At 37.4% G+C, this 288,358-nt stretch overlaps 2 protein-coding genes across 3 annotated transcripts; one reads left to right on the top strand and one right to left on the bottom strand.

Annotated features, from left to right (window-relative positions):
• Positions 1 to 43,896: 43,896 nt before the first annotated feature.
• Positions 43,897 to 44,346, bottom strand: LOC122902645 (endogenous retrovirus group K member 21 Pro protein-like). Its single transcript, XM_044242505.1, has one exon. The coding sequence runs from the start codon at positions 44,344 to 44,346 to the stop codon at positions 43,897 to 43,899; it is 450 nt and encodes a 149-aa protein (XP_044098440.1).
• Positions 44,347 to 60,743: 16,397 nt separating this feature from the next.
• HMGCLL1 (3-hydroxymethyl-3-methylglutaryl-CoA lyase like 1) lies at positions 60,744 to 267,743 on the top strand. Of its 2 annotated transcripts, XM_044253100.1 has the most exons (9): positions 60,744 to 60,978; positions 110,331 to 110,411; positions 110,641 to 110,748; positions 144,168 to 144,263; positions 146,451 to 146,599; positions 160,593 to 160,656; positions 164,252 to 164,440; positions 261,672 to 261,797; positions 266,300 to 267,743. In XM_044253100.1, exons 1-9 carry the CDS (start codon positions 60,871 to 60,873, stop codon positions 266,399 to 266,401), a joined length of 1,023 nt encoding a protein of 340 aa, XP_044109035.1. In that variant the 5' UTR covers positions 60,744 to 60,870; the 3' UTR covers positions 266,402 to 267,743. The 2 variants fall into 2 exon arrangements, with proteins under 2 accessions (XP_044109035.1, XP_044109024.1); XM_044253089.1 differs by lacking the exon at positions 144,168 to 144,263 and having other exon boundaries at positions 60,793 to 60,978.
• The last annotated feature ends 20,615 nt before the right edge of the window (positions 267,744 to 288,358 follow it).

The raw sequence follows: 288,358 nt of genomic DNA, 5'->3' as shown, positions 1-288,358 counted from the left end.
AATTTCCCTAGAAAGTGCTCAGCAGTTACGTGTGCAGATGGAAACATGTTGAACCATTTGATTCAAGGTTGGTATTTGCATATTAGACCAATGCAAGGCCATAAAATACCTGAGTTAAGGTTATGAGGACAAGAGGAGTTGATGTGGGGGCACCTGGGTGGCTCAGTGGATTAAGCCGCTGCCTTCAGCTCAGGTCATGATCTCAGTGTCCTGGGATTGAGCCCCGCTTCGGGCTCTTTCCTTAGCAGGGAGCCTGCTTCTCTCTCTCTCTCTGCCTGACTCTCTGCCTACTTTTGATCTCTCTCTCTGTCAAATAAGTAAATAAAATCTTTAAAAAAAAAAAAAAAAAAAAGAAAAAGAGGAGTTGATGTGGTTAACCATAGAGTCTGAAGTTGGTATTGCAGGAAGTGAATCCTGAGATGAGTTGATAGAAATTTGAGGTGTTGAAAACATTTGAGATTGTAAAGAATTTTAAAACAAAATAATAGGAGGATGCCAGAGGATGGGAAGTTGTGATGATCAAAATAGATGTTTAATATTTCAGAGATGGAGCTGTCCTGGGTATTTCTGAGATATCAGTTTTGACCAAAAGATTAAATAGAATATGGTCAAGACTCCTGGCAATGTGGAAATCAGAGAACTAGGAAGCTATGCTGTTGTTGATGTTGTTGATCATCCTCATTGAGACTGAAATGATCTAATGGTGGTAGAACATTCAGCGAAGAGAAAGATACTGAACCCTGTGCTAAAGTCTTCAAGTTAGTAGAGGGCATCACAGTGGACACATGCTCATAGCCAACTTACTCTGTTGTGCAAAACATAATCTATATTTATAAATAACTTGAAGGTTTAACTTCAAGACTCTACTGAGTTTGAATCATACAATTTAATATTATGATAATAAATTATGTGATGTACATTATATAATTATTATGAAACAAACACAGTTAAACAAGTGACTATTGAAACATTTTTATTATAAACTAAGTCAATTCAAACTTCTCTCTCTTCTTTTCCTCTTCTCCTTCATTGGTTTGTGTATTGTGTGGTATCGGGGAAAGATAATTCCTGGTACTTGGTTACTAGAACTTTTTCATGTAGGATTTTGCCGAAATGTACAACCTGGGTGGGTGGCTTTATGCTGTTATGTTGTTGGCATTTGTCCTCTCTCTCTTACACGGAAATGACTGACCGTAGTCCTGCCATGCTCACTATTAAGATACTGGCCTGCTTCTCTTTATCATCAGGAATTTTCATGGTTGCTGTCTATCTCTGTTAATTCAATGTAATTCTTTTGAGATGTGAAAAAATATCAAATGTTCCTTTACAGTAAGTTTTCAGGGTACTCAGCTGATACATATTTCTTTGCTTAAATATGTTGTGTTTCATTTCTAATTATATCCTTTGGTGCCATGTTGAAAATGGAACCTCCCTAAGAGGTCAGGTCTTCCTAATGGACTTCCCAAATACCCACTGAGAAGGTGTGCTCTGCTCTGGGTTTCCTTCAGCTTCATTCTGATCCTACTGGGTTTCTCTGCCTGTATCTGGGATTTGATATGAGGTACCTACCTTATATAGAGACCCTCAACAATGTTTACTTAATTTTATTTTTCATCTTTCCTGACATTTTTTTCTTTCCCCAAGCTGAATTTTTATCTATTTTAGGTGTTCTGTGTTTTTGTCGTCCTGTTTTCATTACTTAAATTCCACCTTTAGAGAGAGCCCTTTGAGCTTTTCATCATTATTTGAAGATATGTTTTTTAGTAATAAGAAAAAAAAAGAGAATGGTCGAGTTTCATTCTTCTACATATAGCTGTCCAGTTTTCCCAGCACCATTTATTGAGGAGACTGTCTTTTTTCCACTGTATATTTTTTCCTGTTTTGTCAAAGATTATTTGACCATAGAGTTGAGGGTCCATATCTGGGCTCTCTACTCTGTTCCACTGGTCTATGTGTCTGTTTTTATGCCAGTACCATGCTGTCTTGGTGATCACAGCTTTGTAATAAAGCTTGAAATCAGGTAAGGTGATGTCGCCAGCATTATTTTTGTTTTTCAACATTTCCTTAGCGATTCGGGGTCTCTTCTGATTCCATACAAATTTTAGGATTATTTGCTCCAGCTCTTTGAAGAATGCCGGTGGAATTTTGATCGGAATGGCATTAAAAGTATAGATTGCTCTAGGCAGTATAGACATTTTAACAATGTTTATTCTTCCGATCCAAGAGCATGGAATGGTCTTCCATCTATTTGTGTCTTCTTCAATTTCTTTCATGAGTGTTCTGTAGTTCCACAAGTACAGATCCTTTACCTCTTTAGTTAGGTTTATTCCCAGATATATTATGGTTCTTGGTGCTATAGTAAATGGAATCGATTCTCTAATTTCCCTTTCTGTATTTTCATTGTTAGTGTATAAGAAAGCTACTGATTTCTGCACATTGACTTTGTATCCTGCCACGTTGCTGAATTGCTGTATGAGTTCTAGTAGTTTGGGGGTGGAGTCTTTTGGGTTTTCCATATAAAGAATCATGTCATCTGCGAAGAGAGAGAGTTGGACTTCTTCATTACCAATTTGGATACCTTTTATTTCTCTCTGTTGTCTGATTGCTGTTGCTAGGACTTCTAATACTATGTTGAACAAGAGTGGTGAAAGTGGGCATCCTTGTCTTGTTCCTGATCTCAATGGGAAGGCTGCAAGCTTTTTCCCATTGAGGATGATATTTGCTGTGGGTCTTTCATAGATAGTTTTGATGAGGTTCAGGAATGTTCCCTCTATCCCTATACTTTGAAGTTAGAATGGCCAAAATTAACAAAACAGGAAACAACATGTGTTGGAGAGGATGTGGAGAAAGGGGAACCCTCTTACACTGTTGGTGGGAATGCAAGTTGGTGTAGCCTCTTTGGAGAACAGTGTGGAGATTCCTCAAGAAATTAAAAATAGAGCTTCCCTATGACCCTGCAATTGCACTCCTGGGTATTTACCCCAAAGATACAGATGTCGTGAAAAGAAGGGCCATCTGTACCCCAATGTTTATAGCAGCAATGGCCACAGTCGCCAAACTATGGAAAGAACCAAGATGCCCTTCGACGGATGAATGGATAAGGAAGATGTGGTCCATATACACTATGGAGTATTATGCCTCCATCAGAAAGGATGAATACCCAACTTTTGTAGCAACATGGACGGGACTGGAAGAGATTATGCTGAGTGAAATAAGTCAAGCAGAGAGAGTCAATTATCATATGGTTTCACTTATTTGTGGAGCATAACAAATAGCATGGAGGACAAGGGGCGTTAGAGAGGAGTAGGGAATTTGGGTAAATTGGAAGGGGAGGTGAACCATGAGAGACTATGGACTCTGAAAAACAGTCTGAGGGGTTTGAAGTGGCGGGGGGGTGGGAGGTTGGGGTACCAGGTGGTGGGTATTATAGAGGGCATGGCTTGCATGGAGCACTGGGTGTGGTGAAAAAATAATGAATAATGTTTTTCTGAAAATAAATAAATTGGGGAAAAAAAAGAAAAAAAAAACTCTCCTCTCTAAAATCCAGCTCTTAAAAGTCCACACTCTTGCAAATTCCAAAAAGGTTGTTTCTTCTCTGGACTTAATAAAATCTATTTAAAATTCACTTGGGGAGAAAAAGCTTTATTAGCTAAAAATTTATTTTGCCCTAATAGAAATGAAGAAGCTAAGTAGTATGAGCTTTAGGAAGATAGATTCCTTTCCTTTCCTTTCCTTTCCTTTCCTTTCTTTCTTTATTTTTCCTTCTTCCTTCTTTCCTTCTTTTCTTCTTTCCTCCCTTCCTTCCTTCATCCCTCCCTTCCTTCATTTTTTCAGACAGGAATGGAAAAGTAATAGTATAGATTGAACTTCAGAGAACAAGTTGAATATGAATGTCATTCTTTCCCCTAGAATCATGAGTTTTTCTCCACAAGAGACTTGTTGAGAAGATGGAGATTTCAGAATAAGGCCATGGTTACTTAAAGTAAGTAAGTAAGAAAGAAATAAGGAATGTGCTAGTTGTTTTATTAGATGAACAACAATAACAAATTTGCACGCAAATAAATGGAAGAAGCTATTTAAGAAAATAAGTGTGAGATCTGTTTTGGAATGTCATGATCCAAGATCTACTCTTAATTTTTGTCCCCATAGCCATTTGTTCATGGATATTTCCTTGTTTTTAGGATAGTTACAGAATGTTTAGGAAGACAGACAAAGACATTCTCCACTTCCCCATATAGGCAGGGTTTACAGAAAAGACCAACTTGACTATGATTTCTGAAGGCCATGAGATTCCCCGGACCATCAACATCAACTCTGTGCGTTCAAGTTCTGTATGACAGAAACAATGACAGACAAACTGCAGACCATGGTCGTCCTTGACAAACCTAATTTCAGAAACACCTGCTGAACCATTCAAGATCCTTCACCGCAAAACCTTAATACCTGTTTTCTATCTGGTGAAGAACATTGTATTCTTTATTCTTATAATAGCTTATTTTCTTAAATTGCCTTTTCTTAAATTTTTTTCTGCATAATGAACTGAAGTGTCTAAATTTTGTGTAAATCTGGAATTTTTAATGTCAAGGCATTATGATTCAAAGTCAGCTTTTTATTCACCTTCAAAGGCCTACCAGGCCTCCTCTGCATTTTGACAATGATGTCCTAATACTGATATGACAACATGGAGGGCTTCTTCTCTAAAAGAGATTCCATATGAGATAGACAGAAAAAAATACACACAATGGACATTCTGTTAGAAGCATCAGAAATCTGACTGATCAAAAATTCATGCAGATTATCTTTAAAAAAATTCATGCAGATTGACCATCAGTTTTATATTACCTATTGTTAACCAATTCATTAAGACTACTGTATCTTTTTCTTGTTCTGATATAATTTTCTTTTCTTAAGAAAATGATAGTGGAATGCGGAAGTATTTTTTGTTAAAATTACAAAGGATTACTTTAGTCATTGCAACAGAAATGTAATTGCAAGTAAAACAAATCCTTTTTTTCTTTTGAGAAAAATCACATTTTTCCATTTGGTGGTTTTTAAGTTATAGAACTGTGCATATTTATTATACTAGGTTAAATTATTCAAAGATGTACAAAAATATATTTAGTCATATGTCCCCTTCCTCTCTAATCCCTATCCCAATTCTATTTTTTCTCGGGTAACCAAGATTAACCACAGGGGTTATCCTATTATTTCATCCTCCTTGATCGGGAAAGCATATATAGTATGAGAATGCAAATTGTGTATACACACACACACACACACACACACACACACACACACAAACATTGTATATGTATTATACACACATATATAAAACATTGTCATCATTTGTAATTATTTATAGATATTACGTTTAATATATCTGCTATTCTGCCACTTGCTTTTCAGTTGTATATTGGTCCTTCCTGTATATCAATAAATCTAACTTTATTGTTTTGACATTCTAATTTATTCATGCATATAAATACACAAAAATAATTATACATAAGTGATTATACCTCAAGTGCTAGCTTTAAAGACATATTGAGTCTTTCTGTTTATTGTTTGCTTCCCCTCTTTCCGTCCCATCTTCTCAGTAATGAAACGAACACCAGTATGTGTATAGATTTTTCATGTTTGTTAACCAAAAGTTCTCAAGCTTTCTTTCTCTTTAGCTTGTTTTCTGCTCAATAATATCTTATGAAAACCTCTCCAAATAAATTGGTATAGCTCTAATTTATTTATTTTTTTTCAATTTATTTATCTTCAGAAAAACAGTATTCATTATTTTTTCACCACACCCAGTGCTCCATGCAAGCCGTGCCCTCTATAATACCCACCACCTGGTACCCCAACCTCCCACCCCCCCGCCACTTCAAACCCCTCAGATTGTTTTTCAGAGTCCATAGTCTCTCATGGTTCACCTCCCCTTCCAATTTACCCAAAAGCACATACCCTCCCCAATGTCCATAACCCCACCCCCCTTCTCCCAACCCCCCTCCCCCCAGCAACCCACAGTTTGTTTCGTGAGATTAAGAGTCACTTATGGTTTGTCTCCCTCCCTATCCCATCTTGTTTCATGGATTCTTCTCCTACCCACTTAAGCCCCATGTTGCATCACCACTTCCTCATATCAGGGAGATCATATGATAGTTGTCTTTCTCCGCTTGACTTATTTCGCTAAGCATGATACGCTCTAGTTCCATCCATGTTGTCGCAAATGGCAAGATTTCGTTTCTTTTGATGGCTGCATAGTATTCCATTGTGTATATATACCACATCTTCTTTATCCATTCATCTGTTGATGAACATCTAGGTTCTTTCCATAGTTTGGCTATTGTGGACATTGCTGCTATAAACATTCGGGTGCACGTGCCCCTCAAGCTCTAATTTATTTTTAATGGCTTTGGGATACTTCACAATATAGATATTCTTTAATTCTTTTACCGTTCCTCCATTAATAAGAATTCATTTATTCTTGTCTTGCTTTATAAATAATGATATAAAGGATATAACATAAATATTACTTCTTTAACATTACTTAACTGCGCCTAAAAATAAACTTTTTTTTTTTTTTTTAAAGTCATTTGGGTACCTACCTTTGACTCAGATCGTGGTCCGATGGTCCTGGGTTCATGTCCTGCATTGGGCTCCCTGCTCACTGGGAAGCCTTCTTCTCCCTCTCCTTCCTGCTCATGCTCTCTCTTGCTATTTCTGTCTCTTTCTCTCAAATAAATAAGGAAAGCCTTTTAAAAATTATTTAATCATAACTTTTAATCATAACTTTGTTTTTGATCATAACTTTGGATTAGGATTCCCATTATATAACCAAAAGGTAAACAAAGTGTACTCATGGGAGTAAAATTTAAAATTATTTTATTCAATAATGTGTGTAATATATAAAATGTAAATTATGTGATATGATGTATTATTGTGAAATATATAATACATAATACAGATATAATATACAAAAATATATGATATGATAAAGACTTAAAGAGTAGTATGTGCTTACCATTTGTTGACACAAATCACCAAAGCACAGGAGAGCTCTTCTCTAGTCCTGACTATAGTTTACATCTTTCTTTCTTCCACCTCCTCACAGTACTAGTGAAAGTTATAATCTGAGTGCAAAGTTTTTCATTTTTCTTAATTGATTTATATCTATCTTTAAATAGCCCAAGATTTAGGGCTTTATATACAAGAATAGTGCTCTATACACTCTTCTCTGCCTTTCTTTTTTGTTATACATTACATTTATACAACTCATGTTCATAGGCATTCATTTTTAATTTTTGGCATAGTATTCCATTGAGTAATATACAGTATGATAAATTGACCTACTCTCCCGCTGATGCAAATTTATATTCTTTACTACTTATATGTACCAAAGAGGGAAGCTGCCTGACTACATGGTATGAGTATCTTCAGTTTCGCGAGATACTGTGCAATTGCTCCTCTTTCTTTCCTCCTGCCTCTTTCTTTTCCTTCTCTTTCTTCTCCATTGCGGGTGTTGCCATTGTTTTCCTTTAACCTGACTTAGACAACTAGAGATGGAAAACTGGAAGGAAAAATAGAGCAGGGAAAGATTTTGTGATAATCTTTAACTTCACTGAATTTGTGTTCATAAGTCCTTCAATGACTAAATCTTAAAACATTTAAACCATTCTTAAAAATGAGCATGAATTCTATGGGCTTATGTGTAGAAAGCCGTAAATCTGAGTTTGAGATCTGCTCTGCCATCTTTGCTATGTATTTTTGTATGAGTTGTTGATCCCCTTTTCCCTATCAGTAAATTAGAAAAATCTAATTGTGCCTATCTCCTCCAGCAGAACTTTAGCTCTAGAAAAAAAACAAAAACAAAGAACAAAAATCAGAAATGTGAGAGTTGGTTCACCACTATATTTTTGGTGTCTGGAATACTGTGCTCTCATCTAGTAGCTACTCAATAAATATTTACAGAATGAATTAAATAATTTAACAACATAGCAACTGGAAAAATCTAAGCAAGGTGCCTGACATAGGCAAATGCCTATTAAATGTTTGCTAGTTAGTCATTCTCCCACTGCTGGTGACGGTGGTGGTAGGAGCAGTAGTAGTAGTAGTAGTAGTAGTAGCAGCAGTAGCAGTAGCAGTAGCAGTAGCAGTAGTAGTAAAAATATTATCAGTAAAGTAGAGGTAATGGTAGGGCCCATGTTAATAATAGCGATGTTGCTATTAGTAATAATAGTAGCTAACACTTACTGAAATTGTACTATATTCACACACATGAATAATCTGATCACTGAACAACTTTTGCACTACATATAATTTCCTTTTCAGGAATAGAAAAACTGAAGCAAAGAATGTTTAAATAATTATTACTAATTAGAATTTACAGAGTGAGGGAGCCTGGTGGTGGGTATTATGGAGGGCACGTATTGCATGGAGCATTGGGTATGGTACATAAACAATGCATTTTGGGACACTGAAATGAAATAAAATAAAATAAAATGGAAAAAATTTAAAAAAATAAAAAGAGCAAACACTTTGAAAATCTTAAAAAAAAAAGAATTTACAGAATGATTACATATTAATTTAAAAAACTGGTCTATCTTTCAGGTGTTGCATATACTGTCATTCTCCACAGTCTTAGGGTGCTAGAAAACATAGATTTAACATCGCAGCTTACCTTAACAATACTTAGGACCATATGGTATAAATTTAGTGTTTATTTTGCTCCTGGCTTTGTTGCCCTGTTCCTGCTTTTCATTTATCCTAATTCCCTAAGCTATTTAACTTATCTCTTTTATTGTACATAATTTTGAAAGCTACCAAGCTACCTAAAACCAAACAAAGTCAGGGACACATAAAAATAAATTTTCCTCTTGTACTATTTCCTGTTATTTGTACAAGAACCTTTCAAGTTAGGCAGACTTATCATCTACATTTTACAAATGAAGAAATAGGGTTTTCAAGATGGTAATGTGAATTTCACAAGATAGTGAAGAGTGAAAATGAAAAATCCAGAACTCAATTCACATTGAATTTTTTTTTTCTTTCTTATTTTGTTTTTGAGTTTATTTTTCAGTATCAAACTGCTTTTTGTCATTTAAGGTAGTTTGGGAAACCAAGTATCGGTAAACTTTTTTAATATGGAAAAGTTCCTATTTGGTTATTACTTTTTGTTTCTAATTTCTAGTATCACTCTGCCCTACTCTGATGTTTTTGTCTATAGTTCTAGCAAAAAGGAAGTAAAATTATCAAGATCGCAATAATGACAAAATTATATCACTTTTAAGTATTGAGTTCTATGTTAAAGTTATATAGAACACGTTTTTTTTTTTTTTAAAGATTATTTATTTATTTATTTGTCATAGAGAGAGAAGCGAGAGCAAGCACAGGCAGACAGAGTGGCAGGCAGAGGCAGAGGGAGAAGCAGGCTCCCCGCCAAGCAAGGAGCCCGATGTGGGACTCGATCCCAGGACGCTGGTATCGTGACCTGAGCCGAAGGCAGCTGCTCAACCAACTGAGCCACCCAGGCATCCCTAGAACACGTTTAAGGTGAGTTTTATCATTTTGACTTTTGGCAGTAGTATGGATAAAACAAATTATGCTTTGCAGACTTAAGCCACTGTGTACTCTTCCCTGCATGCCTTTTCACTGACTGCCCTTTGCCTTGGATTCACAAAGCCACTGTCATAACAAATGATTTAGTCCCATTTCTCTACTAGATAATTAGGTCAGTTATGTTGTATATATGTGTGTGCGCATGCACACGTACACCCACATCAAATTGCACAAGAAAGCCAAGGGGACAAATGTGTCTTTTGATATTCGTTCTGAGCATTCATTATTCTAGGAAGAAGACAGGAAACTGTACGATCAAATACGGTCTCTACTCAGAGGGTTGTATACTAGTTCTTTGGCTGAAGCATTTAAGTGAGTATTAACAAGGAAGCTTAGAAGATAAGAACAATTTTAAAAAATATGCATATTTTAAAAAGAGAATTATCTTTTTACTTTTCAATTGACTTTCTTAAAGTCAATTTTCGATGTGTTTTTGTGAGAGAAGTCATTTTATTGCCACACTTCTATCAGCTATTAAGAGCAACTGAATCAGGGTTTTAAAGTTTGCATCCCTGCAGGAAACGCCTTATATCACTCTTCACCCCACGTGGGTCTGTCAGAAGTAAATAATGATATGAGGGACCCTTTTCAAGCCACTTGTTTTACAGAGCTTGTTCCCTTTTTATTAAATTTGTGAAATAACTCATTACTTTGGTCTTTAAACTCTTTTCTTCCCCTATTGCTGTCCAGATTTTAAAATGATACTATTCTGTGTGTAATCATAATGAGAAAAATACATGGGGGACCTGGTGTGACTGCAAGGTACCTCCTTTGTTTGAACTCTCTGGACGCATATTACTCCTCTGTTAGTTTAACACATCCCCACAGGCAACAACTCATTTCTTAAAGTTAAGAAATATGAATCCTTACACTAAGCCATAAGCTATTTAGCTTACCAGCAATTGAATTTAAAAGATTTAGGTTGTGAGTACAGCTGTAACACTGGAAACAAAGCATTTATAGTAAGAAGGACATATGGAAATATGAATGAGCTACTACTGGCACAGTCAGGACACTGGGACCCTTTGTTCTTAGTGAGAACATGTTACTGCACAGTTTACTTTTATTTGTATTATCCTTCAGAGTTCCACTAAGTTCTATCATGATTCCTATCTGGGTGTTTATGGATATCCTGAGCATAATATGCATAGAATTTTTTTTTGACACTCCAATGTTTAAAAATGATTAAAAGTGTTTATTTTTAATTTAAAATGTTTCGATCTCTCTTCTCTGGCAGTCCCCCTTGAGATGATATAGGTCTTATCAAAGTGTGAGTGGACTCTGTGTAACATCCTGAGTCACATCACTGATAATGTTGTGTTGTGAAAATGAAACAAGTGACCTGAAGGCGAGTGCTGTACTTGACCGTGAGATCTGCAGTCTCAGTGTTTCTGAGTGGAGTCGTCATTCTGTCCAGGGGTGCAGTGCACTGTTGGAGGATGTCTGATTGCCTCCTATCAGACCTGTGTTTGCGTTCACTTGTAGACAGGGCTAGCAAACAAGCTGGGTTCCCACAGTAGCATCTATGATCACTTCTCTTGACTATTAGCAATTCCCCAGACTTGATCTCTACTTCTCTGGTTTTTATTAAACATCACCATTCTTTGTGTTCAGCAATGGCCAGGGTCAATAAAGCGAGGACAAATAATTTTTTTTCAGAGTTTTTTCTGTCCTAGCCCTTGGACTCCCTTAAATCTCCCCCTGCCCCATTCCTCTAGTGGTATAGTAAGGAGGAAATCCTGCTGTAGCTGCTTGGCAAAAAAAGTCAAAATGATGTACCTTTTCCCTAAACTTAAGCAAAAGTGAAAACTGACTCTCTGCAGGGATGATATCTAAGTGACAACCAGCATGCATTTTGGGAAAGAAATACATAGTCTTAGTAATTTGAGACAGTCATCAATTCAACCACAGAAAATTGAATATAATACAATACATGAAATTTAGTTCTCTGTTTTCAGCTGTATATTCCACTAAAATGAAGAGGTTTTTTGTTTTTTGTTTTTTGGTTTTTTTTTTTCTTACCCAGGACTCTTGCCTGGGCTTCGTAACAGTCAGGTCTTCATCATCTCTAACTTGACAGTCTCTCGCTCTGTGATGTTTCAGACTAATGGATTGGCTCTACCTTGTCAACATTTCCCTTAGCTATATAATTATGTATGATTCAAAGGTAGGTCTCAGTTGTCTGTTTACTCTACTCTTAGACATGGACAGAGAGATAAACTTTACTAGAAAAAAATTCCATATATATTTCAACTTTTCTATTTTTGTTGTCATGGGCATATGATTTTTTTTTTTTTTCTGTAAAGTGCTCACAGGTCTTGAGAATGACATGGAGACACATCTATTAGAATCGGATTATTTTGTCTATTCAGACAATATAGTTTTAGCTGTTTTGTCTAGGTCATTTTATTTCCACTTTGTAGGCACATCCAATTCTCCCTTAGGGAAGGTTTTGAGTTTTTATATTCAGAGGTTTGTTTACTTGGAGACTCAGGATGTGTGTGCCTTCCCAGATAATAAACTGTCTCAGTTATTTTTAGAATATTTAGAAATCCTCATCTTCAATTTGCCTATGTAGAATGCATTTTTCCACCCTCACATTAAGTGGTGTTTGATTTTATTCACAAAAGGCCCAATTAGGTGGTGAGCAAGGGAAGTAAAACATGTTCCAGAGACTAAAATTCTCCTCTGAGGACTCTTCCCTTTCCAGGATATGAATAATGTACCACATATGGATGAGTAATTTACTCAGTGTGCCATGAGGGTTCTCATTATTTCAACCAAGTAAGGTTTTAGAATTTGGGAAAGGTATCAACAGATTGATCTACTTGGAAAAGAGATGTGACGTGTTTACATTCATCATCATGGGCATTCAACTGCTGGAATGTTGGGAAGAAGCATTTTGGTCATTTTAGAAATGTCATTTATTACTTCTGGCTACATGGATTAAGATGTTCCAAATCATTTCCCCAATTCCTCCTTGTCTTAAATTCCTGCTGGGTTCACAGTAGTAATCTTAAAGGCAGAGTGCTAAAGTCAAGTAGCAAAAGCTTACTCAAACATTCTGAGGTTTCAGATGCATAGTTTCTCTTTTATGTCCCTTTCCTTTTCATTATTTCTGTTACCCTTGCTAGAGGTGGCCGAGCAGATGTTTTAGCAAACACTGTACACACAAGCACATTTTCAGTAAAGGTCTAAATTAATCAACTTGATTAATATCTGTCTCCCTACTCTCGAGTGCTGGATGACACTTTGAATCAGGGGCATCATTTGGAATCATTTCTATTCTTGACACATTTACTTTGTTTTCTATCCTTCAGATCGGGCTTTGGTGTTATTTTTACCAACAAATTCATCTTTCAGCTAATAAAGAAAGATGGTAAAAGTATGACCAAAAATGTTCAAATATAATTCTTAAATAAGCGTGAAAGGGTTGACTGTAATAAGATATGAGAATATAGAATTGATTTGAGTGGAATATTTGCTAAAAGACAGGCTGAAGCAGATCTTAAAATGAGACGTGTCGATATGTGCAAATTTACTCAGAAGACATTGCCAACACCTGAGGAAACTAGCTTAAACACAAAACTTTTTTTTTTTTTTCACTTTTATCCCTCCTTCTTAATATCCAGTCACCAAAGTTTTGGCTCTAATATCATTTCAATTTCTTTTCGATTTGTACATTCCTCTTCACTTCTTACCGTCCACAGCTTATTTTTCTTTTTAAGTTTTATTTTGTTTCAGATTTTATTTATTTATTTGTCAGGAAGAAAGAGATACAGAGAGAGCACAAGCAGGGGTGGGCAACAGGCAGAGGTAAAAGCAGGCTCCTCACAGAGCAAGGAGCCCAATGCGGGACTTGATCCCAGGACACTGGGATCATGATCTGAGCTGAAGGCAGACACTTAACCAATTGAGCCACTCAGGCATCCTGTGTTGAATCTTTAATTAGTCATTTCTGAGCTTCCTGAAGATTATTGCTATTGTACATTTTTAATCTTTTTAGTCTAAAATATCATTTGCCCAAATCACTTTATCTTGCTGGAAAACCAATTATTCCCTGATGTCTACTGTGTCAAGGTTGAATTTCTCACATTACCTTTAATGTGTTGTTTCTGTCTTGTTTTTGCATGCTACACTTTCTCTACATCTGAGAAACAAATGTTTTCTGATCTTATTTTCCATTTTCTTCATATATCTACTTTCTATTTGCATAATTGGTTTCTCCATTGTTCCATGAATACAGCATTCTCATTTCCATCTTTATTTCTGAATTATGCTACTTGATTTACTTGAAATGCTCTCTTTGCCTATTCAAACACACCCTTCTTCTGAGGCTCCTGAACATACATCTTCCATGAGCAATAAATGACTAGACCGGTTTAACCGATACTGGTTTACCTCTTTTTTTGATTCCTGTAACTCAAGGGCACACTTGGCCATATATTAGACCATAAGCATTTTCATATTTACATTTGTGGTTTTGACCTTTACAAGATCAAAGAAATCCATGTAATTTCTCTATGTAATTTGGTGAGGCATAACTTTGAATCACACATGCCTTGAGGCTGGTGTAGGCTAGTGAGTCACATACTAGTGAGCAAACGGACCAACACTGTTGTCTCCTGCTTTACATTCACATTTACAGTCTTTTGTAAAGTACTACAATTTTTATTTTATGTGAAGAATAACATCCACCACAAATGCAAATCCTTGCCAATAAAGTGAGTCAGACAGGATGCTAGATGACTCTCAGAGATTTCAAAAACCTATGTGCTTTATGTTTCTTCATTGCTTTATGTATAACTTTGTGGTCTTTCCTGCTAGTCAATAACATTCACAGGAGAACTATGAATTCATTGAGATTCTCTATCCTAACAATTTTCCAGCAGAGCCCAAAGAAGACTATATTTATGCCTTTACTGAATCAAAGTATGTGATCACCCATCAGGCATCCTACTTGTTATTATAAATTTTTTATGCCCCTCTCAAGAGCTCACTGTCCATTAGAATATAATAGATACGATAACATAAATATGTACAAAACTCTGTTTCTCAACTGATGTGATAGATAGGTTCCTTAAAAGGATGAGTACTTCCCAAAATGTTGAATGATATGATTTTGTTTAAAAAGCTGAAAAAATAAGAAATTCAGGTCAAATCAAAATGCATAGGCTTGCTCATTTTTTAATATTTTTATATGCAAGAATAACAAATTTTAAACTATAAGAAAATTATATATATTAAATGGCACATAGCTTTCTATGAAATTTAAATAATTATTATTAATAATCAACACTGTTGTCAAAAATGTATTAAAATATGTTCATTCAATGAATAAAAATGCCATACCATGCACAGATTATTTTAGCTTATTTTGGTTAGCTGTATTATTCTCCCACTATCAGAATTCTTAAAAATAACTGACTAGAAGTTTATTTAGTCTGTTTTGAATTGCCAGTATATTCTATTGCTTTTACTAAGGTGAAATGTGAGGCAACTGGAAATGGTCCTCTAGGCTTTTTTAAAAAATTATTATTTTAAGTGCATCCTTTCATATTATTCTTGGCTCAAATTTGTTAGGCTTTCACTGCTTTTTTATCTGGGGGCCCTCTGGGAGGTATTGATCTATTTTACTCATGTTTTGGTTAAAAATTTTAAAAACAAACAAAACCTCAATGCTTTGGAAACACAAGAGATCATAAAGGCTAATCTCAGTGGACCTGTAGCAGATTATGATAAAATAGGTGAAGAGTATGATAAACTAGGTAAGGTTAGTAGCATACTTTTTCTTAAAGTGTTCTGCCCTTTTCCTTCGTGACTCTTCCAAGCTTCCAAATTGCACAGTCAGCATCAGACCTAACATAGGAGGGTGTGGCCTGTAAACATTATTATACCAAACTTAATTTATATATATTTTAAAATGTATTCATTTATTTATCATGCTATAATGAGAATACATGAAACAATCCCGAAGTGAATTGTGAAATGGTGCCTAGCAATGCTACAGTAATGGAAATCAATAAATTGGTACATCTTTAAATTTATAGAACAGTTTTTTGAGAGAGTGCGCACGAGTGGAGAGGGGCAGTGAGAGAATCTTTTTTTTTTTTTTAAAGATTTTATTTATTTATTTGACAGAGGGAGATCACAAGTAGATGGAGAGGCAGGCAGAGAGAGAGAGAGAGAGAGGGAAGCAGGCTCCCTGCTGAGCAGAGAGCCCAATGTGGGAGTCGATCCCAGGACCCTGAGATCATGACCTGAGCCAAAGGCAGTGGCTTAACCCACTGAGCCACCCAGGCCCACCCCCCCACCCCCACTTTTTTTTTTTTAAAGATTTATTTATTTATTTAGAGAGAGAGGGAGAGAGAACACGCTTGTGCGGGGGGAGGGGCAGAAGGACAGGGAGAGAGAGAATCTCAAACAGAATCTCCACTCAGTGTGGAACCGAATATGGGGCTCAATCCCATGACCTTGAGATCATGACCTCGGCCCTAGAGTTGGATGCTGAGCCAACTGAGCCATGCAGGCACCCCTAAAACGATTGGTCTAACAACAGTCTCAAGTTGTAGTTTGAATCAGGGACTTAATGGGAAATGCACTATGCGGAGGTGTTGGAGAGGAGTGCATATGCAAGCAGGGTTCCCGGATCCCTGGGAGAGCACAGCTTCCGAAAGGCTGTCCTAACATCTTGGCCTTTTTTTTTTTTTTTAAGATTTTATTGATTTCTTTATTTTATAGAGAGCAACAGAGAGTGCGAGAGAGAACAAGCAGGGAAAGGCGCAGAGGGAGAGGGAAAGAACCCCAAGTTGACTCACGCTGAGTCCAAGGCAGGGCTCATTCTCATGACCCTGAGATCATGACTCCAGCCAAAACCAAGAGTTGGGCGCTCAACTGATTGAGCCACCCAGGCACTCTCTAATACCTTGACTTTTGGCAGACAACCCTGATCTTAGTCCTGACAACTTTATTTTTTCCTGGGGAAAATGCTTATGGTTATAGTAGTATGAATAATTCATTATGAAGTGTCTATAAATTTCATGATTCATGGAGGAATCGAATGCATGTAACTGACCAAGTGTAAATACAGATAGCTTACAGAAACCCCCACCCTTTCCATTTTGTTTTGAATTTGAAGTATGTAAAAAGGTATGAGAACCAGTAGCATTATTAACTCCTCAAAGATAGAATTTACATGTTGTGTTAGAAACAAAAATCACTTTTTTGGAGATACCATTTTATAGGAAGTGTGCCTATAACGCCTTTGAGCACAGTCCTCTGATACTTAAACACTTTTCATTATGAATGCTCTGTGTGATCAGCCTCATGAGATGTAAGTACAAAAGCAAGCATGGAAGTTCCTTACCAGGCCCCTCCACATGTTCTAAATGCACCCAGGATTCTTCCAGTTTAATCTTCTTGCCACAGCCCTCTCCACATCCTCTGTCCTCCTACCACACTTCGTCATCTTGCTCTGGAGACTGCGGATGGTCTCCCTCATCCCAGAATCTGCTGTTTTCTACCATTCCCTGGAATCCATATTTCCCCCTCTTTTTGCTCTATTTTCTCTTTGGAGCAAATGTCTCTTCTGGTAGTTTCCTGAGAGAAGTTGCATGGGCAGTAAAAACTTTAAAACCTTACACGCCTGATAATGTCATTATCTTCTTCTCACACTTGACATAAATTCACTGGGTGTAGCATTCTAGTTAAGAATTATGTCCTGTCAGCATTTTTAAGGGGATTAGCTTTCGGTGCTTTTTAACTTTCAGTGATCTTCAGCTTTTTAATCTCCAGTAAATTAAAAAACTACTTTAGTTACTAAAATTATGAAAAAAGTAACTAAGAAGTTACTGATTTAGCAGTTCTATAACATTCTTACTCTAGATTCTTTGCATATGAACTCTTTTTTTCTTTTCCTCTCCTCTATATTTCTACACAGTCTTTATTTCTAGAGTTGTAAGATTTCAAATTATATGTCCTATATCCATCCCTTTAAAATTATTGTACAGTAATCTGAAATATTAAGGTGCTTAACTTGTAAAAACAAATCTGATATCATTTCTTTTATAATATATTCTCTTTTTTCTCTTCTCCCTTAAATGTGTATTGTTCATATTCAGACTTTAAGCTGATTCACATTTTGTTATCCTTTTCCTTCTATTTTTTAATCTCATTGTTTTTTTATTCTGGAAGATTTTCTCAGTTTTTCATCCAGTATTTCTATTCAGTTTTCTGTTTCTGCTCTCATATTTCAAATTTCCAGTAACGTCTGCATTAAGATTACATTTCCATAAGTGGAACATTTATGGATTTAAGATTATTAATTTATTTGTTAGAGGGAAAGAGAGTACAAGCAGGGGGAGCTGCAGGCAGAGGGAGAAGCAAGGGTTCCTTGCTGAGCAAGGAGACCGATTTGGGACTGGATCCAAGGACCCAGGATCGTGGCTCAAGCCAAATGCTCATGCTCAATCGACTGAGCCACCCAGGTGTCCCTAGAGGAAGAGGGAGAAAATCTGAATTAGGCCCTATGCCCAGCATAGAGCCTGGTGTGGTGCTCCCTCTCACAACCCTGAGAGCATGACCTGAGCCAAAATTAAGAGTCAGATATTTAACCAATTGAGCCATCCAGTGCCCCTAAAATCTTTTTAAGATTTCCCCCAAACCTCAGCTCCTCTCTACCTGTATGCAAACTTTCTAGAGATACCAGATGCCTTACTATTTTTTGCAATCCTGCTCCAAATCCTGGATTTGGATTTACTTTTCATGGTGTGGTGATCTGTATGCTTTTCAGATTTCAACACTTTTTGCTATCTTGTTCTTTCTTGTTTATGTGGGCTTAACTAAATTGTAATTTTTTTAGGAGGGAGTGGAGGAGGTAAACATGGTTCTCTTTTTCTTTCTTCTTTTACAACTATGTAAAAACTAAACATTTACGTATAATCTGGTGTTAGAAAACCACCATCTGTTTCTACCAAGAGCCAATCCTAAATGAAATGTGGTCTTGGTAAATGGCAAGAAAATATCGTTCATGATTATTATTTCTTTTTTTTCATGATTATTATTTCTATTAGTAAGTTTATTCATTAGAATGTAGCATAAATTTTTCCATCTAGCATTTAATAGAGATTGACCATATGTGGGGATATTTATTGCTGTTGCTTAGACTGAAGTATATAGGTTTTATTATAAGTATCCTGAAGGTTTGTAGTTATACTTTTAAGATTAAATGCTAAGTCTATACTTATATTTTTAAGATTAAATGCATTTATGCTTATTAATCTATAGAAATGGAAAGTAATAAAACCCACACTTATTTTAGGCCAAAATGGTTTAACAATAATAAAAAACCCATAATCTCCAAATCTCAAATTAATCAGAAGAAGGAACTTTAACAAAATAGAAAGATTATTAGATGGCATATAATTAAAGTTAGTTCATACCATAAAATATTTTGAAATTATGGTGTCTTAGTCAACTTTGACAGCTGTAACAAAATAACGTAGACTGGGTGTTGTAAGCAACAGACATTTATTTTTCATAGTTCTGGAGGCTGGTAAGTCCAGGATCAAGGTGCTAGCAGATTTGGTGTATGGTGAAGGTAGTTTTCCTGGTTTGCAGGCCAGCTGCCTTCTTGCCAGATCCTAGGCATATATCAGAAAGAAGGAAAGAGAGAGACAGAGGGGGTTGGAGGGGACGAAATATCTTATCTCTTCTTATAAGGGCACTGATAGCACCACAAAAATATTTTAAAAATAGCAAGGAGGAGTGTGGATATTTGAAAAACTATGACTTATTAAGGCCATATCAATATTTATCAATACTCGCTATTTGTCAGAATATATTGTTTTGTTCACTAAAACAGAAACATTAGTACTTTTTGCCATGCTTAAATACAACTTTAAGAAACAGATTTATAATACTCTAGGGTTACCACAGTGTAAATTTCAGGAATGATTTCAGGTGAGACTGGAAGGAAGACAGTTATTTTTCCTTAATTTACACAGAGGCATTGAATTTTTTAAAAAATAGGAAAAGAGGCATTATCTTACCACGATGATTTTTTTTCTTTTTCTTTTTCTTCTTTATTTCAGTGCAATTATTTGACTGGTCTTCCTGGCTGCCCTAAAATAAATTTTCTTGGGTCTGAGTTAGCTTGGAGTCCTCGTTTAAATTATTTTTCATTTTCATTACCTTTACCTGAAGAATGTTGGATTCTCTAGCAGAAATGCGTAAGTGTCAGTAAGATTCCCTTTCAGTCTGGAATGGGACAAGGGAGAAACTATAAACATCCACAAACTTCTCTGGAGCCCCTGACTTATTCATCAGTAAACTTAGAATTTACCTCTGACAAGGGCAGGGTGTTGACTTTCTTTAAAGATGAAATATGTAACTGTACATGTAATGGTGTCCCATGAAGGAAATATTACAAGATATACTGTAAGTGTTTTGAAGGAGGATCAGAAGTTAAGTGGTAGCAGCAGATTCTAGTTGACCCAGGAAATGGTGTAGAGTAGGACGAACTCTGGAGTAATTGAAAAAACTGGGAGAATGCCAAGATTTGTAGCTTCAGATGTTTACTAAAATAAATGTAAATTAATGTATACTAAGTAGGTAGAAAATGGTCTTGGTCTAGCAGGAAGGGGGAATAGTATTAGCTGCTTTTAAAACAGCAAGTATTTTTTTAAATATTAGTTTTCATGTGAGTGTAGAAGTCTGAATTAGGGGGCAGAAATTAATATTTCATCTCCTAAATATTAAATGACAGAGAAAGCTAGATTTCAGAGACTCTTACCTCTGCAGGTTGGGTACTAAAAAAAGCTGATTTTTGAGGTGGAGTTTAGAATGCAGGATATTTTTTAAGAAATGTTCTTGGGATCAACAACTGAGAAAGAAAGCAAGCATGAGTAGAAGGCTTAGTGACAGTTACAGCTGACCCCACAGGGAGCTCTGCTGCCAGATTGACCTTTGACATTATCCCCAAATGAGCTGAGAAGCTAGGCCTTTATACCCATCGTTCGAGATAGAAATATACATCATCCTTTTTTAGGACATTCTTTTAAAAATTCTTAGAAAAATTTGTGTAGCGATTAGTTTGTATTGTAGAGAAGATAAAATGAAGGACTGTGGGTTAGGAAGACCATGAAACACTGATTGGGTAATGGGAGAATATTGGACCGGAAGTCCAAGATACCTGGGTTTGCATCCTGTCTCTGCCACTAACTGATTGTGAAAGGTCATGGCTCTTAGTTTCTTTTTATAAATATGAGGTGATCCATTAGATATAGAAAATATAAAAATGATTTTTTTCTACATAACTTTAATAGGTTATTTGTCCCAATCTTGGAGATGTGTTACATGTATGAAAAAAATCACCAGGCTCTCTCATTTTTGTTCTAATTGTAGTATCTTTCAACCAAAGCTTTAATCAGAGAGATAAAGTTTATTCAGTACCTTGAATTCTAGTTTCTTATTTCCCTACTCCTTTCTGAACTTACCATGAAACCTCAGCTTTACAGAGCAATAAAATATTCAAAAAGCAGCAACAGAAGTACCTGGAAAAATGACCTTTGTACTAGATGACAGGCCCTTTAATAACCTGTACCTTTTCAATCTACCCAACAAGAAAATTATAAAATGAAGACCTGATATTATTTCATCTGTTTCAGAAAAAGTAAGCAGTAAAAAGGTATTTTGCTAGAGGAAAATTGCAAAGTACATATGATATTGATGAAAACATAATCCCAAGTTTTATATAATAGGAATGATTTGTGAAAAAAATAGTACACTTGGAATGGATTTTTAAATCAGGAGCTTGGGGAAGTGATTGAGAGGATTGCTGCAGTGGGAACCCAGGGCACTCATTACTGCAGAAGCTGGCACTGTACAGTATTGATAAGGAGATCACCTGCCTTAAAAGATTTACTGTTAGAGTTGGTGGGAAGATTTACAATTAGAGAGTGATTGTGACCTTTTTTTTTTTTTTAAGATTTTTATTTATTTACCTGACACAGAGAGAGAAGCAGCAAGAGAGGGAATATAAGCAGGGAGAGTGGGAAAGAGAGAAGCTGGCTTCGCGACCAGCAGGGAGCCAGATGTGGGGCTCGATCCCAGGACCCTGCGATCATGACATGAGCTGAAGGCAGATACTTAAATGACTGAACCATCCAGGCACCCCTTATTGTGACTTTTCTAAATCAAGATGGGATAATAAGTCTTTAAGATAGAATATGAAACTGAAGCAAAATTAATGCTCAAATAAAAAATAATTCTATCCATCTGAATATGAATTTTTGCCAATACCTACACAAATGTATGTGAGGTACCTACAAAACATACCTACAAAGAATGTTTATTGAATATTATACTGAATAAACAGACATGTATATCCTAGACACAAGTGTGTTTAATTATGGTGCAGATACAGTGTTCCGTGTTCTGTTCTCTCTTGAATGAGAAGTGGATCCTGAGATGAAGCTGAGGGTATGTGATATTTATTGGTAAGTGTCCTTGCAATCAGTATCTGTGGAAGAAAAGGAAGGCAAGCAGGACTGAGTGGGCAGGGTGCAATGGAAGCCTGACAATAACCTCTGGAGCTAATATGGCCTGTCAGAGATGACCCATCTTGGATGGGATGGCTAAGTCTTTCAACAGCATCTCCACTGGCCACTGGAGATGGGCCACCCTGGGGAGGTGGGGTCAGCTCTCTCTCGCAGAGGCAGTTTTTGCAAACTCTGTCAGCTGAAGGCTTTCTGCCAACAGAGTTTCTAGCAGCTGAGTCTATAACTCTTCACTGGGAGAACTGGTGTGGCAGATCTCCTTGTTTACCGCGTATATAGCGTTTTATGAGTTTAAATAGCAACACACCAATAGAAACAACAGTACCGGATCTTTGGCCAAATGACCTCCATGCGGTTTAGTTTCTTCATTTTTTAAAATGGTCACATCTATATACAGGATTGTTGAAAATTAATACATATAAAAGTGCTTAGAATACTCAGTGTATTGTAGTGCCCGCTGCATGAGTATTCATGATTGTAAAATAGTCATGTATATCCTTGCTTTCGGAGAGGGTAAAATCTTCATAGCTTGTATCATCCTAATAATTCTTCTGTACATTTAGGTTTTCTGCCAGTTGGAATGTTTTTAAGGAAGCTGTATCATATATTATTAATTTTAAAACCGAAAAAATGAAAAACCCTTAAAACTGCAAGCTTTCGATGTCAGTAGCCCTTGAAAATTTCATTGGTTTTTTATTTATGTTTTCAAGACATCCCTCAGGGATACGTATTGCTATTTCTCCACTAATATTTTAAAACTTCCTTTGTCTCAATCAAAAGCTTTAGGAAACCAAATGCACAATCTTTGAAAATGTGGTTTTAAAATTACAAAATATAAACCTAGAAAACTTGAGCAACACAAACGTGAATTGAAACTGATCTAGAACTACAAATTTGATCTTAAGGCCTAAAATGTAGCTAGTTACATGTGTTTGCCCCACACTTTGGCAGAGAAAGGAGGGGTATGTTTTGTTTCAACATAGCTAAAGAAGTTAAAGAATGTGTATGATTTTCTTTTCCTCAAAGTAATTTATATGTAATATTTGTTTTCTGATGAATTGACTTAAAGGTTCTCATTGCAGGGCTTTCGTTGTCCTCAGAAAGTTTGGCAAAGAGCCCTACAGATCGAACATTCCCTGGGGGTGAAGCGTGCTGCCCCTGGGTCAGCTTCCTGCTGCCCTTGACTTTTTCTTCTCCTTTAAAGAAAAAAGGGAAAAAAGGAAAATTTTGGATGAGACCATTTTATTAATGACCTTTCTCCTCACCAAACACTCCAGATGTCCAACAAACTACTTCTCTATGGGAATAGATAGCAAACCCGTGTAACTTCCGTATGCGTTTACGGAATCAAATCAACTTAAATTTTTTATCAAACATTTTCACTGAGAAAACCGACTTTGATACAGGAGATGATCAGGAAGCTTCTTATGCTTCAGCTCTTCAGTTTGCCCCTATTAGGAAAAAGTAGAACATTCTTGCTGGAGAAATCATAAACTACACAAGAAATCACTAATTTTTTTAAAATAAATTTCAGACAAACATAAACATGCCGTATAACTTGTGATTTTTTGAAGTCGAGCAAGCTCCTGTCCTAGTAACTTTCAGACTGGCTAGACATAAAAGACGGAGTTACTGATGGGCTGTAGAAAGGATACCACCAATTTTTCTGCAAGAAGACCCGTCATGGTGACAGATTTTACGAAGCTTGGCAGCATGGGCATTTTCTTTCCCCCAAATCATGAAATGAATGAGTCAAATACTGAGGCCACGAGAAGAGTCTAATCAAAAACTCTACATTTCTATGTTGAGTAAACACAAGATAAAACAGCAAACTATCATACTTCTACCAAATTGAGAAATGAGAACCCCCAGTATGAATAGATATACATAGATAGCAAGAGTGCTCACAAATATCTCTTTATATCGTATTTATTTTTATTTTTTCTAAAGATTTACTTATTAATTTTACAAAGAGAGAGAACAGGGGATGGGGCAGAGGGAGAGGGAGAAGCAAATTCCCCTCTGAGCAAGGAGCCTGACTCTAGACTCCATCCCAGGACCCTGAGATCATGACCTGAGCAGAAATCCAGAGTTGGCTGCTCAACCAACTGACCCACCCAGGTGTTCCTCTTTATACTGTATTTAAAAATAGAGTTTATTAACTAAAAATAAAACCTAAAATACATTGTAACGTAAATGACTTGTAAATAAAGGAGTTCAAAGGACAGTCCAAGTATACTGTCAACTAGGAATGGGGACATGATTTCAACACTTGATGCAGGAAAAGTGTAAACTTTTTTTAGTTATAGAATCCTTAATTGCAACATTTGTCCTCAGATCAGCATGATTGATAGCTAGTTTTATCAAGGTGTATCTAGAAAAATAGAACAATTTACCCAAAGAAGTGGTAGACTGGAGACTCAAGAATAATGAGTAATTAATTTTTATACTGTTTCTTCAGTCCATCTGGAATCAGCAGTTTTCAGAGTTTGGTTTCTGGATCAGCAGCATCACCATTACTTGGAAATTTGTTAAAAATGCAAATTTCAAGCGCACCCCCAAGTCAAAAACTAGGATAACACCTAGCAATCAGTGTTTCAGCAGGTTCTCCATGTGCTTCTGATTCAGGCTAAAGATTTGGAACCATTGTTTTATAGGAAATTATATGCCTTTCTAAAGAAATGCCATTCTACTTAATTATATACATATCTTAATTTTCATTTTAGATAAAATGTACTTAGATATTAGCTGACTCATATGGTGATGCCAACCATTCATCTTTTTCAGGATCATTTCCTAAACTATATATAAGTATTTGCCTGCTTGACCAGTTGTTGAATTTCTTTTTACTTGCTTTAATACAGAAAGAATGCAAAACATAAACACTGAAGTACTCATACTACTTATTGAAACAGAATTCTCATAATTGTATGTGAGTGAAATAAAACCTGAAACTGAGTGCACCATAAATTGCAGATTTTTAGTCTCTGTTGGATGCTTATGGGGACTAATCTTATTGATATTGCGTGTAATTGTAGAAGAAAATACAAACGAGCTAAGACAATGTGTGGAATGCTGGAAATGTATCATCAAAGATTGTGATTTAAAAGAAAAGGCAATTACAAGTTGTGTAACTTTATTAATTTATTTATTTTTTGCTTTTGGGGACTGGAAATGCTCATAAAATATATAGAAAACGTTTTATTTTCCTTATAATTTTAGTCGTTAATTATTTTTGTGTGCATGTGAATAATATTCAATCAGTTATTCTCAAACTAAATGATCTATGAAACTTTCTTGCTACCAGAGAATCAAATATAAAAGGCCAGCTTTATATTACTCTATGCTCCGCATACTTACTTTATGCTAATTTCATTATTTGACAAAGGATATTCTTTTCATGTAATTTTTATGTATTTATCTAGTAAGCCAAGAGACCTAGAGACAAATGAAACACTTCTAAAAAGATGATGTATTTTATTAATAATATATTATTATTTATATTTATCCTATCTTAAAATAGAGAAACTTTCATGGAAGCCAAAAGGAAAGGTCCATAAAGGAAAAACATGAGGATTGGATTTATCTAGATTGAAAAATGTATATGGGGAAATAATTGCTAAAAGAATAACAAACATATTAAACTTAAATCATATTACTTGGGGTTTAAGACTTATTTATTTATTTTAGAAAGTGAGAGAAAGAAAGGACAAAGGTAGAGGGAGACAGTCAGATTCCTAAGGGGGGATCCTGGACTGGGACCAACAAGGGGCTCAATCCCAGGCTCCTGAGATGATGACTTGAGCCGAAATCAAGAGTCAGTTGCTTAACTGACTGAGCCACCCAGGTGCCCCATATTACTTACAGTGAAAATATTTATACTGTTTAATCTTTATATAATATAAGAAATTAATAATAAAAACATCCTAGTTAAGAAATTTGGTCAAAATCAGTGATTTATAGTCATCAATTTTCTTAAATGCTAATTTATATCCAATTCACCTATTAAATCAAGAACATCTAAAAATTAGCAAACATGCTGACTTACTAAGAAAAAGAAAACAGTTTTTAGAGCTACACAGCTTGAATTTCTGTGTGGTAAACTTACTGCAAAAATGGCCACGATTCTCCATTTATTCCTATATTTACACCCTTTACAATATAATTCAGTAGGCTCAAGGAGTAAAGTCTATATTCTTACTCTGTGAGTTTGTATTAAACTTAGGTCTTGGTTTGCCTGGTACAATGCAATAGAATCAATAATATGTCAGTAACGAGACTGTGTTTCCATTTCTCTTTGAAACCTTTGCAGCTACTGAGAATAAGTCAAGGCTATGCTACAGAATGATCAGAGTCATGTGTCCCAGCCACCCCAATAGCTTCCATCAACAGTTAGCAAACCACTAATGAATGAGGCCATCCTCTAACAGCCACACCTTAGCCTTTCCATCAGCTGAATATCAATACTGAGGAAAGCCCACTTTAGATTAAACAAGTCTGGCCATGATCAATAGCACCATCCAACTGACCTACAAGCTCACAATTCACAACACAATTCACATTCACAAATGCACAGCACTAAGGTTTTGTTATTTATGGCCATTTGGATTAATAAAAATACAAGATGCTGGGTCACCTGGGTGGCCCAATTTGTTAAGCATCTGCCTTAGGCTCAGATCATTATCCAGCTCCACATCAGGCTCCCAGCTTAGCAGGGAGCCTGCTTCTCCTTTTCCCTCTCCCCTTCCCTGCTTCTGTATTCTGTCTTTCTCTCAAATAAATAAAATCTTTAAAAATAATGCAAGGTGCTCGGTTAAGTATTGAATCATTTCTAACCAGCTTTGAGTATTACATTGACATAAAAGAAAATTTGTGAGAGGCATATCTATACTAAAAATTATTTCTGATTTATCTGTAATAAATTATAAATATTTGAATTGCATACTTCTTTCTTCAACTCTATTTCCCTGATGATTTGGCTTTATTTAACAGTTTCTGGTTTGCTTAATTTACTTTTCAGATTCCATTGAAACACAGCTCCTACAATCATAATAGCCAACTTCTTTTGTTTTTTGGTCCATTGAACATTCATTAATGGGAAAACATACTGAGCATGAGCATTATATACTGGTATACCAAACACTTGCTAGCATAAAGTTAACTCAGAGTTGATTTTCATTTTGATTTGTTGAAGCACATACTATTTTGGGGGGAAAGTACAGTTGACACACAAAGTTACATTAGTTTCAAGTATACATAGTAATTCAGCGAGTTTATACATTGTGCTATGCTCAGCCCAAGTGTAGGTACTGTATGACACCTGATGCTCTTTCAATGAGGCAACTTGCTTTTGCCTTTATCAGGATTGTGTTACACATCCTGATAAGCAACTTTTTAAAATGTTGCCCATTAATAAGAAAAGAGTATTGCTATTATCTTCTGTTCCGTTCTTCTTCAGCACTACACATAATGATTTCATATTCTCATGCTGGAAGAATATTTACTAACATCCATATAGAAGAATCCAATTCTTGGGGCGCCTGGGTGGCTCAGTGGGTTAAGCCGCTGCCTTCGGCTCAGGTCATGATCTCAGGATCCTGGGATCGAGTCCCGCATCGGGCTCTCTGCTCAGCAGGGAGCCTGCTTCCTCCTCTCTCTCTCTGCCTGCCTCTCTGCCTACTTGTAATCTCTCTCTGTCAAATAAATAAATAAAATCTTTAAAAAAAAAAAGAAGAATCCAATTCTTTAAGGGGTGAAGTCTATTTCAAAAAATAGGACAAGTACCTTAACAATTATACACTTCAAATCAGAATTTATTTTCCTATTTATAAATGATGTCCCTCTTTTAAGAAGAGCCTTGATACCTAACAGGATACATTTTTTCACTGATTCTTTCTTTAACACATCTGAAAATTTCCTTGAAAACAAGGCAGTATTTCAATAACACTGTTAACTCTTCTTTCAATTTGCATAATCCTAATGTTAAAGAGAAAGTATACGCTTCACTCAATGTCAACATTCTTGTCAACAAGAATCTGGGGGGACTTGGGGCACCTGGGTGGCTCAGTCAAACATCTGCCTTCAGCTCAGATCATGATCCCAAGGTCCTGGGATTGAGCCCTGCATTAGGCTTCCTGCTCAGTGGGGAGTCTGCTTCTCTGTCTCCCTCTGCACCCCCCACTTGTGCTCTCTTGTGTGCTCTCTCCCTCTCTATCTCAAATAAATAAATAACATTAAGAAAATAATTTGGGGGTCCTTTTCTTTAGAATTAGAACAGATTTCAGAGCTTCAAATAAATTGAGGATTCTCTCAACTGTTTGTTAAAGAGCGCCACTAGGGTTTTGAATGTGAAGGAAGTCGATATTGAATGTCAAAATCATCATAAAAATTCTTTAATCTTTCAGTTTGAATAGAACAAATGAAACAAAAGAATAATTTTATAACATTTATTTCAATAGAATGGACATCCAATGATGCTTGAGGAACATTACTAGAATATGGACAAGACAGCCCCTACTTGCCATAGGACCATTCATGTTTTGCTTCAACTTCAAATAAACACTGTCTTCACATTATACATTTACCAAATTTCTGTTTGTTTGACCTCCATTAAAAGCAGTTTTTTTCCCCATTAACTACTAAATAAGAGAACCTGCAAAGTTTTCTATTGTTTCTCAAGTTTCATTTTATAAGCAAGACATTTTCTCACTCACAAACACACACAAAGAATATTGCATGGGCTAAGGGAAATTTTTTTCAGCATTATGATTGCATATCTTTGGTTTATGCAAGTTATAGTTTAAAAAGTGAGACATATTTTTATCTCTGTAGTAGTAATCGGAGTTAGTACTTTAAAAGATTATTGCAATAGATTTTGTTTTGGTGCTTGACAATCTGCTTGCAATTTTGGAATCAGAAAATTCTTTTGATAGGAGTATGTCTAGTTCTTTGAGCTGAAAAAAGATTAACAAATATATACAGTGGATGGCCATTTCAACTTGTTTTGTTTATCTGAATTCCTTTTCATATGAATGTTTGTTATTTATCTCTTTCTTTGGTACTAGTTTGTTGGGGTTAATGAAGAGCATGAAATCATCCCTAATACCAGACTTCCTAAAATGTAACACAAAGCTTACCAGGGGCTAGGGAAGGTTTTTCTAAAAAGGGTGCAGGCCTTTGGAATGCCTAGGCCTGCTTGACCACTCTGCTTTTGGAATGTGGTGTGATCTAAGAGATATATACTTTGTCCCTTGGGCTATGTTTAGCAAAACTAGTAGAACATGCAGATTAGCATATCATATCTTTCCCTTAAACAGATCCTCTCAGTTCCCGTAAGACCCCTTGTCACACATCAGGTGCTTGAGAAACAGTGATAAAGATTTGTGATTATCCTGAAGAGCCAATGAAGGCAGGAGCAAAGAAGAGCAAAGGTTCTCATCTCTGAGTATTGACCCTTGCCTTCTCTCTTTCACAGTAAAGTCTGGAGTAATCTTTTCATCCATAGGTACAGGGATTGCTGGCCATTTCTGGCACTAGTTGAAGATCCTAACTGGAAAATATTGCTTTGTATCTGATTTTCCATCGTTATCACTATTTTTTTTGTTGTTTTAGATTTTATTTACTTATTTGACAGAGAGACAGGGGACGCAGGCTGCCTGCTAAGCAGAGAGCCCAATGTGGGACTCGACTCCAGGACCTTGAGGTTCATGACCTGAGCCGAAGGCAGAGGCTTAACCCGCTGAGCCACCCAGGCACCCTCATTATTAGTATTGAATTAACAAATTCATATTGCTTGAAGAGCCTCAAGTGTTCTTTTTCTTTGTTTAATAAGTGTCCACTATTCAGAAAATGTATCACAAAATTTTCTCTTTCATTTTGGGGTACAAATATATACAGATAAAAAATAGATAAGCGAGCTCTGGGCCTTAGTGACATCTTCCTGGAAATCTCGGCACCATGACAGCCAAGTGGAGGCAAAAGCAAATTCACAGGCTGAAGTGAGAAATGATGAGGCAGAGATCCAAGGAAACCTCTAGCTTGTGCACCCATGGAAGCCACAGGAGCAGAATCACGGAAAGGTGGAGGCCAGGGATGCTGGTACAACTTGGACTGCATGCTTACTTTCTAGAACTTGATTCAGTGAATTGCAAGGACCACCTTTGAAAGACCCATTTGACTCACACCAAAACAATCCCTTTTGGTCCTTCGCCCTGGATGTGTGACTTTGGGATTCATTCTGTTTTCATTTGTGGCTGAGTGTATAATACATCATCACTTCTGCTGTCTTAGCTGGGGAAAAGAAGATAGATAATAGAAACCACTGCAGGAATCAAAAAGATTCCATATGATAATCTCACAGCCACACCCAATGGGTCTGTTTTTTACAAGTGCAAACTCATAACCAACTAATTAGAGTTGGAATTCCTGAGAGAGTTGCAAACTAACAATATGCGTCTTTGGTATCTGATGGAAAAAATGTTAATTTCCTGTTTGCCTGCAAGAGAGAGCTGTATTTTAAGATATGAATACAAAGCTAGAGTTGTGATCCTCTGTAAGGTTTAGGAAAGCCTGAGTTCAAGAACTAGTGGACTTCCAGAAGCATATATGGTTTCGATGGACTTTCAGGTGTGTTACTTTGGGTCTTAGAAGGAAGTCTGCTGTTGACTGGCTGACTTCCACATTCACCAGAATGAGGCACTGACTGATTGGCTGTTGTCTAGACCTGTCACTGATGAAGTTGCTGACTTTCAAATGCATGGGGCTATCATTCATTTGCTCACTTTCCAAAGTGAGACTGTTGGTGAATGGCTGATTTGAGAGCATGTGAACAGATTTGAAGTTGTTGCTACTTAATGATGGTTACTTTTCATGACTTAGAACTCTGGCCAAAACAGTCTTTTTCTTTCTTTCCTATGAGAAGAGAAAAAATAAGTACTTTTAATTCTCAGCCCTCACTCTTCATTTTCCCTTGGTTATAACTTCAGGAGAAACCAAAGGGATCATTCAGATCTTTATTAGTAAATGAAGGTATGGCTTCAACTAATCCTGGCATGTAATTTATTTAAGGACCAGTTACTGTGGCAGAAAAATAGATCTGAAATATTTTTATAGTTTTTTGACAAAAGCCAAAAGACATTAACTGTATCCTTTCAAAGTTACTCCAGGACGCAGAGCAAAATCATTCAACACAGGACATGTTCAGTTCATATGGGACATTTGGCAACCATGATGACAGTAGATAACAGACCCTTCTCCTGCACAAGTGGGGTTTTGTTTTTGTTCTGGGGTGGTGGTTGTTTGTTTTCAGCCCTTAATTTGAACACTTCCAGTGATGACCTTACATATCCTGAATACGTACAGTCTAGTTGACCACATTCTTCTTGTGGGATACCTAGCCTTCAGTACACTGAGCCTTTGTTTTCACCCACTGATCCAAATCCTAATCTTTGTAATCATGCAGAACCAGTCTAATCCTTCTTCCAGAATGGATTTCCTCAAACATTTTCTTTTAGTCATCATGACCCTTTCTGAGTTTAGTCTTATTAAGGTGAAATACCCAGATACTAAGCTCCATTTCTTTATCTTACAAGGTTAAGTCTGTAAAAAAAGAAAAAAATTTAGTTTAAAATGACTTATTTTTGTGAAGTTGTGTGGACCATAATGATTAATATTTCTATTTTCTGTACTTACAACCTGTCCCATTTATAATTGCAGCTAGCATCTCACCCGGAATTAATATTTTAAGCTCTTTATCTTGAAAATAATTTCTTCATTTTACCATTACCATTGATAGTTCCTTTATGCTATTTCTCAAAGATAATGGCATAAGTGCTGGCAGTTTTTATTATTATTATTATTATTATTTTTAATTTCCATAGACTCCAGACATGTAATTTTCTGGACCATGAGACCTGAGCTCTTACAACTTCTTCCCTTTACAACTTCTTAATATATCTTGTATTTCAATTCCCTCTTAACAACTTCTGTATCCTTTTCAATGGAAGCTTTGAAAATCTGGGATTAATTCTTATATAAGTACTGTACTGTTATGGAAGAAACTAGGTCTTCATAGATAAAAAGAGGCTGTAAATCATGTTTAAACATTTATTTTAATATGCCTTTAGTATTCTTGTGTTGAAAGGGAAAGTCTTATAAAGGCATTATATTTTGAACTTCATAAAAGTATGTATAATTACATTTTTTTAGAATTTCTTTATTAAAGTATTATTAACTTTATTGACATGGTGTTTGTAATGAAAGCCAAAAGTAAAAATATTTATGTTAGGCTCCAAAGAAGATCTTACCTTATTCATAACATCTGATTGCTGTAACCTGACCTTGAGATAAAACCCAAATGAAATGTGGAAAAACAAATGATACCAACATTTTTTGCTGATCAAGAATCATTGCATTTCACACATAACATTTTACTTTTTTTATACATGACATGTTATTTTAATATATTTTTCATTTAGCTGATAGTACATAATTTAAATATTTTCCATGTTGATAAGCCAACAACTGGCTTTAGTTACAAGCCAAGTGTATTTTAGTATTTGTCATTGATTTTCAATATCTACATAGTAAATAGAATTGTTACAGTGGTTTTAAATGTTAAATGCTTAACTTGGCAGATAGTAGTTTAAAATGATGATATAAACTTTATAGTGATATAAAGTTCATGAACTAATTGCTAATAACAGATTTGAAAGAAAAAAATTAAATATGTGTGTAATTTAAATACATAATGAAATGTACCTGAGATTTTACAATGCAAATCTATGAAATTTCTAAGCTTTCACTGTCTTTTTATTCATACTTTTGCTAGAGACATTTTGAGCTGTATCAAGTTTTCTGAACCCATGATTTTAAATAAAAATTGCACATAGGTTCTCAATATATATTCTAGTTACTATTGCCATGTAACAAGCCACCTTGAACTTAGATTTAGTTGTAAGCAACAACCATTTTATTACACTCACTAATTCGGGTCAGGAATTAGGAAATGGCACAGAGGACAAATATTCCCTGTTCTACAATGTCTGGAGCCTTAGCTGGGAAGACTGAGCAATGGCTATAGCCTTGAGAAGTTGGAGCTGGGTGGCTTCTTTTGTCACATTCTGGCAGCTGGGCTGGATCTGTTGACTGGATCACCTACACATGACCTCTCCATGTGATATGGATTCTTCAGAGATTGGAGGCTGGATTCTGAAAGGATGTGTCCCAAGAGAGGGCTCCAAAGAGTAAGTGATAGAAACAAGTGAGTGATAGAATAAGAGCTGCATGGCCTTTTCTGACCAAGTCTCAGAAGTCAGAAGTCACAACAGTTCACTGCCATTGGGTTCTATCAGCTAAAAAAAAAAAAAAAAAAAGTCAAGTAAGGTTGGCTCTGAGTCAAGAGGACATAGACACCACCTCTCAGGGTAGGGTTATCAAAGAACTTATGGACAGATCTTAAAACCACTGTTTTAAGTATGCTCATTTTTTAAAGATTTTGAAATATCTAATGTTTGCAACAAAAAAATTCCTAAATTGAACCCAGTGATCCCCACCTCCTAGGGTTTACATCTTTTTGTAATACTCTTTTTGTGAGTGTGGGCAGAATTTTGAACTTGCTTTTAACTGGTAAAATAAGCTGATGGAATGTCATTCTTGCAATTATATTATATCACATGAGGTACCATCTTAGCCGACTAGAGCTAGAGATTCTTTGTGTTCAGTGAAGGATGTAGCCATGTTGGAGAAGTTCCCACATGGGAAGGAACTGTGGGTGGTCTCTAAGACATGAGAGCAGCCAACAAAAAGCCAGGGCTTAACAATCCTATAGCCTCAGAGAAATGGAGTCTACCAACAACTTAGATGAACTTGGGAGTGGATTCTTTCCCTGCTGAACGTTCTGTTGAGAATATATCTACATTGATTGCATCCTTGTGAGACCCTGAGGAGAGTACGCTCTTAAGTTATGCCCAGATTCATATGGATCTGTGAGATAATAGATATGTATTGCTTTAAGTTGCTTAGTTTGTGGTAATTTGTTACACAGTGACAAAACACCAATACAATCTTATTATAGGTTTTAATCATATAGAGTAACCACATGAATTTATTGTCCAAACTGAGACTCTTTTAAATTTAAAAAATGCATTAAGGTAATTAAAATTATGTAAATTCTGAAATATTTATTTATTCACAGTATATTGATATACCTATAAAATGGCAATACTTTTAATTTTCTTTAAAGAATATATACCTATATAAAAAGAAAATGGATTTTATTCTAGTAATTATCTGAACATTTAAAAAAAGCACTTCATTTATCCATGAACTTAATCCACTTGTGAGTCATATCTTTGTCTAATAGCATGTCCCTGATATTTTCTAAAATGTGTTTGGGAATATGCTTTTTCAACATGGACTTAACATCAAAATTTTCCATAATATTTCTTTGTTCTTTCCTAAGTTATATGTTTTGTGTAATAAAACTGATATTTTATTGCTGTACTGGACTATTTCATCCAAATTTTGTTTTCTATAATTATAATTTGCTTAAATTTTCAGAAGTTGGAGTCTTGGGAATTCTATTAATTGAACATATATATTAAAGGTTTCCAACTCTTTCCAAATAAAAGGCCATCAGTTTAGAGGAATCCTTTGCAAAAAATGTTCAGTACATATTAGAAACTGAGACTGATTTGCAAAGTTGTTCACAAAGGCTCTAATATTCTAAAATAAGACCAAATATAATCAGTGAAGAAGGTATACTTTACCATTAAGCTATGGTATTCATCACAAAAGATTGTAGTTCAATGATATATTCCCTAATATGTGTAAATTTTGACATCTTGATCTTCAATTTTGATTAGTAGAATATTTCTCCAGTTTGGCTACATTCATGAATTATTGTGGCATCATAGCCAATCCCAAGTACATTTTTTTTTCCTTATAGGTTTTTTGTTTGTTTTTTAAAGATTTTATTTTTTTTTTAAATTTATTTGACAGAGAGAGAGAAATCACAAGTAGGCAGAGAGGCAGGCAGACAGAGAGGGGGAAATAGGCTCCTTGCTGAGCAGAGAGCGGGATGTGGGGCTTGATCCCAGGACCCTGAGATCATGACTTGAGCTGAAGGCAGAGGTTCAAACCACTGAGCTACCCAGGTGCCCACCACACTTTTTTTTTTTTTTTAAGTGGGAATGGTGCTTTTATTATATTGGTATGTCACACCAAAGTTTTCATTTTTATAATCACAATCATAACAAAAATTATCTTCCATGTTAGACTGTTCACAGAACTTGCAATAGCATTCATAGTCAAGTCAAATCTTTACCTTGGTGGAATACATTTCAGCACCTTTGCTTTGATTCCATGAATCAGATGGGAAAAAAAACTTTTGCAGTAATTAGCTAAGCTGTTCTTCCATTGAAATTTCTGAACACTAATAAACAGGTATGACTTATAAGTTCTCTTTCTCATGGATGAAAATTATTAACAACCCTATCTTTACTATTTACATGTACACACACACACACAAATATACAGAAACAAAGGACCCAGAGTCTTAGGAAGTAAATTGGAAGATTAACTTAGGGTAGTTACTTAACTAAATGAAAAGTCATGCTTTATAGATTAATATATGCCCCACCTCTACTTGTTTATGTGTTTAGAAGTTGTCTTTGGGTGCAGTCTTCTTAAAATCTTGATGCTTCTGTTGTAGATTTATCTTTCGATTTTAATGTGATCAGTACAACTCCCAGGGTAGATGATAAATAGTGAAATACATTTTGTTTTAATTATAAGTGCATCATCAACTTTCTTGAGAAATGGAAATTTGGAACTTATTACTCTAAACCCACGCTGCTGTTTTCTCATGAGATTACTATCAAAGATTTTATTACAAAATAAAAAGTACAAGTGTAAGTAAAAATCCAATGAACACTTGTAGATTTATGTTGTACAATTTTTTAAAACTCTGCACTATCCAGAGCATTCACTATAATCTATACTCTAGCAGGACTGCTCAGCCCCTGTTCCCTCAGCCTCTATTCATGTATGTTTAGCTTATGATTTTCAATATTTCCCTCTGGCCCAGAGGATTGGTATTCTGTCAGTCTCAGATATCTCACAAGACCAGGAAGGGGTCATGGAAAAATGAGCCAGCTGGGGAGACCAAGGGACCAGCAGGGGCTGATGGGGAGATTTCTTTTTTGACCAACACCACCCAAGATCACATAGAATTAGCTGTCCCTAGCTGCTTCTCACAAAGCACATTTTATTTGATCAGCTGGCACCCTGCATGCTGTCCTTGAAAAGGAGATAGTAGTTACATGTTGCATCTGGAAAAGATCAAATAAAGAAAGAGTCTTGATGCTGGTCCCCTTACATATTTAACCACGTGTTAAAGTGAGAACTCCATTCTCAGAACAAATGTCTCACACTCTGAAAGATGAGATTATGGTTTAAGATGAGAAGCTGGAAGTCAATATAACCCATCCTGGCTTATTCTAATACAATTATTAAATAAAACTCTTTGTTAAAAATGAGAAATTCAGGAAATTCTTAATACTATATAGGTCACCAGAACAAGTATAATCTGGGACTGACCCAAGCAAACTGGAAAAGCTGTCTCACTGACAGGTGATGTGAAAGACATCAAGGACTCAGATATTTGAACTAATGAGAGGGGGAAGAAAGGAAAGAAATTAACTGTCTATATAATAGTTTAGAATCATTGAATTCAGAAGCATTTTTATAACTATGAATTCATTTCTCATAAGATGAAATTCATACCCTCTGCTGTCAAGAATTTTTTATAGATGGTACAGTTTTTAAGAGACCAAGTACATTTTCCCTACTTGTGTCAGTGCAAGATAGGTGTTCTAATTTAATTACTCTACCAAAATGATGACTAATAAAATATGTGATGATAATTCTCCCACTTTAGGAGGGTAGTATACATAAGCGATTCCATTATAGCTTTGGTGCCAAACTGCATGGATTTAACTAAACCCACCAAACTAAATCATGTGACTTTGGTCAAGTTCTTTAATCTCTCTATGGTTCTAATTCTTTGCTTCCACAATGGGGATATTAAAGATACCTATATAATGGGGTTGTTATTAAGATTAAATGAGTTAATATATAAAGAACTTAATATAGTGTGTGGCATATAGAAATCAGTCAATAAATACAAGTTAAGGTGATTGGTAGCTGGTCCCAGGAATTCAGCTAGATAGTTATCAAACCATTCTAAATACCTACAAACTCAAGAGGAGATCGAAGAATAGCAGGAATTCTATGCACAGAAATGTGACCACGTTCTAGAAGCGGTCATTCAGAGAAGTGAATCTGAGGTGATATTTGGGAAGATAGACTGCGGGGGAGGGAGCCTCCCTCAGCTGGCTACCAGCAAGTGATTTAGGAGAGGAGCACAAAATCAGAACATTTAGAAGTCTGCTCTGCTGAGGGACTTCACTCCTGTGGCCAAGCAGGGGGTGGAATCCTCACTGGGAGAGTGTGGTTTCAGGTCCCTCAGGGTTACAGAAAGACCAGGGGTGCCTCAGTATGGCAGAGCTCACACGTATCAAAGTGGGGAAGCCAGCTGCAAAGACAGGGCTCTCAACTTGGGGTTGCCATAAACTGTGATCCCCGGCACAGTTGGGCCACTACTGTTTGAGCAGGGAACCCAACAAGTGACAGATATGGGGAGATTCCCCTTCCTCCCATGGAAAGAGTGACTTGGGAGCACACTGCCGGAATCTGCTGGATTTGGAAACTCTAAATGGGGTCGTGTGCCAGAGACAGGAATGTTCAGTCACAGGCCAGGTGAGCATGGAGTGTGGCCAGAGACCAAGGAGAGATGAGTAGTTGACTGCTTTTCTCTGAGGACTCACTGAGGAGTGGGGCCCCAAGCTCTCGATTCCTACACACCCAGAGATTGGGAGGCCTCCATTTTCATCTTTGTCCTCTAGATCTGTACCTAAAGTTTCAGGGAACAAAAGCTGCCAAGAGCAAACCAGAGCAGATTACCTAGCCTGGCCCCTGGCAAGTGGGGTGCAATTCCACCTGGGGCAAAGACGTTTGAGAATCCCTGCAATGGACCCCACCCCCAGAAGCCAACAAGAACACCCAGCCAGGACCATGTTTACTGATCAATGACAACAGTAAAACTTCAGCAGTAGGGGAATACAGCATATAGAATGCATGGTTTTTTCCCCATGATTCTTTAGAATTACAAAGTTAATTTTTAAAATTTTCATTATATTTTTTTCTTTTTCTGTTTTTTGAATTTTTCTTCTTTCCTTTTTTAACCAACATCTTATCAATTCCTTTTTAATTTTTTAAAAAATTTCTTCTAACAGACCAAAATATACCATAAATCTAGTATATGGCTTTGTATTAGTCTCATACCACCTGATCATATTCTTTTTTTTTCTTTCTTTCTTTTTTCAACCAACTTCTTATCTTATCAATTCCTTTTTTTAACGTCCTTTTTATTTTTCATCTTTACAGTCATACACCATCCCTTCATCATAGTTACCCTTATTTTTTTTTTTTACATATATGAGTTTTTCTTTCTTTAAAAGTGTGTCTCTGCTCTATTCACCAGCCTGATCATATTTTTTCCCCCTTTCTTTTCCCCCTGGTTTTGCATCTCTTCTGATTTCTTCAGTGTATATTTTTCTGGGGCCATTTTTACCCTTTTAGCATTTTGTTCTCTTATGTTATCTATTCTTCTCTGGACAAAATGGCAAAATGGGAAAACTCACCTCAAAAAAAATAATAATAACAAGAGGCGGTGCTGACTTCCAGGGACCTAATAATATGGACATTAGTAAAATGTCAGAACTAGAGTCAGAATGACGATTATAAAGATAAGGGCTAGGGTTAAAAAAACATAGAAGATACTAGAGAATTCCTTTCTGGAGAAATAAAAGAACTGAAATCTAACCAAGTCAAAATCAAAAAGTCTATTAATGAGGTGCAATAAAAAATGGAGGCTATAACTGCTAGGATAAATGAGGCAGAAGAGAGAATTAGTGATATGGAAGACAAAATGATGCTAAGTAAAGAAGATTAAGTGATATGGAAGACAAAATGATGCTAAGAAAAGAAGAAAAAGAGATAAACAACTACTAGATCACGAGGGGAGAATCTGAGAGATAAATGATACTATTGATGAAACTATTAGAATAATTGGGATAACAGAAGAAGAAGAGAGAGAGGAGCAGAAGGTATATTAGAGCGAATCATAGCAGAGAACTTCCCTAATTTGGGGAAGGAAACAAGCATCAAAATCCAGAGGGACAGTGGACCCCCTTCAAAATCAATAAATTAATGTCAACACCCCATCATTTAATAGTAAAGCTTACATGTCTCAGAGACAAAGAGAAAATCCTGAAAGTAGCTCCAGAAAAGAGGTGTGTAACCTACAATGGCAGAAACGTTGATTGGCAGCAGGCCCATCCATAGAGACCTGGAAGGTGAGAAAGGACTGGCATGATATACTCAAAAAACAAAATGGGAAACATATGCAGGCAAGAATACTGTATCCAGGAAGGCTGTCACTGAAAATAGAAGGAAAAATAAAAAGCTTCCAGGACAGACAAAAACTAAAAGAAATTATGAATACAAAATGAGCCCTACAGGAAATATGCTCAGGGATCCTCTAAGCAGAGAGAACCTAAAAGTAACATAGAGCAGAAAGGAATAGAGACAATATACAGCAGCAGTCAACCTATAGGCAATACAGTGGCACTAAATTCATATCTTTCAATAGTTTCCCTGAATGTTAATGAGCTAAATGGCCTAATCAAAGACAGAGAATATCAGATTGGATTAAAAAAAAAAAAAAACGCATTGATATGCTGTCTGCAAGAGACTCATTTTAGACCTAAAGACACCTCCAGATTTAAAGTGAGGTTGTAGAAAACAATTTACTATGCTAATGGTCATCAAAAGAAAGGTGGGGTGGCAATCCTTATATCACATATGTCGCTCTCGCCAGCAAGAACGACCAGGAGACCTCAGCGAAGCAAGCTTTATTTTTGGGTAGCTGTTGAGATCTCCTCCTCCACCGCCCGCGCATGTGTATATATACCAAAGTTGTACAACCAATCACTTGCAGCCACATAGATACAAGAGGCATTTTGGACTACTTCCTTAACCCTCAGTTCCGCCTACTGGCTTGCATCCAGCCGCCATCTTAATGGCGTGTTTACTTTCGGGCACCGACATCTCCCCCTTTCCTTTTATATTAGGCATGCAAGGCAGGAGATCGTGCCTGTCTTAGGTTGTCAGCTGCCATGAACATGCTTACCTGTCATTGGATAATTCCCCCTGGTTGGAGAACTCCTGGCTTAGGTTGCTATGTGCATGCAGCCAATCTTACCCGTCATTGACTACCGATCTAGTGCTGCCAGCCAGATTTGGGGAAATGTACCAGCTTCCAGAGCGATGCAAGCTTGTACTAGTGCCAACTGTTGTCTACGTTGTTGTTTACGTAATGATGCAAAACAACGGAACATAAGGATCAAGCTCAGGAGTAGTCCAATTAATAGTGCACCCATACCGGCCCACTCTTTAGCAAACGAGAGTGATTGGTTTACAACAGATACCCAATCCCGTAATGGAGCTATGTCAATCTTGTCTGCCTAACTCTTTCGACAGATTAGTGGCAATAGAAAGGTCATTATAGGCCATGGAGGTTATGCAAAGTCCAGAAAGTGATTGGATGCATCTGGTCGTCAATAGTTTCTGGAGAATGTCCACTTGTTCCTGGATTAGATCTACTCGCTGATTGACGATCATAATACCGGCTTGAAGGTGGCCATTAATTAGTTCTTGTGTGGCGAGGGCTTCTGCAACTCCGGTAGTTAGGTTATTAAGAGTGGAGGCAGTCTGTACAGACGTGGTGAGAGCTACAGCCGCTGCAGTTGCTGCAGCTGCGGAGGCCGCTACAGCCGCAATAATTGCTGCAGTGACCCCAAAGTCTCTTTTATGTCTTGAGAGCAATACAGGCAAATCGTTAGGATTTACAGAAACGGGCATGGGAATGAAAGTAAGTATACAGGAGGGAGGATGGCGGACTCATTCGTCAGTGGCATGGGGAACGGCCAGGCTTTCACTATTGCCCATTGGTGCATCTGTTGAAGGGATGCTGGTGTCGCCAGGGTCGCTATCAGGCTGAGCATCAGGACGGGGCAGGCCATGTTGATCGATTCTTCTAATCAGTCGCTCTGGGACCCAGATAGGCACTTGGGCATCCTGTGGAAAAAGGCAAACAGAACCTTGGTGCCATCTTAGGACCGGGTCGGGGCCTCTCCATTGGCCCGTGAGTATATCCTTCCACTTTGCCTGGGCTAGAGTGCGTTCGGTAACCGCCGCATGCCTGTCTGTTGCAGATGTACCATTATGATCCAAGGACAAAAAATTTAAAATGTAAAGGGTGAGAGATGTAAGATCACGGGGTGACTTGTAGTCATTCCCTATTCCCCCTTTTCTTATTTTTTGTAAGCATCGTTTGAAGGTGCCATTGGTGCGTTCAATTATTCCTTGACCTTGTGGATTATAGGGTATACCTGTAGTATGGACTATAGCAAATTGACTCAGGAATTGATGGATAGATTTTGATGAATATGCAGGTCCATTATCTGTCTTTATTTGTTTTGGGACACCCCAATCTGCGAAGCAGGCAGTGTGTGATGACTTGTTTTGAATTCTCCCCCATGAGGGGAGTAGCCATTATTTTTTATGATACCCGAATAAGTGTCCACTGATATATGTACGTACTTTTGTTGCCCGAATTCAGGTACATGTGTGACATCCATTTGCCACAGGTGATTAGCTTGAAGGCCTTTGGGATTTACCCCCAAGGAAGGCTGAGGGAGTAATGTGGCACAATTCCCACAGGTCCTTACTATATCTCTTGCCTGTTCTTTGCTGATATGGAATCTATATCTTAAGGTATTAGAATTCACATGCCATTTGCTATGGAACAGCTTTGCCTGTTCTAAGGTAGGGCAAATAAGATGGAAACGACTATTGTGGTCTGCTAGAGGATTGCCCTTGGATAATGGTGCCGGTAGGCTCATATGGGCTCTGATGTGATCTATAAAAAAGGGCGCAGTGCGCAGTTGCACAACCTCTTGTAGTTGCCTTAAGATCCATGGAATAGGTGAATCACTTAAGGAGAGGATAGCTGTTTCAATATTTTTTGTTGCATTTACCACGTATTGACTATCAGAAATAATATTTAGGGGAGTGTCTGAAAATCTTTGGAGCACTAGGAGTACTACTAGTAGCTCTACTTGGTGAGCCGACCTGGCAGGAACTATGATTGGGTTCACGATTCCATTTATGATATAAGCTCCTGTGCCCTCTTTACTTCCATCTGTAAAGACAGTAGAGGCTTCTTTTAGTGGTGTCGATCTACTAATTTTCGGTAGTATGAATTCAACACCCTTTGTGAATTCTATAAGTGGGTGTGAAGGATAATGATTATCAAATTCTATTGAGTAAGAGGTGGTCAGTATCGCCCAATCATCTAGGGTAGCACATAGTAGGCGAATCTGTTCCTTAGTATATGGCACGATGCAATTATCAGGTATGATTCCAAGAGTAGAAATACAAACAGTGATCAATTTGTTAGCTAGCATGGCTACTGCAACTGGATATGTTGTGATTATCCGAGGAAGAGTGTTTGGGAGGTACAGCCATTGTAAGGGCCCACCTTGCCATAGCACTCCAGTAGGTGAAGAAGGGGATGGAATCACTATGGCTTGGACTATCTGGCTAGGATCACATCTATCTGCTGAAGTCAAGGCAAGTCTGTCCTCCACGATTTTCAAAGCCTGTTTCGCCCTCAGAGTAAGGCTCCTAGGAGAGTCTAGACGGGCATCACCCTTCAGAATATCAAACAATGGTTGTAATTCTCCTGTAGTTATTTTCAGGTAGGGTCGGATCCAATTTATGTCCCCCAATAACTTTTGGAAATCATTGAGTGTTTGTAATTTGTCAGTTCTAATGGAGGCTTTTGAAGGTTATACCATGGTATTGTATAGTTTCATGCCTAAATAGTCTTTGATGTTGGAAGCCTGTATCTTTTCGGGGGCTATAATTAACCCCCATGAATTTAGCTCTTTTTGTAACATTACTAAGGCTTCTGAAACTGTAGTAGAGTCAGATCCACACAACAATATGTCATCCATGTAATGGTAACACATTAAATCAGGATAAGTCTCTCTAATAGGCTGTATGGCTTTAGAAACATATAATTGACACATAGTGGGGTTATTAGCCATGCCCTGAGGGAGGACAGTCCACTCATATCTTTGGTCAGGCTCTGCATGATTAATAGAAGGTAGGGTAAAGGCAAATTTAATTGTATCCTCAGGATGCAGAAGGATAGAGAAAAAGCAATCTTTTATGTCAACCACTATTGATGGCCAGTTTCTCAGTAAGGCGGTTATCATGGGTAATCCCAGCTGTATTGGTCCCGTGTTCTGCATTTGCTTATTAATTTCTCTAAGATCATGTTAAAGTCTCCATTTACCAGATTTCTTTTTAATAACAAAGATAGGTGTATTCCAAGGTGAGGTAGAAGGTTTCATATGGCCCGCCTCTAACTGTTCCTGTACCAGGGCTTTAGCAGCTGATAGTTTTTCGTTAGTAAGGGGCCACTGAGGCACCCAGCAGGGCGTATCTGTCTTCCACGTTATTTTCATTGCCTCAGTGGCCCTTACCGAAAACCCAGGCCTTGCCCCTTATATTCTGAGGTGAAAGGGATGGTGTCTATTTTACCTTGCTCCTGTTCCCCTAACCCTTTTTCTGGTGTGTATCCCATTTTCTGCATCATAGCTATTGGTTGGGGGCTGTATATAGTTTCAGTTATCAGGTGGACGCTCATCTGTTCCAAAACGTCTCGTCCCCAGAGGGAAATAGGAATATTGCAGACATAGGGCTGAAAAGTTCCCCTATGGCCTTCGTCATCCTCCCACTCAAGGGTAGCTGCGCTTTGATCAGGACTTTGAGCGATTCCTAAACCCCTGAGTGTTTGTTTTGCTTGCGTTAGGGGCCATCTCAGAGGCCACTCTTGTTCGCTGATGATGCTCTTATCGGCGCCCGTATCCAGTAACCCTAAAAATTTTCTTCCTTGCACCTTGAGGGTAATTATGGGCCTATCAGTCATATTCACGTCAGGCATGTTAGGTCAACTCCTGTAGACCCCAAACCTCCCGTGCCTCTTTCTTTTCCTTTACTGGGAAAGGCTTCATGATGGCTAGGGAGTATGAGAAGTTGAGCTATCCGATCTCCTGGGCTAATTGCAGTAACTCCCCTTGGGGAAGGCACCAGTATCTTGATCTCTCCCTCATAATCTGAATCTATTACCCCAGGGTGAACTATCAGATCTTTGAGATAAGTGGAGCTTTGGCCAAGTAATAAACCTACAGTACCATGAGGGGGGCCCCCTCTTAGATCAGAGGCTAATGCTTGAATGCCCATCTCCGGTGTTAGGACCATTCGGGCGGCTGCTCTGATATCGAGCCCTGCTGATCCAGAGGTTGCGCACCTTTCTCTGAGGGAGAATACCACGTCCTGGGCATTTGTGTTAGCGTCCCATAAATTTGTGTTGGGCCCCGGGGCGTGGGGCCCTGCTTCCTGTTTTGTTTTTTTTTTTTTGCTTCCCGTTTTTTGAGTCATTGGATTGAATCCAGTTATTCGGTGGCAGGGGATTTCCTTGAATATCTTTCTGGGACCTACATTCATTAGCTCAATGATTCCCTTTACAACGAGGGCACAACCCAGGTGCAGGTTTGACTGGTCTAGGAGATCCTTTACCCTCTGGACAATCCCTCTTAAGATGACCCCCCCTTCCACAAAGGAAACAAGCCTTGGAAGAACTCCTGGTTCCTCCATTGAAACTTCTTATCCCTTGGGCTACTGCTGCTACCATAACTTGGCCCTGAACAACTGTATCAGTGATGTCTCGACACACTTTGATATACATAGTCAGGTCCTTAGACTTCCAAGGGCGGATAGCCTCTCTACACCATTTATTTGCTTGTTCATAGGCTAATTGTTTAACAAAGGGCATTGCTTGGTCCACATCCCCAAATATGCACCTTGCTACTTGGAGCAGACGATCTACAAAGTCAGCATAGGGTTCATTAGGCCCCTGCAACACCTTGGAAAGTTGTCCCTGCAAATCGCCAGAACCCTGTATGGTCTTCCAAGCCCTAGTGGCTGCAGCTGCTATCTGTACATACACCCCTGGGGGGTACCCAATCTGATTGTTTTGTCCCACAAATTGACCTCCTCCCATGAGCATGTCAATATTCCAGTGGGGATTCCCTGACGCAGCGTTATTCCGGGCAGTTTCTGAACTACACTCTTGCCAAGCAGTTTTCCATATCAAGTATTGTCCACCAGACAGAGTTGCTTTGGCCATGTTAGTCCAATCGTCTGGGGTAAGGTTCATGCTACCGACTGCTTCCAAAAGTGCAAGTGTATAAGCAGCCTGTGGCCCATAAGTAGTGACTGCTTCCTTAAACTGTTTAATACGTTTGAAGTCTAGTGGTTGATGAAACCTCTGTTGATTTTGATCTTCTAACACTGGGTATGCAAGAGGGGAGGGTTTAGTAAAGTCCGTAATGTCCCTCCATCCTGCATTTCTACATTCTGGACAACCGCATACTTCTCGGGAGCATGAAGTGTTATATGGTGGCGGCCATTCCGCAGGTGGCACTATAGGCCTACATTCATGGGTAGGAATTCTTGACCTTCTGACAGAGGGCGCTAGGGAGTCATATTTTTTTCTGGCTTCTTTGTATGTCCTTCCCTTTAAAGGTTCGTTAGGGACTTCCTCTTTTAATTTTAAGTGCGTCATGGCTTCCCCAAGCTCATCTTCAGAGGAGCTCTCCTCTGAATTTTCTTCCCCTCTGCTAGATCCTGCCTTAGAGGCTTCTCTGACCTGCTCCATCACCTCAACACCTTCCTCAATAACATTTTTAACCGTTTTAGGGTTAGAGTCTAAACAGGAGCGTAGCGGAGTGCCGTTAGCCTTAAGCACTTCCGTCAGTAATCCTTCCATCTTAGTAAACTTTGATCCCATTATTTCTCGTCCTATGCCTAGGAACCCTTTTACTTCTCATCCTATACTTAGGAACTTTCTTACTTCTCGTCCTATACTTAGGAACTTTCTTATCTGAAATTTTGTGCGCACTTACCGGATCGTTGAGTTCACTGAGAACTCCTCGATTTTTGAGGGTTCCCGGGTTTCAGCACCACTTGTCGCTCTCGCCAGCAAGAATGACCAGGAGACCTCAGCGAAGCAAGCTTTATTTTTGGGTAGCTGTTGGGATCTCCTCCACCGCCCGCGCATGTGTATGTATACCGAAGTTGTACAACCAATCACTTGCAGCCACATAGATACAAGAGGCATTTTGGACTACTTCCTTAACCCTCAGTTCCGCCTACTGGCTCGCATCCAGCCGCCATCTTAATGGTGTGTTTACTTTCGGGCACCGACAACATAAATTAGATTTTAAACCAAACACTGTTAATAAGAGATGAGGAAAGACAATATATCACACTTAAGATCTCTATCCAAAAAGAAGATCTAACAATTTTAAATATCTATGCCCCTAATGTGGGAGCAGCCAATTATATATGCCAGTTAATAACAAACTCAAAGAAAAACATCAACAATAATACAATAATAGTAGGGGACGTTAACACCCACCTTCACTGAAATGGACAGATCATCTAAGCAAAAGATCAACAAGGAAATAAAGGCTTTAAATGACACACTGGATCAGATGACTTCATAGATATACTCAGAACATTTCATCCCAAAGCCATAGAATAAATGTTCTCCTCTAGTTTACATGGAACATTCTCTAGAATAGATCATATCCTGGGTCACAAATCAGGTCTCAACTGGTACCAAAAGATTGGGGTCATTCCCTGCACATTTTTATGACCACAATGCTTTAAAACAAGAACTCAGTCACAAGAGGAAAGTTGGGAAGAACTCAAATACATGGAGGCTAAAGAGCATCCTACTAAAGAATGAATGGGTCAACCAGGAAATTAAAGAAGAATTAAAAAAAATCATGGAAACAAATGAAAATGAAAACACAACTGTTCAAAATCCTTGGGATGCAGCAAAGGCAATCCTAAGTGGAAAGTACATAGCAATATGAGACTTTTTCAAGAAACAAGAGAGGTCTCAAATACACAACCTAACCCTACACCTAAAGGAGCTGGAGAAAGAACAGCAAATAAAGCCTAAACCCATCAGGAGAAGAGAAATAATAAAGAACAGAGCAGAAATCAATGAAATGGAAACCAAAATAACAGTAGAACAGATCAACAAAAGTTGTAACTGATTGTTTGAAAGAATTAATAAGATTGATAAACCCCCTGGGCCGGACTTATCAAATATAGAAGAAAAAGAACCCAAATTAATGAAATCATGAATGAAAGAGAACAGATCACAACCAACACCAAAGAAATACAAACAATCATAAGAACATATTACAAGCAAGCATATGCCAGCAAATCAGACAATCTGGAAGAAATAGATGCATTCCTAGAGACATAAAAACTGCAAAACTGAACCAGGAAAAAACAGAAAACCTGAACAGACCCATAACCAGTAAGCAATTGAAGCAGTAATCAAAAATCTCCCAACAAACAAGAGCCCAGTGGCAGATGGCTTCCCAGGGAAACTCTACCAAACATTTAAAAAAGAATTAATACCTGTTCTGAAACTGTTCCAAAAAATTGAAATGAAAGGAAAACTTCCAAACTCATTTTATGAGGCTAGCATTACATCGATCCCAAAACCAGACAAAGACCCCAACAAAAAGGAGAATCACTGACCAATATTCCTGATGAACATGGATGCAAAAATCTCACCAAAGTCCTAGCCAATAGGATCCAACTGTACATTACAACAATTATTCACCATGACCAAGTGTGATTTATTCCTGGACTGCAAGGGTGATTCAACATTCACAAATCAATCAGTGTGATACAATACATTAATAAAAGGAAGAACAAGAACCTTATGACAGTCTCAATAAATGCAGAAAAAGCATATGACAAAGTACAGCATCCTTTCTTGATCAAAACTCTTCACAGTGTCGGGATAGAGGGAAGGTACCTCAATATTATAAAAGCCATCTATGAAAATCCCACATCAAATATCATTCTCAATGGAGAAAAATTGAGAGCTTTTCCCCTAAGGTCAGGAACACCCCAGGGTTGTCCACTATCACCACTGCTATTCAACATAGTACTATAAGTCCTAGCCTCAGCAATAAAACAACAAAAAGAAATAAAAGGCATCCAAATTGGCAAAGAAGAAGTCAAACTCACTCTTTGCAGATGATATGATACTTTATGTGGATAAACCAAAAGATTTCAGGCCAAAACTGCTAGAACTCATACAGAAATTCAGTAAAGTGTCAGGATATAAAATCAATGCACAGAAATCAGTTGCATTTCTATACACCAACAAGAAAGAAGAAAGAGAAATTAAGGAGTTGATTCCATTTACAATTGCACCCAAAACCATAAGATACCTAGGAATAAATCTAACCAAATAAACAAAGAATCTGTACTCAGAAAACTATAGAACATTCATGAAAGAAATCGAGGAAGACAAAAAGAAATGGAAAAATTTTCCATGCTCATGAATTGGAAGAATAAATATTGTGAAAATGTCTATGCTACCTAGAGCAATCTACACATTTAATGCAATCCCTATCAAAATACCATCAACACTTTTCAAAGAAATGAAACAAATGATCCTAAAATTTATATGGAACCAGAAACAAATAATCCTAAAATTTATGTGGATAGCCAGAGGAATGTTGGAAAAGAAAACCAAAGCTGGTGGCATCACAATTCCAGTCTTCAAGCTCTATTACAGAGCTGTCATCATCTAGACATTATGGTACTAGCACAAAAACAGATACCTGGAACAGAATAGAGAGCCCAGAAATGAACCCTCAAATCCATGGTTAACTAATCTTCAACAAAGCATGAAAGAATGTCCAATGGAAAAAGGGCCATCTCTTCAACAAGTGGTGTTGGGTAAATTGGACAGCAACATGCAGAAGAATGAAACTGGATCATTCCTTTATGCCACACACAAAAATAGACTCAAAATGAATGAAAGACCTCAACGTGAGACATGAATCCATCAAAATCCTTGAGGAGAACACAGGCAGCAATCTCTTTGACCTCAGCTGCAGCAACTTTTCCCATTGACAAAGGCATGGGAAGCAAGGGCAAAAATGAACATTGGGACTTCATCAAGATGTAAAGGTTTTGCACAGCACAGGAAACAGTCAACAAAACCAAAGATGACTGAAAGAATGGGAGGAGATATTCACAAATGACATATCAGATAAAGGGCTAGTGTCCAAAAATATAAAGAACTTATCAAAATCAACACACAAAGAACAAATGATCCAGTCAAAAAATGGGCAGGTGATATGAACAGGCATGTCTTCAGAGAGGGCATCCAAATGGCCAACAGACAAATGGAAAAGTGCTCTGTTGGGGACCACCTCCAGCCGGGAAAGTCCCCGCCATTACAAGATGGTGCTTGGTTCACTGCCAGCAAAATACACTGCAAGTAAACAACGAACCCGCCTAAAGGAGGACATAGTCATTGGCTGTTTCAAATTCAATCAGCATAGTAACAGGACTCTCATTGGCTCTCCCCATTGCTTGGCCCCTTATTGGTCACCCTGCTCGCTGATTGGTCATGTAAACGTATATAAGTGTGTAGACTTGAGGAAATAAAGAGAGAGAAGATACATCTGAACCGGGGCTTCTTGTCGTCCTTGCGGGTCGGGGGCTCAACATCACTTGGCATAAGGGAAATACAAATCAAAACATCAATGAGCTACCTCAGGAAATGACAGGTGCCGGTGAGGATGTGGAGAAAGGGGAACCCTCCTACACTGTTGGGAATGCAAGCTGGTGCAGCCACTCCGGATAACAGCATGCTGGTTCCTCAAAAAGCTAAAAATAGAGCTACCCTATGAATCAGCAATTGCACTACTGGGTATTCACCCTAAAGATAACAAATGTAGTAATCTGAAGGGGCATATGCACCTGAATGTTTATAGCAGGAATGTCCACAATAGCCAAACTATAGAAAGAACTGTGATGTCCATCGGCAGATGAATAGATAAAGAATGGTATATATATACAATGGAATATTACACTGCTATCAAAAATTGAAATCTTGCCATTTTGCAATGACATGGATAGAACCAGAGGGTATTATGCTGACAGAAATAAGTCAATCAGAGAAAGACAATTATCACATGATCTCACTGATATGAGGAATTTGAGAACCAAGACTGAGGATCATAGGGGAAGGGAGGGAAAAATGAAACAAGATGAAACCAGAAAGGGAGACAAACTATAAGAGTCTCTTAATCTCAGGAAACAAACTGATGGGTGCTGGAGAGAAGGCGGGTGGGAGGGATGGGGTGGCTGGGTGATGGACATTGGGGAGAGTATGTGCTATGTTGAGCACTGTGAACTGTGTAAGACTGATGAATCACAGACCTGTACCCCTGAGACAAATAATACATTATATGTTAATAAAAAAATTAAAAACATAAATAAACACAAGTTAAGTTAATGTTGTTCTTACTACAGTTAACTTCCCTAGAAGCTTGGAAGGAGGGAATGCTTATCAGGTATTTAATATTATATAAACTAACCATGCTTAAAACTTCGATTATTAGACTCAACTCCTTACAACATTTTATAGTCAGCATGAAACAAAACAAGGTTTTACATCAAGAGATGTCCTATTTTTTTGAAGACATGGTACTTCTAGAAGCAAAACCATTATAAGTTATGCTGTATGATAGTCTTTATTTTGTGTGAAAATGTCACTTCTGCCACACATAGTTAAGATAGGTACCAAAAGACATCATATTTTTGTGGACTATTATTTATGAGAAGATAATATTTGAATGCTAAGAGACAAAGGATTCATAAAATAATTTTAAAGATTTTGTTTCACACTAATGCTAATAATAATATATAGAACCTCTTAATATTTGAGTGATTATAAAGTAAAACACTCATAACTGTGGTTCTGTCAGGATGTAATCTCAGGAATCTAGTTCCTTGGACTGAGCTTTAAATCTCTGCATGGGAAATCTGGTCTTTTTTTTTTTAAAAAATATTTTATTCATTTATTTGACAGAGAGAAAGAGATCACAAGTAGGCAGAGAAAGGGGGAAGCAGGCTCTCCGCTGAGCAGAGAGCCCGATGCGGGGCTCGATCCCAGGACACCGGGACCATGACCCGAGCCGAAGGCAGAGGCTTTAACCCACTGAGCCACCCAGGCAACCCAGAAATCTGGTCTTTGATGGAATTTCAACAACTCAATGAACAAGGCTAAGGGAATAAGAGAACCTACTTATCAGGAGAGGTTTTACATTTGTAGGAAATCTCTTTTCCATGGGTTAAATGTTTGAAATCAGGGGAAAAAAAATGTAACCCTAAAATTATCCATGTTTTTGATGAATTCCTTTCTTGCTTAGTGTGATTCCAGCAAAGGATCTATAGCCTGATGATAAAAAATGTAGGCTCTGACGTTTGACTGCTTGGATTTAATTCTAGCTGTTTTACTAACTAGCCATGTGTTATTATATGATTTAGTTAACTTCTGTGCTCAACTGTTTCACCTGGAAAATAAGAATCACAAAACCTTTCTCATCAATTAGGTAATGTGTAAAGTACTTAACATAGTTCTCATCGCATGGTTAAGTCATTGTCATCATCATTATTACACCAGCGATTCTCAACCAGTGGTGGTTTCGGCCTCCCAGGGGACATCTGGCGGTGCTTGGAGATGATTTTAGTTGTCATGACTTAGGGAAGGTTACTAGTATCTAGCAGGTTGGAGCAAGGATTCTACTAAAATTTCCACAATGCACAGGACAACCCCCACACACGGAATTAGCAGTTCTAAAATAGCAATAGTGGTGAGGTTGAGAAACAAAGATTTACATTATTCTGTTGTTGGAGATGAAGTTTAAAGGCCAAAAAACATTTTCAAAATGTTGCAAAGAATGCTGAAAATCCCAGCATTAACTCTGTATTTTCTAAGCTTCTGCTAAGCAAACTGTGAGTTACCAAGAATCAGAAATCTCTATGGATCTGTAATTATGGGGTGGAAAAAGCTTCTGAAGGAATAATAAAACATATAAGGCAACAAGTATGTTCCTATAGCATAGAGTAAGAAGGTGAAATAGAAGATATTGGGCCAACACTGAGGGGAACAGGTACAACAGGGACAGAGCAGGAAGAGGGGCATCTCAAAAACCTGAATTTAAGGCTCCTGTTCTCCTTCTTACCCTCACTTTGGGCTCTGGTGCGTTTATAACTTTTTAGTTAATTTTAAACTTTAAATGAGTGAGTGAAAAGTTGTCTAAACATCATGTATGAGTTTTTGAAAGCTGTAAAAATTAGTACTGCATTGTACAATAACTATAGATTATTGTCTTTAAAATTCATATTTTTCATATTGAGGCATTTTCATTTGTGAATTTAGTGGAGATTTGAGGTCAGAAAAATGCAGGGCATTGTGTAATGCTACTTATTAATGCACTTTTATGGCTTTCTGCCCTTACAGTTTTTAACTAAAATGTTCTTGGAGTAACGGCATTTTAGTTAGGAAGGGACTCCTTTATCCACTCAGTTGTTGTGAATTCTCCAGAGACTTGTACCTCCAAGAGAACACGGGACAAGTACTGGCACGGAAACTACTTTTTCCCATGATGGAAAAACTTCCTTAAGTGGTAGAGTAGAACTTCATTAGTTCAGGAAAAAAAAAAAACAAACATACAATATGTGGGGGAATATACTAAGTACTTCAGGGGACAGAGAAGGAAAAATAAAAAGTCACCAGAAACTGAAAAATCACTATTTCTTTGAATAGATGCTTTGATAAACTTAATAGCCTGGACATAAATTCATGGCTTAAATAACTTTTACAAAGAGAAATACTACCAATCACCACCACATGTGATTATCAAGATGAAGTACCCTTCTCTGCAAGTTTTCTTGAGGACCTAGAGCTTAGTCTTACACCCTGAAAATAGACAGAGAAGATACAGATGCTGAAGTTATGAAGAGAGTTCTTTAATCTTATGTTAACATCACGGAAAGTACTTTTAATGTCATCAAGCCTGGAAAGGCCCTCGAATTTCATACTTAAGATAAGATTGATTCCTCCATACATTGTGGTAATCTCATAGAAATCAGAATGAGAAGACTGAGCCCTACAGTAAACATTATAACCTCTCTGAGCAAAGGTTTCCTTTTCTAGAAAGGGTTATGAGCAACAAAATGACTATGTGTGTATGAAGAATGTCTGTTTATATTTATTCTTGAAAACCATGACATGAAAAAGGTAAGGCAAAGGGTTTGAGAGACACAAATTTGAACCCACTTCTCATACTTTCTTTTAAAAAAATTTTTTTTTTTTTAAATTTGAGAGAGAGAAAGTGCGCGGGCGCGCATGAGAGGAGAGAGGTCAGCAGGAGAAGCAGACTCCCTGCCGAGCAGGGAGTCTTATGTGGGACTCGATCCCAGGACTCCAGGATCCTGACCTGCGCAGAAGGCAGTCGCTTAACCAACTGAGTCACCCAGATGCCCTCTCTTGCTTCCTTTTGATTTTGGTGAAGTTGTTCAAGATCGCTGAGCCTCAGTTTCTGCAGCAATTAAATGGAGATGAGAATTCATGCATATTATTAAAGTATCCAGTGGAGTGCGTTGTAGGTCTTGTCACTTAATAAATACAGCCTTTCCTCCCCTGTTCATGAGAACAGGTATGACACACTTTAAAAATTCTAAATCTGTATATAAAAGCCTGACTTGCAAAATAAACACTTTAAAATTATTCTCTTTAACACCTCCAGTGGATGTATGTGTTTATGTTCATCTGTGGCAAAGCTGAAAAGGATCATTTTATCTATAATTTCCATCCTGAAGGAATCATGAACATAAAAATATCATTATATCAGGTTCCTTTATGAAGATTTCTATTTGAAGTTATTTCCATGTCTTGATAGTTCTTGGTAGTAATGTAGCCTGTTATCAATTATCTTCCTTATGCCATCCTGCTGCCTTCACCATGATGGGCTTGGTCTGTCCAATCCTCTCAATGTGCCCTTTTTCTTTGTGCCTACTCTTATGTTCCTAACTGAAAATGGAATGTGCTCTGCTCCAATTATCAACTTACATTATTATTTGGCACTTACCAACAGACTTTTTGTTGTAGATATTTGAGTGGAATATTTCACTAGAAAATTAGAAGTCTGTGTTAAAGACTGCTTGTTCATCATTACTCCCCACACAGGTATAGTGCCCTATACTTATGCAATTAAATACTTAATGCACACTTAATGAATATGCAAATTATACTATAATTTTTAAAATCTAGATTCTATAACTGTGGCATTTAATGTCTTACATTCATCTAATTAAAATACATCTGTTACTATATGATATTATATATGTATACATTTTGATATTATATATGTATACATTTTAATTTTTGCTTTCTTTGGATGTCACCACTAGAATGGGAGACCCTTAAAGCCAAGAGGATATGTCACATATGTTTGTCCAAATTTGTTTTCCCACTAACTACTAAGCATCAAAAAGATCTCTTTAGTGAATTAAACTAATGTTCTATAGAAGTTGATATATTCAGGCTTTATAGATTCCCTCCAACTGGGGCAATATCACATATTCTTAACAGTGAACTGATTTGATTTGGAAAGAGGAGAAAAGATAGAAGGCGAAGATGTATTATTGAACACATACTCTGTGCAAAGCAAAATACCAAGTGCTTTGTATGTGTAATTGATATTGACTTGTTTTCTCATTCAATTCTGTTTGATAACAGATTCAAAAAATGATACTGTTCATGGGTAAGAGTAAATATAGTTTACCTGTTAAGGTCACATTTACTATGAACCATCAAAATACATCAAGTGATTGATACAAACATTTCTCAAATAGAGTCTGAGTTTGTAGGTAATGGAGTGGAAAGATACTTTATTGGCAAAAAAATTGGCAAAAATAATGGCTGCACTGCAGCCATTAATGAACTAATAATAGTCAATGAACAGTCACTGCATGTACCTTTTATTTTACAACATAGCTGCAAAGGTAATGCTTTTGGATCCTTCTGAATTAGTGAAAGAAGAAATAGACTCCTGCATCTGGAGAAATGTGGTTTGCAGCTTTGTTCCGATTTCTGTATCTGGTGCCAGGTATTCATCACCTGGGTGGGGTGTTATTTTGGTAAAAAAGATCTCATTACTTACTCTCAAAAAATGCTCTATTTCAAAACAATGCTATTGTTCATGGAACTTTGATTTTAGGGACGAAATGCCAAGAATGTTTTTAAACACACTGTTATCCTTCCCATCAGTTTAGATCAGCCAGACATAACATATGTGAGAAGTTATCTAAATTTTTGAGCAATAAAACTGAGATGATGAAAGCTTTGCTTCCCCTTAGGTATCATCCAGTGTTGGTAACGAAGTTGTTTTCATTCTTTCTTTTTTATTGTTTAAGGCTGGAGCACATTAGCCTTGTGATACTTGCCAAAGTTCTATAGCATCATTGTTTGAGACTCACCATATGTGTCTTTGATCCCTGCCCAGTAGGTACCTTGGCTACATGCCAGTTTGGCACTTATTACTATTACTATTTTGATTTTTTCACTTGCTTCTGATTTTATTCATGCTGTCATCATACAAACCCTTAAACAACCATCTTTGGGACCAAAGGGACTCACAGAATAACCTGTTTTAACTAGACCTTTCTCCCCCAAGAACTTACCATTCAAGAGGATTGATAGTGGTCAATCTACCCCATTTTGGGTTGACTGGCCTCTGGAATACAAACCCATCCCCATTCTATTTTTGAGAGGATATATCCTTTGTTTAGAATACAGCCAATGTACATCTATGTAATTTATTGTTGTCATTTTATATGGAGAAGAGATAGGGAGAGGGATGGGAGTGTGTAAAGAGAGCATATGGCTTCTGTTTAGTTTTCTTTTTTGCAGATGCATCAAAATATAGGAACTCTACCATGAGTTTTGCTGGTTCTCCAAGTTAATGTTCTCAGTTCATTTCACCATCTCCTAGATTTTACTTTTGCATTCCTAGAGGTGAGAGGAATTCCACGAACTGAAAAATATGTGCAAACGAAGTAATCATAAAGAAAAAAAAAATTCCAGTTAGAATTCTGATAAGTATGGAAGACTTAGCTGATGTGAGAGATGCTGGTCCCTCCCCTCAGATACTGATACCCAGGATATACCTAAGGACTAAATATTGCGAAGAAGCCCACAAAAGGGTAGAGGTCTTTATGGCCAGAGGTTGGGACTTTTATCGCATAGGAATGGAATATCCAATGACCATCTGAGAAAGGGAGCTAACTGAGCCAAGATCATGAGCCGTTGGGTCTCCAAAGTCAGTTCCATTTATATGAGATGGAAAAGGTTCACCTGAGCATGTGAGTGGGACGTGAAATCCCTATAAGAAAACTGAAGCTGAATTCCATTGTGCATGGTTTTAAGTTTCAGGTTCATAATGTTCTTATAGTACCCTAAGCTAAGATTTTAACAAAAAATAAATCCCAGAACTGTCACACCAAACTCATTGTAAATCCCCACCAAGCCAGAGTGAAGCCATTCTGTAGGGATGTATAAGTAACCCAGACAAGATACCCATTGAGGCAGGGAGCCTTGGGATACCTGGGTGGCTCAGTTGGTTAAGCCTTTGCCTTCTGCTCAGGTCATGACCCCAGGGTCCTGGGATTGAACCCCACATTGGGTTCCTTACTCAGCAAGAAGCCTACCTCTCCTTCTCCCTCTGCCTTTGTCTGCTGCTCCCTGTTTGTGGGCTTTCTCTCTCTCTGTGTCAAATAAATAAATAAAATCTTTTAAAAAAAGCCTTCACCAAGGATCAACTTATATTAGTAAATTACTAACAACATGAGGAAGGGCTTATATACGAAACAAAACTTTGTTAAAAACAGAAATAGAAATTGACAGAAAACCATTGTGGAAGATTTCCACCAGTGGTTTGTTTTTGGAAGATTAATTAGTCAATTTTTTATATAAACATTCACATGATTGTATTCTAGCTATCTATCTCCCTTTCAAAAATAAGTAAAAGGCTATGCTTTAGAAGATTATTAAAAATGATTTTGATTACATGTGCATGTAGGAATATTGCATAGCCATTAGCATAATAGTTTGAAAGAATTTAATTCAATGTTAAATGAAAAGGACAGAATAAAAAGCGGAGACAGAAGAATGTTAATTTATTTTCTTTCTGAGAAAATATGTTAAAATATTTCTAGCATTAGAGCGATGGTTGAATTCATTGACATCTTCATGAATCTTTTGTTTCCCAAAATGTGTATAATATGGAACAAGATTCAAATGAAAGTACAGCACGGGAGAGCCCTGGAATTTTGAGAATTGCAAATACTTTGAGATTTCTGCAGTTAACAAGTTTGGAAATAGACAGGAGATAGGACTGGAAAGATAACTAAAAGCATTCTCAAGAAAACTTGAGTGTCATTTTAATGAACTTCTCAGCAAAATTATGAGAAATCTCTAAGAATTTTAAGCTTAGAAATAGTGGTCATATATATATTTTCAAAAATTGCTCCGGCTATACAATGTGATTTTAGGAATGCAAAATAAAACAGAGAGCCAAAACCACCGTAGTGATAATAGCTAAAATTTATTGGGCACCTACTCTGTGCCAGAGACCATGTGTTCATAATTTTATATATTATAGCTCATTTAATCTTTGCAATAGCTATGTCAGGTAGGAAACTTTATCATTGCCCTCCTATACATAAGGAAACAGAAACCAAAGAACTTGCTAAAGGTCACTCAGTTTATAAGTGGTGGAACCATGCTCCCATCTCTGGTGATCTAAAACCATAGTGAGGGCTCTTTCCCTCACTGTGCTATGGTGGTGTCTTTCAAAGAGCAATGTGGCAGAGAGGAGTCAACAGGAGAACACAGAGAGACAATGGATGGGTCCAAGATGTTAATTAACATCTCTTCTTGAGAGATTGGATTTTTGGTAGCAGTTTATGGAGTGAAGGGATTCAAGAACAATTCAGGAAAGACAGATACATGTCAATGTTTTGAATGGGAAGTTATTTATATTCACTAGAGGAGGAAATGGGAACTTAAACTGCTTTTAATTTGCAATGATTTTTTGAATCTTCTTACATATGAAAGACTGAACTGCAGTGAAACAGAAATAGCTTAGTTCTGATGCACAATGATCATGAAACACCACACACTTTGTGATTTTTAGGAAGTATTTCCTATACTGCTCTGAAGAGCTCAAGTTTCTTAACCTGCATATGGGAAGAAAGAGCTACATTGCCCACCACAAGGATTTTCTGTATCTACTCTTATTTCATCCAGAGCTTTCCTGATTTGCACTAGCAGGAGTACATATTGAAATTTCATTCTAATGATAAAAAGAAAGCTGTATACTAATGTAACTGTAAAAGTTTATACATTTTCAGCATTCATAATTAACTTTAATATCAAACTATACCTTCCAGCAAAAGCCCATCTATTTTCATGCTCTTTCATTTGTGAGAGTTAACATTCTTAAGATATTTGGTCCTTATTATTGCTAATGATTTTGGTAATTACAGGAATTATAGGTTACATTTTTGATATTACAGCATTTTCCATATTAAAGGCATTCACAGTCTGTGTCAACAAATATTTTCATATTTTAAAGGCTTTTCTGAAAACAAAACAAAACAAAACAAAACAAAAATAAAAACCCCCAAACCCGACTATATTACTTCGGTGAACTATTTGGGATATGGCATTTTCTGAAGACCTTCCTATTTAGAAAACTACTAAGCAGTAAAGTTTACTTCTAGGTGTTCTTCATAGCAAAGGAACATATAATTTTGGCTAATCTCAGAAGTAATATTCTCCAAAAGTTTAAAGTTCACTATTAACTGTCAGAACTATTTCAAGTTTTAAAGGATTGACTCCATTCTGAAAGTTACCTTGTTTACTGTTTCTCAAATTGGTCCTTTTAAATTCTTTCAGAAACAATGTTTCCTATTAATAGTATTACAACAGGGAGAGAAAAAAAAAAAAGGTAATAGTCATTGGTGCAACCAGAATGCATTCATTAAGCTCTGCTAAAGACAACTTAGAATAGATTTAGCTCTGTTAATATACTCCTATAAAATAGTAACTTTCAGGAAAATAATAATTGGATTTTTTTTTTTTTGTACTTTAAGAGTTTTAAAGTCATCCAGTAATTGGGCGACTTCATTTTAGCAGCTCAGGGCATGTTCTCCAAGTTAACCCTCTTGGTCAAAGCTGTGAGGTCTAAGATTCCCTTCTCCTCTTTGCCTTTTCCAGTGCTGTTCCACTAAGGAACTACATGGATCTACATAATACCTCTCTTATTCTTTGACTGCTTTATTTCTATTGTCTGTGGAAGGTGGAAGTCTCACCATTCTCCCAAGCAGTAATGATTGTTTCCTTATTCTGGGTATTAAATTCCCTGTAAGTGTGTTTATATTATGTTTTACAAGACAATCTTTGGTCCTTTCATCTGGTTGTGCAACATCAGCCAGCTTCGGATTTCTATTTGCTACAGCGACAGGTAGAGCTGACTGGTATGCCTGGCCATGCACGCTTGGCTGCACAAGACTGTTCTTGACGAATGTCTGTTCAGTTGCAAGCTGCTGAAATCACTGTTTCAGAGTGGGTCCAGGTGATTTAAGTGTGCCCATGAAGGAGAGGTGGTAGGGAAATGGTCCTTTCCAGGACCAACCCCCTGCACACCAAAGATTACTCCTACTTTAATATCCTAAGGATTTATGTAGCATTTTTAGTCCCAATGAATTTAGCCTTTAGGCCTTTAACAATTTGGAGTCATGCATCTCTTAAGCAACTGGATTCCAGTTCAGTACTTAACTTACAGTACGAGCTTAAGGACAATTTACTGACTTAACCAAGTTACCTGTGACATTTCCCCCAATGTAATACTTTCTATATTTTCTTCTTTATTAGGTTGTGTTTTAAGCTTGCAAACGAGCTCAAAATATTTAAAAATAGAGCTTATTGTCATCAAGCATAAACTCAAGTGAGTTCAACGTTGGGCAAATCTACATTAAGCATGAAAGTCTGCCGCTGGAAACAAGCAACTCACCGGCACAAAAACGCATGCGCCCTTTCTTTTATTTACACCCTTTCTCTTAAGAGCTGAATCAGGTGAGAAGTCGGAAAGTGGGGCGTGTGCAGAGAGCCCGGCACGCTCAGCGCAGTAAGGAAAATGCGCCACACCTGCACATCCTTGGGCTCAATTCCTTTTCTTCTCGGGTTACCAGTGCCGCGGGCCTTCGCCGCAGGTGCCTCCGGCGCTCTTAGCCCCGGGCGCGGCCGGGAGTGCTGCCCGCTCCCCACCCTCCCGGCGCCGACGCAGTGAGCGGAGGAGCGGGGCTCGTGCTGGCCGCCTGTGGCCCGGAGGGGCGTGTTCTGGGCTGGCGCAGCTCGCTCGGCATCCCTCTCCTCCCGGCTCCTGGCGCCCTCCTATCGCCGTCTGCAGTCCCAGGCCCTGCCATGGGGAATGTGCCATCTGCGGTGAAGCACTGCCTCAGCTACCAGCAGCTTCTCCGGGAGCATCTCTGGATCGGGGATTCAGTGGCTGGGGCGCTCGACCCTGCGCAGGTACCACCTCGCGGCCCAGGGTGTCCCCACCCTTTTGTACACAGCCGGCTCTCTCCCTGTTATGTCACCACCGCACCCCAGGGCCCTCCCTGCAGCAGTTCCGTCTTGTTTAGGCCTCACCTCTTAAAAGGTTCCCCATCCTCTCTGTGCTGTGAACATGCAGACCCGCCTCTATAGCTCAGACCCAGCAAAATCCCTACTTGTGGCCTTTTCCAGGACGCCTAACGGAAACTGCTTCTTTGTTTTTCCCTTAGAGGGGCTGCATTAGAGAATACGCCTATCTGTAAGCATTCCTCCAGGGACAGTGCCTTTAATTTTCAGTTTCTTCCCTGTACTGTGTAACAAAGGGGACAATGTGTGGCAGAAAGAGGAATGAAGCCAGCATGTAAGGCTAGGAAAACATCATAGGATGAAATTATCTAGCCTATCATTAATTATCCTTAATGTTTTTATGCTTCAACACACTTGAACAAGCTTGAAGAAACAGCACTTTCAAAGCCAAATTGATATCCCCGTGATTCCGGAATGCCCAGTTTAATAGGCAACTTAATTGTATCCACGTGTTTGCAGCTTACTGCACTCAAACAAATGGGAGGTAAATGGAAAAAGAAATGCGCTTTTCCTTTTAAAGAGCTCAAAATCTAAAATTCCACCAAGTAGTAACAGTGACCATTGTTATGTGAATGTTAAAGCATGGGAAAAGGAAGGGGCAGTATAAGGGTTTCACTCTTTTTTTATTTTTTGCTGGATGCAAAAATGTTTGTCCCTGGTTCGTCTTGTAAATAATAATGGATTAATTACAATATTTCAGTGGGTAAACATAATTTGACTATGTGGCTTTGAATCAACTCTTCTAATACTAGGTACCCATTTTTCCTATAGTTTTACATTCAGCGTATTCTCAGTTTAGTGTATCAGTATGTGAAATTGTGATCTTCGTTCTACAAATAGTAATTCAGCATTTGTGCATTCTTGTGCATTCTTTCAAAACCAATCAGAAGATACATTGCTCCTCATTACTTAAAAGATGGCCATGGTCATCTGGCCTGAAGCCTTTTGCTGAAAATGCACGAGAGGGGAAGTTATTCTGATCATATGATCCCATGTCTATTGAATTTTTCTACATTATAATTTGATTTTTTGCTTTTATAATAACTTTGCTTTTATAACTTTTTTTTAACATTCCTATTCAGTCTGTTATAGAATCAGGAATGCTCTTTTTATTCCCTAACTCTGAGACTTTACATGATGTTTGTTGCTGTGTTAATACTGTATTTCTCTCCCTCATGTTCTGATTTCGTGGGCCATGGGGGCAGTGATGGAAGCTTGGCTGCTACCTGAGGATGTCTGCTTTGCCCTTTTAAGATGTAGAAGCAGGGTAATCAAAAGTGACTATGAGTGTGAGAAATAACTCTACCTTCATGAAATAGTGACTTCTTCCCCTGACTTCTTTGCCTGGGAAACTCTTACTCATTTTTCAAACACAGTTTAAATGTCACTTCCTTTAATCAACTCTTCGCTCCACCCAGAGTTAATGCCCCATTTCTGTGCTTCTATGGCATTTTATGCATCATTCTTTTTCAGTCCTGCTCATTGAATTATAGTTTTTTATATGTTGTCTTATTTGACCTCCGCACCGTTGACATCTGACACTTAACTCATTGCAACTGATCTTCCTTGGCATCTGTTTAATAACACCTGTAAGTGCTTTAAGCCAGGCGAGTCTCGGGTTTCTTGCTCTGGCACAAGTCAGACTCTGTGACCTGTTGCTGTCCGGTAAATGACCAGGTTCCTCATGACTTTGTATCCATACTCACGGTTTCAGTTACTATTTATATATTTGTGTCCTCCAGATTTATATTCCTATCTCCCTCTTAGGCTGCAGTCCTGATGTGCAGCTGCTCACTGGACATCATCACTTGGATATTTCAAAAGCAGTTCAAACTCAACATTTCCAAAACTGGATTCACGTTCTCCATCCTTCAACCCCAGACCTTCCCCAGTACTTGCTATTGTGAGAAACCATCACAGTCTGTTCAGTTTTATACACCACCAGGCAAGAACTCTTCATTTTCATTTTTCCACATCCGAAGTATCCTTAAGTCTTGCAAATTTAGTTCTTCAATTTCTCTGAAATCCATCTCTTTTTCCCAACGTTTGCTGCTACTACCAACTTTATTTTATTTTATATTTATTTTTTTAAAGATTTTGTTTATTTATTTGCCAGAGAGAGAGAGAGAGAGCGTGAGCGAGAGCTCGGGAGCACAGGCAGGCCGAGTGGCAGCAGAGGCAGAGGGAGAAGCAGGCAAGGAGCCCGATGTGGGACTCGATCGTAGGATGCTGGGATCATGACCTGAGCCGAAGGCAGCTGGTTAACCAACTGAGCCACCCAGGTGTCCCTACTACCAATTTTAAAATGGCAGTTGCAGTCCTTCTGCAACCCCCTGTTCATGTAGATGGTTGGGAGATGTTGTCTTTTTCGAATGGAATCCTGCTGATCCCTCATTTTATAGCTTGGTGTGCCTTTCCATTACTTTTAGGAATGAATACCAAAACTTTCAATGTGTCTCTAAAGCATTCTCCGTTATTTTCATTGCATCTCTTTGCTCATCTTAAGGTATTGTCTTGTTCTTGCCAGGTGGCCCTCTTCGAATTCCTAACAATTCTTCCTCTGGAGTCCTGGTCTTTCTGTTTTCCCCTCTGCTGGAAAGATTCTTTTTAATGAATTAACTTATGTTCACCCTTCAGATCTTAACTCAGATGTTACCTTCTCATCAGTTCTTTCCCAGACTCTTAAAGCAAGCAGCTCTTGTTATCCTATATGGCTCAGTGGACAGTTCTTTATATATAATATGAATTACATATTTATTTTTGTGATTATTTGATGTGTAGTTCCCTACCAGAGCCTAGGCATCATAAAAGTAAGGGAAATATCCACCATTCACAGCAACTAACAGAATGTCCGGTTAGTTTTTCATGGCCAGTAAATGCTTACTGAATAAAAACATGATTGAATGTTGATCTCATGGCTTATGGGGACCATGAAATTCCTCGTAGCACTTGCCAAATCAATGATTGGTACCTTGTGGTACCCTGATAAATATTAGTTAATGCTAATGTGATGAGAATGAATACTTGATGTCAATACAGTTTGGTCTTCATGATAGAAGATGGATATTACTACTGTTTGTGTCTTACTTTTTCATCTCACGGGGGCTAGTCAGTCTTTGATGGGGAGAAGAGTTGAAGATAAATTCTGGGTGGTGCTGATGAGACAGCACTGTGCTTAACAAGTCAATATAAAATCTGGCAGAGAGCATCGTGAGCAGGACCTCTGGAATTTGAAACAATTTGGGAACTGTTGGGACAGATAGAATACTACATTTTGAAAGAATCCTGTGCTAGGCAATGGAAGATTGGAAACCTAGATCTTTTTCTGCTACCAGTTCATTCTGTGACTTTGTGCAGGAAATATCCTGGCTAGGTCTTAAAATTTCAGTTTATGCATGAGAGATAATAATATATCCCTGATAAATTATGAGGATGAAAAATACTGGAGTTGTGTATGTGTGAAAATAGACACGCATACATTTGAAGTCTAACAATTTATTATCCAATACAGAAGAGGTGAGTGAATAAAAGGTTTATTGTACCACCACTCCACTAATTAAATTTTTGAGTCTCTAAGTTTTTGCTAATGACACCGATTTTTCAGAAGATTCCTTTCATAGAGCAGGTAGTTAAAATAGATTGTCCTATCATTCAAGCTATCTTTTCAGGCCTGTTTTATTTTCTATGTTTGTCTCTTTTAAAATAGGGATGAAGAAGCTGGCTTAATTGGTATATTTCAAGATTTTGATTAAATGTAAGGTACCTGGTAAAGTAATTCCTTTTTGATTTGCAGGTGCTGCGTAAGCAGTAACTAATTTTTTTCATATATTAATACCCTATTGTGACAATAAAATTCTCCAGGGCCTAAATTCTAATACAATATTTTAAATGCAGTAGATGTATAAAAGCAAAATTGTAGATTATGTGATATTAAACATATGGTTATTGTACATTATATCCTGAATGATTTTAAGTTACATTTGCTCTCAGCAAAAATTATGGTTCAAAGAAAGTATTTGGTGTTAAAAGTTTTTGAGACTTTAACTTAAATATATTTCTGCATAAATTTAACTCGAGGATAATGTGACTATATGCTTTTTAATCTGTAGCTATGCAGTTGTTAGTACATTTGCTAAAAACCTTAGGATGACTGGGGAAGAATTTTCAGAAAAGAACCAACGTACCATTCCATTGTTTGTTGTTTTTTTAAATTTGTCTTAAATGTTCTTTTTTCCCTCTTTTCCTTCTATTATGCTTTCCCCCTTTTTTTCCCCTTTTATAGCTTCTTTTGAGTGATATGCTTTTATTCATTTTCCCCCTACTATAACTTGTTAATTATATGCTGTTTTTACTATACTCTTAGTTGCTATCTATAAGATGTCAATACATGACCTGGACTTCTTAAAATATTATGTAAATTGGTACTTTTGCAACTTATTAAACATGCATAATATAGTATTTTAGCTCCATTACTGATTCTGCTTTTTATATTGTTGTATATGTTAATTTTATATTTGTTATCTGTATGTATACAGTTGATAGACATTTTATATTAGAATATTCTTCTTTCCTTTGGTCTTCATTCCTTTCTTAATCTGCATCTTTCCATCTGAAATTATTTTCCTTCAGCTAGAGGTAGTTTTTTTTCCTATAGTCTTTAGTAAAAATATGATTTAAGTTTTGTTTGAAATTACATTTATTTTGATATTGATGTACATAAATGCAAGTTAATATTGGCCATAAATATATATGCCATATAGAGAATTAAAATGCATGACAACAGCACAAAATGTAGATAGGTACAATGGAAGCCAGAGACCATGAAATGAACTATTAGTCTTATTTTTGCTTCTTTGATGATAGTCTTCTCACTGTCTTTGGTTTCCAACAGTATAACTCTGATGTATCTAGATTTAATTTTATTTGCATTTGCCAATGGTTTGTAGCATTTTTTGGATGTACGGGTCCATGCTTTATTGGCTTTCATAGATTTTAGAGAATTTTCAACCATTTCTCCTTAAGTATTACTTCTGTTTCCTTTTTAATCCATCCACTTGGGTTTATAATTTGAAAAATCTTTAAACTTTCCCTGTGCTCCATCTATTTCTTACATTCATTTTTGTATCTTTCATCCTTTTGCTCCACGTTCATTCTGAATATTTTCTTCTCACTTGTATTCCATTTCACTAATTCTCTCGAGTTGTAATTTTGCTGCCAATCTAATTTATTGAGTTTAGGGGGCACCTGGGTGGCTCAGTGGGTTAAGCCGCTGCCTTCGGCTCAGGTCACGATCTCAGGGTCCTGGGATCGAGTCCCGCATCAGGCTCTCTGCTCAGCAGGGAGCCTGCTTCCCTCTCTCTCTCTCTCTCTCTGCCTGCCTCTCTGCCTACTTGTGATCTCTTTCTCTCTATCAAATAATTTATTGAGTTTAATTTTATATTTTTGTGTTAATGCATTTCTGTTATTTTTTTAAACCACTTTTTTGTTCTTTGCCACAATTTTCCATCTTGCCATGAATTCTTGAGTATTTATCAAGGTTATTTTAAGTTCCATGTCTGATAACTCCAATATTCAGAACTCTAGTGGGTCTGATTTATATATCTTTTCTCCTCAAATGCTTACTGACTTTGGGGTGTGTGTTAAATACCTGAAATGAAAATTATAGACCTAATTTGAGACACCTCAAATTATCCTTCCCCAGAAAGGGTTCTTTTTTCCCCCTTATTTTCCTACTTCCCCTTGTTTGTCCTCCCCACCCCAACCCCACCTCTGGCAACAATCTGTTCTCTGTATCTGAGTTTGCTTTTTTTAGATTCCACATATAAATGATACCTCACTGTATTTGTCTCTCTCTGCCTGACTTATTTCATTAAGCATAATGCCCTTAATGTCTACCCATCTTGTCACAAATGAAAGGAATTTTTTTAAAGCTAAAAAATATGTATGTGTTTCTATCTATACTACATCTTACTTTTCATTCGTCTGTTGATGGACACTAAAGTTGGCTATTATAAATGCTGGTGCAGTGAACACGGGGGTGCAGCTACCTTTTCAATATAGTGATTTCCTTTCTTCTGGATACTTAGAAGTGGAATTACTGGATCATATGGCAGTTCTAGTTTTAATTTTTGGAAGACCCTCAATACTGTGTTCCAAGGGGCTGCACCAATTTACATTCCTACCAATAGTACAGGAGGCGTCGCCCCCCACCCTCCAGTATCCTTGCAGCACTTACTTGAATTTTTTAAAGTAGCCATTTTAACAGTTCTGAGATGTGGAAGGATTATTTTTAGCTTTTAGCAAATAGTAAATATAAGGATAGATTATCTTAAGCCAGTCAGATGCTGAGCTGATTTGAGTCTGGACCTACTTTATTTGTGAGGCTTTGTCTTTCTCTCTTCACCCTTTTATTTTGTTTCTGTTCATTGGTTCTAACTAAAAAGCCTAGGATGTTTACCTGGGTGTCTCCCGGTTGGGACCTAACATCAAAGTATTTTCTCCTCTGCTTTTAAGGCTTCTAAAAGCTCTGATGATATTTTCAACTGCTGATACCCAATTGGCAAATGTTTCAAGAGGAAGTCATGGTCAATGTTGGTCTTACCACTTTGTCTTTTTTCTGCATGGTATATTGGCCACTTAAGTACTCACTGCCTTGGCAATTTTCTAAGGCTATCTAACAAATGTTTTCATTAATATTTTGTCCAGATTTTCTGGTTGTTCTTAGTTAGAAATTCACTCTGTACAAGCTAGTTGAAATGCTAACAATATAAGAAGGAAAATATAAAAAAAACAGACAATTATGCAATGTGATTAAAGTTGTAAAAATACATTAATTTACCATATTATAAAAATTTTGCAGTAGTTGTATTCCAGGTAATATACAAACTGTTTAGAGTAACTATTTACCTTCCCAGCCTTATAAGATATAATTAACATGTAACATTGTGTAAGCTTAAGGTGTACATCTTTGACACACTTACATACTGCAGGATGATTACCTTCTTAGCATTAGCTAACACCTGAGACCCATCACAGAATTACGATTTCTTTTTTATGTTAAGAATATATAATATCTATGTCCCTAGCAACTTTCAAGTATATAATGCAGTATTATTAACAATAACTATGCTATACATTAGATTTCCAGCACTTGCAGCCCAAAGTTTGTATAGGGTAATAATTTAAAGCTCAAGATTGGATGCTTTATGAGAAAGTAATACTTCGGGGCACCTGGGTGGCTCAGTGGGTTAAAGCCTCTGCCTTCAGCTCAGGTCATGATCCCAGGGTCCTGGGATCAAGCCCCACATCGGGCTCTCTGCTCGGCGGGGAGCCTGCTTTCTCCTCTCTCTCTCTGCCTGCCTCTCTGCCTACTGGTGATCTCTGTCTGTCAAGTAAATGAGTAAAATCTTTAAAAAAAAAAAAAAAAGAAATAAAGTAATACTTCATGGAAAAACAGGCTATTCCAATGGTTTTCACTATAAATAAAAATTATAAAAAGAAAGAAGATATTTTAAAAATAAGAAACATTATGCTCAACTTCAATATCGGGCCTTTGAGAAGCAGTGTGCTCTTTACTTCTTCACTGTGACATAGTTCAGTAAAATTTACTGAATGAATCAATGAATGATTAAATGTGTAGTCCCTTCATGATATTTTGTGTCTTTTGATAAAAGTTTATTTCAGATCTTTTCTTTTTTTTTATGGACATAGAGTTGGTGGTAAACAAATTTTATTATTTTCATAATCTTTTGCATTGCCTTATTTCATTACTGGTTGATTCTTTCTCTTTGTTGATTCCTAATCCTTGTAGATTTGCTGATCCTCTCTTCTATATGTGTATGTTTGTATCTTTGTGCATATGTATGACATGCTAACAACTGTTTTTATTTTTTGAACAGAAAATCCTGTATTTGTTTTCTAAATTAACATTGTAATGTTTTTATCTGAATGTATAGCTCCTGTAATTTTAGTTGTCTTTAAAAAAAAAAGTACCTTAGGACAGTTCACATCTATTTTTCTGTCATTTTGTTTTAAATTGTGTCTCTAATAAGCTAAGCTGCTTATCTGATTGTCTCTATCCTTAATTAGGTGAATTTACCTTGAATTATGTGTGATTACATGTGACTCTTGATATGTTTATCCTATTTTTTGCTGTATCTATCAGCCTCACTCACCACTTTATATTTCTTATCTTTGAGGCTTTATACATTTTTTGGTGTCCTTATTTTAGATTTAAGTTAATACGCTTGTTTAGAACAAAAGATGTATTTCACAGAGTGAACTCATTCATCTTGAGGAAAAAGTCTGTTTCATTATTACTACACCATGAGTCCTCAGCTAGCATGTTACCAGGTATATTGCTATTCTCAAGACTCTTTGTTAACCTAAGGTATCTCACAGGTGGAAGTAGGTAGAAGTAGGGGTCTAATGACTTGTAGTACTGATGAAGATTATGATTTTATTCACGGGCACAATGAAGTTAGAAAGTTGAAAATATTCATGGTCAGAATCTTAGTAAGTGAGCAGTCACAAGCAATAATAAGTCCTATGTATGACTATGTGAATTAATAGCTCAACTAAAGTAAAATCCAGTAAATTTCAGTGGAAACCTAATATTGGATAGAAGTTTCACCAGGACATTGAGTAAACTACCAAATAATGTCAAAACTGGGAGGTAAGAAAACTGGCAAACTAAGTTCTAGTGGCTTCGGGATATAAAGGATACAAATCCTCAAAAAGGGTTAAAGGACCATATGGCCAAATCACTTGGATCTCAAAGGAAGAGAAGTTTTTGTACAAATAAAGGGCTACAGTTTTCAGGAAGTAATAGCTGCAGATGCCATCCATACTTCTGGTCACTAAGCAAGTTCTAGAAAGATAAGCAGTCTCTATATGAGAGGGTTACCGGGCAGATGCTTTCTGTAGGGGTGATCAGGTCTTCATTTAAGGTCAGAAGATGATGGGAATAGTCCAGTAGAGGTTGTGAATGTGGTGCAGCTTGTACTACAGAGCTGAGTTTCCAGATGGAAAAGGAAAGAACTTGAGTTTTCACATAATGAGAAAGACAGAGAACTACATGGGGTTCTATAGAGAAAATAGATGGTTGTTGGAAGTAATAGAGGGGGAAATGACTAAAGACTATACAGGATTGCAAAATAAAGTGGGTTACCCTGTGTTTGATTCCCAATGGTCTTGGGTTGGATGTGGTTCTCTTTGGATTCTCCACATCAGCCAAGTCCTGGCTTTATTGCCTTTCGAGAGAGTCCTCCTCTTTTGAGCATGGAGACTCCAAATCTTGGAGTCCCCTTTAATTTGAAGTGACTCATACGTACTTTTGAAAAAAGAAAAAGAAAAAAAAAGAAAGCTTTTTGTCAAGTTTGTTCACATGGTGATTCCCAACTCATGAGTGCTGAGACCAAGAGCAGAAAGCCTGATGTTTGTGGCGTGGTCTCTGTACCGCTGGGAAGAATGCTCCCGTGCATACTTCATCACATGCATACTGCATCTAAGATGCGGCCTTCTTACTCCTTGTTCATATTTTACTTTTTAATCAATTAAGATGCATTGTTTTGTATGAGTTTTCTATTTAGAGTACTTCTATAGTTCTAGAGCTACCACTGTGGAGGTTATCAATAGGTGCTAGGTCCTGCCTAAATGCTTTATGTACAATACCTCATTTCATAATCCCAACAACCCATTTTATAAACTGAATAATCGGGGTGCAGAAAAATAAAATAATTTGTGCATGGTCCAACGCTAATGAATAACAGAGCTCAGAAGGAAATCCGGCAGCTCTAGTTTCAGAGTTCCCAATGTTCACTACTAGATCGATGTTTTCTCGGCTTTTCCGGGTGATAAGAATCACCTGAGGTGTTTACTAAATGTACCAGAAATTCTGATTCAGTAGCTCTGAGATCGAGCCAAACTATCACTTTGTTCCTTTTTTGTTTTGTCTTAATTTTGAAAATCCTGTGCTGGGTGAAACAGCCACCCCTCTCTCCCTGTATCTGCTTTCAGAGGGTCTGCTGTCCTATCATGTTTTCCCTAATCTATCTTTCCAGAGCTCCTGGCCACTCTCCAGGAAAGACTCCAATGAGTTTCAACTTCCCTTCTGTCCTCTTTGAGGTTGAGACTAGAGTTCTGCCTGGAATAGAATTGCATTGGATACAAAAGGAAAAACAACTTGGTTTCCAATAAATTTCCTGTTCCTTTCAATCTCCAATACTTTCTGTCCTTGGATTTCTGTTGGCTCCTGTATTTCTTGCTTTCTCTTATTCCAGCTGGCTTTCACTTCCTTCCCTCCCCCCCACTCGGTGTTCTTGTTTTTTTCATTAGCTGCAAACTCCTCCAAGTCTTCTGGCTTTCTTTATGCTTATTCACTCTGTGCTGTAACTTTCCCTGACCCTTTCTTCTCTCCTTGTCTCTCCCTTTCCAAGTTTAGCTTTTATTTTTGTTTCTTTTTTATTTTTCCTCCTCACCTAAGGGGCTAGACCGTGCAGAACCATGACTTTATGGGTCACTCTCATGGAACAGATCATGGTAAAAGAGCTAAAGCAGAATCATGCATTTGGGGGATATAGTTTTAACAGAAATTCTGATTTGAACGTGATTGTCCAACCTGCTTGCAGCCTACTAATAAAAGCAACATACAGAATCCCTGTTTCCTCCTGCCAGTCCCTCTATTATTAATCTAAGTGGGAGATGCAAATTGGCTGTGGCACAGGTGAGCAGAATTTAACCTCTGGAAATACTTTGGTCAAGACTACAGGTAGAAGATTACTACATAGAAAGGCCTTAAGCAGGACTTGCAGTCTTCATTTGTATGCTTCTCTGTCTCTGGCGTCCAGATTATCTTTGTGTCAGTGGATGCTTGATTTTGTTATCCTTGATGGATAGCTACATGGTGAGGCTTTAATGAGACCATTAGGACATTTCTGAATGTTGGTATATATTCAGCCCTACAGACCCTAATCATAATTACTCAGCAGGCAGGAGTTGTCTTTAAATTACCAGAAATTTGCCATCTTCCCCTTTGGATGATCTTCCTTTTCTGAGTGATCAGAATTCATTCCGAAGTGAACACGGAGGTGCTGTTACATTTCTTCTACATCTGACCAATTTGGGGTCAATTTTTATGTTCTTTTCTTCAGAAAGTAATACTGGTGGGCAGATCTTGTTTCCAAAACATGCATTCTGAAATCAGACTTTATATAAAGAGAATTTTATGTGAAGATAATTTAGAACATCGTTCAAGATTTTAGATGTTTATGCTTTTAGCATAACATGTTTTATGCCTCATTTATATGAAAGTCTAGTAATAGTGTAATGGAAAGCCAAGTAGTGGGAAGGCTCGCTGAAAAATATAAAATGTAACCAAACTGCTTTCTACATCAGTGATTAAGGAATCAGAGCTGTGCATTACAAACATGATTTTGATAAGAGGAGCTGATGTTTCCTTCCATGGATTAGAGAGAGGAAGGGCTGAGCTTTGGCTCTCTGATGTTGGCAAGGTGCTAAGGACCCTACTGGACAAGAAGGGGAGATAGAACCACTAGAAATTATGTCCCAACAGCACTACTCAGGCCACATTTTCATTTTCCATTTTCCATTGCTGTCTCCCAAAAGCTCATTTCTTCATCCTGCTTTTAGTCTGAATCCTGCTTTTCCCCGCATTCCTTGATTGCGATTCAGTTACAGATGTAAGCCTGTAAATATGTTCTAATGCAGGGGGGTCAGTGAGGATGATAACAGGCTTTGTGTTGGAGGTATATGGGAGGTCAAATGGGATTTGGACAGATAGGAGGCATTCCTGGTCAGAGTATGATGATTGAAGATTTTTGAGCAGGATTAATACAATAAAATTCATTTAGTTAGGAATATTTCTGTGTTTGCGTATATACATATCAACCTACATCTGTATCCTCTATCTGGTCTATTGTCTCTTACAGGGAAAAAGAATTTAAAGGCCTCAATCCTAACAATTGCCTTACTAATTGTCTTCATGTTTGATTTGAAAATGGTTGCTTAGTTTTGCAAGTGGTGAATCTTATGCGTGTTTAGCTTATGTCCCTCACCTCCCCTAACCCCAATTCCTGTATAGGGCTTAGTGGGCCCATCTTCCACTGGGAAGTAGAGTTCCCCACCAAGTATGTTTGAATAGATGGAAATATCTCCATATTAAATATACAGAACACTCATGAAAGAAATTGAAGAAGACACAAATAGATGGAAGACCATTCCATGCTCTTGGATCGGAAGAATAAACATTGTTAAAATGTCTATACTGCCTAGAGCAATCTATACTTTTAATGCCATTCCGATCAAAATTCCACCGGCATTCTTCAAAGAGCTGGAGCAAATAATCCTAAAATTTGTATGGAATCAGAAGAGACCCCGAATCGCTAAGGAAATGTTGAAAAACAAAAATAAAGCTGGCGGCATCACCTTACCTGATTTCAAGCTTTATTACAAAGCTGTGATCACCAAGACAGCATGGTACTGGCATAAAAACAGACACATAGACCAGTGGAACAGAGTAGAGAGCCCAGATATGGACCCTCAACTCTATGGTCAAATAATCTTTGACAAAACAGGAAAAAATATACAGTGGAAAAAAGACAGTCTCTTCAATAAATGGTGCTGGGAAAACTGGACAGCTATATGTAGAAGAATGAAACTCGACCATTCTCTTACACCGTACACAAAGATCAACTCAAAATGGATAAAAGACCTCAACGTGAGACAGGAATCTATCAGAATCTTAGAGGAGAACATAGGCAGAAATCTCTTTGATATCAGCCACAGCAACTTCTTTCAAGATACGTCTCCAAAGGCAAAGGAAACAAAAGCAAAAATAAACTTCTGGGACTTCATCAAAATCAAAAGCTTCTGCACAGCAAAGGAAACAGTCAAAAAAACAAAGAGGCAACCCACGGAATGGGAGAAGATATTTGCAAATGACAGTACAGACAAAAGGTTGATACCCAGGATCTATAATGAACTCCTCAAACTCAACCCACACGAAACAGACAAACACATCAAAAAATGGGCAGAATCAGACACATGAAAAAATGCTCATCATCATTAGCCCTCAGGGAGATTCAAATTAAAACCACATTGAGATATCACCTTACACCAGTTAGAATGGCCAAAATTAACAAAACGGGAAACAACATGTGTTGGAGAGGATGTGGAGAAAGGGGAACCCTCTTACACTGTTGGTGGGAATGCAAGTTGGTGCAGCCTCTTTGGAGAACAGTGTGGAGATCCCTCAAGAAATTAAAAATAGAGCTTCCCTATGACCCTGCAATTGCACTCCTGGGTATTTACCCCAAAGATACAGATGTCGTGAAAAGAAGGGCCATCTGTACCCCAATGTTTATAGCAGCAATGGCCACAGTCGCCAAACTATGGAAAGAACCAAGATGCCCTTCAGCGGATAAATGGATAAGGAAGATGTGGTCCATATACACTATGGAGTATTATGCCTCCATCAGAAAGGACAAATATCCAACTTTTGTAGCAATATGGACGGGACTGGAAGAGATTATGCTGAGTGAAATCAGTCAAGCAGAGAGAGTCAATTATCATATGGTTTCACTCATTTGTGGAGCATAACCAATAGCATGGAGGACAAGGGGCGTTAGAGAAGAGTAGGGAATTTGGGTAAATTGGAAGGGGAGGTGAACCATGAGAGACTATGGACTCTGAAAAACAGTCTGAGGGGTTTGAAGTGGCGGGGGTGTGGGAGGTTGGGGTACCAGGTGGTGGGTATTATAGAGGGCACAGCTTGCATGGAGCACTGGGTGTGGTGAAAAAATAATGAATACTGTTTTTCTGAAAATAAATAAATTGAAAAAAAATAAATATACAGTATTTTTAGTGCTAGACTGGGAGCTTCTTAAGAGAAGAAACTGTATTTTATTTATCTCTCTGTTATCCAGGAGCCCTAATGATTCAGATCTTTTTTTATTTTTTTTAGATTTTATTTATTTATTTGACAGAGATCACAAGTAGGCAGAGAGGCAGGCAGAGAACGGCAGGCAGAGAACCCGATGCGGGGCACGATCCCAGGACCCTGAGATGATGACCTGAGCCGAAGGCAGAGGCTTTAACCCACTGAGCCACCCAGGCACCCCAAGACACAGATCTTTTAAAAATGTTTCCAGAACGAAATTGTTTCTGCGTGTTAAACATAACATTAACACCCACAGGACAAACTTCAGGTGCTTTCAGCCAAATTAGCAGACTTTATGATCGACACAAGTAATATCAAAAATAGTACATTTGTAAGCTAGAGTTAGTAGTTTTAGCTGTCCTGTATTATTTTTCACATTGGACGATAACGTAGATTTTAAATCCACATGCTAATTTTGTTTTGTTTTTTCTTTCCTGGCTAAGAAGGTAGAATCTAGCTATTCATTCACTTTCCATATCTCTGTTTTTACGGAGTTAATTCACACGGTGTATAATATGCATCTTCTCAGGACTCTGTTTTATGGGAGAGGGGGGTAGGAACATTGAGGGGTATAATGATACCCTCAGGGTGAAGCAGCTTCTCTATTGCAGTGTCTAAGCCACAGTCTCTGGTTTTGGATTCAGTGTTTGGGCTGAATATCCCACTGATAGTAAGCGCATCAAATGTCACCTTACGCTCGTTAACTTTCCAAGTCACGCTTCCTTGGATTTGTGAAGTAGGGAAATGCAGATGTCAGGAAACTTTGACTACATAAAAATGCCTTTAATACAAGTTTCACTCTATGAAATCAGCATTTCATAAAGCCTTCTTGGTGAACTTCATTAACAATCAACGGGGTCTAGGAAGCTTGGCAAACAAGGAGGCAGGAAACCCCAACGAGAACATGTCTGTCAGACGTCTTTCCTTCTGGGGCTTCCTTCCAAATGTTTTTGGAGCTTGAAGGAAGTGGAGTGGCTTTCTGCCACCGCTTTCATACATCTGTAACCCACTGAGTGTTCGGAGTCTGGCATTCACTTTTTAAATTCTTTCCTCAATCTGTATTTATTTCACTGTGAAATCGAAGCTAATCACATAGGTTAATGTTGAAGTCCAAATACGAATCTTATTTTACTTAGACACAACTTCTACTTTCTGAGAATTGTGATTTAAGGACTGAGAATTCTCAGATTTTTTAAAATGCTACGGCACTGTTACAAATCTTGCATTTTATAGAATGCTGTGGACCTGGTCAAACCTAAAAAGCTGAGGGCAATTTGGAGTTCTGTTTGCCTAGGTTTTAGGGCTGTGTTTAAAAGACATTTGCAAGACCTGTGGAGAAACAGATGTAGTTATTCAGAGTTTCACTCATGAATGTCTGCTATCGCTTAGTCCCCATTCCCTTATGACATGATTTTAATATTGAATATAATTCTGCTAAATGTATGCTCTAGAAAATATTGAAAGAAAAACTTGAGCTCAAGGAGATGGAACATAAGCCTCTGTAAGTATTCCTCTCTAGAGAGCTAGATCTCGTAAATATCTATTTGCTCTTAAAAGAATGCATACAGATATTGACCTTTTGGTGAGAAAGGAAGAGTGATAACTTGTTAAATAGAATGTCAATCATTTGTCTCAACCAAAAATTATTATTCAGGGGCAGTGGTATCATTTTAGTATACCTGCTCTAGATTTCCAACTGATTTACCAAATGGGACAAATGAAAGAATACAGGAGATATAAAATGCTACATAAACTGTTGATAGAGTATTATTAACAAGAGTTTGGGAAATCACACAGCATCAGTATATTCTTTTTAATATTTTATTTATTTCGTGGACAGAGAGCTGGAGAGAGAGCAAGAGCGAGTGCACAAGCAGGGTGGGTGGGAGAGGGGGAAGCAGTCCCTCATGTGGGGCTGGATCCCAGGGCCCTGAGGTCATGACCTCAGCCTAATGCAGATGTTTAAGAGACGGAGCCACCAAGCGCCCCTCACACAGCATCAGTACTATCAGTACTAGCAACCACTCTTTATCAGATAGGAAACTTATTCCAGTGACTTTGCAAAGGGCTGAACTCTTAGATTTGCGTAAAGCGGATCCTGTTACCTCACTTTTAATAAGAGGAAAGGGAGGCTCAGAAAGTTAATAAAAAACTCCTCAGGCCACATAACTAGTAGAGGCACTGGCCTTGAACCTATAACCATTTCCAAAGCCAATACTTCTTATGCTACATCCTCTTAGTCTGTAGAGCAGTAAGGTCTTCATTTGTAAGAAAATTGCTTTGTACTCATTTATTGTAACTTCATTTAACATAATTAGGAAGGTTCTAGATTAATCTATCATATTAAGGAGGGAGATTGCAGTTGGTTACAAATGATGCGAAATGATACAGCTCACCGTCCTTCATTAGTTCATTTTGAGACTTAATATTTATTTACTTTTTTAAAGATTTTGTTTGTTTCTTTGTTTATTTGTCAGAGCACACAAGCAGGCAGAGTGGTAGGCAGAGGCAGAGAGAGAAGCAGGCTTCCTGCCGAGCAAGGAGCCCAATGTGGGACTCGATCCCACGATCCTGGGATCATGACCTGAGCTGAAGGCAGAGCCTTAACTCACTGAGCCACCCGGTGTCCCAAGACTGAACACTTAAAATCCAAGGTAGATGAATCTGAAAGAATCCTTCTTATTTCAGAGAGAAGTTATTTAGACTTTTTAAAATGATGCCGTCATTCCTGAATCTTTCATTACCATCCCCTTTCACTCTGTACCTGACAGCAGCACTTCTTTTACCCCTGTACTCAGGGAAATGGTTGTATAGGATATTTCCAAGAAATATGGCCTTTCATAGTTTTTCAGTAGGTAGCTTAAACTTGGGGAAAGTACAGTTGGCTTAAGGTCCTACCAAAAACTCAGAGTTTAGGTAAAATTCATTGTATGCATACCAAATACTATGTGTGTAGACTTCACCTATCATTTGAAAGTTCCTGGCTAAGTTCTGTTGGAAAAATCTATTTCCTTTAACCACTGCATCTTTATTCTGTTTTCTAAGAGGTCATCTAAAACCATAGTGTGTAGAGTAGAACCACGCCAAGGTACAATAAATGGAACAAAAGAAAAAATCTCAGTCACATAAAATGTGCTGAAGTGCTATTGTGAGGTTCATAAAAATCTTTATTAATAAGACCTGGATTGTTTAAAAGCATAGAAAACAAGAATTTTCTGCTTGATACTGAAGGTCAGAAAGTAAAGATGATGAAACAAATTGTATATAATTGATTATTGGATAAAAAAGATAATGGGTGAGAAAGAAAAAAGAAATCACATGATCATAAGACAGTTGTTCTAGCCTTATAATGTGTTCCTAAGAGACAAACCTCAAGAGGTTTCCATTTGAGAAATGAGGAGCTCAAGAACCGGTCACATTATGACCGAACATTTGAGTCGAATTTACACCATCAGGGTGCACTTATTATGGCTTTGCTGTCCTTCCATTTCTGCTCAGCATTTCTAAAAATGCCAAAGTAGGGAACAGTGAGGTGGCCTGTTGCTGTCATTCCTTCTTTCTCTTCGCCACTGGGGCTGGCTTTGTTCTTTGGGAGCATTAGGTTCTAAGGCTGCAGGACTCACCTCTGAGGAAGCCACAAACCTCGTGAGTTTTGATGCCGCTCTTCTTTTACTAATGGAGGCAAAAGCAAAAGGAGACAATCAGCTTCTTTATAAACTGTTGGAAAAGGAAAATAAAAATGATTATTGTCATTAATTTTGTATGAACTCCTGTTTAACTGGTTCTGATGAAACCACAGGCAAAACTTGGTATCAAATTAGCTAATCACTCAAACTACATGTAATAACTTTCTTTTGTTTTGTGATTCTCATTGTCATTGGAGACCTTATTTATTACCCAATAGGGATAAGAGAAGATGAATGCCAAGGGCTCTTTTAGGAAATTTGAAATGTTTAAAATATACTGAGGCAGGGTGCCTGGGTGGTTCAGGGGTTTAAGCCTCTGCCTTCTGTTCAGGTCATGATCCCAGGGTCCTGGGATCGAGCCCCACATTGGGCTCCCTGCTCAGTGGGGAGCCTGCTTCCCCTTCTCTCTCTGACTACTTGTGATCTCTTTCTCTGTCAAATAAATAAATAAAATCTTTAAAAAAAAAAAAAAGACCAAGGCACGCTAGACAGTAGATACATCCTTAATTCCTAGGCAGGAAAACTATGTGTGAAAAATTAAATTTGTGCCTAATCATTTGTAAAATATACGATTCTCCTAGGTGATAAAGACCACAGGAGTTCCAAACCAGAAAAAACGGAGCATAGTCTTACATAATTCTGTTACTTGTATTACTGTTGTGGCAGAGTAAATGGTATTTGGCCTGTAGGGCATATGCTTTATTTTTCACATTTTGGCTTTCACATCCCTATCCGAACATATTAATACTTTCAGAGAACCCTAGCTGATAATTTATTAGTTTCATTAAACATTTGAATACTTTCTGAGTGCCGATACATTTCAGTTGCTCTAATTTTCCTGAAGACAAATATTTATAGCTCAAGAGTTTGTTCCTGTGAGTAGGTTTAGCATCATCTGCAACCGCATATACCTACTTGCTGAACATCACCCAACCCATGTCCAGACATGTCTGTGAGAATGTGCATCTCCATGTAGGTAGGTTTAGGTCTATGGATATATGGACGTTCATATTTCTTATTGGTGGGTAAATGATCATATATCACATGTTTTTTGGAGTTGGAGCACTCAGGGGAAAATGATGAGCTGAGCCAAGAGAGATTAAGAACTGGAACAATTGAAGGCATTGTGTCTGGGGCTGATAGAAGAAAAACTGGGAGAGACCACTGAAAAGTGGGCATTTAGGAGAAGGCAGGAGAAGGCATCTATTGGTATGGAAGCTTCCGCAGTGCCTCTCATTTATCCCACCCACAGCCTTGTAGTTGACTGCTTGGCTTTTTCTGCTGACATCTTTGAGTGTCCTTGAGAATTGAATATATTATCTCGAACTTTCTGATAACCACTATTTGTTATTACCACTGGTATTCTGTCACTTTGGACAGTAGGACTTCCTCTTGCCATACCAAATCTGTATAAGTCAGCCATTGATGCTCCAACTTTTTCCCTCTACAAGGACTGAAAACAAGCCCTAGAGGCCAGATGGCCTGGTGGTGGGGGCAGCAGATCCTGAGGCCTTTCCTGAACAAACACCTCCCGTTCTCTCAAGCTAATCAGCATTAACCTAATGACTCTATGTTCCTGTCAGTGTGCTCTAATATACGTAGATGTTACCAATATTGGTATTTCAAATACCACTGAAAATTTAATGAGTGGTAGAAAAATGTTTAAATGACTTGGAGACTTTATAAAGAGAGTTTGTAGAATTGTTTGTGATTCTAGTGTTACGGTTTACAACTGCATCCATTAATTACTCTAGCATATGCTGAGAAGACCGATTTGGAATGGTCCAGATGAGGAAAGAGAAATAATTTTCACTTAGACATGAAATAATGGTCTTTGAAAGGAAAGAGTTAGGAAGCTATGGAATGAGGATAGTTATTAATATAAGGATTGTGATTTTAATTTTTGTTATTTTTACATTATATTGGCAGAGGGATTTAACTGATTTTATAGTTGATGGTGGTAGGCTCTTAAGCATGATCATATAGATTTTCTTTTAAGTTGGCTTAAGCTAGACCCATGGTTCTTAAATGATGTCCTTGCATCAATAACATCACCATTATCTGTCAGCTGGTTAGAAATGCAAAATCGTGGACCCAGCCTGACCTAATGAATAATGACTTCTGGAGATGGGCCCAAGAAACTGTTTTAATAAGCTCTACAGGGGATTCACATGCACATGAAAATTTGAGAAATACTGATCTAAAGGAGTTGCCCATGACTAAAGGCCATTATGATCTATACAGGAAACAGCTGGAATGAGGAGGCTTGAGGTTTGTCTCCGTCTTGTAAGGACCTTATTTCCAAAAAAGAATCTCCATTAACTGAGGTTGTAAAAAAAAATAAGATGGAAGTTTTAAAAAGGATTTTATAAGAATATGTTTTAATTCTATTCAAAGTTATTAGTATGCAAGTTCTAACCAATAATTTTTAAAAACATTGAATACCGTTCATTTAGAATAAGCAGTTTGTTGGGATACTTGTTTCCCGAATAAACTGAATAAATAATGCTGCTGAAATGAACTATTTATGTACAGAATAAAATTAAACCTTATTGAGCAACCTGATAAATTTTGATAGAGACTAGGCTTCCAAGTAGAAGCTTACTTTGCTTAGCTGGAAGGCATAAAGACTAATTAGTCATTTCATGTAACCTGTTTGTTAACAGTTCCTCTGAGGGGAAATTGAAAATAAGCCTTTATGGTTTATTTTTTAATGGAAATTGAAAAAAAGAACATTGATTTATTGCCTAAAATGGCTGATAAATTTTGCATCCAACTTTAGCAGAACTGTGCACATTTTTTTCTTTGTTTTGATGTTTCAGTCTGCAGATGTTAGCTGTTTTTGTGAGGAAATAATGGTGTTAGCTATGAGTTTTCTTGGAAAGAAAGAGCTTAAAAGCTTTAGAGTGCTGGAATCAGAGTCTGCACAGCCAGATGAACATGGCTGGAATGTTAGGTGAAGCCCATGGGGAGTCATTCCACAGCAGCATCTGGAAGGAAACAATAAGTGACTGGAGGGTTTACTTTTCAGGCAAATGATTAAGAAGTGATTCAATGAAGGTGTTAGGATGTGAGGGAGGGAAGGAAGCACTGAAGGTATATATACAATATGGAACGGAGGGTTTATGGAGGAGACTTAACAGAATGAATCGTGGATCACAGCTGAACTTATAAAAAAAAAAAACTACAATTGGAATTTGGACAGAATAGCTTATAGGTATCACATGAAATAGAACATGAGATTCACATAATACAGAGCATACTGGACATATATATATATATACACACACATATATATGTGTATATATGTATATTTTGAATGGTAAAGGACAGTGATGATGTCTAGTTATTCAGAGCCACTGGGAACCATTTCTTGGAATTGGAAAGACATCCCACATGATACCTTTATAGTCTTACTCTGATTATATTGGCACTACTTTAAAGTCCTAAGAAAACTCTGGAGTTTGTAAATAGAAGTCCAAGACTTTGATCAATAAGTGGTTGTGATTTAGCAATTTGATACCACCTTGTTCATAATACATAATGACAGTATTCCTTTAAATTGCTTTCCACACAAATTTATTTTTACTCCTCTTATAAATGATCATATCTCCCTACCTGTTTCTCTTGTTAATGACTGTTTTCCACTCCAAAGGGTGAATGAGTGAATGAATGAATTGTTGAATATATGGAATATATGGGCTGGTCTGTTAGTTAAATGAAAAAAATATTTTCATACATAAATAATTTCATACCTAAAGGAGCCTCACAAAAAGAGAAGCTTAAGGATAGTCAAGCAACTGAGGCTTCTATGTCACCCCAAACCAACGAGAGAGGGAGTAAGCATCCGGGGCTTCAAAGACAAGAAAGACAATTGATAGGAAGATAGGAAGAGTGAAAAGTTTGGTAAATATTTGTGATGCCGCACAGAGATAGTGGGACACAGAGAGGAATTTGGACAAACAGGCTCTGGGATGCTTCGCCTAGCTTACCACACCTGCCCTATAATTCTTATAGTTATAGTTCTCTCTGCTGTTAGCTCTCTTCCTGGGCCAGGCTCTGAATCTAAATTATTAGAGACAGTTAACGAGGAGGTAAAAATTCTTTTGGAGTCTTTGGGTCTTGACTGGCTTCAGCTCAAAATAATCTGTGTGTCAAAGTGACACACTTTGGGGATACTCATTCTGAACCCCCTTCATCCCACCTATAAAACCTCACCAGGAAGTTTGACAGTCCAGAAGCTGAGGTTTTAGATTACTCCATCTCACTGAACCTGTCTCTTTCATCCTGAGAATAGGTATTTTCAGTTAAACAGTTGTCTCCTTCCAGGAGATGGTGATGCAGGTGGACTCCCAAAGTTAAGTTTATGGTACAATCAGGTTTTTAGTAAGGGGCATTTCTATGGAAACAAAGGGGAAAATGGTTTGTGATTAGACAAACTAATTCCAGTTTCCGAGTTCTGAAGGCAGCTAGTCGAGAAAATTTCTAGATGTCTGGTTTGAAGTAGCTTCATTTGGAGTGAGGGCAGGCAGAGGAAGTCTGATAATCCTGCTTTGTAGTTTGAGTGCCTCTGGTGATCTTTCCAGGTGGTCACTCGGCAACTGGCAGAAAGATTGTTTAGACACAAACTGTTGTGATTTCTCCGAAGTTCATAGCAAATTGCCCAACTCTAGCTTGCACGGCTTAGGGAAAAGGGCAATTTTTGTTCTTAGTGATTCCAAGTCAGGAAGTTAGGAGAAGAGTGTCAGTTTGGAGAATTGTAGCCAGCTATTGGAAAGAAAGCTGGAAGAATTCAGGATCTAGTTCAATTTATAGGTAGAAAACAAAATCTCAAAGACCATTAACAGGGCTAGAATTTGATATCCACAGTGAATCTTGGAACACTGAAAAAATTAAGAAAAAATTATGGCTTGAGCAATTCAATGTTTAATCTTTGCTCATATATATTTTTTGCATCTTTCCTCCCTACATTATCCCTCCAGAATTTGAAAACTCTCTGGGAGTATTCTTACTTTCATGGGACTATAGTTATTTGTCTAAGTTCAGTAAGAATCTCACCTTATAGTGAGATATAATTGGAAACTTTGATCATGTTACCAAGGCTTTGATGGGAATATCCTATTTGGAGAATAACATGCATAGACTCAGATATGATGAGACAGCTTTAAGGAGTTAAACTATGGAGCTTATAAAACCCCTTGAGGGGGAGAAAAAAAAAATCAGCCTGGCAACTTGCTTACAGTATTCCTGGTAGCCTTACCAGATAAATAAGGTCACTTAATGGCAGGAATAGAAACTTCAGTATGTTTGGGAGACCTCAAGAATATAAGCATTAACCTGAATCTGAATCCATAGGTGTTGCTGGTGAACTCTGATGGCAAAAGTTCATTGGCGAGACTTCCTTGACTTAAGAGGCTTTTAAAAATTCAGTCCGAGATTTTTTTTAAATAAAAAGTTCCAGCAAAAGTAAGGGTGCCTAGGCAGCTCAATCAGTTGAGAGACCAACTCTTGATTTCAGCTCAGATCATGATCTCAGGGTCATGAGACCACTCCCCACACCCACCCCCGCTGCCTTGAGAGTGGAGCCTGCTTAAGCTTCTCTCTCCTTGTGCCCCTCCCTCATGTTTTCTCTCTCTGTTAAAAAAACAAAAACAAAATACAAGTTCCAGCAAAGCAGATTTAAAAGGGCCTATATGATCCATCACTACTTCTGCTATAATTACATAATCAGGCCAAATGTATTAAAACTAGACTTAATCGGTGAACAAATTAGTCTGTTTACTTTAATAAATTAAAATAGGATGATTATAGAGAAAATTATTTTTTTTAAAGATTTTATTTATTTATTTGATAGAGATCAAAAGTGGGCAGAGAGGCAGACAGAGACAGAGAGAGGGGGAAGCAGGCTCCCTGCTGAGCAGAGAGCCCGATGTGGGGCTCGATCCCAGGACCCTGGGATCATGACCTGAGCCGAAGGCAGAGGCTTTAACCCACTGAGGCAGATGCCCCAAGAAAATTATTATTTTTTAAATTATTATATTATATCACATTTAATGTATATTATTATTATTTAAATTATTATTACACCCTTTTGGATATCTCATAAAGATACATTCTTCTAAATTGCCGTGAGTCACAGCTTAGGAGGAGAGGTTTTCCTGTATTTGGAAAGAATCAGTAGTATTTTTTTAAAATTTTTATTTATTTTTTAGTTTTCTTTTCAGTGTTCCAGAATTCATTGTTTCTGTACCACACCCAGTGCTCCATGCAATATGTGCCCTCCACAACACCCACCACCAGGATCACCCAATCCCCTAGCCCGCTCGCCTCCAAAACCCTCAGTTTGTTTCTCAAGTCCACAGTCTCTCATGGTTTGTCTCCCCCTCTGATTTTAAAGATAAGGGCAGTTACTTTAGTTCCTCAAAGAACGGGGCTGTACTTTGGATGATGAAGGTCTAACCTATCCATCCACCTACACTGGAATGTTGTTTTTTTTTTTTTCCCTCTGGACACATTTAGCTTAGAGAAGAAGGTCTCAAATAGCCTATTAGGCTATGCATATCAGCTTCCAATAGAACCAAGATTTCTAATGACAGAGTTATTTAATTCTTTCAAATATCTTGTCATGTTTCAGCTGGGACAAACAGTAAATATTTCTGGCAGTATCCAACAACTGTGGACCCAAGAGGTGTCCTCAAGGAAGGCACAAAGGATAACTTCACAAAATCTAGCGTCACTCATAAAGATAACCAACCAAAAGAAAGAACTGACAGCTTAGTCAACAGATGGAAAGTCAAGCCAGATTCTCAGGACACAAAGTGAGACTGGTCCCTGGGGGAGAAAGGATCAATAACCAATAAATCTGGAATTGGAAAGGAAGGGATATCAAATTTTATTTTCCTCTCTTGACTGGGCCTTATAGACAGAGAGGCAAGAGAGCTGAATCTGGCAAGAATCTTTGCTCTTAGCTGGCTTCTGCCAGTTTTCCTAAGGTGTCCTCTGCAGACTTTAGTATCTGTCAGAATTTGGCAAGGTTTTTCATTAATTTTAATTTTAATTTCCCTTAGTTATTGAAGGGAATAATGTAGCAATTTGCCAGAAAATTCTCCAGAGTCTTGTCAACCCCAGGAGGTTAGGAAAGTCTGTATAAAACATTGAACAACTCTCATTCCTGAGTGCACAATTCAACCTTAGACCAATTCACTGTGGAGTAAAAAACTTTACTATTGCTTCCATTAGCCCCCTGAACATTGGCCTCAAGCTAATCTATTTCCTGATTATTTGCAGGAGGTTTGGGAATTGAATGAGGAGATGGGGTAGTTTTTAAGAAGGGGAGTTTACATTGGGCATAGAGCTTAATTTTTGTTATAAGCCTAATTTCTGTTCTTCTATTAAGAAAATTCCTAAGGCTAACATTATAATCCTTGTAAATTCTTTTTAATTTGGTCTTTCCATAGGTACCGATAAGATAGTTACTTAGGGTGTGCACTCTATTAAAATTTGTTCTGTCAAATATAGCCAGTTCAAAGGATCTATCATGTGGCCATTGATGAGTAGGATCTTATTTTCTTAATAGGGACTCAAACCATAAGCCTTTTTCTGCAAAAGCCATCCCAAATGAGAGTGTAAAAGGTGCAGCCCTCACAAAATCCAGAAAGTTCACTACGAAGGTTAGCCTAAGAAAGCCAAAGACCCTCATTGTCATAGCTGGTAAGAATGGTATATTGCAAATGGAGTCTGTTTTCTCATGAGAATGTGAGTTGCATCCAGTCATGGACCAGCTAATCTGTGGCACTGGGCAGGTGCCCCTAGAGTAGGACTTTCCCAGCAGTAACAGCACAATGAAGATGGAGATGACCTCTATCTTGTATGGACGGGTATCCTTTAATGACAAAATCCCCTGAGGGCTGCCACAGTTGGACAAAGGGAATGCCACCGCACCCTGGAACCCGTCCAGCTCAAGTTGGACCAAGTCTAGTTTTTGTTATCAGATCCACATCCTGTTTGGCTCTGCTGGATTCACACTGATACATGTATCTTTTGGTTGGTGGCAACTAGAGAGAATATTCTCTGTGGTTTTAAAGCCAAGCTCTCTGGACGCAGAACAAGATGACAGAAGCAAAATAACAACTATCTCTGGGGGGAAGGAAATCAATAGGAAAATAAGAATACTCAAACCAAATCTTTGCCAGAGTTACTACACCCAAGAAACTAGTTCACCCAGTATTTTTTTTTTTTTTCCTGGTAATTCAACTGTAAAAAGGAAAAAGGACTCACTACTCTTATTTCCACTGGACCCCGCAGGCAGAGATCTGGGAGACTGACATGGCAAGAATTCTTACCTTCTGCTGCTGCTTGTCCAAGGTCCTAGGATCTCTCAGCTGCAAAAGTCCCAGAGTAAACAGTATCCAGCTGTGGAAGGTCCCTTCATGGTCACTAATGGAAGCACCAAAAAATTTTCCTTCTCTTCCTAGGTTTTTTTGGGGGCATTGGTGGAGAGGTCTGGTCTGTTTGTCAAATTGACCTAAGACAGATTAACAGGAGAAAAATTAATTTCAAAGACACAAGAGGCTCAAAGACAGGCAAGTATGTTTATATGTCATCCTGAACCAAACAGAAGAGGGTAGGGGTCTGAAGTTTCAAAGGGAAGGAAGATAATTCACAGGAAGATGGGAAGAGCAGAAGGCTGGTACAGAAGTGTGTATCATGATCTGCGGAGACCGTGGGGCTTAGATACTTGAACAAACAGGTCCTGCCAAGCTCGCCTCCGCTTACCATTACCAAGCTTATTTAAAGCTTTCCTCTTTAATCGTTATGTCTGCTGATAGCTGTCTTCTTGGGCCAGGCCCTCTGTATGAATTCTTAGAGGCAATTAATGGGGAAGTAAAATGCTCCTTCTGAGTCTTGAAGGACCTAGATTGTGTTCAGGTCAAAATACTGCGCACACTTCATGTTTGTTATTCTGAACCCCTTCTTTTTTTTTTTTTTCATGGGAAACAAAAATAGTTTAATAAGCCCATAATTCAGTAGAATAGTTCAAATAAAAAAATATTTTCAAAGAGACTCAAGAAACTATTTCACACCATCATAACATGATGTTACGAAAAAAGAAAAGGTTATCAATGAAGCATAAAAGGTTATCAATGAAGCATTCTGGAAATTAGAAATCTAATGGCTGTTCATATCGTCTGCCCATTTTTTGATATGATTGTTTTGTGTGTGTTGAGTTTCAGGAATTATTTATAGATCTGAACCCCTTCTGATGGTAGGAAATGGTTTATTTTTCCACAAAATGCTCCTATTTATCATTAGAAACAAAATCAAGCTTTTCCTCTGAATAGTAATTTTTGTTCGTTTGTTTGTTCTTGATGCCAGATATTTGAACATTGGGAAAAGCCAGAGATTAGAGGGAATAGAAGCCAGCTTTAGGGAGGTTAATGCCCTATTCTCCCACCAGGCCTCCCAGAGGTTATTTAAAGGTCCTTTAATTGTGCGGAGACTCTCCAGTCTCCGGCTTGACTCCACACTCAAAATCTAAGAATTTTAGGATCCAATTATCTAATCACTATAATGCACAGTTACACATTTTCTGTAGTTTCAAATAATCACAGGTGACTTCTTACTCAAATCTACTGTAGATGATTTGGTCATTCAGGGTCCTAGGCTCCTCCCTGTGGCCCTGCTCCACACTATGTTCTTCCATTTAGCTGGTGTATGGGGAAGAAAAGATCATGTGGAAGATCCCTGTATTTCTCCCCACCCCTCCCCACTTTGTCAGGAACACACTTTGGCTTCACTCCATTGTCCAGAACTCACTTGAATGGTTATACCCAGATGTGAGGGTGACAGTGGATTGTGCACAGTAATCTCCACCATATGGACCTGAACTTTCCTGTTAAATCTCTAGGCAGGTTCTTTTCTTTTCTTTTCTTTCTTTTTTTTTTTTTTTTTTTTGGATTACAAGAGAATATAATCTAGCTGGGCACATTCAGGAACAAATGACTAGGCAAATAGAGGGCTCTGTGTACGGTATTTGGTCCCACAACAAACCTTTGTCATAGAAGGTCCTGTTTAATTCTATTTAATTATCTCCCTGGTGTCTCTTCCTTCTCCAGCACAATGGTGTTCCCTTAGGCTGATCACTTCATCAAGTGGTGGTGAGAAGTCAGAACCTAAGAGGTGTCACTGCTAAAATGTGCCTTAGTGTTGGTTCCAGTGCTAGATGAGAGGTCTGGGATTGTCTGCCTACCCAGAATTTATTTTGGGCTACCTCAGAGTGAGGATGGCACTTTGATAACCAAGCCCATAGTCCTGACAGATGATGGACATGGTCAGGAAAATTTCAGTGTGATTTGAAGTTTGGATACTCCTGAGGATGGTTGATCCTTTGCAAGATAGAAAATTTAAAAAAATAAATAAATAAAAGTCAGGAAGCCGCTCTGGAGGAAGTAGTGCTGAAAGCAAGTCTCCTTTTTCATGTTGCCCAGATCTGCCTATAGAAACACGGGCACAAGAAAAGGTTCAGTTTCTAGGGAGGCCCACGTATTGGGATTCAAGGATTCTTGGAGTGATGGCCTTGTTAGTTTGTGGTTCTTCTTGGTCATCTAGTCACATGGAGAGACTGAAAATTATAGGCAGGGTTAGAGCCAGGCATCTTATTGTCACTATGAAAAACTCTGTGTTCTGGGAGGGCTAGAAGGGATGTATAGTGAAATTAAGTCTGTATTCATTCAAAATAAGTTTATGTAGGGAATTTAGGTACGATGATCCTATAACTTATGGTCCCAACTTGGGTACCTTGAGGGTAAAAGAGGGTAATGTTAATTACCCCAAGGCAACAGGTGTAAACTAGGACCACTTAAAAAGGGATGTGTGGCTGCATCCAAGCGTGTTAGTGCAGTCATCCATCAATGACCCTTCAAAGTTTTTAACCGCCATCCTTTTCATAAAATTTTATTCTTGTACTCTATCTGCTATTTCATTTAACTCCTGCATTAAATAAAAACTGACAGATACCCCCATTCTTTGTAAGGTTGTCCTTTACCCATTAAGTTATGAAACTGCCCGTTAGTTCTCTCTATCTGTACTCCAGCCTGATATTTCTAGTCTTCTACCCTCTCTCGTCCTTGTTGTGCCTGCTACTTTAATTTCTATGCAGATCTTACCTAATTTTTTTGTCTCTTTAAATGGAGTCTGAAACAGAACTGGGTTCTCTGGGTAGGTTCCAGCTGAATTCTGGAAATGCAGGGGGCGGGGGGTTAGACTGACCCAACAGGTTAAACCTTTATCTAAGTATCCTGTTGCTCCCCTTGTTCAGCTTGAGAATAGGAGGTGGTGGAATGAAGAAGACATAGTCTTAAGTACATGGAACACTTTAAAGTGTGCATATCCAGCTGTACTGTACTTAGCGCACATAATTTATTGATTTTTTCCCCCTACTTCCCTGTCTATGAATATTTAAGCAGGGCTAGATTTCAGCTTATATGGAATGAACAAATACACACATGACGTGACTTAAGAAGGATCAGAAATTCAGCAGCCCCAGACCACCCCTTACCAGCCTGCTTACGTTTCTAACATTAGAGACACCTCTGGGGTTTGAGATTCAGCGTCTCCAAAATGAAATCGGCCACCTGGAAAGGAAAGGGTAATAAAGCCGGTAGCAACCTCATCAGTTGGATTCAGAGCCCTAAGGAAGCAAAACATAAGTTTTAATTGGAATTAGGGCCAGGAGAGGTCAGTGTGTTAGAAAGTGGAGACAGGTGAGAAGTCAGAGGGAGAAACAGTCTAGAAATTAACTGAAGGCAGAGCTGGGGCTGCTGTGGGCAAGCGGCCTTAGGAAGAAGGAGGTGTGGCCAGGCCACCTAATGGAATTCTTCTGTTCCAGGCCTGCCTGGGGCTCGAAGCTCCAGACAGGGAGACAGCAGTAGTGTTCACAATGAAGGTGGAAAGGAATTTAATGAAGGAGCAGATTTTGAATAAACTTAGCAATTTATTTTCCTCTTTATTTATTTATTTATTTATTTTTGTACCTCCCCTCTCAGACGTATTCTGACTTTTTCTGCATTTTACATTGTCAGACTTCAAGGGAAAATCAGGGTATAAGTTTTTCATCTGTCCTGCCTAGCCTGGGAGCCAGGAGATATTCTCTTAGGGTGAAAAGTTGTACCTTCACGATCTCGTTTTGCCTCCTCTGCTGCTCAACTGTCCTAACCCAAGCCACTGTCCTCCCTCACCTGGGTTATTGCTGCAGACTTTTGTTGGTCTCTGAGTCTCCTGTTTTCATGCTGGCCTCTTTCAGTCTGTTCTTCATACAGTAGCCAGAGAGAGCCCAGTGAAATACACCTCAGATCCTGTCATTCCTCTGTTCCAAAGTGCTCCAGTGGCTTTCCATCTGCCTGGGAATAAGTCTTTACGTAGGTGCTCTCTATGCTACCAACACCTTTTATTTTATTTTATTTTGTTTTTTATTTTACTACTTTATTTTGCTTCTTGCTCACTCTTCTCCATTTGACAGTAGCCTTCTGGCTCTTCCAGTTAACACACCAGATGCATTTCTCCTAATCAACTTGGAGAACATGGCACTAGGTGTTAGAAGGCCCTTCCCCAAGGCTTCTGTATAACTTGGTACCCAGTCCCATCACCTCCTTATGTTCTTTTCTTGAAGTCCCCCTTCTTTTGTAAACTTGCAGCGTGTCTCATGTCCCCCAAGTTCTCTTTCCTTCATTTTTTTTCTTTGTAACACTTAGAACATATTTAGTTTTATTTTTTGCTATAAAGTCTATGAAGAAGGGGTCTTTTGTCTGTTTTGTTCACTGCAGTAGGCCATGGCTTATCAAGTGAATGGAAGAAAGAAAGGCCAGCTTATTAGTAGACACAGAATTCCGTGGCGCCCTTGGTAATTGATGCTGGTAGCAACGATCACAACTCTTCCTTCTCTAACATAGGAACTCCCCTCCCCCATCCCCGCCACCCCAAAGATGCTGCATTCCTGTATACTGGCAGGTGTTTGGACCCTCAAGGTCAAGACTTTGGATATATTTTGGTCTATCATAGCCAGTAATACCAGTAGAAAATTTCAACTCTACGCCACCCAGCCTGGGAGAATCTGTACAACAGAAACATGTATATTCCCTTAACCTTACAGTCCATTCTATATGTTAGAAAAGCAGTGGTCCAGATGTTTGACCTAACTTTCTTTTGTTGAAGCTTCTTTACCACATGCAACTCCTGTTGGGTTTTTGAAAGCTTCCCTTGGACATTTCATGTGCAAATAATGCTTCCAGTTGTCTTCTTCAGTGTGTAAGGGAACACTATGTATAGTGAATCCTTGTTAGTTTTCTAAGCCATGGTGTGAACATCCGTTATTATATTATTAACTTCTATAAATTCTGATTGAATAAATCATATCCATTTATTCCATAAGTGTTTCCTGAGCATGTTCCATATGCCAGACTCTGTTCAGAGAGCCAGGATACAGCAGTGAATAAACAAGTCCATACGCTCATGGCTCTTAGTCTAACGGGAAGAGACAGACAATAGATAATTAAATAGACAGACTCACAGCATTTTAGGGGGTGATGAGTACTAGAAGAATAATAAAGATTAAGGGTGGTATGATTTATGTTCTTTTGTTTTGATTTTTTTTTTATCATATTGGCTTTCCAAAGAACAAAGACAAGAAGAAAGTGAAGTAGTGAGCCCCAGAGATACATGAGGGAATAGCAGTCCAGTGGGGAAAGTGCAGGTACACAGGTGTTCAAGGGGCTGCAGGGAATTCAGTGTGGTTGGAGCAGGAGTTGAGGAGGAGTGGGAGAGGAACCCAGAAAACTAATAAGGTACAACATCTTGGAGGCCTCAACAGCCATGGTAAAAACTTCGGATTTTTCTTTAAGGGAAATGGGAAGTCATGGAGGTGGTTGAACCAGAGGAATGATGTGATTGGTTTTATGTTTTGAAAGTATTAGTAAGGTTGCTGCCTTGAAGAGGGGGTGGCAAGAGAAGACGCAGAGAAGCAGCTTACAGCGCTCTTCCAGGAATCCAGGGCACAGGTGGTTATTTCAAAGCTGGGACATGGTTCACTCGTTGACCTGACTGAGGGTGCATGAAGAAGAGAGGGGTCAAGGATGAGTCTATGTGCAGGCTTTAACTGTTCCCTTAATCTATTGGGATGACTAATAGAATACTATAGACTGGACGGCTTATAGACCACTAATTTATTTCTTAGTTCTTGACAATGGGAGGTCCAACATCAGGGTGCTGGCTGATCTGGTGTCATGAGAATTCACTTCCTCATTCAGAGCGGTCTTTCTGTCTTTTCTCTTTGTCCCCACGTGGGAGACGTGTAATGGGGGCTCTCCAAAGTCTTTCTTATAAGGGCACTAATCCATTTTATGAGGTCTCCACTTCATGACCTAATCATCTCCTAAAGGCCTTACCTCCAAATATTATCACATTGGGGGTTGGGTTTCAACATATGAATTTGTAGGGGAAACATATGTTCAGTCTGTAGGAGCTGTTTAAAAGGAGAATATGCCACTTACGGAGATGTGGAAGCCTTTAGGAGGACAGGTTGTAGAGAGACAAAGAAGTCTAAGTGTTAGACATTACCACCTGTAGGGCCCTGCCATGGACTCCATGCCTCAAGGGGCCATGCACATTGCCATAACTTTTTCAAAATGATCTAAGACCCCACTTTGAGGGTTTCAGTATATTTTATTGCCATATATTTTCAATGTCCCAAGTGATGAGATTTCTGAAAATTCTGATGGATTTTGAGGTCAGGAACTTTTGTATTCTATTTCCTATAGTGGTAATTAGAATAATCAGTATACTCCAAGAATGGTGACAAAATGAGTAACTGGGTGGCTTTCGGGCACTGGGAAGTCTCTCATGCTTAAGGGTGTGGGTCAGCTTAAATCTGACCCTGTGATGTCCTCCTCTGGCTCTGTGTTCCACAAAAAGAGCTACATTGTTCTTGTTGTTTTCTTCATTTTTTTTTTAATTGAAAAAACTAAAACTATTCCATACCTAAAACTATTCTTTAAGGTAGAAAGGAAGCTCCTTGGGGTGAAAGAAGAAATCTAGCTTGTGGAGAGGATAGAGGCCTTTTATTTTATTTTATTTTATTTCTTTTCAGGGACCTTTTTTGATACTCTTGCCTTGAGCATGTGAGGCCAATCAGAATTATTAATATATTTAATTTGCTTTTTAAATTCATTTTTCCCCCCAGAAGAACATTTCCAACAAGTAAATAACTGTGACTCCTGTGTTTACTTACGGCATTATTCAGCCAGGTTTTGAATCTGAGCTCTTATTTACCCTCTTAATGAAGTGAGTGCCCCTCTCTCGTCTCTCAAAGGTTCAAACTGAGGTTGACATTGCCAAGTGGAACAGGATGGGTGGAGTTGATGGTGTCAGCCCTGGAGGTGGATAAAATTGTTGGCAGGCTCCAGAATAGGATCATGTCTCTGAAGAGTTTTGAGCTCTTTGCTGAAAGACCTTGAATAATTTCCATGTATTATTTTGATTATGACTAGAACTATATAAGGTAATCTGCTCTGCTATCGACAATGATTCCTTTCATTGTATATTTTAAACAGACCGGTACATTTTAAAGTGCTAATGAAATACCATTAAGCTATGCTTCTTCTAAAATATTCGCGTCTTCATGTTAACCTTAAGAAGGGCCCATGATAAACACCGTTCAAGTACCAACTCTTCACCAAGCTACATATTTTATATTCATATTCAGTCTTCACAATACACGTATAAGAGAAGGACCGCTTGGCTCAGAGGTGAGTCACATTCCCATTTGAAAAAGAGGATAATGAAGAACAGTAATCAAATTATTTCCTCAAGTTTGTGCATCAAAGTATGTGGTAGATCCAGGTCTTCTGTCTCCAGAGTTGTTTACTACTATACAGGATGGCCCTTGCACCATGGCATTTAAAAGACTTTCTAAGGGTGCCTGGGTGGCTCCATCATTAAGCGTCGGCCTTCCGCTCAGGTCATGATCCCACGGTCCTGGGATTGAGCCACTGGACTCCCTGCTCCACAGGAAGCCTGCTTCTCCCTCTCCCACTCCCTTGCTTGTGTTCTCTCTCTTGCTGTGTCTCTCTGTCAAATAAAGAAATAAAACCTTTAAAAAAGCCTTTCTAAGATTTGCTTCGGTAGTCGTGTTAGAAAAAAAGCTACTACAATAATTTATTTTAGGAACGTTTTAACTAGGGTAACTCCATGAAAATAGATCTTCATATCCAAACGGACTTTCTTTGACCGATTTCTAGCCTAGGGTTTTGTCTGTTAGCTACACAGATAGAATTAAGTGAATGAACAAAAACATGGCTGCCTGGGCCTGTTTGTCTAATGGCCGTTCTATGTACAGCACCACATGTGGCTTGGATGCAACTCTTCACAGCTACTGTGATCTCCATTTTATTTCAAGTGATTTTTCAAAGAGTTGTCAGTATTTTATTTTTAATCAAACTATTGTTGACACGTTACATTAGTTTTAGGTGTACAACCTTGCGCTTCAACAAGTCTGTACGTTATGCTAGGCTCAGCACAAGTGGGGATCCCATTGGTGACCCTACAACGCTATTTTAGTACCATTGACTATATTCCCTGTGCTGTAATTTTCCCTGTCACTTACTCATTCAGGAAGACTGGAACCTCCCATTTGCCTCCACCTATTTTGCCCATCCTCTCACTTCTTTCCCCTCTGGCCGCCATGAGTTTGTTCTCTGTATTTAGGGGTCTGTTTCTGCTTTTTGTTTGCTTTTTAGATTCCACAGGTAGTTTAAATCCCATGATATTTCTCTTTCTTTGTCTTATTTCACTTAGCAAAATACCCTCTAGGTCCATCTGTGTGGTTGTAAATGGTAAGATCTCATCCTTTTTTATGGCTGAGCGGTATTTCTGTGTGTGTAAAGAACATCTTCTTTATCCATTGTCCATCGAGGGACACTTACATTGCTTCCATATCTTGGCTACTGTAAATAATGCTGCAGTAAACATGGAGATGCTTACTTCTTTTTGAGTTCATGTTTTCATTTTCTTTGGGTTAGTACCCAGTAGTGGAATTACTGGATCATTTGTTATTTCTAATTTTGAGGAACCTTCATACTGTTATCCGTGTTGGCTGTACCAATTTACATTTCCACCAGCAGTGCATGAGGATTTCTTCCTCTCCACATCCTTACCGTCACATATTATTTCTCAACCTTTTTGTTTCTAGTCATTCTAATAGGTATAAGATGATATCTCCTTGTGGTTTTCATTTGTGCTTCCCTGATGATAGTGACAATGAGTATAGTTTCACGTATCTGTTTGATATATATGTATGTATATATGTATATAAGATTTATTGGGAGAAAAAGAACGGGCTGGGGGAGAGGGGCTGTAGGAGAAACAGACTTTCCTCTTAGCAAGGAGCCCAATGCAGGACTCGATCCCAGGACCCTAGGATCGTGATCTGAGCCCAAGGCAGATGCTTAACTGACTGAGCCACCCAGGTGCCCCCATTTGTATGTGTTCTTGGGAAAAATGTCTTTTCAGGTCCTCTGTCCATTTTTAATTGTATTATTACTATTTTTGGTGTTGAGGTGTATTAAGTTCTGTATTTATTTTGGATATTAACCCCTTATGCGCTCATTTCATAGAGGAGTAAATAAGATACATAATAATGTGACAAGTAATGAAAGGATACTTCACTCATAAGGAGTTCGGAGGCCAGAAGGGGCAGCACTCAGTTCTAGCACTGCTTGTCAGTTGCAGACCCAACAGGATGAAAATTACCTTGCAGATTGATACTAGTTTACTAGCCCACCAGGGGGAAGAAAGGTTTTCCTTTTCTCTGCCTCTCCTGAAACAGACCAGCTAGTGAAGAGATTGTTATAGATCAGCCAGGAAAAAGCTGAACTTCTGATTTTACAACAATGGACTTTTCGTTCATAACAGCCTCCCCAATCACCATGTTCCTTTATAAAAGAGTGTTCCTTACCTTTGTTCTCCAGACTTGCGTATGGTTTTGTCATCGCTTGCTTGTCCCAAATTGCTTTTCTCTGCTATTCCTGAATAACCCTCCCCTTTTTTTCCCTAGTAAAATAACCAGGAGTTTTATTTTATTTACGGTTAACAGTGATGATAACACTTCCACTACCCTGAATATCACAAATAGGTTTTGGGTTTGTCTGTTAGGTTCAATCATTGGTAATAGGTAACTGTAGCTAGTGTCTACATGGATAGTGGATACTAAAGCAGATGGCTGTGCTGAGAAGACCTAGGAGCCCATACCCGAGCTCACTGTGAAAGACTGCCATGTTTTATTACTTTTTTCTGCCCTTGGTCTGAAATAGAGGAGTGGTGGTATGCTTGGCATTTGGGGCAATACATGCCCTAGAGACAGGGTTTCTATTGTATTGATTGGACTGTTTGACACTTTGAATTCTATACTGAATATTCAGCATTTTTGTTTTGTTTAGATGCCCGAGTTTAAAAAAAAAAAACTAAACACTTAAGTCTTGTGAATTACTTGCATATTTTTAATACACTTTTGAGTATCCTTTCATACTGTTAGAACTTTATTCATTGATAGAGTGAATCCGTGTGATGTTCTGAAGAATGTCTCTGATATTTCAGGTCCCTTGAAATATATTATGAGAGATGGTAAGAGAGTTGGTATAGCCATGGGAGAATTCTATGAATGTTTTCTCTTTTGTCCCAAACCAGTGGGATTGTTCATGCTCTTTCTATCAGGTATCCAAAAGAGCACATTTGCTCCATCAGTGGCCACCTCCATTTACCTGAGACAGTGTTGCATCACAGGGAGGAGATCAACTGTGGGTGAGGTGGCTAAATGAAATGTCACCAGCTGCCAAAACTCCGGCTTCTGGAAATGTCTCAGTCCTGAAAGGTATAGCTCAGCAGCACACCAAAACACGCATTAATAATAGGCCAAATTTCCAAATACCTAGATTCTACCTAATGTCACTAACAAGTGGTATTATCTCTATTAGTCTCTTTTTCTGCCATCATTAACACTCAACAGTTCATCACTCACAAATATCAAGAAACTGTTGACCTATCATGAGATAAGACACAATAAATTATTAACTAGTGAGCTATTTTCAAAGAACTTTTGGTGTATGTCTAGAAACTTGCAGAGTCTCAGGCATTTTGATTTTTGCCCATCAAAAAATACCCACTACTGAATAGAGTGTTTTGATAAAGGGGCTTCATTAAGAGCTGAAAAATTTTATTTGAAGTTTGAATGGATTCTCTAGTATTACTGTGCTTAATAAAGAGTATTTTAAAATTGAAGACTCAAGGCACATCTCTGATTTCATAATTTTCCATAGTTATAAAACCAACAGTGGCAAAACAAAAAGTCATGTAAAGTAATAATTGCTTTTTGTCAATGATATTGGCAACCCAAATTTAAATAACTGTTTAGAACAGTGAGTTGTGGCTTCTTACCCAAATAATAAGCCAAGTTTCCCCAGCAAAAGCACTGCTATACCAGCTTGGGTGTATGAACTTGAAAACTCTGACAAAATTACATATTCCAATCGTTTTCTTAAACTTTGTGGCTGTAAGGACATGCTGTTTGTATAGCTAGCTTAACATACTAATTTGCATGTTCTATTACAAGATACTATTTTCAGAAGTTTATCATCCCAAAAAAGATTTCCATGATGAAGATTGGTGTATTACATGATATATCACTTTTATTTTCCCCTGGAATCTGGAGTTTTTCTAAAACTCTGTGTGTGTGTGTGTGTGTGTGTGTGTGCGCACGTGCATGTGTATATTTTCAATTAGTCTGACTACCTTTTTATTTGTAGGAGCCAAAAACAATCTTAGTGGTTAAAAAAAATATGTATATTAACAAAGTCACCAAGGAACAAGTAAATTTCCATACTTAAAATATCTCAAGTCAAACTTTTCTCTTGGCTTTCTAATTAACACTTTTATTACTATCTTAAACTTTAATACCATGTTAATGATTATAGTAAAGGAAAAGCTATAGATGTTGGCTAATTTTTCATAAAGTTTATTTTATTGTTAAATTTCCATGAATGCAAGAATAAATAATTTTATTTCTTGAAACTAAATAATGTAAATAACAGCAACCATTTACAGAAACAAGATCTCATGCTATATCAATGCATAGCAGTTTTTCTTTTTTGAATTCTATAATCTGTCCAGTAAAAGCATTAAGATAAATTTAAAATCCCTGCATTAAAAAGCACTTGATTTCTTGATTTCTTGATTTCTTCACTTTGTTTCTCCTTTTAACTTTCATTTTATTTTTGTTTCTATTGATTACCATCCATGTTTCATAAACTGTTCACTGTGTTAATATTCTGTATTTTCAGTCCTCATATAATATTTAATTTATAATATAGTTATGCATTTATATTAAAACAGTGAATGACTATTAAGTACATATCTATACATTTATTGCTTAAGACATTTAAAGATTTATTTGAGAGAAAGAGAGAAAGAGCATGGGCAGGGGGAGGAGGAGAGGGAGAAGGAGAGAAATTACAGAAGCGGATTCCATGCTGAGTACAGAGCCTGATTTAGGGCTCAATCCCAGGCCCCTGAGAAGATGACCTGAGCTGAAACCAAGAGTAGGCCCCTTAACTGACTGAACCACCCAGGTGACCCACTCAAGACACTATCTTTAAAAATTTTTATTTAAATTCAATTAATTAACATATATTATTAGTTTCTGAGGGAGAGTTTAGTGATTCATCAGTTGCATCTAACACCCAGTGCTCATTACATCACGTGTCCTTAATGCCCATCACCCAGTTCCTCCATCCCCCCAACCGACCTCCCCTCTAGCAACCCTCAATTTGTTTCCTAGAATTAAGAGTCTCTTATGGTTTGTCTGTCTCTCTCTGATTTTGTCTTATTTTATTTTTCCCTCCCTTCCCCTATGATCCTCTGTGTTGTTTTTTTTTTTAATTTTCTGTATCAGTGAGATCATATGATAATTGTCTTTCTCTGACTGACTTATTCATTTAGCATAACTCCCTCTAGTTCCATTCACATCATTGCAAATGGTTAAGATTTCATCTTTTTTGATGGCAAATATTCCATTATATAGATATATCTTCTTTATCTTCTTTATCCGTTCATCTGTGGATAGACATCTGGACTCTTTCTGTAGTTTGGCTATTGTGGACACTGGTGCTATAAACATTGTCCCTTTGAATTACTACATTTGTTATCTTTAGGGTGCATATCCAGTAGTGTGATTGCTGGTTTATAAGGTCAAGAAATTTTTCTTATTTTTAAGATTTTATTTATTTATTTGACAGAGAGAGAGAGATCACAAGCAGACAGAGAGGCAGGAAGAGGAGGAGGGGGAAGCAGGCTCCCTGTTGTGCAGAGAGCCTGATGTGGGGCTCCATCCCAGAACCCTGAGATCATGACCTGAGCTGAAGGCAGAGACTTAACCCACTGAGCCACCCAGGGGCCCTAGGTCAAGACACTTTTAAAAATGGAATTTATTCAACTGGGAAATGAACTTAAGTGATGCAGATGTTAAAAAATTAATATTTATTTGAGGGTGCCTGGGTGGCTCAGTTGGTTAAGTGACTGCCTTCGACTCCAGTCATGACCCGGGAGTCCTAGCATCAAGTTCTGCATCAGGGTCCCTGCTTAGCAGGAGTCGGCTTCTTCCTCTGCTGCTCCCCTATCTCCCTCTCACATAAATAAATAAAATCTTAAAAAAATATATATTTCAAAGAGAGGGTACAAGGGGGAGTGGTAAGGGAGGGGAGAGGGAGAAGCAGGCCTCCCATTGAGGAGAAGGCAGAAGCTTAACTGACTAAGCCAACCGGGCACCCCACCTTTAAAAAAGTTTTTAATAAGTTTGATTCTTATAGTGTCCATTATTCTGTATTTCAATCAGCTGCAAATGGCCGATAATCTTATATAATATTTTTCTGCTTTTTTGGGTAACCACTCTTATTTAGGTATTCATAAAATTTATATATTCCCAGAAGGAATTCCTATTTAATTATGTTCCCTATCTACCCTGACACCCAGCCCTAATTTTCCATTTAGTGGCTTCAACAAATATTAGTATGTATACACACAGAAGAGTGTTAACATTTTTAGAACTTGTTTTTAATCTCTGGTAAACATTGACTGTAGTTGGGAACAAGGTACTGAACAAATTCCATTTTCCCTTTTGGCTGTCAAAAATTATTAAACAGTAAGTGGATACCTTCTACCTTTTGACTTTGTAAATTAAGATATATTGTTCATTAAGTTTGAGGTGACTTAATAATACGTTACAAACTTATTTTTATCTTATTACAAGTAAATTCTTCTTAAACTGCTAGAGATTGCCTTTGAGTCAACAGTGGGACGTGGATATTCTGAAGGAAGGGTTTCAAATACCAGCCTTGTTGATTCAGCCCTTCATCCCGGAAAGGCACTGGAGAGAGAAATGTCTTTAGATTGCTCCAGAGGACCAAGGTTTCTGTGGATATCTAGCCAATCAATGATAATGCTTTATGTCTTTCTGACTGTGTTAGGTTAAAAGGGAAATATCTAAGAAACAACAAATAGGGGAATGTGGAGGGTTTAATGTTACCAGAAAATGTACCGTGTGCATATTTCAGATGAGATGGAAAAAGTAGATTCTTTTGGAAAAGTGGACATCAAATGCTCCCTTAAAAAATTCAATTTAATTTCAAAAGAAAACCCTACAACTTTCTGATTCAGACTGCTCATCTGTGTAGTGGGAGCATTTGATTTGGCTGGTGTAGCAGTTCTCCATGGGAAGAATACCAGCTATGAAACAGTATATGTCAACATTATATAAGACTTTATTTACACATGAAATTACTCCTCAGGAAATGAAGTGAGTGGAACATATAAAATTATGTCAGGAAATTTCTACTGTGGTTGGTGGTGGTCTCTTAGCAGGGAAAAAAAGGCAGTATTTGTAGAGTGAATAGTAAGGAATCCTTTTTCACCATCAAGAGGGTTGACTGTATATATATAGAAGCCCCACATGTGTATTTTGTGTATACATATAAAAAATAAATACATGCACACACCCCATTAAGATTTCAGAGAAATCTTCATCAAAATATGCCTTCCACTCAATTTTATGTAAGATTGAAAATGTGAGTAAAGCAGCCCATTTATGTCCTGTGCTGAAGAATGGTTCATTATTTCTCAACCTTAAGCTCAATAGTTTGTGGTATATTTAATCTCATCCTAAAGAAAACTAGAAAAGGAGCCAGGGAACTTAGTTGGGTAACCTTAGAAAGTCACTTAATCTCTCTTACAACTCTGCCTACCTCACAGGGTAGCTTCACAGATGAAATGTAGAAAGAAAAGTGCTTTGGAATAATACAGCAACATGTAAAGGCAAGATAGTATTGCTTTTGTTATTGTTCTATGAAAGTGAACCATTAGAAATTTGATGCCAGATGTGGGCATACAGTCAGCCATATAACATCGCTTTTTGAAAGCCTTGTTCTGGATAATACAGCTTTTGTTTTTCACTGGCATTCTCCACTAGTCCGTGTTCAACAGGATACACTGAGCTCAGTAACATAGAGCTTTTAATGCTATAAAAATAAATTCAGACTATAGGCCTGTTTAAAGACTATGTTGGTAACTTGTGCAGGTTGTTTTTTTTTTTTGAACGCAACTCCTTGGAACATATAAGTCATTCATCAACTCTCATGTATTCAGTGTAAAAAAAAAAAAATTGCTGCACCCCCCCGCCCCATGTCCACTTCCAGAAGGTAACCTGCAGATCCCTGTGCCACTGAAGTATAAGCTTGTTATGGGCAGTGGTGGTTTGTTTGGTTCATTTCCATGTATCCAGTAACTATAATAATGTTGGTGACATGTGAAGGATAAGTGAAGGCTCAGTCTTACTTGTGTACATTTTAGATATAAGCTCATTTGCTTCACCCATTCATTCATTTAAAATATAGCATTTAAGTGTTTTTATGTGTCCACTCTTATTACTCTGAAGTTTTTTGTCTTGTTTTTATTTATTTACTTATTTTTTTGTTTAAAGTAGACTACACCCAGTGTGGAGCCCATCATGGGGCTTGAACTCATGATTCTGAGATCAAGAGTCAGATGCTGAGTTGACTGAGCCACCCAGGCACCCCTGATGACCCTGAAGGTTTATAATAAAAAAATGGGAAATGGGCAAAGTGGTAATTACAGACCTATTTTATGATAGTCTCTACAGGATCATAGAAATGAAATTACTGAATTCTCTTTCAGGAGGTCAGAAGAGTCTTGAGGACAAACTGAACCTTGGATAATGAATAAGAGGTTTTGTTGAGAACAATAACTATGTATTAATTGAGGTCATAAGAATGTTGAGTTGCAATTCTCCCTGGATCTCCTGCATTTCTGTATGACATATTAGCAAGGCACTGCTTAACTTTCTTTGGAAATAATTTTTCAAGGTGTTTGTCTAGCAAACAACCTTGGGAAATAGAGCAAAGGCCAGTTTTGCTTAATGCCCATTACAAAATAGTGAGGTTCCCAAGCTCCTGTCATGCTTAGGGAACCAGTGCAAGGAAATGTCAATGCTCTGATGCTCTGACTACTATTAATGCAAATAATAAAGCCTTTGTCTCGGGTTCAAGAGTTGCCTATCTTCTGCTGGCACCCATAAACTGTGGTAGGGTTGCTTATGAGCTAGCACAATCTTAGTCCTTCACAAGTTGTGACACTTTGTTAATGAGGATAAGATGTAGAGGAAAACATGATTTCTTGAATGAGGACTTTGCCAACGGATGAAAGGGATTTGAGGGAAGTCAATGGAAATTGGTAACAAACATACTGATCAGATTTTGTAGTCAATGGAGCAAAATATGGTCTTCTATTTTATTGTATGTTAATGATGAGAAATTAGGAAGACAGTGGCTGTCTAGTTTACAGGAAGCAGGTTCAAGGGCTGAGTGGTGCCTTGGTTATGTTAACTTTCCTAGGAGCAGGGGAACATCCTTTGCCACCTGGAAGTCAGTCTCAGGTACACCCATTGTAACAACTAGTAGTAAGACAAACACTTTGTGGGCTGAAGCTTCTCTTCCCTCTTTTCATCAAGAGTTGCTAGGAGTATTGAAGGAATAAATTTGGCCAGCATTAGGAAAAGAAACCAGGTGAATCATAAGTACTTTGATTCGTTCAGTTGGGAGTTGATAGGGTAGGGTAAGTAATGCTTGTGTTGGAGGAACAGTGGTAATGGACCTTCATACAGCTTGGCCTGTTCTGCACAAGGTCTCCGAGTCTGTAGGTCCTGCCTGCTATACAGAAACTTTGGCCCTCTTGGGGACACCTGGCCAGGGTAGATAAGCTCCTATGAGGAGCCATAGATGAGTCAGCCATTGACTAATATGGGGGACCCTACTGACCTAGGTTGTGTTAATAGTGCTGAAAGGCAACCTGTTGGAGAGTGAGAAGGGAGCCAAAGAATTCTAGATGAGTTTTATAGTTAGCCTTGCCACTTTGCAGAAGTCCCTTAGTCAATACATTGTGACTGTATGAGGACTTAAGAGATGTTATCTTGATGATGGATCATATGCAAATCAAGCGTATGTCAGCCAGAGGGAACAAACCCTATTATCCTGCTGGACACCAACACAGTTATAGATGCAGAGTCCAGGGGTTCCCCACGTTAAAAATCAATAGTGTTCATAATGATGATTTTGATATATAATGTAGGGCTTTGTGTGCTTTCCAAACATTGCAAGTTGATTTAATTGAGCTGGTAAGGAGCTACTGTGCTACCCCAAATTGAAAGTAAATGTGTCTTACTGATTCAGAACCCATTTCTCCCTCTATGCCCCCAGATTATTCCCAATGTTCCTCCTTCATCTGCTTTAAGGAAAAATGATAATTAGAAATTGCCCATCTGAGTATGCTGGGGAACTTTGGGGAGAGGGAGGATTCAAATGTTTATGGCTGTCATATAAAGGATCAAAGTCACCATCCTGCTCAGTCCCATGAAGGTGGGGAGTCCTGTTTCAAGTGATGGGGTTTGGGCAGTGTCCACAGTGGGGAAAGAGAACCAGAGTAACCTTTTGAGTGATGCTGTTGAAGCCAATACAGTGTACTGTTGTTGATTCTGTATATGAACACTTGGTGAAAATTGATGTGTGATGTGATTATAATTTTCAGTCCCATACGTGCCAGAGGGGATCATCTCAGTTAGGGAGAGCTGCATGTCTCTATGACTGGTGATGATGCAAATTGGAACTTCTCATGAAGTCAGGTGCTCCATCTGGAGGTGCTGGTTAGGATTTTAGATCCCTCACTGCCCTGGCACAGCTACCAGATACCTTTTGAATATCAGGTATTACCTTGCTATTGGGTTCTTATTGAAACTGGACTCCTGAATGGTGGAGGCCTTGTGACTGGCCTATTTCCATTTGAGGAGATCAGCTTGGACTCAATGACTAACAAGGTAGGACAATCTCAGCAGGCCTCACTAATCAAATCAAGATGGCATATTCGAGCAAGTCGTCAGCCTGTCCCTTGCACAGTCTCAGCTTTACACAAAAAAATGACAGTTGCCCTCTTCTGCCCACCCCGCTACGTGAAGCAGACACAGTTCCATGGTACCCTTCTATTTACAGTGCTTTTCCTGATGCCGTGGCTTGGTTTGGGGTGATATGGCCGAGACCTGATGATGTCCATAGGGCTACTGCAGTTGTAAAACCCCTGCTGTAGTTGCAAAGAACTAAAAATGGTTGTGGTTATTCCACCCATTCAGGAGAACTCAAGGCTATTACCATTTTTCTGGCTTACTTTGGGGTTGTGATCAATACCCTATCTAACTTGTCTGCCATTTGGACATCCACGGACTGACAATCAAAGATACATGTTTGGGTGCTATGAATTGTGCTGATTGAATCACCTGAGGCCCATATTCTGCTGAGGCCCCGGAATCAAGCTGCTGATCGAGTCTCCATCACTGGAGTGCCATCATTGCTATCTGGATCCATCCTAGAGGTGAGCGTGGCAACATGCCCACCATCAAAAGACGGGCACCAAGTAAACAGCTCTTAGTTTCTGGTGTAGAAGCCTCTACTGCGTAGGATTTATTCAGCTGATTAGGCCTAGGACACTTCAGAGGAGGGTGAGGGCAACACTGCCAGTTCCCTTCTATTGCTTATAGTTCTGTTGAGAGTAGTCTTAATTAAATGTCTCATGAGATCAGTTGAACAAATTTGGCCCCAGCCTTTGTTTGTAATTGGAGGAGCCAACACAGTAGCCTTGTAATTGTGAAAATTTGCTACAAATCAAGACAGTGTAAAAATGAAGCATGGGTAGGATTGGGAAAAAATTCTCCAGGTGTGTCTTGAATTTCTATGTCTATAAGCAGAGTTCCAAGTGCCTTGGTTCCGAACAATCTTTTCAAGATTTTTTGTGTTGGGAACAGCTTTACATGATAGAGTGTCTCCTTCTGGAGCAAAGGCTAAGGGTGATCGAAATCTTAGAAGATGGAGATACGGTCTTCCTCTAAAGCAACATGTAGGCATGCTCAGAGTCAAGTGTAATAATCATGATGTTTATCTCTGGCCATGGAGATAGGCTTACCACCCATTACCAGAGTTTCAAATTCACTAGGCTTGGGATTCCTTTCCTGTAATGCAATGCATTGCTTGTCCAAGTGTTACCTTGTCTTCTTTGCTTCTCCCTGTGGGAATCGGGGCTTGGGGACCCAGCACAAACCCTGATCCTCTAGCTACAGCTATTGCTGTAATAAGCTTTGTTTCTCTCACCCAGGAGTCTTGTGCCTTTCACCTGCATCCTTGGTAGGCTCACTAATTAGCTTTTAGGTGGGCTAAAATTTCAGACCCTTTCCCATTCTTCAGTTAGTAATTATAAAGATACACCTCTAATCTAAATGGTCTAAGAGAACATTTTTGTTCACATAAAACATAAAATAATTGCTTCTTGTTGACACAGAATTCTTAAGCAGTGATCCAGAGAGATCGGCTGTTTAATTTTTTGTTTTGTTTTGTTTTTGTCAGCTTCAAGTTTGCCATACTCATTGGCATCAGGCTGACTGAAGGCGAGGGCACTTGGGGGGATGTGCATGGGATGTTTTCATGGGCCAACCCTAAAGTAGTCTATATCTTTCACCTTTACATTCCATTGACTGGAATTTGTTCAGAAGTAACTCTGACATGGGAGAAATGCAGGCCAGTCCTTTGACTGTGAAGAAGACAATGGGTTTGCTGAAAAGTCTTTCCCATAGACAGAAGGTATTTCCTACCAATAGAAACTTCATGTGTACAGACATTAAAGTATGGAAGACATGACTTTGGCATGGCTAAAATCAGAGGATGCCTGAAGGGCAGTGTGGTAGAAGATGAGAGGCTTGTCGTGAATCATTTCACCTTAGTCTCTGAAGGTGACTGCTGGATGCTGAAAGATTCTAATGCTGGAAAAACAAGGTTAGCAAGATTTCTTAGGGAGGCTATAACAACAGACTGAGGGGGAAAAATGATTTTAATGAAGCCAGTGAAAGAAGAGGTTCACTAATACAATCAACGGGTAATTATCAGGCATAGTCTAAGCATTAGGCATTGTGCTCGATGCTGGCAATCTGCCAAACTCAAACCAGTAGTAAATGGACACTTAGGTATCAGTAGCTTGTGGTGGAGAAATATCTGAGGAGAGGCATGAGGTGGGGAAAGTCACGAGATTTGTTTTGAATCACTGACTTCTATGGGCTTGTATAGCATTTAGGTGAATTTTTTCAGTAGGCCCTGCTGACATATAGCTACAGCTCCTTAGAGAATCCATACAGATATAGTAATGCCTCGAAAAAGACCAGAGATCATCAAGGAGAACTCGTTAACTCTTTGAGCTTACTGAACACATTTGAACTTTCTTCTGATTTCTCAGATACACTGCTAGAGGGAATACAATACTCATGCCTAGAAAGACAAAAGAATAGCGTGATATTCACGAAGAAACCTAAAATCATATCAACTGAGCACATACACAGCTTTTGTTACGAGTGAGAGAGAATGTACGTGGTGGGGTGGGATGAAGGTCTCGGTACCACAGGAAGATTTACGAGGAGATCCGTGCCGCAATAAAGACCACCAGAAGGAACGTAGCAAGCACAAAGCAGTTTATTAAAGCAGAGGCAGACTCTCAAGGTGGGTGAGTGGTCAGTTCCATGAGGTGGAGGCAGCCCCTAGGCTATTTATGGATTAGATATTATTGGGTCTCTCTGGTCTGGGAGGAGCAGTGAAGTGCTTTGTGGTGTTCTCTGACGGAGGCTGCTTCCAGTCACATGGGGAATTCTTCCCACAGGTTAGGAGGGGGAATTTTGGCTCCTACAAGGTTTGTACTACACACTGTCATGTCAGGCTTTCTCCATCCTGCAGGGCTGTACCCACAATGCAGATGCAGTGTAATGAGTATAGAAGTTTCCCTGGGGCAAAGGTGGAAGAAAAGAGGGCATATTCCACAACCTCTTTGGTCTGTCAGGTTCAAGGGCTCAGAAACCACAAGGTCAGGATGTGGTGCTCCCCAGCTTTTAATGTGTAGCTTATTTGTCACCATCCCTGCCTCTAGTTCATGTCTCTATCATTCTCCTTCGGGGACCTGGGACTCTGCCTCAAGGTGTTCCCTCCAGCGCTCATATCTAGCTTCTACCTAACACTTTGACTGAAATGGCTGTATTGGGTAGGGGGGTTCAGATTGTTTTTTTCCTTCCAGATTGTTCTTCTGCTAGCTAGCTACAGCAATGTTACAGAAGAGGGCTTTGAGTCCTTTTATTGCATTCAGCAAATTGTAATACCCTAGAGAACACTGTGTTCCTTGTGGTGGTTAAAGCACTACTGTTTAATAAAGATGTCCTCTGCAGCCATGTATGCTCCAAGCTAATTGCTGTTACAAGTGCAGTTTCAGGAAACAATCCGTGACAATGAAAAAACACGGTTTAATATTGGCCAGTTTTGTTTTTCGTTACTGCAGTCCTAGGTCTAGAGGCGACAGCAAAGAAGAGTGAACTTCTTTTATTTACTGCACCTTCCCCTTGCCATCTATCCTTCAGTGCTGCTTGCAGTTATGACCACTGTAAATGAGACATGGTTTCTTGCTTGCCATCCCAAGCTGAGCTTAAAGCTGAGCGGCCCCCAGAACCCCATGCTTCCTCTCTCAACCCTACACCCGTCCAGCTGCATGGATTCCAACCTGCTTGGAAGGTGTAGAAATGGGAATTCTTTTTCTTTGTGGCTAATTTTTGCTTATTGGATTGCCCAGTTTCATGGAAATGTGGAGCTTTTGTAGCAGGGATCATCTGGGTATACGCTTCTTGAGTGAGATAACGCAGAATGTCAATAAAACAACATATTGGCTATGAGCACTAAAAGTACCAGGGAGCATTTTTCATTGTCATAGAAACAGACTGGGTTCTGCCTCCAAACCAGCCACTTCACCAGTGTATGCTGATGATTGCCACAAGGAAAGAGTGGGAAAATACACATTGGTTAGTCCACACCCAATGATTCCTGTTGAAAGGCAAAATGAAAGCCACTGGGAAGTACAGGTCTTGTTGATTTTGATCGATTCTGTCAGCGATCCCTTGAAGAAATTGATGGTAGTTACCCTCACTTAACATGGCTCGGAGAGACCGGGAGATGATTCCAATATTAACTGCAATATGATGTTTAGAAAGTTTATAGAGTCCAGACCTCTTTCCATTCCAGATTTGACCAAAAGGTAGAACAGAGCATTGCACTGGGCTTAGAGTTAAATGTTCCCAGTGGAATATTGAGGGTTTAGGTCCCTGTGGAGGGGCTCTGTCCTCCTGCAAGCTGTGTTCTGGTGCTGGTTGTGCCTTGTGACAAAGGAAATAAACAGCAAACCCATTTCTCCTGCCTCAGCATTCTGGGTACAGGACAGAAAACCAGGGCCACATTCCTCATGGAGTGTGACATCTTTGACTGTGCTCAGTAGAAGTCTGTTAATACAACAGACTTCTATTTTAATTTCATTTCTGTTTTCTAAGATTGATTTATTTTCAAGAAAGAGAGCAAGTGAGCACGGGTGGGAGGGGCAGAGGGAAAGAGATTCCCAAGCATATTCTGTGCTAAGCACGGAGCGGGACACAGGGCTTGATCTCCTGACCCTGAGATCATGACCTGAACTGAAACCAGGCTATAATGCTTAACTGACGGAGCAAAGAAGACACCCCAAAAGATATAATTTTTAAATTAATTCTAAAAATGGTGAATTTATCTTCACATGTAGTTATTTAACAGTTTGCTCTTTAGATCCTGAGTATGTTATGTTTCCACAGTCATATTTTAAAAATTAATCTTTCCAGTTGTGACCACAATTAGACTAAATATCATTGAGCTAGAAAAAAAAAATGACTTAGTGTTGCCAATAATATAAACTTGATATGTGGGTCGCAGCATTGTGTCGGTTTCTTGCTATTTTACATTTCTGGAGTGAGAATTTTACTTAACAAAGTGTAATTGATTGACTTTTCAAAAAAGCAAATTTTATGTTTTCACGATTAACCTGTTTTTCTTGCCTTGTATTTTGCATTTCAGGAAACATCCCAGTTATCTGGACTCCCTGAGTATGTTAAAATAGTGGAAGTTGGACCTAGGGATGGACTGCAGAATGAAAAGGTAGTTTGATATTAGTTTTAGACAGTTTATTTCAAATGCTAAGTTGAAATATTTACTAAGATTCTAAACACTTTCATGCGTTTCATAGATTACATGATTATGTTTGTTCTGAATTGCTATTAAATGTATGCATATTAAATATTTGCTTTTGTTAGGAAGTTATTTTCTGTTTATGCTTCCATAGACCTTATACAAAGTACTTACAAAATAATTTTTAATGCTCTTATAGGTTATAGTTCCTACAGATATAAAAATTGAATTTATCAACCAGCTTTCCCAAACTGGCTTGTCTGTAATAGAAGTGACCAGCTTTGTGTCCTCCAGATGGGTACCACAGGTATGTAAATCTGTAATTCCCTAACTGAATCTTTAATTCAACTTTTCCAAGATTTAGCAAATACTGTGATATAAATTGTGATATTAACCTGCTATAATGACTTTTTTACTATGTTTTTACTCAATATTAGCTCATGCACTGAGACATGATTAAAGAAAAACCCCTATTATGAAACATCTTCTAAAAAAGTATTTGGAACTCTATCCTAAGCCTACCTGACTATATGTTATAATAAATTAAGGGGTAGACAAGGCACTTAAATAGCCATCTAGGAGCTTGCCATCCACTTACTATGTTACCGACCTTGTGAATAGTCTGAATATTTTCAGGTGCTTCAGTTTTTTTGCCTGTTAGAATGGAGTATTGATGATGGCCTGATGATACTCTCTCCATATAATCTCACATTGATTAGAAAGGTAGATGTGTACTCTTTCCTTTTTGTTTTGTGTTGTGTTGGAGAGAGAGCAGGGGAGGGGCTGAGGGAGAGAGAATTATAAGCAGGCTCCATTCTCAGCTTGGGGCCAACCCAGGGCTTGATCTCAAGACCCTGAGACAAAATCAAGAGCTACCCAGGCACCCCTACACTTTGCTTTTTTTTTTTTTCTTTGCATTTAATATTTGCTAGAGAAATCTACCTATCACAGATAAGGCAAGGTAAATTGTCTAGAACCTCCCCCCTCCTTTTTTTTAAGGTCTGTTTATTTAGAAAGAGGGGCAGAGACAGAGGGAAAGACATTCCCAAGCTTACTCCACTCCGAATGTGGAGCAAGACACCGGGCTTGATCTCAAGAACATGATCATGACCTGAGCCGAAACCAAGAGTCGTATGCTTAACCCACTGCACCATTCAGGCTCTCCTGGAATCTTAAAAGAGGATAGAACCTTAGCCAGAGTTGACAGGCATGTGGCAGCAATCATGACTCCTGAGACTTGGCTCTGGATTTTGAAACGTGATTAGTTTCCTTCACTATCTGATACATGTTCTCATTCCTTAGATCCTTCTATCTCTCTCTAGCACTTAACTTCACTGACTCCTTTCTCATCCCATTCCCTTGGTTCTGTTATTCTCCATAGCTCTCTTTCATTTACTTTCCCAAGTTCTCTTTTTCTGCATCATTTCATTATAAGTTTAAGGTTCCCCTAACATTCTGCCTTCAGCAGTTTTCTCTAACTGTGCACGCTCTCTCTCTCTCTTTTTTAAAAATATTTTTTATTTGACCGAGAGAGAGATCACAAGTAGGCAGAGAGGCAGGCACAGAGTAGGGGAAGCAGACTCCCCGCCAAGCAGAGAGCCTGATGCGGGGCTCGGTCCTAGGACCCTGAGATCATGACCTGAGTCGAAGGCACAGACTTAACCCATTGAGCCACCCACGTGCTCCTAACTGTGCTCTCTTCTTTGCCTATCCTTCCAACATCGACAGTCACCTTAAAAGGATGACAGATCTGTACTTCTGGTCCTGCCTTCTCCGATAAGCTTCAGCTAGATGTGTCGCTGGTACCTCAGGTTCAGCTGGGTCAAAATCAAGTTCCTTTTTAACTACCCGGCTTTATGTAAATAGCTCATCTGTTCTCTTTGGAGTCCTGGACTTCAGTACTCAAAGGTCTCTCTTACATATCTAGTCAGTTACTGACACAACAATTATTTTTCCTCAGCGTAGCTTACCTGTATCTCTTCTCTTCAGTCCCCTTGGTAACATTAGTAATCCACACCCTTATTAGCCAATTATTGTAGTAGTCACTTAAATGATATTCATAAGCATTATTTCACTTTTCCTTTTATATTTTGCCTATATTTTGTCTTTTGCTTCTAAAATCTCCCTGAAATAACAACCTTCTAAGTTCTTTATTTTTTTTTAAAGATTTTATTTATGGAGAGAGCACAAGAGAGAGTGGGCTAGTGGGAGGAGGGGCAGAGGGAGAGGGATAAGACTCCCTGCTGAACACAGAGCCCAACGTGGGTCTCCATCTCAGGACCTTGAGGTCATGAACTGATCCAAAGCCAGACACTTAGCCGACTGAGCCACCCACACGCCCCCTCAGAGATTGCCTTTTCCCTATTAAAAAAGTCTGGGAACTAGTCTGTTACTCTAGGTTCTCATTACTTTAGCCCCTTCTTTCATTTCCAGCCTTAACTTTATTTCCCTCCTGAGGATTCTGCCAAACCGAATTGCTGCTTGTTCCCTGATTGCAAGTCCTGCCTCTGTATCTCTATAGCACCTTATCTATACTTGCTTGTGCATCTCTCAATTTCTGCATTGCTCTGTAATTACAATAGGATGATGTAATAAGACTTAAAACAGTGAAGTCTTTTAACTGCAAGACCTGGGAAGCACCAGAAGCCACACTAGCATTGCCAGTAATACATCACTTTTCACAGAGGCAGTTTTTCAAATATCAGGGTTACTTACACTTTTCCTGAAACAAAAATCTAACTTTTCCTTATCCCAGTTGTCACTGTTTATAATCGTATATTTTTTGGTAAATATATTTTTTAAATTATTTATTTATTTGACAGATCACAAGTAGGCAGAGAGGCCGGCAGGGGGGCGGGGGAAGAAGCAGGCTCCCCGCCAAGCAGAGAGCCCAATGCAGGGCTAGGTCATGACTTGAGCTGAAGGCAGAGGCTTAACCCACGGTGCTACCCAGGAGCCCTTTTGGTAAATATTTTAAAAATACTTGCTTTCTAGACTGTAGGACTTATGGAGGTAGCGACCAAGTCTGTCTTGTTCAACACTGCACCCCCTTGCTTAGTGCCTAGTAAGTAGGTGCTTAGTAATTAGTTGTGAAATGGATAAAAAAGCCATCAGTCTGAAACAATAATAATGTGTACTTTAAACTTTTTGGTATGGACAACTGACTCTTACTTTTGTTCATGTATTTGATCCTGTGTAATGCAGGCCATAAATCTTTTCCTTAGGAAGGCATAGATAGCTTTATGAGACTAGATGTATTTCCTTGATGTTGCCATTTCGCAAAATGGCTAGCCATTGTTATTTTACGAGCTGTCATTAATTTTACGGGAATGCGAGACTCTTTTATCATGTTTAAGTCTTCTGTTTGATTCAATCAGTGCTCATTTCACAAATTTGATGATTATTGGAGAGAAACTGGAAACTTGAGGGTAATGAAGAAAGAAGGAGAGGTCATGGTCATATTAATTGATGACCAATCACACTTGTAATACAGATAATATATTTTACTAGGTTCTTTTCAAGATAGTATTTCCCAAAGGTTTTATAAAGCTGCTTACAAAATATTATTCTTTGCTAAAAGGATGCCCTTTGTCCTAGTCTGTTATTACACAGCACTGGAAAATCTTTGATAGATTATTCCTGAAACTAATCTAGGACACATCCGGTGACATAGAGAAAGATTAGGCCGGGGCCCTTCCTTGAGGGCCATACTTCTTATTTAGCTATTTAAAAGATCAAATGGTCAAAGCAAAAGGGAAGGCAGTCCATCTGTATGCAGTAACAGGGAAATGCTTTCTGGTCTCACATTAAATAGATAGGTGATGGGGCCGTAAAATAAGATGATTTATTCTGGGCTTGGTCTGGATGTGAACTCAGGACTTAACCTATTGAGATTTAATGAACACTTCATAGTCTCAAAGTATTATTGAATAAATTATGGACTTCCTCTTGTAGCTCCTGGGGCCAGCTGTGATGAGGCAGAAGTACCTCTGGTACTATGCTACTGACTACATTTTGCCCCAAGCTTGAGTCAGTGACTTAACCTCTTTGAACCTAGGAAATCCCAGCAGTGCTACCTAGAGCGCAGGAGTGCTGAGGGCAGTTAGGGCCAAGAGTGGCTCCCTGCACGTGAATGCCCAAAGTCCAAAGCTCCTGGCTCCTGACCTGCGCTCAGCAGTGTTATTGGAGGGAATGCCTCACTAGCCGATGGACTGACTCACTGGACTCCACGCAAGTTAACTTCCTTCTTTGTGGTCAAACGCTTTTATCTTAAAGACTAAAGTGTGTTTAGCTTAAATACTGGATCAGGAAGGCCTCATCTGAACAATTGAAGATACTTGTCCTTCAAATACTAAAGAGATGTTACATTTCACTTCTAATTTTCATGCGGTTACATGCATTCCAAACCAAAAATCAATCAGTCAGTCAATCAATCAGTCACGAATTGATGGGCATCTGCATGGCTCAGTCAGTTACATATCTGCCTTTGGCATAGGTCATGATCCCAGGGTTCTGGGATAGAACCCCATGTCAGGCTCCTTGCTAAGCAGGGAGCCTGCTCCCCACCCACCCCCGGCTTGTGTACACATTCACTCTCTCTCTCTCTGTCAAATGACTGAATAAAATCTTGGGAAAAAAATAAATCACAAATCTGTTAAAAAAACAAAAACAAAAACAAAAACGGGGTTAGGGAGAGGCAGTGTGCTTAAATCAAAGATATGATCGATCTTATGCCAGTCATTTACTATATAACATATCAAGGACTTTTCAAAGGGCAACATTGAGAATATCACATTTTTGCACTTTGATTTTTTCCATAGCTGTGTTTGGGTTTTAGATTTCAGTGAGCTTGCCTGAGCAGAGCAGTTTTTATTGTTGTGGGTGGAGGTCATCTCATCATGTAATTCTGCTGATTTTGTTGTCTTTATGCTAGCAAAAAAAGGCATTAAATTAGCAGAACTAATTCATAATGTTAATTTTTTTTTAAATTTTATATCTTAATCACTTACTGTTGCAGAAAATGTCATGCCATCATTTAACTTAATATCTGAGATGGGACAGGACAATTTTAGTCCAACAGCTTATGTGTAATGGTCTGAAGTAATTACTGCGTTTTCTAAAGACAACGAGTGTGCCTCTAAACCCATCGTCCATTAATTCTCTACATTTTCTTCTATTTCTTTCCCCTAAACATAGGTCATGGGAATAGTCCTCTAGTTTATGTTTAGATTGCTGCTTGTTCACTTATTCTTTTTTTAGCATTTTAAAGCATTTTTAGAGTTGCCTCCCACTGTTTTGTTTGGCAGCAGCTTTCCAAGGCAGCTAGAAGAAAAGTTCCACAGTAGCAGGGTGCCATATAAAACAGGATCCCACACCTATCATCTAAATGGCCAGAGATGATAAAATACCTGCCATTAAAAAACCAAAAAAAAAAAGCCCACAAAACAAAACATGTTCTTTACAACTTATCTGGAAAAAAGATTTCCTAAGAGTGACTTATAACATAAGAGCATTTGAAATGAATCCAGATAGCCTTTCGGTTTCTATGGAATGAACAATAATAGCAGAAAGAAAACATGTTTATAAAAATAGGCTTACTGTAATTTTGGAATGTGGCTCTTAGTAATAAGCTATTTAAATCCTTATAATAATTTCCAAAAGTGAACAAATCTTTTTATATTCATAGTATTTAGCAATTTGGTTTTAACTATTTTCATTCACATGAGTGATTAAAGAGAGTATCATTTACTGAAAAATAAGACTACAGGAGAGCATGGGTGGTTCAGTGGGTTAAGTGTCTGCCTTTGACTCAGGTCATGATCCCAGGGTCCTGGAATCAAGCCCCAAGTCAGGCTCCCTGCTTGGAGGGGAGCCTCTGCTTCTCTCTCTTCCTCAGCCCCTCCCCCTGCTCATGATTGCTCTCTCTTGCTGATTCTCTCTCTCAAATCTTTAAAAAAAAATAAGTAGAAGAAAACTACATAAAATGTATACAACAGTCTGTGCTTATATAGGTCATATGCAAAATCTCGGCAAATGCTCCCTCTTAAATTAATTTTGAACTATTGAAAAGGTTCGTGATGTAGAAATAGATTTTCTCCATAAAATTAGAAATACACTTAAAAACCATAACAATTACTGATGAATCAGTTGAACAATTAAAAATACTGCCAAAGTACAATGTTGAGCAAAGGTAAACTTTTCCCTGCCCTCCTCTCAGTGTGTGACAGAATTCTTTATTAGTAATGAAAAACAGTTACTGGATTGAACTTTCAAATACAGCTTTACATTGGTGAGATGCGGGAGGCAGTAGCTTCTGCTTCTGAGGGTCCCCCTGTTTCTCTTTCTGGCTCTGCTCTTGCTGAAAGGATGCGTGTGTGGAGAAGCAGCAAGGAAGAGGGTAATTTAGCATAGCTGTTGAGTGTGTGAGTGTGTGCATGTGTGTGCATGAAAGCAAACCAGCAAGCATGTGCACACACACACAGCCCCCATATTATTTTGCTTATGAGGCACAGTTAACTGACAGGGTAATCATCATCTGGGAAGTGTTCCAGTGCAAGTCTCCTTCGTTGTACTCCAGGTGAGTTGGCCTCTGCCATCTCCCCAAAGGGGATGCAGGAGAGATTTACCGAGACCACAGTTCCCATTTCATGACTAAAGAGAGTCCTTTTACCCAGCTTGTTCTGGGGGAGCAGCTGAAGGAGGAGGGGAATTTAACCCCGATTCTCTTCAAGGGGGGTTGCCTTAGTGTGCTTGATGCTCTGTTTAGGACACTCTTTCCTGCTGCACACTAAGACTGACTTTCACTTAATTGCCATCCTACTGCATAGTTTTGGGCCTTCCACATACCATCTCTGTAACAGAGATGTGTCTGTGTAATTACCTCAGTCAGCATTAGGTACCTGACCATCGGATCACCAGACCAGTCATTGGTGAGCTCTCCATTTCTTTTTTTCTTATCTCCTGAATTGGCAGTCCGGGTGCACACACCAGCGCTGCCTCCTTACACACAGGCTTCTATTATAAATGTCTGTTTGTTTTTGAGAGAGAGAGTGCACACACATGGTGGAGAGGGGGCTGCAGAGGGAGAGAGAATCCTAAGCAGCCTGCATGCATAGCCCAGAGCATCTCACAGGGCTTGATCCCACGACCCTGAGACCCCAACCTTAGCTGAAATCAAGAGTCTCACACCTAACCTACTGGGCCACCCAAGTGCCCCAAAAGAAGTTTAAGGGTCTTTTTAAAAAATACATTTTTAAAATTTTTTTAAGCAATAGTTTCTAGACTTTTCCCCCCCTCCAACTTATTTGAGCACATTGAATTTCTTACATGTCAAAAAATAATTGTTCAATATTTGTTCAGTATTTGATCTCAGAAGAAATAAACAAAATTCTTTAGTAAATGAGCTCTGATAGTTATTCAAAGTAGATGGGGATAAAACTGTGCTATGAAAGCTATATCCATATACATAAATTTCATTAGCTCCTCAAGAAGATAAAAAACAAGCATATGATATTTTCTACCTCATTGTCCCCCCAGCATTTCATGGCCTAAAGCACAGCCTCTTCAGATTGCTTCAGTACGTCCAGTGTTGTTCCACTGATCGCGTAACATGTGGCAAATATTCTATATGTGTGTGCACATGTGTATTCACAAATATGCAATTGCCACATGTCCCTGAAAGCTAGTAAAAGGAATGCTGGTCCTATTTGATTATCTGCATGACAAATAATCCCCAAATTCATTCTCCTGAGACAGTAACAGCTATTGTTTTTGCTCGTGGTTTCTATCAAGAATTTTGATGTGGCCCAGTTGGGCACCTCTGGCTAGAGGTTTTCCACAGATGGTGGTCAGAGCTGCAACAGCAGGGACTGGGAGGCTGGGGCAGCTGGGAGCTGGCTGGATACCTCTTTCTCCATGTGTTCTTAGAACTGCTCTCTGTGGTCTCTCTGCATAGGCGAGTTTGGATATCCTTACATTAGGGCAGCTAAGACATCTAAAATGGTGGCTTAGTGTTGCAAAAGTGACTGCTCCAAAAGACAGGCAAAAAGACTTTTTATAACCAAGTCTTACAAATTTCATAGTGTTACTTTTCCATAATCTATTAGCTGAGGCAACTACAAAGCCATCCTGTCTCAAAGGGAGGGGGTAAATGTCACCTTTTGTTTGGAAAGTGTCCTTCTAGAAGAGTGCATGGTATGGGAAATACCCCTGGAGCTGTTTTTATAATCTGTGACACGTTTTTAAAAAGGATACAGTAATCTGGTTCCACATTTTTTCTTACTGATAATCAAAGAATAAGTATAGTTGATAGAAAAGCAGGATCTGCATTCTGAAATCCCTAAATTCCAAAAACATAAATATTTTAGCACTGTCAGGGCTGCTGATATTTACCTCACTCCTTCCGACTCCCTTTATAAAACTCTTGTGTATCCAATGGGATTCGGGTTGGTATTTGAAAAAGAGGTTGTTGACTAGACAACAGAAGAGATGAAGGGGAGAAAGCTGTCTCCACAGCCCCCTCCAGATCTTTTTCCTCCTCGCCTCTGGTTAAGGCAGAAATGAGGTAGAAGCTGGAGAAACAGAGTCCTAGGCCTTTGTCTTCATAATCCCTTCTTTTTTTTTTTCCAATTTATATATTTTCAGAAAAACAGTATTCATTATTTTTTCACCACACCCAGTGCTCCATGCAAGCCGTGCCCTCTATAATACCCACCACCTGGTACCCCAACCTCCCACCCCCTCGCCACTTCAAACCCCTCAGATTGTTTTTCAGAGTCCATAGTCTCTCATGGTTCACCTCTCCTTCCAATTTACCCAAAAGCACATACCCTCCCCAATGTCCATAACCCTACCCCCCTTCTCCCAACCCCTCTCCCCCACAACAACCCACAGTTTGTTTCGTGAGATTAAGAGTCAACTTATGGTTTGTCTCCCTCCCTATCCCATCTTCTTTCATGGATTCTTCTCCTACCCACTTAAGCCCCCATGTTGCATCACCACTTCCTCATATCAGGGAGATCATATGATAGTTGTCTTTCTCCGCTTGACTTATTTCACTAAGCATGATACACTCTAGTTCCATCCATGTTGTTGCAAATGGCAAGATTTCAGTTCTTTTGATGGCTGCATAGTATTCCATTGTGTATATATACCACATCTTCTTGATCCATTCATCTGTTGATGGACATCTAGGTTCTTTCCATAGTTTGGCTATTGTGGACATTGCTGCTGTAAACATTCGGGTGCACGTGCCCCTTTGGATCACTACGTTTGTATCTTTAGGGTAAATACCCAGTAGTGCAATTGCTGGGTCATAGGGCAGTTCTATTTTCAACATTTTGAGGAACCTCCATGCTGTTTTCCAGAGTGGCTGCACCAGCTTGCATTCCCACCAACAGTGTAGGAGGGTTCCCCTTTTTCCGCATCCTCGCCAGCATCTGTCATTTCCTGACTTGTTGATTTTAGCCATTCTGACTGGTGTGAGGTGATATCATCATCAAGACAGCATGGTACTGGCACAAAAACAGACACATAGATCAATGGAACAGAATAGAGAGCCCAGAAATAGACCCTCAACTCTATGGTTAACTAATCTTTGACAAAGCAGGAAAGAATGTCCAATGGACAAAAGACAGCCTCTTTAATAAATGGTGTTGGGAAAATTGGACAGCCACATGCAGAACAATGAAATTGGACCATTTCCTTACACCACACACAAAAATAGACTCAAAATGGATTAAGGACCTCAATGTGAGAAAGGAATCCATCCAAATCCTTGAGGAGAACACAGGCAGCAACCTCTTCGACCTCAGCCGCAGCAACATCTTCCTAGGAACATCGCCAAAGGCAAGGGAAGCAAAGGCAAAAATGAACTATTGGGATTTCATCAAGATCAAAACCTTTTGCACAGCAAAGGAAACAGTTAACAAAATCAAAAGACAACTGACAGAATGGGAGAAGATATTTGCAAACGACATATCAGATAAAGGACTAGTGTCCAAAATCTATAAAGAACTTAACAAACTCAACACCCAAAGAACAAATAATCCAATCAAGAAATGGGCAGAGGAGTGCTCGCTTCGGCAGCACATATACTAAAATAAGAAATGGGCAGAGGACATGAACAGACGTTTCTGCAAAGAAGACATCCAGATGGCCAACAGACACATGAAAAAGTGCTCCATATCACTCGGCATCAGGGAAATAAAAATCAAAACCACAATGAGATATCACTTCATAATCCCTTCTACCTCAAAGTGAAGCCAGCTTTTCCCTGTGTCCCAATTTCTAAATATGCTCCTGAGTGGAAGAGGAGGCTACAAGAGGGGAGAATCACCTCCTTCTGGAAGATAGGGTAGAAGAAAAAAGAAAAAGCCAGAAAACAAAAGAGAAAAGTTAGAGATTGCGGTTTGATTCCATATCCCCAAATCCACACCGTCCTCCTGAAGATGGTGAGCACACAGAGCTGTAGGAAATCACTATCTTCACTGTAGAATATTCTTTCGTATACCCAGAAGCTGTGACTTTCATGTCGAGACCTGCTCAGTAGGTCCTAACTTCTGGACGGACACCTTTTCAGATGGTCTCTTGGAACCTGGTTGGCATCTCTGACCTACACACATGGTTCAGTTCAGTGTGCTGAATTATCTAGGCAATGCCTGCTTCCTTTTGAAAGAGTAAATTGTAGGAAGTCCTTTTTTTTTCTTTTTTTTTTTTAAAGATTTTATTTATTTATATGACAGACAGTGATCAGAAGTAGGTGGAAGAGGCAGGCAGAGAGAGTAGAGGAAGCAGGCTCCCTGCTGAACAGAGAGCCTGATACGGGGCTTGATCCCAGAACCCTGAGATCATGACCTGAGCCGAAGGCAGATGTTTAACCCACTGAGCCACCCAGGAACCCCATATTCACAAACTTTTAAAACACCTTTTATCTCAGAAAAGAACATGGACTGTAATAAAAAATAATAAATAAGTAAAAAACAAACATGGAAATATGAAAATGAGTGTTTTAGTTATAATAGTGTAATTTACTGTCTTTTTTTTCTTTTTGAACAGGTTTAAGGTTCTACTTTGTAATAAAATTGGAAAAGATAGGAATTACTAACATTATACATATTACTCAGCATTCATTATCAACTTGCTCTGTAGCTAGCATGAGTTTCACTACTGTACCCAAAGCAAAACTTATATTTAAGAGCAATAATGTCAACAACTCTACTGGTTATACTTACCTTTTTTTTTTCATGCTAAAGGTGTAATTCAATATTTTGGGATTTTTTTTCCTCATGAAGCCAAAGACTATAATTATACTCAAAGATTTATTATGCTCCATGTTTATGGTTTTTATGATTACTTAATTAATGATCAATCATATTTTGACCAAGAAATTGGGGGGGGGCGGTTTGTTCTTAGATTTATAAAAGGAACCATAACCAAATGTTAAAACTCTTTATCTCACCTTTTATTCACTTATATTTAATTTACTGTGTTTATCATATTTCTCTACTATTTCCCATGAAATAAAGAAACAGTTGTTCAAAGCCAATTTCTGTATCTCATTAAACTGACCTTAAAGTCTGGTCTTTTAGGACTATCGATATGCATTGACGGTTGGAAGGTCTGCATATAATATAATTGCATAAAAGCTGAATAGAAGTACATTTTGGCACAGAAAAGACTTGAGCCTATCTTTTTAATGCTCTTTTCAGCACTGCACTGGTTAGTTTGTTGGTAAACATTATCGATCTTATTTTAGTATAAACTCATTCCATTGGTATGTCTTCTGACTAAACCACTTAAATGCAGTCCCTTGTAATAAGCAGAGTATGCCAAGGAATTGAAGTTCCTTTCAAAAATTGATGATCCTTGTATACCGAACAGTGAAAGCAAAAATATTACACCAGTCATTTTAAAATAGATTGATTTAAAAGATATATTTTGTTAATAAGTTTATAAAGAATTGTGATTTATAATTAATTTTTAAAAAGTGAAGTTTGGGGGGTTTGGGGGTCTAATTTTTAGGTGCACACATGCGAATACAGACACTCTTATCTAAAATGTCTGGTTAAATTTTTGGACCATTGTCTAAGAATAATAGGTAGTAAACAGATTTAGATAAATAAGCGTTCTAAAATTAACATTACATTCCAAAAATCACATTAAAGAATCGATTAAATTTCATACTTGAAAACATTTTTGTTATCCTTGAAACATTTTTACCCATATTCACTTCTCTTGAATACTGAATTTATAAAATTAGTCTGACTTTAATTATAGTTTAGAAGAGCATCTGTGAATTTTAAAATGTTTTCATTGTTAATATATAGAACATTCTTGGAAGATTGCTGTTCATTTTATAAAGGTCTTGGACAGCTTCTGGTTTGTAATTGCAAAGGTGCATTGGTTATAGTTGTTTTAAGTATTCATGTTCATGTTTGTCTTTTATTTTATTTTTATTTTTTTTCAATTTATTTATTTTCAGAAAAACATTATTCATTACTTTTTAAACTGTGTAATTAAGTACTTTTTGAAATACCAACATGTTTTTTTTGAAACTTTTTTTTTCCAATTTATTTATTTTCAGAAAAACAGTATTCATTATTTTTTCACCACACCCAGTGCTCCATGCAAGCCGTGCCCTCTATAATACCCACCACCTGGTACCCCAACGTCCCACCCACCCCCCTGCCACTTCAAACCCCTCAGATTGTTTTTCAGAGTCCATAGTCTCTCATGGTTCACCTCCCCTTCCAATTTACTCAAAAGCACATACCCTCCCCAATGTTCAGAAATACCAACATGTTAAAGCTGGTTCATGCCAACAACTTTAGAACACTAGTACAGCTTACTTCAACCTTCACGTCCTGCTGTGATGAGTCGCGCTAATAAATTGTAACACTACTCTCAGTAAAGACTGACTAATTTTGTTATTGAATTCATCTTACAATATGTTAAAGAAATGCATTTCTGGGGCGCCTGGGTGGCTCAGTGGGTTAAAGGCTCTGCCTTCAGCTCAGGTCATGATCCCAGGACCTGGGATCGAGTCCTGCATCGGGCTCTCTGCTCAGCGGGGGGCCTGCTTCCTCCTCTCTCTCTCTCTGCCTGCCTCTCTGCCTACTTGTGATCAATGTCTGTCAAATGAATAAATAAAATCTTAAAAAAAATGCATTTCTTAGTAACTGCAAAACAGTTGTACTTTTCTTCAAGCCCTCAGGTTGCAGGTTTCCTGAGCTTTTAGTGATCCTATTACATCTACTGTTTAGATACAGTAACATCTACTTTTTCTAATGGAATGGTAGAAAATCTGGAACCTGACTCTTATGATGTGATTTGGCAAAGTATTTTTTAATCTCTCTATGGCTTAGATCCTTTTTATTTATTCATTCACCCACTTATTGCTTCCCTTGTTATCTATCAAGAACTGTATCAGGTTCTTTGTTGAGCTCAAAATTGACTAATGTGTATTTACTAGCAATAACCATTATATTGACACAAGGCAATTGTAAAATTAAAATGGATAATGGGAATGAAATCACTACGAACAATGAAAACTTACAGGTTTTAAAATCAAATGAATATCTGTAAATTAGTTACAATAAGATAGAACCTGGTAACCAGGACACATTAAGCAGTTGGCCATCCGTCACTCTGTCCAATATTTTAAAAGTTCTGCGTTCTGTACTGTTGACAAAAAAAGAGACCTCCAGATCCGTACAGTGGCCAAATCATTGTATTTGATTATACAACTTTCACAGTGATGGCATTGCTTTTCACAGTAGTGAGACCATTTTACTATATAGCCCTTAACTGCCAGTGAGCTAGTCTCCCTGTAACTACCCAGGCTTACCCTCTTCTCAGTGTGACTGTCCACTGTGAATAGAAGTGGCTTATAGAAAGACGTAAGTAAAGAAGGGGAACTCCATTTAGTCAGTATAGAATGAGTACAACTAGATACAGTATTTTAAAAATGACTTCTTCCATGCATGGAGAATAACAATGTTGAAAGTGTTATTATCAGACACAAAGGCATGATATATGAGAGGCAACACAGTTGACTGGAAAGAAAATTATGTACTGGGAGCTTTGAGACTTCTTGCCCCTACTTCAGAGTGATGTTGGGAACATGATTGTTTTGACACAGGAAGACCAGGAGGGTGGTCACGAAGGCATTGACCTGAACAAAGAATAACTAATGTGTATTTGTTATGTTTATCTTAGGAAACTGGGAACTGTTACTGAATAAAATGACTGGTTTCTCTGTCTGAAACTTTGGTCTTCCGGTCTTTAACCCGCAAATCCATTGGGTAAATTAGGTTTATTTTGTAATTTAAAAATGAATATTTGTAGACATTAATGGATTATGATTAAAATGTCCTGTCTGCATTTGCATAAGAGTAGGGGTCCTATGTTACTTGATTTGGTCACTCTTGAAAAGCATGTGTGTTCCATCCAGTACTAGGAAGTACAGAAGTCCTTAGAATACAAAGGTAATGTTGAATAAAGAAGTTCAGGAAATTATACACTAGACCAAATTAGTTTTAACGCTTCTGAACTTAAGAAGTTTTTTAAGTGTGGTGTCAGACCATTTTAGTAGTGTAGCCAAAACAGGGTATTGGGTAGGGGAGGGGGGAAAAAACTAGATGTTCAATTTTCCAGAGATTTCCTGTGTTTATTATTATAAGACTGTGATTTATTAAAACTGTCTTACTTCTTCAAGCAGACCGAAATTTCCTGTGTGCTACTGAGGCTAAGATATATGGGGTTTGTGCAAAGAGTCTGTGAATGAGACAGGGTTATAGTACCCAGGCTACAATGTTGTTCATAGCTGGATAGAGCGTTTCACCCAGAATTGTCAGGAAGAGCTCTAGTCTCATTTTTTTCTCATTACTGAAATTACAAATGTATTACAGTTAAGAGGAGTTAGTGAGCTATAGTGTCTGAAACCACATTATTTACATTTTTATAGTAATCGATGGCATGTGTTGAAGAAATTGTACATTCTGTACCCATCTTTCCGCTACTCTGCTGCCTATGGAAAGTAATACCATCAGTTACATCTCATCTAGCTAGTAGAGATGGTAGGCAAATGCCTTCTGACATTGCTTGCTTATGTTGAACTTTTGTGACTGTTGTCCTAGGTGATGGTGGTGGAGTTGAGGCAAACAAAAACAAAAACAAATCCTCCAAAACTGCTTTTAAAAATGATTCAGCAGACTATATTACTAAGCAGGGGAAAAATGAGGGTTATAAGTTCATGAGTTTAACTCTGTTTCCTGGCATAATTTACAATGGTTTATTAAGCAGAGAATTTATAAACATACATAGCCTCAGAGATATTGTGGATATACCAAGAATAAGACATTCCAGACTGATCTCATTACTTTCTTGGTAGGTTTTTTTTTTTTTTTCATGAAGTGGCAAGGGAAAGGAATATTATAAGACACCATGAATGTGTATTTCAAGAAGATCCTTAATTATCTTGTTGAGGTTAAGAGCATAGTTAAGATATTTCACCAAGACTGATAATTTCCAAACTTTTATTCTTTAATCCATGGAATTTTTCTCACCCTAGTTAAAAGATATTAGTACCTCAAAATGTGCTGTGAACAGGAAAAGTACTTTAAAATATTTGTACAGATCCCTCCCAAAGTCCTGGAGGGACCCTAGCAACGTACTTGCTTGGTCAGATATTTCAGTGAAAGTTACAAAACTTAGGTATTTTTGTGTTTTTCTTTAAAAAGCTTCCTCTCTATATTGTAGTCATTTTAGATCCACATAACCTGCATTTGCCTCCAAGTAAAAATAAAATGGATCTTCTTTATTGAAGCAGGAGTAAGAGCCTCAAATGCACTGATTGGTCTTTCCTTGAGCAGAAGCCAGCAACAGCCTTTTGTTTTTTTTTTTTTTTTTTTAATGTTACGTTAGTCACCATAGAGTACATCATTAGTTTTTGATGTAGTGTTCGAAGAGTCATTGTTTACATATAATACCTAGTGCTCCATGTAATGCGTGCCCTCCTTAATACTTACCACCAGGCTCACCCATTCCCCTACACCCTGCCCCTCTAATGCTGGCTTCATAGAAAGAGTCTGGAAGTTTTCCTTTTGTATCTTTTTTTTTTTTGGAAACCGCTTCAGGAGAATAGGTATTATTTCTTCTTTGAATCTTTGGTAGAATTCTCTGGGGAATCTGTCAGATCCTGGACTCTTGTTTTTTGGGAGGTTTTTGATCACTGCTTCAATCTCATTACTAGTTATTTGTCTATTGTCAGTTTCTTCCTGTTTCAGTCTTGGAAGTTTATAGGTTTCCAGAATGCATCCATTTCTTCCAGGTTGCTTAACATACTGGCATATAGCTGATGATAATTTCTGGTGATTAATTGTATTTCCTTGGTGTTAGTCATGATCTCTCCCCTTTCACTCATAATTTTATTAATTTGGGTCCTTTCTCTCTTTTTTTGGATTAGTCTGGTCAATGGTTTATCAATCTTATTAATTCTTTTAAAGAACTAGCTTCTAGTGTGCTGATGTGTTTTACTGTGTCTTTGGTTTCTAATTCATTGATCTCTGCTCTAATCTTAATTATTTCCCTTCTAGTGCATGAGGTAGGCTTAATTTGTTGTTAATTTTCCAGTTCTTTAACAGGTAAAGAGAGTTTGTGTATTCAGGATTTTTCTATTTTTTTTGAGTGAGATTTGGATAGCTATGTATTTCCCCCTTAGGGCCACGTTTGCTGTATCCCATAGGTTTTGGACTGATGTGTCTTCATTCTCATTGCTTTTCATGAATTGTTTATGTTCTTCTTTGATCTGGTTGATCCAAACATTCTTGAGCAGAATGGTCTTTAGCTTCTAAGTGTTTGAATGTCTTCCAGACTTTTTCTTGTGATTGAGTTCCAGTTTCAAAGCACTGTGGTCTGAGAATATGCAGGAAATAATCTCAATCTTTTGGTATTGGTTGAGACCTGATTTGTGACCCAGTATATCTATTCTGGAGAAAGTTCCTTGTGCTGTTGAGAAGAATAAGTATTCTGTTGTTTTAGGGTGGAATGAATGTTCTGTTTATATCTATGAGGTCCTTCTGGTCCAATCCAAAGGCAACAGCCTTTGTGATTGAATCTGTTGTGATTCTGTCTTGTTGATGGCTAGCATCTCCTGAGAAGTTTTGGGACTAGAGATTCCTGGGTCTTACAGCAGAACAGGATCAGAATCTGTACAGACGGGTCCAAAAAATCTGTACTTATTTAAAAAGTACCTCAGATAGTTCTGATGATGAATCTAGTTTGGGAGGCACTGGTTTAGATAATTAAACCATGCATCCCTACTCAAATTGTTTAGCTTGAGGGTAGGATCTTTCTAGGAGTTTTCCTTGATCTTTTGGCACATGAAATCTTTAACAATGACTCAAATAAAAGATATAGACAATTGATTATATAGGAGTTATATTTATCAAAGAGGTATTAGAGAATGTGCTTTACGGTCAGGTGGACTTGGGTCCCATCCCAGCTCTCCCAGTCAGTGGCTGGGTAATCTTCCTCGTCCTTAATATCTATAGTTATCGTCTACAAAAATTGTTCCTCTCCCTGGGTTATTAAAAACATTTAAATAGATTATGCAAATAAGGAATTCAACACACATAAACCTAACATACAGACTGGCATAAAGTAAGTGTTTGTTTTTATCCTTATCACTATCACTGCTAACAGTAAAATCTTAGAAGAATTAGTAGAGACAAAGAATCATGGTTCAAGATGGGTTGAATTCAAAATAGAATAAATGACAAGGAAAAGAAATTTCAGTTCATTTAAAAAACAATTTATTAAATGCCTTTTATGCAAGGTCTTTAAGGAGCTAATAATTTAAGGAGAGAAACCTATAAAACAATAGATCATATAAAATGTAATGAGTAATGTTATACAGGCACATATCTAGGGAGATAATAGAGGCACATGGATCAAGTTGATTGTTGAGAATGTCGTAGGCGTTTTTAAGCTGATTATTGGATGAAAGGAACTCGATGAAAATAGAAATGATTTTCAGGCAGATGTAATGGTACATGCAAAGGATCATAGAGGCAAAGTAGTTTGACATAGTATTGCAAACATTTTGCTATGACTAGAGGATATTTGAGAGCACTAGGTGAATTATCATCAAGAACTAGATGAACTATTAAGGAAAAATAGGATTCTGGAGGTCTCAAAACTTTCAAGGGCTTAGTTTCAAACTATTCTGAAATCTCAGCCGTGGGGAGAGGAGAATAGGGTTCTAGCCAAAGAATGAATAACTGTGATATAATGCTGTCCTCAGCTATTGTGGTCATGGATGTCTGATCTAATGTGACACCAGTTTTCTGGAGTTGGGGTGGTGTGACCTAACCACAGCACTCTGGACTGTGGTGATGCTAGTAGAAAGCAACAGAAAAATCTTATTCCACTGGGTCTACATGAGCTGAAGGAGAAACTTACTCTAAAATTTTGATTCTTCACTCCAGGGTGGAGTTTCAGACTCCTCTAGACAGATCATATAAATCAGCCAACGAACTTCTCCACCATGCACATTTACAATTTATGCTCTCAGAAATTTTGATTCATTGGGGCTTCCATACAATACAGAAATAGGAATTTTATAAACCATCCTAGATAATTCTGACCTAGGCAGTCTTCAGATGTTGGTGTTTGAAAAGCATTCCTCAAAGTACACTGGACCTTATAGTAAGTGCTACAGACTATGCCCATATTCCTGCTGGTGGGAATGGGTTTTCTAGGAGATCGCCAGTCATGGTTCTCAGTACGTCTATGTCTGCATAGAGCATAGCTAACAAGAGGAAGGGTCTTAATTCTTTTAGTCGGATATAATTAAAATAAAATTGAGGGTTCCACAAGATCGTGGTTTGGCCATGACTTGTGTATATACATTCAGAATGTCAAAATAATTAAGTCCTTCCAGTCTTCACTTGTGCATTATATGGAAGATTAAAAGGGACTTAATTTGTATCCTATTATGGGAGTTTGAAAATTTTCTTTCCTTACCTCTCAAAATCTCCTATGCCCCACATATGTTTTAGAGTCTCTTCTTCTCTCAATGAGTCTTTTTCTTTATGCTTTTTAGGTTCTGTGTATCTCTGTTTAGTCCCCTGATTGCATATCACAGTGGGTGCCTGGCTTGCACCAGCAAAGATAAAGTGTGTGGGTCGGGGGGTAAGGGAGGCATCCTGCTGACAATGACAAAGCTTTGTTTGAATGAGGGTGGGGTCAAAGTTCTGACCCAATTTTTACTGTTTAGGATCTTTTTTCATTTCCATGAAACTTACCACTGTTAATCGTGCTCCCCAAAGAACCCATCCTATTATAGTCTATTCTCCTTTTTCTCCTCTTGGTAACTTTATTCCTATCTGATGCTTCTTGTGGTCAAATTTTAACCTTGTTGCCTCTGTCAAGGTTGCTTATCACAAATATTTGAACTAGGGAATATGCAGTTTTCCAATGAACAAACAGATATGTATGGCTCAATTGCCTTCCTGTTCAAGGATTGTTTTTGGTAAGGTGCAAAGTATGAGCTGGAACTTCAGGTCATTCAGTTTTGAGATAGCTGACCAGCAGGTAGGTTTCATAACTCTAAATGAAGTAATTGTTGTGCTATTGCTAACTGACAATATTTGGACCGTTCAGGGCCATCTTTCTCATTCTGAGATCTGGGAATCACTAGGGGACACAGGCTAACCACTTTGTAGGGAACTTTCAAATTTGAAGATGTCAATTGGAGGACCCTTACGAAGAAAAAAGAGTGTGTAATGTCAAATATAAAATTAGGTAGCAAAATTAACTATTAATTTTGAATGCACAAAAAAACTCATGAAATTGTAAAGTTTTAAAAGTTATCAATTATCAAAGTTACCTCAAAATTTAGGAAAAGAATTTTAAAAATTAAGTGTCTGAGGTTACATCATAATTTTTTTTTTAATGGGAAGGAAACTTAACATGAGATGTGCCCTCTTAAAATTTTTCAGGGTACCATACAGTATTGCTAAATACAGGCAGAATGTTGTGCAACACATTCCAAAGTTAACCAGCTCTCATAGCTGAAACAACTCCCCATTTCTCCTTCCCCCTCAGCCCCTCACAATCACTATTCTCTGCTTCTGTGTGTTTGACTATATTATGGATACCTCATATAAGTGGAATTATGTAGTGTTTATAATTCTACAATTGTTTCATTTAGCCTAATGTACTCAAGTTTCATCTGTGTTGTTGCATTTGGCACAATTTACTTTTTTGGTATTTTGTTGTCAGTTTATGCCACGTTTTCTTATCCATTCACTCATCCATGGAAACTTAGACTATTTCTTCCTCTTGGATATTATGAATAATGATGCTCTGACTTGGGGATGCAAATACCTGTTTGCGAGTTTGATTTTTATCCTTTTTCTTTTTAAAGATTTTATTTATTTATTTGACAGAGATCACAAGTAGGCAGAGAGGCAGGCAGAGAGAGAGGAGGAAACAGGCTCCCCGCTGAGCAGAGAGCCCGATGCTAGGCTCCATCCCAGGACCCTGAGATTATGACCTGAGCCAAAGGCAGAGGCTTTAACCTACTGAGCCACCCAGGTGGTCCTTGATTTTAATTTTATGGATAAATACTTAGAGTTAGGATTGCAAGAACATATAGTATTTCTATTTTTTATTTTTTGACACTTTCACACATAGTGGCTGTGCCATTTTACATTTTCACCAACAGTGTACAAGAGTGCCATTTTCTTCACATCCTTCATTGCCAACACTTGTTATCTTCCATGTTTTTCATGCTAGCCATGCTAATAGGTATAAAGTAATTATCTTATTGTGGTTTTGCTTTTTGTTTCCTGATTAGTGATATTGAGCATGTTTTCTTATGTCTGTTGGCCATTTGTTTGTGTTCTTTGGAAATATGTCTATTCAGATTCTTTGTTCATTTTTAAATTGGGTTGTTATTTTTACTATAATGGTGGCAGCATAGCTTCTGTATTTTGGATGCTAACCTCTTATCCTATATGTGGTTTGCAAATATTACCTCTCAATGTGTTGCCTTTCCACTCTCCAGTTTTCTTTGCTGTACAGAGGCTTTTTAGTTTGGTGTTGTCCCACTTGTCTGTTTTTGCTTTTGTTGTCTATCGTTTTGGTGTCATATATGGTAAGTCATTGCCAAGATTAGTGCTATAAAACTTTTTTCTTTCTTTCCTTCCTTCCTTAAGAGTTTTACAAATCCAAGTCTTAAATTTTAGTCCATTTTGAGTTCACTTTTTGGTATGGTTTAAGATCAGGATCCAATTTCATTCTTTTACATGTTGCTTTCGAATTTTTCCAGCACTATTTATTGAAGAGATTGTCTTTTCCCCATTGTGTATTTCTGGCATCTTTGTCAAAGAACAGTTGAATGTATATGCATCAGTTTATTTCTGGACTCTCTATTCCATCACATTGGGTTATATGTCAGTCTTTCATGCTGTTTTAGTTACTGTAGCTTTGAAATATATTTTGAAATCAAGAAGTACAATATACCCACCTTTATTCTTCTTTCTCAAGATTAATTTGGCTATTTGGGCTTCTTTCTGGCTTCATGCAAATGTTAGGACTTTTTTTTCCAATTTATTTATTTTCAGAAAAACAGTATTCATTATTTTTTCATCACATCCAGTGCTCCATGCAAGCCATGCCCTCTATAATACCCACCACCTGGTACCCCCAACCTCCCACCCCCCCCGCCACTTCAAACCCCTCAGATTGTTTTTCAGAGTCCACAGTCTCTCATGGTTCACCTCCCCTTCCAATTTACCCAAAAGCACATACCCTCCCCAATGTCCATAACCCTACCCCCTTCTCCCAACCCCCCTCCCTCCAGCAACCCACAGTTTGTTTAGTGAGATTAAGAGTCACTTATGGTTTGTCTCCCTCCCTATCCCGTCTTGTTTCATGGATTCTTCTCCTACCCACTTAAGCCCCCATGTTGCATCACCACTTCCTCATATCAGGGAGATCATATGATAGTTGTCTTTCTCCGCTTGACTTATTTCACTAAGCATGATACGCTCTAGTTCCATCCATGTTGTCGCAAATGGCAAGATTTCGTTTCTTTTGGTGGCTGCATAGTATTCAATTGTGTATATATACCACTCTTCTTGATCCATTCATCTGTTGATGGACATCTAGGTCCTTTCCATAGTTTGGCTATTGTGGACATTGCTGCTGTAAACATTCGGGTGCACGTGCCCCTTTGGATCACTACATTTGTATCTTTAGGGTAAATACACAGGCAGCAACCTCTTCGACCTCAGCTGCAGCAACATCTTCCTAGGAACATCGCCAAAGGCAAGGGAAGCAAGGGCAAAAATGAACTATTGGGATTTCATCAAGATCAAAAGCTTTTGCACAGCAAAGGAAACAGTTAACAAAATCAAAAGACAACTGACAGAATGGGAGAAGATATTTGCAAACGACATATCAGATAAAGGACTAGTGTCCAAAATCTATAAAGAACTTAACAAACTCAACACCCAAAGAACAAATAATCCAATCAAGAAATGGGCAGAGGACATGAACAGACGTTTCTGCAAAGAAGACATCCAGATGGCCAACAGACACATGAAAAAGTGCTCCATATCACTTGGCATCAGGGAAATAAAAATCAAAACCACAATGAGATATCACCTCACACCAGTCAGAATGGCTAAAATCAACAAGTCAGGAAATGACAGATGCTGGCGAGGATGCGGAGAAAGGGGAACCCTCCTACACTGTTGGTGGGAATGCAAGCTGGTGCAACCACTCTGGAAAACAGCATGGAGGTTCCTCAAAATGTTGAAAATAGAACTGCCCTATGACCCAGGATTTTTTTTTTTTTATTTCAGGAAAAAATGGAATTGAAATTTTGATAGGGATTTCATCTTTAATTTATAGATCACTTTGTGTAGTGTGGACATTTTCACACACTAAATCTTGGAATCCATGAACATGGGATATTTTTCTGTTTGTTTTTAGCTTCTTTTATTTCTTTCATTAATGTTAATGTTAATAGTTTTCATGTAAAGTTCTTCCACCTCCTTGGTTAACTTAGTTCCTAAGTATTTTGTTCTTTTTGATATTATTGTAAATGAGATTATCTTAATTTCCTCTTTGGATGATTTCTTGTTAGTGTATGGAAATGCAACTGATTTTTAAACAATTTTTTATTTAAATTCAACTTAGTTGAAATATAGTATATTACTAGTTTCAAGGATAGAATTTAGCAATTCATCAATTGCATGTAACACCCAGTACTCATGATGTCAAGTGCCCTCCTTAATGCCTATCACCCAGGTATCCCATCCCTTAAACAACCTCACCTCCAGGATCCCTCAGTTTGTTTCCTGTAGTTAAGAGTCTGTTATGGTTTGTCTCCCTCTCTGTTTTTATCTTATTTTACTTTTCCTTCCCTTTCTCTATGTTCATTTGTTTTTGTTTTTGTTTTTCTTAAATTCCACATAGAAGTGAAATCATATGGTATTTGTCTTTCTCTCACTTATTTTGCTTAGCATAATTCCCTCTAGTTCTATCCACATTGTGGCAAATGGCAAGATCTCATTCTTTTTGATGGCTGAGTATTTTTTGTGTGTGCATGCATGCATGCCTGTTTGTGTATACACACACTGCTTTTTTTTTTTTTTTTTTTTTTATCCTTTCATCTATCAGTGGACATCTGGGTTGTTTCCATAGTTTGGCTATTGTGTATATCAATGCTACAAACATTGGGGTGCACATGCCCCTTCAAATCACTATGTTTGTATCCTTTCGATAAATACCTAGTAGTGCAATTGCTGGACCATAGGGTAGCTCTATTTTTAATTTCTTGAGGAACCTCCATATTGTTGTCCAGAGTGGCTGCACCAGTTTTCATTCCCATCAACATGTAAGAGGGTTTCCCTTTCTCTACATGCTCACCAACATCTACCATTTCCTGACCTCTTAATTTTAGCCATTCTGACTTATCTGAGGTGGTATCTCATTGTGCTTTTGATTTCTATTTCCCTGATGCTGAGGGACGTTGAGCATTTTTTCATATGTCTTTTGGCCATTTGTATGTCTTCTTTTGGAGAAATGACAGGCCATGTCTTCTCCCCATTTCTTGACCCAATTATTTGTTTCTGTGGGTGTTGATTTTGGTAAGTTCTTTATAGATTTTTAGATAATAATCCTTTATCTGTTAAGTCATTTGCAAATACTTTCTTCTATTCTGCAGGTTGTTTTTTAGTTGTTAACTGTCTCCTTTGCTGTGCAAAACTCTTTTTATCCTGATGAAGTCCCAGTAGTTCATTTTCTCTTTTGTTTTCCTTGCCTTTGAAGATGTATCTAGCAAGAAGTTGCTGCGACCAAGGTCAAAGAAGTTGCTGTCTGTGTTCTCATCTAGGGTTTTGATGGATTCATGTCTCACATTTAGGTCTTTCATCCATTTTGAGTTTATTTTTGTGTATGGTATGAGAAAATGGTCCAGTTTCATTCTTCTGCCTGTGGTTGTCTAATGTTCCCAATACCATTTGTTGAAGAGACTCTCATTTTTCCATTGGATATTCTTTCCTGCTTTGTTGAGGATTAATTGACTATAGAGTCGTGGGTCCATTTCTGGGTTGTCTGTTCTGTTTCATTGATCTGTGTGTCTGTTTTTGTGCTATTGATTTTTATATGCTGATTTGTATCCTGTAGATTTACTGAATTTGTAAATTAATTCTAAGAGGTTTTTTTGTTTTTGTTTATGTGGAATCTTAGCATTTTCCACATTTCAGGTCATAGTATCTGTGGAGAGGCTAGGTGGTTCAGTTAGTTAAGCATCTGACTTGATATTGGCTCAGGTCATGATCTTAGGGTCATGAGATCAAGCCCCATGTTGGTCTCTGCACTCAGCTCAGAGTCTGCTTGAGATTTTTTCTTCCTCTCTCTGCCCTTTCCCTTCTTGCTTGCATGCTCTTTCTCTCTTTCTTTCAAATATTTAAAGAAATAAAATCTTAAAAAAAAAAAAACCAGATCATGTCATCTGTGAACAGAAAAAATTTTACTTCTTCCTTTCCTTTGCATTTCCTTTATTTTTCTTGCCTAATTGCTTTGGCTAGGACTTATAATTCTGTGTTGAATAAGAATGGGAAGAATGGTTATCCTGTTTTATTCTTGACCTTAGAGGAAAGGTTTTTCACTATTGAGTATAATGATAGTTGTGGGCTCACATATGGTACTTCTTATGTCAAAGAAATTTTATTCTATTTCTAAAGTTTTATTTGTTTGAGTTTTTATTATGAAACTGTTGAACTTTTTCAAATGCTTTTTGATGAAGCATTTTTTGGTCAAACTTTTACATATATTGAGATGATCATTTGGTTTTATCCTTGATTCTGTCATTGTAGTGTATCACATTTATTTGAGCATGCTGAATCTTTCTTGCATCCCAGGGATAAATTACACTTGGTCATGGTTTATGATCTTTTACACATCCTGTTTGGTTTGGTAGTATTTTGTGGAGGATTGTTTCCTCTGTGTTCATTAGGAATATTACCTGTGTTTAGGTAGAAGAGTTTTCTTCTCTTGTAATGTCTTGTGTGGTTCTGGTATCAGGGTCTTATAAGACCAGCTTCTACTGCATGTTCTTATAAAAAGAAGTATTTCTTCCACATGGGTTTTTTGGAAGAATTGGTAGAAGGATTGGCATTAAGATTTCTTTAAATGTTTGATAGAACTCACATAGTCTTGTTCTTTTCTTTGTTCAGTTTTACTGATTTGGTCTCATTGCTAGTTATAGTTCCATTGTGATTATCCATTGCTTCATGTTTTTCTATATTTTTTTGACTGCATACTTTTAGTTTGCCTCTTTATCATAATAGCACGTTGTAGTGCTATTTTCTATGGAGAAACTAGAAAGATTATTGAGTCTTTTCTCTTTTTGGTGTTAAGGTTTTTTGTTTGTTTGTTTTTGTTAGGTTAGCAAAGTGTATTTCAGTTTAATAATACATTTTTGGTAATGTTTTTCTACATTGTATCTAAAACTTTGTGATGTGTAACCTTATAAATAGATACACTATTTCAGAAGAATTACCATAGTTTTGTGCCCTTTACAGGGAAGATTTTTGATACATTTTCTATACTGTGATTTTATAATAGATAAAACTATGAATGATGTAATTTTATATACTGCATATTGCATTTGTTTAAGATAAGAACTTTCATTTAATTTGACATTGATGATAACTGAATCCTCCATCTACAATTTTACACATAAAATGTTTAGCAGAATTTTTTATAGACTAGCTTCTGATTCTATACATTTTGAAACTTGTTTCTCCTCAAATATTTATGTACTTCTGGTGCCAGATATTGTAGGACATGGTGAATATGGAATTTTTGCTAAACTCTAGAATAAGGATTTTAATAGGAGGTGTAACTGAGTACTATATGTTATATATTTTATGTATTTTAAATACATGATAATATTTATGCCAATATTCTTTTTTTTTAAGATTTATTTATTTATTTGACAGACAGAGATCACAGGTAGGCACAGAGACAGGAAGAGAGAGGGGAGGAAGCAGGCTCCCTGTTGAGCAGAGAGCCAGATGATTCCAGGACCTTGGAATCATGACCTGAGCTGAAGGCAGAGGCTTTAACACACTGAGCCACCCAGGCGCCCCTATGCCAATATTCTTGAAGAGCATGAGAATCACAAGCTCTCCCTAGTGGCAAAGTTTGTGCCTGAAAATTCAGGCACATACATACATACAGAAATATAATATAGCAATGTAAAGGAACCCAATGGTATTCCAGTCTTTATGTGTATGAGTTGAAGACCATTACAATACCCAATATATAGATTAAAGCAGCATTTTGTATAATTTCCCTTTTGTCTTCTCTTCTCATATTTGCTCACTGCTCCAGAGCAATAAAAGCATCTTGCCACCAAGACTTCTCTCTCACCCTCCATCCTATTTTCTTCCAACTTTATTGGTATTTTGATTATTTAGATTTTCTGTCTATCTTTTCCTTTTCTCCTAGCACTTTTCAGTTTCCCTCTTAACATACCATGAGAAGAAATCAGGTGCACCAGTCTTGTTAGAATAGAAGAGAGGAAACAATCTGAGTTTTTTAGTAGGTGATTGGAGTGAAGGAAGGGACAATGGGTAATGCACACCCATTGAGGATGCTTGACTTGATCATGTTGGCTGTACCAGGGCAGAGAGAAAAGGAATAAAAGTAGAGTTCCATATTTAGATTATAGGATTTAGTTGTAAGACATGGTCAAGTAATATAATTTGGCAGATACTTCTTTGCAGATAGCACTATATAGAAGGAGTCTCTAAATATTTTTTCCTTCACATTAATTTTACATTCTACTCTAAACACTTTTGTCATTTAATAATACAGTGCTAAGTTGAATTCTTAATATTTCCACCCCATAACAGAATATAATTTCCTCACTTTCAGCAGAGCCACAGAGATGCATAATTTCCATGGTGATACAAAACAACTAAACTCCTCTTACGTATTTTGCAGTCCTTTTAGTGGTTAAACTCTTATTGAGTTAAAATAATAATATAATGATTTTATATGTCATCAGTGTATGTGAGACTTCAATAAAATTTTTATAATGCAGCTCTGGAACTTAAAACCCTGTACTATGTGTTATCTTTGTAATTGGATTTGTTCTGGGAAAAGGAAAAATGTTAATCAGTGTTAAGTGAATAATAGTTATTCTAAAAAAATAAAGTCTCAGTTTTTTCCTGCACTTTTATCTAGAATTAATTATAAATAATTATTTCACTTTATTGAAATCTCAGAAAACATATATTCAGTTGGAACTGAACAAAATTTACTTAGTGAGTATTTGGTTATGTCAGTTGTTATTTGGAAGAGAGATCAAGAGTAATAGGTATTTTTACTTTCATTTGATTGGATTTAAAAATGGAGGAATTTTGTGATTTAAAAAAAATCTATAAAATCTTTCTCTAATTATCTGAAGAATCTTAATAAAAATTATGTTTTAAGTTTAGGCATATTAAACTCTTCCTTTTCAGTACATAGGAAGTTGAATTTATCATGGAAAGTAAATATATACATATATGTGGATAGTCTTGTTCTATGAATACTTTTGAATAGTTTCAAGTTCTCTGAATAGCTTTGCTTCATTAAATCCTTATGAGTAATTTGCTCTGTTAAAAAAACAGAGATTCAGTTATTTACATTTAGCCTAGACAAAGTGTAGCTTAAATATTTGTCTCATTATTCTAGTTTAGTTTACCAAGAAAAATGCTTTCTTATCTGTGCTACATAAAATGCCGGATCACATGACATTTATATTTTGTGGTGTGGTATGTACACATATACACACACCTATCTTTCCCTACTGGTCTGTGGATTCTGTGTGTATAAGTCTCCTTAATTTTTCTATGCCATGTTAAATATGTAGTAAGTGCATAAAATACTGAAATGAATTTTAAAAATTATTTTTAAGGTCTTAGGACATACTTCAAATTTAATAGTTTGTCTACAAAATATAATTGAAATGTCTAATTTTTTTCTCTCTTTTAGTTTATGAGAAATGCTTTGACATTGTTTATGACTTGTTCATTATCTTAAAATCCCAATGAACTCAGAAAATTTGGATGAGGACTGTATGTATTTAGGAGTGATTAGAGTATTCAGATAATGACAAAATATTAGTAAGATGTCTAAATATGTATAATGGGGAGTGTCTAAATTTACTTCATGACAGTAGCAAATAAAATCTCTATAAACTAAATGACTATTATACTTTAATCTTTATGACCTTTTACATATCTTTAATACCCTTGCAAATTGTTACATGAATATTATTATTTGAATCCATATATAAATGTGGACTCCTAAGAAACTGATTAACCAAGGTATAGCTAGTTTTGTTGGCCAGATAGACTTAGGTATTGCCATTTCCAAACTGTGGTCAGATGATAGCAAAGTATGTTATCAACCAAATTATGGGGATTTTTGTGATCTTAAATGAAAAGTCACAGCAAAATCTTCAAAATAGGTTAAACCAGATGTGGAAAGATTTCATTAAAATGTCAAAATAGTGCTGCAAAGGAATAGTTCCATTATTGTTTGAATAATAGTTTAAAATTTAGACATTAAAATAACATCAAGATTGAAATACAGCATAAGCTTCCTAAGAGTAAAAAAAATAGTAAGGCAAGAATTTTATACCTTTCATTGAAACCTGTTTTATTTTATTCATTGTAATAAAATTATATTCTATCAGGATTTTCTAAAGCTCTCTACATAACTGTCTTTATTTACCAAATTTAGACTGAATGCTACTACTTATTAAATGACTTCTTTAAACTGTGACTATTTTATTTTTTTTTTAAGATTTTATTTATTTATTGGATAGAGAGAGAGATCACAAGTAGGCAGAGCAGCAGGCAGAGATAGAGGGGAAAGCAGGCTCCCTGCTGAACAGAGAGCCTGATGGGAGGCTCGATCCCAGGACCCTGAGATCATGACCTGGCCGAAGGCAGAGGCTTTAATCCACTGAGCCAACCAGGTGCCCCTATACTGTCACTATTTTTAAAAAGGAAAAAGTACTGATTTGTTGGAATCAAATTCATGTATTATAATTTTACTATGGTATCTTCAATGATTATCAAAGTTTAGCTTTCATGACCTGGGGATTTGGTTACTATCATCTCTTTTCATTTTTCAGTTTTACTGACTAAAACACCTATTGAAATTTTTGTTAATTTACATATGGAATGAAATAATATCATATAGGTCAATATAACCTATATTTCTTAAAGATTAAAATGTGTTTTGTGCCCTTTATGTTGTTTTTTGATGCACACTTTAACCAAATCTATATATTGGTTAGAGAAGCACTTTATTCATTTCTGTTATCATGGTTATATACATTTTTCTAATAAATATTTAAACATGCTATGTTCAGTTAGGTGTAAGGATTCATAATTTCAACTAACATTCCTGTCCAGTAAGAGGGTTGTTTTAGATTTCATTACAGTGCCCTAAAACTAGTAGTAACTCTGCTTGAAATTAGGAGTGGTATTCTAATTTTTTTACTATAATTTGTGCGTATATGATTGCTTGTACATTTGTGTGTGTGTATGAGAAAGACAGGCAGAGAAAGGCAGACCTCACAATCTAGCATCCGACAGAAAGGCTGAATTCATAGATACATAATGAAAGACTGTGTTGAAATATGCAGAAATGCTAAGCAATTTTAAAAGGCTATAAACTAATGGGGCTTACATTTTTGAATAAAGTCCTCTGTGTTACAGGACTAGACAGTGTGTCCTATTAATTTTTTTCCTGGGAACTTCTATTCCTAATACCATTCCTCTAGAACTTGTTACATGATGAATTCTCAAAGCTGTCTGAGAATTGCCTCACTTGTCTCTAGACTGCCCTTTGTATCTCTCCCAGGTTGATCTTTCCAAAATACTGCATGTTTCCCAGTCTTCAGCTAATTCAATACCCACTCCCCATGGCTTTCTATTGCCTTCATGATAAATTCTGTATTTTTAGAATAACGTGAACCTAACTCAGGAACACATCATAACGTATGGTCCCCTATCTTCATTTATAATCTATTCCCACAATATTTACCCATAATCTTCTCTAGCCAGATAATGCTTTCCTACTCTGGCACCTATCACTCTCTCTTTTCCAACCCTAATGATTTTTCTGTGTTTCAGCTTTTATGGCTATGTAATGAATTACCTGAGAACTTAGTGGTGTAAATAAATATTTGCTATGTTCAAGAAATCAGAGGGTTGGAATTTGAACAGGGCACACAGAGGAGGATACCTTGTCTCTGGTCCACAGTGTCTGGGGCTTCATCTGGGTGACTTGAATGATGGAGGCTAACGTCATCTGATGCTCTGTCAGTCACGAATTTAGGGGGTGATGCTGGCTCTTGCCTGGGGGCTTTACTTCCTTTGCATGTGGGTCTCTCCACTTGGGCTGCTGCACATGGTATCTCCGCAGAAGCTAATTTTTCTTACTGCACGTTAACTGATTTCCCCATAGCGGCTCCCCGGCCACAGAGAAAGCCATGTAGAAGCTGTATCCTTTTCTATAACTTAGACTTTCAAGTCACATGTTATTATTTCTGCTATACTCTGTCATTGGAACAATCACAAGTCTGCCTAGGTTTCAGTGGCAGGTAAACACAGTTCACCTCTTGATAGGGACTGTTGAGCTTCTAGAAGATTATGTGGGATTAAAAATATTTCTGTGGCTACTTTTTAAATTTTATTTTTAAAGATTTATTTATTAGAGTGTGGGGGTGGGGAGGGCAGAGGAACAAAGAATCTCAAGCAGGCTCAATGCTGAGCATGGAGTATGACCCAGGGCTTAATCTCAAGACCCCGAGATCATGATCTGAGTGTAAATCAAGAGCTGGCCCCTTAACCGACAGAGCCACCCAGGCACCCCTATCTTTTTAAATTTTAATAAGTCATAGTCATGTTCTATAGTTGTATCCCATATGTCTTGTAACTTTCCTAGACTATTTTAGGTCCTACCAAGACTTCCCCTTTCCGAACTCATTTAGCCTGTGCTCTCATTTATAACCAGTATATTCCTTTGAATTGTTAGTGTTTTTCCATGTGCATATGTTTTCTATCCCCAGCTATATTACAAATTATTTAGTGCAAGGACTTGACTTACTTGTATTTATATTTACCACAGGTCTAGTATAGGGTTTTGGACACCAGAAGTGCTTAATAAACATCTGGCTTAAAGTCACATAAGCTCACAATGAAATTAGAGACTCAGGTTCTATGGATTGTAGATGAACACAGTGATTAGTCCTTGTACAGAATGCAGATATCAGTGACAGATAGTGAATGTGATCCCTAAGAAGTAAGCAAGAATCATATTTTAAACAGAAGTAAATGTATTTGGATTGGATGAAAGCTTGGAGGTTTAAATGTTAGTAAGTTATGATGGCAGTCAACTTTTTTTTGCCTCTTAAATATATAATTTTAAATTTAAAACTCATTTAATCCATATTATATTCATTGAAAGTATTAAATGTAATTCCACTGGCATTTCACTGAAAGACTGATCAGTTAATAGCAGTAAATATTGTAATATTTCATATTTTTAGAAGCATGTAATTACATTAAAAAGCATTTGCATTTTGATTAATTTTTACTTCATTTTAAAATTAAAAATAATACTTCCTTATTGTACCAAGTCAAGATGTATAGATAAAAAGCAAGTCTTTTTTCATCTATTCCCATACTGAAGATACAGAATTTGGTTTGGTGCATGTTTTTACATCTTTCTCCCTGCTCATTTTGTATAGTTTTCATTATTTATATATTATTCCATTTATTTATTGTTCCTGTCATAATTTATTATCCCCAAATATGTAAAGTTCATGATTATGTCAATGTTAATTTGTCTATGTGATGATTATGAGGTTTGGTCATCAGTTATTTGCTGTAAGAGGCTAAATTAAAGACTTTATGGCAAACTAGTAGAGTTGATAGTTTAATTTTAAAGTTTTTTTTTTTTTAAGATTTATTTATCTGACAGAGAAAGAGATCACAAGTAGGCAGAGAGGCAGGCAGAGAGTGAGGGGGAAACAGGCTCCATGCTGGGCAGAGAGCCTGATACGGGGCTTGATCCCAGGACTCTGAGATCATGACCTGAACTGAAGGCAGAGGCTTAACCCACTGAGCCACCCAGGTGCCCCTAAAGTTGATTTTTTAAAGACTCATAGAAAATATACAAAAATATAGGCTTGGAAGAATGCGTTAAATTTTCTTACTATGTATTTGTTTGCATGTGTTTGCATTATGAGAACAAATAGTGATTCGATGATAATAATGCATAGAACACAATGACTATAACTAAAATATTTATGCTAGCCAAATAATATATTTATACCTGAGCTTTGTTAAATTATTCAGACAAATGTGTAATTTTTTGGTAAATAATGTTAAATTTCATACATCGAAAGTTATTTAGACATAACATTTTCATATGGAAGGCAATGCATGGCATATTTCCTTTAAAACTATCCCCAATGGAAGGGTGCCTGGGTGGCTCAGTCAGTTAAACATTGGGCCCTTGGTTTCCACCCAGGTCATGATCTCAGGGTCATGGGATAGAGCTACATGTTGGGCTGCGTGCTCAGTGGGAGGTAAGTCTTTCTGAGACACTCTCTCTTCCTCTCCCCGCATCCCTCCCCCTCCTCTTGTGGGTGCTCTCTCTCTCCTCCTCCTCCTCATAAATAAATAAATAAAATCTTAAAAACGAAACCAAAATACCCTCTCCCTAATCTCAAGGATATTTTATTTGCGACTTGGACTGTGAAATGAAAGGAAGAGACTAAAAAAACCGTCAAATGAAAGTGGGATAGTTAAGAATTGCTGAATTCTTTGTATTCAGTCAGAATTCGGTCACTTCAGAATTCAGCTGAATTCTTTGTAATTCAGAATTATTTGTAATCAGTCATTTAGCCAGGTCCTGTGATGTGAATAAGTTAAATTCAGATCTAGTTTTTATGTACTTATGACTTAAGGAACTATACTCATCTTTAGCTATGTTAGCATAGGTTATTATTTCCAACATTAATTTATAGAGTATAATTGCATGTGTAATTATAACCTTCCTATGAAACTAAACACATGCTTGATAAAATATATAAAGTTGAATATATGTAACTACTTTGCATTTCAGATGGCTGATCACTCTGAAGTGATGAAAGGTATTCATCAATACCCAGGAGTTCGCTATCCTGTCCTTACTCCTAATCTTCAGGGTTTTCACCGTGCTGTAAGTGGGCTACTAATTATTTTTAAATCGATATGTTTCTTACTGTTTTAAGGTCTTTACATAGTTAAAATGGTATCCTATGTAGCCTCCTTGTTACTATGTATAAATGCTATTCTGATGTAGGCACATGAATACACTGCGATCTGTAACCTCAGGATATTGTTCCACATCAATGGCCCTTCCACTTTAACCATTCAGGAATCAAAACACAAAAATACAGTAATCCATTTTGATATCATTGTCTTGAAAGTATATTTTGTGCTTTCCCCCTTAAATAAGGAATACAGAATTTAACTTAAGCATTTCTCAACATAATAATTATTAATATTATTATAGTAGATCATTTTTGGCAACTTTTTTGGATCAGCTTTCCGATGCGGGTTTTTCCCTCCCTCTAGGTGAAGCTAATTTGCAACTGCCTCTAACAACCTTCCCTGTTCCTCTTCTGGTTGGTTTCCTTAGTCCTACATGAATTACGAATTTATATGCAAAAAACAGAAGAAGAGGGGGGCCTGGGTGGCTCAGTGGGTTAAGCCGCTGCCTTCAGCTCAGGTCATGATCTCAGCATCCTGGGATCGAGCCCCGCATCGGGCTCTCTGCACAGCAGGGAGCCTGCTTCCCTCTCTCTCACTCTCTGCCTGCCTCTCTGCCTACTTGTGGTCTCTGTCAAATAAATAAATAATTTTAAAAAACACACAAGAAGAATCAGGGCAATTTTTTTTTCCTATTTATTTATTTTCAGAAAAACTGGGTGTGGTGAAAAAATAATGAATCAGGGCAATTTTAAGTAAAGGCTTGAGGTGTTACACTCTTAGGTTTTACTCTAAAAGTTTGGCAGCAGCTATTTCTGGTGTTAATGTTTTTCACTTTTGTCTTTGGGACTGTGTTACATAAATTTGAGGCTGTAGGTCTTAGTTGATATGTCACTTGTGTAACTTGTTAAAAGCATTCTTGTTTTGTTGTTGTTTATTTTGATATAATTTTTTAAAACCATTGTAAAGAAAGCAAGAGGCATTTTAAGAAATTGCAAAAATTGCTGTCACAGGTTTTAACAGAGTAAGGCATGTCTCCACCTTGAAAAAGATACCGAGAGCACACACCCTCTCATAGTTTGGAGAGGCAGGTAAGGTAATGGAGTGAAACCAGTGGCTTGGGAGTCAGGCACACTTGTGCTCAAAGCAGGACTTCAGAACTTTTAGTAGCTTTAGTGATTTAGCCTCTGTGGGCCACAGTTTTGTCATCTGTAAAATGGACAAAATGATACCTTTGTTTATAAGATTATGTGTTAGAAAGAGGACGCACAAAGTACACAACAGTACTGGTACATAGTAAGTGTTCAAATAAATAGAATTTTAATTTTAGAACTTAAAAATTTATCTCAGGTAGAGGACTAGAAGCCAGTATTTTTTTTTAATGGATAAAAATTTTCTTTCTTAATATATTAATAGAGCATGAGAAAGAGAGAAGATCTTGTACAATGCCAGAGATACATTAATAAAAAGTCTTTAAAAATCCAGCTGGGAAATGAGGAAACTTGGTATTTGAAAATAAGTCACTGGAGAAGCCTGGGACAAGAATAAAAGATAGCAGAGGGGAAAAACATGGAGGATAATATTTTGAATTTAAAGACTGGCAAGAGGATTAAGACATTAAACACACAAGAGTATGGTTGTGGCCGTCAAGGTATGAAACAACAGAAGCTAGGTTAAGAGACAGGAAGAAAATTTCGGGCAAAGTCTAAATGATGAATTGGAAAAACACTTTTCCCTTTGGTTATCAGAAGATAAGAACAGAAAGCATTTACTATTCCCTAGTTTAATAATTGGTCTAAAAAGAATGTTTCCCATAGATATGAAAATGTTTTATTGGGGTGTTAGTATTTTCCATAATTACAGTTAAGATATTTCTGAAGCCTACACATAATTTAGGAAAGGTAAAATTGGAATGTCATCACTGTGTTTTCTGTGCCTCAGATTTATGTTACGGTTCAGAGAGTTCTTGTGTTATCATCAAATATTTTTAAATTTGGAAAGAGCATATGTGGCAGAATGAGCAGACTCTAATTTTAAATTCCAAGGCAAATGTTAAAGAACACAAGTATGCCTTTACTGAGTAGATAATATTTCTTCTACTGCTATCATTTACATTTCTGAAATTACTAGCTTTTGCCTTTAAATTTTTTTTCAGGTTGCTGCTGGAGCCACTGAGATATCAGTTTTTGGTGCTGCATCTGAATCCTTTAGCAAGAAGAATATCAACTGTTCTATTGAAGAAAGTATGCAGAAGTTTGAGGAGGTTGTTAAGTCTGCAAGGCACATGAATATTCCAGTGCGAGGGTATTTATGAAATCCCACAAATGCTATTTAGTTAATATCTATCGTGTAAGCTCATTTATGAGCCATGAAGACATCATTTTACATAATATATGCAGGGTATCTTTTGTACCTTGTATGATTGGGGCCATCACTGTGTAGTGATACATCTTGTGCATGTCACTTAATTATTAGTGTCCAGCTTTGAAGTGTATAATGCACCTAAGATCAGAGGCACACTTGTTATTGCAAAGCTGACATTGCCTGCAAACCTGACATTGTTACTCATTTTATTAATACCCAAATGCACCCATCTATTCATCTCAGCCTACCGTGGGTTGATAAATTTGTGTAAACTCATAGTAGCATTTGGGAAGGAATTACCTAATGTGGTTTCCACAGCTTTAACATTTTTTTAAGGAACCATGACTTTTTCTTCAAATATTATTTTATGCAGAGCTTCAATAGAGTATGTAAAACATGAAATTGAGCCTTTGAGCTGCCCTGAGAAATTCAGCCTGTCGTTTCCGCATTCAACCTCCCCCTCAACAGCTGACTTCCCTGCTGTCTCTCTGTGACCCAAAAGCAAAGGCAAATGGGGAAGAAGGAGAGAGAGACCTGTTTTGGTTTTTGCCTTTTTCCAGAACCAGCAGTTGCAGCATAGACTGCACATAGGCTCAACCCCCAGGCCTAGGCTCTGTGGAGTGTATAATAAATTATTGGTTACTTAGGGAAGCATTTGTTTCTAAGACATTAGCTAATTTTCTCCTGGTTTTTATGAGTATTGAGGTATGATAATCATGATATTAACAAATTAAAATGCAGAGCACTTGTAAAAGAAGCCTGAGGGGCTGTTATTGGATTTAGATGCAGGTTTACCTCCTCTGGTTGAAGTGAGCAAAATTCAGAGTGGCAAGGGAAGGTTCAGTGGTTCATGAAAAGGCAAGCGGACCTAATTTTGAGTGGCGGTACCAGAAGAGGGTTAGAAGTCACTCAAAGTCATCTGGCGAGCAAATAGAGTTAGAATACATCACAGGGAACGATCTTGTTGGTTGGCTTACTTTTGTTACTTTCTTTTTCTTCTCTCCATAGTAATAGTTTCCAGCATGAGTTTTCAAAGATGTGGATTTTTTTTCCTAAGAGTTTATTTATTTATTTGACAGAGACCACAAGTAGACAGAGAGGCAGGCAGAGAGAGGAGGAAGCAGGCTCCCCGCTGAGCAGAGAGCCCGACTCGGGGCTTGATCCCAGGACCCTGGGATCATGACCTGAGCCGAAGGCAGAGGCCTTAGCCCACTGAGCCACCTAGGCGCCCCTAAAATTGTTTCTGTTATTGAAATATATACATATCATGCATATACAAGAAAAATTTAAAAACATTTAAAACACATTTAAAAAATGTGTTTCCATAGACAGAAAATAAAGGATGTGTGATTTTAAGGCAAAAGTGAATAACCACAATCAAAAAGAAGAAATGTACTGTCATTTTCTAAATTCAAACATACAGAAGTTGTTTGTCGCTCTTTCCTTTGAAAGAAAGGGAAAAAGAAGACACCATTCTATTTTAATGTGTTTCAATGCAGAGTGTATGTTTTACAGTGAAGTCGTTCTTACTGGAAAGTTGAAAACAATACATAACCATAAAAGTAAAGTGTGTGCAGCACTTTAAACAGGAAGTTTGCCACTTTCAAATGGCAAGGTTTTTTTTAATGTTAAAAGATGGATGTAGACATCAATTGTATATTATATTATCTTAGTTTTTCTCTTCTGAGGTAGAATAGGTAATGTATTAAAGCTAATAGAAACCCTAAATTCTCTCGAATACTGATTGTTGAGCAATTAATAATAGTGTCCCATCAGCAAACAGAGTCCTAACCATGCTACAGCTTAAAAACCTTGCCAGGCTTTGATAAGAGAGGCACAGAGTGCAAGATGGATACAAAATGACACATGGTCCAATGCAGTCTGCAGAGTACATTGGAGACGTGCTGGAGAGCTACACCATAGACTGGTGTATGTTTGCCAATGCAGATTTTGTTCCATGGGAGGACAACTCGTAGACTTTCTGAAACACTGTTCATTTTCAGAAAGATGCCTTTCAGTACGTGAGTTTGCTCTTTGCTCAGTTGAGAATTATCTTCCTCCTCCCCAAAACTTTTATAGAGTTTAAATTAGATTTTATTTTTACTGGCAATCGAGATTCTAGATACTCATTATGAAGAGTCATAGGTCATTAGTAATCATTTAAGAAAGAGTCATGCTCAACCAGTGAAACTGAAGTAGACGCTTTAGCATGTCTTCTATGGCAACATGGCAACAGCTGCATCAACATGTACTTGATCACCATCCAGAAAATTCATGTCATCAGCTGTCAGATTTAAAGGCCATAAGGCAGCACACATTTTATAAATGCTCAGTAAAACCATTTAAATTTTTATGAAAATAGTTAACTTTCATATGGTCTAAATAGCAGCTTTTATTAAAGTTATGAGGGCCATTGTTGGATTCCCCATGTCCCCCCCACCACACACATATACACAGGCTTATGTACACATATTTTATATACGCTTAGGACTTCACATAACATCTGGGATACATTGGGAAAATATACCATGCCAAATCATTGACATAAAATGCAAAGTCAGCTAACTGCCACTGAATATACATTATATGTGAATGGACTAGAATGAAATATCTACATTTTAGACTTCATTTTTTGCTGTGTAATTCATATGACATATGTTTAAAATATGTAGGTTATTTTTCTATTATCTAAATTTTTAAAAAGTAAAAAAGGTATAGAAAAATAGAAATCTATGAGAAATGTAATCATTTTCTCTATTTTTATCAGTGCATTTGTTGAAATAATTATCTCTTGGCTTGTCAAGATCCTTTCAAAATTGAAATGTGTCAAGATATGAAGGTAGTATTCTAATATATCAGACATTTAGTTTTATTCCTTTTTGTCTGAGTATCAACTTAACCTTAAATGAAGTCATTAGAATCACATGCTCTCTCTCTTTGTGAGAATATTAATTTAAAAAAGGAAACTATCACAAAGGAACCATTATTAATTTTACTATTAAAATGCTTATATATTATAAATTCACAAGGTCAGCAGTTGTACACAACAAAGAAAAGCTTTTTACATAATCACATTTTAGGCCACAACTTTAAAATCATTTAAAATGAGTTGACCCAGGATTACTCAAAGCCTGAACCTACTGAAAGTTGAAAGAAGTATATTTGTAACAATTTCCTAGAAGTCAAACAAAATTATCCATCCATTGTTTAAAAAAAACCCTGCAAAATGCAAAAAAGCATTTTTTTAATTAACATATAATGTATTATTTGTTTCAGGGGTATGGGTCTGTGATTCGCCAGTCTTACACAATTCCCTGAACTCACCATAGTACATACCCTCCCCAGTATCCATCACCCAGACTCCCCATTCCTCCCACCCAGCTCCACTCAAGCAACCTTCAGTTTGTTTCCTGAGATTGAGTCTCTTATCGTTTGTCTCCCTCTCTGGTTTCATCTCGTTTCACTTTTCCCTCCCTTCCCTTATGATCCTCTGTCTTGTTTCTCAAATTCCTCATATTAGTGAGATCATATAATCTTTCTCTAATGGACTTACTTCACTTAGCATAATAACCTCTACTTCCATCCACGTCGTTGCAAATGGCAAAATTTTGTGTTTTTTTGATGGCTGGATAATATTCCTTGTATACATATACCATATCTTCTTTATTCAGTCATCTGTTGATGGACATCTAGGTTCTTTCTGTAGTTTGGCTATTGTGCACATTGCTGCTATAAACATTGGGGTGTACATGCCCCTTCGGATTACATTTGTTATCTTTAGGGTGAATACACAGTAGTGCAATTGCTGATATGTAGGGTAGCTCTTTTTTCAACTTTTTGAGGAACCTCCATTCTGTTTTCCAGAGGGACTGCACCAGTTTGCATTCCCACCAACAGTGTAGGAGGGTTCCCCTTTCTCCACATCTTCGCCAACACTTGTGGTTTCCTGACTTGTTGATTTCAGCCGTTCTGACTGGTGTGATCATGTGTCTGTTGGCCATTTGGATGTCGTCTTGCAGAAATGTCTGTTCATGTCTTCTGCCCATTTCTTGATTGGATTATTTGTTCTTTGGGTGTTGAGTTTGTTAAGTTCTTTATAGATTTTAAGATACTAGCCCTTTATCTGATATTTCATTTGCAAATATCTTCTCCCAGTCTGTAAGTTGTCTTTTGGTTTTGTTGACTGTTTCCTTTGCTGTGCAAAACCTCTTCATCTTGATGAGTCCCAGTAGTTATTTTTGCCCTCGTTTCCCTTGCTTTTGGTGATCTTTCTAGGAAGAAGTTGCTGCAGCTGAGGTCAAAGAGGTTGATGCCTATTTTCTCAAGGATTTTGATGGACTCCCGTCTCACGTTGAGGTCTTTCATTGATTTTGAGCCTATTTTTGTGGGTGGAATAAGGAAATGGTCAAGATTTATTATTCTTCATGTGGCTGTCCAATTTTCCAAATGCCACATGTTGAAGAGACTGTATTTTTTCCATTGGCCATTTTTTCCTTGCTTTGTTGAAGATTAGTTGACCATGGAGTTGAGAGTCCATTTCTGGGCTGTCTATTCTGTTCCAGATATCTGTTTTTGTTCCAATACCATACTGTCCTGATGATGACAACTTTGTAATAGAGCTTGAAGACTGGAATTGTGATGCCACCAGCTTTGATTTTCTTTTCCAACATTCCTCTGGCTATTTGGGGTCTTTTCTGTTTCCATATAAATTTTAGGATTATTTGTTCCATTTCTTTGAAGAAAGTTGGTGGTATTTTGATAGGGATGGCATTAAATGTGTAGATTGCTTTAGGTAGCATAGACATTTTCACAATAGTCTTCCAATTCATGAGCATGGAACATTGTTTCCATTTCTTTGTGTCTTCCTCAATTTCTTTCATGAATATTATATAGTTTTCTGAGTATAGGTTCTTTGCCTCCTTGGTCAGATTTATTCCTAGGTATCTTCTGGTTTGGGGTGCAATTGTAAATGGAATCAACTCTTTAATTTCTCTTCTGTCTTGTTGGTGTATAGAAATGCATCCGATTTCTGTGCATTGATTTTATATCCTGACACTGACTGAATTCCTGTATGAGTTCTAGCAATTTTGGAGTGGAGTCTTTTGGGTTTTCTCCATAAAGTATCATATTATCTGCAAAGAGTGAGGGTTTGACTTCTTCTTTGCTGATTTGGATGCCTTTTATTTATTTGTTGTTGCTGTTGTCTGATTGCTGAGGCTAGGACTTCTAGTACTTGTTGAATAGCAGTGGTGGTAGTGGACAGCCCTGTGGTGTTCCTGACCTTAGGGGAAAAGCTCTCAGTTTTTCTCCATTGATAATGATAGTTGCTGTAGGTTTTTCCATAGATGGCTTTGATGATATTGAGGTATGTACCCTCTATCCCTACACTGTGAAGAGTTTTGATCAAGAAAGAATGCTGTAGTTTGTCAAATGCTTTTTCTGCATCTATTTAGAGTATCATATGGTTCTCGTTCTTTCTTTTATTAATGTATTATATCACATTGATTGATTAGCAGATGTTGAGCCATCCTTGCAGCCCTGGAATAAATCCCACTTTGTTGTGGTGAATAATCGTTTTAATGTACTTTGGGATCCTGTTGGCTAGTATTTTGGTGAAAATTTTTTCATCCATGTTCATTTGAGATACTGGTCTATAATTCTCCTTTTTGATGGGGTCTTTGTCTGGTTTTGGAATCAAAGTAATGCTGACTTCATAAAATGAGTTTGGAAGTTTTCCTTCCATTTCAATTTTTTGGAACCATTTCAGGAGAATAGGTATTAATTCTTTAAAAGTTTGATAGAATTTACCTGGGAAGCTATCTGGCCCTGGGTTTTTGTTTTTTAGGAGATTTTAGATTACTGCTTCAATTTCCTTATTGGTTATGGGTCTATTCAGGTTTTCTGTTTCTTCCTGGTTCAGTTTTGGTAGTTTACACATCTCTAAGAATGTATCTATTTTTTTCCAGATTGTCTAATTGCTGGCATATAGTTGTTCATAATATGTTCTTATAATTGTTTGTATTTCTTTGGTGTAGGTTTACAATGCAAAAAATAATTAACTGTGAATTTTAAGTCCTGAAATTCCTAATTCTGCAGAAAAAAGGTACAAAACAATGAGAATAAGGAGTAAAAGATGAATTAGTCATTAAACTAACTACACATGTAGTTAACATGTAGATAACTACACATATCTTTTAGATACAGAAAAACAAAAAGCAGTTTTAGGATATGAATAGTGTTTTATTTTTTAAATTAGCGTTTTTGTTTTCTTTAGGTAAATAGCCATTAGCAGAATGACTGGATGGTATGGAATTACTATTTTTAATTATTTGAGGAATCTCCACTTTGTTTTCCACAGTGCCTGCCAGTTTACATTCCCACCAGCAATGCACAAGTGTTCCTATCTTTCCACCTCAGTGCTAACACTTGCTAATATTTTTTTAAATCTTTTTGATAACTAGCTATTTTGAAAGGTGTGAGGTGATATCTTCTTGTGGTATGATTTACATTTCCCTGATGATTGATAATGTTGAGAATCTTTCCATGTGCCCCTTGGCCATCTGTATGTCTTCTTTGGAAAAAAAATGTATTCTGGTCCTTTGCCCACTTTTTAATTGGATTATAGTTTTTTGATATTGATTTGTATAAGTTCTTTATATATTTTAGATATTAGCTCCTTATTGGTTATATCATTTGCAGATATTCTTCCCCATTTGGTAGGTTGCCTTTTCATTTTGTTGATGGTCTTCTTCACTATGCAAAGGCTTTTTATGTTGGTATAGTCTGAATATATATATTTATTCTGCTTTTGTTTTCCTAGAGAGCATGATTTTTGCATCTTTGATCTACTATCACCCTCACCACTTACTTTCTCCTCAGCCAAGACCAATAAAAATCAAATCTGGCTTAAAACTTCTGAGTAAGATTGTATTACATATATCAGTGACCAGTTTTTTTGATGAAACACCAATGATATTAGACAATTCTTGTACTTAATTGTTTTTTGACTCATTGTCTAGCTCTGTATAATTTCTAACCCTTAGAATGGCAATCTTTCTGTCATGAAGTAAGGGTATAGCCCTCTCCCTGAAGGTGGTCAGTGTTCCCTGGTTTTCCTTTTGAGAGATAATTTATAACACCCATTTATTCAAGAATTTGCATACTGCTTGTTTGTTAGCCAACCATTTAGGTCATTTTGCCCATATTATATTTCTCATTCCTCCTCTCTCTGATACAACATGTCATTACCGATCTCTATCCTGAGCCTGAAGGTACTAGCAATATTATTGAGCATGACAGTGAGTGTCCTTATTTAAGTCTCAATTTTTTAAACACACAGTGACTGACAGCATTTGTCATGACTGATATAGCAGATACAGTCCATTGGATGATCTTCCCTAATGGAATTCACTTGAATATGTGGCACCATCTTCTAAGTGGATAGTTTATAAGTCAGGTTCCTTTCCAACCTCTGCTAAACCGAGGGCTTTGTGTTGGCCTGGAAGAAAAATGAGAAGAGCAAGTCAAAGCATCATTTACCAAAACATGGTACATAAAACTCTAAAAATGAGACATCTGTTAAAGCTATTTTGTGTCATCCATATGGTTTGAGGGTTTACACTCTATTTTTTTTTTAACCTTACATATTATTCTGGCACTGCTGTGAATCAGAATAACACATAGCTGGCAATAGTTAATACATGTAAGCTGTGTTGGTACAGTCATGTCTAAACAGCCTTCATCTAGAGTCTTTGAGGAAGGAATGTATTTTTTCATTTCTCATGAAATGAGCATTTGAGAGCCAAAAGAGCATCTTAGCAGAATTGCTCCTTGAGGCCAAGGGACAGCATTTATTTCTTATTATCTTCTACAGTGTTAACTGTTTGACAAACTATCACAGCACTCTTTTGGTTAGTTTATTAATGATGGAATGCTATTTTGAATTGTGTATTGATGGATGTATTCGGCGTGACTGCATCAAAACAGCTCCCACATTTAAATGTCTTAATTATGTTTAATTGACATCACATGTCATCTCCTTGCTCTTGGCATTGCTTTTCTCTTCTGAGGATAGCAGTGGTTGATTGCTTCCATTCAAAGTCTTTGCACCATTTATTCCAAGCCTTTCCTCATCGTTTTGGCCAGAATGGTGAAAGGATGTAGGATAATTGTGGGAAGGTAGGCTTAGGTAAGGCCTCACTGTAGGAACTTTTTCATGACTGTGTTTCACCAGGAAATATTGGCAAAGCCTTGAATGCCTCCGTTTCTCTTTTATCATGATTTTGCACAATACTGATAATAGGCCTTAACAAGCACAAATAAAAATAAAACAACTTACATTTCTATCCACAGAGTTTATTGTAACACTATGCTTTTAATTTTAACACAATGAGCTTCAGTATGGTTGGCAAATCCTTTATTATTCTGTCATCCTATATAGTATTTAAAATATCCTTCTAAGTCTGAACTCATAAATATATGCTCTCTTTTCTGGCTACAGGATTTAGAAATTTAATAATCTATAGGAGGGGCAACTGGGTGGCTCAGTGGATTAAAACCTCTGCCTTGGGCTCAGGTCATGATCCCAGGGTCCTGGGATCGAGCCCCGCATTGGGCTCTCTGCTTAGCAGGGAGCCTGCTTCCCTTCCTCTCTCTCTGCCTGCTTCTCTGCCTACTTGTGATCTCTGTCTGTCAAATAAATAAATAAATAAATAAATAAATAAATAAATCTATCTTTAAACAAACAACAACAAAAAAAAACCCTATAGGAGGTTATATATTTAGAGAAAAGATTAGGAATTGCTTAGAAAATTGTTCAAATGATGAAAATGGTACCTTAACACATTTGTGGATTAATTCATTCAAGAAATATTATACGTTTTATATAATTCACTGTCTGGTGATACTGTATGGAATATGAAAATGAAAAAGTAGCTGACAGAAGAGTTTCAAGCAGACTAGAAAACAATATAGAGAGAATAATTATTATATTGTCAAAAAAAGGCAAATACATTAAGAGACATACAGACAAATCTTATTCAAGTTTTAAGTAATACTATATTAAATTTCTCTGGGGTAATTTGGAGAAATTTAATGCAGAAGGTGTCAGTAAAATGAAGTCATTAAAGATTAGGTAAATTTATGAAAGCATAATGAGAAATGATGGCCTTTTCAGGTGGGACAGGAAATCTACAAAGAACAAAGATACAGTGAAAAGAAATCTCAAGAAATGTTTAGGTGACAGGAAAAAGTTTACTTTCACTGGAATGGGAGTTTTTGAAGCTGTGTAACTGCAGAGAAGTAGAAAGTTAAGTTGAAGTTTCATAAATTGTGGAACTTGAATACCAGGTTTATTTGGTAGACAATGGCAAGCCACTTAAAGATTTTCAAAGTATAAAACTATATAAATAGATCTATGCTGTGGTCATACTATTTTGTCAATAGACATTGGTGTACAAATGAGTGATGTGAGACCAGAGGCAAGGAAAGCACTTAGGAAATGTTTGCAGCTGTCCTGGAGAAGATATTCAGGGACTGTTATGTATACTTGGGCTGGCACTGGCAGATGTCCTGTGCTACAGAGGTTGGAAAGGAAGAACCAGCCAACCCAGGTTATTGAATATGTTCTCAAAGATGACCTTTAAGTGATCTGGCAGTACAGTTTCTGAAAACAACTGTATCATTATTTTTTTAATGGCAAATGCAGGGGAAACAGAAATGAGCCCGATTTTGGATATACTGAGCTTAATATATTATGTGAATATGTCAGGAAATCAATTCATAATGTTCATGAGATTTGTAGTTGTTCCTTAGGTTATCTATCTGTGTAATGATGAAAGACAGTAACTGTGGGGGACTGAGTTGATGTTCTCTAGAGACTCCCTTTTTTATTCCCATTACAAACAAATATAACGACTTCTAAAACATATAGCCAAACTCCGAAAAGAAAGTCCTCAGATTTCATTAAAGAAAGTGTGGTAAACATAAAGGTTGATGCCACTAGCACATGGGGTATCTATTTCAGATATAATCCCTATGGGCTAAAAATGGGATTTTATGGGGAAAAGACAGATATTCTACTAAACATTGATTTCAAAGTGATTATTCTTAGAGCTGGGAATCACCTTCTTGTGAATGCAAAATCAGTAGAACTTGCGATGCATTCTGGAAACCCAAATTAAGAAATTCAGGTGGAAATTTGTCCAAGAACTAATGAAGTCCACAGGGCAAGGGCCAAAGGAAGTCAGATCTTGTTTATAGGGACATTTGAATAAGTAAAGACTCTCATGGAACTCCTACTGAAACGAAATCACCATGAAAAGACACAGTGAAAGTTATAAATCTCATGATATGAAGTATACCCTAAGTAAAAAAAAATCAGGAAAACTTTAACAGAAAAGAAGGAAATAGAACAATTAGAATAGAAGATTATAAAAGGAAAAGAAAAGAAAAGAAAAGGAAGAACATAAAAGAACTGATCATTATTTTTTAAAAAAATGAAGCTTTTACAAAAAGTAAAAAAAAAGGTAAAAGTTCTGACACTCTCATGGTAAAATGTAGAATATTAGATCTAAACAGAGAATCCTAAAGAAAATAGAGAAAAAATTACTATAAAATTGCTATAAAGGTATTACCTTTAGATAGCAAAATTTTCATCAGCAAAACAGACAGAGATAGTGAAATATGTTCAAATGGTAGAATAACTTAACCTAAAATTTTATACCTAGTCAAACTATTATACATTAATGAAGGGGAAATAAAATAATTTGCGGACAAAATGGTCTGCAAAACTCAAACACTGGTGAAAAAAAAAAATACTAAAGGACATTAAACCAGAAGTAAGAAACTGAATAAAAAAAGAAATGGAGAGGTTGTAGTTTAGAGCTTCATTAGAGTAGAAATGATTTGAGATAGGTCTCTGAGAAATTAAACCACCAGATAATTGAAAATAGATCAGAGGTTCCATGGCATAGTAGTGGGGAGATTCTTGAGACAAGCTCTCAAAACTCTGTATTATCCCGCTTTTTTTTTTTTTTTTAATACAAGGAAATCAGGCCATCCAGGGGAGGTAATATTGCTAAAGGGTTAGTGGTTTTCCATTTTGACAAAATAATGGAGCTTTATAGATGGTTTTGAAATACTAGTGGTTGAATTTCCTCTCCTAAGTTTGTGATTTAATTGTTTTGGAGTGTATCCTAACCATCAAGGTTTTGTTTTTTAAGCTCCCAGGTGATGGGTGCAGGCAAGTTCGTGAGCCCTTCTAATAGATTGCTAGAGAAGAGCAGAAATCTAGATGTCGACTCTAGCCACTAGTCAAAGCAGATGATGTAGACTATTTTTATCATGGTAGAGACTTTCTCATACTCATGAAAGTATTTCATTTATTACCATCAGCAAACTTTTTCTGTAAAGGACCAGACAGTAATATTTTAGGATTTTGTGGGTCAGATACTCTATGTGCAACTAATTACCTCTGCTCTTGCAGTGCAGAAATAGCCATGGCTAATAGGTAGACAGACCGGCATGGCATTGTTCCAATAAAATTTTACTTGCAGGAGCGCCAGGGTGGCTCAGTGGGTTAAAACCTCTGCCTTCAGCTCAGGCCATGATCCCAGGGTCCTGGGATTGAGCCCCACATGGGACTCTCTGCTCTGCGGGGAGCCTGCTTCCTCCTCCTCTCTCTCTGCCTGCCTCTCTGCTTGCTTGTGATCTCTGTCAAATAAATAAATAAAATCTTAAAAAATTTTTACTTGCAAAAGACTAATGACCAGGATTTGGGCTGTGGGTCTTAGTTGTCAAGCTCTGCTTATATAATATTAAAATAAATTAATGGGCATAATCGAGAACCATCACATTTGTTTTGGAGAAAGTAGCCCCATGTATGAATAGGTTAAAGAAGTGTTCACTTGCAAGAATGGAAAAGAATATATGAAGGTGAAATGCAGTGGCATATGAAGACCCAGGCAAATCTGGGAAGGAATCAGAGGGAAAACTTTAATGAATAAAAATGCATGTGGCCAACTTAAAGTTACAGAATAAAGGAGGTAGCTATGGCCAGATAAGTTGAGAATGCAGGGGAGGTTAGTTTGCTTCTATTGTTTTGTACTTGTTTTTTCTTTCTTTTCTTTTTTCTTTACGTTTTTCTTTCCTATTTAGAGGGATGTCATGTAAATGCATGGCTTGGATTTTCTATTTAATCACATTTAGATATTTGGGGTTTAGAGTAAAAGTGATTATAAACACATGTAGAAAATGCATATTAAAAGGGATGGGGTGGGGGATGGGTTAGCCCATTGATGCATATTAAGGAGGGCAAGTATTGCATGGAGCACTGGGTGTTAAATGCAAATAGTCATGGAATACTACATCCAAAACTAACGATGTACTGTATGGTGACTAACAGAACATAAAAAAAAAATTAAAAAAAAGAAAATATTTACTTATCTGTAATCATTGTATCTGAATTGAAAATGTTTGTTCTTTTTCAACCTTAGCTACCTTTCCCAGGGTTAGGTTTCTGTAACATTTTCTTTCTACTTGTCTTGATTAAATTTATACAGATTATTCAAACAAGATTAAATTATAGTAATTATTAGGACAGAAAAATTGATTTCCTCTCCAACATAACTTTCAAATTTTAATTGAATTAACCACTGTATTCCTTCTCTGTTCTTATTAATGCTTACTGATTTAGTAAATTGTGTATTTGTTTGAATCACAAAGCACAACTTTTATTCACATTTTAATACTTTTGAAATTAGATTATATCTTTGGAATTAATGGGTATGGAATGAATCATTGAATATATAGCTTTTTTTCCTCCAAAATATGTTGTGAAATTCATAGTGTTTCTTACAATGGACAGCATCTTAGAAGTGTGGAAATAACGGTCTTAGAGTTTATCTTCTTTTTGCCTGCACCTTTCCTCTGGCAGCCACTTCCAGAGTTCTCAAAGAGTTAACATTTCTGGAAAACTACTCTGATCTTGTCACTATATTACCTAATAATTTTGAGTAATCTCAAAGTTCAGACTTCTTGGCATGGCATTCAAGGGCTGTATTATCTAAAGCTTGTTATATTCTGGCTCAGAAAATGGCATCTCCAGCCTCATTTCCTACCACCCCCTCTCACTCATGTGAATTGCTTCACCCCTGACAATCAAGCACATGATGCATTATTTTAATACAAGCATTGTAAAATCTCTGAGGAAAGTTTAATAAAATGGGATTGGTGTTGAGCTGAAAATAGCTAAAACAGGTTTTTCTAAAGCTTAATACTTTAAGATGGAAAAGTATCATCATTTCAGGAAAGGCTTGACTTTTTATATTAAATTATTGAAGAAGCTTATAGAATATCTTTATTTGTAGTCTTTTAAACATAGACTAGAAACTCTTCTGTTTGGAATGATTTAGGTATACCCACAGGAGATAAACAAGATGAACTTTGAGGTTGTGGCCAGGTTTAGGAGTTTTGGGGTGATTAATGACTATATCTAAATGAGGCCAAAATATCCAGATGGGAGTAAAGAGAAATTCAGTTACTCATCTACATGCTATCTCTCTCTGATTCCAAAGACCTAGATATTTAACAGTTGAATGTTTGTCCTTACTTAAATAAAACTATGTAATTCAGTGATATTTTCATTCATACATGAATGTTCATATATTGCTATAGTATAAATAACTCCACAAGATAAACACCTTTTATCTTATTCCCATCTGACATCAAATAACATGTATCAAATTGTGATTACTAGATGAAAATATGAGTTAAATTGAAAATGTTCCAAAATTCTTTGTTTGTTGTAAGAATAATAATGAACTACTGTAAAGTACATTTTGATGACTTTTAAGCTATTTCTTAATTTTTATAAAATAAAAATTAGGAAATGACTTATCCATCATCTATGTATTTATATGGTTCTGTATTTTAGGTATGTGTCCTGTGCCCTGGGCTGTCCGTATGAAGGAACCATCTCACCACAAAAAGTGACAGAAGTAAGATTCTCCTGGTTTTCTGGTTCTTGGTAAAATGATGTATATTTTTTTAAAAAGTGGACTGTTTTCCTTGCTGTGTGTTGATCTGCACAACAAAGTTTAAGGATAAGAGTTTGATTCTAACACTTAAGATGGATATATTGGGGACAATTCTTCAAAGTTAAATAACATTTGAATCTTATGATTTGGGTGCTCACAGGTGAAGGAATAAAAATACCTGTTTCATTTTTCCATGGGTAGAACTCAGTGGCCTTTCTACATTGCACCAGAATGTCAGGACAGTTTATACACACACAGATGACCTTCACTCTGGTTGCTCGGGTAGGCTCCCTTTCCTTTTGTCCTGCATGCTTCAGCTCTTGGATCAGAGTATACACTGCTTTTAGGTACACTGCTTTGTTCCTTTGAGATCTGATAGCTCTTTCTGCTGAGATTCAAGTTGCTTTTATTAGAGAGCAATTTTGTAGCAATAGATTATAGTCATTAAAGACCTGCTTATTTTTTTTTAAAAGATTTTATTTATTTATTTGACAGGCAGAGATCACAAGTAGGCAGAGAGGCAGGCAGATGGAGAGAGAGGAAGCAGGCTCCCTGCTGAGCAGAGAGCCTGATGCGGGGCTCCATCCCAGGACCCCGAGATCATGACTGGAGCCAAAGGCAGAGGCTTTAACCCACTGAGCCACCCAGGGTCCCCAAAGACCTGCTTATTGAAGTTCATTTTCTACTTCCTGTTCCTACTTATGGATACCAAGGAATACAAAATACTCAGTCTTTGAGACTATATTAGGCTCTCAGAAACATACTTGTATATGAACTATTCTAATGTGTCCCTGCTGTTAAGGCTGTTATTTTCATATATTTTGTTATGTGGTACCGAGGTAGTGAAGATAACATTGTTAGAAAACCAGAATTTAGGCAGGCAAACATTCAATTTGGCTAAAGCCATTCCTCCTTTGTGCTTTCATTTGAACTTTTGAAATGTACTGCAGATTTTTTTTTCAAAGAGTGCTGTCCCACAGTCTGTTTTTTTAAAGCAAGACCTTTGCACACCATGGCAGGTACTATAAAATTTAAAAAAAAAAAAAGCTTCAATGTCATAGTCCTTCACCTGCATGGGACCCTTCTAAGACTTGGTTATTAATTTGCATTTACAATTACATATTTTTTTCTTAAAACTTCAAAAATGGTCTAACTTCAGACTCCACAAGCACTAGGATCCAACTCTACCTGTACACCAAGACCCTTGCTTTTCTGCCTTTTGCCTGGTGGAATCCATGGACGGACCACACCCACATACTCTCCATGCCTGCATCAGAATGCCTGAGGTATTGCTGAGAAGAATTCATGTAACAGGCAGACTGGAAGCATTAGGTGTTGATGGCCAGCTCTCATAAATGAGCGTTCTGTGCTTTTCTATTACATTTTGTGGCCACTCACTCTCTTACTCCCTGCAGTCACCATTACAAACTGTTCACTCTGTCCAAGCTTCTAGTTCTTCTCATTTGCTTCCTCCTCCCCATATACTTAACTGCTTAGAATCTTTCCTGTTGTTGACTCTGGAACACGTTCTAGTCTCTTCTGCCTGAAAGCTTCCTTTCTTAATTAAGCATCTGCCTGTAGTTATTGGCGACCTATTTTTATCCGTCTACATTTAAACTTCTTCAAAGGGCTGTCTACACTGCTGGTGTTTATTTCCTCAGGTGCCACCAGCTCTTCCTCATCCTCCAAGGTGACTTTTAGACCATTCACTTCACTGAAATCCCTCTTTGTAAGACCACTACTTAGCACTTGGGTTAAAAAAAAAAAAATGCAAGATGATATTTAGTACTCATCTTGACATCTTGGCAGGATTAGGGACTACTTATCATTTGTCCTTGAGGACACCCTTGTATTCCTTAAAGTCCCTTGATACCACACTTAGGGTTTTTCCCCAGCTGTGGTTAGGTTTCCTCTTTTGAAATGTCATTGTCCTTTACTGGGCCATTAAAAAATTCCAGCATTTAATAGGCAGTAGGGAAGACTGAGAATTATGCCTTTTTTTTTTTTTTTTTAAATTCAAGTTTCCATCCAATAGTAGTCTCCTGCTTGGACTAGGGAACCCTTCTGAGTACCCTCTAACCTGTTTTTGATATTGTTGATAGTGCCTTTCTGGAAGATTAATATTGCCCCTACCACCACTACTTCAGTAGTCTTTTGTAGCTTTCTGTTGATCTTATGATAGAATCTTCGACCAAAATTCTCAGCTTGGCTGGTTTGCAAGGCTCTGCCTGGTTTGCCCTCCGCCTACCTCACCAGATTCCTGTAGCTTAGTTTTTGCTTTCTTGCCACGCCTGCCCTTTGTATATTTTTCCTATCTGGAATGCCCTTTGCATTTTCTGTTTCAACTGTCTGAAACATGTTTCGTATCACGAAACATTCTTGTTGTACCCTACTTCTCACCCTCTTCAACAAGTTAACGCTTATTTTATCTTAAGCTCTCACTTAGGCCCATCCTATGTGATAGATGTGGGTCAATTTCCTTTGCTACATGCTCTTAGAATCCTATTTCTTTGCTCCAAAACTCTTATTTTACTTGTTTTTACACATTCTTGAGTGTAATTGATTAAGTTCAATCCTGAATTGACTCCAGGCTCCACAGCAGCATAACCCGTCTCAACATTCGTATGCTTATTATATCTCAGCACCTAGCCAAGTGCCTGTCATAAAATGGGCACTGAAGAAATACATAACAATGAGTTACAGTATTTTGTACATGTGCCAGATATTGTACAAAATGATTTTTATAGATCCTCATTTCATTTTCATAACCAACATGTCCTTATTAATGTCATCGTTAATATAATTTTTAAAAAATTAATAAGACTTAGAAAATATGCTAATAAGAGTATTTGTTGTGTCTGTTTTACATAAGAGACACTAAGGCTTAAAGAGGTCAGTCTTCTATCAGTATCACATGACTAGCATGCCTCACCCCTGAGATGTAAATCCAGGCTTGTCTGACTCCAGAATGCCAGTCTTTGTTCACACACCATGCTGCCTTTTTGAAAATTTGTATTGCCCTTTACAGTGACATTAGTTACACAGCATAAAGGGAACTTGCAGTTTACCTTGCACACGTGCATCCATTTATGAGCCAGAAGAATTAAGTTAGAAATATTAAGTGATGCTACCAATCACAAAACTACTTACTGACAGAGCAGGAACTAGGATTGGTATCTCTCGACCTCTACTTGAAGGCCTTGAGAAATACAACTTCCAAAGTAAATTTGTAATGCTTCTGCTTTGATTAAAGTGTTGCGAAAGTAAGATTCCTGTATTTGAAATTGTAGCTTATAATTTCACAATCAAACTATGTAGATAGTTAGGATTCTAAGGCAAACTTGGATGTTAGAAAAATAATGTCTTTAAAACTTTTATGTAATGCTTTGGATTTAATAAATGGGAAAAGGACCAGAAAACTAAAATAAATGTTTCCCATGGATAGGTAACTGATCTCAGTTGTGACTTTTACTTCTGGATGATGTTTGCTAAGGAATAACAGGGCTTGAGTCTTTCCGTTTCCATTGTTTTACGAGCTCCTCCCTTTTCCCAACAGGTGTCTAAGAGACTGTATGGCATGGGCTGTTATGAGATCTCTCTGGGAGATACCATTGGAGTGGGAACTCCAGGAAGCATGAAGAGAATGTTGGAGAGCGTCATGAAAGAAATCCCACCTAGTGCTCTTGCTGTCCACTGCCATGACACATATGGACAAGCCTTAGCAAATATCCTCACGGCCCTTCAGGTATCTTGTGTTATTTGTATGTACGTGTAAAATGGGTATCCTTACTTATAAACATTAAGAGCTTTAGTGGGATAATATTTATAAATTGCTACGAATGGAGTGATCAAACGGTGTCTGCCACATGACAAGCACTCAGGAAATATCTCTACACATTTCTTTTTTAGGGCAATGATGTCTCCTATTACTGTCAATTTGACTTGATAACATTTGTTCTTTTTTACTGAAGGGTAATTGACATACAGTATCAGTTTTAGGTAAAACGTAGTAATTCAATTATCATATAGATGTCATGATCACCACAGCAAGTTGTAGTTACTCTCTGTCACCGTACAAACCTACAATAATATTGACTATGTTCTACATGCTTTTCGTGCTTATAACTGTTTTTATAACTGGGAGTTTGTACTTCTTAATACCGTTCATCTATCTCACACATTCCCCCTACCCTCCTCCCTTCAGGTAACCAAGAGTTTGCTCTCTGTACTTATGAGTCTATTTCTTCTTTTTCTTTGCTTGTTTGTTTGGGTTTTGAGATTGCACATATAAGAGAAATCATATACTATTTGTATTTTCCTGTCTGGCTTGTTGGCTGACCTATATTATTATACATGAAATATATGTCTTTTCTATCTGGTTCATTTGCAACATTCATGTTGGTATAAATGGCAAGATTTCATTCCGTTTTGTGGCTGAGTCATTCTGCATTGTGAACGTATATACTACACCTTCTTTATCCTTGCGTCTATTCATGGACCCATACATTTCTTGCATGTCTTGGTTATTGTAAATAATGCTGCCGTAAAACAGATAGGGATATATAGCTCTTTAGATTCATGTTTTTGTTTTCTTCAGGCAAATGTCCAGAAGTTGAAATACTGGGTTGTATGGCATTTCTGTTCTTAATTTTTTGAGGAAATTCCACACCGTTCTCCACAGTGGCTGTATCAGTTTACATTTCCACCGACGGTGCACGAGGATTGCTTTTTCTCCACATCCTCACTAACACTCATTATTTCTCGTCTCTTTGATACTAGCCATTCTGACAGGAGTGAGCCAGTATCTCATTGTGGTTGTGGCTTGTATTTCTCTGATGATTACTCATACTGAGTATCTTATCATGTGTCTGTTGACCATCTGTATGTCTTCTTAAAAAAAAAAAAAAATCTATTCAGATTCTCTTCCTATTTGTAATTAGATTTTTTTTTTTTTGGTGTTAAAATGTGTAAATTCTTAATATATTTGGGATGTTAATCCCCTTATCAAATGCATCAGTTGCAAATATCTCCTCCCACTCAGTAGGATGCTTTTTTGTTTCATTGTTTCCTTCACTGTGACAAAGCTTTTGACATTGGTGTAGTCCCAATAGTTTAATTTTGCTTTTGTTTGCTGTGCCTGAGGAGACAAGTATAGAGAAATATTGCTAAGGCCAGGGTCTAAGAGATTACTGCCTGCATTTTATATTAAAAACTTTATGGTGTCAGGTCTCATATTCATGTTTTTAATCCAATTTGAGTTTATTTGTGTATATGGTGTAAGATAGTGGTCCAGTTTCATTCTTTTGCATGTGCCTGTTCAGCTCTCCCACACCATTTATTAAACAGATGGTCTTTTCCCTATTGGAAAAAACTTCTTTTGTATTTTGATGTCCTCTGTTATAGATGAATTAATAAAATGATTGGTTTATTTTTGGACTCTTTGTCTTGTTCTTTTGATCTAATTTTTGATCTGTCTAATACTGCTTTAATTACTTAAGCTTTATAGTATACTTTGGAATCTGGGATTGTGATGCCTCCAGCTTTGTTCTTCTTTCTCAAGATTGCTTGATGGTTTAGGGTGTTTTGTTGTTCCTTGTAAATGTTAGCATTGTTTGTTGTAGTCAAGTGAAAAATGCTGTTGGTATTTTGATATGGATTGCATTGAATCTTTAGATTATTACCAGTTGTATGAACTTTTTAATGATACTAATTCTTCTAATCCATAACCATGATATAGCTTTCCACTTCTTTTTGCCATCTTCAATTTTTTTTAATTAGAATCTTACAGATTTCAAACCGCAGTGTCTTTTCCTGCTTGGTTAAATTTATTCCTAGGCATTTTGTTCTTCTTGATGCAATTGTAAATGGGATTGCTTACTTTCTTTTTCTTTTTCTTTTTCTTTTTTTAAAGATTTTATTTATTTATTTGACAGAGAAAGAGAGATCACAAGTAGGCAGAAAGGCAGGCAGGGAAAGAGTTGGAAGCAGGCTCCCTGCTGAGCAGAGAGCCCGATGTGGGGCTCGATCCCATGACCCTGAGATCATGACCCTAGCTGAAGGCAGATGCTTTAACCCACTGAGCCACCCAGGCGCCCCAACTTACTTCATTTTTCTTTCTTCTACTTTGTTATTATGGTATAGAAATGCAACAGAATTTTTTCTTTATTAATTTTCCATCTTGAAACATTACTTAATTCATTTTGTAACACTAACAGCATTTTGGATGTAGTCTTTAGGGTCTTATATGTAATAACATGTCATTTACAAATAGTGACAGGTTTACTTCTTCCATAATAATCTAGATTTTTTTTTTTGTCTGATTGCCAAAGCTAAGATTTTTAGTACTATGTGGAATAAAACTGGCAAGATTGGATATCCTTGTCTCACTCCTGATCTTAGCAGAAAAGTGTTCCAATTTTTACCATCGAATATGATATTAGCTGTGGGTTTGTCATATTTGGCCTTCAATATATAGAGGAATGTTACCTTTAAACCCAGTTTTTTGAGAGTTTTTACTGAGTCATGGTGAATTTCATCAAGTGCTTTATTTGCATCTATTGAGATGATAATAAGATTTTTATGCTTCATTATGTTAATATGATATATCTTTTATATTGATTTTTGGATATTGAAACATCCTTGCTTCCCTGGAATAAATCCCACTTGATTATGGTGAATGATCATTAATGTATTATTGATTTCTTTTGATAATACTTTGTTGAGGATTTTGCATCTATGTTCATCAGAGACATTAGCCTGTAATTTTCTTTTTTAATAGTGTTTTTATCTTTTTGGGGTTTTTTTTGGTATCAGGTATGTTTAGTGGTTTTGTAGAATATTGGTATCAGGTAATGTTAAGTGGTTTTGTAGAATAAATTAGGGAGCTTTCCTTCTTCTTTAATTTTTTTGGGCTAGTTTAGGAAGGATAGATATTAGCTCTTCATTCTATGTATGGTAGAATTATCCTAGGAAGCCATCTGGTTCTAGACTTTTGTTTGTTGGGAATTTTTTGATTACTGATTCAATTTCATGGATAGTAATCAGTCTTTCAGATTTCCTGTTTTCCTTTTTCAGTATGGGAAGAGTATATATTTCTAGGAATTTATTCATTTCTTTTACAATGTCCAAATGAGGGTGCTTAATTTTTCATAGTAGTCTCATAATTCTTTGTATTTCTGTGGTGTTGGTTATTTACCCTCTTTCATTTCTGATTTTATTTATTTGTGTCCCCTCTCTTTTCTTAATGAATCTGGCTGTCTATTTTGCCTACTTTTTCAAAGACCCTAATCTTAATTTTGATTATCTTCTCAATTGTATTTTTAGTCTCTATTTCATTTATTTCACTCTGATTTTTATTATTTCCTTCTGCTAACTTTGGGCTTTGTTCTTTTTCTAGTTTCTTTAGTTTCGTGATTTTTCTGAGATTTTTGTTTTTATTGAGATAGGCCCTTTCTTTCTAAACTTTTCTCTTAGAACTGCTTTTGGGGGTGCCTGGGTGACTCAGTCATGAAACGTCTGCCTTCAGCTCAGGTCATGATCCCAGGGTCCTGGGATGGAGACCCACATTGGACTCCCGGCTTGGCGGGAAGCTTTCTTCTCCTTCTCCCACTCCTCCTGCTTATGTTGCCTCTCTCGCTGTCTCTCTGTCAAATAAATAAATAAAATCTTAAAAAAAAGAAAAGAAAAGAAGTGCTTTTGCTATGTCCCAAAGATTTTGATACAATGTGTTTCTGTTTTCATTTGTCCCATGTAATTTTAGATTTGCTCTTTGATTTCTTTGGAGACCCACTGAATGTTCACTAGCATGTTGTTTGGCATCCACTTGTTTGTTTGTTTCTTTTTCTTTCTGTAATTTATTTCCAGTTTAATTTTTGGAAAAGATCCTCACTGTGATGTCAGTCTTCTTAAATTTATTGAGACATGTTTTGTGTCCTAACATGTGGTTTCTTCTGGAGAGTGTTCCATCCATTTTTGAAAGAATGTGTATCCTACCGTTTTTGGATGGAATTTCTGTGTGTATCTGTTAAGTCCATTTGGTCTAATGTGTTGTTTAAAACCAGCATTTCCTTATTGATTTTCTGTCTGGATGATCCACCCATTGATGTAAATGGGGTGGTCAGTATCCCTACTATTATTGTATTACTGCCAATTCCTCCCTTTATGTCTGTTAATATTTGCTTTATATATTTAGTTGCGCCTGTGGTTGGGTGCATAGATATTTATGATTGTTATATCCTGTTCTTGGATTGATTCCTTTATCATTATGTAATGTCCTTTTTGTTTCCTGTTACAATCTTTGTTCTAAAGTCTATTTTGTGTTATATAACATTGCTATCCTAGTTTTTTTGTTTCCATTTGCATGGTAGGTCTTTTCTATCTCTTCACTTTTAGTCCATACATATCATTAGGTCTGAAGTTAGTCTTTTATAGACAGCTTATAGGTGGGACTTGCTTTTTAAAAATTCATTTATCTATTCATTTTATTCATTTTTTATTCATCCTATATCTTTTGATGGAACATTTAGGTTATTTACATTTAATTATTGATATGTTTATATCTAACGTCATTTTGTTAATTATTCTCGGTTGTTTTGTAGTTCTTTTTTGTTTCTTTCTTCTTCTCTTGCTCTTTTCCATTTTGATGAATGACCTTCCTCAGTGTTATGCTTGACTATCTTTGTCTTTAATTTTTGTGAATCTGTTATAAGTCTTTGGATAGTGTTTACCATGAAGTTCATATATAATGTTCTAAGTATACAGAAGTTAATGTTAAGTGATGGTTGCTTATGTTAGAACACATGTAAAAGAGTTACATATGTAAAAGAACTCCCTCTCCATGTTTTATGTATATGATGTCTATTTTCTATGTTTTGATTTTGTGACTCCCTTAATAATTGAAACAGAATTGATTTTGCTTTTTTTTTGTCTTCATACTAGCTTTATCCTGGATTGATTGATTCACTAGCTTTGTATGTTTACTTTACTAGTACAGTTTTTTCCATTAATAATTTTCTAGTTATTGCCTTTTCCATTTAAAGAAATCTCTTTAAAACTTTTTATAAGGCTGGGGGTGCCTGAGTGGCTCAGCAGGTTAAAGCCTCTGACTTCGGCCCAGGGGATTGAGCCCCGCATCGGGCTCTCTGCTCAGTGCAGAGCCTGTTTCTCTCTCTCTCTCTCTCTCTGCCTGCCTCTCTGCTACTTGTGTTCTCTGTCAAGTAAATAAATAAAATCTTTAAAAAAAAAAAAAAAACTTTTTATAAGGCTGGTTTAATGGTGATGAACTTTAACTTTTGTTTGTATGGGAAGCTCGTTCTCTCTCCTTCAGTTCTGAAATAACCTTGCCATGTAAAGTAGTCTTAGTTGTAGTGTTTGTTTTTTTTCTTTTTTTGTTTTGTTTTGTTTTTTCTTTTTTTCTTTTCTTCTTAGTACTCTGAGTATATCATGCCACTTTCTTTTGGCCTAAAAAGTTTGTGCTGAAAAATCAGCTGATAACCTTATAGAATTTCCCTTTTATGTAATTAGTTGCTTTTCTCTTAGTGCTTTTAAGATTTTCTTTAATTGTTGACACTTTAATTATTCTGTGTCTTGGTGTAGACTTTCTTGGGTTCATCCTAGTAGTGTCTCTTTGTTCTTCCTGGACCTGGCTGTCTTTTTCATTACCCAGCTTAGGAAAAGTTTCAGCTCTTATTTCTTCACGTAAACATTTTGTACTTTTTTCTCTCACTTCTTCTGGGATCCCTATATTGTAAACATTAGTACACTGGATGTTGTTTCATTTTCCCTAACCTACCTTTATTTTAAAAGAAATGTTTTTGTTGTTCATCTTGGGTGCTTTCCATTACCCTTTTTTCCAGATTGCTGATCCATTCTTTTGCATCTGCTAATCTACTATTGATAGTGGATTTTTCATTTGTTATTGTATTGCTCAGCTTTAACTGGTTTCTTTTAAAAATTTTTTTGTTGAAGTTCTTACTGAGTTCATCCATTCTCCTCTAAAGTCCAGTGGGCTTCCTTATATTAATAATTTTGAACTCTTAGGTAGATTACTTATCTCTGTTTCATTTAATTCTTTTTTTTTTTTTAAAAGCATCATCTTGTTCTTTTGCTTGAAGCATAGTCATTGACTCCTAATTCTGTTTGACTTTCTGTGTTTGTTTCCATGAATTAGGTGGAACAGCTACCTGTCCCAGTCTTGAAGGAGTGGCGTTGTACAGAAACATCTCTTTTGTAGATTGCATTGCCTGGAGGCTTTAGCTATCTGGCCGGAGTTGGGTAGAATTGCGTTGGGTGGTTTGTATAGGAAGTGCCCTGACAGCATGGACACAGGCAGGAGATGTTCCAGGTTGCTTTGTGCCAAGGTTGCCTTGGCAAAATGGCTAGAGCTATAGTGGGTACACGCTGAGGATGTCATATTATATGCTATGCAGGAGCATCCTTGGTGGGACAGCTGTGTTTGGGGTGGCATTGGCTGGGGAGCATTATGGGGAGAACTATATCATGGGGATGGCTACAGCTGGTGTGGGCTAGGGTCTTGGGGCTCAGAGTCAGCAGGCTAGCTAGAGGGCCTAGACTCTGCTCTTAGCTCAGATAAGACCTAAGTGTGGAGAGAGAATGGAGACAATGATGTTCCCCATTACCTCCAATCCCAGAGAGAGAATTCTAGCAGTTCCCCCACCATTTGATTAAATACTCTAGGGTTAGTAAATAGGCTTCCTTAACTTAAAGTCTAGGCATCCTTCAAACCACTGCTTTTTTGCTGTTCTGCAGGTCAGACAAATCTGTGCATAGCCATAGTCCTGTCCTTCCCTGTGCATTTCATAGTATAGGGGTAGGATTTCCCTTGCTACCATGCCTGCTTCTTTCCTGCCATTTGTCATGTGGTCCCTCCATCCCTTGTTTTGCAGAAGCAGTTCATTCAGCCCTCAGTTCCTCTTCAGGAGGAATTGCTCCATATATGGGTATAGACTCAGTGTGTCTGTAGGAGGAAACAAGTCCAGAGTCGTCTTGTGCCACCTGCTTGAGTTCCTCAGTCCCGAATTTATTCTTTCTAAAGTATTAATCCTTTTAGAGCCATGTTTCTTACATGCTCTCAGCTATATAATTTAGTAAAGTATAATGGCATTTTGAGGAGAACAAAATACAAAGAGTGTTCTACTGTATTCATGTAACTAATGCTCTTGTTGATAATTTGGTGTTCTGTTATGAGAAGATATGGTGCTAAAATAATCTGTATTTTGTTTAACATATTTTTCTGATATTGCAGGCATCAGAACCCCTGGTTTTTGTCAAGTATATGCTTTTAGATAATCAAAGTGAAGAGATCTGGAAAATTAGATGATTAAAAATTACTTACTAAATTCTAAAAACTTAACTATTTTCAATATATTTATTTAAAACAATCCATATAAAAAGTATTTAAGGGTATATCTTAAAATTACTGTTAGTTTGTTAAACTTGGCCAAAAATAAGTTCATGTGATGTTTTCAGAACCTAAGATTTTGACAACTGGAAATAAGACTACCAGAACTTTTTTGTGAGGCTGAAAATCAACATGTAAAGCTTTATGTCATAGACCTAAAGCGTGCAGTTGTTTGGCAGAAGTTAAAAAGCAAAGCGAAGATCAAGCCCTAGAAAAGGCTTATTTTGACTTTGCAGCATATGTGCACAAACCCGTATTTATCCTCTGGAAGCAGGTAAGGAATATTGTATTGAATTAGAATAGAAACTGATACCCCATGGACTTTTGGGCGTGGGAATTTTTATAATTTTCCCTTCCTAGGTATTCTAGTTTCTAAAACAATAGAGAACTAGGCATCACTTCAGGATTCTGTGTTCAGGCACAACTGTAACTTATTAAGTGTTCCTGACCAGCATGTTCCTGAAGACATCTGTCTCTCCCACCACCTCCACCCCTCTGATATGGATATTACTTTTTTAAATTTCTGTCTCTCCTCCTCCTCTTACTTCTCCCCTGCCCTTCCTTTTCTCTTTCCTTTATATATCTTCTATATGATAACACTGAGTAGTAATTTACTTGTGGAGCATATTTACTATATAATGAACGACAGCTTAGCTATTTGGGATTCAGGGCTATAGTGCAAAATCTAGGCACCCAAATTTCTGCCTCTTGAAAATGCCAAAACGCAAAATACTGCTGATTCCCTATTGTGATTTAATGGTTAACAAGGTATATTTGAGGAAGTAATGTTTAAAATCAGATGTAAAGTGAGGCGCCTCAGTGGCTCAGTTGTTAAGTGTCTGCCTTTGGCTCAGGTCATAATCCCAGGGTTCCCAGGGTCCTGGGATCCAGCCCCCCACAGGGCTCCCTGCTCAGCAGGGAGCCGCTTCTCCCTCTCTCTCTGCCACTTCCCCTGCTAGTGCTGCCTTGTGCTCTCTCTCAAATGAATAAATAAAATCTTTGAAAAAAATCAAATGTAAAGCATGAAACTAACTCCTATAAGGGGTGTGTCTGTGTGCAGGCATGTGCAAATGTGCATGCCAGTGTGTGAAAGAGTGCTTCAAACTGATGAGACACCCCTTGCTCAAAGGACTTGGGAGAGGGGAAGATTATGTCCTAGGAACTGAGAGAAGCAAATATATTCAGAGAGAATCTAAGCTTTATAACATATGCTGAATGAGTTGAATTGCAGAGTGTCTGTTTGGAAAGAAGTGAGGACCAAAATCCCAAGGCATTTTCTCATCCTGCAATAGCCATGTAAAGGGTCAGATAACAACTCTGGGCCCAAGCATGCTATAGGGAACATGGATGGGAACCTGTATGAGATAGAGAGACTCCCTCCAAGATACCACACTCTCAAAGGATGAACCTGCAAAAATTCCACCTCACAAGGGGAGAAGGCAAAAGTATTCATTATGGCTTTGGCTTCAGGTGTCAGGAATCTTATAACTCTTCTAAAAGAAAACATCTTCAACTTAAGATGAACTATTTGGCATATGTGCGTATGTGTGTTGTGTGTGTCAAGGGAGCGAAGGGGCCAAGAAGGTGGATATTCTTTTCTTTAATTTATTTATTTGAGAGAGAGTGTGAGACCTGGAGAGAGTGAGCCCAACTGGGCAGAGGGAGGGGGACACGCAGACTCCCCACTGAGCAGGTGACTCTAACTGTATTTTCTGTTCTTGTACTATGTGCACAAGCACCAGATAACTGCGGGAGGCTGGACAGCAGAATGGAGGCTGGGGGCCAGGGAAAGCAAGACGGTGCTTCCAGCTGGTCTTACATTGCCCCATAGCTCAAGTTGTAGTCATAGTACCAGCAGGGAAAGAGGGTAACGGTGGCTTGTCTAAGAAGCAGCATGATGTAAAGTGGGGGAGGCGAGTTGAAATGAACAAGTGAGGAAATGGTCGAAAAGCAGAGATCTGCCGGGGAAGCTAAAAGTTGACATAAAGTTCTGTCTCTTTTGCCATCCATTTCTGTACAGTTGGATAAGTCAGTGAGGGCATAAGAAAGAACCTACACTGCTGCTCTCTTTGAAACAGAGTGTGGCTGAGACCATCTTTAATGTTGCGGAGCATGGATGTTCATGGACGGAGCTGGACGTGGCTCTGGACTGTCCACGTAGACACATGAGTGCTGGTCCCCAGCAGCAGCAAGTAAGGCTGAGTTCTCCAGGGTCCTTTTCTTGTTCCCGCCATCCCCAATAACAATAGCCACGATAGCAAAATGACCAGCTTTACCTTTAGTAGGGGAGAAAAAGTATCTTGGGAAAAACTGCCAGTGTTTAAATAGAAGGGAATCAGAGAAAGTTCCGCTTCATTATGAACGGGGCTAACCTTGGCCTCAGGAAGCGGTGGCCATACTTCATTTTTTCAATGGAATCTTTGAAGTGGCTTCTAGAAAAATTGGTGGTGGATGTGGAATGGATATCATTTGTTTTAATTTAGGGCTTGAGAAACGGTTTACAGAGCTCTAAACTGGAAGTTAATATTAAGGCAAGGAGACATATAATAAGTGGAAACTTGGCCACAATGATAGGAAACAAATGAGAGTTATAAATGGAACATCCCTCTCAGTCTGGAAAGCACATCCTAATCGTGGAGTGGAGAGATCTTTCTTGGGTTCCCAGGTCTTATTCTACTTTTTTATTACTTGAACATATGACTTCTTCAATTGTACATAATTGTATGGATGTCAAAAATTCATAGTTACCAGCTATTTAATATAGAGAAATAATTCTGAGACTAGAGCTTTAAGTGTGGGATATGTATAACCACTCAAAACTGAAAGAGCAAGAAAATGAGGTGACAAAACATACAATATTTTAGTCATGGAAGAAACGTACATGAACCAATATACTTGTCTTAATTTTTTATGTAAAAGTTGACTTTCACCCTTCTCGTGGTCCCAAGTACCTGGGTAAAACATAAGTGAACAAATTATTTAATCTACTTAATACCAGACAATTGCACAATATATTTTTTTTTCTCATCCAAACGATTTGTCTTCATAACTGGGTAAAAACGGAGTAAAACAGTACCACAAACAACAGTAAGTGCTAATTGGTAGCATGGAGATAAGACATAATAGGCAATATTTAAATTTCTCCCAAAGAAATACTTTGCCTTTTTTTTTTCTTAAATGTAATGGACTCTTTAGTTAATGTGTCTTTCTTCCTAACATTTTCCACATGTTTATTCTCCTTTAGAAAAACCTAATTATTTTCCTAATGTTCATATCAAAGCATTCATTTTTATATTGGCTCTTAGTAAACCATATTTAAATGCTACCAAACAGCAAAAATTTTAAAAATTTTAATTATTTATTTGACAGAGGAGGGGCAGATAGAGGGAGAGGGAGAGGCAGGATCGAGCTGAACAAGGAGCCGAATGTAGGGCTGGATTCTAGGATCCTAGGATCATAGAGCCGAAGGTAGATAGTGAACCAACTGAGCCACCTAAGTGCCCTACAGATATTTTGTATGTGGTTTATTTTTGAGGTTCACAAGGAAGACTTTTCAAAATTCCAAACACTGGCCATGGAAACTTGTTTTCACTTCTGCATCGATAGAGTGCATACAATGATGTCTCTCCCTCCTTAAATTCTGTAGAATTGAGATGAGAGGTAGAGTTTCTAGAATGATTGCTTTGATAACACTACATTTAATACTATTATGATAGTCATGGCAATTAAAACTACCAATAACAATAGTAATAATAACTTATCACTCAATTTATTTGTGAGTAGACCCAGAGACATAAAAAGTTGCATTAAAAATGTGTTGTGTAAATACATGCATTAGATGCACTTTTTAAATATGAATAAAGATCTAAATAGATATCAATGAGCAAGAAAGAAAATAAAATGGTTAAAATCAGATGCCCCTACAGAGGTTTACTAAACGGTTTCATCAATAAATATTTATTTTATCAGATGCTCTTGTAGATGTTAGATTCAGATGCTAAAGTCCCTGAACAGTACTTCTGTAAGGAAAATTGTTTTAGTCTAACTCTGCATTTTCAAAACTTTTTGATTATATTTTTTCTACACAATTAACTTTCCCCAACACAGTATTCTGTTGGGATATATTTTCATGGAAGGTAGGATAATGTGTAAATTATTTTAAAAAATATAAATAAAAGAGGACAAGAAGTCCAGCAAAAGTTTAGCATTGTCCAACTTTCAAGTGTGTACAAGCAGGGCTCCTGAGCCACACAAGTCAGTGGGAAAAAGGCTAACAAAGTACCTTCCTATTTTTTTCAAGTGTTTGGATTGCTTATATCAGTGATGAAAAATGGCTAAATATTTGAATAATGTTGCTTTCTTTTGTTTATCACCAATATCTTTTTATTAGTATAAACTTCTCTCTGGTTTTAGCAAAAGGTGTCAATTAGTTTTTTTTGTTTTCAGAGATAACAATTTTTATCTATTTCTACAAATCCACAGTTATCTTTTTAATATTTTTATTTATTTGTCAGAGAGGGTGAGATAGAGCCCAAGCAGGGGGAGCAAGAAGAAGAGCAGGTAGAGGGAGAAGCAGGCTCCGGGTGGGATCGTATCACTGGCCCCTGGGATCATGACTGGAGCCAAAGGCAGACGCTTAACCGACTGAGGCACCCACGTGTCCTTCCACAGGTATTTAAAAGGGGGGGAAAAACTGTTTCTGAGCTAGATGGCATTTTTTTTTTAAAGATTTTATTTATTTATTTGACAGAGAGAAATCACAAGTAGACGGAGAGGCAGGCAGAGAGAGAGGGAAGCAGGCTCCCTGCTAAGCAGAGAGCCCGATGCGGGACTCGATCCCAGGACCCTGAGATCATGACCTGAGCCGAAGGCAGCGGCTTAACCCACTGAGCCACCCAGGCGCCTGCTAGATGGCATTTTAAACTGGCATTTAAAAATATAAATAAGCTTATAGAAATATAAAATACATGAATTCTACACATGAATTCATGAATATATGAATAAAAGCATATAAAATACATGAATTCTATTGTCATGTGCTAAAAATGAAAGTATTTAATCTTTATGCAATGGATTATGCTTAGATCATAAGCTTGAAGCTCACCACAAAAGAAAAATGTCCAAAAATGTTCTGTCTGTCCTGCAGTAATGCATCCATGCTGATTAAATAGGCAAATGTTATAAAAATTGATTATCAGGGTTTTCTTTCTATTTAGAAAAGATTCTATGAGACTATAAAGAGAAACACTGAATTCATCAGCAGAATCTTTTTTATTTTTAATCATGGCTTAACTTTGCAAAAAAAAAAATCATTGTTTCTCCAGCTATATCAGAACCTGTCCTTTACATCTGATTGACACTCTGGGAGAAAGGGGTGTATGCGTAGAGAACACTATTTAAACCTTGTGATCTTTCCCACCAGTCACAGCTCTCAGGATCCAGGAAAATCCCTAACACACATTAGACCATCTTTCTTGGGACCCAGAGGCTGAGTGGGTTGGAGGGTGCAGTCCTGGAGAACAGGTGTGAACAGAAAAGTAGAATGAAGAATGATGCCCCTTGGAGTAGAAAGTGGAGAATGGACCTACGTGATGTCTTCTCAGTCCCCATGAGCCTGAATGTGGTCTGTTGGCTTCATTTTCTTGAAATTCCTTGGTGTTCTCCCAGTGGGTATGCTTTTTTTTTTCACTTGAGACTTACAAACAATATTATGCTAAGGCACTGAGTTTTCCATTGCCTACAAATTAGGATACTGGGAAAGTTTCATATTTTTCTAGATTCCCATTTCCTCATACGAAAAACATCTGCCACCATAGAAGATAAAGAACATGTTCATATCTCTTTCATTAAATTTTCATCAATTCATAGCAGATATGGTTAATCAAAATATCTTGTTTTCTCTTAGAAATTTTGATTTTGTTAGCACGACCATTTTATTCGAAAAATCAGATTAACGGATGTCTCTTTGTCTTTACCCTGAGTACTCCAAGTAAGACAGAAATCCTCAGCTGAAGTTGTAATTTCATTTCCTTTCCACATAATAATGCAAGTTTTGAGGAGGGCAGGAGGGCAGACTCATCCTGGTAAATATTTTTATCAGTTTCTAAAAAATAGCCATTCTTTTTTTTTCCAATTTATTTATTTTCAGAAAAACATTATTCATTATTTTTTCACCACACCCAGTGCTCCATGCAAGCTGTGCCCTCTATAATACCCACCACCTGGTACCCCAACCTCCCACCCCCCCGCCACTTCAAACCCCTCAGGTTGTTTTTCACACAACCTGAGGGACTATGGACTCTGAAAAAATAGCCATTCTTAATTTAAAATGAATCCTTGGGGCACGTGGGTGGCTCAGTGGGTTAAGCCGCTGCCTTCGGCTCAGGTCATGATCTCAGGGTCCTGGGGTCGAGTCCCGCATGCATCGGGCTCTCTGCTCAGCAGGGAGCCTGCTTCCCTCTCTCTCTCTCTGCCTGCCTCTCCATCTACTTGTGGTTTCTCTCTGTCAACTAAATAAATAAAATCTTTAAAAAAATAAATAAAATGAATCCTTGTTGCTGTTACCACCTTCAGGGAAAAAAATAACATCTATTCATAAAATTATTTTCTTCCCACTCTAGTCTTTCTTCTCCTTAAACTTAACTTCGGCTTTTATATTGTTGGTGGCTGTTTGGGCCAGGATATGATATGATTCTTCTCTTGGCATAAGAGATGGAAACTTCAAAACTCACTGTCTTTTCAAGCACCTCTCTTATTCATTCTGTAAATGTCTCATCTTATTGTTTCAATCTTGTGTTCAAGATCTTGTTTTCAACCAAGTACTCATCACATCTCTCTCAACACATATGGTTTCAATTTGGAAATCTTGTTGTTTTGCCCTATTTGTATAAAAACACATTCAGGTTTTCATTTTCTAACTTTTTCCAAGCTCTTTTTTTTTCCCCCCTCAATTTTTTTTTTTTTTTTGTCTCTTGGGAAGTTCATATATACAAGGAAACTGTATATACTGTAAGGGTGGGGCAGACTGAGTGGAGTCATCCAATCAGTAGGCCGTAGGTGTATCCGCTGGGAAGGTTGAAATTCAATTGGCCACCTGTGTAGGGGCGGGGCTCAACCACCCCCATAAAGGTTGCTCTGCCAGGCTGCCAAGGGGGGCTCCTGCAGGAGAGCCCCGGGCTCCTGCAGGAGAGCCGGGGCTCCTGCAGGAGGGCTGGGGGGCTGCTGCAGGAGAGCAGCGGCTGCTACAGGAGAGCGGTGAAGTCGGCGGAGAGCGGCCGAAGTCGGCGGAGAGCGGCGAAGTCGGCGGAGAGCGGTGAAGTCGGCGGAGAGCGGTGAAGTCGGCGGAGAGCGGAGAAGTCAGCGGAGAGCGGTGAAGTGGAGCGGAGAGCGGTGGAAGTCGCAGAAGAGCAGGGGAGTCAATGGTGTATAGAAGAGCTGTAACAGCTCTTGTAAGAGCTATAACCGCGTTTGGCGGTCCAGCCTCCACCCTCCGGCGGCGGCCCCGAGCGCCGCCGCCTGCAGCCTCCGGGGGCGGCCCCGAGCGCCGCCGCCTGCAGCCTCCGGGGGCGGCCCCGAGCACCGTCGCCTGCAGCTTCCAGCCTCCGGCCTCGAGCGCCGCCACCTGCAGCTTCCAGCCTCCGGCGGCGGCCCCGAGCACCGTCGCCTGCAGCTTCCAGCCTCCGGCCCCGAGCGCCGCCGCCTGCAGCCTCCGGCGGCGGCCTCGAGCGCCGCCGCCTGCAGCTTCCAGCCTCCGGCGGCGGCCCCGAGCGCCGCCGCCTGCACCCTCCGGCGGCGGCCCCGAGCGCCGCCGCCGGCAGCCTCCGGCGGCGGCCCCGAGCGCCGCCGCCTGCAGCTTCCAGCCTCCGGCGGCGGCCCCGAGCGCCGCCGCCTGCAGCCTCCGGCGGCGGCCTCGAGCGCCGCCGCCTGCAGCTTCCAGCCTCCGGCGGCGGCCCCGAGCGCCGCCGCCTGCAGCCTCCGGCGGCGGCCCCGAGCCATCGCCTGTAGCTTCTAGCCTCCGGCGGCGGCCCCGAGCCATCGCCTGCAGCCTGCAGCCTCCGGCGGCCCAGCAGTCCAGTCGTCTGTGGTCCAGTTGTCAGCGGTCCCTCGACGCCTGCGGTCCTGAGACATCTGCGGTCCAGTTGTCAGCGGTCCCTCGACGCCTGCGGTCCTGAGACATCTGCGGTCCAGTTGTCAGCGGTCCCTCGACGCCTGCGGTCCTGAGACATCTGCGGTCCAGTTGTCAGCGGTCCCTCGACGCCTGCGGTCCTGAGACATCTGCGGTCCAGTTGCCAGCGGTCCCTCAACGCCTGCGGTCCTGAGACATCTGCGGTCCAGTTGTCAGCGTTCCCTCGACGCCTGCGGTCCTGAGACATCTGCGGTCCAGTTGTCAGCGGTCCCTCGACGCCTGCGGTCCTGATGCCTACAGACCCTAGAGGCCAGCAGTCGGTCCTGACACCTGCAGCCCCTAGATGCCAGCAGTCTGGAGGCATAAGCAGCCCTGAGATGCCAACGGCCCCTAGACACCAGCAGCCTCCCTGCAAAATGCCTCGCCACCCCGAACCACAAGTGGCCTTGTCCGCAGTGGTGGCTTCCTCTGGGTGGAAGCCTGGTCAGAGTAGCATCGTGGGGAGCAGAGTCTGTGTCATCTGGGTTGTCCTCCTTGTCATTGTTGCTTCTTCGTCATTGGGAGTGGCCTCATCCAGGAAATGGTCTTGTCCAGAACAGCCTCTTCTTGGGAGCGGCCTTGTCCGGGGAGAAACTTCATTGAGCAGTGGCCTTGTCTTGGGAGTGGCCTCTTCTTGGGAACAGCTCCAATCATGGAGCAGCCTCCTCTGTGGAGCAGCAACGTCATCTAGAGCAGCCTCGTCCAGAGTGGCCTTCTTGGAAGTGACCTTGTTGGGTTCATCGTCACCGCCTTTTCGTAAGAGGTAGCTCTGACCGGTAGTTTGATTCCTGATGCTTGGCGCGAAATAAAGTTTTGCTTGACTTTCGCTTTGTATCAGTCTCGTTCCTTTGATCACGGACCCTAACAATACCACATATAACTTTGCCACTAAATGTAATGTGAACACTCATTTTCCTTTAGAATATTGGTGTGAAGTTGATCAGTTTGATATTCATGTAAAGTAGTATTCTCTTGTCTCGTATTTGGCTTATTGTAATGTAACCAGTTAATGGTTAGATGCCCAGCACTGCAAACAAAAACAAGAACAAACACAGAAAATTGGAACCACTGATAATTCTACTAAGCCAAACTCAAGAATCCCTCAGTTTTATTGTTTGAACAACTTTCTCATAGGTTGCCAGATATTTCTAGCTCTGAGCTTGGACTAGATGGGAGTAATATATGTTATCAATATGGTTGTTAGATCACACTGGCTCATTTTTATAAAACCACTTCTCAGTGTAGCATACCAAACTTGGTTTTAGTGCTCTCAGTAAAAGTTAAGATTCAGTAATAATGGAGGTAGAGAAGCTTAATAAGTTCATGTCAAATGTGAGATCTTGAATTAGAAGCTACAAAGTTTTTTCCTTATTATTGATAAATTTCTTTAATATAGAGCAGAACATAAAATGGAAATTATGCATATCAATTGTGAACCTTTAGAATTATCTTATAATTTATTCTAAAATGTTCACTTAACCAAAAATTTGTCTACCTTCCATGGGACCGTGTCTCTATTAGGTATGACAGAGAAAAAAAAAAGGAAGATGAAATACCATCACTTTACTCAATAATATTTTCATCATTCAAAATAGTGAAATCATGTCAAATTGTTTAGTTAATATTATTTTCACCTGGGTGACAAATTTAGGTTCTAAAGACTTATATTTTTAAAAATATGTGTAAATAATAATAATTAAAAATCAGGTTGTGGATACACATTTCTAAAGACTTCTCAAGTAAAATATATTTTGTAATTGTCTTTCTGTGGTTTTACTGAGATAAAACTGAAACCACTGTAAGTTTCAGCTATACCACATAATCACTCTTAATTAATTGTGAAATTATTGCCATGATCAGCTTAGTTAGCATCCATCATCTCATACAGATGCAATAAAAAGAAAATGCAAGACAGGAATACAAAAATTTTCCTTGATATGAGAACTCAGAATTTAACACCATCCCTGTGTGTCGTACAACAATCGCAACTATAGTCATCACGTTGTACGTTACATCCCAAGTGTTTATATATCTTATAACTGGAAACTGGTACTTTTGGATACCGTTTGACCACTTTACTCCCAATACCCCTCCCTCTACCAGGGTTCTGTTTACCAAATATAGGATCTTTTTTTCTTAGTTTAGTGGGAAGTTTTGTTCTTTAGGGTCCACATACAAGTGAGATCATACAGCAGTTTTCTTACTCTGTCTGATTTATTTCACAGAGCTCAGTGCTCTCAAGGTCCAAACATGTCAGCAGAATGCGCAGGATTTCCTCATTTTTTATGGCTGTATATATATACCACAACTTCTTCCATTCATCTGAAAGTGGACACATTATTTTCCTGTCTTAGCTATTTTAAATAATGCTGCAGTGAACATAGGATGCACATAATTTTTCAATATAGGTTTCTTTTGGATCTATTCATAGAAGTGGAAATTTCTGGGCCATAGAGTAGTTTTGTTTTGTTTTGTTTTCCAATTTACTTATTTTCAGAAAAACAGTATTCATTATTTTTTTCACCACACCCAGTGCTCCATGCAAGCCGTGCCCTCTATAATACTCACCACCTGGTACCCCAACCTCCCACCCCCCCCGCCACTTCAAACCCCTCAGATTGTTTTTCAGAGTCCATAGTCTCTCATGGTTCACCTCCCCTTCCAATTTGCCCAAAAGCACATACCCCCCCCCAATGTCCATAACCCTACCCCCCTTCTCCCAACCCCCCTCCCCGCAGCAACCCACAGTTTGTTTCCTGAGATTAAGAGTCACTTATGGTTTGTCTCCCTCCCTATCCCATCTTGTTTCATGGATTCTTCTCCTACCCACTTAAGCCCCCATGTTGCATCACCACTTCCTCATATCAGGGAGATCATATGATAGTTGTCTTTCTCTGCTTGACTTATTTCGCTAAGCATGATACGCTCTAGTTCCATCCATGTTGTCGCAAATGGCAAGATTTCGTTTCTTTTGATGGCTGCATAGTATTCCATTGTGTATATATACCACATCTTCTTTATCCATTCATCTGTTGATGGACATCTAGGTTCTTTCCATAGTTTGGCTATTGTGGACATTAATGCTATAAACATTCGGGAGCACGTGCCCCTTTGGATCACCACGGTTGTATCTTTAGGGTAAATACCCAGTAGTGCAATTGCTGGGTCATAAGGCAGTTCTATTTTCAACATTTTGAGGAACCTCCATGCTGTTTTCCAGAGTGGTTGCACCAGCTTGCATTCCCACCAAGAGTGTAGGAGGGTTCCCCTTTCTCCGCATCCTCGCCAGCATCTGTCATTTCCTGACTTGTTGATTTTAGCCATTCTGACTGGTGTGAGGTGATATCTTATTGTGGTTTTGATTTGTATTTCCCTGATGCCGAGTGATGTGGAGCACTTTTTCATGTGTCTGTTGGCCATCTGGATGTCTTCTTTGCAGAAATGTCTGTTCATGTCCTCTGCCCATTTCTTGATTGGATTATTTGTTCTTTGGGTGTTGAGTTTGTTATGTTCTTTATAGATTTTGGACACTAGTCCTTTATCTGATATGTCGTTTGCAAATATCTTCTCCCATTCTGTCAGTTGTCTTTTGATTTTGTTAACTGTTTCCTTTGCTGTGCAAAAGGTTTTGATCTTGATGAAATCCCAATAGTTCATTTTTGCCTTTGCTTCCCTTGCCTTTGGCGATGTTCCTAGGAAGATGTTGCTGCGGCTGAGGTCGAAGAGGTTGCTGCCTGTGTTCTCCTCAAGGATTTTGATGGATTCCTTTCTCACATTGAGGTTCTTCATCCATTTTGAGTCTATTTTTGTGTGTGGTGTAAGGAAATGGTCCAATTTCATTTTTCTGTACGTGGCTGTCCAATTTTCCCAACACCATTTATTAAAGAGGCTGTCTTTTTTCCATGGACATTCTTTCCTGCTTTGTCAAAGATTAGTTGACCATAGAGTTGAGGGTCTATTTCTGGGCTCTCTATTCTGTTCCATTGATCTATGTGTCTGTTTTTGTGCCAGTACCATGCTGTCTTGATGATGACAGCTTTGTAATAGAGCTTGAAGTCCGGAATTGTGATGCCACCAACTTTGGCTTTCTTTTTCAGTATCCCTTTGGCTATTCGAGGTCTTTTCTGGTTCCATATAAATTTTAAAATTATTTGTTCCATTTCTTTGAAAAAGATGGATGGTACTTTGATAGGAATTGCATTAAATGTGTAGATTGCTTTAGGTAGCATAGACATTTTTACAGTATTTATTCTTCCAATCCAGGAGCATGGAACATTTTTCCATTTCTTTGTGTCTTCCTCAATTTCTTTCATGAGTACTTTATAGTTTTCTGAGTATAGATTCTTAGCCTCTTTGGTTAGGTTTATTCCTAGGTATCTTATGGTTTGGGGTGCAATTGTAAATGGGATCGACTCCTTAATTTCTCTTTCTTCTGTCTTGTTGTTGGTGTAGAGAAATGCAACTGATTTCTGTGCATTGATCTTATATCCTGACACTTTACTGAATTCCTGTACAAGTTCTAGCAGTTTTGGAGTGGAGTCTTTTGGGTTTTCCACATAGAGTATCATATCATCTGCGAAGAGTGATAGTTTGACTTCTTCTTTGCCGATTTGGATGCCTTTAATTTCCTTTTGTTGTCTGATTGCTGAGGCTAGGACTTCTAGGACTATGTTGAATAGCAGTGGTGATAATGGACATCCCTGCCGTGTTCCTGACCTTAGTGGAAAAGCTTTCAGTTTTTCTCCATTGAGAATGATATTTGCGGTGGGTTTTTCATAGATGGCTTTGATGATATTGAGGTATGTGCCCTCTATCCCTACACTTTGAAGAGTTTTGATCAGGAAGGGATGCTGAACTTTGTCAAATGCTTTTTCAGCATCTATTGAGAGTATCATATGGTTCTTGTTCTTTCTTTTATTGATGTGTTGTATCACATTGACTGATTTGCGGATGTTGAACCAACCTTGCAGCCCTGGGATAAATCCCACTTGGTGGTGGTGAATAATCCTTTTAATGTACTGTTGAATCCTATTGGCTAGTATTTTGGTGAGAATTTTCGCATCTGTGTTCATCAAGGATATTGGTCTATAGCTCTCTTTTTTGATGGGATCCTTGTCTGGTTTTGGGATCAAGGTGATGCTGGCCTCATAAAATGAGTTTGGAAGTTTTCCTTCCATTTCTATTTTTTGGAACAGTTTCAGGAGAATAGGAATTAGTTCTTCTTTAAATGTTTGGTAGAATTCTCCCGGGAAGCCGTCTGGCCCTGGGCTTTTGTTTGTTTGGAGATTTTTAATGACTGTTTCAATCTCCTTACTGGTTATGGGTCTGTTCAGGCTTTCTATTTCTTCCTGGTTCAATTTTGGTAGTTTATATGTTTCTAGGAATGCATCCATTTCTTCCAGATTGTCAAATTTGTTTGCATAGAGTTGCTCATAATATGTTCTTATAATAGTTTGTATTTCTTTGGTGTTAGTTGTGATCTCTCCTCTTTCATTCATGATTTTATTTATTTGGGTACTTTCTCTTTTCTTTTTGATAAGCCTGGCCAGGGGTTGATCAATTTTATTAATTCTTTCAAAGAACCAGCTCCTAGTTTTGTTGATTTGTTCTATTGTTTTTTTTTTTGGTTTCTATTTCATTGATTTCTGCTCTGATCTTTATGATTTCTCTTCTCCTGCTGGGCTAGTAGTTTTATTTTTTATTTTTTTGAGGATTATCCATTTTGTTTTTCATAGTGGCCATGCTTGTTTACAATTCCACCAATAGTACCTAAGAGTTCCCTCTCCTCCTCCTCCTTGCAGCATTTGTAATCTCCATCTTTTTGATGATGACCATTGTACAGATGCAAGGTAATAACTCATTGTCATCCCTTCTTCATTTCTTTAGGACAACTTGGCTGGTATAGATTGATTGACAGGTTTTTCAAAAAAAAAAAAAAGATTTGAGAGAGAGCATGAGTGGGAGGAGGAGAGCGAGAGAGAATCTGAAGCAGACTCCATGCTGAGCACAGAGCTAAATGTGGGGTTCAATTTCATGAGCATGAGATCATAACCTTTGCAGAACCAATTCAGACACTTTACAGATGGTACCACTCAGGAATCCAGACAGTTTTTGTTTCAGTACTTGAGTATATCCTTTCATTCTCTCCTGACCTGAAAAGTTTCCATCAAGAAACCAATGATAGGGGCACCTGGGTAGCTCAGTGGGTTAAAGCCTCTGTCTTCGGCTCTGGTCATGGTCCCAGGGTACTATAATCGAGCCCCACATCCAGCTCTCTGCTCAGCGGGGAGATTGCTTCCTCTTCTCTCTGCCTGCCTCTCTGCCTATTTGTGATCTCTGTCCATCAAATAAATAAATAAAATCTTAAAAAAAAAAAAAAGCTAATGATAATCTTATGTGGGTTCCTTGCAGGTACTTCTCTATTTTTTTCCTTGCTAATTTTAACCCTCTTTTTTGTCTGACTTTTTAAAATATAGTTGATACAAAATGTTCAGTTAGACGTAAAACACTACTATAACACTGTTGACTATATTCCCTATGCTGTACCTTTTGTCCCTGGGACTTATTCATTCCATAACTGGAACTCTATGTCCCATTCCCTTTCATTAATTTTGCCCATCGTCCTCCCTCCCTCCCCTCTGGAAACCATCAGCTTACTGTATATTTATGAGTCTGTTTCTGATTTTCCTTTGTTTGCTTTTTTTTTTTAAAAAATTTTCACATGTAAGTGAAATAATATTATATTTGACCTTCTTTGACTTACTACACTTAGCATAATATCCTCTAGGGGCATCCGTGTTGTTGCAAATGACAAGAGCTTCTTTTTTGTGGCTGAATGATATTCCTGTGTGTGTTTATGTATCACTTCTTTTTATCTCTTCATCTATTGATGAGCACCTTGGTTGCTTCCATATCTTGCTAATATGGATAACAATGCAGTGATAATAGGAGTGTATATATGCTGGTAGATACCCAGGAGTGGAATTACTGGATCATATAGTATTACTATTTTCATCTTTCTGTGGAAACCCCATACTGTTTTCCACAGTGACTGCACCAGTTTACATCCTCAACAACAGGGCACACTGTTCCTTTCACTTCACATCCTCACCAAACGCCTGTTACTTTTTGTCTTTTGGATTCTAGTCATTCTGAATGGTCTGAAATCGTATCTCATTGTGAATTGGATTTGCATTTCCCTGATGATTGGTAATATTGAGCATCTTTTCATGTGACTGCTGGCTATGTTTATGTCTTCCTTAGAAAAATGTCTATTCAACTGTTCTGTCCATTTTTAATGATATTATTATTATTACTTGGTTTTGAGTTGTATATATCCTTTATTTTAGATATTTATGACTTACTAGTCATTTGTGGATATTTTCATTTTCATTGTCATTTATGGATATTTTCTCCTGTTCATGGGTTGTCTTGTTATTTTTGCGATGGTTTCCTTTGCTGTGCAAAAGCTTTGTAATTTGGTATAGTCAAAATAACTTATTTTGTCTTTTGTTTCTCTTGCTTGAGGAGACATATCTAGGAAAATGTGACAAGATCAATGTCAGAGAAATTACTGCCAATGCTTTCTTGAGGATTTTTATGTTTTGTTGAGGATTTTTATGGTTTCAGTTCTCACATTTAGGTATTTAATCCATTTTAGTTTATTTGGGGGCATGATAGGAGAAAGTGGTCTAGTTTCATTTTTTTGCTTGTAGATATCTAGTTTTCTCAGCACCACATATCAGAAAGACTATCCTTTCCTCATTGTACATTCTTGCCTCCTTTCTTAAGGATTAATTGATCATATAAGAATTGGTTTTCTTCAGGGCTCTCTATTCAGTTTTCCTGATCTGTGTCTATTTTTGTGCCAGTACCATACTGTTTACTGTGACTTTGTGGTATATCTTGAAATCTGAGTTTGTGACATTCCAGTTTTTTTGTTTTTCTTTTCAATTGCTTTGGCTATTTGGGATCATGTGTGGTTCTCTATAAATTTGAGTATTACTCTAGTTCTGTGAAAAATGCCATTGGTATTTTGATAGGGATCACATTGAATCTGTAGATAGCTTCCAGTAGTGTGGACATTTAACAGTATTAAATTCTTCCAGTTCATAAGCATGGAAAATTTTGACATTTGTTTGTGCAGTCTTCAATTTCTTTTATCAACTTTTATAGTTTTTAGAGTATAGGACTTTCACCTCCTTGGTTAAGTGTATTCCTAGGTTTTTGTAATTTTTTTTTTTTTTGGTGGAATTACAAATAGAATTGTCTTAATTTCTCTTTCTACTACTTCATTATTAATGTATAGGAACACAAATTTTCTGATTTTGCACATTAATTTTGCACATTAATTTTGTATCCCACAATTTTACTGAATTCACTTATTCTAATTGTTTTTTGGTGAAGTGTTTAGGCTTTTCTGTGCATAATATCATGTCATTAGCAAATCGTAACAGTTGAACTTCCTGCCATTTCGATGTCTTTTTTACTTGTGTGATTGCTGTGGCTAGAATTCAGTACTATGTTGAGAAAAGTAGAGAGCAGATATCCCTATCTTTTTACTGATCTTAGAGCAAAATAGCCATTGAGTGTAATGCTAGCTGTGGGTTTTTCATGTATGGCCTTTATTATGTTGAGACATACCCCCACTCAATCCAGTTTGTTGACGGGCTTTATCATGACCTGATAAAATTTTGTGAAGTGATGTGAAATTTTGTCAAGTGCCTTTTTTCTGTATAAACTGAGATGATCATCTCATTGTTATCCTTCCTTTTGTTGTTTATCACATTGATTGATTTGCAAGTATTGAACCATCCTTGTATCCCTGGAATAAATTCCATTTGATTGTGATGGATAATACTTTTACCATATTATTGAATATGACTTGATATTTTGTTGAGGATTTTGCATCTATGTTCATCAGTAATATTGGCCTGTAGGTTTCTATTTTTGTAGTCTTTATTTGCTTTTGGTGTCAGGGTAACTCTGGCTTTATAGAATATATATGGAAGCTTTTCTTCCTATTTCATTTGTTGGAATAGTTAGAGGAGAACAAATACTAACTCTTCTTTAATGTTTGATATAGATTCACCCGTGAATCTATCTGGTCCTGGACTTTAGCTTGTTTGGAGTTTTTTGAGTACTGATTCAATTTTGTTGCTACTAACTTGTCTGTTCAGATTTTTATTTCTTTCTGACTCAGTTTTGGAAGACTGCCTGTTTCTAGAAATGTATCTATTTTTTCTAGGTTATCCAATGTATTCACATATAATTTTTGGTAGTATTTTTTATAATCCTTTGTATTGCTGTGGTGTCAGCTGTTACTTCTTTTTTATATCTTATTTTACTCATTTGAATTCTGTCTTTTTTCTTGGGTATGGCTAAAGATTAAACAATTTTGTTTGTCTTTTCAAAGAAGCAGTTCTTGGTTACATCAGTCATTTCCATTCTTTTTTGTTTGTTTAATCTTTCATTTGTTTCTTGTCTGATCTTTATTATTTCCTTCCTTGTGCTAATCTTAGGCTTTTATGTTTCTCTTTTTCTAGGTCCTTTAGGCGTAAATTCAGATAGTTTATTTCAAATTTTTCTTGTTTCTTCAGGTAGGCCTGTATTGCTATAAACTTCCTCCTTAAAACTGCTTTTGCTGCATTCCAAAGATTTGGGGCCATTGTCTTTTCATTTGTTTCCATGTATTTTTTTCATTTTCTCTTTAATTTCTTCATATACCCGTTGGATGTTTAGTAGCATGTTGTTTAGGCTCCATGTGTTTTTGTTTTTTCCAGCTTTTTTCTTATTGATTTCTAGTTTCCCACCATCATGATCAGAAAAGATGCATATGATTTAAATCTTAAATTTATTGAGGCTTGTTTTGTGGTCCGAAGTGGAGAATGTTCCATATGCACTTGAAAGAGTGTATATTCTGCTGTTTTTGTATTGAATTTCTCTGTTAAGTCCATCTCTGCTAATGTGTCATTCAAAGACATCATTTCTTTATTGATTCTGTCTGGATGATTTATCCATTGATATAAGTGGGGTATTAAAGCCCCCTACTATTATTATATTACTGTCAACTTCTCCCTTTATTTCTATTAATATTTGCTTATATATTTAGGTGCTTCATTGTTGGGTGCATAGATATTTACCTTGGATTGACTCCTTCTGTTTCTCATTACAGTCCTTATTTTAAATTGTTTTGTGTGATATGAATATTGCTACCTTGGCTCCTCCCCCCACTTCTATTTGCATGGAATGTCTCTTTTTATCCCTTAACTTTCAGTCTGTGTATGTATGTGTATTTAGGTCTGAAGTGATTCTCTTCTTGGAAGCATATAGATAATCTTGTTTTTGGAAACCCATTCTGCCACCTTGTATCTTTTAATTGGAACATTCACACTGTTTTCATGTAGAATAAGTATTGATAGGTATGTACTTATTGCCATTTTGTTAATTGTTTTATGGTTGTTTTTGTAGTTCTTTTCTGTTCTTCTGTTGATCTCTTTCCTTATTATTGATGACTTTCTGTAGTTTCTGTAATGTTAGTCCTGACTTTCTCCTTAGTTTTAAATGTATCTACTATAGGTTTTCAGTTTGTGGTTATCATGAAGTTCATATATTGCACCCTAAGTTTAAAACAGTGTATATTAAATTGAAGGTCACTTAATTTTAAACATATTCTAAAAGAACAGCTTTTACTCCCCAATCCATGTTTTATGTATGTGTTGTCATATTTTGTGTCTATTTTTTATAATTTTCTTCTGATTATGGTCTTGTCTTTTCCACTTAAAGAGGTCTCTCTCATTCCTAGAAGTCTGGTTTAGAAGTGATAAATTCGTTTAACTCTTGTTTGCCTGGGAACCATATCTCCCTTCAATTCTGAATGGTAACCTTGCCAGGCAGATATTTTTGGTTGTAGGTTTTTTTTCCCTTTCAGCTCTTTGAATATATCATGCTACTCCCTCTGTCCTGCAAAGTTTCTATTGAAAAATCAGCTGATAACCTTAGGGAGTTTCCTTTGTACTTTTTGCATCTTTCTTGCTTTTAAAATTCTCTCTTTATCTTTAACCTTTGGCATTTTAATCATTATGAATTTCATGTCGCCCTCCTTGGATTAATCTTATTTGGAACTGTCTGTACTTCCTGAACATGGATGTCTGTTTCCTCCCCCAGGTCAGGTATTACCTTTTCAAATAAGTTTTCTGTCCCTTTCTCCCTCTTAGCTCCTTCTGAGATCCCTATAATGTGAGTGTTTGCTTGATATTAATGGAGATCAATCCTTAAGCTCTCTTCTTTTTTTAAATTATATTTTTCTTCTTCTTTTTTTTTTTTAAGATTTTATTCATTAAGTGGAGAGAGAGAAAGAGAGCACACACCAGTTGGGGAGAGGGGCAGAGGGAAAGGAAGAACCAGGCTGGCTCCCCACTAAGAAGGGAGCACAATGTGGGGCTTGATCCTAGGACTCTGAGATCATGACCTGAGCCAAAGCCTGATGTTCAACCCACAAAGCCACACAGGCGCCCCTAATTATTATTTATTCTATTCAACATGAGTGCTGTCGTCCAGCTCAACTGATCTGCTCTTCTGTATCTACTAAACTTTTGTTTTCTTTTAGTATATTTTTCATATTAGTTTTTATATTTTTCAACTCTTATTGGTTCTTTTCTATATTTGATGCCTCTTGGTTGAAGTTCTCAGTGAATTCTTCCGCTCTTCTCTCCATTCTGCTGAGCCTTTTTTTGTTATTTTAAAATCTTTATCAGATATATTGCTTATCTCCATTTTATTTACTTCCTTTTCTCAGGTTTTGTCCTGTTCTTTCATTTGGAGATTTGTCTATTTCCCTATTTTGCTTGGCTTTCTGTGTTTCTGTGAATTAGAACAAGTTCTTCACCTAAACTTGAAGGAATGGTTTTATGTATGGTCACCCCCTATGTAGACAGTTTGCCTGGTGTCACTAGCTGGCTAGAGCTGTATCTCTCATGAGTTCAGGCCCCCAAGGCACTCAGTGTTGGGGCTACCATTATGGGATGGCCACAGCTAAACTGGGCATGGCTTGGGGGCACTTCACCAGACTCTCTGTGGAGATGGAACCCTGACTAAATAGCTGAAGCTAAAGCAGGTGTAAGCTTATGTATCCTTGTGCTCTCTGCAGCAAGGGCATCTTGGCAGGACTGTTGAAGTTGAAGGTCAAGCTGGGATGACCTAGATTTCTCAGTACAGGGGGTGACCTGGTGGAGACCTAAAATCAAGTTGGGTACCAGCTGGGCTTCCCAGGGTACTCCATGCATGGGACACCTTTGTTGTCTGAGGAGACATGAACCTGCAGGTCTTGGAGCACTGTGCACCAGAGGTACCCTAGGAAGGTATCTGGAGCCAAGGTGGTATGAGCCTGGAGTGTGCCAGTGTGCTTTATGCCAGTATTCTCTTGGTGTGATAGATGGAGCTACAGTGAGTGCTGACCAGTGTCCCAGTGTGTGTCATGCTAGGGCCAGCTCAGCGGGATGGCTATGTCTGTGTGGGCTAGGGGCTCAGGGCTTACTGAGGCAGTAGGCCGGCTAAGGTGCCTAGACCATGTTCCCAGCCACTCTGTCATTGTGGAGAAGAATCTTAAACCACTAGCCCCTTAAATCTAGAGAGTATTCTAGTGACTTGCTGCTATTTTGAAGGATTCTAGTGCTCTTCCCTTTATATTCTGTTTGCTCTTTTAAACCACAGCTTTTGCTTTTGCTTTTGCTTTTATAGCTGCTTCTGCTTCTTTCTTCTTTCTTCTTCCTTCTTCTTGTTCTTGTTCTTCTTTTTTTTTTTTTTTTCTTCCTGTGCCTCAGTATGGGCTAGTATGGGCTAGCGGCCCAGGACTCACTGAGGTGGCTGGTCAGTTATGGCACCTGGAACCTTGCTTCCTTCTGTGCTATTTAAGTTGTAGAGGGATCTTGAACCATGGAGCTGTCCAGCCCTTCAGACCCAGAGAGGTTTGTAGGGTTCTAGGTCTGGTTGTTTTACATTATAGTTGCCCTTTTAAACCATGGCTTTTTTTTTTTTTTTTCTGTGCCATGGAACAGACAGATCTACTCACTCTCTCATTACCAGCTCTCCCTACTGTAGTTTGCGGTGTTGGGGTTCAGGGTTCCTTTCACTACATGTTTCCATCTCCCTTGCTATGTGGTCTCTATCTTTTGTTGTGTAGAAGCTGTTCAGTCAGCACTCCCTTCTTCCTCAGGAGGAATTACATTATAAGTAGGTATAAATTTGCCATATTCACGGAGGTGGTGAGTTCATGGTCTTCTTATCTTACCATCTTGGAGTGGGATTCCCATCTTTGACTTTTGACAATTTAATATGTATTTCCATGTAGCATTATTTGGGCTAAAAGTAATTGGATCTCATGGGCTTCTTTGACCTGGGTATGTACTTTTCTCCCCATGTTTGGGAAGTTTTCAACCAGTATTGTTTTAAATATACTTTTTGTCCTTTTGTATTCTCTCCTGGAATTCCTATGAGAATATGGTTATTTTTTTTTTAATTGTATCATAAGTTCTTTCAATTTTCTTTGTTCTTTCATTTTGCTTCTCTGGATAATTTCAAACGTCCTATCTAGGAGTTGTGGATTCTTCAGTCTGCAAGGTTGAGCCTGCCTTTAGAACTCACTTTGGAATACATTTGTTGTATTTTTCAGCTTGAGTGTTTCTGTATGTTGTTTGGTGGTTTCTATTTAACTTCTCATTTTGTTCATGTACCATTTTCCTAATTTTGTTTAGTTGTCTGTGTGTTCTTACAGGTCACTAAATTTCTTCTAGAGGACTCTTCTGAATTATCAGACAATTCATAGGTTTCCATTTCTTTACAGTTATTGAAACTTTATTAGTTTCCTTTCACAGTGTCCTATTTACCTGATTTTTTCATGGTCCTTGAGTCCTTAATGCTATTATGTGCACATCGGAGTAAGCAATCTCTTCCCCACTTTGCAGGTTTGCTTATGGGAGATAGTTCTTCACTATTCAGTTAAGTTTGAGTTTCTGGGTAATATCCTTGGGCAGATGGGGCTTGCCACTAGGGTCTGTTTTTGGAAAAAGCAACTATTTGAGCTCAAAGGTCAGGGTTGGGGGGATGCCATTGATTGAAAACAGTTGGAAACTACTTATGTATGGTTCTATGTCCAAATGGGTTTGTAAGATGGCTCTATGGTTACGAGGATTCTTTGCTCAGGCTTACTAAATAGTTGTGATTGACTAGTATATTTACTAGTAACTGGGGGAATGGATTAGCTTCCCTGTTGTGACAGGGTTCTTTGTGATCTTAGATGACCTGTGTTCCTTGTTCCCTGACCCAGCAGAGCCACTGGCTTTCCTTTGTGGGTGATGAGCTCTGTCTGCTGTCAGCTCAAGCACTGATCAGTTATATAATATCCAGGTATTCTTATCAGACTTTCTGATCAGATAGGGTTAGGAGCTGTGCTCTGTAGTGGGTAGAGCTATGACAGCTCTCCTGCCTGGGGAGAACAGGTAGGGTGATGTCAGAAGCTACACCCAGCAGTGGGTGAGGCTATGAATTAAGTCCTCATCTGGATGTAGCATGGGAACCCTCCATGCTTGGTACTGGCTTTGCTCTATAGAGGGTTAGAGAAGTATCTATAGATAGGTGTGTGTATATATATATATGTAATTTGAACAGTGAAGAGCTCTAAGTAGTGGGGAGAATGCATATAAGAGTAGATTTAGTTACTGTCAGACCTTGGAGAGTTTCCTGTATGAGCAGAGGGAATTTCCAGTTTCACAGAAAACCAAGGGTGGAAATGTATGCACCAAACATGGAAGAGCTTTTTTATTTTGTTATACTTTCATTGTCAATAGACAGCTATGTTTGCAAGTCAGACAAGTTGATTAATGCCTTATTTTATTGTGGAAGATGAACGGATATGATTCTGGGTGATGCAGAGATGAGAAGACAAAGTTACAGAGACCAGAGACACAGTAGGGCAAAACCTATTACAATAGTCCCTTCTGATAAATGATATGTCTATCATTTATCAGATAGACATATGTGTCTATCTTATGAAAGACACATAAGAAAAATGTTATATCAATGCAGACTCAGTGGGACTAGGAATTGCCCATTTATTTATTTATAGGTGAGAGTTGTCCAGGAAATCAGAGTAATAACTCCAAGACTGCAAGTATAAAAAACAGGGGATTAGGATATTTAATCTTTCTAAGATATTGTCAACTTTATGAGAAAAAATGAAGTGTTCTGTTAATGATAGTCATCTGTATTTTATGAATTTATATTTGACATGACCACAGCAAAATAATTCTTCAGGACTGCCTCAATCTTTAAGGCAAATAGAATTTTAGAATGCCTGTCCACCTAATAATTTAACAGTACAGTCAAAACTAAATTTTGCATTTATTATTTTATTATTTAAAACAGGTTTAAAGGGGCATATTATTGTTTTTCTTCCCAGTTTTATTGAGATACAATTCAATGTATGAGTTTCAAGTGTAAAGAATAAACATTTGACTACCTATTTTGTGAAATTATCACAGTAACAAGTTTTGATAACATTTAACACCTCATATAGACGTGATAAGAAATGGAAAAAAAAAGTTAATCTTTTAACAGATTACTTTAAAGTTTCTGTGTATTTGTTAGAGAGAGAGAGCACAAGCCACAGGAGAGGCAGAGGGAGAAGCAGACTACCTGCTGAGCAGGGTATCCAGTGTGGGGCTTGATACCAGCACCCTGGGATCATGACCTGAGCCAAAAACAGACACTTATATGACTGAGCTGCCCAGGTACCCCTAACAATTTTCATATAAAACAGTTGGTAGTATAATTATCATGTTGTGTATTCTATCACTAGTTCTTATTTATAACTAGCAGTTGACATCTTTGACCACCTTGTTCCAGTTCCTTCTCTACCCCATTCTGGTAACCAAAATTCTGATCTCTCTAGGGTTTTGTGTATATATATATATATATATTCAGTATTTTATATATATATATTTAAATATATATATATAAATATATATATATAAATATATATATATATAAATTCAGTATTATTTTTTCACCATACCCAGTGCTCCATGCAAGCCGTGCCCTCTATATATATATATGTGTGTGTGTGTGTGTGTGTGTGTGTGTGTTTTAAATTTGGAGTGTAGATTTAAATGGCATAATTCAGTATTTGCCTTTGTCTAACTTATTTTGCTTGGCATAATTTCTTCAAGGTCCATCTATGTTGTTACAAATGACATGATTTTTTTTTTATTGCTGAAGAATATTCCATGGGTGTGTGTGTGTGTGTTTTCACATATGAAAACATCTTTAACCTTTCATCCATCAATGGACACTTAGGTTGTTTTCATGTCTTGACTATGATAAATAATGCTTCATTGAACATGATGTACAGATATCTATTTGAGCTATAGTGTTTCCATTTCCTTTGGATATATCCCCAGAAGTGAAATTGCTAGATAATATGGTAGTTCTCTTTGTAGTTTTTGTTTGTTTTATGAACCTCTGTACTATTATCTTTTGTGGCTGTACCAGTTTATAATCCCACCAACAGTGTACAAGATTTCACTTTTTCCTCATTTTTACCAGGACTTTTTTCATGTCTGTTCAATTATAGCCATTTTAAGAGGCATGAGGTAATATTTCATTGTGGTTTTAATTTGTGTTTCCCTACTGATGAGTGATGTTAAAATCTTTTCATATGCTTCTTGGCCATTTTCATTGTGTCTTTGGAAAAATGCCTACTCAGATCTTTTGCCCATATTTTTTAAAGTAGGCTCCATGCCCAGTGTGGAGCCCAACATGAGGCATGCCCTCACAACTCCAAAATCAAGGCCTGAGCTGGGATCAAGAGTGAGATGCCCAAATGACTGAGGCACCCAGATGCCCCCTTTTGCCCATTTTTTAATTGGATTTTTATTTTGTGGCTATTGAGTTATATGAATTCTATACATAATTAGGATATTAATCTCTTATCAGTTAATGATTTATAAATTTTTTTCTCATTCTGTAGATTTTTTTCACGTTTTTTTTTTTCTATACAGAAGCTTTTTAGTTTGATGTAGTCCTAACTTCTTGCTTATTTATGCTTTAGGTGTGATAACGAAATAATCATTGCCAGAGTCATGTCAAGGAGTTTTTACTGTTTTCCTCTGGAAGTTTCATAGTTTCAGATCTTACATTTTATTTTATTTTATTTTAATTTTTTTTCCAATTTATTTATTTATTTTCAGAAAAACAGTATTATTTTTTCACCATACCCAGTGCTCCATGCAAGCCGTGCCCTCTATAATACCCACCACCTGGTACCCCAACCTCCCACCCCCCCCCCGCCACTTCAAACCCCTCAGATTGTTTTTCAGAGTCCATAGTCTCTCATGGTTCACCTCCCCTTCCAATTTACCCAAAAGCACATACCCTCCCCAATGTCCATAACCCTACCCCCTTTCTCCCAACCCCCCTCCCCCCAGCAACCCACAGTTTGTTTCGTGAGATTAAGAGTCACTTATGGTTTGTCTCCCTCACTATCTCATCTTGTTTCATGGATTTTTCTCCTACCCACTTAAGCCCCATGTTGCATCACCACTTCCTCATATCAGGGAGATCATATGATAGTTGTCTTTCTCCGCTTGACTTATTTTGCTAAGCATGATACGTTCTAGTTCCATCATGTTGTCGCAAATGGCAAGATTTCGTTTCTTTTGATGGCTGTATAGTATTCCATTGTGTATATATACCACATCTTCTTTATCCATTCATCTGTTGATGGACATCTAGGTTCTTTCCATAGTTTGGCTATTATGGACATTGCTGCTATAAACATTTGGGTGTACGTGCCCCTTTGGATCACTACGTTTGTATCTTTAGGATAAATACCCAGTAGTGAAATTGCTGGGTCATAGGGCAGTTCTATTTTCAACATTTTGAGGAACCTCCATGCTGTTTTCCAGAGTGGTTGCACCAGCTTGCATTCCCACCAACAGTAACTCATTTCAAATTAATTTTTGTGAGTGGTATAAAAAAAAGGTCTAGTTATATTCTTTATATGTAAATATACAGTTTTAACCCCACCATTTATTGAAGATGATCTTTTCTCCATTGAGTATTCTTGAACAACTTGTCAAATATTAAACATACTACTTAAGGTTATTTTCTGAGCTTTAGATTTTGTTGTATTGATCCTTTCTAATGCCAGTACCATACAGTTTTGATTACTATAGTTTTGTAGAATAGTGTGAAGTCTGATGCCTTCCACTTTGTTCTTCTTCCTCAGTTTTGAATCTTTTGTGGTTCTATATATCTATATATCTATATCTATCTATACGGATTGTTTTTTCTCTACCTATGGAAAAAGTAAAATTGGAATCTAGATAGGGATTGCATCAAATTTCTAGATGGCTTTTGGTATTGTTGACATTTTAATAATATTCTTCCAATCTATGAACACAAGATACTTTCCATTTATTTGTGGTTCCTTCAGTTTCTTTCATCAGTGTTTTCAGAGTAATTTCTTCATTTCTTGGTTAAATTTATTTGATGGTATTAAAAATGGGATCAATTTATTTATTTCTTTTCCAGATAATTCATTGCTGTAACAGTTTTGTGGTTGAGTCTTTAGGATGTTCAGTACAGAAAACCATGTCATCTGCAAGTAGAAACAATTTTACTTCTTTTTATTCTTCTTTTATTTTACTTAATTCTTATGGCTTTCATTTTGTTGCCTGGTTTATCTTGTAAGGACTTCCAGTACTATGTTGAATAGGAGTGAGGAGAGTGGACACCTTTGCCTTAGTCCTGATTTTATTTTATTTTTTATTTTTATTTTTTTTTTTTTTAAAGATTTTATTTATTTATTTGACAGAGCGAGATCACAAGCAGGCAGAGAGGCAGGCAGAGAGAGAGGAGGAAGCAGGCCCCCTGCTGAGCAGAGAGCCCGATGTGGGCCTCGATCCCAGGACCCTGAGATCATGACCTGAGCCGAAGGCAGCGGCTTAACCCACTGAGCCACCCAGGCGCCCCTTAGTCCTGATTTTAGAGGACAAGATTTCAACCTTTCTCCCCTGAGTACAATTTTTTTTTTAAATTATGAGTGAGTATTCATTGGGTACTTTTCCTGCATCTACTGTGATGATGATTGGATTCCTTCCTTTCATGATAGTAATGTGATTTAAGTAATGTAGACGTTCAACCATCTTTGTACCCCAGGGGCAATACCCACTTGACTGTAGTGAACTATCCTATTAATGGGCTGCTCAATTCATTTTATTTTAGTATTTTATTTTGGCATCTATATTAATCATGAAGACTGGTGTGTGGTTTTCTAGTAGTGTCCTTCTCTGACTGTGGTGTCAAGGTAATATTGGCCTTGTAAAATGAATGGGACTGTTCTCTGAAGGACTGGTATTAATTTTTTAAGTATTCATAAATATCACTATCAAAGACATCTCCTGGGCTTTCTTTTGTTGGGAGAATTTTTACTTCTTGCTTATTTAGTCTTGGTAGGTTATATGTTTCTAAAAATTCTTCCATTGCTTTTACTTTGCCCAGTTGGCATATAGTTGATCATAGTAGCATTTTACCTTCTGTTTCTCTGGTATCAGTTATAAGGATTTTTTAATTTTTTTCTCCTTAGTCTAGATAAAGCTTCCTCAACTTTAACTTTTCAAAGAATCCTGAATTTCCTCTCTTCTTTTTCTTTCTTTTCTTTTTCTAACTTTGGGTTCAGTTTCTTTTCTTATTGTAGTTCCTTTGCTTTGCTTGAAATACATTTTCTCTCTCTTCACTTTCAGTGTATGTGTCTTTAAGGCCTAATGGGGGGTCTCATGTAGGTGGCATATTATTATGTCCTATTTTAATCGATTCAGCTATTTTATGTCTTTACATAAAAATGGAAGAAACCCTCCGATCTAAAGTAATTACTAATAGGTAAAGATGGTGACATCTGCTTTTGAAGCTATTGTTATTGAATTCTTCAGTTCTGAGATTTTGTTTGTTTCTTTTTGGAACTTCTCATTGTTTTCCTAGTTATGATCACTTGTATACATGCTCTTATAGTTCACTAAACTTCTTAAAAGCATTATTCTGAAGTCTTTGACAATACATAGATCTCTATTTCATTAGAGTTGTTGGAGCTTTATTAGTTTCTTTTAGTGGTATCTTTGCCTGATTTTTGCATTTTTTAAAAATATTTATTCATTTGACCGAGAGAAAGATCACAAGTAGGCAGAGAGTCAGGAGGGGGAAGCAGGCTCCCTAATGAGCAGAGAGCCCCATGTGGGGCTCGATCCCAGGACCCTGAGATCATGACATGAGCCAAAGGCAACAGCCTAATCCACTGAGCCACCCAGGCTCCCCATGATTTTTGCATTTTAATAAGAAGGCTGCTTTTCTAAACTTTGCAGACTTGCTTTGTCATAAGTAGTGTAGCACCCATCAGTTTGGGTTCTTGAAGTGTCTGCTGGTAATGTCCTTGAGTTTAGTGTTCGTGTCTATTTTGCAGAGTCAATTGTTCAAGCTTGCCATCAGTGGTTGGAGTTGTACCATTGGGTAAGTGCAGTTTGATTTGGACCTTTGGCTTGGTTCCCTGCCCCAGTGAGGCTGAAGGATGGTCTCACTGGTTTGGTAGGTTCTCTGGTCAGGTAACTGGATGGTTGTGACTGGGTACTGTTGTCAGCATTAGAGGGTGCTATAACTTATGTTTCCAGCCGTGTTGGAGCAACAGGACAACAACATGTCTAGGTTGCGCAGCTTTCAGGCGCTCCCATCAGCTCTTCTGGTCAACTGGGGCCAGACTGGGCTGCAGCAGGTTTGGCAGTTATTTAGTTCCCTGATCTGGACAAACCAGGCTCAAGGATTGGTAACACTCTTTGAGGGTTGGGATCACACAGGCATTCAACTGATCTCCCTGGTCCTAATGGATCATTGATTTGGTTCTGCCCTTAGCTAGTGGAGATGCTGCCTGTATGAACGTATTCTGCCAAGACTAGAGTGTTGGCTGTTACAAGCCACTACACCTTTCTCTGTCACGTGCAGGTTTTCTTTCCTCAATCAATACAGTGCAAGACCCCAGTAGGATGTCACCCGGCCGGATGCACCATGAGGCTTTTTTTTTTCCCCCTTGGAGGCACCTCTTTTTCCCTGGGGAGACCTCTCAGCATGGTCCTATACTTACCTAGGAGAGTGGCAGTGCAGTCTCCTTGTAGCTACTTTCTAATGCCATATGCCTTTGTCTCTTAGGTCTCATTCCCCTGTTCTAGGATTGTCTTAGGGGGTGTGTTGTCAATGAGTAGTTGTTCTTATGGGGGAAAGCAAAGTCAGGAACAATGGATATTGCCTTCTAGGTGATGTCATTCCTCCTATAGGTTGGGTTTTAACACCCCAAAACATTATTTTTAAATATTTGGAAGCTATAGCTAAGCACAGGGGAAAAATTATGTACTTAAAATTTCACCATGTAGGGGAAATTATTATATATGTAAGACTTATTTTAATAATTAATAGTATACACACATAATTAATGTTTTTGATCATGTATTAAGCTAAAAAACCTGTACCTCATGATCCCTACTGCACCCCTACACATACTTAGAGGCAATTTGAGGGTTAAGAATTGATTTTGGGTGAGAAGTAAATTTGGAAGTAATTAGCTGTAGATAATATTTAAATCCAAGTGTATGCATAAGATAATAGAGAAGAAATGAGGACAAAAGCTGAACCACCAAACTATTGTATCAGTAGATCAAAGCAGATATTGAAGAAACTGAGAAATAGTGTCTCATGGAGTAGAAGAAAATCAAGTTACTCTTGATTCCTAAACTTTCAAGGAAAAAGTATTTCAAAGAGAAGAGGGAATCAACTGTCTTAAATGCTGGATAGAGGAATACTGCATATTGATAACATTATCTTTTCTTAATGGCTTCTGCCTTTGGAATTGTGCTTAGAAGAACCTTTAAATTATATAACTTGCTTACCCGTCTTTTCTTTGGCTTCATTTCTTATATTCCAATATTTTATCCAGTTGTACTATATTTAATTTGTGGTAAAAGAATTTTTTACGTAGGTATCTATTATACAACTTCTTTCCTCACCAATAGACAATGTTAAGCTATGACAAATGCTAGATTTTTATACTTTTTTCTCTCCCACCTAAGGCAACTCTAGCTTACTTACCAAGGTTAGATTAGTTGCCCCAAGGCACCAACTTGAAAGGTAATAGAATTAGGGTAACATTATCTTGTCTCTTCCTGTCAGTTTTGTCTATTTATTTCATGCAAGTGTCATACCTTTAATTACTGTGACTTTTTATTAGAGATTTAATCTAATATGGCATAACCCCTGTATTTAGTCTTTTTATCAAACCTTTATTTTTAAATATTTGTCTCATTTAATTAAATTTATCTAAAACCTCATTCTTCAAATATCCATTGAAGACATAAATTTAGAGAGGAGTAACATAAGAATATTGTCTCTCCATTCAATAAATTGGTATATCTTTCTTTTTTTCATGTTATCATTTATATAAAAATGAAATAGGTTATTTCAGTAGATGGCTTACAAATTTAGATTTCTAACCCTGGATGAGAATTGTTTAAATATATGCTTATGTTTTTCTTCCTGATTTTGTGTTGCTTCTTTCTTATTTTTTCCATCTTTTTCTCCATGAGGCTCATTTCCTCATTAATTTTTTTTGGGGGGGGGAACTTTCCTTACAGGATATGGAAAATGTTTACAACATCCATTTCCTGAGGTAAAAACTTGAGGTTTGAAAAGGATACTTTAAGAATTAGATTCCTTTTACTTTGATCTCATAATAACTATAGATAACTAAATAAAGGTCATATTTCTTAGTAAAATGTTTTCAATTCAGTAAACATTCTTAAAGGAAACATTTGTTTCAATAACCAAAACCCACTGTTTTCACTGAAAGGCTAAATTAAAAGAATACTGTTTCTATTCTGTAAGGAAAGAAAATCCTATTTATTTTTCTACATAGACATTTTGGAACACTTCCCCTTGAAAATACACAAGACTTTATGGGTAACAGACCTTCAAGAGAAATATATTAGCATTCACATCAACTCTAAGAAGGCCAACAATTATCCATAGTGTATCTATTAAAAAGAAAGGGAGATACTGAAACTAAGCAAGATATTTTAATTAAAATATAGCTTTCTGAATTTGATCCTAGTTTATTTTTGACTCATTTTTTTAATATAAAGGCATAGAACTTACCAAGAGTTAAGGATCACCAGAGTGTGTGAGATTATATTAATTCAAAATAATGTGATTTAGGAATGTTACTATGTTTGCCAATGTGGTTATAGTGTTTGGTTATTAAAAATCATGGTATTTACTGCAGGCTAAAGAAAAAAATGGTATGTTCCCATCTGAAATCCCAGGTGAGTGTGTTCTTTTGTGGCATGGGTTAGAAGATGTGACTGTATTACAAAAAAGTTAAAGTGAAAACGTAGAAGCGACATGAGGGAAGAGGGAGACGAAGAGTAGCCTCTCTTGGCCATTTGGCCTGAGAAGTAAATTGAAAAAAAAAAAGACATTTGTAATGAAATAAGATTGAAGGGAACAACAATGCATATAATATTAAATGAGCTGTTAATTATATTAACTACTTACCTTCTTAAAATTTTGGGTGCTTGAGAATCTTGCTAAGTAAGTTGTTTGTCAAAGTGACTTTATATTCTTGCCTGACAGAAATAGGCTGGACCAAAGTTACAGGTAGCCCCTGGAAAGGGGGTGCCCTAAAATCTGGTTTGCTTCTTGTATCTCACTTACTTGTTTTTATCCCTGCAAGAATTTGAGTTATAGTGGTTGCTGGGTTTAAGACATAAAAATACTGGGACCTCTTCCTAAGCCAGGATTCAATCAGAGTCTGTGGTCTTAGAAATTCTAGATCAGATTAATTGGAATTATAGGTTAAAATGAATCCTGTTGAACTACAGTCAGCTAAAGCAAATGAAAGTAGTAGATCTATACACATGTACGTTTATAATTATCTCTGTATATTGTCTTAACCTTCAGACTTTTACACAAATGATTTCCTTTAGTTGAAAAAAATATTATCTTTAAATATTTCAAGTGAATTTCTACATTATATGGAGATCTTGTCCTAATACAAAACTGGGTGGGTGTGGGGAACCAGCATAGATATAAAGTGTAAGATTATAGGAGAATCACTTGTGGTTATATAAATGAAAAAGTTAAGATGAGAGCAGCAGAGAATTTATAATTTTATATTCAATGAAAATTCAAAGGAGATTTATTAAGACTTCGTATTTCAACACATATGCTGCACTCAAATGTAATATAAGGAAAAGTGTTCTGTTTTAAGTATTGTCAGAGGTTGTGATTAAGAACAATAGGGGTGGCAAATTGTTCTCAGCAGACAGTAGAGGCTCCCATGCAGAATGTGAAAAGGCTGGTGAAGAGCTTTATAAAAAAGCCCAAGCCTGGGGAGAATGGGACTTGATCTTTAATATGGAAGAATGTATGGGTGATTTTGAGAGTCCCTACATTTTGGTTTATAGTCAAAGCCACATTCAATTCCTTGTTAGAAGATAAGGAAAAAATAAGACAAATTAAGACCTGAGGACATTTTAGATCCATTGTCTCCTATTAAAAAAAAAAAAAAGATTGTATAGGATATATTGGTGAAGAATAAATTTCTAGAGAAATATTTCTCCCTCATCATGAAGTTATATATTTATCATGAAAAGAAATTGAAGTGAAATTCTCTTTCCCTCAGTATAGTTCTATGTGAGAATAACCTGGAAAAGACTTGGTTTACAGGGTTGACATCACCAAGATGTTAACATAGTGCTACTTGTGAGAAAAAGTGAAGTCAGAAGTAACAACTATTCAGGGACAAGGCACTACTCAGAGAATTGTAGAACACAGAAGTAAGTCTGAAGTACGACCTTGCACCTGAGAGACCAACACGAGAAGAGTAAGATGAACAGATACATGATAAGCACATTTCCCTTTTCCTGGGCTACATAGAACCATGTAATAAGTCTCCCCTCTGCCTCTCATTCCTCCAGTGGGTAGAGAGAGCCCAGATGTCACATCCAGCCACTGCCTTTTCCACCACTGTGGGTGCATCTACTGATTTCACCTCAGAGTTTTCAAGGGATGCTTCAGGGCTCAACCTCTGGGAATCTAATTGTTCTGAGGGGAAGGAAGAAAGGGCTCCCAAAAAACAGTACTTGAATCTTGACAGGGTAAATTATATCCATACAGTCCAAGTAGGAATCTACACTAGTATTTTTGTTCATCTGCAGATCCAAGTTGGTGGTGGACTCTAACCAGAGAGCTTAGTGGGGTGGAAGTCTGCCTAGTTTGGTTGCCCTGAATGCTGGTCTGTCCCTGCCTAGCCAGAAGAGCTGAGTCATAACCCCACCAACTCCTGATTGAATTATGACCCCTCCCAACTAGAAATCATGTTCAGGACATTTTGAGAACCTGGAGTGTGCCATCATAGACCACTTAGTGTGGAGTGTAGCCTAAGTGCCCTTTGACAGGAAGAATAACACCTGAAAACTGTAGTCAGGCAGGTGGACAGACCTCCTTGCACTCACAGCAAAGCCAGTGGCTCTATTCTTGCATACACATCTGCTTGTGTCAAGACCAGAGACACTTCAAAAACACAAATGTAAGATACCAAAATTTGTGGGTCACAGCAAAGGCAGTTCATAATGGTAAATATCCTAATTTTACAATTCAAGCAACCAGAACAAATTAAGCCCTAATGAACAAAATAGGGAATGAAGAGACAAGTCCATAGATATTTTCTATTAAGAGCTGGTTCTTTGAAAGGTAAATGAATTGGCAGACCTTCAGAAAGGAAAGAGATGTCAACCACCAATAATGGGTTAGAAACGACTATGAACAATTATATACCAACAAATTGGACAGCCTGGAAGAAATGGATAAATTCCTAAAGACATATAACCAACCAAGACTTAATCACAATGAATTATAAAATCTGAACAGACCTACTACTACTACTAAGGAAATTGAACCAATAATTAAAAACCTCTCAACAAACAAAAGTCCAAGAACAGACTGCTTTGGTAAGAAGCCATACTAGCCCTTCTCAAAATCTTCCCAAAACTATAAAAAGGGAATGCTTCCAAACTCATGAGGCTAGCAGTCTTAGGCAGCCAAAATAAAAAACAAACAAACAAAACAACTACAGGCCATATCCCTGATAAATTTAGATGCAAAAATCCTCAACAAATATTAGCCCACATTTAACACATTTAAGCTCATATAGCTATTCAAGTGGAATTTATTCCAGAGCTGCAACGATGGTTCAGCGTTCATGAGTCCATCAACATGATATACCATGTTAAGAATGATGAAAGTCATATGATCATCTCAATAGATGCAGAAAAGGCCTTTAACAAAACTTAAAGTCCATTTATAATACTGATTCTCAACAAAGCATGGGTAGAGGAAAGAGCACTCAACAAAGACCAGATATGACAAGCCTGCAGCTAACATTATACTTGATGAAAAGCTGAAAGTTTTTTCTCTAAAATCAGAAAAAAGACAAAGATGTTCACTCTTTCCACTTTCATTTAACATAGTACTGGATGTCCTAGCCAGTGTAGTAAGGCCAGAATAAGAAATAAAAGGGATCCAAAGTGGAAAGGATGAAGGTAAAGTGTCACTGTTTGTGGATGACATACCACATATTGAAAAGTCTAGAGACTCAACCAAAAAAACCTCTTAGAAATAATAAACAAGTTCAATAAAGTTGCAGTAAATTTATCCAAGGAAGTTAAAGGCTTATACACTGAAAACTCTAAGATACTGATTAAAGAAATTGAAGAAGATACATATAATTGGAAATATAGTCCATGTTCATGGATTGGAAAAATTAATATTGGTAAAATGTCCATATTTTTGCAAAGCAATCTACAGATTTACTGTAATCACTATTAAAGTTCCAATGGCATTTTTCATAAAACAGTTTTAGGATTTATATAGTACTACAACTGGTAAAATCACTAGATAAAAATATGGGCATTCCTCAAAAAGTTAAAAAGAGAACTAATTACAATCCTGCAATCACATTATTATTTATTTTCCCCAAGAATGCAAAAACACTAATTCCAAGGGATACATGCATCTCTATGTTTATAGTGGCATTACCTATGATAGCCAAGATAAGGAAGCAGCCCAGTGTCCATCGCTTGATGAACTGATAAAGGTGATATATAGGTCGTATGTGTTTATACATACACACAGGAATACTATTCATCCAAAAGAATGAAATCCTACCATTTGCAATAATGTGGATCGAGACAGAGAGTAGAATGCTAAGTGAAGTTAGAGAAAGAATGGTACCATTTGATTTCACTCATCTGTGGAATTTAAGAAACAAATGAGCAAAGGGGGGAGAGAGAGAGAGAAACCAAAATACAGATTCTTAATTACAGATAACTGATGGCTACCAGAAGGGAAGTGAGTGGGAGAATGGTTTTAATAGGTGATGGGGGTTAGGGAGTGCACATAATAAGTCTTGATTGATAAGCATTGAGTGATTATGAAACTGTAGAAACACTATTTTGTACACTTGAAACCAGTGTAATACATGCAGTTAATTGTGATTAAAATAAAAACTTTAAAAAAAAACCCAAATAGTCCAAGTAATCGTGAAAGAACAAAGGCAGAGGAATAATACTCTGTTATTTCAGAATGTATTATAAACCTACAGTAATTAAAACAATGGTATTGGCATAAAAATAGATGAATAGCTCAATGGAACAGAAGAGCATCCAGAAATAAACCTGCAAATACAAGGTCAATTAATTTTTGGCAGAGGAGCCAGACATATGCAATAGGGAAAGGATAATCTTTATGATAAATGGTGTTGGGAAAATAAGATTGCCACATGCCACAGAATGAAACTAAATAGAATGACACCATAAAACTTCTAGAAGAAAACATGGTGGTAATTTGGCACATCCATTATAGAAAATGATATGGAGGTACCTCAACAAAATTAAAATTAGAACTACCATTTGATCCAGCAATTTCATTTTGAAGTGGAAGTTATTTGAATGAGATGAAAATACTAATTTAAAAAATGATACATGAACCATCATATTTACTGAATCATTATTTACAATTGCTAAATATCGAAACAAGCGCCCACTGATTAATAAAGATGTTATACAATAGAATATTATTTAGCCATAAAAAATGAAATTGTGCCATTTGCAGCAAGGGTGGATTTCAAGGGCATTTGTTAAGTGAAATAAGTCAGATAGAGATAAATGCTGTATGATCTTTCTTATATCTAGAATGTAAAAAAAAAAAAAACCCCTCATAGATACAGAGAATATATTGGTGGTTGTCGGGGGTTCCTGAACTATTTTTTTAATAGAATAATTTATAATAAAAAATATGACACCTTTTATCCATTTCAAAAATATTTTTAGAAAGAAAATTCAACAAAAAGCTTTAGCAGCCTTGAAGCCACTTCTTCCACTGTACCCAGGCTAGAAAATCAATTTTTGCCCCATTTATTGCTGACGGCAGCTTTCAGCCCTTCCAACCAGGGAACTGTACCAGAGTGCATAGAGCGCTGCAGGGCCCATCCAACAACCCTGCCTACAGTGGCACTTAAGAAGAGAACACAGCTTGTGGCTTTCCTTAGCTGCAGAGAAAAACTGGTGGCCTCACTTGACCAGGATATTCAGTGTACCTTTCTGTCTGATTAGAGCCCCCATACAACAAACCATATAGGCCCTGGGTCTTCTCTTGCTTTCCTCCCATGCAGGGAAGCTAATTCATAGCCCCAGATAATCATGACTAGACCACCCAGTCATGAACATCATCTAATAAGTTTGACCAGAGAATTAAGGAAATTGATGAATGAACCAATTTATAGCCTCATTTGGGTGTGGAACCAAGCCAGCAGCCCTATCCAACTGTTTTCAGGCAGTGGCACACTCACCCTGAACTTCAAGCATGACCATTTGACTCACCCTAAAATAGACATAGTAGTAGATCCCATTCGGTCAAGGACTTTACAGTTAAACATATTCAGAACCAAAACTGAACAAACTGTTGGAGAACTGTCTCTGACAAAGAGAACCTGCAAAGTTTGGAAGATGAGACCACTTCGGTGCTCAAACAACAATATCACAAATCAAGGATCATGAAAATGGAGATAAATTTGACACAAAGGAAATTTAAAAAGCTGTAACAGCTGATCCTAAAGAAATTAAAACCTATGAATTCTCAATTCAAAATAATCATTGTAAACTTTTGTGAACTACAAGAACCCTAATTAGGAAAACAATATATGAGCTAAATGAGAAGTTCAAGAAACTACCCCCACACACACAAAAACCTAGAGCTAAGAAATAAAATAAATGAAAGGATATGTTCTTTAGATTCAAAAGCTGATTTGATCATACAGAAGAAAGAAAAGGTGACCTGAAAGACAGGACATTTGAAATTATTGTCATCAGAGGAGTAAAAGGAAAAAAAAAAAAGAAGAAGAAAGCCTAGGTGCTTATGAACACAATGAAACGAAACAATATTTGCCTTAAGAATTCTGGGAGGTGAAGAGAAAGATAAAAATGACAGAAAATATATTTAAATCAATATAGAGTAAAAGCTTCTCAAACCTTGTAAGGGAAACAGGCATCCAGATTTAAGAGGCCCAAAACACTCCAAATAGAGTGACCTGAATAAGGCTATACCAAGACATATTACAATTAACTTATCAAAAATCAAAAAATTCTAAAACAACAAGAGAAAAGAGGAGGTTACATACAAGGGAAGCCTCATAATAAGACTGTCAATAGATTTCTCAATAAAAACTTTTCAAGCCAGAGGAGAATGAGATGATATATTCAAAATATCGAAAAAAATCAACCAATATTTTTATACATGGGAAAGCTTTCCTTCAGAGATTAAGGAGGGATAAAAGTTTTACAAACAAAAAACAAAGTTGAGGGACTTCTAGTCCTGCCTACAAGAAAAGTTATAGAGGGGAAATAAAAAGGGCGTTAATTAAGTCATAAAAATATCAGAGGGCTATTAAAGTTACTGGTAATAGAAATAGGTAGTCAAAGTTGGATTCTGTAGTATGGTAATGGTGGTATATAATTCACTTACAACTTGATTTAAATAATGCTTAAAAACGTAGTTATGGTTATTTTTACTATAATAATATTGCACAATATAAAATATGTAAATTCTAACACCATTAAACTAAAAGTGTGCAGGCAGGAGAAATGAAAGTGAAAAGTAAAGGAATTCCACTGCAATTAAGTTGTTATTACTTTAAAATAGAGAGTTATAGTTTTAAGATATCTAACATCGACTCATTACAACCACATAGAAAGACTAGTAGTAATAACATGTGATAAAGAAGTCAAAGTATACTGATACCAGAAGGTATCAAAACACATAAAAGGGACAGTGGGCTAAGAAAAAGGAACAATAGATTCACAAAAAAGCAGAAAACAATAAACCAAATGGTAATAATAAATCCTAAATGTATTAAATTTTTCAATCAAAAGACACAGAGTGACTAAATGGAAAACAAAATGGAAAACGTGATCCAACAATATGCTGCCAATAGGAGACTCCCTTTAGCCTTAAAAACAGACTAAAAACAAAGTAATGGAAAAATCTCATTTCAGTGTTAACCACAAAATGGCAGAGGGAGATATATTAGATAAAATAATCTTTAAAAATAGGAAAAAGGTACAAAAAGGCCATGCATCAGTCAAGATGTGACTACTAAATATTTATGTGCCCTACATCAGAGCAACTAAATATATAAAGCATAAACTAAGGGAACTAAAAGAAAAATTACATAGGAATACAATAATAGTCGGAGATTTTAATACCCACTCTCAACAATGAGTATTGTATCCAGACAGAGAATCAATAAGGAAACAGCAGATTTGAACATTATCATCCAAATGGGCCTAATAGACTTATATAGAATATATATATCTGATAATAGGAGACTATAGACACATCTCTGACATATTTGGGGTTTTGTTCCAGGTCACCACAATAAAGTGATTATTGCAAAAATGATGACTGCATCTAATGATTTTGTTGGTTTCCCGGTACAGTGCATATGAAAGTTATGCTTACATTATATGTGTACACCATTTACACAGTATATAGACTAAGAAATGTTCAATAGCATGATGTCTAAAAAATGTATATACCTAAACTAAATATTTTGTTGCTAAAAAAATGCTAAGCATCTTCTGAGCTTTCAGGGAGTCATAATCTAATGACAGGTCACCATAACAAAGTACTAATGAGAAAGTTGAAATATGGAGAGAATTACCAAAATATAACACATAGCAACTGAGCAAATGTTGTTGAAAAAATGATGCTAGTATGTTATGTAACTCAGGGTTAACATAGACCTTTAATCTGCAAAACAAATAGAGTACCTGTGAAGTAAATAAAGCTCAATAAAAGGAGGTATGCCTATATACATTTTTCTCAAGTCCACATCAAACATTACTATAGGAGTGTCCGTATGTCAGGCCACCAAACAAGTTTCAGCAAATTCAGGAACACTGAAATCATACCAACTATCTTCTCTGACTACATGGTATGGAACAGGAAATCTATAAAAAGAGCAAAACTGACAGCACCAGTCATTGACTGTAACTGCAGGAGAGACCTTGCGCCAGAAGCAGCCAGGGATGACCTTCCCAAATAATGACCCAGAGAGAATCAAATGATTGCACTTTTCTAAGCCATTGAAGTTTGGGATGATTTGTCACACAGCAATTTAAAAAAAAAAAAAAGCAAAATGAAATTTCAAGAATGCGTGTATATGAAGCAACTTTCCCTTAAGCAACCAATGGATAAAAGAAGAAATGAAAGGGTAAATTAAAAAGTATCTTGAGACAAAAATGGAAACACCACATACCAAAATGTATAAGATGCAACAAAGCAGTTCCAAGAGGATAGTTGATAACAACAAACACTTACAATAAGAAGCAAGAAAGATCCCTTAAAAAGTAGAACAAATTGAGCTCAGGATTAGCAGAAGCAGAGAAAAAAAATCGAGAATAAAGCAGATAGAAATAAAAAAGAGAACAGAAAAGCAAGAGAAAAGTTTGACCAAACCAAGAAATCAGTTCTTTGAAAATATAAACTTGACAAACTTTTATTTGGACTAACCAAAGAGAAAATAGAACACTTATGAACAAAATTATAAATGAGAAATGGGACATTACAACAGCTAACATAAAAATATAAAGGATCACAAAAGGCTACCCTTATCAACATATGCCCACAACCTGGACAATCTAGAAGGAATGGTGTAAAATTCTTAGAAACATAGAGCTTACAAGAATGAATGAGAAAGAAATTTAAAAATCTAATAAGAGACTGAGTTACTAGTAAGGAGATTGAATCAATAATCAAAAACTTCTCAACAGAGGAAAGCCCAGGACCAGATGGCTTCACTGACTGATGAATTTTGTCCAACACCTATATAATTTATATGACTCCTCAATTTTTTTAAAAATGATAAGCATGGAACATTTCTAAACTCATTTTATAAGACCAGAATTTCCCAGATTTCAAACCCAGAAAAAGACACTGCTAAGGAAACTACAGATCAATATTTCTGATCAATATGGATATAAAAATTCTCAATAAAATACTAACAAATTGAATTCAGTGCATTTAAAAATCACATACCATAATCAAGTGGGTATAATTCCTGGGATACAAGGACAGTTCAATAACCACAAATCAATCAACAGGATACATTAATAGATTAAAAAAGAATTGCATGGTCATCACAAAAGAAACTTGAAAAGCATTGGACAGAATTCAACATCTATTCATGATTAAAGGCACTTAACAAATTAGGATAAAAAGGACAAATTTCAATGTAATAAAGGTTGTATATGATATGTCCCCAGACATCATACTCAACAGACAAAAGTTGAAAGCTTTTCTTCTAAGATTGATGTGATTCCTACTCACCACTCCTATTCAACACAGTATTGGAAATCCTTTCCAGAGCAATTAGTTAATAATAATTACATATGAAAATTAGAAGGGAAGAAGTAAAACTGTCTCTATTTGTAGGTGATATGATTTTATATGTTGAAAATCCCAAGTCTCCACAAAAAACAAATCCACTAAAGTTATAGGATGCAAAATTAACATACAATTAACAGTAGCATTTGATACACTAATAGCAAATTATCTGAAAAAGAGTAATGATGTACTATATGTTGGCTAATTGAACTTAAAAAAGAAGGGGAAGAACAACAACAACAACAACAAAAAAAAAAACAAGACTGAAGACCTCACAATGCCAGATTTGAAAAAGAACTACAAAGCTGAGTGATCAAAACAATGCTGCTGGCACAATAATGGACACATAGATCAGTGGAACAAAATAGCCCAGAAATAAACCCATACTTACATGATCAATTAATCTACAGCAAAGATGTCAAGAATATACAATAGGCAAGACAGTCTCTGTAGTAAATTGTGATGAAGAAACTGAATACATACCAAAAGAATGACAATGGACCACTTTCTCACACCATATAGAAAAATAAACTCAAAGTGGATTAAAGACCTAAATGTGAGACCTAAAGCCATACAAGTACTAAAAAAAACACAAAGGCAGTTATGTCTTTGACATCAGCCTGAGCAACATTTTTCTAGATATGTCTCCTAAGGCAAAGGAAACAAAACCAAAAATAAACTATTAGGTCTATACCAATATGAAAACTTTTGCACAGTGAAGCAAACCATAAAAATTGATAAGGGAATCTACGAATGGGAGAAGACATTAATAAATTATATTTGATAAAGGGATCATATTTAAAATAAACTTTTACATCTCAAAACCAAATAATAATCCACTTGAAAAGTGAGCAGAGGATCTGAATAGACCTTTTTCAAAGAAGACAAGCAGATGACCAACAAACATTAGGGAAATAGGAATCTAAACCACAATGAGATACTACTTTATGCTTGTCAGAATAGCCATCTTCAAAAAGACAACAGATACCAAGTGCTGGTGAGGATGTGGAGAAAAGGGAACCCTTTTGCCCCATTGCTGGGATTGTAAACTGGGATAGTCACTATAGAAAAGAGTACTCCCAAAAAATTAAAAGTAGAACCACTTTATGATCCAGCACTTCCACTTCTGGGAATTTATCTGAAGAAATGAAAACAGTGATCTGAAATATGCAAACTACTCATTCAATGAGGTTTTATTTCTTTTTTCCATTTCTGGTAATTTATTACATTCTATGAATTCTCATTTAACCTAACTTTTCAGATATGTTGGTATAACCTTTTCATCCGCAACCCCACATGCACAGCAGTGTTCACCACAGTCATGATATGGAAGCAGCTTAAGTGTTCATTGACAGATGTGTGGACCAAGAAGTTTGTAATATATAATGTGAAATATTCAGCCACAAAAAAGAAGTTCTTCCATTTGTAACAACATGATACAGTTTGAGGACATTATGTTAAGTGAAATAAGGCAGACAAAGAGAAAGGGAATACTGTATAACCTCCCTTATATATGGAATTTAATAACAAAATACCTGCAGGAAAAAAACAAGCTCATAAAAAAAGGATCACTTTTGTGGTTATCAGAAGTGAGGAAAGGAGAGAAGAGAGATTGGGGAACTATCTTCAGAATGAATAAGCTTCAAGTTAAAAAAATTAAATAGGTACTGATGATGGGTATAGCATCAGGATTTTATATCTATATATTTATATCTATATATATCTTACAGCAGTATTAAGAGTAAAAAGTTAGCGTTTTTATCACAAGAGAAGTTTTATTCTTTTTTTGCTTTTCCTTTTTAATGTGTCTATATGAGATTATAGATGCTAATTAACCTTATTGTTATAATCATTTCCAATATATGTAAATCAAGCCATTATGCTCTACACCTTAAACTTACACAGTTATGTATATTAATTATATCTCAGTTTAACAAGATGTCATCTCAAACGCAAATTTTCATTACACAAAAGACAAAGAGAATGACTGGCATTGCAATGGTGCCTCACGAGTGATTTGAGAGAAATCTAACCAAATATGTAAAATGTTTAAATATCTATGTGATTACTAACCTAGATTCATGTATGTTTTTATATTTCCTTTGAATAATATTTTCATCTTCAAGAACTGTTTTGGTTATATGAAATATTTTGGTAATGACTCTCATTTTTTTTAATAAATACATGTATTCTTTTTTTTAAAGAGTTTATTTATTTGTTTGACAGACAGAGATCACAAGTAGGCAGAAAGGCAGGCAGAGAGAGAGGAGGAAGCAGGCTCTCCACGGAGCAGAGAGCCCAATGCGGGTCTCGATCCCAGGACCCTGGGATCATGACCTGAGCTGAAGGCAGAGGCTTTAACCCACTGAGCCACCCAGGCACCCCATGACTCTCATTTTTAAAACATATTTGTTCTTTTATAATCCATTCAACCAAAGATGTTACTACTCTGTAAATTTTTAAGTCTTCACTCTATCATATCTCAGATAAATCCCCAAGTTAATTCATATCTAATAGTTTTTCATTTGTTCTTTCCTTTCTCTCCTGTTCAAAATTCATGTGGAAATGTTGATATGTTTCTTCCTAAATTCTATAAATAGTTCATTACTTCTCTGTGAAACTTTGAATGGCTTCATGAGCTTCTTCACATCTCACTTCTGATGTCATAGAAGAGATGAGAAGATGGAATGTACAATGTTACAGTAAACAAAACATAGTAAGAAAAGGTTATGCCAACATATTTGAAAAATTAGATGAAAATTCATACATGATATAAATTATCTGAAATGGAAAAAAGAAATAGATCTGCATTGAAATAGTAGTTCACATTTTTCCACAAAGAAAACATCAGACTCAGATGCTTTTATGGGTAAGTTATATCGAACACAAAGTAAGAAAGTAGTTTATGTATTACACAAACATTTTCAGACAATATTGAAATATAGAACCTACCCAATTTCTTTTTACTACTTAAGATTTTATTTATTTATTTGACAGAGAGGGAGAGAGAGAGAGCACAAGCAGGGGCAATGGGAAAAAAAGCAGCAGGCTCCCTGATGAGCAGAGAGCCAATGTGGGGCTCAGTCCCAGGACCCTGGGATCATGACCTGAGTCAAAGGCAGGCACATAACCAACTGAGCCCAACCCAAGTACCCAAAAACAGCAAAATAATGAGGCAAAGATAGGCATATGAACCAAATGACAAAATAGAAAGCTTTTAAAAGAGAGACTCAAGTACAGTGACTTGATTTGTAATAAAAGCAAATACAATTTAGTGGGGAAAACATGATCTTTTCAGTAAATGGTGCTTGTTCAGTTAGGTATCCACATAGAGAAGAAAAATCTTAACCCCTGCCTCACACTGTACACAAAATCAAGTACTGATGTCTTCTCAATCTAAGTGTGGAAGTAAATAACATGAGAGAAAATGATTTGTATACACAGATTTATTACATAATAAAGAGATAAGAAGATAGAAAAATATCAATAAGCAAACAACATTAAAATGAGAATTTCCTGTCCATAAAAAAGACAAATTATAAAACCCTGGTATCAGCTCCACATGTAAAGAGCTTGAAATCATCATTCTCATCCTTAAAATAAGAAAAAAAAAAATAAGTCAATTTTCTTGGACCCATTAGAGAACAGATTGCAAGGCAAGCTTCCATCCTGAAATCTGGAGATAGATAAATCCAGAGATGCACAGCTGAGATTTCTTTACTGTTAGGTGCATTTAAATGATATTTCTTTTTTCTTTCTTTTTTTTTTTTTTACTCTTTTTTAAATGATATTTCTTGACAAACTGCTGGAGGCTAAGCAAGGATAAACAGGAGGTGAGGAGCCAGTCTCAAAGGAGTCATCATAATTTTTTGAGTTTTACCTCAAGGAACCCCATCAAGTTCTAACATCTTCCTGTGGTTTAGACAAGGAGAGTGGAATAATGTTCACTATACAATATTATCAAAGAATCTACCTTCAAAGGACTATTCTCTAGGGAAAAAGGCCTTACCAGAACCTTATCCCAGCTAGAGAAGGATACCCATCCCACTCCAGTCGCTGCCGAACTTCGTGTCTTTCTAACAGGGTTGGCGTGGGAGGGAATGATACTTCTGGAGAAATATTTGTGAAGGTCACCTCCACATAGGCTCCCTAAAAGTCTGAGAATCTTAAGATTATAAGATGCTTTCCTTCCCCTATACCTTATCATCACACCAATAAGTCCTCAGTATACTCACCCTGAATTAAAGCTGAAAAGGCTACAAGATATTAACTCTCTTTAAGGGGGAATACTTATGGAATCCCTTGACAAAATCAAGGAAACTAGAGAAATTTGAAGCTTCTGATTATTACAGTTACAACAAACATTCACAACAACCTAACTCCTTGCTAGACTAACAAAGCCTCGCACTTGTTTAGCTTATTTTCCTTAGTTTCTGTCATCAGATACAACATGTCTGGCTTTCAACAACAGCAACAAAAAATCACAAGAGCAGCCAAAGCCAGGAAGAAAACAGAAAACAAAGTCTAAAGGCACAAAACACAGAACCAGACTCAGATATAATACAGATATTAGAACATTCAGACTGGAAATTACAGTGTTAAGCGCTTTAAGGGCTGAAGTAGAAACACGAAAAAAAAAAAGTTGTGAATATAGCAGAGAGATGGAAACTCTAAGAAGGAATTAAAAGAAAATTCAGATATGGACCCTCAACTCTATGGTCAAATAATCTTCGACAAAACAGGAAAAAATATACAGTGGAAAAAAGACAGTCTCTTCAATAAATGGTGCTGGGAAAACTGGGCAGCTATATATAGAAGAATGAAACTCAACCATTTCTTACACTGTACACTGTACACAAAGATACATATTTCTTACACTGTACACAAAGATAAACTCAAAATGGATAAAAGACCTCAACGTGAGACAGGAATCCATCAGAATCCTAGAGGAAAACATAGGCAGTAATCTCTTCGATATCAGCCACAGCAACTTCTTTCAAGGTATGTCTCCAAAGGCAAAGGAAACAAAAGCGAAAATAAACATTTGGGACTTCATCAAAATCAAAAGCTTCTGCACAGCAAAGGAAACAGTCAAGAAAACAAAGAGGCAACCCACGGAATGGGAGAAGATATCTGTAAATGACAGTACAGACAAAAGGTTGATATCCAGGATCTATAAAGAACTCCTCAAACTCAACACACACAAAACAGATAATCATATCAAAAAATGGGCAGACACTTCTCCAATGAAGACATACAAATGGCTATCAGACACATGAAAAAATGTTCATCATCACTAGCCATCAGGGAGATTCAAATTAAAACCACATTGAGATATCACACCAGTTAGAATGGCCAAAATTAGCAAGACAGGAAACAACATGTGTTGGAGGGGATGTGAGAAAGGGGAACCCTTTTACACTGTTGGTGGGAATGCAAGTTGGTGCAGCCTCTTTGGAGAACAGTGTGGAGATTCCTCAAGAAATTAAAAATAGAACTTCCCTATGACCCTGCCATTGTACTACTGGGTATTTACCCCAAAGATACAGATGAAGTGAAAAGAAGGACCATCTGTACCCCAATGTTTAGAGCAGCAATGGCCATGGTCGCCAAACTGTGGAAAGAACCAAGATGCCCTTCAATGGACGAATGGATAAGGAAGATGTGGTCCATATACACTATGGAGTATTATGCCTCCATCAGAAAGGATGAATACCCAACTTTTGTAGCAACATGGACGGGACTGGAAGAGATGATGCTGAGTGAAATAAGTCAAGCAGAGAGAGTCAATTATCATATGGTTTCACTTATTTGTGGAGCATAACAAATAGCATGGAGGACATGGGGAGTTAGGAGAAGGGAGTTGGGGGAAATTGGAAGGGGAGGTGAACCATGAGAGACTATGGACTCTGAAAAACAATCTGAGGGGTTTGAAGTGGCGGCGGGGTGGGAGGTTGAGGGAATGAGTTGGTGGGTATTAGGGCACAGAATGCATGGAGCACTGGGTGTGGTGCAAAAATAATGAATAGTGTTATGCTGAAAATAAATAAAAAATTTTTAAAAATAAAAATAAATAAGTGAAACCATATGATAATTGACTCTCTCTGCTTGACTTATTTCACTCAGCATAATCTCTTCTAGTCCCGTCCATGTTGCTACAAAAGGTGGGTATTACAAATAGCATGGAGGACAAGGGGTGTTAGAGAGGAGAAGGGAGTTGGGGTAAATTGGAAGGGGAGGTGAACCACGAGAGACTATGGACTCTGAAAAACAATCTGAGGGGCTGGAAGTGGCGGGGGGATGGGAAGTTGGGGTACCAGGTGGTGGGTATTATAGAGGGCACGGATTGCATGGAGCACTGGGTGTGGTGAAAAAATAATGAATACTGTTTTTCTGAAAATAAATAAATTGAAAAAAAAATACAAACAAAAGGAAATTCAAGGGGGGAAAAGGGAACAGAAATGAAAAATGAGATGGATTCATTCATAGCCAAGAAGAGAATTCGTGAGCTTAAAAATATGTCAAAAGAAGTCTCATAAAACTGAAATGCAAAGGGAAAAATCATGGGAAAAAATAAAAACTGATTATAAATCAACTGTTGGACAACTTTAAAAGGTGTAACATGTGTTATTAGAATACCAGAAGGAGAAGAAAAAGAGAACAGAATAGAAGGAATATCTGAAGTGATATCTGAGGATATTTCAAAATTAATGGCAGACACCAAACCAAAGATCCAAGAAACACAGAGAACACCAAGCAGGATAAATATAAAAGTATCTATGCCTGGGCATATCATATTCAAATTGCAGAAAACTAAAGATGGAGAAAATCTTTTAAAAAAGAGGAAAATAAACATCTTACTTGTATAGAAACATAGTAATTACATTGGATTTCTCGTTAGAAACCATGCCAGTAACAGGAAAATCAGGTGAAATATTTGAAATGTTGAAGGAAAAAACCCACAATTCTAGCATTCTGTATTCAAAAGAATTAATTCTTCAAAGGTGTTAGGGAAACAAATGCTTTTTCAGACAAAAACTGATAGATTTCATTGTCAATAAATTGCCCTACTAGAACTGTGAAAGATATTCTTCATAGATAAGGTAAATTATGTGTGTCTGAAAAATCAGATCTACATAAGGAAGAGCAGATACAATAAATGAAGTAAAATACAATTATTTTATTTGAAATACTCGTAATACATCTAACAGACATTTGTTTGTTCTAAGTAGTAATAGTTATGAAGTATAGAGTAATTTTAACCTAAGGAAAAATGAAATGAATGACAGCAGTGTTACAAGGGATGGGAGGGAGGAATGGGGAATACTCTGTTATAAGGTACCAGCACTACACATAAATGCTATTGGATTACTTGAAGGTGAATTTAGACTTTAAAAATGTCTATGGGAAAACCTAGGGGAAATCACTAAAAACTTTTTAAAGAATTATATGCAACTAATGAATTGTTGAACACTACATCAGAAACTAATGATGTACCGGAAACTAATGATGTACCGTATGTTGGCTAATTGAACACAATAATTTTTTTAAATACTCAAACCTATCCTGATTTTTTAAAAAAAGAATTATAATTGACATACTCAGAGATACAAAAGAGTCATATAAAATGTTCAGTTAAAACAAGAGAAGACTGAAAAAGATGGGAGAAATTAAAAAATTCAATGAATTAAACATATTTACAAACATGATGCTTATTAATCTACCCATAATCTCAGTCATTTCAAATATATTTGTGTGTGTGTATATATATATATATATATATATATATATACTGTATATACATTTATACCTATAACATTAATGCACCAATGTGAAGACAGATTGTCAGAGTGGATAAAAAGTAAGACCTAACTATTTGTTGTCTACCAGGAATCTCCTTTAAACATGAATACTCATGTATACATACCATACTAAAACCAATTAAATGAGAGGTGGGGTAGCAATATTAATTTCAGACAAAGCAGACTTAACAACAAGGAAAATTACCAGGGATAAATAAGCTTATTAATAATGACAAAAGGATAAGAATCCAAGAAGAAATCACAGTTGCAGGTGTAGATGCATCTAACAGCACAGCATCAAAATTTGAGGCAAAACTGATAGAAGTGAAACAAGAAATAGACAAGTTCACTATTATAGTTGGAGACTTTGACATACCTGTTTCAGTAATTTATAGCTCAAGCAACAGAAAATGAGTAAGGTAGAGTTGATCTAAATAGCACTATCAACTAATTTATTTTAATTGACATTTGCAGGATATTTCACCCCAAAAGAGCAGGATACATACTAATAAAATATGTTATTAATAGGAGTAACTAGCTATGGTAATTGGAAAGTTAATATGGTAATTATAGGTACTATATTCACATTTTCAGAATATCTAAAGCTGCCCTAAAATATTGTTTATTAAAACAAAAAGATGCATTATGAAAGTGATTTAAAAAAAACAAGCCACAGTGTGCGGAAAGATATTTGTAATCATGTATTTGACAAAGGAATAGTAATACTGACTACATATAGAAAATCTATGAAAAAAGAAATCCTGGCCTGTATGGCTCAGGAAGCATCTGCCTTCAGCTCAGATCATAGGGATCAAGCCACTTATCAGTTCCCTGCTCAGCAGGAGGTCTGCTTCTCCCTCTCCCTCTGTCCCTTCTCCCCACTCATGCTCTCTTCCTCTCTCTGAGATAAATAAATAAAACCTCAAAAAAAAAATGAGCTGAAGAAACATTTTACAATAGAAAGTTTACTAATGGTCATTACTCAACTCAATACTCAGAGAAACATAAATTAAAGCAACAATGAGATACCACTGGATAGCCACAAGACTTGCTAAAATTATGATGTCTGGTAGATACTGGGAAGATGACCCTTGAACACTTGAACAGATGACACTCTTACACAGTGCTGGTGGGAGTTTAAGTTGATATCACCACTTTTTAACATACGCGTACTTTAAAACTCAGCAATGGCATTCCTAAATATATACCAGCAGATATGTATGTGTATACTCATCAAAAAAATATGTTCAAGAATTTTCACACTAATATACTTTGTAATAGCCCAAATTGGAAGTGACTCAAATGTACATTAGTAATAGAAGTTATATAGATGGAATCGACATCTGTCATTTATGAAAATTAACAAACACTGCTACATACAACATGTTTGAATTTTAAGAAAATTTGATGAGCAAGAGGAGTCAGACATAATAAAGTATTTATTATATTACATTTACAGAACATTCAAAAACACATAAAACTCATCCACAGTGATAGATATTGAGATGGCAATAGCATAAAGTGGGAAGGGCAGTGTCAGGGGCTTGTCTTGGACTGGTAATATTCTAGTTCCTGATATGGGTGAGCTTATGAACTATACAATTTTTTGATTGATCTGTACACTTATGATTTGTGCTCTTCTCTATGTATGTTGTACTTAAAGAGTTTCCTTAAAAAAACAAAAACAAAACAAAACCGCAAAAATGAAAGAAACAAGTAGGAAAATGGTCAAAGGGCTCCATTAGGAATTACACATAAAAGGGAACACAAATGCCATATAAACATAAAATATATATTCAACATGTTATTAATCAGAAAAAAGCAAATGAAAATAAGCAATTCCATTTTATGCTTAGTATACTGACAAATGTCTCAAAGTCAGACATATCCAGGGTTGGATATCCAGAATATCCAGTGCTGGTAATGATGTCTACTTACAGAAAATCTCACATATTGTTAATGATAATATGTGGTAATACAACCACTTTTGAATAAGGTTGGCTCTTCATAGTAATTTTGAACATGTACATACCCTATGATCCAGGAATTCATCCTGAGATAAAAACTTAGAAAATCTCATGTACATGTACAGCAGGAGACACAGCAAAAGAGACTCTAGCAAACTGTTAATGATAAAAACTCATTCAGCCCCAATTTCCATCTCAAATGAATTGGGTAGAATAGGGCGTATTCACATCGTGAAATACGCTATAAAAATGAATATCTAGAGCTTTGTGCAATTACAAGATTCATCTCAAAAAACTAATTATGGGTGAAAAAAGCAAATTATTGAGGAATAGCTAAAGCAATATTTCAATTATGTAAAGTTCAAAAATAGAGAAAATTAGCAATCACATTACCTTGTAACACTGTAAAGAGAAACAGTGATTTGCAGAATTTTCTGCAAAGGAGCCTTTGCAGGGGGATTAAAAAATATTGGTGATGCTCTGTTTCTTAAACTGTGCAGTAAAATGTATGTTCATTTTTTATGTTTTTAAACTGTATGTCCACTTTATGCTTTTTACATTAACGATGACAAATTAAATGCTAAAGAAAGAAAGAATGAAATATGTCAGCATAACCACATTTGGACTTTTGGCCTTGAAATCCTGAACCAAAGCTAGCAATGAAAATATAAAACATTATTGTGTTCACTCCTACAGTTATTTTACGAAGTGTCATCCACTATCTTTCAGCCTGTGGTCTTTTGAGAACACAGTGGAGGGACCTATAGGGTAAATCACGAGGACTATTTACACAACAAAAAATGTGGCTGGTAAAATATTCTCTACTGATGTTCCTGAAACCAGAGACCAGAAATTCACAGTGGAAATGAGACCCTTTACTTTTCTTGTGCCAACATAAGCAACAATTATAGCGTCATGTGAGAAAAGTTATAAGAAATATTGCTTGGTTTCAGTGGTTCAACAAAGTCAGCAGATTTCTGTAATTGTGGCAGACTGGACCCAAAAACTTTACAGTCTTCAACAAGGAATGACTCTTAGACATTAAACTGATTCCTGATAAAACAACCCTGAGGTCATGAGAAGGCTACTCTGCCAATTTCATTTCACTGTGGGACCCACTGACATCTGGTTCAGCTGCGGAAGCTGGAAAACTTCTTTAAAATTCTCTTGACAGTAAAAATGGACATGTGGAAAACATCCTAATCTGTTAATCTTTGGTGCTCCTGAAAAAGGGACATTTGGCTTTATACTTCATGATAATATATATGAAACATCCAGATCTAGTTGTAAATAACTTAATGGCGTTTGAAAAAAGAATAGAATTTTCATTTCCCAAACGTGCTAAAAGATGGACATACACCTGCATCACCCCCATGAAGTAAGAAGCCCCCTGCATTATTTGTTTATGCTTGGGTTTAGTAATTTGCCCCCTTTACTCGGGTTCCATTTGGCCAGTGACAATTGCAAACAGTAGCAAGGGTTTTTTCCTCCCCTTCTGTCTGTCCTTCCCTCTCTGCTAACTAGCTCTCAAGAGCTTCCCCTGCTCTTGCATTGTGTATTTCAAATAATCAAAGGAGTAAGACAATACAACTATTTTCGTCTGTATATTTCCATGTTCTCAGCAAGCTTTAGGGTCACTGCATAAATGTCTGGCTTTAAGATCAACGGACTGCAGAAGCTGCCTCTGTCTTGCAGTGTCTAGAAGGTATACAGAATCGTAGTAAAACATAACGAGGATTTGGACTTGTTACTCCTCACTTCAGCTTCCCTGTGGATTCTGCCCACTGCTCCTTCCTTCATGTAGTATATTCCCTTGCTTCAAATTGCTGTTGGACGGTTTTGGCTTTTGTCATTTTAAGTCTTTTGAAAACTTTTTCTCCCCAGTTTTGGTTGTTTGGTTTTTGTTTGTTTGTTTTTTTGTTTTTTTTGTTTTTTTTAATTTCAACTAAGTTCCTCACTTCACCATTAATAACTTCGCCCCAGTTTCAAAATACTAACCTTAAAGTCCTGAAGTGAAACTCATAAAATGAATTAGAGAATAAAGGAAATGCACAATTAAATATAGGTCTGTAAATACATGCTATTCAAGAGGTTTGCTTTCCCTATCCTCAAACATCTTGTGTGGTCCCTAATCAATATAAATATGCAAATACATAAATACATCATTTAAAAATAAAGCACAGCTGTTACTTCTCCTAAGCCAACTCATTTTTTTTCTGATTTTTATCTACGGTATCTTAGCTCCTGAGTGGGAGAATACAGAGCACTAGTGACCAGCAGGGCCTCTGGATTCTAAATGTTTAAGTTCTAATTGATGCTGCACAAATAAGTGAAACCATATAGCTGAGGGAAAATTACTTAAGTTCCCCATTCCCCATGTTTCCAGACCTGTAAATTTGGGATATCAGTAGTACCTACTCATGAGCAGTTGTGAGGAATAAATGAGTGTGAGTACATATTAATAATTGATAGTGTTCTCTTTTCTCACTCCTCATATTTGCTCCATTTCTCACCTAACAGGCAGTCTAGCCTTCATACCAGAATCAGGAATATCATTCAATCATTACACCTTTCCACTGGAAGGTTGGCTTCTTCTCTAAATCTGTGTCTGACGTAGGTAGTTAACTAGGTGTGGCAACATTGCATTATAAAAGAACTTTCCTGTGCTCCTTAGAAATTCATCAAACATCTGTTGAGCATATTTTATAAGACACTATAAGAGAAATTAAGAAAACAATTCCATTTACACATCACCAGAAAGAATAAATACCTAAGAATAAACTTAACCAAGGAGATGAAAAAATCTCTATTATGAAAACTATAAAACATTGACTAAAGAAATTGAAAATAATACAAATGGAAAGTTATTCTATGTTCATGGATTGGAAAAATTAGTATCATTAAAATATCCTCACTGCCCAAAGCCCTCTATAGGCTTGATGCAATCTCCATCAAAATACCAACAGAATTTTTCACAGAACTAGATCAAATAATACTAGAATTTATATGGAACTGCAGAAGAACCCAAATAGCCAAAACCTGAAAAGGAAGAACAAAGGTAGAGGTATCACAATGCCAGATTACAAGATTTACTATAAAACTACAGTAATCAAAATAGTATGGTACTGGCACAGAAATGGATGCATAGATTAATGGAACAGAACAGAGAACTCATAAACCCACACTTGGTCAATTAATTTATAATAAAGGAGGCAAGAATATGCAATGGGGACAAGACAGTCTCTACAATAAATAGTGCTGGGAAAACTGGACAGTTCCATGCAAAGGAATGAAATGGGACCTCTTTCTCATACCACACACAAATATAAATTCAAAATGGTTAGAGACCTAGTTATAAGACATGAAGTCATAAAAATCCTCAAAGAAAACTGACTGTAATCTCTTTGGCATCAACCTTAGCGTCATTCTTCTAGATGTGTCTCCTCAGGTAAGGGAAACAAAAGCAAAAATAAAGTATTTGAGCTGTACCAAAATAAAAAGCTATAGCACAGTGAAGGAAACCATCAACAAAATAATACGGCTACCAACAGACACATGATAAAGTGCTCCACATCACTCAGCTCTCCACATCACTCACTCAGGGAAATACAAATCAAACCACAATGAGATAAAACCTCACACCAGTCAGAATGGCTAAAATTAAGAAGTCAGAAAATGACAGATGTTGGTGAGAATATGGAGAAAGGGGAACCCTCTTATACTGTTGGTGGGAATGCAAGCTGGCATAGCTACTCTGGAAAACAGTATGGAGGTCCCTCAAAAAGTTGAAAATAGAGATACCCTACAACCCAGCAATCATACTACTGGGTATTTACACAAAAGATACAAGTGTGATGATCCAAAGGGGCACATGTGTCTGAATGTTTATAGCAGCAATGTCCACAATACCCAAACTATGGACAGTACCTAGACGTCCATCAACAGATGAATGGATAAAGAAATTGTGGTATATATACACAATGGAATACTATACAGCCATCAAAAGAAATGAAATCTTACCATTTGCAATGACGTGGATGGAACTAGAGGGTATTATGCTGAGCAAAATAAATCAGTCAGAGAAAGACAATTATCATATAATCTCTCTGATATGAGAAATTTGAGAGGGGTTGTTGGGGAGTAGGGAAGGAAAAAAGGAAACAAGATGAAACCAGAGAGGGAGACAAACCATAACAGACTCTTAATCTCATGAAACAAACTAAGGGTTGCTGAGGGGTGGGGGGTAAAGATAGAGTGGTTGGGTTACGAACATTGAGGAGGGTATGTGCTATGATGAGTGCTGTGAAATGTATAAGCCTGGTGATTCACAGACCTGTACCCCTGGGGCAAATAATATACTATATGTTAATAAAAAATAAAAAGTGAATAATAATATGGCTATCTCCTGAATGGGAGAAAATATTCACAAATGATATATTTGACAAGGAGTTAATATCCAATATACTTAGGAAATTTTACAACACACACACACACACACACACAAAAGCAATAATCCAATTAAAAAATTGGCAAAGGACCTGAATAGACCTTTTCCAAAGACAACATACATATAGCCAATGGACACATGAAAAGATGCTTAATGTGACCAATTAAATGCACATCAAAATGACAATAACACATCACTGTAGAGTAAAAAAGACCCTCATATGTTGTTGGTGAGAATTTAAGTTGTTGCAACCACTGTGGAAAACAGAATGGAAATTTCTCGGAAAAAAAAAAAAAAGTAATAATAATAATTTTTAAAAAAAGACCCAGTAATTCCACTACTGAATATTTACCCAGAGAAAACAAAAGCACTGATTTAAAATGAAATATGTAGTCCTATGTTTATTATAGAATTATTTTCAATAGCCAAGATGTGGGATCAGCCTAAGCATCCATTAATAGATGAATGGATAGAGAAGATAGACTATTACTCGTCCAACAAAGAGAATGAGCAACATGGATGGGGCTTATATGGTATAAAGCTAAGTAATGTAAGTCAGAGAAATTAATACTTTAGGCAACCTAAAAAACTAACAAACCAAATAACAGTCTCTTAGATACAGAGAACTGGTATTTGCCAGAAAGGAGGTGAGTGGGGATATGAGCAAAAGAGATAAAGGAGATTGGGATACAAACTTCCTGTTATAAAATAAATAAGTCATAGACATGAAAAGTACAGTGTAGGGAATATAGTCGATAATGTTGTAATAATGCTATATGGTGACAGAGGATGATTATACTCACTGTGATGACCAATAACAGAACTGTTAATAAGGTTCTACCCCTCAAACTAATATGATTTTGTATATTAATTATATATATAACATATTATATATAATATGTTATACTTTAGTATGTTAATATTAATGTTAATATGTTAATTATACTTTTATGAAAATATATTGTACTTCACTAGGTAGTAAAATTGGTTATCGCACTTAATTAGGTATCTGTGAGAGGGCATTAGATCATTCATTTTCTAATAGTTTCAAAATAATAATATGCAAAATAATTAATAACTGAATCCATTGTTACCTAATAAAGACAATAAGAACTCACACTCTTAAAGTCTTGAGTGACTCCCTGCCTTTTTCAGTCCTCCAAATAGATCTCAAATCCCTCGTTAGGCTGCCTTAGGTCTGCCACCACAGCCTTACCACCGGTCAGCTCCTCTTCACTCAAATCCTCTGAACTGGAGGCCTTCAAACAGGCTGTTCTTAATGGAATATTTTTTCCACTATCTCTGGACAATCTATATTGGTCTTTTAAGTCACACTTTACAAAGAGTTCCTTAACAGGTGTTTCCGGACTGTGCTCCTGTACCATGTGTTAAACCCCCAGCTCTGTTGCTATTCGCACAGTATTTCCACTGCTGATTTCTTTCTTTAAATTTCAGCTTGAGGTATAATTGACCAAAAATATACTTAAAGTGTACATCATAGTGCTCTGATATATATGTATACATATATGTATACTTTTATTTTTAAAGATTTTATTCATTTATTTGACAGACAGAGATCACAAGTAGGCAGACAGGCTGGCAGAGAGAGGAGGAAGCAGGCTCCCTGCTGAGCAGAAAGCCCAACGCGGAGCTCGATCCCAGGACCCTGGGATCATGACCTGAGCCGAAGGCAGAGGCTTTAACCCACTGAGCCACCCAGGTGCCCCTATATGTATACTTTATGAAAGGATTCCCCCCATACATCTACTACCTCACATACCATTTTTTAAAAATTTTGGTGAGAACATAAATTCTACTGTCTTAGCACATTTTACTTACACAATTCAGTGTTACCAACTGTAGTCACCATGTTTTATGTTAGATCCTCAGAACTCACTCATAGCTAAACGTTTGTGACCTTCATCTAACTTCTATTTCTCTTACCTGCCCCCACCTCTGGTAACCACTTTCCTTCTCTTTATCAGCATGGGGGCTTTTTGTTTGGCGTGCGTGCGCGCGCGCGCGTGTGTGTGTGTGTGTCTGTGTATTTTAAGATTCTACATATAAGTGATATGCAGTATTTGGCTTTCTCTGTCTGATTTGTTTCACTTAGCATAATGACCTCAAGGTCCATCCATATTATTGGGAATAAGAGGATTTCCTTCTTTCTCATAGCTGAAGAATATTTCATTGCATATATATGCCACATTTTCTTTATCCATTTATCAGTTCATGGACATTTAGATTATTTCCATATCTTTAACTATTGTTGATAACTGTTGTTCGCTGTCATTAATCATCAGGAAAATACAAGTCAAACCGATAAGATATAACCTCATACCTGTTAGAATGGCTACTGTCAAAAAACAAGAGGTCATAAATACTGGTGAGGTTATGGAACAAAGGGAACGCTGGCACTGTTGGTAAGAATGTAAATTGGTTTAGCCTCTGTGGAAAATAGTACCTCAAAAAAATTGAAAACATAATTACCATATGATCTGGTAATCCTACTTCTGGGTATAAATCCAAAGGAAATGAAAACAGTATTGAAGAAATATCTACACCTCCATTTGTTTGTTCGTTTGTTTTCAAGATTTTATTTGTGAGAGAGAGAGAGAATGCACACAAGCAGTGGAAGTGGCAGGCAGAACAGATGGAGGAAGAAACAGCATCCCTGCTAAGCAAGGAACCTGACGTGGGACTCCATCCCAAGACCCTGGGATCATGACCGGAGTTGGATTCAATCCCAGGACCTTGGGATCATAACCTGAGCTGAAGGCAGATCTTAACCAACGAAGCCACCCAGGCACCCCCACACCTCCATGTTTATTGCAGCACTATACACTGCTTACTTACATGTCAAAGTCCCACTTACCAGTGAGGAAAAAGACTGTGTATCATGGTTAGTCATAATTTTTAGCACAAAGACTAGCACATAATAATATGCTTAATGTTCAGTACCTATCTTCAGAGTAACTAAATATTGCTAAGTATATACAGTTTCCACAGAAACAATTTATTTCTTACATCAGTGATAAGGAATTTTTTTTACTTGATTTCTACTGAAATTTCTACTGAATTACCTGATACTCTAGTATCTAAGGATACAAGAAGAACAGAACATGGGAACTTAATGGGGGAATACTTGGGAAGTCTATGAAATGATTAAAAATTCAGAAGTTGACTTTGGTTCATTTGTTTAGGTCTGCTGATTTTCCTTAAGTGAACTCTGGTTGAATTATTTAATTCACTTTTAGTTGGTGTTAGATATAAGGTAGAGCAGGAATTAGGTAATTTTCATTCAGGTAGCATGGCAACTTAATACTAGATGTCTATACAAAAGAAATCTGAAATGACTCTTGCTTGATACATTTGCAAAAAAAATTCACAAAGAGAAAATAAATTCTAAAAAAGATACTATGTATTGAATGTAGGCTGTATATTTGAACTATAGGCATGGAAATCCATAAAATAAATGATTTCTTACATGTGTGTAAGAAATTCTTAAAATGAGATCTTTATTAGTTGAAGCCATAGTTTTATTAAAAAAATGTAGTTTTGTAAAAGAAGCAGTCTTTCAGATGAGGAAAAATTACTTCATATATAGGAAAACTTCCAGGTTGAAAAGACCTTGTGGTAAGAACAAGGAAGTTACAGTGTGAGGGAATCTATAAGAAGTTTTATGTTGTTGAAATACGAACTCTAAGACAATGGTACCATAAAGGAAATGGTGATGTAAATATAATATGAGACAATGATTTAAAAAAAAAAAAAAGGCTGCACAACATATCCTGATGCCAAAACATGAAGGTCCTCACCTGCATGGGCAAGAATCTTGGATTTCACCCAGTAGGTGATGGAGAGCCACAAAGGATTTTAAGCAGGGAAATGATATTAGAACTTTAGGTTTGTATTTTAGAAAAATCTTTCTGGCAGATCTGTAGAGGAACAGATCAATGTAAGGAACATAGGACAAGGCAGATCATGTTATAGTCTCTTTCAGTGAACAAAGCAGGAGTTATTAATGGCGTAGTGCATAGGGCATATCCTGTACCGAGTAGAAGAGGGCTGTTGGAAATTTATTTAGAAGCTGATATTAGTAGACCTCATGATTGGCTGAAAATGGAAGGGAAGAAAGAAAGAAAGGGGCAGGGGAGATGCATAGCTGATTCCCATGGTTTCTGCAGGAGTGACTGGAGACTCGATGATCAAACCACTGTTCTGTAGATACATTTAAACTGCTATGTTCCTCCAGCAGGAACAGTGTGCCTAAAATATGGAAGAAGCAGTTGGTAGAAACAGAGGAGTTAAAGCACAAGAGCCATTTCAGGGCTCTTGGGTGGCTTGGTCCTTAAGTGTCTGCCTTTGCCTCGGGTCATGATCCCAAGGTCCTGGAATCCAGCCCCGCATTGGGTTCCCTGCTCAGCAGGGAGCTTGCCTCTCCTTCTCCCTCTGCCTGCTGCCCCCACTACTTGTATGCTCGCTCTCTCTCTCTCTCTTAAAAAAAAACACATGAACTCTTTAAACATAAAGAAAGAAAGAAAGAACGAACCAAGCAAGCAAGAACCAGAGCCATTTCAGGTTGTCAGAATTGCTCAAGAAGTGGAACTTCATCCTTTATTTTTATGGCACTTGTGACAAAGCTCTTGTTCTTGATTTTGTGTCTCATTCCCTTGAGCTACCACTATTCTCAACATTCATCCCTCATAAGCTTCCTACAAAATTGTTTCCTTCCTGCTTGGCTAGTGATATTGACTCTTGATAAGTCAAAATAATTTAGTCCATCAGGCATAATTTCGCTCAAATTTCTGCCCCACTAAACATTAAGATTTATGGAGTAGGGTTCTAGGGCCCTCGATACTGAACCTCCAAAGGTCTACAAATAGATTCTGTACTCAAGAGTCTTACAGTCTGGCATACTTTCATCCAGCTTTTATGTTCACCTTATTGTATCTTGGGAAAATTATTCACTTTATTAAAAAGAAAACTACAGGCCCAAGATGGCATCACTTAGGTTAAGGCCACAAGTCAGTAAATCAAGATTTAATACCTAACTTAACTGCACTTTCAACCCCTGAGGAATGTAACCTTTAACCAGTCAACATGGGAATTTCCTGGTCAGCCCTAGGAGATTTACTGATAGACCCCTTCTATTCTCCTTAGGAGGGTGACCTTGCTTCGAACAATGGGTTCTTTGCTAATAATTTCATTTTTTCTACTCCCTCTTTACGTTTAAAAACTCTTTTCTGTAGCCCTTTGAACCTCCCCTCTACTTGCTAGATGGGATACTGCCTGATTCATTAATCGAGTTAAGTAAATCCAGTTGGATCTTTAAAATTTACTTTGCTGAGTTGTTACTTAATAACTTCCATTACTGGTGGCAGTACACCATAGAGATTAAGTGCCGTGGTTCTGGAGCCAGACCAACTTTAAAACATGCATGGGCATAAATGCAAATATAAAAAAATTAAGTTTTAAGAACACAGATTTTAAACTGTTAGAAAATCAAAAAACTGTTATAAAATTGTTACAAATCAAAAAAATGAATACAACATGACCAGTTATTATGAACTGAATGTGTGTGCCCACCCACTTCCCTCCCCCAGCCAAGTCATATGCTGAAATCCTAAAACCCATGTTCTATTGTTAGGAGACGGTAAACTTTGAGGGGGGTAATTAGTTCATAAGAACTCTCATGAGTAGGACAGCGTTCTTCTGAGAAGAAATTAGTTGGTTTTTCTCTTGATCATGTAAGAATACAACATGAAGACAGCCATATGCAAATCAGGAAAAGGGACCTCACCAGACATCAGATCTCTTGGCACCTTGATGCTGGATTTCCCAGTCCCCAGAATTGTGAGACGCAAAAGACTGTTTTGTGAGCCATGCAGTTTATAGTATTGTTATAATAGCCCAAACTGACTGCAACACCAAGGTTTATACCAGGAATGAATGAAGATTGGTTCAATATCAGGAAATTTATGTAATCATATTGTTAATAGAGGAGAAAAGAAAACCATCTCTTAAGGAATGCAGAAAACATTTGATAAATACTTGTTCTTGATAAAACCTCTTTAAAGTAGATGGGAACCTTCCTTAGCTCATGAGTATTATCTACCAAAACCATGAATATTTTACTAAATGATTAATTTTTTTAATTGAGCCTTTTTCTGGAAAAAAAAAAGATACCTGTCAATGTGTTAGCACTGTAATAAATGTAATAACATAAGGAAAAGAAATAAAAAGTAATTAGAACTTAAAAATCAGGGTTATCTATGTGGTTGAAGGCAGATAAGTGTCTGCCTTCAGCTCAGGTCATGCTCGAAGGGTTCTGGGATTGAGCCCCACATCTGGCTTCCTGATTAGCAGTGAGTCCTGAGTCCGGTTCTCCCTCTCCCCCTGCTCCTTCTTTCACTTGTGTTTTATCTCGTGCTCTCTCTCTCATACATAAGGGAAATAGCTTTAAAAACTTTAAAAATCATCTGTATTTTTAAATGGCTGGTTATAATAATATAATAAATATTCTCTTGGATTTTCATGTAGACAGTTCTATCATTTGTAATAGCTATTGTGTGGTAGTAAGAGGATTCAGCAAAGTTTCAGGCTAAAAAATATCCAAAATAACAGTGCTCCTACACAGAATAGTTACCAATCAAAATATAACAAACTAAATAAAATATTCAAGTTAGCAATAAAAGAACTATAAAGTACTAGAAGAAACCAAATATGTATTAAAACCAAATATATACTAAACCTTTGATGTAAAAACCTATACATATTAAAAATGATACTAGGAATAACAAAGGGGTGGGAAGTTGGGGGAATTGGGTGATGGGCAGTAACGAGGGTACATGATGACCACTGGGTGCTACATGCAACTGATGAATTATTGACCTCTGCATCTGAAACCAATGATGTACTATATGTTGACTAAATGTATTTAAGTTTTAAAAATAAAAAAAAAAGAAATACAAAGAAATGAGAACAAATAACTAGAAATATAATGTTCACAGAGGAGAGAATTCAGTATCTTAAAAATGGTAAAACCACATTGAGATACCACATTACACCACTTAAAATGGCCAAAATTAGCAAGACAGGAAATGACATGTGTTGGAGGGGATGTGGAGAAAGGGGAACCCTCTTACACTGTTGGTGGGAATGCAAGTTGGTGCAGCCACTTTGGAGAACAGTGTGGAGATTCCTCAAGAAATTAAAAATAGAACTTCCCTATGACCCTGCCATTGCACTACTGGGTATTTTCCCCAAAAATAAAGATGGAGTGAAAAGAAGGGCCATCTGTACCCCAGTGTTTATAGCAGCAATGGCCACAGTCGCCAAACTGTGGAAAGAACCCAGATGCCCTTCAACGGACGAATGGATAAGGAAGATGTGGTCCATATACACTATGGAGTATTATGCCTCCATCAGAAAGGATGAATACTCAACTTTTGTAGCAACATGGACGGGACTGGAAGAGATGATGCTGAGTGAAATAAGTCAAGCAGAGAGAGTCAATTATCATATGATTTCACTTATTTGTGGAGCATAACAAAAATAGCATGGAGGACAAGTGAGAGGAGAAGGGAGTTGAGGGAAATTGGAAGGGGAGGTGAACGATGAGAGACTATGGACTCTGAAAAACAATCTGAGGGTTTTGAAGGGGCAGGGGGGTGGGAGGTTGGGGGAACCAGGTGGTCGGTATTAGGGAGGGCATGTATTGCATGGAGCACTGGGTGTGGTGCAAAAACAATGAATACTGTTACGCTGAAAATAAATTTTAAAAAATGGTAAATGTCCCAATATTGATTTCTAAAGTTTATATTCTTTGAAATGATCCTAACAGCTTTGCTCATGAAACTTAAAAACAAAATCTATGAATGTTATGTATGATATACCCAAACAACCTCAAGCTCAATGGTGAAAAGTTGCAAGTTTTTCCTCTAAGATTAGGAACAAGACAGGAGTGCCCTCCCCTGCACCCCCTTACCAGTTCTATTCAACATAGTTCTAGAAGTCCTGGCCAGAGCATTCAGACAGGAAATAATAGACATCAAAGAAAGAAGCAAAACTGTCTTTGTTTACAGATGATACTGTCTTATATATGGAAAATCTCAATCTCCACCAAAACACTACTAGAATTAATGAATGAATTCAGTAAAGTTGCATATGCAAAAATCAACAGATAACAATTGAGTTTCTATACATTAACAACCAATCATCCAAAAAATAAGAAAACCAATCCCATACAGAGTATCATCAAAACCATTAAAATACTTGGGAATAAATTTTACCCATGAGCTGGAAGATCTTGAAGACTTTGATGAAAGGAATTGAACAAAACACAACAAATAGAAAGATATCCTGTGATCATGGATTGGAAGAATTCATATTGTTACAATGTCTATATTACCCAAATCCATCTACAAATTCAATGCAACCCCTATAAAAGTTCCAGTGGCATTATTCAAGGAAATAAAATTATATATATATATATATATATTTATTTATTTATTTCTAAAAAGGCCCCAAAGAACCAAAGGAGTCTTGAGAAGCAAGAACAAAGCTGGAGGCATCATGCTCCTTGATTTCAAAATCGAATATACAGCTATACTACAAAGCTAAACAGAATGTTTCTGGCATAAAAATAGACATATAGACCAATGGAACAGTACTGAGAGCCCAGAAATAAGTTCTCACATATGTGTTCAACTAATATTTGCAAGAGAGCCAAGAATCCTCAATGGGGAAAAGATAGTCTCTTTCATAAATGATGTTGGGAACTGGATAACCACATACAGAAGAATGAAACTGGACTCCTATCTTATACCACTCACAAAAATTAACTTGAAATGGATGAAACTCTTAGACCTGAAACCCTAAAACCGCTGAGGAAAACATAGGGAAAATGTTCCTTTACATGGGTCTTGGAAGCAATTTCCTAGATATGACATCAAAAGCACAAGCTACAAAAGCAAAAATAAACTACAAGAGGGTATGTGGGACTACATCAAACCAAAAGCCTTCTGCACATCAAAAGAAACAATCAGGAAAATAAAGAGGCAACCTGTGGAATAGGAGAAAATATTTGAAGTCACATATCTGATAAGGTATTGATACCTAAAATGTATGAGGAACTCCTGCAACTCAAGAACAAAACAACAAAAAATAGGCAAAAAGGGGTGCCTGGGTGACTCAGTTGGTTAAGATATGACTTTGGCTCAGGTCATGATCCCAGAGTCCTATGATGGAGGCCCGTGTCGGGCTCCTTGCTCTGTAGGGAGCCTGCTTCTCCCTCTCCCTCTCCCACCTGTGCTCCCTCTCTCACTCTATTTTAAATAAAATCTTTTAAAACACGAGCAAAAGAACTGAGCAAATATTTTTTCAAAGAAGACATACAGATGGTCAACAGATACACAGAAAGGTGCTCAACATCACTGATCATCAGGAAAATGCAAATTAAAACCACAAGATATTACCTCATATGCATTAGAATGGCTGTCATCAATGCCCAGCCGGCTGGTCTGCCAGGTGGGCAAGAAACTACTCCATCTGGGCTACAGCAAGCCCTGTGGTCTCTGAGAGGCACTGCTGGATACCCATGTACAGCAGGGCAGGAGCTGCCACAGCACTGGCCGCTGGGCCCTCAACCCCAGCTCAAGTGCCCAGCTTCCGGCTGACCCTCATGTTGGTGTCTGAACTATTGCCTCTGGCCTAGGAGCCAGGGGCTATTCAGCTCTACCATCACTCCTTTCATCTCTGGCTTCAGCCAGTCCCTGACCCTGAGCATGGGCTTCTGAATCATCAAGAAAAATCTGTATAGTTCCTAACAACTGTTTTTTGAGAAATATTGAAATTGGACCTGGGGACCAACCTTCCCCATATGGCAGAGACAACTGAATTTTAGGGGTGGACTTTGGCAGGCAGGAACTGAGGGATTGGTGCTTGCTAGAAAATGGACAACAGCCACTTGAGGGTAAGAAGATGGAGATAGAGGGAACGTTGTGTTTTCTAGGAAGCTCACTGGGGTGTGCAGGTAGCTTCCAGTTGGGGGCACATGCTCCCTAGTGCTATAGCATAAAGCACAGGCTTAGAGGACAACCGGGCTTCTGGCTGGATGTATCTGTAGCAGGTGCCTAATTGTTACTGACAGCTAAGACAGCAGTGGTATGACAGAGCCAGGAGAGTGGCTAGGCTACACTGGCCCCTGCAAGGGGTGTGTGCTTCTGGTCATGGCCCCAGAAAGATGGGGAGGTCATAGAAGTGGTTTGTGTGTCTCATGGTCTTAAGGGACCCAATGTGTTTCTTCTTTGTTTTTGTAGCTTTTGTGTTTTTTGTTTGTTTTTGATCAGAGCTTCACTACTGACCTGTCCTAGGCAGCTATCTTACAGAGGCATGATCTAAGAGGAGGAAGGGGTGGATGTTGGGATTACTCAGGGATCTTGGACACCTGAAGGAAAAATACAGTGGAGGGCTGCCTTGGGCTTGTTCCCTGATGTACCCAAGAGTTGAGCTGTGAGAGGATGGGGCTGATTGAGGTAGGGGCTAAACCCCTCCCCCAGACAAGTGCCATCAGGGTCTCCCACCCAGAACTGTTCACATGAACGTACTTGCTCTTTGTGAATATACTTGGTATCCGAGTATTAAGACCTATGCAATATATTTTTTCTTTTCTAATAAGAAAATTTTTTTAAAGGCCTATCTGTTCATTGCAGCATTATTTACAATAGCCAAGATAGAGAAACAACCTAAGTGCCCTTTGGTGGATGAAGATGTGGTGTGGACACACATGTACATTCTGCCATGGGAAAGGAAATCTTGTCGTTTATGACAGCAACTTAGATGCACTTTGTATACTGAGATAAATCAGAGAAAGACAAATTCTGTATGTTATCACTTATATGTGAAAGCTAAAAAAAAAAAAAGGTGTACTCAGAGAAGCACAGTAAATGGGACTGGCAGGGTAGAGGAAATGGAGACATATTGGTTAAATGGTACAGATCTTCAGTTATAAAACTAGTAAGTTCCTCAGATCTAATATACAGCATGGCAACTGTAGCCAACAGTACTGAATTATATACCTGAAAGTTGTTAACTGAGTACATCTTAAATATTCTCACCACGCACAAAAGATGGTAATTATATGACCCGATGGTGGTATTAGCTAATGCCATGGTGGTAATTATTTTGCAATATATAAATGTATGAAATTGACATGCCGTATACCTTAAAATTACATAATGTTACATGTCTACTGTCTTTCAATAAAGCTAATAAGAAAGAGCAAAACAAACAGGCGTAGACGGCAGAATAAAAAAGAAAAGTTTTAAAATAAGAGAACCTGCCTTACCAAATTCTAATCAGGAAAAGACTTCATTATGACAAAGCAGCTTCCAGGACTGATTTCATGGGGCGCTTAGGCCAGTTTACAATGCTTGGGAAAATGCTCAATACTTAATTCTAAAAGGCTAGAAAGTAGGAGAGGGTGTTGGTTTTACCTGTAGAAATCCACACAGAGGAAATATTATTTTGTTGTTAGTCTTCACTAGGTTGTTAATGTGAGTGAGTTTGAGTCACAATTCAAACTGAATGTCAGACTTAGCTATTGCCATATTATTTGTGTTGGGAGAACTTTGTTTTAGGTTATATCTATTAAAAATATCCTTTAGATGCCTATCTGGATGGATAATAGAGGCCTGGCAGTAGAGTCCTTTTGCTTTCTTAAACTCAAAAAACTTAAATCACTAAGTCACATTATCAGCGTTATGGCTGCAGAATAAGACTTTTATGTCTTCTTTTTTTAATTGAATTTCTGCAACTAAAGAGTCTAATATTTTTGTATATAAAACCAGTGAATCATCTTCATGAAAATCTAATGACATAGCTGTAAATTTTTCAGTGGCTATCACATGCTAGCAATTAACAATTTCTCTTGGAATTTAACTTTAATATTGGTCATAGTCATTGTTTCTAGAAACGTGCATCTTGACAGAAATCTTAATCCTAGATAATTGTACAAGAGTCTCATTACCAATATTTAAAGCAGATAAAAAAAGGAATGACACTCTAATCAAAATAAGGCATTTTACTCTGAAAAGCTTTATTCAGTTCCTGATTTCCACCTGTTTTGTATTCTCATTTTTTAAAAATGATCCTGTACCTATAGAGTATGGCCCTGGAGGTGAGACTCAAAACAATCAAAAGACTTTGGAATATTTTATACTGAAAGCATGTCCCATGTGTTCTTTCAGGAAAGCAGAAGTATGTGAAGTAGAAAAATGAACAGCTCAATCAGAAACAGAACAAAAGACAAAGCTCACTTTCTTTTAGTGATGGTTCCATCTGGAGAGGTGCCAAGGGGTTACTTTATTTAGGGAACAAAAGTAGATTTTTTTTATTTGAAATATTAGAAAATCTACAGTTCACCTAGGGTTTCAAACCAAAAATTTTCTGTTTCTATTGTTATATTTTGAGATATCAGTCTCTGAGTTTATTTTATCTTATAGGAACACCTTGAAAACTATGTTCTAACATATTTTTTTCTGGAATTTTCTCTGTAAAAGTTCTAAAGCAAGGAAATTAAGGCACAGCAGTAAATAAATTATAAATTATAACATTTCTTTCACATTTGCTATAAGAGTTGTAATTTTTTTTTTTTATATTGCAAAGGCCATTTTTTTCCCACTTATCTTTCTCACTCTTCTCAGGTAAAGGCCGTATGGACTCAGCACCCCAACCCTAACATAATGTTTTTGTGAATATCGACACATACTGTTCCACATGGGAAGAGATTCTTTGTATCTTCCATTTTCTTTCATAAACTGTGTTTTAATTGTGATGGAGTCATTGCTTAGTGTATACATTTTGCACTACTTCTGAGAAGACTATTGGCTGAAATATACAGCCCCAATATGAGAGCTGAGCATCTGAGCCATGCCTATAGCAAAGGAATAATCGGTTTGGTCTTAGGTGGTATTCAAAATAATCCTTAGCCCATTTTATAGGAGCTTATCCAAGTACAGCTAAAAATGACTGGCATTTTCAGTGATCATTTGCACCATCTACTTTAGATTTTTTTTTTAAGATTTTATTTATTCACTTGACAGAGATTGCAAGTAGGCAGAGAGGCAGGCAGGAGGGGTGGGGAAGCAGGCTCCCCACTAAGCAGAGAGCCCAATGCTGGGCTTGATCCCAGAACTCTGGGATCATGACCTGAGCCGAAGGCAGAGGCTTTAACCCCCTGAGCCACCCAGGTGCCCCTCCTTTAGATTTTTTAAAGAATTTTTAAGGTTCTATTGGCACTGTGTTATGGATTGCATTTTGAAACATAAATCTCTAGATGAAATTAAAATCATATAGTTGTAAATCCAGATACAGAAGTTGAAGGTAGATACGTGTGTGGGAGAGGAGAGCTCTAGTAGTCTAGTAGTCCTGGAGCCAGGGCAAGAGGGAGAGGAGAGGAGGAGAAAGCTATATTACAGTATAAGTGAGGAAGAGAAAAAGAAACCCAGAAATCTGACAGGGGAGTATACATGGTTAGCACAGGAAGAATGGAAATAACTTTGGATATGGTTGCAACAGATAAAAGTGAAAATTTTGAGGACAACATGACAAGGTCCCAAGACAGCAGATTGCCTCTTTTGAGAAAAGAAGTTAACTCATGTTTTAGAAAAAAAGCATAGAGAAGCATAACAGCCATTCTTATTCTATCTGTTTGAAAATTTCTAAGGTAAGTTTTCCTATAGTCTAGTTTGTTGACTAATTTCAACAGAGGTTTCCATCAGTTATGCTCCAAAGGCCCTGTAATAATGCATATATTGCATGTCTGATAGGAGCAATGTTTGTCTTGATTTGTTGTATTTGTCATTCATATGGATCACAATGAATCACACAAACCTTCTGCCCAATTAGTAAATAGCCATTTACATTCTTACTAATTTTGCTACTATTTAACCTTCCTCTCTCAAGTTATAAGTAGGATGATTTCCTTATTGGTGTGTTTTAGGGTAGTTTTGCCCAGCTATGTGTTTTGCAGAGGCCAGACTGGCATTGACTCTCTTGAGTACTTCTTCAATTTATTTAAGTCCAGGGTTTGATCAAGTACATATACATTTAAAATATACATTAGAACATTGGTCTAATTTTATGGTGGTATTTTTTGAAGTTCTGATAAAATGATAGTTACCTTCTCTTATTCAAAGGATGGTTTTAGTTTTAAATGAAGTACCAAAATACATTGGTTTTCATTAAGTGAACTTACTAGTCAAAGTAACACAAAGGAAGAAATTGTATTCTTGTTCTTACCATGTGCCAAGTATTCTAACCAACAGTGTACTTCAAATGTGGCAAATCTTTGACTATTTGATTTTAGTCCGCTTCCTACCCTGCATCCCCACCAACCTTTGATTACCAGATGTTGACACACTAGCTAGCTAAACCTTTTCAAAAGCAGTACTATTTGGTAGATACAGTATTATTTGGAGAATGACAGTATGATTTGTGGTTTTTTTTTTTGAAACTTTTAAAATACTGTACATGTGTCACTCACAGTTGGAGATTTTGGAAAGCCAAGGAATGTGTTCCACATGTTTCCTTTTTTGACTCTCCAAAAGACAATTTACTCTCAAAAAAAAAAAATCTTTACTACCTTAAAGAATGTCTGGATGACTAAAAAATACAATGGGTCATTATTCTTTAAGATGTTTATACTGCTTGCCGGCAAAGCACCACAGTATAATTTTACAAATTAGATTTGTGGGGTTTTTTTTTCCTCTTTCTTTTTCTCCATATTCAGGGCACACAGTTAAATGATTTTGGTTCCAAGTTCTGTAGCAGCACCCTAAGGGCAAAAGTCTTAATAAAACACATTAAGTTGTTTCTTGTGAAAAGATATTACATCTTATATTTTATGTCTCACAGAAATTTCCTACTTAATGTTACTTGGTCAGATAAATGTTTAAATGTTGCTAGTGTTTTACTAATACAAAAATGGTGACATTAAAACTTATCTTCATTTTAAATTTCAGAAATGTCTAGATTAAAAAATACCCAACAATGTACAGAAACATGGGCTACACTGCTTACTTGTAACAATGGAACATTTTTCGTCCCTTGGGTAAAAGTGATAAGTGGATTCAATACATTTCTTTTAGAAAAGTGTTTTGCCCATGGATCAGATCAATATATTCACTTTTGAATGTGTGTCTTTTTTGTGCTTATATGACCTATAAAACATTTGGAACTGTGAGTTAGGAAAAGAATTGCATATATATTGAGAAGCAGAATGATTTATAGTACATTCAATACTCTATTCTCTTAATGTTAACTATGCCGTTTTAACTGTTATGTATCTTATCACTAGAGTAATATATTAAAAGCACGAAATATGTTCACCGACTCACCCGACACTTACAGACTGCCTGTCTACCATGCACAAACCTGTGTTATGAATGTCTGACATTCGGCAGGTATGAGCACCCTGAATGACATTTTATTGAAACTTTATAGGGAGGTCATAAACATCCCTCATTTCCTTTATAGTTAGGGGAGTAACTGTGAACTCTGTCCTTCCTCTTTTTTTAAAGACTCTTTGTCTGTACTCTACAAGTAGGACTTCAAAGGGGACTATTTCAACAACTCACTTTTCAAATATGGAAAGTGAGACCCAAAGAAGTAAGGTGACCTTTCCCAAGTCAAATACCAGTTACTGAAGAGCTAAAAGCAAAACCAAAGTCCATGTCTATTGTGTTCCCCCAAACCTTGTCTGGTGTGAAATTATGTTTATCAGTATGTGGTTGGTGAAGGGGACAAAAACTTGAGTAAAATTAAACTTGAGTGCTTTCTCTGACTCTTAATTGTCATTTGTTTCTGATAAAGCGGAAGTGAATTATTTGTGTACATAAATCATTCACCTTTGAATTAGATACCAACTTGACAGAGATGTTTGGTTTTACATATATTGCAATAAGTAACTAGCACATTTTGCATGGATAACTGTACAATGCTATGCTTCATTTTGTATAAAGTTTTGGATTTCTCTTATCCTTTGTGAGATATGATGCCTGGAAGAGTGCCACCTCTGTAAAATTTCAAATACAGCTCTACTTTAGAGAAGTATGCATGCATTTGTTAGATGGCTTACAAACTTTGATATAAATTCCTTCTGGACATGTGAGATGATGTGAGTAATTGATACAAGATTAGACACGGGCCTGAAACACTGAGCCAGAACAGACATAATTCTATGAAGAATTGCAGCAGTACCTACAGATGTCTTTTGGACATAGATGTAAAGAAGATTCTAAGAGTTCTAAATTAATCATGAATTATGTGAGATGGCTGAAATATATACACACACATACCCACCAAAAGCAACATATAGATATCTCCTTCTATACTTATATATAGCTATCTTAACCATAGTCAATAATGTAGCATTTAACTGAAAGTTAAAAAATATTTATGTATGTGTACATATCATAATCCTCTATTTAAAAACCCATCCTACTAAGCATCTAGATTTATAATATTGCATCTAACCTTTGTTTTTGTCCCCATAGTGAGTTGTACATAGAAACCACCTAATAAATATGCTTTAATAAATAGTAAATGAATAATAATTCAGATACATCTACAGAATTTCTCTACATAGTGGGACGAATCGAGCTAATGTTAATGTCAAAAAACAGGAAACTGTTATTAACAAGTTTAGTCATTGGTGTTGTTTTTAGTTCTTTTTAAAGTATTCCTAAGTCCAAGTGCCGCACTCTGTAAAATCATCCTACTCCACAAAGCCAGATTCAGACGTCATTTCCTCCGTGCAACGTGCTCTGATTAACTGGGCCTGAAATAACTTCATTCCTCCTTGAACTCTTATAATATTTTCGTAATTGACCTGAATTAGTATTTCTCACAGTCTTCTTTCTATATATTCACATAGACATTATAGCTTTTCCACTAGATCATAAGTTTTTCTATCAAGGACAGTCCCTTGAATATACTGGTGACCAAAGACTTTTCAACATTGGTTGATTGATTCTTTAGCTTTTATAAAGCTGAATATGTTCATAAGAGCTATCATTTCATACTAATCCAACAAAAGAAGAGATCTCCCTGTGAAATCAGAACTTGTTCAACTAATAGACATTTATGAAATTCTTATTACATTGTCTAGTAAGAAACTAAATCTCCCGTAGTCAATTACAGAAGACTTTTGTTCAAGTAAACATGTTTTATTTGACAGGAAAGCATTAACAAGACTTTGGTTAATTTGTTAATAGCCTCATGAGCTTTGGCCTGTAACATAGTCCCTTGCCTACTGTGGTTTCCTCATCCAAAACATTGTGGCCTATCAAACAGTAAAGTGCCCCAAGATGTTTTTCATTCTGTTCCTGCCATCGAATAAAATGCTGTTTGAGACTCCTATTTGCCACACTAATGATACTGACCTTATCAAAATATACTTTCCACAAGATCTGTCCCTGCCACACATCTGGTATTATTTTCTAACACTATCTTCCTGTTCCCACTACTGCAGTCATTGTGGTCTATTTACTGCTCTCAAAACACCAAGTGTCATCCCTTTTCAAGGCATTTGTCCTTTGTTCATTTTGCCTTAACACAGTTATTTCACAGAAGTACTTAAGTTCACTTTCCTACTTCAGCTGGGTCCTAGCTCAAATACTCCTTTGTCAAGCAATGCTCCTTGGAGGAGTGGTATAAATTGGCATTTTTTTCCTGTCACTTGTTTCCTGAATTATTCTTACCTTGTCGTTTAACCACCTTAAATGTTTTTCTCCTCCACTGGAAAGTTGGCTCCATAAGAGCACAAATTTTGTGCATGTTCTTTCCCATGACTTGAAACCTGGCACCAAGAGCATAGGAACTCAACAAATGTTTGTGTACTGGTCAGACCAATAGTTGCCATTATAGAGCATTACGTGATGTTTTAACTTTTCTAAAAACAAAGACAAAGCGAGTTGTGTGAGTGCGAAACACTAATCTTTTTATGGTACTAAAATTTAAATGGAATATACTGAGTGACTTCTACCAAAGGAATTTGGTGAACAGTCCTTGTTTGATTTGTGAAAATAACACCTTCCTTCTTCTAAGAAACTGCTCCCCACAAGTCGAACCATGTAGTTCTTATGAAGGCATATAAATTGTAGCACTTTCCCTTTGTGCACGTGCGTGTGCACACACACACACACACACACACACACAAAACATATACCCAACACTCCTCCTAAGTGTATGATATGGTAGACTCGTGGCTCTAGTTCAAGAAACCTTTGGCTTCAATATCCCATCCAGAGATGGACATGTGACTCAAGGTGGCTCAACAAAGATCCCTTCCCCAATAGTTTCCTGGCTGGAGCTCATGAAAAAAGTACTCACTTTTCTTATTTAAAATCCTGTGACCAGGGGCGCCTGGGTGGCTGAGTGGGTTAAGCCTCTGCCTTCAGCTCAGGTCATGATCCCAGAGTCCTGGGATCAAGCCCAGCATCAGGTTTTCTGCTCAGCAGGGAGCCTGCTTTCCCCTCTCTCTCTGCCTGCCTCTCTGCCTCCTTGTGATCTCTCCCTCTCTGTCAAATAAATAAATAAAATCTTAAAAAATAAAATAAAATCCTGTGACCTTTGGCAAAACAGACATGAAAAAATAAAGTCAACACAGAAAAGAAATGATGAAGGGTGGATGGTGAAGACAGAGGAAAGGAGAGAAAGGAAGATGGGAAGGTGAAGAGAGAAGAAGGAAAAGAAGGGAAGAGACAGAAAGAAAGAGAAAGCTTCCAGTCTTATCCAAGATTAGCTCCAAACTCTTCCCATAATCCACTTAAGTGAGCCACTAGATTTCCTCTCTTTTTCTTCCCCCTTAGTTCAACTCAATTTTCCACAGGACAGAATCTGGTAAAATTAATGAATGATATCTCCAACAGAAGGTTTTAAGATACATGTTGGGGGAAAAATCCTGTATCACGACTTATTTTTTAGTGTTTTTTAATGACTCTCAGTAAATACAAGAAAATAACCTTAAACTGGGATTCAGGGAAGCTATCTCTGCCAGAGTCTGAGCTGATGAGATCCTGGTATATTTCGTTCTGATAAACTAAATTGGTGGAAGTCTAGAATTCAGATCCTTAGAAGAGGAAGGTCTCTATACTCCTAAAAAGGTCTTCCTTTAATATTTTCTCAATTTCCCTTTGGTAGGAACTTGATAGAAGCAAATTCAGACTGAACTCCATGAAAGGGATGCTTGGGTCTTTCAAGGTCCAGCTGGAAAACAGGAGCCATGTAAGCAACTGAATCCAGGAAACTCTGCACAGGGGACTGGAGAACCATAAAACTAAACATTAGGCAGCAAAGCAACCCAGAAATTAGCAGAGTCTGGATTAGGACAAGGAAACAAGGTGCCTAGGGCACATCATTTAGGGAGCCCTCATTCTCAGGCGCTGATTGTACTTGCTCTACTCTGAATGTGAGTGCCTCCTTAGAGCTTGCCTCTCACTTTTAACTCCTGAGATGAGCAGGAGCAGGAAACCACCTGAAGACCACAAAGAAAGAAGACATTGTTACAGGAATCACCAGAAGGAAGTTGGAACTGTGGTGGGCCTGTCCATGGTCAACATTTAGAGCCACTGAGAAAGCAGGCTCTGCTAGAAATAGCACCTGAAACAGAAAGGGGGAATATTCTGGCTTCTCCCTCCAACAGAGCCTTCTGATGGCTGAACCAGTTGGAATCTATCTCATGTGGGAGTTGGGACTGCACAGGCAGTCCCCTATGTTAAAAAACAGAAAAGAGACAGACAAGAATGACCTCTCACAACAATCAAACACTTGACCATCACAGGGCTTTGCACTTGGGAAATCAGAGATATAGATGGCAGCTTTCTTGTAGTTGTGAAAGTTGAGGAGTCTTACTTTATTCTTGCATGAACAGGATATTTGGCCTTATCTATCAGCTCCCCCACCCCGTGGTTAATATTGTTATTTTCATATATATTTCATAGGTGAGTTTTCTTTTTCTCTGAATGTTATCTAGCCAAGTGAGGGAATAGTACTTGCACTCAGATATAAGAATTCTTATCTGCTTCTCTATTTTCATTTTTAACTAGGGGTGGCATTGAATTCTAGGTGCTTGGAAGTATTAAAACAAATTCTAAAATATGTTACATGTCATATGGAAGCTTTTGTAACTCTAGTGGTATTGGGTAGCCTTGCCACAAATACCAATTATGCGTGGGTTTGAAACTTTCAAGAGAATCTGCAATAATTCTTTTTTCTTTAAGCTATGTTTTATAGGTCTTTTTCTTGACTATTAGCTCTGGACTCTGCAGTTGTATGCGATCTAGAAGATTACTGCATGTGGCCTTCCCAAGAAGTTGCTGTGTTTTTACTTAGAATTTACCTGTTGTGTTCAGATGCCAAGGAATAGACCTACCACAGGAATGTGTAACCACAAGTCACAATAGCAGCAGCACTTCATATTTTAATGTTGTCTATGTTTATAATTTTATGACAAAATTAGATGTTACTGAGTAAGCTAAGTGAAACATGCATTTATAGACAGACTTAGGATTGGATAAAATTCCTACGGGGCATCAAAGACAAGAGCTTCACTCACTGTAGAAGGGATTCTTTCTACAACTTTTAGATTGTCTTTTAATAGTTTTAGTGGCAGAGAGATCATTATTTTGAGAGCTAATCACTTATGTTTAGGCAGCATTGAATGACTACAGAGTTATCTCTCATAATCAAGCAAAATCGACCTCTGTCAATTTTCCTCTGGAATCATATGGAGTATGTCTACTTTCTTGACCACATAATGACCTTGAACTCTGTAACTGCACTATTATCTACCTCTGAGTCTTATCAAAGATCAATACCCACAATTGCCTCAACCATTGATTATATCATATTTTCCAAATATGTTAGTTTGCTCCAAGGCTGCTTCACCTCCTATATATATAAATGTAATTATATTTACTTTTGTTTTCCTACCTTCTTTAAGTTAACTGGCTTCAACTGGAGGAAAATCTGTTTTGATTTCATGTGTACTCAGCTTTCCCGCTTTTCAAGTTATACTTACTACTTAGAAAAATTAACACATTATCATAAATACCTTGTGAGATATTCTGACCTATTGTGTGTTTAGAGTAAGCAAGGTTTCTGGTGAGTCATTTATAAAATCAGATTGGGCGTACCAGGGTGGCTCACTTGGTTAAGCAACACACTCTTAATTTTGGCTTAGGTCATGATCTCAGGGTTGTGAGATCAAGTCCTGTGCTGGGCTCTACACCCATTGTTTAAGATTCTCTTTCTCCCTTCCCCTCTCCTCTACCTCTCTTGAAGCAGAAAGACAGACAGAAAGAAAGAAGGAAGAAGGAAAGAAAGGAAGAAAAAAGGAAAGAAAGAAAGAAAGGAAGGAAGAAAAGGAAAGAGAAAGAAAGGAAGAAAGAAAAATCAAACTGAACTTGAACTATTTGAAATGAACAATAAGGACTGAGTGGTAATATTCTTGTAGTGATGTAATATTGTGAAATGCTTAAAACATTCTATGTAAATGACAATGTTCAGTTTAATGAACCCTCAGTTTAAATGCCCTAAATATTTCCTAATTAATGGCTGAATAATATGTTAATCAGCTTAGCCATTTCCATTTAAAATTCTGTGTCTCAAGTTTCCCCTGCCCCCTCTTTGCCTCTTGTTCTTATGCTCGTGCTTAGTGTGAAGAAGTTTGAGTATCCATCTACCATTAGCCAAGGGTTACCTAGTCTGATGGCCAGGTTTAAGTGTCCTGTTGTCTTTGAGGCTGCCTTGGGTCCCACTTGTCAGGCTCCTTATTTTACCTTTGCTACCCTGGTATCTCAGCCAACCGGATGGGAGTTTTGAGTCTTGTACATTCTCCATCATACACATTTGGAATCAGGACCAGTCCCCTGTATTCTAGGGCTCCCCTAAACCTATCTGGAACTTTTATCACCCATTCCCCCAACCATACCCTTGGTACACAACAGAGAGGAGGAGTCTTCAACTCAGGGACCTAAGAAACACATTGTTATATCTTTATAAATTATTTCACTACCTTGTGGAGGCCAGTTCTTTGGGTTATAAGAATGTTTAACCATGAATTTGAACATTACCAAAGCTATGGATCACCCCAGATGTAAATGAGAAGAAGTAGGTATGCAATGTAAGATAAAGAATTAAAGCTAGTTTTGAATAAGCAGGGATGCTTTAAGAAACATGTTAAATATCCCATTTTTTTTTTTTATCTGTAATGTTTTCCAAGAAAGCAACTTCTACCTTCCACTAGAGTTGATCCTACATCCCATTCCAGTTAATGGATCATCTTAGTTATTAAGCTAGAAATCTGTTTTTGTCAATGACACCTCTTTCTTCCATTATTACTCATTCATTTAGACACAGTTTTACCTCATAAATGTCAAATTTGTTCCTTAACAAAAATCTTTTCCCCCTTCTGCTTCACTTTAAATACTCATCACCAGTGACTTCATGCATTGCACTAATTTTCTAACAAGTACTTCTACTTACAGATTTCTCAACCTTCTATCCATCTCAATTATTGCTCCCCTGATAACAAAATTTGAGTAAAACAAATGCTGATGATGTCATGATTGTTCATGAACTGTAAGTAACTCTTTATTTCTTAGGGAATAAAGTTCATCCCCCAGAGACAAGCTTTAAGGGCCTATCATGATCTGGAGCTGTACTCCTTCCACACCTCAACAGCCCCTACAATACAAGTCACATTAAAATAGTTTCAGTCCATCCTTGGCCTGTTCATCATATGTGCCTTTTCTCAAGCCGTTCCCTCTCTGTAGAATATCTTTTCCCTTACCATCCCCCACTTGTCAACATCCTTCATGGTCCAAAGCAGAGCCAAACTATTCATCAACCTTTTCACCCTGCCCCTCCCTCCTTGCTCTACTACAAAATATAGAAATGGTCTCACTGGTGTTTCTGAATAGCTCTGTTTGTAATTTTCATAATAGCTACCACACTCTACTTTGCATTATCGTTCTCTGTACTCTTCCCTGCCAGGTCATTAACTTAATGATGTGTTAGTTACTACTCTTTGTTTCCAAGTAACAGTAGCCAACTCAAGCTACCTTAAGCAAAAAGGAGACTTTGTTATGAGGATACAGGGATGTCCCATGGAAACCTCTTAGAGGAGTATACACACAAGTCAAGAGCAGAGATTTGGATTTTCCACCTGATCCTGCATCTCACCTTACATCATTTACCAAATATGTAACACCACGCATGGTCATACTAAATGTTCTGTGGCTCGGTTTTCTCATTTCGAAAATGAGGATGGTAATAGTACCTACTTCCTGGTTTTATTGTGCGGTTTAAGGCACTTGGCATAGCTCTAATTAAATGTTACTTCAAAAACAAAGGGAGGAAATGAAGCTGGACCTCAGAAAGATTAAAAGTCGTCTGGAATTCAGGTGACATTTCTAACTCAGTGATGCTTCCTTTTCCCTCTTACTGCAGACTCAATTTCTCTACTTCCCATTGCTCGTGGAAAAAGTCGCTTGTCCATACCTCATATGCTGTACATCTCACTTTTTAGAAAGGTAGATTCTGTCTTTGTTTCTGTTCTAAATTCTGGCTGAGGAGACTGTGATTAGCTCAACTTACGTCCATCAATTGCACTGAGGATTAATGAGAAATCACTGAACAAACAGGTTCCAAGAACCCATCTTTATAAGAAGGCAGTACGAAGAGAAGGAGGTTGAGGGAGAAAACAAAGAAGGTACTGAACCACTGAACTGTTTCATTTATTTTAGTATCCTCCTTATGAAGTTCTGTATTTCCAGTTGAATTGTATCAAGTTCCTTTATTACCATGTATTATTATACTTGCCCACAGGCCTTGCTTTTGCATTCATTGTTCTTTTAAGTATGTTATTTGTTCAATTCTTTCAGAAATATTTGCATAATAGCTCATCATGTTCTGAGCGCTATGCCATATATGGAGCCTAGAACAGAATGAGATAGAGGAACTCTCTTGCCCTCATATAGTTTGTATATGTTACCTGCTATTTTGACTCCCGGCCTCCTACCAAAATTTGGTCCTCCCACTAACCCAAGCCCTCCTTGGTTTGTAATAACACTGTAACACCTAATTCTTATTAGGCATCACTATGCTCTCATTCTGTAACTTTTCACTTAATATTTAGTTGCATATTTACACTATTGCATAGACCTCTCACTAACATTAATTTGTAATTGAAGTTATTTACCTCCTACCAGTGAAATTCCAAAAACATGAAGGTCGACGTTCTAGATCCATCTATAGAATAATGGCTTCTGTGACTTTCGGTAGCCCCACTAGGAACTCGGGGGCTTAGTTCCCTTTAAATGAATTAATCAGTCATAAGGAAAATTGACTAAATTATCTAGCTGTAGAAATCTGGGACTTATAGATTCTTATTAAAATGTCATTTACACGTGTATAAGTACAATTTTTTTTATTGTTTCCTTGGTGTTATTTATTGATCTGTTCCCATTCCTTCCTCCTCATTATGCCTCTCCCTCTGTGCACACATCTAAGTGTGGTAAGCGGAAGGTAGGGCTGTTCCAAGAGAAGCTAGTGTCAGGGATCTAGAAATGATATAATTTCTGAACTTCCAGCAGATTAGCTCAATTACTGTGTTTCTGAGAGTATTGATCATTTATTGCCCTGAAGAGTTCATGGTCTGTGTTCCTTTAATATATCTCCATGCCTCATCCATCCTCTCCTCTCAACCTACTTCAAAGGATAGTTTTTCTTCACTAATTTCTAGCTCAACCCATGTTTCTGCCCTAATCCCAAACCCATCCACATTCTCCAAGGTTTTTATCTCTGTGAATTTTCTCTTCTATGTACGGTATCATTCTTTACTTCCATTTACTTACCTCTATCCCTTAAAGCTTCCCAGTTATAGGTCTCAAATATCCTCCTTATGTCTCCATTCTTATACCCACAACTATGCCCTGGTTTTCTTCTTTATCACCATAGGTCTTCTGACCCTATACTTGACACATACTTGTTAGAGCCAACATTTGCTGAGTGTTATGTGCCAACCTATGTGATAAGCACTTTCATGGAAGATTCCACTGAGTCTTCAACAAGCCCATGATTCAGTACTATTATAGTCATCTTACAGTTGGTGGGACAGAGAAGTAACATCAACATCACACAGTTAACAAGTGGCAGAACAGGTCCAAAAACAAGTGTCCTGAAACGGATTTTTTAAATATTAGGTTGTATGTCCTCCATTTGTTTTTCAATTAATTGCCAGCTTTTCCTGTCTGATCTCTGCTGAAACCATCCAACTAAAAATTTGTCAATTTTATAAATACAGTAGACTTTTCTCAGCTACTTTCCTTAAGTGGGAGAAGCATTCATTACTGTGGTATAAGTATTTAGAGAAACCTTGGGACACCTGCGTGGCTCAGTTGGTTAAGTGTCTGACTCTTGATCTTGGCTCAGGTCATGATCTCAGGGTCATGAGATCTAGTCCCACGTTGGACTCCATACTGAGCATGGAACCAGCTCGAGATTTTCTCTTACCCTCCTCTTTCTCTCTTTCTCTCAAAAAAAAATTAAAAAAATAAAGTTTTCCTACTCTGGCTTGTGACATTGTACCTCCTGAATTCCTTGTCTCTCTCACTAACTCACCTTCTTTCTTCTACCTCCAAAAGGTGATTGTTAACTAAATACTAGAATTCGAATCTCTGATCTTCTTATTCCTGTCAAGTTTCTTCAGAGAAAAAGTGGAATAAATCAAGATACCTTTTTAAATCTTAATTGCTCTAAAAGGCAACTGCCTAAAGCAAAAAGAAGAGCAACACTTCATGGGCATGTAAATGTATTATGGGTATATAAAAGTAAAGGTAGGGAAACTATAGCACAAAGAGCAGTTGGATGGAATTGAGAATATATTGTTGTAAAGTCTTTCCATACATGTGGAATGGATACGTGAAGGTAGACCTATTTAAGTTTATGTTGTAAACCATAAAGTAACTACTGAACAATGTAAAGGGGTAGAACTATTAAGTCAGTAGAAGAGAGAAAATGGAAGCATTAAAAAAAAAATACTCAACAAAAGATAGAAAAGAGGACAAAAAAAGAATAGAAAATAGCTGGAAAAGGTGGATTTTAATCTGTGTCATCAGTTGGTGTATTAGTTCTAATTGACTGATAAAACTGCACACCCCAAAATGAATAACAGCTCAAACACATGTTTAGTGAGGGGCAAGCATCCATGTTTTTGTCAGTGGGTATCTCTCCTCCAGGTAATTCATGGGCCCAGGCTCCTCCCATTTTTTGGCTCACCATTCCCTAAGGCCTCGTTGTCATCTGCATTTGACTATTGACAAAATTTCTGAGAAGAAATAATTTAGAAATGGCTTGTATCTCTCTGCTTACGCATCATTGGCTAGCCTACAGCCATGTAACCACATGTAAGTTAAAGGGCAATTTGGTTATGCCACCTAGCTAAATCCCAGAAGAAGAGGAAACAGTTTTTTTTTTTTTCTGAAGAGCCAGTGCTATCTGCTGTAGATCAACAGGTAAATCAGAAGGTTATTTTCAAACTTTATTATGCATAAAAGTCATCTCAGAGTAGGAAATAATGCAAGTACTTTGACTTTATGAGAAAAAAATCAGTTTTGGGGATAGACAACAGAAATCTGCCTTTTTTTTTTTTTTTAAAGATTTTATTTTTATTTTTCAGAGAGAGAGAGAGGGAGAGCGAGTGAGCACAGGCAGACAGAGTGGTAGGCAGAGACAGAGGGAGAAGCAGGCTCCCTGCCGAGCAAGGAGCCCGATGTGGGACTCGATCCCAGGACTCTGGGATCATGACCTGAGGCAAAGGCAGCTGCTTAACCAACTGAGCCACCCAGGTGCCCCAGAAATCTGCATTTTTAAACTAGGACTGAAGTAACTTTGATACTCAGGCGGTCCCATTTTGAGCAATATGGTGCAACGCAAGATGGTACCACTGCACACTGGACCAGGATGTACCGACACCCTCGAGAACCAGTTCTTCCCTAGAAGAACCAGAGTTTCTTCCCACTCAACTATGTTCTGGGGAGTAGCAGCTTCTGCAGAATTTAGAAAGTGTTAGAAATGTAGAAATGCAGAAGCTCAGGTCCCACCTCAGACATCATAAATACGTATTCTTTTGTTTGGGTTTCTTGTAGATTTTACATATAAGTGAAATCATATGGTTTTGTCTTTCTCTGTCCCATTTACTTCACTTCATGTAATACCCTCTAGTCAGACATTGTAAGTGGAATCTTATGCTCAGTCACGTTTGAGAGAGGCTGGCTTAATTATTTTGTGCCAGTAGGTTAGAGGGAATAGGTGGTTACTGAAGAAGTGCAGTTTAGGAGTAAAAGCCTCTCAAGAACAGGCAGAAGTAGAGGATTCCTAGAGGAACCATCTCTAGAATTTGGACTGAAACCAGGAAACGAGAAAGGCCGGTATGGTTCTGGGATATTGTTTTGGCAGAAGAAGGGGATGATGAGGAAACAAGAGTACACATGACATGTGTGGTATGTATTTATTAGGATAAAAAAAATTCTTAGAAACACAAACAATGCCAAGCATGGTTGGCATCCTCTCCTGTCTTCCAGTTTCTTAAGATTTTATTGGACAGAGAGAGAAAAAGGAAGCACAGAGGGAGAGGGATAATCAAGTTTCCTGCTGAGCAGGTACACTGCCGTGGGGCTCCATCTCAGGAGCGTAATGTATAATTCTATACAATTACAAACTCATTAAAAATATTTAATGATTTCATAGTAGTCTATCTTATATAATCTGTTAACTATTTCCCTATTATTGGACATTAACTTATGGCCTTTTTTGTCCAATTAAAAATCATGCTACAAAGACTATCTGTCCTTGAACAATAATCTATAATTAAAGTTTCTGGCTATTTTCTTGTGATAGCTTCCTAGGAAAAAATCCTTTGGACAATCAGCATTTACTTTCTCAAAAGCCTCTTATCAGTACATTGTGTAGACTTTTCAGAAAGTTGAAAACAATATCTTAAGAAAAGGGAAGCCTTTTGATTGGTCAATATTCTCTTCCTAATTCATACCTTGCCTCCTGGTGTTATTATATGGATTAAATGAAACAATGCATGGGAAGTGTTTAGTCATGTGCCTGGCAGACAGTCAATGTTAATGAAATGTTAACAACTAACACTGGACAGTAGCGCCCAGCTATTTGCATTCTTCCTCTGTCTTACACTTTTGAAGCAGGAGAAGGTGCTTATCTTCCTGGAGCCTCAGTCTCCTCATCAGTAAAATGGGCATGTGTTCCTATGCATTTCACCCTAATTCTGCATGGCTTTATCATATGTAAGGTCTAAAGCACAGGATCTGTGACAAAATAAGCATTCAATAAATGTTCATTAATAGTCTATTATTTTCTCTTACTGAAATTAAGAATTCCTTTTTTAATCTGTTTGTTTCCTTACCCCCACGTCTATGTACACAGTCCCATTTCTATCTCCATTTGAAATATGCTAAATGAGGCAAAGAATATAATCTATCTCATTATGTGTAATAAGGCAGAGAAGAGTGAAACATGTAGGAAAACCTTCTCAAAGAGGAAGGAGGTTACATGACAGTGTCCCATTAGCTTAGTTATCCCCCAACAGCAGTATATATGCCTGTCATTATTTACATACCAATTTGGCATATACCTCACTTAATTTAAACCCTGGGCTTAATTCATGTATGCTAATTGTTCATTATCAGAAATTTACATAATGTGCTACATTCCCAGTACCCATGAATGCAAATAGTGTTTATTTCTCAGGTGGTAGCCTAACTCCATATACAGTAACCGTTTAGAGTGGTGGTTGAGAAGTAGCTCAAGGCAAGATCTGGGCTTAGTGGCAAGAGTGCCCTGTTCCATTAGTGTTATTGGCCTGATGACTGTAAGACCGGTCTGTATGCTTGGGTAACCGCAATCCTCTGTTGGAGGGTATACTGGCTTAGAAATGGCTGAGGAGACAACTACTAGAAAAAGGAGTATATTTTAATATTTATCCCATATGAACATTTGCCTTGTCTCCCAAGGAACTGAAATCCAAAAATGAGTACCTTACACCATCAGAAAGATCTCCTTTTAAATTAAATCTAATATTACAGATTCTTTTAAAGAAAAAGTTGATCTTAGAGGGGAAAGAAAGTAGATGTCATTTCAAAACTTAACATATCAAAATTTTATGTGTTCCTTAATATTTTAGTATCCACAATACCTAAAACTTGAGATTTCATTAAACATTTTGAAATCATGAAAATATGGGACATTATAAGCTTTGCAAAATGATTTGACTTGGCTTAAGGATTTCTCATTTTCTTTGGGAAATAGGTTCTTACAGCACTAAGAAAAAGTCAAGTTGTACTTTTCGTTAGCATATCATCATGGTCCAGGCATCTAAGCACTACACAAGATTAATTCTACACAGAGCTCACCTTAGATTGTAGCACAGAATGATAGACTCATGGTTTATCTACAATTTACCATTTTCCAGAAAAAGTGGCTATTAGTATTTTATTCATTTTTCTCAGTCCCTAAATCCAAGCGTGTAAATAGAGAGCTCAAGACAGAGCGTATGTAACTAAACAAGTTAATAATTTCCTGGTAACTGGATTAGTAGCTTTAATCATGAGCTTGGAGGAAGGTGGGAGCCAAGGATACCACAACACTTTGAGTTCTGGGTTTGTTTTAGTTTAGGGAGGACTACTAGTCCCCTTAGCTCTGAAGAAAATGGTTTCTAGTTTAATAACAATATGCTACTTCTCAGTGACAAAATATATAATTTTGATTTCTAATACTAAACTCCCTGAGCTACAGGATTTTGTATGGATTCCAAGTCCCTGGTGCAAAGAATGCACTTCATAAACGTGTTCATGTCAAAGGATGACTAATAAAAAATATATTAAACCACAGTTTTTATTCTATACCATTAGTCAAAGTTTCCTCATTTGGAAAGAAAATAGTTATTTGTATAATATAAAGCTATTTATTTACATGTTTGTCATTTGGAGCAGCTGGAACACAGTGGGGTCAAATGCTTGGCTTTAACTCTGATTTTGAAGCGACATTGCCACCTTGTGGTTTCTCATCTAAACATGTACTTTCCTTCAAAACAAGTGGTTTGTTTTTCAATCTATGGTGCAAAAAGCCTACTCTTGTGCATGCACGCGCGCGCTCACACACACACACACCCCGGGAACACACACACACGTGCACACAGACCTATACCCCTGGGAATGTGAAAGCCTGTAAATAGTGGTTTGTGTTTGGAGACACAGAAAAAGGAGTATCGACAAAACATTTTTTAATGAAGACAATTTCTTGTATAATAAAATCATCTAAGATCCTATCTATTATCTTTAAATACATGATATTAGAGAACATAGTGACATGTACTATTAATATTATTTCAGTAAGTACAAAAATTGTCCATCTATTACTATCAAGAATCAAGGAAGAGAATAAATGGGTTTTTCTGTTTGTTTGTTTTTCCCTACTCCGTCAAGAACTTGTTTACATCCAAATATGCATCATTTCCAATGGAATAGGGAAGTAGAAGAAAACATACATCATAAAACCAAATTTTCATAGTTCCCAAGTTTCAAAGCATCCTTTTTTTTTTTTTAAAAGATTTATTTATTTGAAAAAGAAAGAGTGCACAAGGTCATGTGAGGGGAGAGGAAGGAGGACAGAGAGAAGGAGGGAGGGAGAGAGAGACTCTCAGACTCCCGCGGAGCACGGAGCTCCCTCTGGGTTCCATCCTACAACCCTGAGATCATCACCTAACCCGAAACTGAGAGTCAGATGCCTGACTGACTGAGCCACCCATGTGCTCCTAAAGCAGCTTATTTAAAAATTAGATCATAGCTTAGTATATGGGTAGTATTATCCATTAAGATTTATTTCTAGGAATAGAATTACACATTTAATAGAGGTCAGAATTTAGGAGATACTGCACAAAAAGTGCTTTTAAAGTAGTACGGCGGGGTTTTTTTGGAGAATTTAAAAGGCATTAATATCTTAATGTTCTACTTCACAGGTAATGTTTATAATAAACTCTTCAAATTTGCTTTAGAGCCACATAGTGCATAAAATTGATTCAATTCACTTGGGAATAGGGCTTACTGATAGAAATTGACCAGGTCTATAGCCCTTCTGATTCTAGGAAAACGGGAAAGGCCCTTTTCCAGGTAAGCTTTCACTCAGATCTTGTCTTATTTAACGATTTTGTATGCAGATTAACTCTGCAGTCTCACACCCTAGGAAGATCACTTAGTTGCAAAATAATGACGTTAATCAAGAAAATTTATGTTCATTCTTCTTTCCATACTGTTATTCTATTACAGGTGAAAGTTTATAGAAACATTTTATGCTTTATATATAACTAGCATTCACTGTGAAAGAATTGGAAAATAAAGATAATTAAAATAAACAAATTAAAATAAAATAAATAAAAATAAAAATTAATTAATTAATTATGTGCTATAAACACAACACCCAGTGATCACCACTATTAACTGTTTTGGTCTACCATTAAAAAAAAAATTGGGGGGGGGACGCCTGGGTGGCTCAGTTGGTTAAGCAGCTGCCTTCGGCTCAGGTCGTGATCCCAGCATCCTGGGATCAAGTCCCACATCAGGCTCCTTGCTCGGCAGGGAGCCTGCTTCTCCCTCTGCCTCTGCCTGCCATTCTGTCTGCCTGTGCTCGCTCTCTCTCCCTCTCTCTCTCTCTGACAAATAAATTAAAAAAAGGCCTTGTAGGCCTTGATGTAGGTATCTTAAGTCTTAAAGGGAAATCTAAAAGAATGGTTCAAAAAACACAGTCCCTTTGGTATGACAAAGAGACACAGGAACCAACTGAAAGAACTGTTAAAAACCAAAGCTCAAACAACCTGATCCCCAAAATATATAAAGTAATATTAGATTCTAAACCAAACTGAAAAAAATACCTTGAGTCCCTACTGATAAAAAATAATATTTGAATAAACAGAGGACGTGTTTATTTGAATAAACACGTCCAAAACGGGAGCATTCCAAATGATTTCTGTAGAAACTCTCTACCTCTAACTGTGAGCACACAGTCACTTTTCTCCAGAGAGTACAGTATGGAAAGAGGGGAGTAGAGGCTTCCTTACTTCAGAACCCTGACAAACACTACCTCAGCCAGGTGATCAAGGTGCTTATCAGTCATAAATCTTGTTGACAGCATGTGCACCCTTGATATGATGTATTGAGAAGAGCATTTCACCTCTGTGGCTTGCCTTGAAGTATTTCAGAATTCTAGTCTAGCCATTAGAAAAACATCAGACAAACCCAAACTGAAGGACAGACAAGAACATTAAGTTCAAAATAAGGAAATTGGAATCAGGTATGGACTATAATAATACCATTCTGATACTGGCCCCTCAGCTGGGACAGGTTCACCATAATCATGCAAGATAATGTAACAATATGGGAAGCTAGGTGCATTGTATATGGGGATGCTCTGTTCTCCAAGAATTTCCTGAAGATCTGAAGCTCTTCTAAAATAAAAAGTTCATCAAAAAGAAAAACAAGGGGCTTCTGGGTGGCTCAGAGGTTTAAACCTCTGCCTTTGGCTCAGGTCATGATCTCAGAGTCCTGGAATCGAGTTCCGCATCGGGCTCTCTGCTCAGCAGGAAGACTGCTTCCTGCCACCCTCCCGGCCCCCGCCTCTCTGACTGCTTGTGATCTCTCTCAATTTGTCAAATAAATAATAAAATCTTAAAAAATATATATCAAAAAGAAAAAAATAAAAACAAAAAGAAGTGTGATCCCCAGATTGGCAGTGAGCGCAGCATCTGCAATCTTGTGAAAAACTCAGATTCTCAAGACTGAGCACAGGTCTTGTGAGACTGACTCTGGAGATGTAGCCACAATGTAGGGTTCCGATCCTGTGAATGCAAACAGCTGACCTAACATGCTGCCTAAAATCTCTGCTTTCAGGGGCTTCTCATTTTAGCAGAAGTCATGTTACTTTTTTTTCTTTAATATCCGGGAGCTGAGTGACCAGATTATGCCTCTTGGTAGCTTCTGATCATCCAACTATCACCCTATACAGAGATAGGACATCCCTGCCTCTCTTCTCCAGTCTTCTCCAATCCTCTGATTTTCAGGGCTCCTTTCAGGCCCCACTGTAATCATGTCCTCAAGGACATTCTAGCTCACGCATATCCTCTACCTCTGATATCCCCACACACATGACCTGTAACCATCTGCATGTTTCCAGAAGCCATAAATCCCAGTGTGAATTTTCTGGAGACAGAGGTGACCTTGGGCCGATTTTGTGATCCTGCTGTCCTTGACTTTCTCCATCTGTCATTTGGGGATGATAGAAGGAGATCTACCTCATTGGTCTTTTTGTGAAGATTATGAGTTACTACTCACAAGATGTTAGGAATAATCCCAGCCCTTAATGAGGACTCAGTAAATGTGAGATGGTGCTGGTAGCTCTTTGCTTCTCCCAAAGCAGCAGGGTTGGGTATGCAAAATAATGGCTCAGTAAAGAACAAGTGAATTGAAAGGATGAATTAAGCCCTCAAAAATCCTATTGCAAACACAGCGACCCGACCACTACCACCAGTTGTCCAAGGCACCTTGACTTTGAGTTAGAGTGTTGGAAGTGTTTTGTGTTTACATAACAGTATTAGGGTCCAACTGGAGAATTGGTTGGAGAATCTATACAACCTGGGAATGAATGCATCTTACTTCAAGCTTCACCCCCTACAGTTGTGTGGTTATCAATGAATAACACCACTTCAGTGTTGATCTAAGATTATTCTACTTCCTGAGATCCCTTGAGTTTCTGTTAGCCTAAAAGACAAGATTAGGTAGAAAAGAAATGAGCACCCTGGGGACTTTTCTAGCAGCAGGTGAGTAAGCGAGTATGTTTGGATAACGGGTTTAGATTCTGCTTATTTGCTCTTTGGAACAGGTTAAATAGAAATTCAACAATTTACGTGCGGTGAATAGACAAGCCCTGAGTGTTCTGGTTTGTTTTCCAGATGGGGATTAATGTGGTGGACTCAGCAGTATCCGGATTAGGTGGCTGCCCTTATGCAAAGGGTGCTTCTGGGAACGTAGCCACTGAGGATTTGATATATATGCTTAATGGCTTGGGGCTCAACACAGTAAGTCACTTAACATATTTTAATATTCATGTATGCCTTTCAGATACAAATGGCAATGTGTCTCAGATTTGGGAAGCAATTTTGAGGTCAAAGTTTTACTACCCTTTTGCTGTTTGCTAAAATGCACAGTGGGAAAATACAGTAAAAATTCTTTAGGGGGCTTTATAAAGTAACTTATTGCTGTAGCTCCATCATCAATAATGCTACCATTTCACATTTTTATAGTGCTTCATGACCTCCGAAGTCCTTTTTCATGTATCATCTGACTTGATTTCACAAACTGAGTGAGAGCCTGTGTCTGTGTCTCTGCATTTAGGATTGTTGTTTTGGCACTTTGGTTTGGGATGGATGCTAGGAAAACAGAGATCTTGATTTTCTTGCAGTGACAACTAGGACTTCTGGAAAAGAGCCCGGGGCACTATTGGAATGGTCAGAAAAGAGGAGAGTTTAACACTACTTAGCATGGGAGACACTGGGCAGCAAGAACTGTCTCTTAAGTAAAAGTTCCTGGAAAGTCACATCCTCTATGGCATCCACATAATTTAGTACTTTGTTTGCCACATGCTTGTTAACATTACTTACTAGTCTTTAAGGCAGATTTGGGGAGGAAGGGGGCAAAAATATAGAAGAAAAAAGTTCACAGATGATTAGAAGTTCAAAATATTTTCTGAGATGTCAAAGCATCCTCTGGATTACAACATGAAAGCTTCTCTCTCTCTTCACTATACTTACATGAAAGCTCCTGCAGTACCATTTACCTGTCATTTCCATTTCCACACCATTTTATTTCTCACTCCTGGCTCTTGCATCCATCACCACTCAGATGGCCTTACTCCGCATACTCAGTTTCACCTGGAGAGTGAGCTGCTCCCAACCACTGAAGTCTTCTCGTGTCTCCCTGCCTAACCCCCAGGCTCCTGCTGTTGGGTTCCTCACCTTATGACTTCCATGCCAAGCTGTGTGCTTCTACCTCTGAACCTAACCTGAGGTGGTCTCCGGACCTTATTTCTGTGTTTAGCTTTCCCTGCAGCCAGGGAGCAATTACAGCTATGTGCCTTATCTAGAGATGCTCAATAACATTCACTGGGAGATGGGTGTCACTTGGGATAAACATCAAAAACTACTGCCTGGGCGCCTGGGTGGCTCAGTGGGTTAAGCCGCTGCCTTCGGCTCAGGTCATGATCTCAGGGTCCTGGGATCGAGTCCCGCATCGGGCTCTCTGCTCAGCAGGGAGCCTGCTTCTTCCTCTCTCTCTCTGCCTGCCTCTCTGCCTACTTGTGATCTCTCTCTGTCAAATAAATAAATAAAATCTTTAAAAAAAAAAAAAAAACTACTGCCTGGGGGCACCTGGGTGGCTCAGTGGGTTAAGCCTCTGCCTTCAGCTCAGGTCATGATCTCAGGATCCTGGGATCGAGCCCCACGTGGGGCTCTCTGCTCAGTGGGGAGCCTGCATCCCTCCCTCTCTCTGCCTGCCTCTCTGCCTACTTGTGATCTCTCTCTGTGTGTCAAATAAATAAATAAAATCTTTAAAAAACAAACAAACAAACAAACAAACTACTGCCTGTCTTTCCTGGTTAGGAGTAACTATTATTTCATTTACAGTAGCTTAATCATTTCCGGTAGAATTGTATGGCCATGACAAAAACTGAGGCAAATTAGATTACTTCTTGGAGGTTTAGATGAGTGAATTGATCTCAGCTGATGCTTTGATGCATATTATGTATCGGGTCCTGTTCTAAAACTTGAGGACTGAAATGTACATAAACCATGGCTTCATTCCTTAGAATTCAAAATTTAAGGAGAGAATGGTTACATGGGGTAGGATCTAAAATTCAACGAGCTACCTAGACTAGCAAGCCAAGATTCTCTGTAGAATCTAATGTTACTATGGCCATGCCAAGTCACTTACCAAGAGCCACTGATTTGACTTGCAAGATATTTTGGTTGTTTGCTCTTTAATACCCATGCTGTAGCTGGGTCGGCACAATTCCCTAATTCTTTCCTGGGTATTCAGTTCTCCACCCTGGTGTGTAGACCTTCTGACTTGCCTTTAAATTCATTTTCCATGTTACCATCAGAGTATATCATCCAAAATACAAATAAGAATATGCCTTGTTTCCGCTTGAGCTGTCAAGTGGATTCTTACTTCCTATAAGGCAAAGCTGTGTTCTCTCTCCTAAAATGGCCTATTCATGCCTTTTCAGGTCATCTCTGCCCATCATCTACATACAGCATGGCATTTTTTTTTTTTAAGATATTTTGTACTGTTCTTCTGCCTGCATTGCCCCCTCTGTCCCCTTTCTCAACAACTCATACTCCCCAATCAAGACTCAGGTCAGAATTTACCCTTCCTCACACCCTTTCCAAACACACTCCTCTCTACTTTCTTTTCCTCATTGGGTTTACTGCCCCATCGTCAGCCCTCATAATCATCTGGGCATATCTCCATCAGTGATTTTAATTGTAATACAGGAACCACCCCCCCCCAACAGGGGTCCCTATCACCTACTTGATGCTCTACAGTCTGAGGAAAGAAATCTCATTTTACATGGGGTTTTTGAAAACCCAGAACATATAGTACATGAGACATATTTAAGCACTTGGCAAATGATTCAATAATAAGTGCAATGTTATTATATAATGATATCTTTTAGGTAAACTGATAAAGACAAAAGGGATTTTTTTTAAAATAAAATGTCTGCAAATCCCAGTGCATACTTATCAATGGAATTCTTGGAAAGCAAAGAACACTGGTGACTAATATCTTTCTAGAATCCTTTGCTGGTGTAATTAAAAAATGATAGGCACATATAGCTAATTATTCATAAAACTTAAATAGGATTCCATTTAAGATGTCAACTAAGAAGTGCTTAACATACACCTATATATATAGGTATATGTTATACCTATATACATATGTATATACCTATATATACATATACATATATACAACTAAGAAGTGCTTAACATATATATAGGTATATGTTATATATATGTTATATATATAGGTATATGTTAAGCACTTCTTAGTTGTGTATATATACATATATTATATATGTATAGTTGTATATATATACATATTATATAATATATATAACAAAAACATATACCTATATATATAGGTATAGCACTTCTTAGTTGTATATATATACATATATATTATATATTATATAACATATACAACAAAACATATACCTATAAATAGGTATATGTTATATAGGTATATGTTAAGCATCTCTATGTTATATAGGTATATGTTAGCACTTCTTAGTTGACATCTTAAATGGATATATATATTCATTTATATATATATAACATATATTCTACCTATAGCTGTTCCCAGAGCAGGACAATCTCAAATCAAAGCAAATGTTGAGACCTGAAGAACAACTTTTAGCAAAAAGACAATGAGACCCCTAAGTATCATTTTACAGAATAATTTTCTTGACTATTCTCAAAAAGAGAGAAGTAAACTACAAAGGAAACATTGCTCTAGAAGTTTCTAGAGAGAACTGACTGTACTAGAACGATGATCTCCTTATGATCACGGTTACGTATTGGTCCTGTATTTTTATTTGTCTCTTTTAAGAAAATGACAAACTTACATAAATATTAAGAACTACTTAATAGTAAGGAAGCCTGAGTCTGTTCAGTTTTAAGTCAACATTGTTTCTCTTCCATGGTTAAGGCAAGACATAGGAGTTTATGAAATGCTACCTGAGGGCAAATCTGTGGCTAATCCACCTAATGCTCTTCCTCCCCTATAGTGACAGCTGAGGTGCAGAGTGGAGACCTCAGTGGGGATCTTTGGTTACACAGGGCCCAGGAGATGAGGAGCCTGCCCTGAACTTGGCCTTCATACCCAACTGCTTATCTGTCTTTCATGGATTTACCTAAGCTTTTGTTGATCCTGTTTATGCTTTCAAACAATACAACTTCTCAGGCAAACAAGTTCCAGATGTGTACTAATACTGCTCCATTTTATTTGACCTACAACTACTTCCCTCAATATCATACCGGTAGTGTTTCTGAATACCGTTAAAATTATACATTTACTTTTCTTGTATTGCTCATAGGCTTATCAGGTTGTTTCTTTATAGAGTAAAAAGGTTCTTTCTTAAGTCATTATCTATGAACTCCTCCAAACCCTACTAAATTTAATTGCTCGCCACTGGTATTTTGTAGATTGTTTCTAGTTCTGTTATTGTCCTTCCTAGAATTCAGATACCACCCCGAATTACATGAAGTTTTTTCAGGTATGGCTAGCCTATGATTTTATTTAAAAGTCAGATTCAAGATATGCTTTAATAAAGCGTAAAAATCTAAAATCTGCTGATTGTGTGATTCATGAAGAAGAAGACAAATGTTACTCTCAAATCAACAATGAGTAACATTTTGTTTAATAATTTCAAATTGTTAATTAACTACTAATAAAATGGAAAGAAATCTGTTTTGTCTTCTTTCTCTCTAATCCACCTGGTATCCCTTCTTTCCCTTAACAGGGTGTGAATCTTTACAAAGTGATGGAAGCTGGGGACTTTATTTGCAAAGCTGTGAATAAAACCACAAACTCTAAAGTAGCACAAGCCTCCTTCAGTGCTTGACTTGGATGAATCTGTGACTCAAGGCTGAGAAGATCCATTTCGGCTACAGATACTCATCTGAAAATCATTACTGTCAACTTGTTCTGAAATGTGAAGTAATAGACAAGAGTGGGAAAAATACAATTTTAAATATTACTGGATGGATTACAAAATCGGTGGAAAGCAATACCAATCATTGGTAAATTGCAAGCTGAAGCTATATAATACAATTTGTAGACCTGCTTTTGAACTTGGAGAAAAGTCTACTCTTTTGCTCTTATAGAAATAACTTTTTAATTTAGTAGATGTGAAAATTGACTTCAGATTTCCCTAAGTATCAAATACTGTGTTAATACTTAATCAAGCTGGCTTAGCACAGTATACATATTGTCAGTAGTTTATGAGCTCCTGCATAGTGTGCAAAGTGTGTGGCCTTGATATGCATTATGCCTCTGGATCTTAACTTTCCATTTGCCAAGTCAGTTAAATTATGGACCAAGCGCCAAATCTCCATCTGACCGTACATAACTTTTAGCAATAGAACTTTTATATTTCTAGTATGGTTAACATCTGTTAACTATTTCAATGACTTTATCTTGTTCCAAGAGGCTGTGGTCAATGGCAAGACGCCATATCCTGGAAACATTACAACCTCCCATGTTTGTTATATGTATCCAGTTTACCATATTTTCTCTTTCATCAGTAAAAACCAGGATGGTGTTACTCAACTATTGAAAAATATAAGGTCTTTCATCTCAATGTCTCAGTTGCAGTGCTAAGAATAGATTGATATATATATTATAATCCACTTTGGTAATTTTCAGATCACATCCAAATTGCCAAAGGAAAGGTCACTGTAACCCTGAGAATATTAAGGCAGTTTTTAATTGGAAAACAAACAAAACAAAGAACAAAAACGAAAACAACTGTTTTCCATTGATTCAGGGCTACTTTGATTAAATCACATCATTTTTTGGTTGATGTTATGGTTATTTTTAATGTTGAAATGACTGATGTGCTCGCTTCGGCAGCACATATAATGTTGAAATGACTGAGATTTTATTACAATGATGTAATAGACATCATTGTCAGAAATAACAAAAATTAATATGTCAAAGTGAGAAGAGCAGGAAGTCTATGTTAAGAAAAAAAACATTTCTTTAACCTATGCAAATCACAAGGGGACAGAATTATTAAACTTGGGTCTGAACCATCAGTTCTATTATTTATGTAGACTTCTCCAGTAATACTTAGTGATCTTATCTTTGAATAAATTTGAATATAACTTTAAATATGAAAGTGAGCATTGTGGACTGTCTATTAAATATTCACAACTATTGAAATAAAAAGAAATTCAAGAAAATATGAGAAGTAATGATTATAACTCAGTTAACTTTAAAGACATTTGTAATAAGAATCACAAGGAAAGCATATTGGTAATTGACAAAAGTACACTAAATTCCCACAGAAGAGGCTAACTCATCAGGTTGTGATGGGTGTTGGAGCAGGAACTTGTTATCCTGAGTACTGAGTACTCACTGCATTTGGGTTAATGTTGTCGGGGGACAGTGCAGGGAGCAAACAAAATCATCATTCTTTATGGATCTACCTGTTACATCTCCCTGTGAGTCTCTCCACCAAGAACACAGCCCTGTGCACTGGGACACTAAAGGGATACCTGCCCTAGAGTGTACAGCAGGATGCATACCCCGTCTTCTGTGGAGACTGGATCTTTCTCTGTTATGGAACTGTGAGGTTCTTAGTTTTAAGCTACCTGCAAAAAGATCTGTTGGTGCATACTGCTTATAGAAACAGCCAGGATTTGTTGTTTTGAAACACAAACCATGGACTCTCCTTCTGGAGAGAGCAAGTGATCCAAAACCCCCGGTGCAGCTTAGCACACACTTAGCTCACAGCTCAGTCTACAGATTCATTTCCGAGAATACCTCAATGTTTCCTCTTTACACTCACCACAAGAAAGTTGATATTTTAGTTATCAGTTATCCTTTCCCTACCCAAACCATCTAAACCCTTCTGCTAGACTGGAGTTTCATTTCTGGTTGGGGTTGGGGGGCGGGGAGAAATCACTTAAGCACATAAAACCATCCGAAGTCCACAGGCAGAATCTCCCCAAAGCCACATTTCAACTAACCAGGAAACCTTGTAATCACTGTAGGACCCACCCCAGCAACCCACACATAAACCCATACCAGAGTTAGCCTTGAGGAAAGGCTTAAGAATGGCAAAGCAATTATGACCTTTACTGAAATACTTATCAAAACACTCTTTTATGGCATCTACCCTTAGGGAAAATATCCTAGAATATGTGACATATTTAATCACAAGTTTATGTTTGATGACCTATTATAGATAAAAACTAAAATGATGTCCTCCGAAAACTACAAATTTTCCAAGTTCCAGATTCATGAAATTCACCAAGCAAATAAATGGTAACAGACTAGGACCTTCTGAGAAAATGTAGGATGCCCCTTTATGTTATTCTGATTACTCTAACATTTACTTCCTTCTTAGCTGCTCTTCTATGGCTACTCACTTCTGTATATGTGCATCCCATACCTCCAAAATGATCAACTCCAGATATGAGAGTGACAGGTTATACAACATTGAATAAGTGAGCCACAAATATCATCCCTATCAGAATGGTCAAGAGGAGATAAAATAAAGGCCTGGGCAACAGCCAGAAATCTGAATGGAAGTAACAGGCTGGTGAGGAGTTGCTGTGAATACCAATAACCATTTGCAAATTGCTTTTGTAAGCTAGAAAATATAAGTTTTGTACCATGTGGGGTAGACCCAGAAGTTAAAAGAATAGTTTAGGAGACAGGGAAAAAGGGAGGAAGATTTTGGGCAAGGAGGGAGGCAGGGAGGAAAGGTGAAGAATGGAGGGGGAAGGGGGAAATTTGGTGGGGGAAAAGGGCTGGAGAGAGGGGTGAGAAGCTGCCCTGAGCAGCCTCAAAGGAAGGCACACTCTGCTATGGTGGAGTCTGTCTGTTAGGCTGCTATAAATTGCAAATAAAAAGCGTTGGGGCGCCTAGGTGGCTCAGTGGGTTAAGCCTCTGCCTTCGGCTCAGGTCATGATCTCGGGATCCTGGAATCGAGTCCCGCATCGGGCTCTCTGCTCAGCGGGGAGCTTGCTTCCTCCTCTCTCTCTGCCTGCCTCTCTGCCTAATTGTGATCTCCATCTGTCAAATAAATAAATAAAATCTTAAAAAAAAAAAAAAAAGCCTTAAGCTGATAAGCTTTGGAAACAATATTCTCTTCAATAGTTAATAAATACTGCTTTTCCACCATCACTTTATTCAGAAGCTCAGTATGTTCCAAATGAGAATCAGTATGTTCCAAATGAGAAGTTTCTCTGCATTGTCCTCTTTGTCTCAGGGTTCTAGCTCACCGTCAGGCCCCTGCTCCCCAGTGTCACAAGATGGTGTGTACACTTCCCAGCCTCACATTCCGCACAGTGCTCAGCAACTGTGGAAGCTTTTATTCTGATTTTTTTTTTAAATCAATAACGAATATTTTCCCAGCGTTAGAAACTTCTCATGTTTCGATGAGAAGAACATTACATGCCCCTCCTTAAACTTTAACTTAAGACGGGCATAATATATTAAGATAGACCAACTAAGGTCATTGGTGACCTTCAACAAATCCATGAAATGGTGGAGGAAAAAAACCTCATAGGAGCACATTTTATGATGAAATGGTGGGGAATTGAGGCAATTGAGTTAACTCTAAGGAAAGACCATATTTAGCTTCTCACAGATAGGGACAAAAGATGGAAACAGGAGAAGTTTTAAAGTTGAGGGGTATGCATTTTAAGGGGAAAGTACACAATCCTGCTAATTTTTGAAATGAGAGGAAGTAAGGTCTTCATGCATCAGTTGGGGTGGAGTGAGGGGTGGAGAACAATGGTAAAGCTTGAAATCCACCTAGAGCTCTGTTAGAATTTATTACTCCATCCAAGTTTTCCAGTGGCTGTTGTGCACTAAGTAAAGGAGTACATATCTGTCCTCATGCTAACCTTACCACTCCCATTTGACATTTCACCTCCTGGAAGCACTTCTTGGCCCCTAGGGACCACTCTGTGCACATCCCACCACATCTCTGGTCCCATGTGCTCTACTTCTGATATTTTGGTCTCCTGCTTCTCTCCTTTGTGTTTAACTACATACCACAAATACAAATTTTCCGACATCCCCACCAGTCAAAATGCATTCCACAGCCAGCAGAATTACCACTGCTTGTGACCTTTAGAGAAATAGTCTCTCAGGCTCCATCCCAGGACTCCTACTCTCTCTCAAGTTCAAGAAGCACATGCCTGTTCAATACTTCCTCTCGGGTGTCTAATGGGCACCTGAAACTTTGTATATTCAAAGTACCTGTCCCTGTTACACCTCATGTGTTGTACTATAACCCAAAGTCTTTGTTCCTCAAACAAACCAGATTCAGACACATCTCAGGTCCTGTAAGTTGGTTATTCTCTCTGCCTAGAATGCTTTTCATGGCTCTCAGCCTGGCTCCTTCTGATCTGTCATTCAGGTTCAGCATAGATCTCCCCTCTTTAGTAAGTCTTTGTGGACAACCCAGTCTAAAGAAAGGTCTTAATAACTTTCTCTCACATTAACTTGTTTAACTTCTATTATAGAATTTTTAATCCTTTGTATATTTAGCTGTTTATGCTTTCTTTCCCCAACAAATAGATGCTCCATGAGAACAAGCACTTTGCTACACCTTCTTTAATTTTACTTCCTTAGTGCTCAGAACATATTGCTCAGGCCTGGAACTGTAGCTGTCTAGTAAAGGTTACTGAGAAGGAAAAATAATAGAAATGAGTTTAAATCAGACATTTGGGAATTTAAGGAAGAAAACCATTCTACCTGAACTGTCTTAAATATATTTCTTAATTTTTTTCCTGAGCCCTTAGTCATTCGTTAGGATTTGTCTTATAATGCTTTGACAACAAAGCTTATTGAAAATCCTTAAAAATCTACATTGAATGAACTCTAGAATGGATGCATATATGTACCAAAAAGGTTAAGACATGTTACAGAAACTAATTTGTCCGAGAAATATTTTTAACAGGAATTAAACCACCAGATTGATACAAAAGTGATAATATTAAAAACCTTCTTGGTTTGGAAGAAAAGCATAGCTACTTTAAGAATTGCTTATAGTTACTCTCTGTATCTCCCTTTTTGTATGTGTATATCCCACTATGTGTCTGTATCTCTGTGTTTGTGTCTGTCTCTCTCCGTGTATCTGTGTCTCTGTGTGTACCTCTGTGTCTCTCTGCATTTCTGTGTGTGACTCTGTATCTATGTGTATCTCTGTGTCTGTGTGTGTCTTTCTCTGTGTATCTCTGTCTCTCTAGGTCTCTTTCTCTGTACCTCTTTCTCTGTTTGTGTCTGTGTGTGTCTCTGTGTTTGTTATATATAATATGGATATAACCCTCAGTTCTCCGTGGCTGACACAAACTTACTGTCTATGGTCTTCATTCAGGCTGCCCATTTGATCCATCAATGTTAGGAGGATGGGAGTGGGGGTGTAGATAATCATACAGATGTCTGGACTTCACCTCCAAAGACTTGATTTAGTTGGTGTGGACTAGGATTTCAAGCACACCAGATGATTTGTTTGTATTTTCTTTTTTCCTTTTTTTTCCTCTCTCTCTCTTTTTAAAATGTATACAAGGCAGTTGCACATGAAGCCAGAATTGAAATCTCTACTCTAGGACAGTGCTTTTCAAAATGTGGTTCTAGGGGGCACCTGGATGGCTCAATTGGTTCAATGTCTGACTGTTGACTTGGCTCAGGTCATGATCTCAGGGTCCGGAGATTGAATCCTGCACTAGGCTCCTCCATACTAGGTGGGGAGTCTGCTTAAGGATTTTTCTCCCTCTGCCTCTGCCCCTCCCCCCACTTGCAGTCACACTTGCTTTCTCTAAAATGGAAAAAAAAAATCTTAGAAATAAATAAAATAAAATGTGGCTCTAGGATGAGCAGCATCAGCAACAAAGCTTACATCTTTCTTAGAAGTTTTATTCAGAAAAATGTGAGTCATTTAAGAGTCGACTCACAAACTCCGGATCATTAATGTGTTTATACTCCTGATATCAGGGGAAGGAATAGAGTACCAATACATTAGCATGTGATTACAGTTGAACAGAAATGCAAGTTCTTGGGCTCCAAGCCAGACCTACTGAATCAGAAGCTGTGTTTTTACAGACTCTCCAAGGCATTCTCAGGTACCCTAAAGTTTGAGAACACTGCTCTAGAGTAAATTTCTTTCCACAACAGTGATTTACTACGCTTTTAATTGAGGGGGAAAATGGGCCAGAGTCAGTTTATTACAAGTTCCTCATTCACACAGCAAAAGCATCCTCTCAAATTAACTCCTACAACCTAAACAACCATATTATCACATTTATCACATTTGCAATGTGATAAAGTCTTATAAGGTCTAAGCAGAATATGCAAAACCTATCATTGTCTCCTGTCACATTCCTCCCCTTTACTGTTTCCCAGCTCCATAAAATGCAAGTTCCATGTTAACAGGGTCATCATCAGAATTGTTCCAGGAGACTCGGATCTGAGATAAATTCCACCCGTTTTCTGTATACGATATTCTTCAAGATTATTACAAGTATAAAAGTAAAATAGAGTGAGTGCTAGGGAGTATTTGGGATAGTTATAAAGGAAGACTAGACATAATGCCTCAGTTGAGGGAAGAAGACATTGTCAACAAACTAGTTTGCCCAAGGAGAGAGAGGGTGTAATGGACTTACTATATATCCATCAGTCTTGAGTCTTGTGGCAGCGTCTGGCTATTACTCAATGGCTATACAACCTTGGTCAGTTTACCTAGTAACTTTAAACTTCAAACTTCAGTTCCCTTCATCTGTAAAACTTGAAGATTAGTCCTTGTTTGTAGAGCTCTTTGATTTCATGCAATTCTTACAAGTGTTTGACAAAGTACTGGACACTTAGTAAGTGGTCAGTAAATGTTAACTATTATTATTTTTATTATCCCTTTCTAGGGAAGTGCCTTACAGTGGAATTCCATTATGAGTTGTTTACCTCTCAGGCTCTTATAAAAGATCACCCTTCATCCTGTTCCATGTAAAGTGTGCATTGTCTTGAAGAGCTTTTTGTGATCCCAGAAGAGACCGTTCACCATCAAACCCCAGAACCATATAATCTTAAATTGATAAAGTCTTATGCTTTACTTATTATGTTACATCATTGAGTTATGCATTCTGAACTAATTGCTTTCTGCATTTCCTGCAACTATAATTTCAGTAAGAAATTATTATGAAATTTTTACAGAGTAAACTATTTTACTGAGTAAATCTGTTTGAAGAATATCACAGTAGGCTCAGTCTCCATGTCAGACATCACCTAAAGGCAAGAATTTCATGAAAATTAGCAGTTTGTCCTATTCTTTAGGCAGTTGGACATGAGAGCAGGTAGATTTGATGTTCTGCTACATGAGTTGCCAGTATTCATCTGGTGGGCTATCTAGCTAGGCAGGCTTTGGTTTCTTCTTGTTCTATAGAATACTATTCTACATGCTTCTTTTATGAAGCTTTGTTGTTGAAGAGAGCTTTTCTCTGCTTCCATGGGAGTCAGCTCTCTTCTGTCCTGAACCATAGTATCAAGCTCACATGGCATATGGAAAGGATTATACTCTTCTAAGAATTGAGAAGAAATAAATACCTCAGAACTTCTGAGAACTCTCACCTAAACATGCCTTTCTCCAGCTAGTTCTTTAAAGCCCCTGTCATTGATAAAGTTGACCAACATATCACAAGTAGCCAGACCATTATCCTGAAGCATCTGAATTCTAAAAAGCTGCTTCCCAGTCAGGGTTTCTCAGTGACCTCTCTATCTGTATGTGAATGAAAATGTATTGGGTTATTGGGCAGACAATCAGAAAGCATTCTGCAAGGCCAGCAACACTGTAAGAAAACACTGTTTATTGTTCCTAGGAGCTTCATCTAGTGCCACTGGATCATGTGGGAGTCAGCTGATAAAAATCAATATTCTGAATGTGTGTATACACCAAAGGAGAGGGGTAGAATTGAAATTGAAATACCAGAAAAATTTTTTGAGAATAGTTAATTTGAAAATAATTAGTTTGTTAGATTTTGTTGTGAGACGAATGGATAAGGAAGATGTGGTCCATATACACTATGGAGTATTATGCCTCCATCAGAAAGGATGAATACCCAACTTTTGTAGCAACATGGATGGGACTGGAAGAGATTATGCTGAGTGAAATAAGTCAAGCAGAGAGAGTGAATTATCAGATGGTTTCACTTATTTGTGGAGCATAACAAATATGGAGAACAAGGGGTGTTAGAGAGGAGAAGGGAGTTGGGGTAAATTGGAAGGGGAGGTGAATCATGAGAGACTATGGACTCTGAAATACAATCTGAGGGGTTTGAAGTGGCGGGGGGGTGGGAGGTTGGGGTACCAGGTGGTGGGTATTATAGAGGGCACGGATTGCATGGAGCACTGGGTGTGGTGAAAAAATAATGAATACTGTTTTTCTGAAAATAAATAAATTAATTTTTAAAAATTCCTAAAAAAAAAGAGAAAACAATGTATGCTCTCCATAAAAACTTATTATATTCTCATTTTAAAACATTGGAAAGGGACTATTTTAGTTTGTCTAAAAAACTAGTTCATCTAAAAAACTAGTTTGTCTCAATAGTTTTCTTTTTGAAATGCATTTGTTAAAAACCTAAAAATCTTATTCTGTTAAGTATACAAGAATAACTGATAAACATTAGAAAAGCAACATATTTTATTGAATCTCAATAAAAGTTTTTCTAAAAATTAGAAGATGGGATTTAAAATCTAGGTCATGGTTTTATAAACATAGTCCCCAATTTACTTCTATTTAGGTTTATTTGACCTTATAGCTTTCCTCCCTTCCTCCAGCACTGGTAGGATATAACTGACAAACATTGTATAAGTTTAAGGTACACATATGTTGATTTAATACCCTTACATACTGCGAAGTGATTACTAGCACAATAGTTAGCTAACACATTTACCACGTTATATAATTACCAATAATTTATAGTGGTGATAATATTTATCATTTGCTCTCTTAGCAATTGTCAAGTATATTATATGGTATTATTAACTATAGTCATCGTACTAGAATGGTGTTCAATGGGACTAGGGTTGAAGAAAATGGGCAAATTTTGGTCAAAGAGTACAATGTTCTAGTTATCAGATGACTAATTCTAGGGATATAACATCAGGCTCTTTTTTACAGAAGTCTGTACACTCAGATACCTATCACATCTATGTAAAGAAAAGCCTATCTATGGACCGGTCTTTAAGCAAAAAGCAGTACATCTTGGGTTTGTCATCTCTTAAGGTCTTCATGCATGTTGAAGATCAGAGACATTCAGATTAGAATTATGAGCAATAAGAAGGGAGAATTATTTGATAGCAAATGTTAGAAATGTATGGAAGTAGATGTGTTTCTGTAAGGGGTTTACATAGGTAAAGGACAACACAGACACTGCCATGCTCTTAGTCTGCTTCTGCCTCCTGGTGGGTTATCACTCAGGTGAGGAGACACTATTCCCTGGACTCATTGGACTCTAACATGCCACTATCATTAAATATTTTGTATGTGCAGGAAAGGTTGCACTGATATTGTTAACAAAGATAGTATCTACCATATTTTATTTTTACCTTTTATTAGTAGTTAACATAATACTAACCAATTCAACTATCTACAGTATTAACTAAGTCTCTATCCAAATGATATTCAGTTATCTAAAACTTGATGCAAGAGGTATTTTCAACTTTCTAGATAATTCAAAAGAATGGGATTATTTTTCTAGAACAATTTCATCGAACCATAAATAAACACATTAACATAACTGGCAGAATGTCTGAATAGATGCCTAGAGTTTCAGGTCAGCAGTTTTGAAGAGGTATCATTGATTTCTATCTTCAAGTTGTTTGTTTAAGAAATATTTTTATATCCCACACCTTGTATACAGTACCACTTATCTATATGAATTAGGGATAGGCTGTTAAAGATGCAGGATTTTCCAAGTTGAGTGAAAATTTCCACTTTACATCACAACTATCAAAAGAATCAACATTTCTGTAGGAAGTATTATTGCCATGGTCAGGAATTTATTCTCCAGTTTTATTTTTTTAAAAGATGTTTATTTATTTGAGAGAGGAGTGAGAGAGAGCATGAGAGGGGAGAAGGTCAGAGAGATCAGCAGACTCCCCATGGAGCTTGGACCCTGATGCAGGACTCGATCCTCGCACTCCAGGATCATAACCTGAGCTGAAGGCAGTCGCTTAACCAACTGAGCCACCCAGGCACCCTTTTCTCCAGTTTTAGGAACTCCTCACAACACACAAGGCCATTCCCAATATGGATTTCATCTATCATTCAGGTTTACTTTTGTTATCTTCTACTTCCTACCCTCCACAACCTCTGTTCAAACACCCTCAAAATCAAATACTACTCCTCAATGTTCTGCTTCTCCTCATGCTCATGTCTTGGCTTCTGATAACTTCTCCCTTGGGTAGCTACTATTCCTCCAGCATATTCCCACTGGAATTTGTTAATACTCAATCGCTATTCAGTGTGATTATTTGCTATGTACTCATTTGACTGGACTGTGAACTTTTGAAATTCAGTCTGTCTCATATGTACTTACATATCCCCAGTCACTCTCACAATATCTAACAAATTGTAGGATCTCATGAGTAGATGTTGCAAGAATAAATGAATTGACATACTTTTATCTTAATAATATGGGGATTTATTATTAACTTTATTCATTTTTTTTTCTTTTAGTCTTTTAGTTCATTAGTTAGCAGTCTATTACTGAAATGTACAGGGCAAAATGTAAGCCCTCAGTACTGCCCTCAGTACACTAAGACTGTGTTCTTTGGGGAAACTGACTTTATCTTCCTAATTTGAAAGACCTCTCACTCTTAAGTCACCTCTTGGCATATTCTATTTTGCCTACTATTTAAAAATCTGTCAAGATGGAGAAGCTCAGCAGAATCTCAGTTCATATCCAAGATACATTTGATGTGTGAACCACTTTTTCTACAAATGCCTCACATACAAGTTAGTATGGTATTAATGAAAATTATATGTTGTCTTGTGGGTTAAACACACACACACACACACACAAACACACACACAGAGCCCTGGGTAGCTCAGTCAGTTAACCAGCTGACTCTTGATTTTGGCTAAGGTGATGATCTCAAGGCTGTGGGATCCAGTCCTTCATTGGGCTTTGGGCTTAATATGGACCTTGGAATTTTCTCTCTCCTTCTCCCTACCGCCCCCCTTTCCCAAATGCATTCTCAGTCTAAAGAAATTAGAAAAGGAGGCAGAGGAATGTATTAGTGACCTAGAGGATGGAGTAATGGAAAACAATCATGCTGAACAGGGGAGAGAAATATTGTACATTGAGAATAGACTTAGAAAACTCAGTCATTCCACCAACCTTAGTAAAAATTTGCATTATAGGGATCCTAGAAGGAGAAGATAATAGGGGACAGAAAATGTATTTGGGGGAAATAATAGCTGAAAACATCACAAATCTGGGGAGGGAAACAGAGATCCAGATTTAGGAAACACAGTGATCCCCTAACAAGTTCAACCCAAGATGGTCCACACCAACACACATCGTAATTAAAATGGCAAAAAAAAAAAAAAAATAGTGATAAAGAATTTCAAAAGCCTGCAAGACAGAAGACAAAAAGGAAAACCCATAAGGCTATCAGCTGATTTTTCAGCAGAAACTCTACAGGTTAGAAGAAAGTGGCATGATGTATTCAAAGTGCTTAAAATGAAAAATCTGTAGCCAGGAATACTTTGCACAGCAATGCTATCATAAGAATAGAAGGAGAGAAATTTCCCCAGAAAAACTAAAGTTAAAAGAATCTATAACCACTAAACCTGACCTATAAAAAATGATAAAGGGGATTATGAGTGGAAAACAAAAATCATAAAGTAAGAGAAACAAGAAGCACAAAATGAATGGTGTAAAACTTGTTACCAAATATCTTAAACACACAGGGGGGAAGAGCAAAGAATGAGTTCAAAATTAAGCTAAATATAAACTGATACATCCAAGAGATGTCTATAAACTGAATGGGAACCACATACCAAAGAACAGTAAGAGATATGCAAAAAATAAAGAGTAAGAAACCTCAGTATATCACTAAAGAAACCAACAAACTATGAAAGAGAGAAAGAGAAGACAGAGCAGAGAGAAACTACTAAACCCACCTCAAAACAAGTAACAAAATATTAATAAATAACCATCTGTCAACAATGACTTTGAATGTAAATGGACTAAGTTCTCTCATCAGAACACAGGGTGATGAAGTAGATTAAAAAAGCTAGAACCATATATTTGCTGCCTACAAGAGACTGATTTCAGACCTAAAGACACCCTTAGGTCTTTAGGTAGATTCAAAGTGAAAGGATGGAGTAATATTTATCATGGAAATGGAGGTAAAAAGAAAGCTGGAGTAGCAATACTCATATCAGACAAAACAGGCCTTAAAACAAAGATTATAACAAGAGACAAAGAAGGATACAACATAATAATAAAGGGGACAATCCACCAAGAAGATATAATAGTTGTAAATATATACACACCCACAAGGGAAGACCCTGATACATAAAACACTTAATAACAAACATAAAAGAATGAGTTGATAGTAATACAGTGATAGTAGGGGACTTTAACACCCCACTAACATAGATGAACAGACATCTAGGAAACAGTGACTTTGAATGACACAATTAACCAGATGGATTTAACAGACATCTTCAGAACATTCCATCTTAAAGCAAAGAATACACATTCTTCTCAGGTGCACATTTTCCAGAATAGAAAACATTCTCCAGAATAGAGAACATTCTTCAGAACAGAAAATGTATTAGGCCACAAAAGAAGGCTCAACAAAGTCAGAGACTGAAGTCCTAGCATGCATCTTTTCTGATCACATACTATGAAATTAGAAAACAAACAAGAGAAAAAATCTGGGAAGACTGTCTCAATTTTAGGCCCACTATATACTTCTGTGTACTTGTCTGCTTTTATGCCAAACTTTATCTTCCTCAGTCATAAACATCCATATTACTTTGTTGGTTCTGACTCACTACCTGGCCTCAAATTCTAGCATATGTAGGTAACAATGTACCATTGTGTGAATTTCCTTATTACTGGTCCTCTGTTCTTTGTTATAATGCCCAAGTGAAAGGGCATAGTATATACAGAAAAAGATAAAAGTTGCAACTCTGAAAGTCTAGGGCTTTGTATACCTTATAAACTTATATTCATTTTTTCATCATTTAATAAATATTTATTAAATAGGGAACAAAAAGACAGAAAGTAACAATGAAACTAGGAACTGATTCTTTGAAAAGATGAACAATGGACACACCTTTAGTTAGACTCACCTGAAAAAAGAAGGCTCAAAGAAATCAGAAACAAAGAGACATTACAACTGATACCAGAGCAATGCAAATCATTATTAGAGACTAGTATAAATAAATAAATAAATAAATACCAACAAATTGCAGGGCTCACAAGGTACAGTTAAATTCCTAGACATCCAACTTTATGAGACTGAATCATGAGTAAATAGGAAATCTGTATAGATTAATTATGAATAGGAAGATTGAGCAACAATTAAAGCCTCCCAACAAACAGAAGCCCAGGACCAGACAGCTTCACCAGTGGATTCTACCAAACATTAAAATAATAATAATAATAATACTTCCCAAACCCTTCCAAAAAAAAAAATAGAAAAAGGGTGGGTGCCTGGGTGGCTCAGTGGGTTAAGCCTCTGCCTTCAGCTCAGGTGTCCTGGGATCTCAGGGTCCTGGGATCGAGTCCCACATCGGGCTCTCTGCTCGGCAGGGAGCCTGCTTCCCTCTCTCTCTGCCTGCCTCTCTGCCTACTTGTGATCTCTGTCAAATAAATAAATAAATAAATAATTAAAAAAAAATAGAAAAAGGGTAATTTCAAATTCATTTTACAAGGTCAGCATTACCTTGATACCAAAACCAGAAAAGAACACCGCAACAAATTACATATCAAAATTCCTAATGAACATAGATGCCAATATCCTTACTAAATATCAGTAAACCAAATTTAACAGTATATTAAAAGGAGCATACCATGATCAGGTATGATTTCAGGGATGCAAAGATGATGTTTCATCTGCAAGTCAATCAACAGGATACATCAACAAAATGAAGGTTAAAAATCTTATGATCATCTCAGTATGTGCAGGAAAAACACTTGACAAAATTCCATATACATCTGCAATAAAAAACACTCAATAGAGTGAGTATTGAAGGAACATATTCTGACTTAATAATGGCCATATATTTTAAGCTCACGACTAACATCATACTCAAACAGTGAAAAAGCTGAAAGCTTTTCTTCTAAGATCACTAACAAGACAAGGATGCTCGCTGTCATCTTTTATCCAACATAATATTAGGAGTCCTAACAAGAGCAATTAAGCAAGGAAAAAAAAATTCTAAATTGGAAAGGAAGAAGTAAAATTATTACTATTACATATAATGTGATTTTATATATATATACATATATATGTATATACATATATATATTAATTCTAAAGCTTCCACTAAAAACAAAAACAAAAACAAAAACAAAAAACAAAAAACGAAAACAAATATTGGAACCAATAAGAAAAAAATACAGTAAAATTGTAGGATATAAAATCTGTATACAAAAATCTTTTGCGTTTCTCTACATTAATAACAAGGTATGAGAAAAAAAACAAACAATAATTCCACTTAAAATGGCATCCAAAAGTATTTGTTGTGTTGAGCACTGGGAGTTATATATAAGTGATGAATAAATGGATTCTACTCCTGAAACTAATATTATGCTATATGTTAACTAAAATTTAAGTTAAACTAATACTTAGAAATAAATTTAACCAAGGAGGTAAAAGACATACAATGATAACTTAAGACATTGATGAGAAATTAAAGACAAATAAATGGGAAGATGTTTATGACCATGGATGGAAAGAATGCAATTCCCATCAGTTCCAATGGCACTTTTTTACAGAAGTACAGTAATTCATGATTTCTGTGGAACCACAAAAGGCTCTATATAGTCAAAGCAATCCTGAAAGAACAAAGCTAGAAGTATCACAAGCCAAGATTGCTAGCTATACTACAAAGCTATAATAATCAAAACATATAGTACTAGCACAGACACATCAATCAACGTAACAGACTAGAAAGCCCCAAAATAAACTCATATTTATATGGTCAATTAATACACAGCAAACAAGGCCAGAATATATAGTAAAGGAAAACTATCTGTTCAATAAACGGTGTTGGGGAAATCTGGGGCAGTTAACAAGTAAAAGAATGAAACTGGACTACTTTCGTATACCATAAAAAAAAAAAAATCAAAATAGGTTAAAACACCAAATATAAGAACAGAAACCGTAAAATTCCTAGGAAAAATACCTAGGCAGTAAATTCTTTGACGTTGGTCTGGGCGATAATTTTTTAGATTTTATTGCAAAAGCAAAGCAACAATAACTAAAAAACAAGTGGGACTGCATCAAAGTAGAAAGCTTCTGCACAGCTAAGAAACTCATCAACAAGATGAAAGAGTGACTTAATGAGTCAGAAAATATTCCCAAAGCATGGATCTGAGAAGGATTAATATTCAAAATATATAAGAATTCCTATAACTCAGTAGCAAAACCCACACAATCCAATTTCAAAATAGGGAAAGATCTGAATAGATATTTTCCCCCCCAAAAATACAAATGGCCAATAGGTACATGAAAAGATGCTCAGCATCACTAAACATAAGGGAAGCATGAATCAAAACCACAAGGAGGTATCACCTGCCACCTGTTTAAATGGTGATCATCAAAAAGACCAGCACTGGTGAGAATGTGGAGAAAAAGGAACCATTATGCATCACTGGTGGGAATGTAAATGGGTACAGCCACTATGGTAAACAGTATGGAGATTCCTCAACAAATTAAAAAGAGAACTACCACATAATTAAACAATTCTACTTTTGAGTATTTATCTGAAGGAAACAATAAGTAGGGGTGCCTGGATGGCTCAATTGTTAAGTGTCTGTCTTAGGCCTCAGGGGACCTGGGATGGAGCCCCTCATTAGGCTCCCGGCTCAGGGGAAAGCCTTCTCCCTCCCACACTCCCCCTGCTTGTGTTCCCTCTTTTGCTGTCTGTCAAGTAAATAAATAAAATCTTAAAAAAACAAAGACAACAGCGAAAAACTATCTTGAAAAGAAACATGCACCCCATGTTTATTTTAACATTCTTTACAATAGCCCAGAAAGGGAAACAACCTAAGTGTCTATTGACACATGAGTGGATAAAGACAATGTGGTTGTGTGGATATGATGTAGAAACATACTTGCACATGTATGCATGTATATCTATATGGGGATGCATGTATGCAGGTGTATATATGATGAAATATCATTCAGCCATAAAACAGAATGAAATCTTGCCATTTGTGACAAGGATGTCCCTTGAGGGCATTATGCTAAATGAACTAAGACAGAGAAAGACATCCATAGGATCTCATATGTAGAATCTTGAAAAAATTAAAAAACAAAGACTATCTCTTAGATATAGAGAATACATTGGTGGTTGCCAGAAGACGGGGTAGAGGGGGTAGGTAGGTGGGCAAAATAGGTGAAAGGGGTCCAAATGTACAAATTTTTAGTTATAAAATAAGTCATAGAGATGCAGTACAGCATTACGACTATAGTTAATCCTGTATTGTGTATGTCAAAGTTGCTAATAGGTAAGTCTTAAAAGTCCTCATCACGAGGAAAAGTATGCTGTAATTATGGATGGTGATAGATGCTAATTTGATTTGATAGTTCTAGTATATAAAATATTGAATCATTATGTTATATACTTAGAATATGTTATAACTCAATTATAACTCAAAGACAAATGCATAGTATTCTTTCAACACCTATAGTATAGTTAGGATTGTGACTGCCTGCCAGTAACAAGAATACAGAGATACATGGTTGGAGTTACTGTCCTAATGCTCTAGGTAATAAAATGCCTGACTCCCTTTTGGTGTTTAACCACTGACAGCTTTTATATCTTCCCCATACTTCTCTACCCCACCCCCCTGCCACATTTCCTTTGGACACCCTCGAAGGAAAGCCCAGTTGCTCCTCCTATTGGTGCTGGTGAGGAAGTTCAAACCATGCAATCACCAGCAAGCAAGTTCAAACTGCAGAAATCTGGATGTTGGCTTTACATCCTAGCCACTATAAAATACAGGTCCAATCATCCCCTTCCTTTGCACAGGCCATTTTTATATCTGCTTGTCTATCTTCTCTGATCATCTCAAAAAGATTCACTATGTGAGGAATACATCTCTTCACAAGCATCACCAGATTCACTATTTGAACCACTTTTGGGTGGAGGCCTGTCCTGTCTCTGTAAGTGATCACGACACTGTAATGCTCTATTTCTGCTTCACCAGGATGGAAGTATGTTATTTTTCAGCTTTTTGCTGGTTTCCTCTGGTCTCAAAATAGCTCCTATAGTTCCAGTCTCTACATTCACATTCTAGGTCAGAAGTGAGGGCAACAGCAGTCTTGCTACACTTGTCTCCTTATCAGGAAAATTATAGTCTTCCCATTGTCATTAGCCAGAAATGTGTCATCACTATGCTTAGTTGTTAAAGAGTCAGGGAACTCAAGCATTTCATTTGAGCATATTGCTACCCTAAAAAAAAAAAAAAATCATAATTCTATGTACAGATGTGAGACTGGATCCCAAGAAAGCAACTGTCAACCAGCCCAAATATAGGCCAGGTTGTATGATGTGCTAGAGATGTAACTGAGTAAAACCACCCGCAGTTCCTTGTAGAACTATCTAAGAGGGGGAAATAAAAATCATCATCAAGTGACAATTATACTTGTAATAAGTGGTATAAAGAAGAAACATTTTCTTCTGTGTATAGTAGAAGGTATGACCCACCTTGCCAAGTGGTTCCATCCATAGGACATGATTTGTGAGGTGAAGTCTAAAAAAATTAAGGTGCTACATAAGAGAGAGAAAAGACCATTTCATGTGAAAGGAACCTTAAGTGTCAAAATCCTTTGCATGGAAAAGGTACGAGGCATCTGGGAAACTCAAAGAAGCACAGGGAAAAATGGAGGAATATGGACACACAGACACAACTTGGTTAAAAGAGCGCTCAAATAATACACAAAGATTTTAGGTGGGCAGATGCTTGGGAATTCTTTGTAGCTTCAGAGTTCTTCTATAACCATGTGCTCAGTGTTTAAGACACAGCAATCACTTTGCACTTATATATTTTTTCAGTAAAAGACTGAAATTTTAAAATCACTAACTTACTTAAGAATTAGTTTTGTCATGTAATGTCATTTCAAGATATGGTTCTTAAACAACACCCAAATCCTCATGACTAAGCAGATATGAAAAAGCAATATAGCTCTTTTGTCTTATTGACTGGTTATTAGGGAATATTAGGAATGAGAAGTAGATATTTTAAAAAAATAAGTACCTTGAGATTCTTGTAATGAGGAAAAAAGGAATGGTCAACTCCTTCTTGGTCATTAAGTTGATTTCATAATGAAGATGAGGGGCTGTAGTAATGATATCAAGAGAAAACAGTTTGAATCTGAATACTCAGATCTGAATTGTACAATAAAATAGTAGAACATGTCCCAGAAAACCAATGGGATATACCAGTAAACTAGAGATGCATAATGAAGACTAAATAGGGAAGAAACATGACTTAGTGTTCTATTTTGCCCTGGATTAAAACAACGATAACGATAAAAAAAAAAAAAAAAAAAAAAACAAAAAAAAAAACGGAATATGGAACAACCTGAAGGCTTGGAGAACAGTAATGAAAAATAAATCCTCTTATAATTAAAATTTTACTTGACTCTGCAGAATGTTTAATAGTTTTAGCATTATACAGGGTGCAACCTAGGAGATCATTTGTAAATGGCTGGATCATTTTCAACAGAAAGTGAGTTCGTGTTGTAAGAGGAATGTCTATAAACCATAGTCTATGTAGCCTTAAAGTTCTAGGTCTTTTTTTCTAGAAATACCATTTAAGGAAATAATTGGGTCTTTAAACTTCTTTGTAACCCTCAAAGCACTTAAAACACTGACCACAAATTGCTAACATAGAGATATTTACTTGATGTCGTTTTTGTCAGTTTGTAGGCCTTTCTCAGGAATATTGGCATTGTTCTGAACGATAACCTGTATTAGAGTTTTCAAATCTACAGTTCTTTGTAGAATCATGTTCATGTGAACCAATAGCAAGTACTTAGCATGGAATTAATAAGAGTTTTATTGATTCAAGGTGCTTTGCACCAGCTGTCAGACACAGACCAGACTCCTTAGCTATTCTTCACCCTGAATTCATAAAGAATAGCATCCCCATAGGACAATTTTAATTGGAAGCATATTTCCCCCCATAATGCAAACTCAGGGTCACAACAGGTAACCTGAAAGATTGTTCCACCATATGTTATCCCCAGAAAATATATTCCCCAAATATCATGATACACAAGGGGCAAAGATTACATAAGTCTTAAGATAAACTTCCCATCAAGAGTTTACCATAACCAAATGGTTGGGTTTCAAATGAAGGCAAAATGCAATTTAGATTCTGTTATACATTAGGAAAACGAAAATTATGTTATCCACCTGCTTGAGGGGCCTTTTACTTTTATGCTAAGCTTCACAGTATGCTTCAAGATATTCAAGGATGAGAATATATGGTCATATATTCTAGAAACCAGAAAATGCAAGTCTTTTTATTATGATAGAGTTAAATACATACTACCATTTTCACGAACTTTAAGAGGTCTATTAGTAACAATTTTCAGTTCTCATGACAAATCAAAGTTTTAATTAACAAAAGATACTTTCCAACATTTATGTTTACTTATAACTACATTTGAAGTTTTTTTGGCAGCATTCAAAAATTAAGTATTAAATGTAATTTTAACTTCATGAGGAAATTTGAAGCCTTCAAAAATAAGCTTAAATACCTAACTTTTTAATTTTGATACATATATTTCTAAATCCCTGGTATATAATTGTCAAGGCACAGGTAATTATCAAGATTAACAAATATCTACCTTCAATGTAGTGTAAGTTAAATCATAGTACATCTTAATTTGGGATGCTATAACAAAGTACCACATAAGAAAATTTATTTCTCAGTTTGAGAGGCTGAAAGTGAGACCAGAGTTCTGGGATGGTTGGGTTTTGATGAGAGCCCTCTTCCAGGCTGCAAATGCTGACTGCTTGTGTTATTCTCACATGGGGAAAAGAAATCTAGAGAACTCTCTGGGTCTCTCTGAGGAGAATACCAACCCCATTCATGAGGACTCCACCCTTGTAACATAAGTTACCTTCCCAAGGCCCATCTCCCAATACCATTACATGGGGGTAGCGGGGTAGGATCCTAACATAGGAATTTCAGGAGAAATACAACAATTCATTCCACAACTTAATACTGAAGTTGAAGAGAATGAATTTGCATGTTACTTTTCTGTCAAAATCAGGACTGCAGGTAAAGATTACAAATGGGATGTATTGTTAAAATGCTTTAATGTTGCCATAATTGATATCAATTATACAAATACCTTTGCAAATTAGTCACTGCAGTTGACTTTCAGCTCCAAGAGGTCAGATTTTTTTTTTTCTTCTTTTAACATCCAGGTTCACAACAAGCACAGGTATATAATTGTGTTTCAGGATTCCTTCTCTATGTTGCCTTAGTATACATTCAGTGATGCCTTAAGAAGTTACACTGGAGTGTAACAGTGGGAAGCAAGAGCAATTTTGTATGTGAAGGAAAATGGCATCCAGAAAGCTAAAGCTGCCTATCCAACAACCCAAAATGGTTTTAAGTATTGTGGTCAGTGATTGCTTAGATTAAGAAGCCCATGGCTTACTGAAATTCTATTATTCATATACAAAATAAATGGTACCTGAGAAAATACAAAAAGGATATATAGATTTGACTGTAACATCTCTTTAGTTGTCATGTATACATGTAATTTATTATCACACACAAAATTTTTGTATTTCACAAATCTGGTTTGACCTGTTTAGCTAGTCTAGCTGACCCCTCATTTATTGGTTTTCAACACCAATGGACAAGTGCCCCCAGGTTAATTAATTACCAGTGAGAGAAAATCATTGACTCATTTGCAGCTACTTTGGCTTATGAGCAGTTGGTTCCTTAAACAAGGGTAGAGGAAAACTCACTACCATCAAATGGGATTTTCCTAATACCACAGTGGTAATGTGGATCATTCAGCTTCTCATCAGCTTCTGCTTAAATATTCAACCCCTCCTTATCCCAGAGAGCTTTTGAAAACATATGCAATACAATAACCGTAAGTAGAGACTGCCTTTGGAGACAGGAAAAAAAAAAAAAAATCCAGTTCTGATCCCATCTTAGCCCACTATCAACTTTATAAACCTAAGCTAATTTCTTACTCTCCAAACTCATTATTGCTCATTGATAAGAAAAACTTCATGTATACCCAACAAGGCCTCTGATGAGTATTAAATATGTCAGTCTTACAAGGATACAGAGTTCAGAATAGTTATTTAAATGCTATCTCTTTTGGATGGACTTACTTATCCCCAAATATCCCCTGGGCTCCCCTGTAGCAACAATGTACTTCCCTACCTCACTGATTGAGAGAGCCTTATGATTTGCTTTGGCCAATGAAAAATGAGCAGAAAGGACATGTTTTATTCCCAGATTAAAGTTTTAAGACCCAAAATGTACTTTGTCATGATTTCTAATTTCCTTTTAGTAGTAGTATAGGGAGAAGCAGCTTGATCAGCCTGGACTTC

This window comes from Neovison vison, chromosome 1 (genome assembly GCF_020171115.1).
Source record: "Neovison vison isolate M4711 chromosome 1, ASM_NN_V1, whole genome shotgun sequence".
Taxonomy (NCBI): domain Eukaryota; kingdom Metazoa; phylum Chordata; class Mammalia; order Carnivora; family Mustelidae; genus Neogale; species Neogale vison.
This window is presented reverse-complemented; position numbering and strand designations above follow the sequence as displayed.

Bases quoted from the DNA above. Each gene is read 5' to 3' on its own strand.
- HMGCLL1 (XM_044253100.1), top strand. From the start codon at position 60,871: ATGGGGAATGTGCCATCTGCGGTGAAGCACTGCCTCAGCTACCAGCAG. The intron at 110,412-110,640 runs GTAGTTTGATAT...ATGCTCTTATAG, and splicing joins ATGGACTGCAGAATGAAAAG to GTTATAGTTCCTACAGATAT. The intron at 146,600-160,592 runs GTATTTATGAAA...TCTGTATTTTAG, and splicing joins ATGAATATTCCAGTGCGAGG to GTATGTGTCCTGTGCCCTGG.
- LOC122902645 (XM_044242505.1), bottom strand. From the start codon at position 44,346: ATGACTGATAGGCCCATAATTACCCTCAAGGTGCAAGGAAGAAAATTT.